This window comes from Electrona antarctica (genome assembly GCF_951216825.1).
Source record: "Electrona antarctica genome assembly, chromosome: 7".
NCBI lineage: Eukaryota > Metazoa > Chordata > Actinopteri > Myctophiformes > Myctophidae > Electrona > Electrona antarctica.
Genome location: NC_136812.1, coordinates 28,128,086 through 28,416,443, shown reverse-complemented (window position 1 = coordinate 28,416,443; position 288,358 = coordinate 28,128,086). Strand labels below are relative to the sequence as shown.

The 288,358-nt window shown below is 42.3% G+C and overlaps 6 protein-coding genes and 1 long non-coding RNA gene across 35 annotated transcripts in view; 5 read left to right on the top strand and 2 right to left on the bottom strand.

Moving 5' to 3' along the window:
* Positions 1 to 10,409, top strand: part of lrp8 (low density lipoprotein receptor-related protein 8, apolipoprotein e receptor) — a gene marked incomplete at both ends in the record, with an annotated part of 197,538 nt that extends 187,129 nt beyond the window's left edge. The window contains 4 exons of the mRNA XM_079505451.1: positions 713 to 1,153; positions 5,316 to 5,384; positions 7,381 to 7,571; positions 10,371 to 10,409. Of these exons, the coding sequence (XP_079361577.1) occupies positions 713 to 1,153; positions 5,316 to 5,384; positions 7,381 to 7,571; positions 10,371 to 10,409 (740 nt within the window). The remainder of the gene's footprint in view (positions 1 to 712; positions 1,154 to 5,315; positions 5,385 to 7,380; positions 7,572 to 10,370) is intronic.
* An 81,692-nt stretch (positions 10,410 to 92,101) lies between these two features.
* Positions 92,102 to 93,815, top strand: LOC306926464. The gene is made up of 3 exons (XR_013790386.1): positions 92,102 to 92,234; positions 92,268 to 93,107; positions 93,140 to 93,815. It is a non-coding gene; the product is annotated as an uncharacterized lncRNA (long non-coding RNA).
* A 1,044-nt stretch (positions 93,816 to 94,859) lies between these two features.
* Positions 94,860 to 187,132, bottom strand: kank4 (KN motif and ankyrin repeat domains 4). Of its 3 annotated transcripts, none has more exons than XM_079506357.1 (11): positions 187,079 to 187,132; positions 156,607 to 156,741; positions 114,063 to 114,136; positions 109,516 to 113,517; positions 105,441 to 105,531; positions 103,085 to 103,375; positions 101,338 to 101,422; positions 100,238 to 100,457; positions 98,854 to 98,996; positions 97,117 to 97,317; positions 94,860 to 95,488 (listed from the first exon to the last, which is right to left on the bottom strand). In XM_079506357.1, exons 3-11 carry the CDS (start codon positions 114,079 to 114,081, stop codon positions 95,375 to 95,377), a joined length of 5,166 nt encoding a protein of 1,721 aa, XP_079362483.1. In that variant the 5' UTR covers positions 114,082 to 114,136; positions 156,607 to 156,741; positions 187,079 to 187,132; the 3' UTR covers positions 94,860 to 95,374. The 3 variants fall into 3 exon arrangements, with proteins under 3 accessions (XP_079362483.1, XP_079362484.1, XP_079362485.1); XM_079506358.1 differs by lacking the exon at positions 187,079 to 187,132 and adding an exon at positions 184,287 to 184,531; XM_079506359.1 differs by lacking the exons at positions 156,607 to 156,741; positions 187,079 to 187,132 and adding an exon at positions 184,287 to 184,531.
* Positions 187,133 to 187,472: 340 nt separating this feature from the next.
* Positions 187,473 to 195,732, top strand: usp1 (ubiquitin specific peptidase 1). Of its 2 annotated transcripts, none has more exons than XM_079505727.1 (9): positions 187,473 to 187,826; positions 189,047 to 189,238; positions 189,410 to 189,554; positions 190,630 to 190,746; positions 190,980 to 191,149; positions 191,398 to 192,047; positions 192,416 to 192,574; positions 192,813 to 193,014; positions 193,183 to 195,732. In XM_079505727.1, the coding sequence occupies exons 2-9, from the start codon at positions 189,063 to 189,065 to the stop codon at positions 193,997 to 193,999; spliced, it is 2,436 nt and encodes an 811-aa protein (XP_079361853.1). In that variant the 5' UTR covers positions 187,473 to 187,826; positions 189,047 to 189,062; the 3' UTR covers positions 194,000 to 195,732. The 2 variants fall into 2 exon arrangements, with proteins under 2 accessions (XP_079361853.1, XP_079361854.1); XM_079505728.1 differs by lacking the exon at positions 187,473 to 187,826 and adding an exon at positions 187,853 to 188,128.
* Positions 195,733 to 198,024: 2,292 nt separating this feature from the next.
* On the bottom strand, positions 198,025 to 264,497 carry dock7 (dedicator of cytokinesis 7). 24 transcript variants are annotated; one of them, XM_079505722.1, is made up of 54 exons: positions 264,045 to 264,316; positions 258,271 to 258,370; positions 256,688 to 256,863; positions 254,853 to 254,921; positions 253,666 to 253,795; positions 253,155 to 253,367; positions 252,473 to 252,558; positions 252,310 to 252,376; positions 251,663 to 251,812; positions 251,269 to 251,349; positions 250,523 to 250,685; positions 248,985 to 249,127; positions 248,497 to 248,590; positions 247,636 to 247,798; positions 235,896 to 236,013; positions 235,220 to 235,290; positions 233,564 to 233,702; positions 232,770 to 232,871; positions 232,530 to 232,616; positions 230,941 to 231,172; positions 229,866 to 230,030; positions 229,591 to 229,611; positions 228,648 to 228,817; positions 226,927 to 227,019; positions 222,990 to 223,079; positions 220,800 to 220,895; positions 220,210 to 220,350; positions 220,014 to 220,127; positions 218,483 to 218,650; positions 218,009 to 218,148; positions 217,425 to 217,594; positions 215,060 to 215,238; positions 214,762 to 214,944; positions 213,296 to 213,458; positions 212,199 to 212,295; positions 210,665 to 210,682; positions 209,725 to 209,796; positions 209,266 to 209,362; positions 208,708 to 208,842; positions 208,227 to 208,379; positions 207,941 to 208,099; positions 207,499 to 207,599; positions 207,125 to 207,317; positions 206,680 to 206,823; positions 206,278 to 206,409; positions 205,393 to 205,407; positions 202,074 to 202,199; positions 201,503 to 201,592; positions 200,884 to 201,120; positions 200,478 to 200,621; positions 200,027 to 200,133; positions 199,768 to 199,935; positions 199,189 to 199,208; positions 198,025 to 198,796 (listed from the first exon to the last, which is right to left on the bottom strand). In XM_079505722.1, the coding sequence occupies exons 1-53, from the start codon at positions 264,080 to 264,082 to the stop codon at positions 199,193 to 199,195; spliced, it is 6,519 nt and encodes a 2,172-aa protein (XP_079361848.1). In that variant the 5' UTR covers positions 264,083 to 264,316; the 3' UTR covers positions 198,025 to 198,796; positions 199,189 to 199,192. The 24 variants fall into 24 exon arrangements, 21 of the variants coding, with proteins under 21 accessions (XP_079361848.1, XP_079361830.1, XP_079361847.1 ...); XM_079505704.1 differs by lacking the exon at positions 199,189 to 199,208 and having other exon boundaries at positions 264,045 to 264,304; XM_079505721.1 differs by lacking the exon at positions 199,189 to 199,208 and having other exon boundaries at positions 213,296 to 213,434; positions 264,045 to 264,304.
* On the top strand, positions 240,908 to 245,287 carry angptl3 (angiopoietin-like 3; the record flags this gene model as incomplete). Its single annotated transcript, XM_079506973.1, has 7 exons — positions 240,908 to 241,438; positions 242,179 to 242,289; positions 242,526 to 242,634; positions 242,917 to 243,030; positions 243,352 to 243,447; positions 244,423 to 244,695; positions 244,980 to 245,287. The coding sequence occupies 7 exons, from the start codon at positions 240,908 to 240,910 to the stop codon at positions 245,162 to 245,164; spliced, it is 1,419 nt and encodes a 472-aa protein (XP_079363099.1). The 3' UTR covers positions 245,165 to 245,287.
* A 185-nt stretch (positions 264,498 to 264,682) lies between the features above and the next one.
* atg4c (autophagy related 4C, cysteine peptidase) lies at positions 264,683 to 275,685 on the top strand. Of its 3 annotated transcripts, none has more exons than XM_079505730.1 (11): positions 264,683 to 264,913; positions 265,048 to 265,150; positions 265,569 to 265,652; positions 266,005 to 266,235; positions 268,495 to 268,837; positions 269,226 to 269,263; positions 270,297 to 270,490; positions 271,458 to 271,536; positions 272,319 to 272,395; positions 272,895 to 273,014; positions 273,682 to 275,685. In XM_079505730.1, the coding sequence occupies exons 1-11, from the start codon at positions 264,815 to 264,817 to the stop codon at positions 273,847 to 273,849; spliced, it is 1,536 nt and encodes a 511-aa protein (XP_079361856.1). In that variant the 5' UTR covers positions 264,683 to 264,814; the 3' UTR covers positions 273,850 to 275,685. The 3 variants fall into 3 exon arrangements, with proteins under 3 accessions (XP_079361856.1, XP_079361855.1, XP_079361857.1); XM_079505729.1 differs by having other exon boundaries at positions 269,226 to 269,296; XM_079505731.1 differs by having other exon boundaries at positions 264,777 to 264,913; positions 265,033 to 265,150; positions 269,226 to 269,296.
* Positions 275,686 to 288,358: the final 12,673 nt, after the last annotated feature.

Sequence of the window (288,358 nt, the reverse complement as noted above, 5' to 3'; positions counted from 1 at the left end):
AGCAATAAGCCACAAGGGGCTGTGGAATTTAGAACATAGATATAGGCCGTTATGAGGCACAGCGGGTCTTCAACGACTGTAGCTCTTCCAAGAGCATGGTAAACCACCGCCTCACATGCTTATTGCTTTTATAAATGGTTACACTATATGGCAACATGAAATCATAGACATTATACCAGTTGAAGCCGTTTTTAATAAGAATTTCACAAGAAGTCTCCACGACTGACTGCACAATCAAGGAAGTTACAAATGTAGGGAAGTTACGGAACGATACACATCACGGTATCTGCCTTGTTTTAAAGTGATTCGTAAAACCTTGCATGACGAAATGGAGCGCTCCTCTTACCTTGGCATAGGAAAAACTAAATTCTGAAGCGTAATACATCCACATTTTCTAAACAAAACGTTGGCACAGTGATACTGATACCGTGTGTACTGAATATCGAGTATTTTACAACAGGACTCCACCAATCAGAATCAAGCAGTGGAACTATCTGTTTCATAAGCTTCCTTTAGCCACATTTACACTGCTTTGGACATGTCATCATACGGTAGATCCACAAACTCAGATCACACAAGCTGACAGATCCACAAGCTGTGTTGTGATGTGATGCGTTGCAACTTGCAAGCTATTTTCACTATTCTTCGTATGCCAAAGTATAGGTCTTTAAAAAAAACGCTTTGTAATCATTGTCCCGTGTCTTCTGACCAGTGAGGACCAAAACCACCACTTCAGCTGTTCCCACCACCACCACCACAGAAACCCCCACCCCCGATGAGCCCACCACCACCATGCCACCCAGCACCACGACTACAACGACAACAACTTCTCCAACTACCTCCACAACACCTTCTCCAGCCACCACCCGAAGTATTCCTCCACCCACCACAGCTGCTGCCGTTAGTTCTACTACCACACCCCAGACCACCACCCGGCGTCTGACCACCTCCAGCCCCGCCCCCCGGACCTCCAGACCCCCCTCGACAGCACCCCCTCTCCAGTGGCAGCGGACGCCCGCTTCCGCCAGCGGTGCAGAGACGCCCAGATCGAGCACCGCTGCTCCCAAGTCCACGTCAACACACACGCCTCTGTTGGCTCCATTGGCCCCCAACAGCATCCAGAGAGAGAGCAATGCCAACCTCTCCCATAGAGGTGAGGAACACACACACACACACACACACACACACACACACACACACACACACACACACACACACACACACACCATCTGCATGTGGGTCTGCTTGCTGTCCCTGCTGCTTCTCTTCATGAGCAGGGTGTGACAGAGCTGTCACAACCAACAAACATCAGCCCCTTACAGTCTTACTCCTCCGTCGTCAATCTTCTCTTACTGACCTATCACTCTCTCTGGTGGTAGTGCTGAATTCTTTCTTCCCTTGACAGTTGTTTCCTGGAACACCCCAAACAAAGACCGGAGGAGATAATGCTTCATAAAGATGTCTGTGGGCTATAAAAGCTTTGCAGACTTGATAAGCCTCGATACTGTAGGCCTACGTACTGTACCCACACAACACGCTTTGCAATGCTTTGCAGAAATTGATTTATCTCTCCCGGCCCACGTTGGTTTCAGCAGGAATCTGTTCCTGTCAGTAAATGAAAGATCAAACAAGAGGTCTTCACTGTCAGACTTCTAGTCCACAAGCGTGTGTGTGTGTGTGTGTGTGTGTGTGTGTGTGTGTGTGTGTGTGTGTGTGTGTGTGTGTGTGTGTGTGTGTGTGTGTGTGTGTGTGTGTGTGTGTGTGTGTGTGTGGGTGTGTGGGTGTGTGTGGGTGTGTGTGTGTTGCTCAGACACTGCCAGTGTCATAGTATGACAGCTTTATGCTCAAACATTAATACCTAACACCACATTCACATTATCAAGACGCCCTGAGGGCGAGAACGCATCCACCTGACGGCAGACTGCTGGGTGAGCGCTGACGCTTTGGCATGGGGGGTCAGATCAACATGATACAGTATGGAATGAATTCTGCACTGGCCATATATGGAGCGTGTCTTGAGTGCACAGAGTTTAATGAGGTCATGTCAGAACAGGTCAGCTCCATATATGGAGATCTGTGGGTGGCAGCGGGGGCAATGTCTTGAGTGTACAGGGTTTGATGAGGTCAGATGAGGTCAGATCAACATAATGGAGTTAATTATGTATTGGCCATATATGGAGCGTGTCACGAGGTGTGACGGACGAACGAACTGACTGACTGACTGACTGACTGACTGACTGACTGACTGACTGACAGGTTTTGCAGGTTTCCATAGTAAACTGTGACCTACGGTCGCAATGACAAATAGTCAGAAGTAGCAGATCTACAATCTCTTGTGTGAGGCAATGCCCACATCATATCAGCCATACTAATGTCTGCCTCTTACCAGGTACTTTGGCCTAAAGCAAAAAAGGAAGGTATAGCCGCCCGATATACTGTACTGTAGATACTACGCAACCCTGGTAGGCCCTGGCAGAGATCTGCGCTTGTGGAACACCCTATTCTAGTGTGGCTGTCCTATTCATTGTTGTAGTACTGGAGTAAATGCCATGGCGCCCTCTTCAGGCAAAGCACAGCACACAGCTCTGCCTTGAGAAGACTTACTGTATCGATTGATGTGTGTAGCTCAATACGCAGTTTGAAAGGTAATTTTGTGCTTTATTTAGATGGAACCCTGCTGAGTGTGACAGCCTAGAAAGATAGATTGACATGATGATGAGTGCATCTTTTGAACACCTAAACCCCGCAATGTTGCAATTACATGCCACACAACCCTAGTCTGCCATGGAGGGATGAGGAGGGAATAGACATGAAAGTTACAGAGACACATGGCAACGCCCATGAGAGATGCACATGGCTGCTAGGAAACCAGAAAGTATGGGAAAGACGCAGGGAGAGAGAGAAATAGCTTAGACAGAGAGATGAATCAGAACCTGATCATAAAAAGGGAAAAACAAGTGAGGCAAAGGAGGGCATGAAGGCAGAGTGAGCAAGACAATAAGGAGACGGTAGAGGTGCAGGAGCAAGGCAGCGCAGAGAATAACATGACAGGCTGCTACACAGTCAAATCCTGAGTGTTTATGTAATTTTGAGAGTGTGCAAATGGAACCACAAACTCTCAGAGTTTAAATAAACACCAATGATTTCACAGTGTGGCACTTGAGCAGGGAGGAGGGGAGATGAACAATGACAGCCCGACCCAGGGCAGAACAACAGCAAGAAAGGATAGCAGAGAGAGAGAGATGGAGAGGGAATCAGGAAGTCTCGTCACGATTTGCGCAAGTTAAGAAACAATAGTATGCTCCTTCCACCTTCCAACACTCCCCACCGCACTCCAAGTGCAGGAGATGAGAGGTGGAGACACAGACATACACAAATGCGAGAAAATGGGGCACAGATAATAAATGTTTGACAGTATGTTGTCATTTTGGAGCCGGTGCACAGCGTCAGGTTTTGCCAGCATCAGCTGGTACAGGTGTGCTGCTGCTTAGTGATGGGCACAGACTCAAAGCGAAGCCTAGGAAAAAAGAAGATAGGCAAGGACCAGCTGGCGCATGTTGCTCCTAATGTTCATACTTATTTGAAACGTATGCTCTTGAAGCGCGAGGCAGTGGGAATACATAATTCATCCCCAGTACGACATCCTCAGTGTAACCAATCTAATTCTCATAGTCGGATCATTTTCAAATTGATTTCCGTGCATTTTTAAAAATCAATTATGCATTGTTTTTAATTGAAACATACATTACGATAGCTGTGCCATGCTGCCAGTCAGAAGCAAGAGCTACTGTAATACATAGTTTTACTAGTTACAACGTCTTCAGAACTTAAATCCTTCCAGTAATGATAGTTTTAATGAATAGAAGCTCTGAATAGACTTATTCAGAGCTCATTTCATTTTGATCTCTGTAGTTCGTTCTGTCTGTATGTCCGTCCGTCCGTCCGTCTCTCTGTCCCTTTACTTCTTGTGCTGGCTCTAATAAATCCTCCTTTAGAGGACGTAATTGAAATTGTGTGTGTGTGTGTGTGTGTGTGTGTGTGTGTGTGTGTGTGTGTGTGTGTGTGTGTGTGTGTGTGTGTGTGTGTGTGTGTGTGTGTGTGTGTGTGTGTGTGTGTGTGTGTGTGTGTGGCTGTGGCTGTGGCCGTGTAATGGAGAGAGTAAAGGAATCCCTTTGTGAGTCACTCTCTGAACCTTCCTCTCTATATTGGGGTTGCCATGCATGCTAACTACATGCTGTCTCCTCCTGGGAGGAGCCCATCCGTATGCAGGGCCAGCATTCTGATCGCACTCTCTTAATCTTCCTCACAAGACTTCATTAGAGCTCACTGATTACACTGACTGTGGCTAATGGCCGTCCGGACACTAATAATGGAGGGGTGGGAGATCATTGCCTCAGTTCCACACCAGCCTGTTGGGGTGAGAGCCGAGGTGAAGGGTGTGGAGTGAAACTGAATTATAGGAGAGGGGAAATATGAGTGTTTGCTTTAAAACTGAATTACACACTCACTCATCTAGTTCATGTATTGCTTCCTGTCACTAAGTTTAGCTCTCACCCAATCCAATGTCAGTCTGACAGATCACTAGGTGGAATTGCAATTGTCCACCTTGTTAAAAAATGATCAATTCTCTTGCATTTAAACGCCTTTTGACTACTGTGACAAAATGCTTCAAAATGTATGCCTTAAACTAAAGTAGCCCACTCAGACCATTGATAAGGCACCAAACAGCTTGTGTCTTGCACAAGGACACGTTGATGAAATGCCAGGAGGAACTGGGATCGAACCGGGAATCTCCCAACTCCCAGATGGCCACTGCTGAGCCACGTACTGCCTCATTGCATCCTGATGTGATTTCATACTCATATGACCAATGATCTTCATTCACATTTCACAATAACAATGTGTGCGTCTCTATCAATCCATCAGAGATATCATGTTGCTTCCATTCCCTTTCAAACTACTAATATGTGATGCTAGCTTGACAGTTTGACTTTGTTGTTTTTTTGTCACCGTTAATGTAAACCTACTATTCTCAAATGTCTTTTTTACGGGCCACTGCTGTGGATTACCTGGTGAGAGCACATACCTCATGGATAAGGCTATAGTCCTTTCCGCAGCTGGACCAGCTGGTTCTGAGGCTCATTGCTTCATGTTACCCCCTCTGTCTCTACTACTGACTTTCATGTCTCTCTCACTGTAGCTATCAGAAGCAGAAATGCAGAACAATTACCCTTAACATTGTTTATTTTAGGCAAAAATAGACAGGCAATGTCATGGGACTTTACTGTAATTGTGTCTTTTCATTTTTCTCTCAGCGGGAAGTGAGCACTACCTCCTGGGTAATAACATCACAGTAGCAGTGTTGGGCATTGTCATCCCTATTGGTGAGTATTCTAGCTGTGGAGCACCTTGTGCTGTGCTGTTAAAACTGCCTGCCTGCTTTGTCCTCCTTGCTTCTGTTGTTCTGCTTCAATCCCACCTTCCTGCACATCTCACTGTGTGTGTGTGTGTGTGTGTGTGTGTGTGTGTGTGTGTGTGTGTGTGTGTGTGTGTGTGTGTGTGTGTGTGTGTGTGTGTGTGTGTGTGTGTGTGTGTGTGTGTGTGTGTGCGCGACGTGCGTGATTATCACTGACATTATTATTTCTTTCTTTCTTTCTTATTTAACGTATTATTTATTTTTACTTTATTTAAAAAGGTCTGTCGCATTGAGATTAAAATTCTGTTTTGGAAGAGAGCCCCGCCATTCTGTCAGTAAAATGGAGAGGTCAATGTTAGTAAATGGATTGGTCCAATTAAAATAATCTACTTCTACTAATAATCTACTATATCTGAATAGATAGCTATATAATAGCTGTCAGCTTAATTTGTAAATGACCTTGAGATGGCTCCATATGGGTCTAATTGTGATCCCAATGCTTTTATCATTGATTGGTTAGTGAAGCTTTGGAAGAATTGTGCAGTGGCTTCAATTCTCTCCTTCGTTTAATTCATAATTGAGATATCAGCTTATATTAAACCCCCCTTTGAGACTATTAACCCTATGCGCCGTCTATACCATTCATTCGTTCCAACAATAAATCCTCTCTTCAGCTTTCAACATCAATTACATCCACAGGCCCACATGGGCCGGATTTCTGACTCTCAGTTGCATCTGACTTATACTGTCCCACACCCACCCACCGCTCTGCAAGGGGGATTCTACCATTGTTGTATCCAGCCAAAGTCAAGTGATTATGCAGCTATGCTGTAATTGGACTGAAATTGTCTAAATGAGACAAAAGCTGATTTTCACTAGTAGAGCATTAACAGAGGGACAAAGGGAGGTCTGGGGTTTCCGGCCCAGCCACGTAGGGGCCTCTATTGGCTGTCCAACAAAAGAGCAATTAGATGGGGCTTCCGCAAGGGCCACTGGCATTTCCATCGGTATGGGAACACACAAACACATGCCCCAATCATACTCTCCACTGCTCTCTCACGCCTATTCTCTTCTCCTTCACGCACACACATGCATGCTCTGTTCACTCTCTCTCTCTCTATATATTATGCTTACAACACACACACACACCGCACCACACACACACACACACACACACACACACACACACACACACACACACACACACACACACACACACACACAGGGCACGTGGCAGCCAGACAGTCATGCTGATATGGTAATGAAGCAGCAATGAGGCGGCCAGAGTGAAGGCCCTTCAATCCTGCTCTCTCCTCCCTTCTCCCCATTTCTCACTTCTCTCCTAGTGAAAAATGATGCTCACAAGCCAAACTCCAAACAGGCTTTGTTGGATAACGTATTGTGGGAGGGATATAGTAAGACTGTCCTTAGAGTTAAAGCCAACTCAGGTCCACTGCTCTGTGTGTGTGTGTGTGTGTGTGTGTGTGTGTGTGTGTGTGTGTGTGTGTGTGTGTGTGTGTGTGTGCGTGTGCGTGTGCGTGTGCGTGTGTGCGCGCGCTCATGCGTGTGCACAAAAAGCATTCACTGAGTGTGTCGGGGGAGGTGTCTGTGTTTGTTTGGATGTATGTTTGTCTGCATGGAAACATCAATGTCAACTGTATACGATACGTGCATTCATGTTAGTTGTGGGTAGTGGTTGTGGTTTAAATCATTTTCTGCATGTTGCAGGAAACGTGTGTGTGTGTCTGTGCATGTGTCTATGCGTGTGTGGTGTATGCATGTGCGAGTGTGAGTGTATACGTATATGCATATGTGCATGTGTGTGTGTGTGTGTGTGCGTGTGTGTGTGCGTGGATAAGCTGTATGTGCGTGTGTGTGATGACAGCGCCGCTCCATGTCCCTGCCTGGGCTGTGTTAACGCTCCCGCCGTGTGTTGTTGTTGTGTGTGTGTTAAACACATGCAGTCCCTATCCTTGCCACAGTGGTCATCGGCCTGCTCTGCACCGGAGGCTACCTGGTGTGGCGGAACTGGCGCCGCAAGAACACCAAGAGCATGAACTTCGACAACCCCGTGTACCGCAAGACCACGGAGGACGACGACGACGAGATCCACATCGGACGCCAGGGCGAGAGCGTCGGCCACGTCTACCCCGCCGTGAGTGGCAGCCACACGCAGCCCTTCATCACGCTCCCCCTCGGGGGCGGGATCACAGACACCAACTCCCACTGGTACTCAGGGGCGCCCATGCTCTCCAGCGGCAAATGAGAGGCGGCAGGGGAGGAACGGAGGAGACGAAACGCAGCGATTGGGTTAATATAGCGGATAAAAAGGGTGTCTCGGGGGACGGGTTTGGAAAAGCCCTGGTGCCATACTACATGATGTAGGCCTGTCGACACAACGGAAGCACAGGCTCACACAAGTATACACAAAACGCTTCATTTATACTCTGTCGTGCGGTGGCGCCGCTTGCGGAAAAGATCTGTTATTTTCGGCAAGCGACATCATCGTACGAAGTATGAATTGAGCCGAACGCGCATTTTTCATTATTGCATTAATTATTCCACTCATCGAACACACGCATGTACATGAGCCCTTCACCAATCACCAACACACCAGAGTCGTCTCCACCCCATTCACCTATATTGTATATTGTTTTAGCACAATCCATCACCAACCTGTCATTCCGTTTTATTCTGTTAATGGGAGACACAACTGTACTCTTTGAAAGGGCCTCGCGTAAAAACAAAACTGCTGTGCGGACAAAGATTAATTTCAGTGGCCTAAGCCAAGGAAATTAATTTTTGTCCCTTTGTAAGCCATGGAAGAAATCCCAACTTTTCACCGCGAGGTCATTGCACTACAAGTGCTAGCTGCACTGATTGCCTTGTTAGGAAGTAGAGTTAAGAGTTCACCTTCGAGTTTTGGTTAGTTTTTTCAGGGGAATTTTGTCAGCCAGGCGTCACAATGACTGGTGTGGCAGTAAATCACTGTTTCATACTCTTAGTCTTACTAAGTTCTACTTTAACTACTTACAGTAAGTAAGTCCTATTTTACACTTCATCGTATGACGATGTCACACGAAAGTAGCCCATCTACAAGCTCATAACACATGGCCCTGCAACACATTGTGACCTTGTATATCTGCTAATAATGTTTTTTTATTTTATTGTCTAACATATTAGAACGCCCAATATATGGACGGCAGGTTTAAAACAATTAAAACATTGGAGGGGGGAAAAAAAACACTCACTGGAAAGAATTACTCAGTGTAAAACTACTAGTGCATATAGTGGGGAGTCTGGGGACTGCTGCACTAATACTAGTGCATATGGTGGGGACTGCTGCACTAATACTAGTGAATATGGTGGGGACTGCTGAACTAATACTAGTGCATATGGTGGGGAGTCTGGGGACTGCTGCACTAATACTAGTGCATATGGTGGGGACTGCTGAACTAATACTAGTGCATATGGTGGGGAGTCTGGGGACTGCTGCACTAATACTAGTGCATATGGTGGGGAGTCTGGGGACTGCTGAACTAATACTAGTGCATATGGTGGGGACTGCTGCACTAATACTAGTGCATATGGTGGGGACTGCTGAACTAATACTAGTGCATATGGTGGGGAGTCTGGGGACTGCTGCACTAATACTAGTGCATATGGTGGGGAGTCTGGGGACTGCTGAACTAATACTAGTGCATATGGTGGGGAGTCTGGGGACTGCTGCACTTTAAAAAATCATCAGTATTAACGGAGAGTGAAATACTTTTACACTCTCTGAGTTTAATTAACACAGAGGATTTGACAGTGCTTGGTGAGCACCACACAGCAGCGTAACTAAGGCCATCTTAAAGGTGAGAGCCTGAGTGGCCTTTGAGAAACGTGGACCTGGGTTTTTTTAGCTTTATGGTAAAAGATAGCACAGGGTGGGCCTTACTGGAGCGGAACTGCACATATTCTATTTATTCAACAGCATTTTGTTGTTTAGAGATACAGCAGAACATTAAAGGATGGAGGAGAGGATTATGGGGGATGGGTGTTAGCTGCTGTCAACAGTCGGCATGGTAACAACAACGATTTCTTTGTGTTGCGCTGGAGAAAGAGAGGGTGGACGCGAGGAATTGTGGGTAGCTCTGGCATGATGACAGACGGCAAACACAGGTGCACGCACACAGACATGCTCACCACAGGTGCACCACAGAGGCAAATTAACATTCAAGGGCGAAGTGACATCTTTTCACCCAAGAACCCTTTATTCTTTTTAGAGCTGCAACTATCGATTCTTTTCGAAAACATATTTTGATTAATTGAATATTCGAGAAGCGCAGGTTTCTTTCATATATTTTTTTAATTAATCAATTAACCACTTAAGCGTTTTTTATACTTTGTCGCACAGTGGTGTCATGCAAAAATAGAGAAAATAACAGATCTACAAGCTGTCAACGGTTTGTGATGCAACGCTGTTGTGAGCTTGTATACCTGCTATTGTCACTACTGAAAGGTTTTGAAAATGTTCTTTTTATCACAGATTAGTTCAAGTAACTGTTGCACCCCTACTTCTTTGTCTTCTCTCTACTTATTTCCGTTCTCCTCCCTTCTGTCAATGTGCTGTGGCAGTATGGTGTCTGTACAGAGAGCCACATGGCCACAGGCAGACAGGCATCCTGCCTTCTTCACAGAGACGAGGAGGAGGTACAAACAGGAGATGAGGAATGAGGAGAGAAAGGAGCAGAATAATGAGGAGGAACAGGCTTATGTTGAAAGCCTGTACTTCCTTAGAGCCTCTCTCTTTTGGTTTCTCTTTCCTGTTTCTCTGGCCTCTTTCTTTCTTTCTGTATTTTCATCTCTCTCTCTCTCTCTCTCTCTCTCTCTCTCTCTCTCTCTCTCTCTCTCTCTCTCTCCATCCCTCTCCAGTCACTATGATAACAGTGTTTTTATCTGCTGTTTGCAGCGAGTGGCACTGAGTCTGGTGGATGACGGCTACCCCTGAGGGGGGGTGCTGCACAGTGTCTCGTTTACATCCCATCCTGGGCCCCACTCCTCTGGCCACGGCCTCCACACTTCGCCCCCGAGGCCAGCACAACACAAGAGGAAAAGAGGGTTAGCAAGCACTGAAACAGGAGGGAGTCCTCTGTGTGCCCCCTCCCCAAGGAACAGGGGAGAACTCGTACTTCTACTGTAGTTCTACACCCCTTTCGCTTACTAGCATTCCTCTTACTACCATTACTAGCTGCTACTACTTTGTCGCCTTCTAGTACTAGTCTTACTTCTACTAGTACTCTTCGCTCCGCTCCCCTCTGTCCTCTGCCCCTCTGTGAACAGCAAAATCATCAGTGTGAAAATTGAACTCTGAGATTAATAGCTTTTAGTAGTTGAATTGACACTGAGGATTTCACTGTGTAGTTGTGTCTATAATGCTGCTCATTTGAGTTGTTTTTCATTTTGACTAACCCTGTGTGGCCGTCTCAATGCACACTGTACTGTAAATAGAAGGCCTGCTGACTGTCCAATAGTGAGAGCCGGCCAGCAGGCATTATGGTGCATTCCCTGTTTGTTGACTTTTATTTATTATTATGTGTTTCACTGTTGTAAATATGTATTAAGTATCCTGCTGAGAGTACTGTGCACACAACACGGTTCCTGTTAGTCTTACAAGGGAGATGATAGTGGGCCAAGAATTTATTCTTGTTCACTTTTCCCCTCGGTTTTAAACATAACAATGAAGGACGCGTTAAATATTTTGGTTTTGTTTCAGCTTCCATGTAGAGAGCAGCCAGGTGCTGGCTTTGGAATTTTTGGGGATGTTTTGCGGTGGAGAGAGTGAAGGGGATGTTTTAAAGGGGCACAGGGAGGGGGTTTGCACCAGAGGGTCGTGCCACAAGGCAAGAAAAGGAAGGGATTATGAGTAATCCTTTGACTGCTGGCATCAGAGGTGCAGTATGTGGAGGTTTGATAATAAACTTTGGTTGTTTGTGCGTGCGTGCGTGCGTGCGTGCGTGCGTGCGTGCGTGCGTGCGTGCGTGTGTTTGTGGTTTTACCAATTCTGTGTGTGCTTTTGAGTTTAATTTTGTACATTTATGCACATGTGTACAATAGACTTTCATGACTAAATTACTTTTTACTGAAGGCGTATCACAATTACATTTTGTAAGTAAGTACGGTAGGTGAGGCTTATTGTCTGTATCAGCCAAGCAACGATGGCCCCTTTACAATGCGCTAGACCCCTGAGAGATGGACTGCTGAGGTGGCGTGCCACACATACCATCAGCTCCCAGTACTTATCACATGTCTAAGGCCCCATTTACACTGGCAGCCAAATCCAGCCTGAATCAGATCTGAGCCACATCCAGATTGGAATCTGATTTGTCTAAATGAGTCATGTGACCATTTAAACGAATCGGATTTCAATCTTGATGTGGCACAGATCTGATTCAGGCTAGATTTGTCTGCCAGTGTAAATGAGGCCTTAGTTACCTAGGCTGTGTTGGCAGTGCCTGGGATGGATCCCAGAACTGTATGCTCTACCAACTGAGCCACCCGGACACTACATACACATTGTGTAATATTGTCTGGAGATCAATACAGGTGTTTACCAAGATCTTACTGTACACTGGTCTTCCATAGTTAAAATGACATAATAAATTAAACTTATAGAGTCATGTGTTGTAATAAGATTAATTCCATTTTATACACGGCTGAACACTTGATATGAAAATTAAAGAAAGGCAGATTATTGTTACTTTAACGAGGCAAACAGGAAAACTCGTAACACGGGAGGTCAAATAGGACTACTCATGTAGTCCGGATTCATGATTCATGTACACAGTTCATTTTCACAGCAGATATGTGAGCACAAATCCGCACGCACGCACGCACGCACGCACGCACGCACGCACGCACGCGCACACACGCACGCACACACACACACACGCACACACACACACACACACACACACATGATTAATGATGGGCAATCAATCGTGGCTGTCCTCTCCATGGGAAAAGACCTGTCCAGTGCAGACACTAGTGGCAGCACAAGAAAGGGAGATTGGACCGAATAGAAAGAGAGACACACTCACGCATGCACGCACGCACGCACGCACGCTCGCTCGCTCACTCACTCACTCACTCACTCTCAATCTGTCTCTCTCTTTTGGGAAAAGAGACACTAATGGAATTTTGATTGGGCAGGAGGTGACAGGCTGGGATTAGACCAGACTAGGACAGTGCATGTGTGTGTGCAAGACAGATGGTCGGTCATTTATCCTGTTGGATTTTGTGCTGATGCGGTGTCCCAGTAATCTGACATACTGTACACGTCCCCTGCAGCCTCAGTAGGATGGTACAGTATCTCATCCACAAGGCATGTAGAAATACATTACAGTGGATGATTTGCTCATATTTAGTTTACAGATGGCATGGTAAGACAGGTACATTGGGTTATTTATTTTGTCCAATCAATGTCATTTACAGATGGTATATGAGATTTGACCTTTAGAGAATTTGATCTTCACCTCACAATGCATCACAGTGTGATATACATGAACTTTCAGCAAAGTGATTTAGTGTAGAAAGGAGCGTACCAAGTATAGAGCCCTGGGGGACCCCAGTCAACTAAGTACAGTATGTACAGTATGTAGCGTTTAAGTGGTTAATAATCTTTGTTGAAGAAAAGGATACTCCCAACACATCACCCCCAACCCATACCAGCATGTGTTCCTGAAATGTGAATTTAAGACAGAGCTGAATTTAATATTGAACAGTAAAAGCCACTGCTCCAACCATCATGTCCTTGCCAGAGTGTAATGTATGCATTTCACCCTGTTAGCCTCAAGTAACAGTTTCATTTACGAGAATAAATGGTTCATTCATGGAGGTGACCGAGCATGGCTTTATATAAAAACAAATTCTCAGTGCAACAGTGTTCAAATTACTTTGTTCACCTCGTAGCCACTGACAGCGAAGGGCATGGAGAAGGACAGTCATGCATTGAAACGGCTCGTTGCGTTCATCGTTCCTCCTGCAGTAGGCCTACTGTAGCACTTGTACTTTATTGTAGAGGCCTTGTTTACAGCTCTTAGCGTTCACTTGCAGCAGCATCGCTCCACTGACATCTTGTGTTTTAGGAACCATTGGGACCATTGGGATCTTCTCTATCTTACCTGTTCTCTATCTTGCCTGTCACTGGGATTACTGTCTGCCATGCAGCCTTGCGTACACTCAGTTTGTGTGTGTGTGTGTGTGTGTGTGTGTGTGTGTGTGTGTGTGTGTGTGTGTGTGTGTGTGTGTGTGTGTGTGTGTGTGTATGCGTGTGTGTGTGTGTGTGTGTGTGTGTGTGTGTGTGTGTGTGTGTGTATGCGCGCGTGTGGGTGTGTGTATGCGCGTGTGTGCGTGCGTGCGCGCATGTATACTGTATGTGTTCAGTCATTAATACATACTAGAAATATCACACAAGGACATTTGTTTGTATCTTGCTTGAAATACTAGTGTTGTTAGCCTTAGTTGTTGCTCTACTGTACACTGTAACACAACACTGTTACAGTGCCATAACTAATTCATATTTACAAATATAGCCACAGATATTGCAGTTCAACTAAATCTAACATGTATGTTCCATTATGCTCGGTTGGAAATCTGATTATTATGTTTGGTGCACTTCATGTTATATTTACTGGAACATTCTTGGCAAACCATCACTGGTTCTTGACCCCAGTGTCATCTCTTTAAACTGTACATAAAGGCAATAAAATCCCTCCGTAAAATATATTTCTCTATAGACTTGTGGGAAACACTTTACTTAATACATACATTTATTATGAATATTATAACGTTTGTCATAAACCCATCTAAACACTTTCATCATATATCAATATTCATACTATATTATAGAATTTATAATTTGCTTCACAAAGAGACATATCAAGCTATTAAGCAGTTAAAGACATTCCAATAGATGACATACAGTAGGTCCTATTCCATTTTAGTGTAGTATGCCTTGACTAAAGTGTTACTGACTTGTGCTCCCTGCTTCTTTAACTCACGTCGTCTCTCATCCTCTTCCTCTTCTTCTTTCTATGCATTTCGTGGTTATTCCCTATTGATTCTGACCAGGGTATATGACCCATGCTGCTTTAACCACCATACGCATTCTTTCTGACATATCTCCACGTCAACCCCTCGTGCATGTACAAAAGTAATGCCAGCGCCTAGCTAACGAAACTAACAAAACAAAGGAGCACGGACGCTTCCGTTTGCATGCTAGTGTTTTGTGTAGATCTCATACAAAATATCACGTTGGCTACACAATTCATTGTGTTGACTTTACTTAAAAATGAAGTTGCTGCCTCCATGTTAGTGCGTGATGTCAGCTTTTTGGCCAGCATTGCTTTTCTTAGTGCGTCTTCATTCTATCACCCTCTCATCTTCATCTCAGCATCATCTTCATCTCTTTACATCTTTCATTTGGCAAGGGCTATCTATCTCAAAGGGTAGAGAGAAACACTGGAAGACAAAAAACACTGGAGGAAATGCATGGAAATCCTTGGACAAGAAGGAAACACAGAGCTGAATAACCCCTCACAGCTGGGAATCAGAAAACGCACACACAAACATACCCAGAGAGAACAGGTCAACCAACCACCCCACAATGCCGGATGTTGGGACTCTTTTATGTGACTGGCATTTTGTTTGTCAACCCAGTGACTTATCCCTCACCAACAGGTTCCTCTTATTGTTATCACAGTGACTTATCCCTCACCAACAGGTTCCTCTTATTGTTATCACATGTCTTATCCCTCACCAACAGGTTCCTCTTATTGTTATCACATGTCTTTTGAACAGTGACTTATCCCTCACCAACAGGTTCCTCTTATTGTTATCACATGTCTTATCCCTCACCAACAGGTTCCTCTTATCACATGTCTTTTGAACTGTGAGTTTGCAAGTGATTTGTTACTGTCTCTTTCTGTCCTCACCAAACCATTCCTGGTTTCATATTCTGCCTTTTTGATGTGTGATTACTTGAATATCAGTGTCCAAACTCCTCCATCTTTCATTCATTTTAAACTAAAGGTTGGATAGATGTTGCAGCTGGGGTGGGGAAAGGGGGAGATCTCTGTGTATAAAGATGTTATATGGTGTGTAGGGAGGTCATTTTGGCATGAACAAACCTACTGGACAACATTTTGATGTGATGCCAAAATTGCAATAGAGATGGGCAATATTGCCTTCATTGATATAAATTGAATACAATGATGTGCAGGGAGGGGGGTGGGTGTACACAATACAATTTATCATAAAATGTCACAATTATTGGCAAAGCATTGAATATTCTCTAAATGTGTTCTGGTCTAAGGGGTAAATCTTCTTCACCTCCCAATGTATGAATGAATGGACCATTGTAAAGCGCTTTGAGTAAGCACCAAAAAGCTTAGAAAAGTGTTGTAAAAATGCAATCCATTATACAAAAATCATTCTATTCTATTCATTCCACAGCCATATCACAGGCATTTTTTTACGCTGTTTGTTGCACAAAACTTTTCAAGAAGCCTTCTGCACTGTGTAAAGAGGTACGTATTTAGGAGGGGAGGGAAGAGGGGGGGGGGTGATCCAATGGTACAGTCCAATGGGTTTGAATCATGACTTGTAAATACATTTTCATATAGCAAAAACTTTTTGATAATGTTTTAATTGTATCTGTAAAAAAAATAAAAGGAAAAAAAAAACATGTACATAAATCTCCAGGGGGAAAAGGAGTGTAGACCATATATGAATTTATTTGTACACAAGAGCACTGGATTTCTTTACTACTTGATTGTAACTAAAAAATTAATAATCTGCCAAAGTGTTTTTATTTCCTTTTATTTTCCCTTGACTGTTATAGTTTGTTTGTTTTTTGCTTTTTTTTTTGTTGCTTTTTAACAGTAAAGCATTGCAGATTTTAGTGTTCATATTTAATTCGGTTGAATAGTTTTTGTTGTGTGTATTTTGTTTATTTTATTTTAAAGAGGGGTTATAATTTTAATTTATTGGTGCCTTGTTTTGTGATCCTGTATACTTTTACTCTGTTGCTTACATTTTTCGGTGTTTAGTGTCTGCAAGAGGGGTGGGTGGTGTTGGGAGGGTTAGATGGGTTGGGCTGGGTGGGACTTAAAAACCTAGTGATTTCTGTACTTACATGGAATATCTGTACTGTATGCCAAAATGGTCTCACTCACGTTTCTATGAAATCAAGCTGTTGATAAATATCTCTATATATTGATATTAAATTTATAAAAATCACCCATGTTCTTGTGTCAGTTTCAATTTATCTTTTTGTCAATCCTACTGTTCCTCACTTTGCTACTGCTCAGGTAACCAGTCAGGATGTCTTCCGTTGTCATGAAGGCATCATGGGATTCATGGAAGCTAAAGTTCTTGTCGGGTAATATACAGAGCGAGGGGAGCCACTCCATTTCACCTAAGTGCTCGTGACCTCAGCCCGAATCAAACGCATGTATGTATCAAAGCAAAGGAACTGGAACAGCTGGAGGGGAAGAGAAAAAAGACAGAATAAAGAGGGTCTGAAAGAGCGAAGAAGAGAAAGAACATACACAGATGGACAGAGGGAGATGGTGGAGTGACAGCTCGCTGGGGGTTTGATGGATGAGGAGGCAAGGAAAGCTGGCTGTAAGTAGGGACACTCCATGGCCTTGTCTATTGTTCCTGCATTGTGTTGCTGTTCATTGAACATTCAGGCCCATGCCCTGTGCTGTCACATCACTGAGAATTAGATAAAGCGGGGCAGCTCCGTGGCTTATCCTCATAGCTTTCATTACAGATTTATGATAAGTGGAGGGCATCCGGGTGAATCATAGTTTTGTGGCACATGCTGTGTACTCACAATGTAGGTGTGATTCCCGATCACAACCTCCATCGTTCCCTCACTTTCACATAACCTGGAAATTGTATAAAACTATAAATATAATCCTGAAAAAGATACCCCAAAGATACTAGGTATTCATGTCTGTCTCCTTGTGGGCGGCATGTAAACAGCCAAACAACCGCCACTATGTGCCTTGGAATTACTTTACTTTTACTTTACTTACTTTTACTTTAGTCGGGACACTGTATATTGATGAACATTACATTAAAAATGCAGTGTAAATATACCAGATTTAGCAAAACATGCTAATATCCATCTGCATTCCCCACTCTTCATGTGACCACCGCGCTCTGACTGTAGGTGCGCTACCCGTTCAAAACATATCAAAAGTGCCCCTCGGGGCACAGGTCTCCACCAGGGCAGGTCAGGTTGTGGCCTCCTGGTGGCGCTATAATAGGCCAATGTGAAAAGGGTGCCATTTCTTCATTTGATGGCAATTGGATGATTTGAGGCATTTTGTGTTTTGCAAAAATCAACCTGTTGGTGGCGCTATAACAGGCCAATGTGAAAAGGGTGGGATATATTCCTCAGCCTAGTAAGAAAATGTGTGAAAGATTTCACGTAAATTGCACGCTGCGTTGATGATTTGAGGCTTTTGTTCAAAACGGGGCAATCTTGCAAACTGTGAAAGCCAATTATAGCAGATTAGGATGGAATATGAAATATCGGACAGATCCGACTTGCGCACATGACCATAGAGATACTGTGTAATGATTTGTGAGATTTTTGGACAGAATCTGGAGGAGTAATATCAAAAAATGTGTTTAACAAAAGTCGGCCTCCTGGTGGCGCTATAAAAGGCAGATGCGTAAAATGCAGGTCAAAGGTTTGTCCTTGGCCTCTAGGGAGTGTGCATGCAACGTTTCACGCAGATCGGTGCAGTTTTAGGTAAAACATGTGAAAAGCTGCCTCATGGTGGCGCTATAACAGGCCGTTCTGGCAAATGTGGGGCAGAGGTTCATCGTTGGCATCCAGGGAGTGTGTGTGCAAAGTTTGGCATCGACCGGGTTAACGGTGCCGGAGATTAGCTGGTAACAGACGGACGGAAGGACGGACACACACACACACAAGGACGGACACACACACGGACAGAGTGCAAAACATACTCTCTCCCCATGCCTTCGGCCTGGTGGAGACAATAACGGTAGTGGGTCGCACACACCAAGACTTCAGTTCAAATTCTTTATTTCATTTTTAAACAGGACAAACGTTTCGGCTATCCAGCCTTCATCTGCAGTCCCCAGACATCAAACATCAAACAATACAAACAGGACTGACATACAGGACATAGCATACCTATTTAGGTTCATCTTACGGTGGCTGAAAAGGAATCTTTGAAATGTTTCATAGATTTAGAAATATAGTGCTTTCAAATTTGAGAAATTTACAATGGGGCTCAATGGCAGATAGTGGCATGTCAAAAGGTCACTTTCACCTAGAAACTCCGTTCACACTTTTTATAATTCAGCTTACTGTGGAGACACATGCTGGAACTTTTTACTTTGAAATGTTTTGTAGTTTCTGAGTTATTTAACTTAAACGCCCAATGCATTCTCAATGGCAATAGCACAAACTTTGGCATGCTACTAGTCCTACATACTTACATCTAGAAACCCCATTTCGGACCTATTTAGGTTCATCTTACGGTGGACATGTTTGCCTGAAAAGGAATCTTTGAAATGTTTCATAGATTTAGAAATATAGTGCTTTCAAATTTGAGAAATTTATAATGGGGCTCAATGGCAGACTATGTCACGCTTTTCCGTCACGCTTTTCCGTCACACTTTATCATCACACTTTTTCGTTTTGGAGGATAAAAAAAAAATGAAAATCATGAAAAAATTACATGCTATAGATCATGGATAGTGGCACGTCAAAAAGTCACTTTCACCTAGAAACTCAATTCACACTTTTTATAATTCAGCTTACTGTGGACACACATGCTGGAACTTTTTACTTTGAAATGTTTTGTAGTTTCTGAGTTATTTAACTTAAACGCCCAATGCATTCTCAATGGCAATAGCACAAACTTTGGCCTGCTACTAGTCCTACATACTTACACCTAGAAACCCCATTCCAACCTTTTTAGGTTCATCTTACGGTGGACATGTTTGCCCGAAAAGGAATCTTTGAAATGTATCATAGTTTTAGAAATATAGTGCTTTCAAATTTGAGAAATTTAGAATGGGGGTCGGTCAATGGCAGATTTTGGCAAGTAAAGATTTGAGTGGGGTATGAACCAACAACCTCCAGATCATGTAACCAATGTGCTAAGTCACTGACCTACTTGCTACCTGCCACAACACAGTCTGCTGTTCCATGTTGTGAGTAACAACATTGATACAAAAATAAAATAAAAAATAAAATAACAGGAGATTTGTCTATTGTTTCTTGTGCTGTTGTTTATCTCTAGACGTTTGAATGCTTATGAACCACAATGGAAACAAGTCTCTGGCTCATCTATCATTATCTATTTTGCTTTTCGTACAAAGCAAGCACAGTGGCTCACTGGGTACAGAGCCTGCCTGGGAATCAAGAGGCCACAGGTTCAAGTCCTGGCTCTGACATAGTGTCCCAAAATCATGAAAAAATGACTATAGTATGCTGTCTGAAACAATGAACTATAGTAGGCCTGTTTCGTGATTTTCAAATCCTCCAAAATCACAAAAAATTACATGCTATAGTATGCCGTCCGAAACCAAATATGAGAAATGTATAATGGGAAATCACTTTCACCTAGAAACTCAATTCACACTTTTTATAATTCAGCTTACTGTGGAGACACATGCTGGAACTTTTTACTTTGAAATGTTTTGTAGTTCCTGAGTTATTTAACTTAAACGCCCAATGCATTCTCAATGGCAATAGCACAAACTTTTGCATGCTACTAGTCCTACATACTTACATCTAGAAACCTCATTCGGACGTATTTAGGTTCATCTTACGGTGGACATGTTTGCCTGAAAAGGAATCTTTGAAATGTTTCATAGATTTAGAAATATAGTGCTTTCAAATTTGAGAAATTTACAATGGGGCTCAATGGCAGATAGTGGCACGTCAAAAAGTCACTTTCACCTAGAAACTCCGTTCACACTTTTTATAATTCAGCTTTCTGTGGAGACACATGCTGGAACTTTTTACTTTGAAATGTTTCATAGTTTTAGAAATATAGTGCTTTCAAATTTGAGACATTTACAATGGGGCTCAATGGCAGATATTGGCACGTCAAAAAAGCACTTTCACCTAGAAACTCCATTCACACTTTTTATAATTCAGCTTTCTGTGGAGACACATGCTGGAACTTTTTACTTTTAAATGTTTTGTAGTTTCTGAGTTATTTAAGTTAAACGCCCAATGCATTCCCAATGGCAATAGCACAAACTTTGGCATGCTACTAGTCCTACATACTTACACCTAGAAACCCCATTCAAACCTATTTAGGTTCATCTTACGGTGGACATGTTTGCCTGAAAAGGAATCTTTGAAATGTTTCATCGTTTTAGAAATATAGTGCTTTCAAATTTGAGACATTTACAATGGGGCTCAATGGCAGATATTGGCACATCAAAAAAGCACTTTCACCTAGAAACTCCATTCACACTTTTTATTATTCAGCTTTCTGTGGAGACACATGCTGGAACTTTTTACTTTGAAATGTGTTGTAGTTTCTGAGTTATTTAAGTTAAACGCCCAATGCATTCCCAATGGCAATAGCACAAACTTTGGCATGCTACTAGTCCTACATACGTACACCTAGAAACCCCATTCAAACCTATTTAGGTTCATCTTAAGGTGGACATGTTTGCCTGAAAAGGAATCTTTGAAATGTTTCATCGTTTTAGAAATACAGTGCTTTCAAATTTGAGACATTTACAATGGGGCTCAATGGCAGATATTGGCACGTCAAAAAAGCACTTTCACCTAGAAACTCCATTCACACTTTTTATAATTCAGCTTTCTGTGGAGACACATGCTGGAACTTTTTACTTTGAAATGTTTTGTAGTTTCTGAGTTATTTAAGTTAAACGCCCAATGCATTCCCAATGGCAATAGCACAAACTTTGGCATGCTACTAGTCCTACATACTTACACCTAGAAACCCCATTCAAACCTATTTAGGTTCATCTTACGGTGGACATGTTTGCCTGAAAAGGAATCTTTGAAATGTTTCATCGTTTTAGAAATATAGTGCTTTCAAATTTGAGACATTTACAATGGGGCTCAATGGCAGATATTGGCACGTCAAAAAAGCGCTTTCACCTAGAAACTCCATTCACACTTTTTATAATTCAGCTTTCTGTGGAGACACATGCTGGAACTTTTCAATTTGAAATGTTTTGTAGTTTCTGAGTTATTTAAGTTAAACGCCCAATGCATTCCCAATGGCAATAGCAAAAACTTTGGCATGCTACTAGTCCTACATACTTACACCTAGAAACCCCATTCAAACCTACTTAGGTTCATCTTACGGTGGACATGTTTGCCTGACAAGGAATCTTTGAAATGTTTCATCGTTTTAGAAATATAGTGCTTTCAAATTTGAGACATTTACAATGGGGCTCAATGGCAGATATTGGCACGTCAAAAAAGCGCTTTCACCTAGAAACTCCATTCACACTTTTTATAATTCAGCTTTCTGTGGAGACACATGCTGGAACTTTTCAATTTGAAATGTTTTGTAGTTTCTGAGTTATTTAAGTTAAACGCCCAATGCATTCCCAATGGCAATAGCAAAAACTTTGGCATGCTACTAGTCCTACATACTTACACCTAGAAACCCCATTCAAACCTACTTAGGTTCATCTTACGGTGGACATGTTTGCCTGACAAGGAATCTTTGAAATGTTTCATCGTTTTAGAAATATAGTGCTTTCAAATTTGAGACATTTACAATGGGGCTCAATGGCAGATATTGGCACGTCAAAAAAGCACTTTCACCTAGAAACTCCATTCACACTTTTTATAATTCAGCTTTCTGTGGAGACACATGCTGGAACTTTTTACTTTGAAATGTTTTGTAGTTTCTGAGTTATTTAAGTTAAACGCCCAATGCATTCCCAATGGCAATAGCACAAACTTTGGCATGCTACTAGTCCTACATACTTACACCTAGAAACCCGATTCAAACCTATTTAGGTTCATCTTACGGTGGACATGTTTGCCTGAAAAGGAATCTTTGAAATGTTTCATCGTTTTAGAAATATAGTGCTTTCAAATTTGAGACATTTACAATGGGGCTCAATGGCAGATATTGGCACGTCAAAAAAGCGCTTTCACCTAGAAACTCCATTCACACTTTTTATAATTCAGCTTTCTGTGGAGACACATGCTGGAACTTTTTAATTTGAAATGTTTTGTAGTTTCTGAGTTATTTAAGTTAAACGCCCAATGCATTCCCAATGGCAATAGCAAAAACTTTGGCATGCTACTAGTCCTACATACTTACACCTAGAAACCCCATTCAAACCTACTTAGGTTCATCTTACGGTGGACATGTTTGCCTGAAAAGGAATCTTTGAAATGTTTCATCGTTTTAGAAATATAGTGCTTTCAAATTTGAGACATTTACAATGGGGCTCAATGGCAGATATTGGCACGTCAAAAAAGCACTTTCACCTAGAAACTCCATTCACACTTTTTATAATTCAGCTTTCTGTGGAGACACATGCTGGAACTTTTTAATTTGAAATGTTTTGTAGTTTCTGAGTTATTTAAGTTAAACGCCCAATGCATTCCCAATGGCAATAGCAAAGACTTTGGCATGCTACTAGTCCTACATACTTACACCTAGAAACCCCATTCAAACCTACTTAGGTTCATCTTACGGTGGACATGTTTGCCTGAAAAGGAATCTTTGAAATGTTTCATCGTTTTAGAAATATAGTGCTTTCAAATTTGAGACATTTACAATGGGGCTCAATGGCAGATATTGGCACGTCAAAAAAGCACTTTCACCTAGAAACTCCATTCACACTTTTTATAATTCAGCTTTCTGTGGAGACACATGCTGGAACTTTTTACTTTGAAATGTTTTGTAGTTTCTGAGTTATTTAAGTTAAACGCCCAATGCATTCCCAATGGCAATAGCACAAACTTTGGCATGCTACTAGTCCTACATACTTACACCTAGGAACCCCATTCAAACCTATTTAGGTTCATCTTACGGTGGACATGTTTGCCTGAAAAGGAATCTTTGAAATGTTTCATCGTTTTAGAAATATAGTGCTTTCAAATTTGAGACATTTACAATGGGGCTCAATGGCAGATATTGGCACGTCAAAAAAGCGCTTTCACCTAGAAACTCCATTCACACTTTTTATAATTCAGCTTTCTGTGGAGACACATGCTGGAACTTTTCAATTTGAAATGTTTTGTAGTTTCTGAGTTATTTAAGTTAAACGCCCAATGCATTCCCAATGGCAATAGCAAAAACTTTGGCATGCTACTAGTCCTACATACTTACACCTAGAAACCCCATTCAAACCTACTTAGGTTCATCTTACGGTGGACATGTTTGCCTGACAAGGAATCTTTGAAATGTTTCATCGTTTTAGAAATATAGTGCTTTCAAATTTGAGACATTTACAATGGGGCTCAATGGCAGATATTGGCACGTCAAAAAAGCGCTTTCACCTAGAAACTCCATTCACACTTTTTATAATTCAGCTTTCTGTGGAGACACATGCTGGAACTTTTCAATTTGAAATGTTTTGTAGTTTCTGAGTTATTTAAGTTAAACGCCCAATGCATTCCCAATGGCAATAGCAAAAACTTTGGCATGCTACTAGTCCTACATACTTACACCTAGAAACCCCATTCAAACCTACTTAGGTTCATCTTACGGTGGACATGTTTGCCTGACAAGGAATCTTTGAAATGTTTCATCGTTTTAGAAATATAGTGCTTTCAAATTTGAGACATTTACAATGGGGCTCAATGGCAGATATTGGCACGTCAAAAAAGCACTTTCACCTAGAAACTCCATTCACACTTTTTATAATTCAGCTTTCTGTGGAGACACATGCTGGAACTTTTTACTTTGAAATGTTTTGTAGTTTCTGAGTTATTTAAGTTAAACGCCCAATGCATTCCCAATGGCAATAGCACAAACTTTGGCATGCTACTAGTCCTACATACTTACACCTAGAAACCCCATTCAAACCTACTTAGGTTCATCTTACGGTGGACATGTTTGCCTGAAAAGGAATCTTTGAAATGTTTCATCGTTTTAGAAATATAGTGCTTTCAAATTTGAGACATTTACAATGGGGCTCAATGGCAGATATTGGCACGTCAAAAAAGCACTTTCACCTAGAAACTCCATTCACACTTTTTATAATTCAGCTTTCTGTGGAGACACATGCTGGAACTTTTTACTTTGAAATGTTTTGTAGTTTCTGAGTTATTTAAGTTAAACGCCCAATGCATTCCCAATGGCAATAGCACAAACTTTGGCATGCTACTAGTCCTACATACTTACACCTAGAAACCCCATTCAAACCTATTTAGGTTCATCTTACGGTGGACATGTTTGCCTGAAAAGGAATCTTTGAAATGTTTCATCGTTTTAGAAATATAGTGCTTTCAAATTTGAGACATTTACAATGGGGCTCAATGGCAGATATTGGCACGTCAAAAAAGCGCTTTCACCTAGAAACTCCATTCACACTTTTTATAATTCAGCTTTCTGTGGAGACACATGCTGGAACTTTTTAATTTGAAATGTTTTGTAGTTTCTGAGTTATTTAAGTTAAACGCCCAATGCATTCCCAATGGCAATAGCAAAAATTTTGGCATGCTACTAGTCCTACATACTTACACCTAGAAACCCCATTCAAACCTACTTAGGTTCATCTTACGGTGGACATGTTTGCCTGAAAAGGAATCTTTGAAATGTTTCATCGTTTTAGAAATATAGTGCTTTCAAATTTGAGACATTTACAATGGGGCTCAATGGCAGATATTGGCACGTCAAAAAAGCACTTTCACCTAGAAACTCCATTCACACTTTTTATAATTCAGCTTTCTGTGGAGACACATGCTGGAACTTTTTACTTTGAAATGTTTTGTAGTTTCTGAGTTATTTAAGTTAAACGCCCAATGCATTCCCAATGGCAATAGCACAAACTTTGGCATGCTACTAGTCCTACATACTTACACCTAGAAACCCCATTCAAACCTATTTAGGTTAATCTTACGGTGGACATGTTCGCCTGAAAAGGAATCTTTGAAATGTTTCATCGTTTTAGAAATATAGTGCTTTTAAATTTGAGAAATTCAGAATGGGGGTCAATGGCAGATTTTGGCATGTAAAGATTTGAGTGGGGTTTGAACCCATAACTTCCAGATCATGCAGCCAGTGTGCTAAGTCACTGATCTACTTGTACCTTCCACAACACAGTCTGATGTTCCCTTTGAGTACAACATTGATACAAAAATAAAATACAAAAAATAAAATAACAGGAGATTTGTCTATTGTTTCTTTTGCTGTTGTTTATCTCTAGACGTTTGAATGTTTATGAACCACAATGGAAACAAGTCTCTGGCTCTTCTGTCATTATCTATTCGTCCTTTTAAGAACAGCATGCGCAGTGGCTCACTGGGTACAGAGCCTGCCTGGGAATCAGGAGGCTGCAGGTTCAAGTCCTGGCTCTGACATACTGTCCCAAAATCATGAAAATATGACAAAATATATTATGCCGTCACAAACCATGGACTATAGTATGTCTTTTTTTCATGATTTTCATCTTTTTTTTCAAATAGTCCAAAATCACGAAAAAACGACATGCTATAGTATGCCGTCCGAAAAAATGTATAACTTTGGCATGCTACTAGTCCTACATACTTACACCTAGAAACCCCATTCAAACCTATTTAGGTTCATCTTACGGTGGACATGTTTGCCTGAAAAGGAATCTTTGAAATGTTTCATCGTTTTAGAAATACAGTGCTTTCAAATTTGAGACATTTACAATGGGGCTCAATGGCAGATATTGGCACGTCAAAAAAGCACTTTCACCTAGAAACTCCATTCACACTTTTTATAATTCAGCTTTCTGTGGAGACACATGCTGGAACTTTTTACTTTGAAATGTTTTGTAGTTTCTGAGTTATTTAAGTTAAACGCCCAATGCATTCCCAATGGCAATAGCACAAACTTTGGCATGCTACTAGTCCTACATACTTACACCTAGAAACCCCATTCAAACCTATTTAGGTTCATCTTACGGTGGACATGTTTGCCTGAAAAGGAATCTTTGAAATGTTTAATCGTTTTAGAAATATAGTGCTTTCAAATTTGAGACATTTACAATGGGTCTCAATGGCAGATATTGGCACGTCAAAAAAGCACTTTCACCTAGAAACTCCATTCACACTTTTTATAATTCAGCTTTCTGTGGAGACACATGCTGGAACTTTTTACTTTGAAATGTTTTGTAGTTTCTGAGTTATTTAAGTTAAACGCCCAATGCATTCCCAATGGCAATAGCACAAACTTTGGCATGCTACTAGTCCTACATACTTACACCTAGAAACCCCATTCAAACCTATTTAGGTTAATCTTACGGTGGACATGTTTGCCTGAAAAGGAATCTTTGAAATGTTTCATCGTTTTAGAAATATAGTGCTTTCAAATTTGAGACATTTACAATGGGGCTCAATGGCAGATATTGGCACGTCAAAAAAGCGCTTTCACCTAGAAACTCCATTCACACTTTTTATAATTCAGCTTTCTGTGGAGACACATGCTGGAACTTTTTACTTTGAAATGTTTTGTAGTTTCTGAGTTATTTAAGTTAAACGCCCAATGCATTCCCAATGGCAATAGCAAAAACTTTGGCATGCTACTAGTCCTACATACTTACACCTAGAAACCCCATTCAAACCTATTTAGGTTAATCTTACGGTGGACATGTTCGCCTGAAAAGGAATCTTTGAAATGTTTCATCGTTTTAGAAATATAGTGCTTTTAAATTTGAGAAATTCAGAATGGGGGTCAATGGCAGATTTTGGCATGTAAAGATTTGAGTGGGGTTTGAACCCATAACTTCCAGATCATGCAGCCAGTGTGCTAAGTCACTGATCTACTTGTACCTTCCACAACACAGTCTGCTGTTCCCTTTGAGTACAACATTGATACAAAAATAAAATACAAAAAATAAAATAACAGGAGATTTGTCTATTGTTTCTTTTGCTGTTGTTTATCTCTAGACGTTTGAATGTTTATGAACCACAATGGAAACAAGTCTCTGGCTCTTCTGTCATTATCTATTCGTCCTTTTAAGAACAGCATGCACAGTGGCTCACTGGGTACAGAGCCTGCCTGGGAATCAGGAGGCTGCAGGTTCAAGTCCTGGCTCTGACATACTGTCCCAAAATCATGAAAATATGACAAAATATATTATGCCGTCACAAACCATGGACTATAGTATGTCTTTTTTTCATGATTTTCATCTTTTTTTTCAAATAGTCCAAAATCACGAAAAAACGACATGCTATAGTATGCCGTCCGAAAAAATTTATAACTTTGGCATGCTACTAGTCCTACATACTTACACCTATAAACCCCATTCAAACCTATTTAGGTTAATCTTACGGTGGACATGTTTGCCTGAAAAGGAATCTTTGAAATGTTTCATCGTTTTAGAAATACAGTGATTTCAAATTTGAGACATTTACAATGGGGCTCAATGGCAGATATTGGCACGTCAAAAAAGCACTTTCACCTAGAAACTCCATTCACACTTTTTATAATTCAGCTTTCTGTGGAGACACATGCTGGAACTTTTTACTTTGAAATGTTTTGTAGTTTCTGAGTTATTTAAGTTAAACGCCCAATGCATTCCCAATGGCAATAGCACAAACTTTGGCATGCTACTAGTCCTACATACTTACACCTAGGAACCCCATTCAAACCTATTTAGGTTCATCTTACGGTGGACATGTTTGCCTGAAAAGGAATCTTTGAAATGTTTCATCGTTTTAGAAATATAGTGCTTTCAAATTTGAGACATTTACAATGGGGCTCAATGGCAGATATTGGCACGTCAAAAAAGCGCTTTCACCTAGAAACTCCATTCACACTTTTTATAATTCAGCTTTCTGTGGAGACACATGCTGGAACTTTTCAATTTGAAATGTTTTGTAGTTTCTGAGTTATTTAAGTTAAACGCCCAATGCATTCCCAATGGCAATAGCAAAAACTTTGGCATGCTACTAGTCCTACATACTTACACCTAGAAACCCCATTCAAACCTACTTAGGTTCATCTTACGGTGGACATGTTTGCCTGACAAGGAATCTTTGAAATGTTTCATCGTTTTAGAAATATAGTGCTTTCAAATTTGAGACATTTACAATGGGGCTCAATGGCAGATATTGGCACGTCAAAAAAGCGCTTTCACCTAGAAACTCCATTCACACTTTTTATAATTCAGCTTTCTGTGGAGACACATGCTGGAACTTTTCAATTTGAAATGTTTTGTAGTTTCTGAGTTATTTAAGTTAAACGCCCAATGCATTCCCAATGGCAATAGCAAAAACTTTGGCATGCTACTAGTCCTACATACTTACACCTAGAAACCCCATTCAAACCTACTTAGGTTCATCTTACGGTGGACATGTTTGCCTGACAAGGAATCTTTGAAATGTTTCATCGTTTTAGAAATATAGTGCTTTCAAATTTGAGACATTTACAATGGGGCTCAATGGCAGATATTGGCACGTCAAAAAAGCACTTTCACCTAGAAACTCCATTCACACTTTTTATAATTCAGCTTTCTGTGGAGACACATGCTGGAACTTTTTACTTTGAAATGTTTTGTAGTTTCTGAGTTATTTAAGTTAAACGCCCAATGCATTCCCAATGGCAATAGCACAAACTTTGGCATGCTACTAGTCCTACATACTTACACCTAGAAACCCCATTCAAACCTACTTAGGTTCATCTTACGGTGGACATGTTTGCCTGAAAAGGAATCTTTGAAATGTTTCATCGTTTTAGAAATATAGTGCTTTCAAATTTGAGACATTTACAATGGGGCTCAATGGCAGATATTGGCACGTCAAAAAAGCACTTTCACCTAGAAACTCCATTCACACTTTTTATAATTCAGCTTTCTGTGGAGACACATGCTGGAACTTTTTACTTTGAAATGTTTTGTAGTTTCTGAGTTATTTAAGTTAAACGCCCAATGCATTCCCAATGGCAATAGCACAAACTTTGGCATGCTACTAGTCCTACATACTTACACCTAGAAACCCCATTCAAACCTATTTAGGTTCATCTTACGGTGGACATGTTTGCCTGAAAAGGAATCTTTGAAATGTTTCATCGTTTTAGAAATATAGTGCTTTCAAATTTGAGACATTTACAATGGGGCTCAATGGCAGATATTGGCACGTCAAAAAAGCGCTTTCACCTAGAAACTCCATTCACACTTTTTATAATTCAGCTTTCTGTGGAGACACATGCTGGAACTTTTTAATTTGAAATGTTTTGTAGTTTCTGAGTTATTTAAGTTAAACGCCCAATGCATTCCCAATGGCAATAGCAAAAACTTTGGCATGCTACTAGTCCTACATACTTACACCTAGAAACCCCATTCAAACCTACTTAGGTTCATCTTACGGTGGACATGTTTGCCTGAAAAGGAATCTTTGAAATGTTTCATCGTTTTAGAAATATAGTGCTTTCAAATTTGAGACATTTACAATGGGGCTCAATGGCAGATATTGGCACGTCAAAAAAGCACTTTCACCTAGAAACTCCATTCACACTTTTTATAATTCAGCTTTCTGTGGAGACACATGCTGGAACTTTTTACTTTGAAATGTTTTGTAGTTTCTGAGTTATTTAAGTTAAACGCCCAATGCATTCCCAATGGCAATAGCACAAACTTTGGCATGCTACTAGTCCTACATACTTACACCTAGAAACCCCATTCAAACCTATTTAGGTTCATCTTACGGTGGACATGTTTGCCTGAAAAGGAATCTTTGAAATGTTTAATCGTTTTAGAAATATAGTGCTTTCAAATTTGAGACATTTACAATGGGTCTCAATGGCAGATATTGGCACGTCAAAAAAGCACTTTCACCTAGAAACTCCATTCACACTTTTTATAATTCAGCTTTCTGTGGAGACACATGCTGGAACTTTTTACTTTGAAATGTTTTGTAGTTTCTGAGTTATTTAAGTTAAACGCCCAATGCATTCCCAATGGCAATAGCACAAACTTTGGCATGCTACTAGTCCTACATACTTACACCTAGAAACCCCATTCAAACCTATTTAGGTTAATCTTACGGTGGACATGTTTGCCTGAAAAGGAATCTTTGAAATGTTTCATCGTTTTAGAAATATAGTGCTTTCAAATTTGAGACATTTACAATGGGGCTCAATGGCAGATATTGGCACGTCAAAAAAGTGCTTTCACCTAGAAACTCCATTCACACTTTTTATAATTCAGCTTTCTGTGGAGACACATGCTGGAACTTTTTACTTTGAAATGTTTTGTAGTTTCTGAGTTATTTAAGTTAAACGCCCAATGCATTCCCAATGGCAATAGCAAAAACTTTGGCATGCTACTAGTCCTACATACTTACACCTAGAAACCCCATTCAAACCTATTTAGGTTAATCTTACGGTGGACATGTTCGCCTGAAAAGGAATCTTTGAAATGTTTCATCGTTTTAGAAATATAGTGCTTTTAAATTTGAGAAATTCAGAATGGGGGTCAATGGCAGATTTTGGCATGTAAAGATTTGAGTGGGGTTTGAACCCATAACTTCCAGATCATGCAGCCAGTGTGCTAAGTCACTGATCTACTTGTACCTTCCACAACACAGTCTGCTGTTCCCTTTGAGTACAACATTGATACAAAAATAAAATACAAAAAATAAAATAACAGGAGATTTGTCTATTGTTTCTTTTGCTGTTGTTTATCTCTAGACGTTTGAATGTTTATGAACCACAATGGAAACAAGTCTCTGGCTCTTCTGTCATTATCTATTCGTCCTTTTAAGAACAGCATGCACAGTGGCTCACTGGGTACAGAGCCTGCCTGGGAATCAGGAGGCTGCAGGTTCAAGTCCTGGCTCTGACATACTGTCCCAAAATCATGAAAATATGACAAAATATATTATGCCGTCACAAACCATGGACTATAGTATGTCTTTTTTTCATGATTTTCATCTTTTTTTTCAAATAGTCCAAAATCACGAAAAAACGACATGCTATAGTATGCCGTCCGAAAAAAAGTATAACTTTGGCATGCTACTAGTCCTACATACTTACACCTAGAAACCCCATTCAAACCTATTTAGGTTAATCTTACGGTGGACATGTTTGCCTGAAAAGGAATCTTTGAAATGTTTCATCGTTTTAGAAATACAGTGCTTTCAAATTTGAGACATTTACAATGGGGCTCAATGGCAGATATTGGCACGTCAAAAAAGCACTTTCACCTAGAAACTCCATTCACACTTTTTATAATTCAGCTTTCTGTGGAGACACATGCTGGAACTTTTTACTTTGAAATGTTTTGTAGTTTCTGAGTTATTTAAGTTAAACGCCCAATGCATTCCCAATGGCAATAGCACAAACTTTGGCATGCTACTAGTCCTACATACTTACACCTAGAAACCCCATTCAAACCTATTTAGGTTAATCTTACGGTGGACATGTTTGCCTGAAAAGGAATCTTTGAAATGTTTCATCGTTTTAGAAATATAGTGCTTTCAAATTTGAGACATTTACAATGGGGCTCAATGGCAGATATTGGCACGTCAAAAAAGCACTTTCACCTAGAAACTCCATTCACACTTTTTATAATTCAGCTTTCTGTGGAGACACATGCTGGAACTTTTTACTTTGAAATGTTTTGTAGTTTCTGAGTTATTTAAGTTAAACGCCCAATGCATTCCCAATGGCAATAGCACAAACTTTGGCATGCTACTAGTCCTACATACTTACACCTAGAAACCCCATTCAAACCTATTTAGGTTAATCTTACGGTGGACATGTTCGCCTGAAAAGGAATCTTTGAAATGTTTCATCGTTTTAGAAATATAGTGCTTTTAAATTTGAGAAATTCAGAATGGGGGTCAATGGCAGATTTTGGCATGTAAAGATTTGAGTGGGGTTTGAACCCATAACTTCCAGATCATGCAGCCAGTGTGCTAAGTCACTGATCTACTTGTACCTTCCACAACACAGTCTGCTGTTCCCTTTGAGTACAACATTGATACAAAAATAAAATACAAAAAATAAAATAACAGGAGATTTGTCTATTGTTTCTTTTGCTGTTGTTTATCTCTAGACGTTTGAATGTTTATGAACCACAATGGAAACAAGTCTCTGGCTCTTCTGTCATTATCTATTCGTCATTTTAAGAACAGCATGCACAGTGGCTCACTGGGTACAGAGCCTGCCTGGGAATCAGGAGGCTGCAGGTTCAAGTCCTGGCTCTGACATAGTGTCCCAAAATCATGAAAATATGACAAAATATATTATGCCGTCCCAAACCATGGACTATAGTATGTCGTTTTTTCATGATTTTCATCTTTTTTTTCAAATAGTCCAAAATCACGAAAAAACGACATGCTATAGTATGCCGTCCGAAAAATTTTATAACTTTGGCATGCTACTAGTCCTACATACTTACACCTAGAATCCCCATTCAAACCTATTTAGGTCCATCTTACGGTGGACATGTTTGCCTGAAAAGGAATCTTTGAAATGTTTCATAGTTTTAGAAATATAGTGCTTTAAATTTGAGAAATTTATAATGGCAGATAGTGGCACGTCAAAAATTCATTCACCTAGAAACTCCATTCACACTTTTTATAATTCAGCTTTCTGTGGAGACACATGCTGGAACTTTATACTTTGAAATGTTTTGTAGTTTCTGAGTTATTTAAGTTAAACGCCCAATGCATTCCCAATGGCAATAGCACAAACTTTGGCATGCTACTAGTCCTACATACTTACACCTAGAAACCCCATTCAAACCTATTTAGGTTCATCTTACGGTGGACATGTTTGCCTGAAAAGGAATCTTTGAAATGTTTCATCGTTTTAGAAATACAGTGCTTTCAAATTTGAGACATTTACAATGGGGCTCAATGGCAGATATTGGCACGTCAAAAAAGCACTTTCACCTAGAAACTCCATTCACACTTTTTATAATTCAGCTTTCTGTGGAGACACATGCTGGAACTTTTTACTTTAAAATGTTTTGTAGTTTCTGAGTTATTTAAGTTAAACGCCCAATGCATTCCCAATGGCAATAGCACAAACTTTGGCATGCTACTAGTCCTACATACTTACACCTAGAAACCCCATTCAAACCTATTTAGGTTCATCTTACGGTGGACATGTTTGCCTGAAAAGGAATCTTTGAAATGTTTCATCGTTTTAGAAATATAGTGCTTTCAAATTTGAGACATTTACAATGGGTCTCAATGGCAGATATTGGCACGTCAAAAAAGCACTTTCACCTAGAAACTCCATTCACACTTTTTATAATTCAGCTTTCTGTGGAGACACATGCTGGAACTTTTTACTTTGAAATGTTTTGTAGTTTCTGAGTTATTTAAGTTAAACGCCCAATGCATTCCCAATGGCAATAGCACAAACTTTGGCATGCTACTAGTCCTACATACTTACACCTAGAAACCCCATTCAAACCTATTTATGTTAATCTTACGGTGGACATGTTTGCCTGAAAAGGAATCTTTGAAATGTTTCATCGTTTTAGAAAAATAGTGCTTTCAAATTTGAGACATTTACAATGGGGCTCAATGGCAGATATTGGCACGTCAAAAAAGCGCTTTCACCTAGAAACTCCATTCACACTTTTTATAATTCAGCTTTCTGTGGAGACACATGCTGGAACTTTTTACTTTGAAATGTTTTGTAGTTTCTGAGTTATTTAAGTTAAACGCCCAATGCATTCCCAATGGCAATAGCAAAAACTTTGGCATGCTACTAGTCCTACATACTTACACCTAGAAACCCCATTCAAACCTACTTAGGTTCATCTTACGGTGGACATGTTTGCCTGAAAAGGAATCTTTGAAATGTTTCATCGTTTTAGAAATATAGTGCTTTCAAATTTGAGACATTTACAATGGGGCTCAATGGCAGATATTGGCACGTCAAAAAAGCGCTTTCACCTAGAAACACCATTCACACTTTTTATAATTCAGCTTTCTGTGGAGACACATGCTTGAACTTTTTACTTTGAAATGTTTTGTAGTTTCTGAGTTATTTAAGTTAAACGCCCAATGCATTCCCAATGGCAATAGCAAAAACTTTGGCATGCTACTAGTCCTACATACTTACACCTAGAAACCCCATTCAAACCTACTTAGGTTCATCTTACGGTGGACATGTTTGCCTGAAAAGGAATCTTTGAAATGTTTCATCGTTTTAGAAATATAGTGCTTTCAAATTTGAGACATTTACAATGGGGCTCAATGGCAGATATTGGCACGTCAAAAAAGCACTTTCACCTAGAAACTCCATTCACACTTTTTATAATTCAGCTTTCTGTGGAGACACATGCTGGAACTTTTTACTTTGAAATGTTTTGTAGTTTCTGAGTTATTTAAGTTAAACGCCCAATGCATTCCCAATGGCAATAGCACAAACTTTGGCATGCTACTAGTCCTACATACTTACACCTAGAAACCCCATTCAAACCTATTTAGGTTCATCTTACGGTGGACATGTTTGCCTGAAAAGGAATCTTTGAAATGTTTCATCGTTTTAGAAATACAGTGCTTTCAAATTTGAGACATTTACAATGGGGCTCAATGGCAGATATTGGCACGTCAAAAAAGCACTTTCACCTAGAAACTCCATTCACACTTTTTATAATTCAGCTTTCTGTGGAGACACATGCTGGAACTTTTTACTTTAAAATGTTTTGTAGTTTCTGAGTTATTTAAGTTAAACGCCCAATGCATTCCCAATGGCAATAGCACAAACTTTGGCATGCTACTAGTCCTACATACTTACACCTAGAAACCCCATTCAAACCTATTTAGGTTCATCTTACGGTGGACATGTTTGCCTGAAAAGGAATCTTTGAAATGTTTCATCGTTTTAGAAATATAGTGCTTTCAAATTTGAGACATTTACAATGGGTCTCAATGGCAGATATTGGCACGTCAAAAAAGCACTTTCACCTAGAAACTCCATTCACACTTTTTATAATTCAGCTTTCTGTGGAGACACATGCTGGAACTTTTTACTTTGAAATGTTTTGTAGTTTCTGAGTTATTTAAGTTAAACGCCCAATGCATTCCCAATGGCAATAGCACAAACTTTGGCATGCTACTAGTCCTACATACTTACACCTAGAAACCCCATTCAAACCTATTTATGTTAATCTTACGGTGGACATGTTTGCCTGAAAAGGAATCTTTGAAATGTTTCATCGTTTTAGAAAAATAGTGCTTTCAAATTTGAGACATTTACAATGGGGCTCAATGGCAGATATTGGCACGTCAAAAAAGCGCTTTCACCTAGAAACTCCATTCACACTTTTTATAATTCAGCTTTCTGTGGAGACACATGCTGGAACTTTTTACTTTGAAATGTTTTGTAGTTTCTGAGTTATTTAAGTTAAACGCCCAATGCATTCCCAATGGCAATAGCAAAAACTTTGGCATGCTACTAGTCCTACATACTTACACCTAGAAACCCCATTCAAACCTACTTAGGTTCATCTTACGGTGGACATGTTTGCCTGAAAAGGAATCTTTGAAATGTTTCATCGTTTTAGAAATATAGTGCTTTCAAATTTGAGACATTTACAATGGGGCTCAATGGCAGATATTGGCACGTCAAAAAAGCGCTTTCACCTAGAAACACCATTCACACTTTTTATAATTCAGCTTTCTGTGGAGACACATGCTGGAACTTTTTACTTTAAAATGTTTTGTAGTTTCTGAGTTATTTAAGTTAAACGCCCAATGCATTCCCAATGGCAATAGCACAAACTTTGGCATGCTACTAGTCCTACATACTTACACCTAGAAACCCCATTCAAACCTATTTAGGTTCATCTTACGGTGGACATGTTTGCCTGAAAAGGAATCTTTGAAATGTTTCATCGTTTTAGAAATATAGTGCTTTCAAATTTGAGACATTTACAATGGGTCTCAATGGCAGATATTGGCACGTCAAAAAAGCACTTTCACCTAGAAACTCCATTCACACTTTTTATAATTCAGCTTTCTGTGGAGACACATGCTGGAACTTTTTACTTTGAAATGTTTTGTAGTTTCTGAGTTATTTAAGTTAAACGCCCAATGCATTCCCAATGGCAATAGCACAAACTTTGGCATGCTACTAGTCCTACATACTTACACCTAGAAACCCCATTCAAACCTATTTATGTTAATCTTACGGTGGACATGTTTGCCTGAAAAGGAATCTTTGAAATGTTTCATCGTTTTAGAAAAATAGTGCTTTCAAATTTGAGACATTTACAATGGGGCTCAATGGCAGATATTGGCACGTCAAAAAAGCGCTTTCACCTAGAAACTCCATTCACACTTTTTATAATTCAGCTTTCTGTGGAGACACATGCTGGAACTTTTTACTTTGAAATGTTTTGTAGTTTCTGAGTTATTTAAGTTAAACGCCCAATGCATTCCCAATGGCAATAGCAAAAACTTTGGCATGCTACTAGTCCTACATACTTACACCTAGAAACCCCATTCAAACCTACTTAGGTTCATCTTACGGTGGACATGTTTGCCTGAAAAGGAATCTTTGAAATGTTTCATCGTTTTAGAAATATAGTGCTTTCAAATTTGAGACATTTACAATGGGGCTCAATGGCAGATATTGGCACGTCAAAAAAGCGCTTTCACCTAGAAACACCATTCACACTTTTTATAATTCAGCTTTCTGTGGAGACACATGCTTGAACTTTTTACTTTGAAATGTTTTGTAGTTTCTGAGTTATTTAAGTTAAACGCCCAATGCATTCCCAATGGCAATAGCAAAAACTTTGGCATGCTACTAGTCCTACATACTTACACCTAGAAACCCCATTCAAACCTACTTAGGTTCATCTTACGGTGGACATGTTTGCCTGAAAAGGAATCTTTGAAATGTTTCATCGTTTTAGAAATATAGTGCTTTCAAATTTGAGACATTTACAATGGGGCTCAATGGCAGATATTGGCACGTCAAAAAAGCACTTTCACCTAGAAACTCCATTCACACTTTTTATAATTCAGCTTTCTGTGGAGACACATGCTGGAACTTTTTACTTTGAAATGTTTTGTAGTTTCTGAGTTATTTAAGTTAAACGCCCAATGCATTCCCAATGGCAATAGCACAAACTTTGGCATGCTACTAGTCCTACATACTTACACCTAGAAACCCCATTCAAACCTATTTAGGTTAATCTTACGGTGGACATGTTCGCCTGAAAAGGAATCTTTGAAATGTTTCATCGTTTTAGAAATATAGTGCTTTTAAATTTGAGTAATTCAGAATGGGGGTCAATGGCAGATTTTGGCATGTAAAGATTTGAGTGGGGTTTGAACCCATAACTTCCAGATCATGCAGCCAGTGTGCTAAGTCACTGATCTACTTGTACCTTCCACAACACAGTCTGCTGTTCCCTTTGAGTACAACATTGATACAAAAATAAAATACAAAAAATAAAATAACAGGAGATTTGTCTATTGTTTCTTTTGCTGTTGTTTATCTCTAGACGTTTGAATGTTTATGAACCACAATGGAAACAAGTCTCTGGCTCTTCTGTCATTATCTATTCGTCCTTTTAAGAACAGCATGCACAGTGGCTCACTGGGTACAGAGCCTGCCTGGGAATCAGGAGGCTGCAGGTTCAAGTCCTGGCTCTGACATACTGTCCCAAAATCATGAAAATATGACAAAATATATTATGCCGTCACAAACCATGGACTATAGTATGTCTTTTTTTCATGATTTGCATCTTTTTTTTCAAATAGTCCAAAATCACGAAAAAACGACATGCTATAGTATGCCGTCCGAAAAAATGTATAACTTTGGCATGCTACTAGTCCTACATACTTACACCTAGAAACCCCATTCAAACCTATTTAGGTTAATCTTACGGTGGACATGTTTGCCTGAAAAGGAATCTTTGAAATGTTTCATCGTTTTAGAAATACAGTGCTTTCAAATTTGAGACATTTACAATGGGGCTCAATGGCAGATATTGGCACGTCAAAAAAGCACTTTCACCTAGAAACTCCATTCACACTTTTTATAATTCAGCTTTCTGTGGAGACACATGCTGGAACTTTTTACTTTGAAATGTTTTGTAGTTTCTGAGTTATTTAAGTTAAACGCCCAATGCATTCCCAATGGCAATAGCACAAACTTTGGCATGCTACTAGTCCTACATACTTACACCTAGAAACCCCATTCAAACCTATTTAGGTTAATCTTACGGTGGACATGTTTGCCTGAAAAGGAATCTTTGAAATGTTTCATCGTTTTAGAAATATAGTGCTTTCAAATTTGAGACATTTACAATGGGGCTCAATGGCAGATATTGGCACGTCAAAAAAGCACTTTCACCTAGAAACTCCATTCACACTTTTTATAATTCAGCTTTCTGTGGAGACACATGCTGGAACTTTTTACTTTGAAATGTTTTGTAGTTTCTGAGTTATTTAAGTTAAACGCCCAATGCATTCCCAATGGCAATAGCACAAACTTTGGCATGCTACTAGTCCTACATACTTACACCTAGAAACCCCATTCAAACCTATTTAGGTTAATCTTACGGTGGACATGTTCGCCTGAAAAGGAATCTTTGAAATGTTTCATCGTTTTAGAAATATAGTGCTTTTAAATTTGAGAAATTCAGAATGGGGGTCAATGGCAGATTTTGGCATGTAAAGATTTGAGTGGGGTTTGAACCCATAACTTCCAGATCATGCAGCCAGTGTGCTAAGTCACTGATCTACTTGTACCTTCCACAACACAGTCTGCTGTTCCCTTTGAGTACAACATTGATACAAAAATAAAATACAAAAAATAAAATAACAGGAGATTTGTCTATTGTTTCTTTTGCTGTTGTTTATCTCTAGACGTTTGAATGTTTATGAACCACAATGGAAACAAGTCTCTGGCTCTTCTGTCATTATCTATTCGTCCTTTTAAGAACAGCATGCACAGTGGCTCACTGGGTACAGAGCCTGCCTGGGAATCAGGAGGCTGCAGGTTCAAGTCCTGGCTCTGACATAGTGTCCCAAAATCATGAAAATATGACAAAGTATATTATGCCGTCCCAAACCATGGACTATAGTATGTCGTTTTTTCATGATTTTCATCTTTTTTTTCAAATAGTCCAAAATCACGAAAAAACGACATGCTATAGTATGCCGTCCGAAAAATTTTATAACTTTGGCATGCTACTAGTCCTACATACTTACACCTAGAATCCCCATTCAAACCTATTTAGGTCCATCTTACGGTGGACATGTTTGCCTGAAAAGGAATCTTTGAAATGTTTCATAGTTTTAGAAATATAGTGCTTTAAATTTGAGAAATTTATAATGGCAGATAGTGGCACGTCAAAAATTCATTCACCTAGAAACTCCATTCACACTTTTTATAATTCAGCTTTCTGTGGAGACACATGCTGGAACTTTATACTTTGAAATGTTTTGTAGTTTCTGAGTTATTTAAGTTAAACGCCCAATGCATTCCCAATGGCAATAGCACAAACTTTGGCATGCTACTAGTCCTACATACTTACACCTAGAAACCCCTATCAAACCTATTTAGGTTCATCTTACGGTGGACATGTTTGCCTGAAAAGGAATCTTTGAAATGTTTCATCGTTTTAGAAATACAGTGCTTTCAAATTTGAGACATTTACAATGGGGCTCAATGGCAGATATTGGCACGTCAAAAAAGCACTTTCACCTAGAAACTCCATTCACACTTTTTATAATTCAGCTTTCTGTGGAGACACATGCTGGAACTTTTTACTTTAAAATGTTTTGTAGTTTCTGAGTTATTTAAGTTAAACGCCCAATGCATTCCCAATGGCAATAGCACAAACTTTGGCATGCTACTAGTCCTACATACTTACACCTAGAAACCCCATTCAAACCTATTTAGGTTCATCTTACGGTGGACATGTTTGCCTGAAAAGGAATCTTTGAAATGTTTCATCGTTTTAGAAATATAGTGCTTTCAAATTTGAGACATTTACAATGGGTCTCAATGGCAGATATTGGCACGTCAAAAAAGCACTTTCACCTAGAAACTCCATTCACACTTTTTATAATTCAGCTTTCTGTGGAGACACATGCTGGAACTTTTTACTTTGAAATGTTTTGTAGTTTCTGAGTTATTTAAGTTAAACGCCCAATGCATTCCCAATGGCAATAGCACAAACTTTGGCATGCTACTAGTCCTACATACTTACACCTAGAAACCCCATTCAAACCTATTTATGTTAATCTTACGGTGGACATGTTTGCCTGAAAAGGAATCTTTGAAATGTTTCATCGTTTTAGAAAAATAGTGCTTTCAAATTTGAGACATTTACAATGGGGCTCAATGGCAGATATTGGCACGTCAAAAAAGCGCTTTCACCTAGAAACTCCATTCACACTTTTTATAATTCAGCTTTCTGTGGAGACACATGCTGGAACTTTTTACTTTGAAATGTTTTGTAGTTTCTGAGTTATTTAAGTTAAACGCCCAATGCATTCCCAATGGCAATAGCAAAAACTTTGGCATGCTACTAGTCCTACATACTTACACCTAGAAACCCCATTCAAACCTACTTAGGTTCATCTTACGGTGGACATGTTTGCCTGAAAAGGAATCTTTGAAATGTTTCATCGTTTTAGAAATATAGTGCTTTCAAATTTGAGACATTTACAATGGGGCTCAATGGCAGATATTGGCACGTCAAAAAAGCACTTTCACCTAGAAACTCCATTCACACTTTTTATAATTCAGCTTTCTGTGGAGACACATGCTGGAACTTTTTACTTTGAAATGTTTTGTAGTTTCTGAGTTATTTAAGTTAAACGCCCAATGCATTCCCAATGGCAATAGCACAAACTTTGGCATGCTACTAGTCCTACATACTTACACCTAGAAACCCCATTCAAACCTATTTAGGTTAATCTTACGGTGGACATGTTCGCCTGAAAAGGAATCTTTGAAATGTTTCATCGTTTTAGAAATATAGTGCTTTTAAATTTGAGTAATTCAGAATGGGGGTCAATGGCAGATTTTGGCATGTAAAGATTTGAGTGGGGTTTGAACCCATAACTTCCAGATCATGCAGCCAGTGTGCTAAGTCACTGATCTACTTGTACCTTCCACAACACAGTCTGCTGTTCCCTTTGAGTACAACATTGATACAAAAATAAAATACAAAAAATAAAATAACAGGAGATTTGTCTATTGTTTCTTTTGCTGTTGTTTATCTCTAGACGTTTGAATGTTTATGAACCACAATGGAAACAAGTCTCTGGCTCTTCTGTCATTATCTATTCGTCCTTTTAAGAACAGCATGCACAGTGGCTCACTGGGTACAGAGCCTGCCTGGGAATCAGGAGGCTGCAGGTTCAAGTCCTGGCTCTGACATAGTGTCCCAAAATCATGAAAATATGACAAAATATATTATGCCGTCCCAAACCATGGACTATAGTATGTCGTTTTTTCATGATTTTCATCTTTTTTTTCCTAATAGTCCAAAATCACGAAAAAACGACATGCTATAGTATGCTGTCCGAAAAAAATTATAACTTTGGCATGCTACTAGTCCTACATACTTACACCTAGAATCCCCATTCAAACCTATTTAGGTCCATCTTACGGTGGACATGTTTGCCTGAAAAGGAATCTTTGAAATGTTTCATAGTTTTAGAAATATAGTGCTTTAAATTTGAGAAATTTATAATGGCAGATAGTGGCACGTCAAAAATTCATTCACCTAGAAACTCCATTCACACTTTTTATAATTCAGCTTTCTGTGGAGACACATGCTGGAACTTTTTACTTTGAAATGTTTTGTAGTTTCTGAGTTATTTAAGTTAAACGCCCAATGCATTCCCAATGGCAATAGCACAAACTTTGGCATGCTACTAGTCCTACATACTTACACCTAGAAACCCCATTCAAACCTATTTAGGTTCATCTTACGGTGGACATGTTTGCCTGAAAAGGAATCTTTGAAATGTTTCATCGTTTTAGAAATATAGTGCTTTCAAATTTGAGACATTTACAATGGGTCTCAATGGCAGATATTGGCACGTCAAAAAAGCACTTTCACCTAGAAACTTTATTCACACTTTTTATAATTCAGCTTTCTGTGGAGACACATGCTGGAACTTTTTACTTTGAAATGTGTTGTAGTTTCTGAGTTATTTAAGTTAAACGCCCAATGCATTCCCAATGGCAATAGCAAAAACTTTGGCATGCTACTAGTCCTACATACTTACACCTAGAAACCCCATTCAAACCTACTTAGGTTCATCTTACGGTGGACATGTTTGCCTGAAAAGGAATCTTTGAAATGTTTCATCGTTTTAGAAATATAGTGCTTTCAAATTTGAGACATTTACAATGGGGCTCAATGGCAGATATTGGCACGTCAAAAAAGCACTTTCACCTAGAAACTCCATTCACACTTTTTATAATTCAGCTTTCTGTGGAGACACATGCTGGAACTTTTTACTTTGAAATGTTTTGTAGTTTCTGAGTTATTTAAGTTAAACGCCCAATGCATTCCCAATGGCAATAGCACAAACTTTGGCATGCTACTAGTCCTACATACTTACACCTAGAAACCCCATTCAAACCTATTTAGGTTCATCTTACGGTGGACATGTTTGCCTGAAAAGGAATCTTTGAAATGTTTCATCGTTTTAGAAATACAGTGCTTTCAAATTTGAGACTTTTACAATGGGGCTCAATGGCAGATATTGGCACGTCAAAAAAGCACTTTCACCTAGAAACTCCATTCACACTTTTTATAATTCAGCTTTCTGTGGAGACACATGCTGGAACTTTTTACTTTGAAATGTTTTGTAATTTCTGAGTTATTTAAGTTAAACGCCTAATGCATTCCCAATGGCAATAGCACAAACGTTGGCATGCTACTAGTCCTACATACTTACACCTAGAAACCCCATTCAAACCTATTTAGGTTAATCTTACGGTGGACATGTTTGCCTGAAAAGGAATCTTTGAAATGTTTCATCGTTTTAGAAATATAGTGCTTTCAAATTTGAGACATTTACAATGGGGCTCAATGGCAGATATTGGCACGTCAAAAAAGCGCTTTCACCTAGAAACTCCATTCACACTTTTTATAATTCAGCTTTCTGTGGAGACACATGCTGGAACTTTTTACTTTGAAATGTTTTGTAGTTTCTGAGTTATTTAAGTTAAACGCCCAATGCATTCCCAATGGCAATAGCAAAAACCTTGGCATGCTACTAGTCCTACATACTTACACCTAGAAACCCCATTCAAACCTACTTAGGTTCATCTTACGGTGGACATGTTTGCCTGAAAAGGAATCTTTGAAATGTTTCATCGTTTTAGAAATATAGTGCTTTCAAATTTGAGACATTTACAATGGGGCTCAATGGCAGATATTGGCACGTCAAAAAAGCACTTTCACCTAGAAACTCCATTCACACTTTTTATAATTCAGCTTTCTGTGGAGACACATGCTGGAACTTTTTACTTTGAAATGTTTTGTAGTTTCTGAGTTATTTAAGTTAAACGCCCAATGCATTCCCAATGGCAATAGCACAAACTTTGGCATGCTACTAGTCCTACATACTTACACCTAGAAACCCCATTCAAACCTATTTAGGTTAATCTTACGGTGGACATGTTCGCCTGAAAAGGAATCTTTGAAATGTTTCATCGTTTTAGAAATATAGTGCTTTTAAATTTGAGAAATTCAGAATGGGGGTCAATGGCAGATTTTGGCATGTAAAGATTTGAGTGGGGTTTGAACCCATAACTTCCAGATCATGCAGCCAGTGTGCTAAGTCACTGATCTACTTGTACCTTCCACAACACAGTCTGCTGTTCCCTTTGAGTACAACATTGATACAAAAATAAAATACAAAAAATAAAATAACAGGAGATTTGTCTATTGTTTCTTTTGCTGTTGTTTATCTCTAGACGTTTGAATGTTTATGAACCACAATGGAAACAAGTCTCTGGCTCTTCTGTCATTATCTATTCGTCCTTTTAAGAACAGCATGCACAGTGGCTCACTGGGTACAGAGCCTGCCTGGGAATCAGGAGGCTGCAGGTTCAAGTCCTGGCTCTGACATAGTGTCCCAAAATCATGAAAATATGACAAAATATATTATGCCGTCCCAAACCATGGACTATAGTATGTCGTTTTTTCATGATTTTCATCTTTTTTTTCAAATAGTCCAAAATCACGAAAAAACGACATGCTATAGTATGCCGTCCGAAATTTTTTATAACTTTGGCATGCTACTAGTCCTACATACTTACACCTAGAATCCCCATTCAAACCTATTTAGGTCCATCTTACGGTGGACATGTTTGCCTGAAAAGGAATCTTTGAAATGTTTCATAGTTTTAGAAATATAGTGCTTTAAATTTGAGAAATTTATAATGGCAGATAGTGGCACGTCAAAAATTCATTCACCTAGAAACTCCATTCACACTTTTTATAATTCAGCTTTCTGTGGAGACACATGCTGGAACTTTATACTTTGAAATGTTTTGTAGTTTCTGAGTTATTTAAGTTAAACGCCCAATGCATTCCCAATGGCAATAGCACAAACTTTGGCATGCTACTAGTCCTACATACTTAGACCTAGAAACCCCATTCAAACCTATTTAGGTTCATCTTACGGTGGATATGTTTGCCTGAAAAGGAATCTTTGAAATGTTTCATCGTTTTAGAAATACAGTGCTTTCAAATTTGAGACATTTACAATGGGGCTCAATGGCAGATATTGGCACGTCAAAAAAGCACTTTCACCTAGAAACTCCATTCACACTTTTTATAATTCAGCTTTCTGTGGAGACACATGCTGGAACTTTTTACTTTGAAATGTTTTGTAGTTTCTGAGTTATTTAAGGTAAACGCCCAATGCATTCCCAATGGCAATAGCACAAACTTTGGCATGCTACTAGTCCTACATACTTACACCTAGAAACCCCATTCAAACCTATTTATGTTAATCTTACGGTGGACATGTTTGCCTGAAAAGGAATCTTTGAAATGTTTCATCGTTTTAGAAATATAGTGCTTTCAAATTTGAGACATTTACAATGGGGCTCAATGGCAGATATTGGCACGTCAAAAAAGCACTTTCACCTAGAAACTCCATTCACACTTTTTATAATTCAGCTTTCTGTGGAGACACATGCTGGAACTTTTTACTTTGAAATGTTTTGTAGTTTCTGAGTTATTTAAGTTAAACGCCCAATGCATTCCCAATGGCAATAGCACAAACTTTGGCATGCTACTAGTCCTACATACTTACACCTAGAAACCCCATTCAAACCTATTTAGGTTAATCTTACGGTGGACATGTTCGCCTGAAAAGGAATCTTTGAAATGTTTCATCGTTTTAGAAATATAGTGCTTTCAAATTTGAGACATTTACAATGGGTCTCAATGGCAGATATTGGCACGTCAAAAACGCACTTTCACCTAGAAACTTTATTCACACTTTTTATAATTCAGCTTTCTGTGGAGACACATGCTGGAACTTTTTACTTTGAAATGTGTTGTAGTTTCTGAGTTATTTAAGTTAAACGCCCAATGCATTCCCAATGGCAATAGCAAAAACTTTGGCATGCTACTAGTCCTACATACTTACACCTAGAAACCCCATTCAAACCTACTTAGGTTCATCTTACGGTGGACATGTTTGCCTGAAAAGGAATCTTTGAAATGTTTCATCGTTTTAGAAATATAGTGCTTTCAAATTTGAGACATTTACAATGGGGCTCAATGGCAGATATTGGCACGTCAAAAAAGCACTTTCACCTAGAAACTCCATTCACACTTTTTATAATTCAGCTTTCTGTGGAGACACATGCTGGAACTTTATACTTTGAAATGTTTTGTAGTTTCTGAGTTATTTAAGTTAAACGCCCAATGCATTCCCAATGGCAATAGCACAAACTTTGGCATGCTACTAGTCCTACATACTTACACCTAGAAACCCCATTCAAACCTATTTAGGTTCATCTTACGGTGGACATGTTTGCCTGAAAAGGAATCTTTGAAATGTTTCATCGTTTTAGAAATACAGTGCTTTCAAATTTGAGACATTTACAATGGGGCTCAATGGCAGATATTGGCACGTCAAAAAAGCACTTTCACCTAGAAACTCCATTCACACTTTTTATAATTCAGCTTTCTGTGGAGACACATGCTGGAACTTTTTACTTTAAAATGTTTTGTAGTTTCTGAGTTATTTAAGTTAAACGCCCAATGCATTCCCAATGGCAATAGCACAAACTTTGGCATGCTACTAGTCCTACATACTTACACCTAGAAACCCCATTCAAACCTATTTAGGTTCATCTTACGGTGGACATGTTTGCCTGAAAAGGAATCTTTGAAATGTTTCATCGTTTTAGAAATATAGTGCTTTCAAATTTGAGACATTTACAATGGGTCTCAATGGCAGATATTGGCACGTCAAAAAAGCACTTTCACCTAGAAACTCCATTCACACTTTTTATAATTCAGCTTTCTGTGGAGACACATGCTGGAACTTTTTACTTTGAAATGTTTTGTAGTTTCTGAGTTATTTAAGGTAAACGCCCAATGCATTCCCAATGGCAATAGCACAAACTTTGGCATGCTACTAGTCCTACATACTTACACCTAGAAACCCCATTCAAACCTATTTATGTTAATCTTACGGTGGACATGTTTGCCTGAAAAGGAATCTTTGAAATGTTTCATCGTTTTAGAAATATAGTGCTTTCAAATTTGAGACATTTACAATGGGGCTCAATGGCAGATATTGGCACGTCAAAAAAGCACTTTCACCTAGAAACTCCATTCACACTTTTTATAATTCAGCTTTCTGTGGAGACACATGCTGGAACTTTTTACTTTGAAATGTTTTGTAGTTTCTGAGTTATTTAAGTTAAACGCCCAATGCATTCCCAATGGCAATAGCACAAACTTTGGCATGCTACTAGTCCTACATACTTACACCTAGAAACCCCATTCAAACCTATTTAGGTTAATCTTACGGTGGACATGTTCGCCTGAAAAGGAATCTTTGAAATGTTTCATCGTTTTAGAAATATAGTGCTTTTAAATTTGAGAAATTCAGAATGGGGGTCAATGGCAGATTTTGGCATGTAAAGATTTGAGTGGGGTTTGAACCCATAACTTCCAGATCATGCAGCCAGTGTGCTAAGTCACTGATCTACTTGTACCTTCCACAACACAGTCTGCTGTTCCCTTTGAGTACAACATTGATACAAAAATAAAATACAAAAAATAAAATAACAGGAGATTTGTCTATTGTTTCTTTTGCTGTTGTTTATCTCTAGACGTTTGAATGTTTATGAACCACAATGGAAACAAGTCTCTGGCTCTTCTGTCATTATCTATTCGTCCTTTTCAGAACAGCATGCACAGTGGCTCACTGGGTACAGAGCCTGCCTGGGAATCAGGAGGCTGCAGGTTCAAGTCCTGGCTCTGACATAGTGTCCCAAAATCATGAAAATATGACAAAATATATTATGCCGTCCCAAACCATGGACTATAGTATGTCGTTTTTTCATGATTTTCATCTTTTTTTTCAAATAGTCCAAAATCACGAAAAAACGACATGCTTTAGTATGCCGTCCGAAATTTTTTATAACTTTGGCATGCTACTAGTCCTACATACTTACACCTAGAATCCCCATTCAAACCTATTTAGGTCCATCTTACGGTGGACATGTTTGCCTGAAAAGGAATCTTTGAAATGTTTCATAGTTTTAGAAATATAGTGCTTTAAATTTGAGAAATTTATAATGGCAGATAGTGGCACGTCAAAAGTTCATTCACCTAGAAACTCCATTCACACTTTTTATAATTCAGCTTTCTGTGGAGACACATGCTGGAACTTTATACTTTGAAATGTTTTGTAGTTTCTGAGTTATTTAAGTTAAACGCCCAATGCATTCCCAATGGCAATAGCACAAACTTTGGCATGCTACTAGTCCTACATACTTAGACCTAGAAACCCCATTCAAACCTATTTAGGTTCATCTTACGGTGGACATGTTTGCCTGAAAAGGAATCTTTGAAATGTTTCATCGTTTTAGAAATACAGTGCTTTCAAATTTGAGACATTTACAATGGGGCTCAATGGCAGATATTGGCACGTCAAAAAAGCACTTTCACCTAGAAACTCCATTCACACTTTTTATAATTCAGCTTTCTGTGGAGACACATGCTGGAACTTTTTACTTTAAAATGTTTTGTAGTTTCTGAGTTATTTAAGTTAAACGCCCAATGCATTCCCAATGGCAATAGCACAAACTTTGGCATGCTACTAGTCCTACATACTTACACCTAGAAACCCCATTCAAACCTATTTAGGTTCATCTTACGGTGGACATGTTTGCCTGAAAAGGAATCTTTGAAATGTTTCATCGTTTTAGAAATATAGTGCTTTCAAATTTGAGACATTTACAATGGGGCTCAATGGCAGATATTGGCACGTCAAAAAAGCACTTTCACCTAGAAACTCCATTCACACTTTTTATAATTCAGCTTTCTGTGGAGACACATGCTGGAACTTTTTACTTTAAAATGTTTTGTAGTTTCTGAGTTATTTAAGTTAAACGCCCAATGCATTCCCAATGGCAATAGCACAAACTTTGGCATGCTACTAGTCCTACATACTTACACCTAGAAACCCCATTCAAACCTATTTAGGTTCATCTTACGGTGGACATGTTTGCCTGAAAAGGAATCTTTGAAATGTTTCATCGTTTTAGAAATATAGTGCTTTCAAATTTGAGACATTTACAATGGGGCTCAATGGCAGATATTGGCACGTCAAAAAAGCACTTTCACCTAGAAACTCCATTCACACTTTTTATAATTCAGCTTTCTGTGGAGACACATGCTGGAACTTTTTACTTTGAAATGTTTTGTAGTTTCTGAGTTATTTAAGTTAAACGCCCAATGCATTCCCAATGGCAATAGCACAAACTTTGGCATGCTACTAGTCCTACATACTTACACCTAGAAACCCCATTCAAACCTATTTAGGTTAATCTTACGGTGGACATGTTCGCCTGAAAAGGAATCTTTGAAATGTTTCATCGTTTTAGAAATATAGTGCTTTTAAATTTGAGAAATTCAGAATGGGGGTCAATGGCAGATTTTGGCATGTAAAGATTTGAGTGGGGTTTGAACCCATAACTTCCAGATCATGCAGCCAGTGTGCTAAGTCACTGATCTACTTGTACCTTCCACAACACAGTCTGCTGTTCCCTTTGAGTACAACATTGATACAAAAATAAAATACAAAAAATAAAATAACAGGAGATTTGTCTATTGTTTCTTTTGCTGTTGTTTATCTCTAGACGTTTGAATGTTTATGAACCACAATGGAAACAAGTCTCTGGCTCTTCTGTCATTATCTATTCGTCCTTTTAAGAACAGCATGCACAGTGGCTCACTGGGTACAGAGCCTGCCTGGGAATCAGGAGGCTGCAGGTTCAAGTCCTGGCTCTGACATAGTGTCCCAAAATCATGAAAATATGACAAAATATATTATGCCGTCCCAAACCATGGACTATAGTATGTCGTTTTTTCATGATTTTCATCTTTTTTTTCAAATAGTCCAAAATCACGAAAAAACGACATGCTTTAGTATGCCGTCCGAAATTTTTTATAACTTTGGCATGCTACTAGTCCTACATACTTACACCTAGAATCCCCATTCAAACCTATTTAGGTCCATCTTACGGTGGACATGTTTGCCTGAAAAGGAATCTTTGAAATGTTTCATAGTTTTAGAAATATAGTGCTTTAAATTTGAGAAATTTATAATGGCAGATAGTGGCACGTCAAAAATTCATTCACCTAGAAACTCCATTCACACTTTTTATAATTCAGCTTTCTGTGGAGACACATGCTGGAACTTTATACTTTGAAATGTTTTGTAGTTTCTGAGTTATTTAAGTTAAACGCCCAATGCATTCCCAATGGCAATAGCACAAACTTTGGCATGCTACTAGTCCTACATACTTAGACCTAGAAACCCCATTCAAACCTATTTAGGTTCATCTTACGGTGGACATGTTTGCCTGAAAAGGAATCTTTGAAATGTTTCATCGTTTTAGAAATACAGTGCTTTCAAATTTGAGACATTTACAATGGGGCTCAATGGCAGATATTGGCACGTCAAAAAAGCACTTTCACCTAGAAACTCCATTCACACTTTTTATAATTCAGCTTTCTGTGGAGACACATGCTGGAACTTTTTACTTTAAAATGTTTTGTAGTTTCTGAGTTATTTAAGTTAAACGCCCAATGCATTCCCAATGGCAATAGCACAAACTTTGGCATGCTACTAGTCCTACATACTTACACCTAGAAACCCCATTCAAACCTATTTAGGTTCATCTTACGGTGGACATGTTTGCCTGAAAAGGAATCTTTGAAATGTTCCATCGTTTTAGAAATATAGTGCTTTCAAATTTGAGACATTTACAATGGGTCTCAATGGCAGATATTGGCACGTCAAAAAAGCACTTTCACCTAGAAACTCCATTCACACTTTTTATAATTCAGCTTTCTGTGGAGACACATGCTGGAACTTTTTACTTTGAAATGTTTTGTAGTTTCTGAGTTATTTAAGTTAAACGCCCAATGCATTCCCAATGGCAATAGCACAAACTTTGGCATGCTACTAGTCCTACATACTTACACCTAGAAACCCCATTCAAACCTATTTATGTTAATCTTACGGTGGACATGTTTGCCTGAAAAGGAATCTTTGAAATGTTTCATCGTTTTAGAAAAATAGTGCTTTCAAATTTGAGACATTTACAATGGGGCTCAATGGCAGATATTGGCACGTCAAAAAAGCGCTTTCACCTAGAAACTCCATTCACACTTTTTATAATTCAGCTTTCTGTGGAGACACATGCTGGAACTTTTTACTTTTAAATGTTTTGTAGTTTCTGAGTTATTTAAGTTAAACGCCCAATGCATTCCCAATGGCAATAGCAAAAACTTTTGCATGCTACTAGTCCTACATACTTACACCTAGAAACCCCATTCAAACCTACTTAGGTTCATCTTACGGTGGACATGTTTGCCTGAAAAGGAATCTTTGAAATGTTTCATCGTTTTAGAAATATAGTGCTTTCAAATTTGAGACATTTACAATGGGGCTCAATGGCAGATATTGGCACGTCAAAAAAGCGCTTTCACCTAGAAACACCATTCACACTTTTTATAATTCAGCTTTCTGTGGAGACACATGCTTGAACTTTTTACTTTGAAATGTTTTGTAGTTTCTGAGTTATTTAAGTTAAACGCCCAATGCATTCCCAATGGCAATAGCAAAAACTTTGGCATGCTACTAGTCCTACATACTTACACCTAGAAACCCCATTCAAACCTACTTAGGTTCATCTTACGGTGGACATGTTTGCCTGAAAAGGAATCTTTGAAATGTTTCATCGTTTTAGAAATATAGTGCTTTCAAATTTGAGACATTTACAATGGGGCTCAATGGCAGATATTGGCACGTCAAAAAAGCACTTTCACCTAGAAACTCCATTCACACTTTTTATAATTCAGCTTTCTGTGGAGACACATGCTGGAACTTTTTACTTTGAAATGTTTTGTAGTTTCTGAGTTATTTAAGTTAAACGCCCAATGCATTCCCAATGGCAATAGCACAAACTTTGGCATGCTACTAGTCCTACATACTTACACCTAGAAACCCCATTCAAACCTATTTAGGTTAATCTTACGGTGGACATGTTCGCCTGAAAAGGAATCTTTGAAATGTTTCATCGTTTTAGAAATATAGTGCTTTTAAATTTGAGTAATTCAGAATGGGGGTCAATGGCAGATTTTGGCATGTAAAGATTTGAGTGGGGTTTGAACCCATAACTTCCAGATCATGCAGCCAGTGTGCTAAGTCACTGATCTACTTGTACCTTCCACAACACAGTCTGCTGTTCCCTTTGAGTACAACATTGATACAAAAATAAAATACAAAAAATAAAATAACAGGAGATTTGTCTATTGTTTCTTTTGCTGTTGTTTATCTCTAGACGTTTGAATGTTTATGAACCACAATGGAAACAAGTCTCTGGCTCTTCTGTCATTATCTATTCGTCCTTTTAAGAACAGCATGCACAGTGGCTCACTGGGTACAGAGCCTGCCTGGGAATCAGGAGGCTGCAGGTTCAAGTCCTGGCTCTGACATAGTGTCCCAAAATCATGAAAATATGACAAAATATATTATGCCGTCCCAAACCATGGACTATAGTATGTCGTTTTTTCATGATTTTCATCTTTTTTTTTCAAATAGTCCAAAATCACGAAAAAACGACATGCTATAGTATGCTGTCCGAAAAAAATTATAACTTTGGCATGCTACTAGTCCTACATACTTACACCTAGAATCCCCATTCAAACCTATTTAGGTCCATCTTACGGTGGACATGTTTGCCTGAAAAGGAATCTTTGAAATGTTTCATAGTTTTAGAAATATAGTGCTTTAAATTTGAGAAATTTATAATGGCAGATAGTGGCACGTCAAAAATTCATTCACCTAGAAACTCCATTCACACTTTTTATAATTCAGCTTTCTGTGGAGACACATGCTGGAACTTTTTACTTTGAAATGTTTTGTAGTTTCTGAGTTATTTAAGTTAAACGCCCAATGCATTCCCAATGGCAATAGCACAAACTTTGGCATGCTACTAGTCCTACATACTTACACCTAGAAACCCCATTCAAACCTATTTAGGTTCATCTTACGGTGGACATGTTTGCCTGAAAAGGAATCTTTGAAATGTTTCATCGTTTTAGAAATATAGTGCTTTCAAATTTGAGACATTTACAATGGGTCTCAATGGCAGATATTGGCACGTCAAAAAAGCACTTTCACCTAGAAACTTTATTCACACTTTTTATAATTCAGCTTTCTGTGGAGACACATGCTGGAACTTTTTACTTTGAAATGTGTTGTAGTTTCTGAGTTATTTAAGTTAAACGCCCAATGCATTCCCAATGGCAATAGCAAAAACTTTGGCATGCTACTAGTCCTACATACTTACACCTAGAAACCCCATTCAAACCTACTTAGGTTCATCTTACGGTGGACATGTTTGCCTGAAAAGGAATCTTTGAAATGTTTCATCGTTTTAGAAATATAGTGCTTTCAAATTTGAGACATTTACAATGGGGCTCAATGGCAGATATTGGCACGTCAAAAAAGCACTTTCACCTAGAAACTCCATTCACACTTTTTATAATTCAGCTTTCTGTGGAGACACATGCTGGAACTTTTTACTTTGAAATGTTTTGTAGTTTCTGAGTTATTTAAGTTAAACGCCCAATGCATTCCCAATGGCAATAGCACAAACTTTGGCATGCTACTAGTCCTACATACTTACACCTAGAAACCCCATTCAAACCTATTTAGGTTCATCTTACGGTGGACATGTTTGCCTGAAAAGGAATCTTTGAAATGTTTCATCGTTTTAGAAATACAGTGCTTTCAAATTTGAGACTTTTACAATGGGGCTCAATGGCAGATATTGGCACGTCAAAAAAGCACTTTCACCTAGAAACTCCATTCACACTTTTTATAATTCAGCTTTCTGTGGAGACACATGCTGGAACTTTTTACTTTGAAATGTTTTGTAGTTTCTGAGTTATTTAAGTTAAACGCCTAATGCATTCCCAATGGCAATAGCACAAACGTTGGCATGCTACTAGTCCTACATACTTACACCTAGAAACCCCATTCAAACCTATTTAGGTTAATCTTACGGTGGACATGTTTGCCTGAAAAGGAATCTTTGAAATGTTTCATCGTTTTAGAAATATAGTGCTTTCAAATTTGAGACATTTACAATGGGGCTCAATGGCAGATATTGGCACGTCAAAAAAGCGCTTTCACCTAGAAACTCCATTCACACTTTTTATAATTCAGTTTTTTTGGAGACACATGCTGGAACTTTTTACTTTGAAATGTTTTGTAGTTTCTGAGTTATTTAAGTTAAACGCCCAATGCATTCCCAATGGCAATAGCAAAAACCTTGGCATGCTACTAGTCCTACATACTTACACCTAGAAACCCCATTCAAACCTACTTAGGTTCATCTTACGGTGGACATGTTTGCCTGAAAAGGAATCTTTGAAATGTTTCATCGTTTTAGAAATATAGTGCTTTCAAATTTGAGACATTTACAATGGGGCTCAATGGCAGATATTGGCACGTCAAAAAAGCACTTTCACCTAGAAACTCCATTCACACTTTTTATAATTCAGCTTTCTGTGGAGACACATGCTGGAACTTTTTACTTTGAAATGTTTTGTAGTTTCTGAGTTATTTAAGTTAAACGCCCAATGCATTCCCAATGGCAATAGCACAAACTTTGGCATGCTACTAGTCCTACATACTTACACCTAGAAACCCCATTCAAACCTATTTAGGTTAATCTTACGGTGGACATGTTCGCCTGAAAAGGAATCTTTGAAATGTTTCATCGTTTTAGAAATATAGTGCTTTTAAATTTGAGAAATTCAGAATGGGGGTCAATGGCAGATTTTGGCATGTAAAGATTTGAGTGGGGTTTGAACCCATAACTTCCAGATCATGCAGCCAGTGTGCTAAGTCACTGATCTACTTGTACCTTCCACAACACAGTCTGCTGTTCCCTTTGAGTACAACATTGATACAAAAATAAAATACAAAAAAAAAAATAACAGGAGATTTGTCTATTGTTTCTTTTGCTGTTGTTTATCTCTAGACGTTTGAATGTTTATGAACCACAATGGAAACAAGTCTCTGGCTCTTCTGTCATTATCTATTCGTCCTTTTAAGAACAGCATGCACAGTGGCTCACTGGGTACAGAGCCTGCCTGGGAATCAGGAGGCTGCAGGTTCAAGTCCTGGCTCTGACATACTGTCCCAAAATCATGAAAATATGACAAAATATATTATGCCGTCACAAACCATGGACTATAGTATGTCTTTTTTTCATGATTTTCATCTTTTTTTTCAAATAGTCCAAAATCACGAAAAAACGACATGCTATAGTATGCCGTCCGAAAAAATGTATAACTTTGGCATGCTACTAGTCCTACATACTTACACCTAGAAACCCCATTCAAACCTATTTAGGTTAATCTTACGGTGGACATGTTTGCCTGAAAAGGAATCTTTGAAATGTTTCATCGTTTTAGAAATACAGTGCTTTCAAATTTGAGACATTTACAATGGGGCTCAATGGCAGATATTGGCACGTCAAAAAAGCACTTTCACCTAGAAACTCCATTCACACTTTTTATAATTCAGCTTTCTGTGGAGACACATGCTGGAACTTTTTACTTTGAAATGTTTTGTAGTTTCTGAGTTATTTAAGTTAAACGCCCAATGCATTCCCAATGGCAATAGCAAAAACTTTGGCATGCTACTAGTCCTACATACTTACACCTAGAAACCCCATTCAAACCTACTTAGGTTCATCTTACGGTGGACATGTTTGCCTGAAAAGGAATCTTTGAAATGTTTCATCGTTTTAGAAATATAGTGCTTTCAAATTTGAGACATTTACAATGGGGCTCAATGGCAGATATTGGCACGTCAAAAAAGCACTTTCACCTAGAAACTCCATTCACACTTTTTATAATTCAGCTTTCTGTGGAGACACATGCTGGAACTTTTTACTTTGAAATGTTTTGTAGTTTCTGAGTTATTTAAGTTAAACGCCCAATGCATTCCCAATGGCAATAGCACAAACGTTGGCATGCTACTAGTCCTACATACTTACACCTAGAAACCCCATTCAAACCTATTTAGGTTAATCTTACGGTGGACATGTTCGCCTGAAAAGGAATCTTTGAAATGTTTCATCGTTTTAGAAATATAGTGCTTTTAAATTTGAGTAATTCAGAATGGGGGTCAATGGCAGATTTTGGCATGTAAAGATTTGAGTGGGGTTTGAACCCATAACTTCCAGATCATGCAGCCAGTGTGCTAAGTCACTGATCTACTTGTACCTTCCACAACACAGTCTGCTGTTCCCTTTGAGTACAACATTGATACAAAAATAAAATACAAAAAATAAAATAACAGGAGATTTGTCTATTGTTTCTTTTGCTGTTGTTTATCTCTAGACGTTTGAATGTTTATGAACCACAATGGAAACAAGTCTCTGGCTCTTCTGTCATTATCTATTCGTCCTTTTAAGAACAGCATGCACAGTGGCTCACTGGGTACAGAGCCTGCCTGGGAATCAGGAGGCTGCAGGTTCAAGTCCTGGCTCTGACATAGTGTCCCAAAATCATGAAAATATGACAAAATATATTATGCCGTCCCAAACCATGGACTATAGTATGTGGTTTTTTCATGATTTTCATCTTTTTTTTCAAATAGTCCAAAATCACGAAAAAACGACATGCTATAGTATGCTGTCCGAAAAAAATTATAACTTTGGCATGCTACTAGTCCTACATACTTACACCTAGAATCCCCATTCAAACCTATTTAGGTCCATCTTACGGTGGACATGTTTGCCTGAAAAAGAATCTTTGAAATGTTTCATAGTTTTAGAAATATAGTGCTTTAAATTTGAGAAATTTATAATGGCAGATAGTGGCACGTCAAAAATTCATTCACCTAGAAACTCCATTCACACTTTTTATAATTCAGCTTTCTGTGGAGACACATGCTGGAACTCTTTACTTTGAAATGTTTTGTATTTTCTGAGTTATTTAAGTTAAACGCCCAATGCATTCCCAATGGCAATAGCACAAACTTTGGCATGCTACTAGTCCTACATACTTACACCTAGAAACCCCATTCAAACCTATTTAGGTTCATCTTACGGTGGACATGTTTGCCTGAAAAGGAATCTTTGAAATGTTTCATCGTTTTAGAAATGTAGTGCTTTCAAATTTGAGACATTTACAATGGGTCTCAATGGCAGATATTGGCACGTCAAAAAAGCACTTTCACCTAGAAACTTTATTCACACTTTTTATAATTCAGCTTTCTGTGGAGACACATGCTGGAACTTTTTACTTTGAAATGTTTTGTAGTTTCTGAGTTATTTAAGTTAAACGCCCAATGCATTCCCAATGGCAATAGCACAAACTTTGGCATGCTACTAGTCCTACATACTTACACCTAGAAACCCCATTCAAACCTATTTAGGTTAATCTTACGGTGGACATGTTCGCCTGAAAAGGAATCTTTGAAATGTTTCATCGTTTTAGAAATATAGTGCTTTTAAATTTGAGTAATTCAGAATGGGGGTCAATGGCAGATTTTGGCATGTAAAGATTTGAGTGGGGTTTGAACCCATAACTTCCAGATCATGCAGCCAGTGTGCTAAGTCACTGATCTACTTGTACCTTCCACAACACAGTCTGCTGTTCCCTTTGAGTACAACATTGATACAAAAATAAAATACAAAAAATAAAATAACAGGAGATTTGTCTATTGTTTCTTTTGCTGTTGTTTATCTCTAGACGTTTGAATGTTTATGAACCACAATGGAAACAAGTCTCTGGCTCTTCTGTCATTATCTATTCGTCCTTTTAAGAACAGCATGCACAGTGGCTCACTGGGTACAGAGCCTGCCTGGGAATCAGGAGGCTGCAGGTTCAAGTCCTGGCTCTGACATAGTGTCCCAAAATCATGAAAATATGACAAAATATATTATGCCGTCCCAAACCATGGACTATAGTATGTCGTTTTTTCATGATTTTCATCTTTTTTTTCAAATAGTCCAAAATCACGAAAAAACGACATGCTATAGTATGCTGTCCGAAAAAAATTATAACTTTGGCATGCTACTAGTCCTACATACTTACACCTAGAATCCCCATTCAAACCTATTTAGGTCCATCTTACGGTGGACATGTTTGCCTGAAAAGGAATCTTTGAAATGTTTCATAGTTTTAGAAATATAGTGCTTTAAATTTGAGAAATTTATAATGGCAGATAGTGGCACGTCAAAAATTCATTCACCTAGAAACTCCATTCACACTTTTTATAATTCAGCTTTCTGTGGAGACACATGCTGGAACTCTTTACTTTGAAATGTTTTGTAGTTTCTGAGTTATTTAAGTTAAATGCCCAATGCATTCCCAATGGCAATAGCACAAACTTTGGCATGCTACTAGTCCTACATACTTACACCTAGAAACCCCATTCAAACCTATTTAGGTTCATCTTACGGTGGACATGTTTGCCTGAAAAGGAATCTTTGAAATGTTTCATCGTTTTAGAAATGTAGTGCTTTCAAATTTGAGACATTTACAATGGGTCTCAATGGCAGATATTGGCACGTCAAAAAAGCACTTTCACCTAGAAACTTTATTCACACTTTTTATAATTCAGCTTTCTGTGGAGACACATGCTGGAACTTTTTACTTTGAAATGTGTTGTAGTTTCTGAGTTATTTAAGTTAAACGCCCAATGCATTCCCAATGGCAATAGCACAAACTTTGGCATGCTACTAGTCCTACATACTTACACCTAGAAACCCCATTCAAACCTATTTAGGTTCATCTTACGGTGGACATGTTTGCCTGAAAAGGAATCTTTGAAATGTTTCATCGTTTTAGAAATACAGTGCTTTAAAATTTGAGACTTTTACAATGGGGCTCAATGGCAGATATTGGCACGTCAAAAAAGCACTTTCACCTAGAAACTCCATTCACACTTTTTATAATTCAGCTTTCTGTGGAGACACATGCTGGAACTTTTTACTTTGAAATGTTTTGTAGTTTCTGAGTTATTTAAGTTAAACGCCTAATGCATTCCCAATGGCAATAGCACAAACTTTGGCATGCTACTAGTCCTACATACTTACACCTAGAAACCCCATTCAAACCTATTTAGGTTAATCTTACGGTGGACATGTTTGCCTGAAAAGGAATCTTTGAAATGTTTCATCGTTTTAGAAATATAGTGCTTTCAAATTTGAGACATTTACAATGGGGCTCAATGGCAGATATTGGCACGTCAAAAAAGCGCTTTCACCTAGAAACTCCATTCACACTTTTTATAATTCAGCTTTCTGTGGAGACACATGCTGGAACTTTTTACTTTGAAATGTTTTGTAGTTTCTGAGTTATTTAAGTTAAACGCCCAATGCATTCCCAATGGCAATAGCAAAAACCTTGGCATGCTACTAGTCCTACATACTTACACCTAGAAACCCAATTCAAACCTACTTAGGTTCATCTTACGGTGGACATGTTTGCCTGAAAAGGAATCTTTGAAATGTTTCATCGTTTTAGAAATATAGTGCTTTCAAATTTGAGACATTTACAATGGGGCTCAATGGCAGATATTGGCACGTCAAAAAAGCACTTTCACCTAGAAACTCCATTCACACTTTTTATAATTCAGCTTTCTGTGGAGACACATGCTGGAACTTTTTACTTTGAAATGTTTTGTAGTTTCTGAGTTATTTAAGTTAAACGCCCAATGCATTCCCAATGGCAATAGCACAAACTTTGGCATGCTACTAGTCCTACATACTTACACCTAGAAACCCCATTCAAACCTATTTAGGTTAATCTTACGGTGGACATGTTCGCCTGAAAAGGAATCTTTGAAATGTTTCATCGTTTTAGAAATATAGTGCTTTTAAATTTGAGAAATTCAGAATGGGGGTCAATGGCAGATTTTGGCATGTAAAGATTTGAGTGGGGTTTGAACCCATAACTTCCAGATCATGCAGCCAGTGTGCTAAGTCACTGATCTACTTGTACCTTCCACAACACAGTCTGCTGTTCCCTTTGAGTACAACATTGATACAAAAATAAAATACAAAAAATAAAATAACAGGAGATTTGTCTATTGTTTCTTTTGCTGTTGTTTATCTCTAGACGTTTGAATGTTTATGAACCACAATGGAAACAAGTCTCTGGCTCTTCTGTCATTATCTATTCGTCCTTTTAAGAACAGCATGCACAGTGGCTCACTGGGTACAGAGCCTGCCTGGGAATCAGGAGGCTGCAGGTTCAAGTCCTGGCTCTGACATACTGTCCCAAAATCATGAAAATATGACAATATATATTATGCCGTCACAAACCATGGACTATAGTATGTCTTTTTTTCATGATTTTCATCTTTTTTTTCAAATAGTTTAAAATCACGAAAAAACGACATGCTATAGTATGCCGTCCGAAAAATTGTATAACTTTGGCATGCTACTAGTCCTATATACTTACACCTAGAAACCCCATTCAAACCTATTTAGGTTCATCTTACGGTGGACATGTTTGCCTGAAAAGGAATCTTTTAAATGTTTCATCGTTTTAGAAATACAGTGCTTTCAAATTTGAGACATTTACAATGGGTCTCAATGGCAGATATTGGCACGTCAAAAAAGCACTTTCACCTAGAAACTCCATTCACACTTTTTATAATTCAGCTTTCTGTGGAGACACATGCTGGAACTTTTTACTTTGAAATGTTTTGTAGTTTCTGAGTTATTTAAGTTAAACGCCCAATGCCTTCCCAATGGCAATAGCACAAACTTTGGCATGCTACTAGTCCTACATACTTACACATAGAAACCCCATTCAAACCTACTTAGGTTCATCTTACGGTGGACATGTTCGCCTGAAAAGGAATCTTTGAAATGTTTCATCGTTTTAGAAATATAGTGCTTTTAAATTTGAGAAATTCAGAATGGGGGTCAATGGCAGATTTTGGCATGTAAAGATTTGAGTGGGGTTTGAACCCATAACTTCCAGATCATGCAGCCAGTGTGCTAAGTCACTGATCTACTTGTACCTTCCACAACACAGTCTGCTGTTCCCTTTGAGTACAACATTGATACAAAAATAAAATACAAAAAATAAAATAACAGGAGATTTGTCTATTGTTTCTTTTGCTGTTGTTTATCTCTAGACGTTTGAATGTTTATGAACCACAATGGAAACAAGTCTCTGGCTCTTCTGTCATTATCTATTCGTCCTTTTAAGAACAGCATGCACAGTGGCTCACTGGGTACAGAGCCTGCCTGGGAATCAGGAGGCTGCAGGTTCAAGTCCTGGCTCTGACATAGTGTCCCAAAATCATGAAAATATGACAAAATATATTATGCCGTCCCAAACCATGGACTATAGTATGTGGTTTTTTCATGATTTTCATCTTTTTTTTCAAATAGTCCAAAATCACGAAAAAACGACATGCTATAGTATGCTGTCCGAAAAAAATTATAACTTTGGCATGCTACTAGTCCTACATACTTACACCTAGAATCCCCATTCAAACCTATTTAGGTCCATCTTACGGTGGACATGTTTGCCTGAAAAAGAATCTTTGAAATGTTTCATAGTTTTAGAAATATAGTGCTTTAAATTTGAGAAATTTATAATGGCAGATAGTGGCACGTCAAAAATTCATTCACCTAGAAACTCCATTCACACTTTTTATAATTCAGCTTTCTGTGGAGACACATGCTGGAACTCTTTACTTTGAAATGTTTTGTATTTTCTGAGTTATTTAAGTTAAACGCCCAATGCATTCCCAATGGCAATAGCACAAACTTTGGCATGCTACTAGTCCTACATACTTACACCTAGAAACCCCATTCAAACCTATTTAGGTTCATCTTACGGTGGACATGTTTGCCTGAAAAGGAATCTTTGAAATGTTTCATCGTTTTAGAAATGTAGTGCTTTCAAATTTGAGACATTTACAATGGGTCTCAATGGCAGATATTGGCACGTCAAAAAAGCACTTTCACCTAGAAACTTTATTCACACTTTTTATAATTCAGCTTTCTGTGGAGACACATGCTGGAACTTTTTACTTTGAAATGTTTTGTAGTTTCTGAGTTATTTAAGTTAAACGCCCAATGCATTCCCAATGGCAATAGCACAAACTTTGGCATGCTACTAGTCCTACATACTTACACCTAGAAACCCCATTCAAACCTATTTAGGTTAATCTTACGGTGGACATGTTCGCCTGAAAAGGAATCTTTGAAATGTTTCATCGTTTTAGAAATATAGTGCTTTTAAATTTGAGTAATTCAGAATGGGGGTCAATGGCAGATTTTGGCATGTAAAGATTTGAGTGGGGTTTGAACCCATAACTTCCAGATCATGCAGCCAGTGTGCTAAGTCACTGATCTACTTGTACCTTCCACAACACAGTCTGCTGTTCCCTTTGAGTACAACATTGATACAAAAATAAAATACAAAAAATAAAATAACAGGAGATTTGTCTATTGTTTCTTTTGCTGTTGTTTATCTCTAGACGTTTGAATGTTTATGAACCACAATGGAAACAAGTCTCTGGCTCTTCTGTCATTATCTATTCGTCCTTTTAAGAACAGCATGCACAGTGGCTCACTGGGTACAGAGCCTGCCTGGGAATCAGGAGGCTGCAGGTTCAAGTCCTGGCTCTGACATAGTGTCCCAAAATCATGAAAATATGACAAAATATATTATGCCGTCCCAAACCATGGACTATAGTATGTCGTTTTTTCATGATTTTCATCTTTTTTTTCAAATAGTCCAAAATCACGAAAAAACGACATGCTATAGTATGCTGTCCGAAAAAAATTATAACTTTGGCATGCTACTAGTCCTACATACTTACACCTAGAATCCCCATTCAAACCTATTTAGGTCCATCTTACGGTGGACATGTTTGCCTGAAAAGGAATCTTTGAAATGTTTCATAGTTTTAGAAATATAGTGCTTTAAATTTGAGAAATTTATAATGGCAGATAGTGGCACGTCAAAAATTCATTCACCTAGAAACTCCATTCACACTTTTTATAATTCAGCTTTCTGTGGAGACACATGCTGGAACTCTTTACTTTGAAATGTTTTGTAGTTTCTGAGTTATTTAAGTTAAACGCCCAATGCATTCCCAATGGCAATAGCACAAACTTTGGCATGCTACTAGTCCTACATACTTACACCTAGAAACCCCATTCAAACCTATTTAGGTTCATCTTACGGTGGACATGTTTGCCTGAAAAGGAATCTTTGAAATGTTTCATCGTTTTAGAAATGTAGTGCTTTCAAATTTGAGACATTTACAATGGGTCTCAATGGCAGATATTGGCACGTCAAAAAAGCACTTTCACCTAGAAACTTTATTCACACTTTTTATAATTCAGCTTTCTGTGGAGACACATGCTGGAACTTTTTACTTTGAAATGTGTTGTAGTTTCTGAGTTATTTAAGTTAAACGCCCAATGCATTCCCAATGGCAATAGCACAAACTTTGGCATGCTACTAGTCCTACATACTTACACCTAGAAACCCCATTCAAACCTATTTAGGTTCATCTTACGGTGGACATGTTTGCCTGAAAAGGAATCTTTGAAATGTTTCATCGTTTTAGAAATACAGTGCTTTAAAATTTGAGACTTTTACAATGGGGCTCAATGGCAGATATTGGCACGTCAAAAAAGCACTTTCACCTAGAAACTCCATTCACACTTTTTATAATTCAGCTTTCTGTGGAGACACATGCTGGAACTTTTTACTTTGAAATGTTTTGTAGTTTCTGAGTTATTTAAGTTAAACGCCTAATGCATTCCCAATGGCAATAGCACAAACTTTGGCATGCTACTAGTCCTACATACTTACACCTAGAAACCCCATTCAAACCTATTTAGGTTAATCTTACGGTGGACATGTTTGCCTGAAAAGGAATCTTTGAAATGTTTCATCGTTTTAGAAATATAGTGCTTTCAAATTTGAGACATTTACAATGGGGCTCAATGGCAGATATTGGCACGTCAAAAAAGCGCTTTCACCTAGAAACTCCATTCACACTTTTTATAATTCAGCTTTCTGTGGAGACACATGCTGGAACTTTTTACTTTGAAATGTTTTGTAGTTTCTGAGTTATTTAAGTTAAACGCCCAATGCATTCCCAATGGCAATAGCAAAAACCTTGGCATGCTACTAGTCCTACATACTTACACCTAGAAACCCAATTCAAACCTACTTAGGTTCATCTTACGGTGGACATGTTTGCCTGAAAAGGAATCTTTGAAATGTTTCATCGTTTTAGAAATATAGTGCTTTCAAATTTGAGACATTTACAATGGGGCTCAATGGCAGATATTGGCACGTCAAAAAAGCACTTTCACCTAGAAACTCCATTCACACTTTTTATAATTCAGCTTTCTGTGGAGACACATGCTGGAACTTTTTACTTTGAAATGTTTTGTAGTTTCTGAGTTATTTAAGTTAAACGCCCAATGCATTCCCAATGGCAATAGCACAAACTTTGGCATGCTACTAGTCCTACATACTTACACCTAGAAACCCCATTCAAACCTATTTAGGTTAATCTTACGGTGGACATGTTCGCCTGAAAAGGAATCTTTGAAATGTTTCATCGTTTTAGAAATATAGTGCTTTTAAATTTGAGAAATTCAGAATGGGGGTCAATGGCAGATTTTGGCATGTAAAGATTTGAGTGGGGTTTGAACCCATAACTTCCAGATCATGCAGCCAGTGTGCTAAGTCACTGATCTACTTGTACCTTCCACAACACAGTCTGCTGTTCCCTTTGAGTACAACATTGATACAAAAATAAAATACAAAAAATAAAATAACAGGAGATTTGTCTATTGTTTCTTTTGCTGTTGTTTATCTCTAGACGTTTGAATGTTTATGAACCACAATGGAAACAAGTCTCTGGCTCTTCTGTCATTATCTATTCGTCCTTTTAAGAACAGCATGCACAGTGGCTCACTGGGTACAGAGCCTGCCTGGGAATCAGGAGGCTGCAGGTTCAAGTCCTGGCTCTGACATACTGTCCCAAAATCATGAAAATATGACAATATATATTATGCCGTCACAAACCATGGACTATAGTATGTCTTTTTTTCATGATTTTCATCTTTTTTTTCAAATAGTTTAAAATCACGAAAAAACGACATGCTATAGTATGCCGTCCGAAAAATTGTATAACTTTGGCATGCTACTAGTCCTATATACTTACACCTAGAAACCCCATTCAAACCTATTTAGGTTCATCTTACGGTGGACATGTTTGCCTGAAAAGGAATCTTTTAAATGTTTCATCGTTTTAGAAATACAGTGCTTTCAAATTTGAGACATTTACAATGGGTCTCAATGGCAGATATTGGCACGTCAAAAAAGCACTTTCACCTAGAAACTCCATTCACACTTTTTATAATTCAGCTTTCTGTGGAGACACATGCTGGAACTTTTTACTTTGAAATGTTTTGTAGTTTCTGAGTTATTTAAGTTAAACGCCCAATGCCTTCCCAATGGCAATAGCACAAACTTTGGCATGCTACTAGTCCTACATACTTACACATAGAAACCCCATTCAAACCTACTTAGGTTCATCTTACGGTGGACATGTTCGCCTGAAAAGGAATCTTTGAAATGTTTCATCGTTTTAGAAATATAGTGCTTTTAAATTTGAGAAATTCAGAATGGGGGTCAATGGCAGATTTTGGCATGTAAAGATTTGAGTGGGGTTTGAACCCATAACTTCCAGATCATGCAGCCAGTGTGCTAAGTCACTGATCTACTTGTACCTTCCACAACACAGTCTGCTGTTCCCTTTGAGTACAACATTGATACAAAAATAAAATACAAAAAATAAAATAACAGGAGATTTGTCTATTGTTTCTTTTGCTGTTGTTTATCTCTAGACGTTTGAATGTTTATGAACCACAATGGAAACAAGTCTCTGGCTCTTCTGTCATTATCTATTCGTCATTTTAAGAACAGCATGCACAGTGGCTCACTGGGTACAGAGCCTGCCTGGGAATCAGGAGGCTGCAGGTTCAAGTCCTGGCTCTGACATAGTGTCCCGAAAATATGACAAAATATATTATGCCGTCCCAAACCATGGACTATAGTATGTCGTTTTTTCATGATTTTCATCCTTTTTTTCAAATAGTCCAAAATCACGAAAAAACGACATGCTATAGTATGCTGTCCGAAAAAAATTATAACTTTGGCATGCTACTAGTCCTACATACTTACACCTAGAATCCCCATTCAAACCTATTTAGGTCCATCTTACGGTGGACATGTTTGCCTGAAAAGGAATCTTTGAAATGTTTCATAGTTTTAGAAATATAGTGCTTTAAATTTGAGAAATTTATAATGGCAGATAGTGGCACGTCAAAAATTCATTCACCTAGAAACTCCATTCACACTTTTTATAATTCAGCTTTCTGTGGAGACACATGCTGGAACTCTTTACTTTGAAATGTTTTGTAGTTTCTGAGTTATTTAAGTTAAACGCCCAATGCATTCCCAATGGCAATAGCACAAACTTTGGCATGCTACTAGTCCTACATACTTACACCTAGAAACCCCATTCAAACCTATTTAGGTTCATCTTACGGTGGACATGTTTGCCTGAAAAGGAATCTTTGAAATGTTTCATCGTTTTAGAAATGTAGTGCTTTCAAATTTGAGACATTTACAATGGGTCTCAATGGCAGATATTGGCACGTCAAAAAAGCACTTTCACCTAGAAACTTTATTCACACTTTTTATAATTCAGCTTTCTGTGGAGACACATGCTGGAACTTTTTACTTTGAAATGTTTTGTAGTTTCTGAGTTATTTAAGTTAAACGCCCAATGCATTCCCAATGGCAATAGCACAAACTTTGGCATGCTACTAGTCCTACATACTTACACCTAGAAACCCCATTCAAACCTATTTAGGTTAATCTTACGGTGGACATGTTCGCCTGAAAAGGAATCTTTGAAATGTTTCATCGTTTTAGAAATATAGTGCTTTTAAATTTGAGAAATTCAGAATGGGGTCAATGGCAGATTTTGGCATGTAAAGATTTGAGTGGGGTTTGAACCCATAACATCCAGATCATGCAGCCAGTGTGCTAAGTCACTGATCTACTTGTACCTTCCACAACACAGTCTGCTGTTCCCTTTGAATACAACATTAATACAAAAATAAAATACAAAAAATAAAATACAGGAGATTTGTCTATTGTTTCTTTTGCTGTTGTTTATCTCTAGACGTTCAAATGTTTATGAACCACAATGGAAACAAGTCTCTGGCTCTTCTGTCATTATCTATTCTGCCTTTTGTGAACAGCATGCACAGTGGCTCACTGGGTACAGAGCCTGCCTGGGAATCAGGAGGCTGCAGGTTCAAGTCCTGGCTCTGACATAGTGTCCCAAAATCATGAAAATATGACAAAATATATTATGCCGTCCCAAACCATGGACTATAGTATGTCGTTTTTTCATGATTTTCATCTTTTTTTCAAATCCTCCAAAATCATGAAAAACGACATGCTATAGTATGCCGTCAGAATTAAAGCCATGAACTATAGTATGTCGTTTTTTCATGATTTTCATCTTTTTTTCAAATAGTCCAAAACCACGAAAAACGACCAGCTATAGTATGCCGTCTGAAAAAAATTATAACTTTGGCATGCTACTAGTCCTACATACTTACACCTAGAATCCCCATTCAAACCTATTTAGGTTCATCTTACGGTGGACATGTTTGCCTGAAAAGGAATCTTTGAAATGTTTCATAGTTTTAGAAATATAGTGCTTTTAAATTTGAGAAATGTATAATGGCAGATAGTGGCACGTCAAAAATTCATTCACCTAGAAACTCCATTCACACTTTTTATAATTCAGCTTTCTGTGGAGACACATGCTGGAACTTTTTACTTTGAAATGTTTTGTAGTTTCTGAGTTATTTAAGTTAAACGCCCAATGCATTCCCAATGGCAATAGCACAAACTTTGGCATGCTACTAGTCCTACATACTTACACCTAGAAACACCATTCAAACCTATTTAGGTTAATCTTATGGTGGACATGTTCGCCTGAAAAGGAATCTTTGAAATGTTTCATCGTTTTAGAAATATAGTGCTTTTAAATTTGAGAAATTCAGAATGGGGGTCAATGGCAGATTTTGGCAAGTAAAGATTTGAGTGGGGTTTGAACCCATAACTTCCAGATCATGCAGCCAGTGTGCTAAGTCACTGATCTACTTGTACCTTCCACAACACAGTCTGCTGTTCCCTTTGAGTACAACATTGATACAAAAATAAAATACAAAAAATAAAATAACAGGAGATTTGTCTATTGTTTCTTTTGCTGTTGTTTATCTCTAGACGTTCGAATGTTTATGAACCACAATGGAAACAAGTCTCTGGCTCTTCTGTCATCTATTCTGCCTTTTGTGAACAGCATGCACAGTGGCTCACTGGGTACAGAGCCTGCCTGGGAATCAGGAGGCTGCAGGTTCAAGTCCTGGCTCTGACATAGTGTCCCAAAATCATGAAAATATGACAAAATATATTATGCCGTCCCAAACCATGGACTATAGTATGTCGTTTTTTCATGATTTTCATCTTTTTTTCAAATCCTCCAAAATCATGAAAAACGACATGCTATAGTATGCCGTCAGAAGCCATGAACTATAGTATGTCGTTTTTTCATGATTTTCATCTTTTTTTCAAATAGTCCAAAATCACGAAAAACGACCAGCTATAGTATGCCGTCTGAAAAAAATTATAACTTTGGCATGCTACTAGTCCTACATACTTACACCTAGAATCCCCATTCAAACCTATTTAGGTTCATCTTACGGTGGACATGTTTGCCTGAAAAGGAATCTTTGAAATGTTTCATAGTTTTAGAAATATAGTGCTTTAAATTTGAGAAATGTATAATGGCAGATAGTGGCACGTCAAAAATTCATTCACCTAGAAACTCCATTCACACTTTTTATAATTCAGCTTTCTGTGGAGACACATGCTGGAACTTTTTACTTTGAAATGTTTTGTAGTTTCTGAGTTATTTAAGTTAAACGCCCAATGCATTCCCAATGGCAATAGCACAAACTTTGGCATGCTACTAGTCCTACATACTTACACCTAGAAACCCCATTCAAACCTATTTAGGTTCATCTTACGGTGGACATGTTTGCCTGAAAAGGAATCTTTGAAATGTTTCATCGTTTTAGAAATATAGTGCTTTTAAATTTGAGAAATTCAGAATGGGGGTCAATGGCAGATTTTGGCAAGTAAAGATTTGAGTGGGGTTTGAACCCATAATCTCCAGATCATGCAGCCAGAGTGTTCTAAGTCACTGATCTACTTGCTACCTGCCACAACACAGTCTGCTGTTCCCTTTGAGTACAACATTGATACAAAAATAAAATACAAAAAATAAAATAACAGGAGATTTGTCTATTGTTTCTTTTGCTGTTGTTTATCTCTAGACGTTCGAATGTTTATGAACCACAATGGAAACAAGTCTCTGGCTCTTCTGTCATTATCTATTCTGCCTTTTGTGAACAGCATGCACAGTGGCTCACTGGGTACAGAGCCTAGTGTCTTGACATAGTGTCCCAAAATCATGAAAATATGACAAAATATATTATGCCGTCCCAAACCATGGACTATAGTATGTCGTTTTTTCAAGATTTTCATCTTTTTTTCAAATAGTCCAAAATCATGAAAAACGACATGCTATAGTATGCCGTCCGACGCCATGAACGTGGCGTCTATGTCGCCACGTGGTTCTATGTCGTTTTTTCATGATTTTCATCTTTTTTTCAAATAGTCCAAAATCACGAAAAACGACATGCTATATAGTATGCCGTCCGAAAAAAAATATAACTTTGGCATGCTACTAGTCCTACATACTTACACCTAGAATCCCCATTCAAACCTATTTAGGTTCATCTTACGGTGGACATGTTTGCCTGAAAAGGAATCTTTGAAATGTTTCATAGTTTTAGAAATATAGTGCTTTAAATTTGAGAAATTTATAATGGCAGATAGTGGCACGTCAAAAATTAATTCACCTAGAAACTCCATTCACACTTTATATAATTCAGCTTTCTGTGGAGACACATGCTGGAACTTTTTACTTTGAAATGTTTTGTAGTTTCTGAGTTATTTAAGTTAAACGCCCAATGCATTCCCAATGGCAATAGCACAAACTTTGGCATGCTACTAGTCCTACATACTTACACCTAGAAACCCCATTCAAACCTATTTAGGTTCATCTTACGGTGGACATGTTTGCCTGAAAAGGAATCTTTGAAATGTTTCATCGTTTTAGAAATATAGTGCTTTTAAATTTGAGAAATTCAGAATGGGGGTCAATGGCAGATTTTGGCAAGTAAAGATTTGAGTGGGGTTTGAACCCATAATCTCCAGATCATGCAGCCAGAGTGTTCTAAGTCACTGATCTACTTGCTACCTGCCACAACACAGTCTGCTGTTCCCTTTGAGTACAACATTGATACAAAAATAAAATACAAAAAATAAAATAACAGGAGATTTGTCTATTGTTTCTTTTGCTGTTGTTTATCTCTAGACGTTCGAATGTTTATGAACCACAATGGAAACAAGTCTCTGGCTCTTCTGTCATTATCTATTCTGCCTTTTGTGAACAGCATGCACAGTGGCTCACTGGGTACAGAGCCTAGTGTCTTGACATAGTGTCCCAAAATCATGAAAATATGACAAAATATATTATGCCGTCCCAAACCATGGACTATAGTATGTCGTTTTTTCAAGATTTTCATCTTTTTTTCAAATAGTCCAAAATCATGAAAAACGACATGCTATAGTATGCCGTCCGACGCCATGAACTATAGTATGTCGTTTTTTCATGATTTTCATCTTTTTTTCAAATAGTCCAAAATCACGAAAAACGACATGCTATAGTATGCCGTCCGAAAAAATATATAACTTTGGCATGCTACTAGTCCTACATACTTACACCTAGAATCCCCATTCAAACCTATTTAGGTTCATCTTACGGTGGACATGTTTGCCTGAAAAGGAATCTTTGAAATGTTTCATAGTTTTAGAAATATAGTGCTTTAAATTTGAGAAATTTATAATGGCAGATAGTGGCACGTCAAAAATTCATTCACCTAGAAACTCCATTCACACTTTTTATAATTCAGCTTTCTGTGGAGACACATGCTGGAACTTTTTACTTTGAAATGTTTTGTAGTTTCTGAGTTATTTAAGTTAAACGCCCAATGCATTCCCAATGGCAATAGCACAAACTTTGGCATGCTACTAGTCCTACATACTTACACCTAGAAACCCCATTCAAACCTATTTAGGTTCATCTTACGGTGGACATGTTTGCCTGAAAAGGAATCTTTGAAATGTTTCATCGTTTTAGAAATATAGTGCTTTTAAATTTGAGAAATTCAGAATGGGGGTCAATGGCAGATTTTGGCAAGTAAAGATTTGAGTGGGGTTTGAACCCATAATCTCCAGATCATGCAGCCAGAGTGTTCTAAGTCACTGATCTACTTGCTACCTGCCACAACACAGTCTGCTGTTCCCTTTGAGTACAACATTGATACAAAAATAAAATACAAAAAATAAAATAACAGGAGATTTGTCTATTGTTTCTTTTGCTGTTGTTTATCTCTAGACGTTCGAATGTTTATGAACCACAATGGAAACAAGTCTCTGGCTCTTCTGTCATTATCTATTCTGCCTTTTGTGAACAGCATGCACAGTGGCTCACTGGGTACAGAGCCTAGTGTCTTGACATAGTGTCCCAAAATCATGAAAATATGACAAAATATATTATGCCGTCCCAAACCATGGACTATAGTATGTCGTTTTTTCAAGATTTTCATCTTTTTTTCAAATAGTCCAAAATCATGAAAAACGACATGCTATAGTATGCCGTCCGACGCCATGAACTATAGTATGTCGTTTTTTCATGATTTTCATCTTTTTTTCAAATAGTCCAAAATCACGAAAAACGACATGCTATAGTGTGCCGTCCGAAAAAAATTATAACTTTGGCATGCTACTAGTCCTACATACTTACACCTAGAATCCCCATTCAAACCTATTTAGGTTCATCTTACGGTGGACATGTTTGCCTGAAAAGGAATCTTTGAAATGTTTCATAGTTTTAGAAATATAGTGCTTTAAATTTGAGAAATTTATAATGGCAGATAGTGGCACGTCAAAAATTCATTCACCTAGAAACTCCATTCACACTTTTTATAATTCAGCTTTCTGTGGAGACACATGCTGGAACTTTTTTCTTTGAAATGTTTTGTAGTTTCTGAGTTATTTAAGTTAAACGCCCAATGCATTCCCAATGGCAATAGCACAAACTTTGGCATGCTACTAGTCCTACATACTTACACCTAGAAACCCCATTCAAACCTATTTAGGTTCATCTTACGGTGGACATGTTTGCCTGAAAAGGAATCTTTGAAATGTTTCATCGTTTTAGAAATATAGTGCTTTTAAATTTGAGAAATTCAGAATGGGGGTCAATGGCAGATTTTGGCAAGTAAAGATTTGAGTGGGGTTTGAACCCATAATCTCCAGATCATGCAGCCAGAGTGTTCTAAGTCACTGATCTACTTGCTACCTGCCACAACACAGTCTGCTGTTCCCTTTGAGTACAACATTGATACAAAAATAAAATACAAAAAATAAAATAACAGGAGATTTGTCTATTGTTTCTTTTGCTGTTGTTTATCTCTAGACGTTCGAATGTTTATGAACCACAATGGAAACAAGTCTCTGGCTCTTCTGTCATTATCTATTCTGCCTTTTGTGAACAGCATGCACAGTGGCTCACTGGGTACAGAGCCTAGTGTCTTGACATAGTGTCCCAAAATCATGAAAATATGACAAAATATATTATGCCGTCCCAAACCATGGACTATAGTATGTCGTTTTTTCAAGATTTTCATCTATTTTTCAAATAGTCCAAAATCATGAAAAACGACATGCTATAGTATGCCGTCCGACGCCATGAACTATAGTATGTCGTTTTTTCATGATTTTCATCTTTTTTTCAAATAGTCCAAAATCACGAAAAACGACATGCTATAGTATGCCGTCCGAAAAAAATTATAACTTTGGCATGCTACTAGTCCTACATACTTACACCTAGAATCCCCATTCAAACCTATTTAGGTTCATCTTACGGTGGACATGTTTGCCTGAAAAGGAATCTTTGAAATGTTTCATAGTTTTAGAAATATAGTGCTTTAAATTTGAGAAATTTATAATGGCAGATAGTGGCACGTCAAAAATTCATTCACCTAGAAACTCCATTCACACTTTTTATAATTCAGCTTTCTGTGGAGACACATGCTGGAACTTTTTACTTTGAAATGTTTTGTAGTTTCTGAGTTATTTAAGTTAAACGCCCAATGCATTCCCAATGGCAATAGCACAAACTTTGGCATGCTACTAGTCCTACATACTTACACCTAGAAACCCCATTCAAACCTATTTAGGTTCATCTTACGGTGGACATGTTTGCCTGAAAAGGAATCTTTGAAATGTTTCATCGTTTTAGAAATATAGTGCTTTTAAATTTGAGAAATTCAGAATGGGGGTCAATGGCAGATTTTGGCAAGTAAAGATTTGAGTGGGGTTTGAACCCATAATCTCCAGATCATGCAGCCAGAGTGTTCTAAGTCACTGATCTACTTGCTACCTGCCACAACACAGTCTGCTGTTCCCTTTGAGTACAACATTGATACAAAAATAAAATACAAAAAATAAAATAACAGGAGATTTGTCTATTGTTTCTTTTGCTGTTGTTTATCTCTAGACGTTCGAATGTTTATGAACCACAATGGAAACAAGTCTCTGGCTCTTCTGTCATTATCTATTCTGCCTTTTGTGAACAGCATGCACAGTGGCTCACTGGGTACAGAGCCTAGTGTCTTGACATAGTGTCCCAAAATCATGAAAATATGACAAAATATATTATGCCGTCCCAAACCATGGACTATAGTATGTCGTTTTTTCAAGATTTTCATCTTTTTTTCAAATAGTCCAAAATCATGAAAAACGACATGCTATAGTATGCCGTCCGAAAAAAATTATAACTTTGGCATGCTACTAGTCCTACATACTTACACCTAGAATCCCCATTCAAACCTATTTAGGTTCATCTTACGGTGGACATGTTTGCCTGAAAAGGAATCTTTGAAATGTTTCATAGTTTTAGAAATATAGTGCTTTAAATTTGAGAAATTTATAATGGCAGATAGTGGCACGTCAAAAATTCATTCACCTAGAAACTCCATTCACACTTTTTATAATTCAGCTTTCTGTGGAGACACATGCTGGAACTTTTCACTTTGAAATGTTTTGTAGTTTGAGTTATTTAAGTTAAACGCCCAATGCATAGTATGCCCTCCGAAAAAAAAATATAACTTTGGCATGCTACTAGTCCTACATACTTACACCTAGAATCCCCATTCAAACCTATTTAGGTTCATCTTACGGTGGACATGTAGTATGCTGTCCGAAACCAAATATGAGAAATGTATAATGGGGCTCAATGGCAGATATTGGCACGTCAAAAAATCACTTTCACTTTCACGGCAAATCACTTTCACCTAGAAACTTTTTACTTTGAAATGTTTTGTAGTTTCTGAGTTATTTAACTTAACGCCCAATGCATTCTCAATGGCAATAGCACAAACTTTGGCATGCTACTAGTCCTACATATACATACTTAGGTATTTATGTATGTATACATATACACCTAGAAACCCCATTCAAACCTATTTAGGTTCATCTTACGGTGGACATGTTTGCCTGAAAAGGAATCTTTGAAATGTTTCATAGTTTTAGAAATATAGTGCTTTCAAATTTGAGAAATTTACAATGGGGCTCAATGGCAGATATTGGCACGTCAAAAAAGCACTTTCACCTAGAAACTCCATTCACACTTTTTATAATTCAGCTTTCTGTGGAGACACATTGTTCAGATATCACTTGATCTAGACGTTTGACCAAGTGATTTCCCTCTGAAAAGGCTCGCTGTAATTCGACAATACTGCTCAATTACTCCACTCCAACTTATATGCAATAACACACAAACCACAACAAAAATGTATTTTGTAGTTTTATATAAAATAGGAAAAACACACTCATACACTTACACACATACACTACTCTAAACTGTGATAACAAGATAATGTAGGCCAGCCCGCACGATGCGTGAACTAACTAGAATATGGTTTGATTGTTAGCATCTTCGTTGAAGCACACTGTAGCAAAGCAGCAGGTAATTTTACTGTAACAAACAAAGAAACAGACAAAACACACCATCAACAGCAGAACATACAAGCGACTAAAATAATCTATACATAATGAGTATAATAAAGAAGTTTTACATCATAATAACAACATTTACAGGCACATTCGTATACGTACCGACAGACCGTCGAGGTTCACAGCGACTCAAATAAAATAGAACCACGAACGGGTCTTCACGCATGCGCACATCTACCCTGTACCGTGTTGAAAACAGATTCCTCCTTCATAGATGTGATGCACCTTCTCGCCGCTAGAGAGCATCACTGTTCCACCCACAGTCAACATCTATCATTTCCAAGGAAAACCGCACACCTCCCACTTGATCTACGAGTGACACGAACGAAGTAGGTCACACACCCCTACTTCCGATATTTACTCTTACACGTAAAAAATAAACAAGCCTTAAACAGTTCACCAATAGAAAAAAAAGAGAAAATAGATAAAGAAACAAAGTTTTACCTGACATGCAAAATCGGTAAATATAAAACTAACTAAAGGAGGTCAGTACGACGACCTAACTCCTTAACTGAGAGCAGATTTACCCACTCTCAGCCACCTCACAGAGAAACACCCACTTACTAAATGGAAACACACACACACACACAAAGTCAAATAGTCTTTTGTTTGGGTATTTCTCAGTGAGGACTTTGTTGTTGGTCCTCCACAGGAATTAGGACCACCAGCCGCCGCACATCTCTCCGGAGCAAGGTCGACGGCCCCGACGCTCCGTCTTTCCGCACCTGCGACCAGCTGATTGGTTGACACGGACACGTCCGCACCATGACATCCCGCACGACGCCCTGGCCATCCGGAAACACCTCTCCGACTCGACCCAACCGGAACCGACCACGAAGAGCGTTCTGGTCCGCCATCCACACCAGGTCGCCGACAGCAACGTTCCGGACTGGAACGTGCCACTTCTGCCGCACGAACAGTTGAGGCCCCGCCAGCTGACTCCACCGCCTCCAAAACTTGTCCACCTCGATCTGGACCGCCCGAAGTCGACTGAAGGGATACGAGGGGAAATCAAACCCCAAGACATCTCCCTCAGGTCTCACTCGCCCCAACAGCAGAGAGTTAGGAGTTATGACATCCACCGACTCCTCCTGGACCTGAGCTCTGGCGCCGATGGGCCTCTCATTAGTCAGATTAGCAGCGAGGTAAAGAAGTGTCTGGAACTCCAGGGTAGTCAAATCTTCGTCCTCCCCAACGCTGCTCATGGCTTTCTTCAGAACTCGGACAGCTGCTTCTGCCGCTCCGTTCCGATGTGGTGAATCTGCTGGGCTAAACACCCACACCCAGTCAGTTCCAGCCACTGCCGCTTTCCTCTGGACATCATCCTTGTCGACCTCCGCCAGGAAACTATAGAGGGCTCCCAGGGCTGGTCTAGCCCCCACAAAATTAGTCCCCATGTCAGACCAGAGCTTCCTCGGGTGACCCCTCAGAGCTGTGAAGCGCAGGTACGTTTTCAGAAATCCCTCAGTAGACAGATCTTCTACCAGGTCTGCGTGAATAGCGCGTGAGGCCATGCAGCTGAAAACGACACCCCAGACCTTCTTCTTTGTCCGTCTCTTCACCAGATCTCTGATCATGTAGGGGCCGAACAAATCCAGCGTTGTGAACTCGAAAGGAGCCGCTGGCGTTGTTCGTTCCGTAGGGAGATCGCCCATCACTTGAGAGCCCAACTTAGCCCTCCTCTTCCGGCAGAGCAGGCACGAGTCACATACTTTGCGAGCGACTCTCGACCCCTGCACCACCCAGGCTTTCTTCCTCATTCGAAGGAGTGTCCCAGCGATCCCCTCGTGGTTCGCACGATGAGCCTCCTCGCCCAGAAGGTAACCGACGCGTTCTCCATAGGGAATCAATGGGACCCCATCTCTTCCTCCATTCACAGCCTGAACGCGACCATGACACAGCAACAGGCCTGTCTCCTTATCCTTGCTCACTACCAGACGATTGAGAGTCGTCGTGGCAAAAGACGCTCCTGCCTGGGCTGCAAGACATAAGTCAAGGAACGCTGCTTCACGCTCTTTGACTGAGAGTACAACCTCCTGCTCTCCTTGTCTGGCCACACGATCCATCATGTTCCGTAGTAGACGGCGCCAGTAGCCTACCGCACCGCAGAGCTTGGTTAGCGTGCTACTACGTGTCAAGTCCACATGGTCAATGAGAGCCGACCCCCACAGCTTCTTCGTCCAGTCAACAGACGTCCCCGCAGGTTCCTCATCCGAGTCTGACACAGACCCCACATCAGCAGCAGCTGGTGCACCACCGTCGTTGATCGGCGAAGACCTCCCATCACCGCCTGGAGACGAGTCAGAGCCACCATCACTACCTGACGTAGGACCCTGGCGCTTAGCCTGAGCCCTAGTAGTGACAGCAGAAAACGCCTTCCTTTGCAGTGCTCCAACAGCCTCCCTGGACCCAGCAGCCACCTCCGCAGCGGACTTCATTGGCCACTCCTCCACTGGTGCTGTAAGGAACCTGGGACCTTGCTGCCACAGAGAACCACTGCTCAGCTGTTCAAGAGTGCTCCCTCTCGTGACAAGGTCAGCTATGTTCTCCTCGCCGGGAATCCACCACCAGTCCGTTACAGGCCCGGCCTTTTGAATCTCACCAACCCGATTGGCAAAAAAGGTCTGGAACCCGTAACTGTCCCTCTGTATAGCGCCCAACGCAGTCTGGCTATCCACGAAGTGGAACCATTTCTCCACCTCCAACCGGCCATGTTTCAACATGTGCCCCTTCAACCTGGAGGCAAAGACAGCCCCGCAGATCTCCGCCTTCACTGGGTCACCTTTTTGATCCAGGGGAGCCAGCTTAGCCTTGGACTCCACTAGCCGGATCTCGACTCCACTCGCTGTCTCCCAGCGCAAGTAAAGCACTGCTCCATACGACTCTGAACTTCCGTCAGAGAAGGTGATTCCCCAGGGCTTACCCACCCAGCCAGGTGGAGTAATGGACCTGGGAAACGTGACAGAGCTCAACTGAGCGTACTCTTTAAAAAGTTCAATCGCTCTCCCTCGAAGCTCGTCGGAAAGAGGCTTGTCCCAGGTGTCCTTCGTCAATGTTCCAGCTTCTTGAAACGCTCTCCTCACCAGAATGACACCCTTCTGCTTGAGAGGCGTTGCAAGACCAAGAGGGTCATACAACCCAGCTACCTGACTCAGTAGCTCACGACGAGTAAGAGGGTCTGGTGTCTCTCTTTCCACTTCGTCCACGGTGAGGTCAAGCCCTGTGCGCAGTTTCCTCTTCCGCGCAGAGAAATTGATTGCCACCATGAGAAAGAGGCTGTCCTCCCCCACGTGGTAACCAACCCCAAGTGCCTTGTTGTCCTCTTCACGCATCTGGTTTGGCAACAAGACAGTCTCTCGCTTGCCCTCGCCGACTTCCTGCCTCCCACTTTGGCCAGACCGCACCCAAGGCTTCAGGTGAAACCCCCCAGTGGCCAGAATGGTCTTGACCCCCGCCAAAATGTCATTCAGTCTCTCGGGGACATTATGGGAAAGCAAAAGATCATCGACGTATGAGCCGTCCATTATGACGCTCTTCTCCTCAACCATGCTACTGAACTGTGGCAAACAAGCAGTTTCACGCATGCAAACCTGTGCGATGCACCCAGCAGGTTTATCTCCCATATTCACGCGCACCACGGCGTAATCCTCAACCTCTTCTTCTGGGGAGTCCCTCCACAAGAACCGATGCACGTGCACCTCCTGTTCCTCCAACCAGACAGAATTGTACATCTTGGAAATATCGCCAATGGCAGCATACTCCCCCTCACGAAACCGCAGCAACACCGCACGGATGGAGTTCAGAACGTCCGGGCCCTTCAGCAGAATGCTATTCATGCTCACCCCCTGGAACTCCTGACTGCTGTCCCACACAATCCTCACCGGCGTGGAAGTTGAATGCGGATTAGGCGCCATGAGGTGGTTGATGTACCACACAGCTCCGCTCCACTCCTCCATCACAACCTTTGACAGCTTGACAGCAGCTCCTCTCTCGACCATGTCATGCACCTGCCTCGCATACGTCTCCTTCCACTCCGGATTGCGACCGAGACGCCTCTCGGAATTCAGGAATGTAGCTTTGACTGCATTGCGATTGTTTGGCAGGGTAGATGGGTCTTCCTTCCATGGGTAGCTGGCATCCCAATGTGGCTTGTCACTGTGCGCGTCGCTCACTCTGAAGGTCAGGCCTCTCTTGATTATCTCGAGCTCTCTCTCGTCAGCAAGAGTCATTTCCTTTCCCCCTGGAGCGCACTTTCCACACCGACAACCTCCGCATACAGGATTGCAGGCAGCTCCAATACTGTCCCACCGCAGCCACTCCATGACATCAGCGTTGCAGGCAGCAGTCGAGCCTTCTCCACAGCTCGAACCTTCTCCACAGCTCTGCTCCGGACAGCTAACAGGTATTTCCACCCTCACAGCCTCCGCTCTCATAGTCAGAGCACAATGTGTAGCCACCTGTGCTGTCACCTCCACGTCCTCAGCCAAGTCAGGATGAACACCTGTGACCGTTTTCCCCAACGGCGATTCCCAAAGGACCAAATCACCACGCCTCCTCAAACGCTGAGGAGCGAGGCGACCCTCCCTGGCACTGATGAGCAGCTCCACTTTATGTGGACGCTTGAGATCTCCAGCTCGTGGAAAGAGCTTCTCCAAACGCCTCACATCCACTGCATAACCGATCCTGGCAATCTCATCTAGTCCATAGCAGTCCATCTTGTGAACTGGCCGAGACCCTTTCTTCGTTGCCACATTCAACTCCACAGTGTACTTCCTTGTCTTCACTGTAGTCTTCATCCCAGCCACACCATGTACAGATAGTGTGACAGGTTCACCATACAACCCCAGCCTCTCTGCCGCCTGGTGGGTTATATAGTTGGTATCGGACGCTAAATCAATCAACGTTCCGATCCAGTCCCCTCGCATGGTTTCGACGTTGATTAACATCATGAGGACCGGGTGTACTTTTGGCCCCCTTGTCCCCCTTGTCACCTGTGTGTGGGCCTGCCTGAGTTCAGCCAACTGTTTCTCCAGTGAGCTGATCTTCTCGGAAACACTCCCCTGCTGTGCAGCTGGGCTCCGAGGCTCTCTGTCATGATCCACTCTGGGCCCCCCTCTTGCACCTTCCCTCACATTGTCACTGGAAATAGTGTCTTTGGCGGGCCGTGGTCTAAAGCACAAAAGGAAGTGGTGATCCGAAGGATTATCCCCCTTTTTGCACTCGTCGTTTCTGCATAAAAAGTTCCTCCGACACGTCCCCTCATGGGGATGCAAACACTTCAGACATGCCTTCACCTTCTTTGCATAGGCTCTTCTGTCAGGAGCACTGGCCCTACGAAATGTTTTGCACCGATACAACTGCGTCGAATGTCCTTCCTCTCCACATGCTACACAGGAGCCCCGCGACGAGCTACTCTTCTCCCCGCTCACTGTTGCCTTGGTGAATGCCCGCCGTTCTTGCGCTTTGTCTCCCGTCTGCTTACTGCGAGGCTGTGGCTCACTTGCCCTGGCATTGTCCGGCCGCTTAGCCTGCAGTTGCTCCTGCCGTGTAAGGACCGTCTTTTGACACCGAAGAAAGTGCAACAGTCCACTAAACCGGTTCAATGCAGTGATCCGGTTCAATGGATCGGACTGAAACACAAGCCACCGTGTCTGCAGGTCATGAGGTAGTTTGCTTTCAAGCGCACGGACCACCAACGGGTTATTAATAACCCCAGCACACTTCAAGTCAGTCAGGTCATCCAGAGCGCGTTCCACCTTCTGGATTAACTGTAAAGTCTCTCTTGGCTGGTTTTCACGCACTGCCGGCATCTCCTGCAACTCCATGACGATGTCATCAGCGATCAAGGAGACGTCCCCATACCGATCGTCCAACGCATTGAAAACGTCAGTCACATCGCGATAATACTCCAGCCTGAGTTCACTTTTTACCGCTTTGTCCAGGCTGTCCAGCAGGTGGAAAAGCTGCAATTCCGGTAAGCCCGATGGCTCAGCTAGACGTTGCAGTTTGATCCAGTTCTCTCTCCAACGCATGTAGTTCCTCCTATCCCCGTGAAACTTTGGAAGACTCAGAGGAGCCAGCGTCAGCTTTGGCGCCACCACACCTACTGTTGGGACTGACACGCCTGGCACGACACCAGACCCAGCGCTCGCCCACCTCACCCCACTGCTGCTCGACGTATCCCGTGCTTCCCTCTTAACGTTCACGTCCTGCAGTGATGGCAACTGAGACTGGCCTGGGGGATTAACCAGTGCGGCACCTCCCCCCGGCGCACCGTCAAGATAGTCGTCCTGCTCACCTGAAGCCCCGCCTGTGACTGGCGCCTCGCTTTGCATGACTTTACCCTGCACTCCATTAGCAGGCGAAGAGAGGTCGAAGGTATCCTCAAAAATGTCACTTCCTTCACTCCCTGTTTTACGCACTTGGCGTTTCAATGCTCTGATATGCACCTTTAAATTACGGTCGTAGTCCTTGATGCTCTCCCATATATTAGCACCCTCCTCCTTGGGGACGAAAGGGGCCCACTTGTCCACTATTACCTCAAGGTCTGTGGCAGTGGTGTTTAACAGTTCGCACATATCCTCACACTGAGTTGAGGTGATCTCACTTTGCTTAAGACCTTTGGCTTTTTCAAATTCACCATCAAGTCTTATTTTTGCCTTCTCGAACTGGATCGAAACATTGTCTCTCCATACTGTGCTTTTTAGTTGCAGCATGGTGTCCCTGTATTTTTGCCGACAGCTCTCACCTTTACCTCTAACATCAGCGACTTCCTTTTGATGGTCTGTGTCTGCATCCTCCTCCATTGCATCTAGGTAATCATCATTAATGCCCCAGAACACATCATAAGCCATCTGAAGTCCCCTCTGCTCATTGAGTAGCTCTTCTCCACTCAACAGGTCCAAACTGTCAGTTATTTTATTGACTCTCCTTGAAAAGTCTCTCTGTGCATTGGTGCGTTTCTTTTTCATGTCATCAAGTGATGCCATGGCGACCCACTGTGGTCAAACCCCGTCAGTACACTCAATGTGCCCTTGGAAAAATACAAATGTCAATCACAAAGTCAACACCGCCGCCAAGTGGTCATTCTCCGCCAACACACTCCTTCCTGACTCACCGTTCCTTTCCTTTGTGACGTCAGGCCTTCTTGTTTACGTTAGGAAAATGACACTTTACGTCGGCAAAATAAATGCACTTTAGCTTGTAGCACAAAGTTAGCACTTAGCAACTGGTTCCCCAATGATGATAGCCAGTTAGCCAAAACGAACAATGTTATGCCAGCAATGTAAAGCACACAGTCAATAAACACAACACACAGTTACTCCAGGGATCGGCTCATTAGAACGTCCGACCCTTTAAACAATATTGCGTGGTGTGGTTGCACGCGACGCTCCACCGTGCGACGAGGTCCTTCACTCGGGGCTGCGGTGTAGCATCGACGTCCGTCCTCCGTCGTTGTCGTCGCCGACCTGTCACTCTCGGAAGCGACGAAACGGATTGGATTTGGTAGCCTCTGGCTCCTGAGATCCGAAGAGTTGGGATTCCCTCTCCGGTGTTAGAACGGCACTTCAAGGCGACGTCGCCAGTCCCGCTCCTCTTCCTCAGCTATAGCCAAAGGCTAGCCCACTGGTATATAACAAAGGCTTCACGAGCACGGACTGGCCAAATGCTAAATACCCTCACTTCACTGTGATCACTTGATCACAGGGTTACAAAAATACGTAAGATCACTGGTAGCGTAAAATTACTGGTTCTCCGTAAAATTACTGTTCAGATATCACTTGATCTAGACGTTTGACCAAGTGATTTCCCTCTGAAAAGGCTCGCTGTAATTCGACAATACTGCTCAATTACTCCACTCCAACTTATATGCAATAACACACAAACCACAACAAAAATGTATTTTGTAGTTTTATATAAAATAGGAAAAACACACTCATACACTTACACACATACACTACTCTAAACTGTGATAACAAGATAATGTAGGCCAGCCCGCACGATGCGTGAACTAACTAGAATATGGTTTGATTGTTAGCATCTTCGTTGAAGCACACTGTAGCAAAGCAGCAGGTAATTTTACTGTAACAAACAAAGAAACAGACAAAACACACCATCAACAGCAGAACATACAAGCGACTAAAATAATCTATACATAATGAGTATAATAAAGAAGTTTTACATCATAATAACAACATTTACAGGCACATTCGTATACGTACCGACAGACCGTCGAGGTTCACAGCGACTCAAATAAAATAGAACCACGAACGGGTCTTCACGCATGCGCACATCTACCCTGTACCGTGTTGAAAACAGATTCCTCCTTCATAGATGTGATGCACCTTCTCGCCGCTAGAGAGCATCACTGTTCCACCCACAGTCAACATCTATCATTTCCAAGGAAAACCGCACACACATGCTGGAACTTTTTACTTTGAAATGTTTTGTAGCTGAAGGATGGGCTGTGGCTCGTCGATCTGACGGTGTACAGATCGAAGATTATAGAATGTTGCATTCATTCATGTTGCAATGCATTTTGTTTTCATTTTTGAATTGTCATTGCAGGTTGGTGTGAATAGTTTCCTTGACCCTAAAACATAAGTTTGCATGTACATGGTACATGGGACCTTTTTACAGCTCAGCTCAGAAGTATATTTCCGGGAGTTGCATTATACTCCCTTCTTCTTACTAGACTAATATCAACTGATTTTGCTCGGGACCCCCTGGAAGTGAGTCACACACATTGCAGTTTGACAGAGCAATGTCATTTCCACTTCCAGCACCATGAGTATTGCTTGCCACTGGTGTCATTTAGTCCAGTGGCAAAATGTCTAGGCCTACTGCCTATTTTTGAGTGGAACCACTCCAACAACCAGCTTTGTCTGTATGTTTGTGTACCTGTGTACGTGTCCGTGTACCTGTGTACGTGTCCGTGCACAGGTGAGCATGGTTGCTATAGTTAGTGTGTGACGTCACTGACATTACGTCAGACCACAGCTGAGCAGGGTATATAAGACCCTGCACCACTCAGTTCACACGGGTGTGATTTTTTCCTTACAGAAGTGACAAAAAACATCCGTTTTTAAAAATGTGCATTTAAATTGCATGGTTGAGTCGACCTTTTTAAAGCTGTTTACTTGGGGATTAATAACATTCCGTCCTTGACTACATTTACTGCAACTGAATTGTGTACTAAACAGAACCAATGCTAATTGGATTCAATTTAGAATAAGAGTGGAAAAGTACTGTTGTTATAGGTTACAGCTTTTATGTGAGGTGAGTTTCTCAGAAATTAGGTCTTTAATTTCTTCATTAATTTCCAAAATACATTTGTCCAACTGCCATACACTTTAATGATGCAAACTCTACTATTTATTCAGACCTCTCTCCCTGGGTACTTCACCACACAATTAATCTCTGCTGTCCCTGTGCATATAACTATAATTCATGCACTCGAATGCTACTGTAAATTATCATGGCAAGGTTTGTGAGGCCTTCCTGTGCTATTTTCCAAACACATCTACAGCTAAATCCCTGCAATAGCCCAGTAGCATCCGCTTTTGGAATCGTATTCAGCCATCACAAGGGCTTTCATGTTGACTGTTCTCTCGCTCCCTTGTAGCATATTCTTTCTACTTGTCAAGTCTCCCTTTTCTCCCCTCATCATCCCTACATGTCAACTATTTCTTTCTCCCCTCCTTGTGGAATATTGGATTTTCATTGCATCTTCACCTGGCAAAGGGGAATGAATACACAGGCAGGCTGTACAGCCAGATCTCCCTGAAACATTAGGAATAGCTGAGCTCAAAGAAAGAAAGATGATGTTTTATAGGTTCATAGGTTCGGGACTTGTATTGCACGGTGCACCCCCTGCACTGGCCCTGGACGCAGTCCGAAGAAAGAGAAAAGGGAAAAACATAGAAAGCCAAAGAAGACTAGACTAATATAGGGCAACAAGAACTCAGTCACACTGTCAGTCAATCACAACAGGAGGGAGCAGAAACTAAAACACACACACACACACACACACACACACACACACACACACACACACACACACACACACACACACACACACACACACACACACACACACACACACACACACACACACACACACACACACACACAAAACACAAAACAACAAGTGAATCTAGGAGTCCAGTGAAAAGGTGGGCCTTGTACTTTTACCCTACTACATTTATTTGAAGACTTTACTTACTATAGCCTAGTTACTTTGTATTATGATTATAATTTCAAAACATACATTAAGCACTTCAATTTCAACTTACATTTCGGCCATTTGAAAATAGCCGATCTACACATTGTGAGCTTGTACTGTAGATCTGCTATTTTCAAAAGATTTGTATACATTGAAAACTTGAAATGGGACATTCTGCACAATGAGTAGCCTACTTTAACTTTTGGTACTTTAAGTACATTTTGATACCAATCATTTTGTACTTTTACTTGAATTCCGGACTTTTACTTGTAACAGAGTATTTAATTTTCTACAATGCAGTCTTGATACTTTTACTTGAGTAAAACAATCACACCGTGTGAAGTGAGGGGCGCTCTTATCATACCATACATCATCTCATTGGCCAATCACAATTTGTGTCCTCACTTTTATCTTCAATGTTTGTGTTTACACACATTTGTCTTGTGTTTACACAGACCCTCACAGCTGGACATAGGCCCCTCAAAAATGTGAGTAGGCCTACTTTTTCCACCACTGGGCACAGCCACCCGTCCTTTATGTGTGGAGACTTATACAACTGATTTGAGTGACCTTGAGCTGGATTGGTTTAAAAGTTCCACAACATAGGGATCGAGGTGCAAGACCGTTTTATGTCACCTCAACCTTATTGACCCTATTACGCACGCACGCACGCACGCACGCACGCACGCACGCACGCACGCACGCACACACACACACACACACACACACACACACACACACACACACACACACACACAGAGATAGCTAGCTCCTATAATCCTCCCTTGGAGGAGCAAGTTACGGCCGGGTCTTTACGTTACAGTATTAAATGCAAGCGCAGCAGCAGAGGACTGGGCATAAAGTCTGCTAATCTGCTTGGCACCCTCATCCATGAAACATTAATCTGCTATTTTGTTTTCAGGCTGTGACATTTGATGGCAGCATAATGTCACAAGGACACATGTGAGGATTGAGGAGGAAAGTGCAGTATCTGCTGACATCTAGTGGTGGGAGCTGTCTATAATCTTTCTTTCTTCCATGCTCATACTGTATGTACCTTCAAGTTCAAACTCAGACCCATTGACCACTGCAGCTGATTACACACACACACACACACACACACACACACACACACACACACACACACACACACACACACACACACACACACACACACACACACACACACGCACGCACACGCACACGCACACCGTGTTGGTCAGGAACTTCGAAAGCGTAGCTCACCATGGCAGTAGCTTGATCAAGCTACATTTCTACCCCTGGAGAAATGTAGCTTGAAAAGCTACAGCTACATAGAAAAAGTACAGTAGCTGAGCTACATATGCTACATATACAGCTACTTTTTTATTTTTGTATTTCTCAGCGTTAAATCGAGAACGTATAGGCCTACATGTGGCCCTCTCAAATGATACGTAGCTTGTGGAGTTAGTTCAGTCAGATATACTCGAGGGGCTTCATCCTGTGCTCAAGGACGCATACATATACTCAAGGGGTTAATATGCTGCATTACTATGTGGGTGTATTCAGTGTGTGCAAGACCCACATGTCATTCGCTGATGTGGCAGTCAGCTGACTTTGTCCACTTGAAGGATCGTTTCACCGACCTGGATTCCCTGATTCTTGCGGTCTCCGATTATGACAATCGAAGCCGTGCGGCACAGGCTGCATCCCGCAAGCTGGCCCTCTCGCTCCTTCCCCTCCTCGCGGGTGCAAACTACCGCCTTCTCTCCCTCCAGCCGTTATCCACCCACTCAACCCCTTTGGATTCCATTCAACCCCTTTGGATTCCCTTTGGATTCTCCGTTCTTCGATTCCTCCTCCTTTGATCAGGGAATTCGACAAGGCCCAGTCCACTACCCCCATGGAGACGTGCGGACGCGCCCGTCGGGGGTACTGTTAAAACACATTGTGTGCCCACACAACACTTTCAAAATAGTAACCCAGGGTGCCCACTTTTTACATAATTTTTTTTGACATTTTTGTTTTTTTTATAAAAAACAAAAAATCATTTATCATTTATCATCATTTATCATTTATCATCATTTATCATTCATCATTCATCATTCATCATTTATCATCATTTATAATTTATCATCATTTAGCATTTATCATCATTTAGCATTTATCATTTATCATCATTTATCATTTATCATCATTTATCATCATTTATCAGTTATCATTTATCATTTATCATTTATCATTTATCATTTATCATTTATCATTTATTATCATTTATCATCATTTATCATCATTTATCATCATTTATCATTTATCATTTATCATCATTTATCATCATTTATCATTTATCATTTATCATTTATCATCATTTATCATCATTTATCATTTATCATCATTTATCATCATTTATCATTTATCATTTATCATCATTTATCATTTATCATTTATCATCATTTATCATTCATCATTTATCATCTATCATTTATCATCTATCATTTATCATCATGTATCATTTATCATCATGTATCATTTATCATTTATCATCATTTATCATTTATCATTTATCATCATTTATCATTTATCATTTATCATTCATCATTCATCATTTATCATCATTTATCATTTATCATCATTTATCATTTATCATTGATCATTTATCAATAAATAAATAAATCAAGCTAAGAAGTCCACAGACGTCTTGGGCACTACATTCCCAGGATGTCTGTGGACGTCTTGGGCTGTTAAGGGTGACGTAACGTCGAGCTAACCGCTACGTCCTCCTCACCTCTTCATAAGGCGTCTCTCGCTAGAAATAACCTTGTCGGACAATAAAGGTATCTAAATCGCATTTGTACCGTCTTAAGTTTACGACTCTTTCCTAAGCTTTTGTCCTAGCCAAGACGATCTAACCCTTGCTATTCAACCCTTGACCAGGGTTAGATTCAGTCAGACTCCCCCCTTTCGGTAATTTTGATACTAACGCTTGACGCCATTGCCGTTGATTAATGGCAATTGCGCTTTTATAGTGCATTCGATCGATCGAGCCATAATGCTACTTACGTTAGCCGGTTAGCTAGCTATGTTGTTAGCACAGCACTGGATCGTCCATCATAGATCGTCGTCGCCATAATAATCCATTCTATCCGTTTCTTTCAATCGCCTGTATCTCCTATTCCTTGTCCCAGATGGCATTTTGGTCAAAACAGCGTTTCTTTGACGGCACAGAGCCGGCGATGTGGAGCGTTCCAGTACCCCGGTTTGGATTCACATTGTAAACAAGGCCTATCTCGGCTCCTTTGAGCGTCATAGGATAAGCTACTTCCGGTAGACTGAAACTGTGGCTTTTCAAAATAAGAGCTTGACTGGAAAAAATGCTGGCGTGAATTAGATCCTAATTTTTCAATAAATGCTAGCGCTTAAAGGGTTAATATTTGGGCCTGTTGAGATTGAGAACTCTACTAATAACTTTGGGCCGGGCCCTTCTAGAGTTTGAATGGACAGGTATCAGTCAAAGGGGAGACATCAAAGAGAAATGACAGGTGGGGGTATGGGGGTATGTATCGGATGGGTATGTATGTTGGTGTCCTCCACCGGCCAATAGGGGGCCACCATACATGGCCTTATTGGCCTACTTGTGTGCAAAGCACAAGTTAGCAGCTCGACAGTGCATTTCTAGTTATAGTATGTCGTCGAAAACGTGCATTACAGTGGGGTACAGTCGGTTTTTCATCCTGGTCTGATTGGGGCGTCTAGGTTTTATTTCCCTCGGTACCTCTGGGTAACTCTTCTCAGCCACACCCCTAGTCCAACCCCCAGATTCTTAGCCCCTAGATTTATCACAAGGAATCACACTCCAATTGCAAGCCAAATCGCCCCTAAAAAAAATGGTTTGACTGGTTTTAAAAACTACAGCTAAGCTGGTGGGGGGGGGGGGGGGGGGGTTAGTGTAACCAAAGAGTTAATTTGACCTTGTATTCTTCTGTGTGTGTGCGTGTGTGTGTGTGTGTGTGTGTGTGTGTGTGTGTGTGTGTGTGTGTGTGTGTGTGTGTGTGTGTGTGTGTGTGTGTGTGTGTGTGCGTGCGTGTGTGTGTCTGTGAGTGAGAGACAGAGCACTCGCCAGTGGAACGTTCTAGGCAGCAGTGAAAGTTAGCCCTTGTAGATTAATAGCCCTCTGCTGTTCTGTTGTGTTGTGTAGTAGCCATGCAGGACACAGACCGAATTAAACAGTGCAGCAGGCTGCACTGTTACCAACAATACTGGTATGCCTGCTACATTGGAGGTGTCTGTGTGTGTGTGTGTATTCGCGTATAATATGCGAACAAGCGTATACTACGCATATAATATGCATATAATACGCGTATAATAGGCGAATACGCGAATAATACGTAATAATAATACGCAAAGAATACGCTAAGAATACGTGCATTTTTCCTAAAAACCTTAAAAAAATCACGTAGGCCATTATTTTAAGAAGGCGACAACACTGTATTACACAGTGGGTGAAAAAACACACCCCTTAAGGCTAAACCCCACCCATCAGAGGTGTGGCTCCCAAACCTTTCAGGTACCTTTCAGCAAGGGTACCTATCAAAACCTTAGTGGAAGAGACGAAGTGGTAGGGACTGTATGTTTGTCTAACTACATTCCAAGCTGCTGAACTGAAATCCAGATGTAATTAATTGAAACCGATAAATTTAGTCATTGTGAAGACTGGATGAGGTAAGAAATCATTTCAACAATCTTTATATTTATTTATTCAGAAGTACAACTCTGGTTTATGACATACAGGCCCATTGTACAAGGAATATTACATACAAGTACAGGTTTTTACATTTGACGTGTCATTTAAGTATTCTGATATTCAGTCATGTCTTGAAACAAGGATGAAGTTGTCCCCTATAGTTTAACCACATGAACCCTGTAGTGTCCCTGTAGTGTCTAGGGCCAACATTGGGCGAAAATAGAAGATCTACAAGCTCTCAACGGCAATGTGTTGTCAGATTGCAGATCACTAGTTTCACTAGATATTTTGTGTAGATGGAAAATATAGGGGGCCTAGTATGGGCAATGAAGTCTATAGGGTTTAAGTAGTTAATCCAGTTTAGAGTCTGCTTCAAAATATCCCCACTGATATAGGTTGAGGTAAAAGGGCAGCCAAATTGACCACTGTAGTCATTATTCAAGGGCACAGAAAATATAATTATAAATGAACAATTATCTCTCACCCCAAATTATTTCGCAACACAGTCAGTGGAATATTTGTCCATGCATACATATATTGTATACAGTAAAAATATAACATTTGGAATAAATACTAAATATTATTTTAGAGGAAACTGTCAGACAATACATGATAGATATCTTTCCACAATATTTTATGTACATGTATTGGACTGGATTTACAGCAACAGAAAATAAAATGTCTTTATGCGACTCAGATTAAATGGATATTTATCATGGCTAAACTTCTAGGCTGGGTCACAAGAAATTAAGATCTAGACCCATTTCTCCCTTGAATTTAAATACAGATTTATCCGATTTTGTGTAAACACAATCTTATTGCTAAGAAACTAATTAAGGTGATCTTCTATCACAAATCATGGTATATAGTGCTACATATAGATTTAATATACTTTATCTAACAGTGGTGAATCTTTTGGTCAGTCTATACTATTCCATGTAAAGACCCATATTTATAAAACCTATTGGAATGAACTGAACAACTACTGATTCGCCACAACTAGTCAGAGAACAAGATCTTTTTTAAATGCAAGTTGAGGTTGTAAATTCGAGATGGCTCACAAGGCAGTGGGACATGCTGTATGCATGCCAATATGAACTCCAAGCACCCTAAATCAGAATGATTCATGATGATCACATGAACACCTCTCACAAAGCAAGAAGTAGCTAGTTCTCAGCAGTAGAGCAGTAGTTCTCAACCTGCGGGTTGGGTGTCCCCAGGTTTGTTTTTTATTTTTTGTTTTGTTTTGTTTTATTTTGTTTGGGGGGGGGGGGGGGGGGGGGGTGACAGATGACAGTGAAGTAACAATTTAACACTTTTAAGACAAACTATACTAGCCTATAAAAACTGGCCAAATTATAAAATAATATAAGAACTAGGCAAAACTTAGCCAATCTACTATTAGATCTGCTATTTTCACAATATTTATCTGTGGAACCGACACATGTAATTCCTCAACTGCTACATTGCAAGTGTTTATCAGGGTTGGGGGTCCCCAGACTGGTTCAAATATCATTATTTTGGGGGGGTCGCAGCCTGAAAAGGTTGAGAACCACTGGGGGGTCGCAGCCTGAAAAGGTTGAGAACCACTGCAGTAGAGCCCAGATTCTGTTTGTCATGTCATACTGTAGGCAACATACCAGATACCACTTCCTAGTGAATTCATTCTATAAGCAAAGAATTGATCCAGAAGATATGAAGTACTGTGTTCCATCATACTGTATACTGAAATACAACATTATTTGGACTTTGGTTGTCTGGTTTCTAGCTAGCTAATTGGAAGAGCTAGAGGTGTTCATGTTTGTAGATTCTGAATGGACTGTCATAGACATTAACAGAGTGGTATTGCCCTATATTGCCTACACTACAGGATAAAGCCCACCTCCAGTGAACCCCATCGCCCCACTCAGAATTCTCCATGGCTCATCGAGTCTTAAGTATTGTACAGTACAGTTTGCTAATCGCATGGTCACAATAACCATGGAAGTTAGTCAAGTAAAATATACTATGAATACAGAAAATTTCTCCATTTCATACTACAGGGCAAACCAATGATTTGCAGGCAAAGTCTTAAAAGCATTTAATTGTTACTGAGGTCACTGGAAAGAAACTTTAAGTAGTAAACATGGTTCCAGATACTCCTGTCTTGTTCTTTATGAATATGGGTCTAGATGTCTGGTAAACGGGAGAGAAAGACTGCCCTCCATGGAATTCAGCATCATTACAGCACCTAACATGCATGTGGGCCTGCCTTCTTAAGGCTAGTTCAGCATCATTACAGCACCTAACATGTGGGCCTGCCTTCTTAAGGCTAGTCAAACAACCACCTCGTTTTATGATTGGCAAGGTAGTATTCCAATGATATTGCTCTGCATTCCAAAAAAATAAAAAAATAAAATGTAATGTAATGTTTTACAAGACGAGAGGGACACAATGTCATCAAAATGCCATCTGGGACAAGGAATAGGAGATACAGCTCAACTTTGGTCAGATTATACATATCCATGTTCTTTTGCGGTGTCAAAACAAAAAACACATTTGTTGTATTTGACTATAAATTGTGTGCTTCAACAGGCTTGCAGGGTCCTGTGGTCCATGCCAAGTTTAGCTACATTTTCTCTGGAATGTATCATCACAGCCAGCCTAACATTCTTTGTGCACTTTGTAGCATTTGCATACAATAGCTTTGAAATGAGCAAGCGAACCAGCCTCACATTATAATTATTTGAATTGGAGAAAAGAAAGAGAGTAAAGATTATTTACACAGGGTCACAACATTTCACTGTGGCAAACATCTGATGTTTTCATGGCTGTGCTAGGCACTGCAGTGACAAAGTATGATCTTCTGATAAGCTGTTGGATCCAGTCCCGAAAAATCTAGTTTAGCGAGGTTCTTCACAGTTTATATGCGACAGGCAGGACTGACAGAAACATTATTGTCTAGACAAAAGCATAGTGATAGTTCTTAATCAACTTCTTTAACATGTTTGCACAGCCACGAGTAAATCAAACTTTTGCCAAAGGTCCTGTGTAAAGTCCAGAAAAGGAGAGAGAGAGTGACAGGCAGTATTACAACATACTGTGATGTAGTACAATAGGACAGCCAGCAGAGGGAGCAACGGTTTATTGGCATGCAGCACCGTTTTCTTGAAATGAAATGAAATGAAATCTATATTTACCCAGGGTATCTGGGCTAAGCTCAAGAACTTGTTTCCAGCCAGGCCCTGCTCATAGAACACATTTCATCGTAGTGGTTGATGCCTTGTTCAAGGGCATTTCAGCGGTGGTAATTTTAACGTGTCGGACGGCTGATTCGAACTAGGAACCTTCCGGTATCTAGACCGCGCCGCTATCCGTTCGGCCACCGCTGCCACATTCTTCAGTACAACCTTCCTATTGGAAGACCTGGGAGTCTCTTTATGGTCTGCTCATACACAAAACCACATCTGTAGCATCCTGCAGAAACCTCTGTTGTTCTTTTATACTGTAAGCAAAACAGTGATTATGGCATTGCAAATTTTTAAATCATTGAAAAACAGGAAACACAACGTGGTTTGCACCTGAACCAGCTTATTTTTGTTTTGTTTTTATACAAGGTTTCTGCATGACACCAATTATATGACAGGAATAATTATAATACAAACAGTAAAACAAAGTGCAATAGAAAATATACATTTGCGCATGTGTTAATCTTATAACATATAATACTTTGATAGAATAGCATTCTCTATACTCTGTATATATTTTATTTTTATGTGATTCCAATAATGGCTTATGTCCAAATATAAAAAGAATGAGGTCAATGTTATTTAAAAAAAGAAATGATAAACATATTTTCTTTCTGTAATATGATCCTATTTGGAAGGTAGATCATGTGCTTTTAAGATTGTTTTGTGAGGAGCCTGTTGATGATGTCATTATCAAAGCAGCTATCCATTCATCACTCCACCCACCCACCCATCACTCAACACATCAGCCCTTCCTCATGTCAATCACTCTAGTTGCTATGGCAAATCCCTTTTTGGCAGTCATATCAGCCGCAGCTTCTGACACCAGAAACACCCACACGGAACATTGGCAGAGATATGGTGGGGAAATGTTGTTTGAAGCTCAAGAATCAAAGCAAAGAGTTACTGATTGAGGCTTGGATGTAAGCTCCTGCAGCAGCTGTGAAGTCAGGATTATACACATATATATATTATGCATTTATTTATTTAATATATATATATATATATATATATATATACTGTATATATATATATATTTATATATATATACATGTGTGTGTGTGTGTGTGTGTGTGTGTGTGTGTGTGTGTGTGTGTGTGTGTGTGTCAAATTATCTTTGACACTAGTGTACTATGCCTGAGTTACACTTTTTGCATGTGTCGTCCACCTAAAATAGCAAGATTGGCTATGTTCAGTGTGTGACACAGCGTGCAACCAAGTATAAATCACCCTTTAAGTTAACGGTAAACACCATACCCAGCTGCTCAACTAGCAGCACTCGCTCTCATCCTAGCAGTGATGTACTGCTAGGATGAGAGAGAGAGAGAGAGAGAGAGAGAGAGAGAGAGAGAGAGAGAGAGAGGCAGCCTGGCAGTGCGATGGATTCTGCCTGTGTTCACTTGATTTGGTAGAGGGGGGGAGGGGCTTGGCGAGTAAGAGGTGACAAGAGGCTGGTGAAGACGAGCCAGGGTGCCTCAGACCAGGGCTGTGGCAGAGGCAGAAGCTCTGGCCTCTCCGTAGGCCTTCAGAAGGTCAACAATGTCTTGCTGGGAGGCTGCGGTGGCCACCACCAGGGCCGTCTGGCCATCCTGCATGGGGACAAAGCACAAGCCACATGTCATTGCCTCCAATGAAAATACATTGCAGTTATGCTGCGTATCCAGCAAGTGGCAGTATTGTCATGAGTTGAAGAGCCTTCAATAGCAACTGGGTCCAGTGGTTTACCCTCTTAAGGAGCTACCTATCCAGGGTCGGATTAACACTTTGTGGTGCCCGGCAACGTTTTGTTAAATAATACACTTTATTTATGTACTATAGCACTTATCGAAACAACGTGCTTTACAAAAAAATAAAAAACATCAAAGAATAGAACAAAAACAAGACGTGCAAAAAGTGCAGTAATAATATAATTAAGAGAATCAACAAAAACATTTAAATGATGAAAAGTCCCTTCAACAAAAGCACGCAATAACACAAGATCAACGACAGAAAACAAAACAACACCCACTGTCCTTAAATATCCATCTATAATATCCACAGTACTAGTATATCAACATCATCACATCTTATAAAAACCTGCTTTCCACATCTTAGTGTAGTCTGGAACAATCCGCATCCTGCGTTACTTTTCAAGTCAACATGAAACCCTACACAGTATTCACATAGTCTAATGAGGCTGCTGCCATAGTGACCGGCAGTGTCCCAACTCCCAACTAGTGGCTAGTTGTCTCCACCAGCCGAAGGCATGGGGAGAGCATGTTTTGCACTCCGTCCGTCTGTCCGTCTGTCTGTTTGTTTGTGTCCGTCTGTGGACAGCTAATCTCTGGCACCGTTGGCTTGATCACAGCCACACTCTGCACACACACAATTGTCTCCACCAGCCGAAGGCATGGGGAGAGTATGTTTTGCACTCCGTCCGTCCGTCCGTCCGTCCGTCCGTCCGTCCGTCCGTCTGTGTGCGTGTCCGTCCGTCCGTCCGTGTGTGTGTCCGTCTGTGGACAGCTAATCTCTGGCACCGTTGGCTTGATCGCAGCCACACTCTGCACACACACTCCCTGGATGCCAGAGCTGAACCTCTGCCCCACATTTTTCACATTGGCCTGTTATAGCGCCACCAGGAGGCCGCTTTTTGCATCTAGATGTATCACATTTTTGGCCAGTACACACTAAAGATTTTGTCCAAACAAATTGGTATACAGTCTCCCTAAAGCCATTACACAAAACGGGTCTTTCAGATTGTGTTCATGACACAATGTGTCATGAACACAATGTGTGATTTTCGTGAAATTTTGCACGCACATTCCCACTAGGCAGAGGAAGAAATGCCACTTGAAAATTTTCAAATCTGCCTCATGGTGGCGCTATAACTGGCCCATTCGTGTTTTTACCTATAACTGGACCGATCTGTGTAAAACCTTGTATGCACACTCCCTAGAGGAATCTTTCACATCTGCTCTTTATAGAGCCACCAGGAGGCCCACATAATATGCGGGTTTTGACGACAAAAAAATATTTTGACATGCCTTGATGGCGTCACTCATAATACCTGATTTTACACTCGGTTCCATGTTGAAAATATCTATTTTCAGAGCGCAACACCCGAGCGTAACCAAACATAAAATGACTTGTCTTTTAGTTCTACTCTCTTCTCCACTAGTCCCTCCCTAACATTTTAGTCAAATTTCTATTTGACTCTACGCGGAGGAAAGCGGTGTACCTTATCAGTGAGACTGGTGTCACAGCGTCCGGTCTCCAGCAGTAGACTGGTGATGTTTGCGTGTCCGTGCTCGCAGGCGCACATCAGGGCCGTGGAGCCGTCCCTGTCCTGGGCGTTGACATCCGCACCGCAGCCCAGCAGCAACTTCACCATGGCAACGCGACCGTGGCTAGCTGCAAGCATGAGCCCGGTCTGGTTGGCCTGGATAAAGAGAGGGAAACATTCAGGTATGTGCTTTGGATAGGTAAGCAAAAAAAGCCAAGGAAGAATGTGTTTTGGGAGGAGATTGAAAGGAGGGACAAGAGAGTAGTAAGATGGGTAAAATATGAGTAAATAAAACAGAAGATAACTGGAGAAAGAAAAGGTGAAACAAAATGAACAGAGCAATGTAGGTGGAGCCGAGGTGATGATGACTGGCTGCTAGGTTGAGTGCAGGTCACTGTCAATTGAGTTTTACAGATGTGGATTAATGCTAAGCCCCAGGCTTATGACTAATACATTCCTTTCTGCAGACATGCCCACAGAAGCATGTCATGGTGAGGAGAATTAATGTATTCAAGAACGCACGGCCATTTTTTGTTTTTGTGAAAGGGAGTGTGCCCATTTTAGCACATACATTTGATGGGTGTCTGGACGTTACAGACGTTCGTATCCTGCCACGACGTTATGCTGCTTTCACACGGGCAGATGCAACAGATCCACCTAGTCACAGTGCCAGTGTCGTCATTAAGCAGCAGGAGCCTAGGATCCCACTAGCAGCAGCTGTCCGTTTATCATTAGCACAACCACGAACGTCCAACACATATACAATGAATTACTCACCTAATGCTGCCTGCAGGTTCCATGTTTAATTCCAGCATGTGTAACCTACATTGTCTAAGTGACAGTTTTCATATTGTATATGGTCGCTAACGTGGTTTAGCGACTAGTACTTTGACAGCTCATCCATCGTACGTAGCTTGTTTACAAGTGAAACAGACTTCCTGTGCAGAAACTGCCTCATCAAAATAAGAGCCACTTGTATTGATTAGTCAACATTAGTTTTATTTCCACATCTACTTACAGGACGTTCTCAGGCATCTCATTTGAGTGCCTGTCAGCATTCTCTAAATCCCTAGGTGGTGGAAAGCCTGGTGAGGCGAGGTTACTAAATCCCTGTCTCTCAGCTGGTGCGCAAATGGCTATAGGCTGTGGCAATAATATATAATAAAAAATAAATAAATAAAAAGAACGAAAAATAACTAAAATTGTTAATTTTTGAACTTTAGTTCAAAATGTTGAATTATGAACTATGAACTGAACTAGTTCCTTTTTAAATTTCTGAGCTGTGAACTGAACTAGTTCATAAAATAAATGAACTAGTTCCCAACACTGGTTATGGATGTACATGCACCTGTATACAATCCATAGTAGGTGCAACTAATTAAATTCCCCTGCCTCTTCTGCTTCAACGTTCAACGAGTTGTGAGTTCGGCTGAGACGCTGCCTTTCCGTCCACTGTTGTGGCGCACATGTGGCCTTCCTCTCGACTTAAATGTGTCTGGTGATTCTCCACGGACCTCACTCATTAACAAGGTGTTTTTGCGAACAAAGCTTCTGCTGACTGATTTTTTTTATGTTTATCGCACCATTCTCACCAAGCAGTTTGCTGCTCTACCTGCTGAGCCACCATTTATCCATTCATACCTCCATCCGCCCAAACACATGTATGTGTGTTTGTGTGCATGCTGTCTGTACCTGGCTGGATCGGGCGTTGACCTCTCCCCGCTTCAACAGTTGTAGCACCACCTCCAGGTCTTCAGGGCTCTCTGCAGCCGTCAGTGCGGCCAACATCACCGCCGTGTAGCCTGCCTTGTTCACGTTGTCTGTCTCACATAAGCCTGAACACACACAAGAAACGTGCCGGGAGGATTTTCAGCTGTTTTGAGTGATATAATATACAATACTGTCTGTGACTGTGCATCTCTGTGAAGCAATGTTTGTCACCGCACATGTACTGTACGCAGAAGTAGGAGTAAGCAGGAGTGCAAAATCATGTAGTTGAATCATGTTTCTTTGTGTTCATTTTCATCTATTATACATTTGTGTTTAACAGTTTCTCTGCGGTGATTAAACAATCGTGTTCCAGAGCTCCCTGCCTAGTTTTCACTAACCTTTGAAGAGCCACTGCACCGACTTGATCGTTTCTTGTCATGAAAATCCACTTTAAAACGGTGTAATCGATTGTCGTAGTGTTAAAAAATATTCCAAAGTGGGGAGAAGGAACCCGCGCTGCACGGCACCACCACCATTGTAATGCATTGGGCCGCAATTTCCCAGAACTCTTTGCAAGCCGGTGCGATGGATGTTTTTGCGATGACGTCATCAAAATGCATCACCTATCCCACTCTGTCCGATGGACTTATTTTACTTAAAGCGTATTAAAAACGCGGATTAAACAATGAGAACAGGGAAGCTGTTCTACAGTCAATTAACTTGTGTAAGTCGTGTTAGGGAGGGAAAGTGTTTAATATTGTCACAGATTATCAACTGTGTGTCTTTTAATCTGTGAGCATGGATCTATTTTCATCCACTAAAATACCTAACATAACCAAACCATAACCACACAAAACATTTTAAGCACTCAGGCTTAATATTTTTTGTTAGGGTTATGGGTTATGGGTCGACCCGCACATCACTATAGTGCGACGCTAATCTCCCAAACTGTTGGACATGTTGGTGTGATGGTGTCAAACCTTTTGTGCACACTACCAGTACACGGAGGAAGATAATCCCCAAATATATTTCCAATTCATGATCAGTGTCAGTGCTTCCATCAGCTGTAGTTGTGTGTATGCAAGTGGTGATGTTATTGACTCTAGCGTGTTGCCATCTAAAAGGACATCAATGTTTCTCATCAATATTGTTTCTTACATTGCATACTGCCGGCGACCAAATTAAAATGCTAAACGTGCACAGCTCAGCGCCTTGTCATGCTACTGCCGTTTGTAGCATACTGTAAATATGCGCCGTTCCCTTTGAAAAACATTCAAAGCAAACACTGGGATCAGGACAAAAACCTAACCCCAACTAGACTGTACAGTGTACAGTATGTCTTTGTCTATGCATCTCACGCTCTCACCTGTATCCAAAAGCAGTTTGACCACGGGGAAGTTGGAATGGGACACGCTGTAGTGGAGTGCTGTGTTCCCATTGCCATCTGTCAGGTTAACAACGTATGGAAGCAGAGTTGGCGTGGTCAAGCCCACCTGTCGCAAGTATAAGGTGACGGAGTCGGCCAGGGAGTCTTTCTGACTGGACACTTTGAACCACTCCTGATAGAGCACCAACAGAACCTGACGCTGAGAGAGACAATACACACCTAATGGTTGTCTGTGGTTCCATTTCCACCATGCCCCACACCACATTTAAAGTCTTAAAACCATATATTCTTTGTTGTACGGGGTCCCCCAGGGCTCTGTACTTGGTCCCCTCCTTCTCCCCCTCTACACTAAGGGCACTATTTTCGCCCTGCTATACCCCTTATCCTAAACCTCCTTGCCTTTTTTTACAATTACTATTTTGAAAACATTTAAAGAATATGCCGTTCTACATCGACACGTTGTGAACTTGTAGATCGGCTATTTGAACTATTCAAAAATGTTTTTCAAAATAGTTTAGGGATAAGGGGTGAAAATATGGCCCTAAATCTCCTCGCCAAAAAGCTGATCTACAAGGACATAATAACGTGTCTTGTGACGTGTTGTAAGCTTGTAGATATAGGAGCTATTTTCACCAAATGTTTGTTGTTTTTACCTAATGTTCGCATATTAGGCCATTCCAAGAATAGGGACGCTAGGGTTCATGTGGTTAACAGTTGTAGTGCTGTTTGCACATTATAACCTTTATCTAAGTTTTTAAGGTTTAAAACAAGAAATGGACCATATTCACACAGTGGCTATTTTGCTCTTATCCTTATATAATACGACAGAGTCATGCCCACCCTGTCGAATATGACATGAGAGCTAAATGGCACAATACTATTACCATGTGAAGGTTGTCAATGGTACTGTGAGCCCTCTTCTCTGTCGATTAAACACAATAAGCATTTACCCTGACGGTAAAATCAAATTTATTTTACTATGACTTTACTAAAGAGGCACAGAAGCACATGGCATGTACACAAACACACCACACGTCTTCAGAATTCACAACAATCAGAAGGATGGAGGGAATCCTTACCATTTCCTTATCTGGAGAAGAAACTTCTTCCATGCGGTCCTTGACATAAACGCAGGCATCTATGAAGTTCTGGTTAACCTGCTCTCTGAACAAAAAGACAAAACAAAGTGAGCGACTGAAGTGTATATCATGCTTATATTTCCTGTCGTGTATATCCTGATGAAGGTCTGACGACCGAAACGTTGCTCAATAAAATCTAAACTCAAGTGAAGACAGTGTGCGGGATTCTTTTTCTCTACTTCTCAGTTCCAGTTATCCGACGCACCTGTCCATTGTAGGTGTGCAGAAGGACTTTTTCTTATATATGTCGTGTATATGCAAAATCGTTCACGAACTTGTAGAGCTGCTATTTTCAGAACTTTTGGATGATGACGTGGCAGCCAGGCATTCATTTAAGAAAAAACATAAAAGAATATGGAGATACAAATGTCTGCCTGACAGCAATACTGTACAAGCTGACAAGGCATTGGAATGCAAAGCATTGTCAGCTTGTAGATCTGTTTCTTTTCACAAGCAACTGCTCTTCCTGTTAACATTACCATTCAGTGCATGACTGTTATGTGTTAAATGGGGAACTGATCTATGCAAATTATTCACAAATGAACGAGATTTTGATTTACGAACAGGTGTTCATGTGATACATCTATGGATTCACTGTGCACACGTTTCGTTTTATCCCACAGTAAAATATAGTAGAAATGTAAGAAGAGCTTTGTGAGTGTGACTAAGGACCTATGTTCTATTATAATTCTACTATAGTAGAATACTATTCTACTATACTATTACACACACACACACACACACACACACACACACACACACACACACACACACACACACACACACACACACACACACACACACACACACACACACACACACACACACACACACACACACACACACACAAATAGAGAGAGAGAGAGACAGGTGGTGAGTGATTGTTTAATAAAAAGCCCATCGCTCCATCTAATGTGTGGTTCCTATATGCCCCCAACCTCCACATACCTGAGACAGTTGATTGACTCAGGGACCAGTCACCAGTGAAAAGGACAATGCTGCTGGCCTTTTGGCTTATGGGGGCAGGATTGCGAGTGAGTGTGAGTGTGAGTGTGAGTGTGTGTGTGTGTGTGTGTGTGTGTGTGTGTGTGTGTGTGTGTGTGTGTGTGTGTGTGTGCGTGCGTGCGTGCGTGCGTGCGTGCGTGCGTGCGTGCGTGCGTGCGTGCGTGCGTGCGTGCGTGCGTGCGTGCGTGCGTGCGTGCGTGCGTGTGTGAGCGTGCGTGCGTGCGAGTGTGCATGTGGACAATATTGCAGCATCATTCAGCACCTGTTTCATGCAGCCTATAGGCTGCAGCTGGACATAAACAAAGCACTGCATTGTCTCTAGCTGACAACCCTACCTCAAGACAACGTCATCTAGATCAGTGATTCTCAAACATGTTCATGTTAAGGACCCCCAAATGCATAGGCCGAGAACCCCCATCTGAAAGGATTTTGTGCCAGGGACCCCCAGAAGAGAATATTCCAAAACCAAGTTTTTCAGAAATAGCAGATCTACGAGATCCCAACACATTGCGCTGTGAGATTTAATGCATCGTATTAAAGCGGTTAAACTGATTGTGATGATGCTATATTAGCTACTTTGCTGGGGACACCCTAGAACCCCTTCAAGGACCCCCTCAGGGGTCCCTGGATCCCACTTTGAGAACCACTGATCTATATATTCTTCCCTGTCTGGCTGTCTCACCCTGTGGCTCCTTCCTCCTGGAACTCCAGGTTGCCCTCTGGAGCCTGCAGGCCTCCTTCAGCTGCCTCCTCCCCAGACACAGCACCTCCTCCCTGGGTCAGAGCCTCGGCTGTCTCCTCCTGCGACATGGCTGCTTCCCTGGGCTCCTCGGCCGCCTGAGGCTCCTTCACCTGCTCCACCTCTGGTTCAGAGCTGTCCTCCTCCTCGTCCTCCTCCTCCTCCTGCTGCTGCTGCTGCTGCTGCTGGGTCTTCTCGTCTCCGCTAGACTCCTCACTGGATGTTGTCTCATATCTGGGGAGTATAGAGACACAGTACCACTTTAACCCTGGCATCCCCATTTTGGCCATGTCATTGTGTTAAATATGTCCTCTGCAATTAGTCACCCTAACTACCAGGAGCAGTGGACTCTATTAATACAGCACCAGGTGAGCAGTTAACCACTTAAACCGTATAGAAGTATGTTATCCTTTTAGCCTAAATGTCTGACTGTCCCTTGTGCTGTTTACATTTGTGACTCATAAAGTATTCAATCAATGAATAAACCCAATATACTTTAGTTGGATCTATACTTGGCCCGCTCCTTTTTCCCCCCACTTCTACACCAAATCTCTTCACCAAAAATAGCCTTGCTCAGCGACACTTCGACACATAGGGCTGGGGCGCGAACGTGAACCAGGGACCTTCTGGTGAAACTCGTTCAAAAATTGCTTATCTACCTACAAAGTAAGTTTTTTGGTTAAGTGCCTCAGTGGGCCAATGCAAACTCATTGAATTACTACACATAAAGGATAGTCTGTTCACATCCTCATTTACTGTTCCGTAGCGCTTTAACCCTTTCCAATAGATGCCTAGTACACAGAAATACTGAATCTTTTTACACTTCCAGATAAGGGTCAACAAAATGTTGTGCCTTTGAATGATTTTCCATTTTTGTTCAATATTAGGCATGTAGAGCGCACGCAGGCACTGTGAGGCGCACATGCACACGCGCACACACACACACACACACACACACACACACACACACACACACACACACACACACACACACACACACACACGAACAAACCCAACCTTGTTCAGTAACGGCAAATTCTGTCTATGAAGGCAGGTGATATACTTCATGTGTGGATGTTGTGAGTGTTTGCCTGTGTGAGTATGTGTAAACTGTGCACGTGTGTTTGTGACATACATGTATGAAAGAGCCTATATGTGAGCCGTCAACGATCAGATAAGTCTCTTATTGAATGCTGCTCATTCATGCTATGTTGGGAGGTGCGCGCACACACACACGCGTGCGCACGCACACGCGCACACGCACACGCACACGCACACGCACACGCACACACACACACACACACACACACACACACACACACACACACACACACACACTACTCAGGGGCCACAACATGCCCTGGATTCCAGCAGAATTCAGGGGACTGTGTGCATATATGTGCATGTACTGTATAAGGCTGATTCAAACCCAAACAGTTGTGAGTAATTGCATGTAGTTGCATGAAACAATTATTTTTTTCTCACCCCCTCCCACACCCCATGTCATCCTTGTCAACCTTTACTTCAGAAAGATCACTTCAAGGGAGAGAGAAAAAGAAAGGGAGAAAAAAATAAAATGAAAAAAATAAAGTATTTACAATATTGCTGAGGATTGTCCTATTTATCAACGTCGTTGTAATTTTGCTGCATTATGCAGTGCAAGTGTATACTTTCAGATGAATCCCCCCCCACCCCCCACCCCCCTCTCCCCCAAAAAAGGAAAGAAAAACAACAAACACGGATAGCAATCTGAAGGTTTTTACATTCCAGCGTCACTCCTCTGCTATAAACTCATTGCATTAAAAACCGTCTCGTCCCGACCCGACCCGACCCTTCGGTGTGATTTGGGCTTTAAGACTGCAGGCAAAGATTCTCTTCCCATTTCTTGTTATGCTTTTTCACAGAAGAAGCACCTAATATTAATGCACCTTCAGGGATTACTTGCTGGTTACTTACTACTTACTAACACTTTTCTAGCTAACTGACTAATCCTTCTCAGCCTCCCTTAGGGCTGGGGACTGCTACATAATGTAACTTGACAACTGCAAAAATGTGTAATCCCTGGTGTTTGGAGGGCCGTTAGCTTCAATGGAAAAACACACAAGCACAGACACACTCAAGCCAGATGTACAGTACAGTATACTTGGAGCATGGGGCGTTGTGAGCTTGTAGATCAGCTATTTTTGCGACACTGATTTATAGTTACTCACAACTAACTATGAATCCAGACGTCCTCCTCACAAAGCACACACTAGACTAAATGCAGATGGGATGCTAATTAAAAAAATATATACTTTACCCTCCGTTCACCCCAACAAATTTCAGGTTTTTCTTGGCTCCCCTGTTCCCCTGCTTGTCAACGCCATTTTTCTTCATTATAGATTTTAGACCTGGAGGAGAGGGGAGAGAAATGAAGAGGAGGAGAGAGAGTGGTATCGGGTTCCGGGGAGAATATTACTGTGAGTGTGAGTTTGTCTGTGATTATGGATGTTGTATTGTAGAGCCTGACCGATATACAGTATCATCATACATAGAGTACCATCATTTGACTATTTGTATTAGATCGGTATCTGCAATTACGGTATGCAGCTGATTTGTCCCAATTTTAACCACATTCAAACTGGTATCCCTATTTTGGGCATGTTTTACAAATTGATTAGAATTTCATTTGACTAGATATATTTTTGGTACATTTTGGAAAGCAGTATACCACAATATGCATTCCTATACATTCACCAGCATAAAAAACAACAACAACAAACAATGATATTTTAAAACAGCTCCTCCAAAACAGTTTTGGGGCAAACCAGCCATTTGAGCGATTTTTGGACTGTCCATCACCTTCCACGGGAGCTGTCCACTTCAATTTACAATGTGCACAGAGACTGCCAATGATCCTCTCAGGTTTCATTGTGAGTGTGTTATATCATATCATGAATGCTTGTGAGGGTCTGAGTTCCCTGTGCATATGAATAGAACGTGCAGTTCTATTCACATGTATGTGCGTGCGTTATTAGAATCAAACAAAGGCAGAGCTTCTAAACTAATGCCATCTCAACCCACATACACATTACATGTATGCGCATCTGATTGAATCCCTTCCATATGAACAGGGTCATCACAAGCTACTCCTTCATATTGTACTCCAGACAGAGGAACGGTAGGTCTGAAATACTTCACTGAAATATTAAATACCATAGTTGGCATTGACAAATTGGACAAGAATATTCAGGGAGTGTCTTCCTTGGCCTACTGACAGTGCGCGCAGAAAGTTTGGCACTGAATAGTCCAACGGTTTCGGTTTGCGAGATTAGCTCCGGACACACACACACACACACACACACACACACACACACACACACACACACACACACACACACACACACACACACACACACACACACACACACACACACACACACACACACACACACACACACACACACACACACACACACACACACACACACACACACACACACACACACACACACACACACACACACACACGATCTCTCGCCACACCTTCAGCTGGAGGAGATTATTACAAGCCAGCAGAGCTCATCAAGTGGTGTGGAAGCCCTGTGTGGCACAAAACTGGGATCCTGGGGGCCCTATCTGTACATTCCATACACAGACCCTAATGAGATCAGTGTGAGTAAACAACATCACACACAATACAACTATTAAAGTACCATTCAAATGGGATAACTGTACATGAAGTCCATTAGAATTGGTTTCTCTGTAAAGTAAGGTGAGGGTATGGCAACAACATCGTCCAATGCCAACATGAATGTGGTTGCCATTATTGTAATGCCGATACAGTAGGTTGAATGTACAGTATGTACTTATTAAATCCAGGAAACGAGATATGAGTGGATACAGAAGGGAGAGTTTTGGCTCCTGCTGGGATAGTTAGTAGTGAATCCTTTTCCAGTAGGAGTGGAAACACTGCTGTAACACAGCAGGGTAATATACACCAGACTGGGACTCTCAAATGTCAAAGATGCGTAAACATGCACCAAAGCATATGTCTGTGCACGCACGCACGCACGCACGCACGCACGCACGCACGCACGCACGCACGCACACACGCACACACGCACACACGCACACACGCACACACACCCATTGAACTTAAAACGAACTACTATAAAATGTGATGGAAGAGATATTTCATACTTTAGCTTGTAGGCCACAAACACAACAAGGAGATGTCAGGGGAAGTGTGTGTGTGTGTGTGTGTGTGTGTGTGTGTGTGTGTGTGTGTGTGTGTGTGTGTGTGTGTGTGTGTGTGTGTGTGTGTGTGTGTGTGTGTGTGTGTGTGTGTGTGTGTGTGTGTGTGTGTGTGTGTGTGTGTGTGTGTGTGTGTGCGCGCATCGTGCATATGAGCTGAGAAGGTGTGCCAAGTAGGGAATACATATTTGATTTGATTTGGAAGCCATCCAACCGTGTCATTTTAGCCCGTGCTGAGAAACATGTGTTGCCTCACCTTTGCTTATGCTATGGGAGGGAGGGACAATACAGTACATCCCCTGTGTGATCGGAAACTCTGCAGACACAGAGTGCTCTACTGCCAGACTCGGGGCCAAAGGGTACATTAGCAGTGCCAGTGAGTTTTCCATAGGGCCATTATGCCGTTAAGCATTTTTCAAATTTGGTTGCTAAAGAGTAATGGGAATAATAAAACCGGTCATCAATTTATTTGGGAAACATTACGACTTCCGAAAAAAGCGGAAGATTTCTGAGTGGGGCATTCTAGGTACTGGATGTCACTTTGGCATACATGTAACTTATCCAGGTCACACAAGTCCAAACACTTAAGCTAGTATGAAAGGAAAGGAAAGGAAAGGAAAGGAAAGGAAAGGAAAGGAAAGGAAAGGAAAGGAAAGGAAAGGAAAGGAAAGGAAAGGAAAGGAAAGGAAAGGAAAGCAGATTTAGTCTAGCCTTCAAACTGTCAATGGAGGAATTCCTTTGGAAGAGTTTTGGAATTTCAAAACCAAGACAAATCAAATAAATAAACCCTGGCCAAATAAACCCTGGCCTATCTTATCTCAGGGGCGGCGGTGGCTCAGGGGTAGAGTGCCTGGATGGTAACCGTAAGGTTGCCAGTTCGAACCCGGGCTCCCGCAGAGTTACTGTCGAAGTGTCCTTGAGCAAGACACTGAACCCCTAATTGCTCCCGATGTGCTAGTTGGTGCCTTGCATGGTTTCCGCTGCCATCGGTGTATGTATGTGTGTGTGAATGGGTGAATGTAATGCACAATCTCTGTAAAGTGCCTTGGATAAAGGCGCTATATAAATGCACCATTTACCATTTACCATTTTATTACAATATGGTGATATCGAGTAAAATATGACTCCTGACATGGAGACTGATCTCTTTCTATCCCTCTTTCTGTCCTGTGTTTGTGTCTATATCTACTGCAGTGCACTATATACTTTTATAATGTTAATGGCCAAGACAGGAACCCTGAAGGATAAAATATAGAAATCTATGGAGTCAGGCCACGAAGAAAATAAATCTCTAGTCCCGCTGGCACAGTTTCAACAGAGCGGTTTATGGGGGAAATCATCATTGGCGAGGTGATAAATGACAAGGTTGATGGCATTTCACTTTCTGTCAGGCTGAAAATAATAACAGCATATTGAAGGGAATATCCAAGTGTTTTGAAAAGCCTCAAGAGGTTGAGTATCATAGTTCAGCGTTAATTTCATTATAGCAGAAAGCCACCAAGCCAGAAACAAAATCTGCTCTGCTATGAAAAATCTGCATTTTATTTTATTATATTTTCATTTTTTGTAATTATGTATGCATGTATTTTGTGTATGTGTATATATATATATATTTATTTTATTTCCTCCAGACTGTTTTTCCGACTATCCTTGGGATTGTGGGTGGGGGGAGGGTGGGATAGGGGATTGAGTTTTATTTTTATATTTTATATGTCTGTTTAATACTTTCCCCTGGGCTACTGTTACAAAAACCTGAATAAAAAGATTTTGAAAAGAAAGATTGTCCTAGATTGTAAAGTGAAAGAGGGACATTTACACACAGAGTAGAGGAAATATCAGTACTGAGTCTGGATGAAATGGCATAGAGGGAAACTTTGAACTATAAACAAGGACAATATTGTAGCTAAAACACTTTTTTGTTTTTTAGATAAATAGCTATAGAGTGTTTGTTCAGTAACAGGGGACTCCCCGTCTCTGGTGCTAGTTAGCAAACAGAAAATACATTTTACATTTCCATAACCCAACATGAAGAACACTGTACTTCATCATCACAACATGTTCCCATGTAGTTGAGTGTATGAGGTCATTTGGGGATATTTTATTGAATCTGATCATCTATACATGATTAACAGGCCTACCTTGCTCTTGCTGTTTGCTGGATGCTGCACCTTTCTGTCCTGGGGAGTAGAAGGCAGAGAGGACACTGAGGGAGCTGACTAGTTGACTCTGAATAGAGCTCATCTTGGACGGGCCTGGCTTTCCTGCTGGCTTCCCTGCTGGCTTCCCTGCTGCTCCTCCTCCTCCTGTTGCTGCTGCTGCTGATTTCCCAGCAGGCTTGGCTGAAGTTACCTTCCCCGTCAATGCTCCTTTTCCAACCGTCTGCTTCTGTGTGCCGAGACTCTCCTGCTGGCTGGACCCCTGCTGAGCTCCAGAACCACTACCCAGCTGTGCCCACTGCTCCCCCAGCAAGCCTGTTAGCCTGGTTACAACCTGACCCAGAGCTGCAGGAGAAGTTGGAGACTCACTGGAGCCACTTGATTCCCGACGGGAGGCTTGGGCCTCGACGTTTGAACCACGTCGCTGGGCACCTTCACTGGAGCCTCTGCGCACAGACTGTGACTCGCCAGAACCTCTACGAGCGGGATGTGACTCACCAGAACCTTTGCGAAGGGACTTAGTTTCACCAGAGCCCCTGGGATGGCCCTGAGATGGAGGCTGTGCCTCACTTGATGCCCGGCGGACAGTTTGGGCCTTAATCACACCAGATCCACGACGAGACGACTTGGATTCACCAGATCCCCTGCGTGGGGTTTGGACATCTTTGGTGTCCGGCTGGGGGGCAGAGGGCTGGGGGGCAGAGGGCTGGGGTTGGGATTGGGCTGGTTGTGGTTGGGTTTGAGATTCACTTGGCCCTGAACACGGGTCCTGAGGCACACCCTGTGCCTGCATCTGGGATTCTGACAGTTCCTGAATGATGTTACGTTCCCCAGGAGGCCTTTGAGGTGGAGCATGCGGTGATGTCTGAGGTTCAGACTGTTCAATTTGGGTCTCACTGGATCCCCTGTGTGGACAAGGAGGGGCTTCAGCTTGTAACTGAGATGGGGCCTGCTCCTGAGCCTGAGTATGCGTTGGCTTCTGTGGCTCAGGTAGCTGACATTGAGTTTCACTGGATCCCCTACGTGGACGTTGGGGTGGAGCCGGAAGCTGTGGCGGTGAAGGCTGAGGCTGTGAAGGCTGGGGCTGTGATTGAGGCTGGGGCTGTGATTGAGGCTGCTCAGGTGTGGGCCTCCGGCCTCTCTGAGGTCTCACTGGAGCAACAGTCTTCATAACTGAAGTCTCAGATACTACTACCACAGCCTCAGTGACAAGAGTCTCTTTGGTCACAATGCTCATTGCCTCATTGTCTACAACTGTTGGCTGCTTCTCTGCATTCTCTGATGCAACTTGCACAGTTTCAACTATGTCAACTGTTGGCTGCTTCTCTGCATCCTCTGGTGCAACTTGCACAGTTTCAACTATTGCTACTGTTGGCTGCTTCTCTGCATTCTCTGGTGCAACTTGCACAGTTTCAGCTATTTCAACTGTTGGCTGCTTCTCTGCATTCTCTGGTGCAACTTGCACAGTTTCAGCTATTTCAACTGTTGGCTGCTTCTCTGCATTCTCTGATGCAACTTGCACAGTTTCAGCTATTTCAACTGTTGGCTGCTTCTCTGCATTCTCTGATGCAACTTGCACAGTTTCAGCTATTTCAACTGTTGGCTGCTTCTCTGCATTCTCTGATGGAACTTGCACAGTTTCAGCTATTTCAACTGTTGGCTGCTTCTCCTCATTCTCAGAAGCAACTTTCACGGTTTCAACAATTTCAACAATTTCTGTCACAATACACAATACATTAGATTTCTTGTCTCTACTTTCCCCTGTTTGCCTGTAATCTCCTTCCTCATCTGGACCTAAACTTTGATTGGCTACACTTTCTGTAACAATAACTGAAGGCTCCTTGTCAACATCTGCCATGGCCACAGTGTCCTTGACTATTTTATTTTCATTCGAATTCTCATCTCTGACTGAACGCTCAGTGTCAACCTCTGCCACTGCCACAGTGTTGCTGGATACTTTATCTTTATCATCTCTTTCATTCAGATTCTCAACTCTAACAGAATGCTCCTCATCAGCCTCTGCCACGGTTACAGTTTCACTGGCTACATTATCTTTTTCATCTCTTTCAATTGCATTCTCATCTCTCACAGCTTCACTCAACACAATATCACTGTTCACTATGCTTTGACCGGCCTCACTTTCTGCAACTTGACTCTCCGCGTCCACATTTCGGACTGGATTGTTGCCCGGCCGCCTGTCTCTGTCTGTCTCTGTCTGCTGATCTGTCCTCATTGCTGCCTCAGTCTCTGTCACCCTGTCCACAGTGTTCACCCTGTCTGTCTCTGTCCCCCGGTCTACACTTCTGGCCCTCGGCCTCATCGGATGATCCGTCACCACCTCCGTCTCTGTCACCTGGTCAACACTCTCTGCTACCGGCGTCTCAGTCACCTGATCCTGAGTGTCAACTCTCTCTGTCTCTGTGCCCCGATCAACGCTGTTGGCTCTCGATCTTACTGGACACACAGCAGCCTCTATCTCTGGTTCCTCACCATGACTAACACTTCCAGGTTCTGCTCCTTGATCTACACTAACAACACTTTCACTGGACACACATACTTTGATGCAAATCCTCTCTGTATCTGTTCCTTTATCAATGGTATTACTAGACTCTGTCTCTGTCTCCTGGTTGATGATAGCCACTCTCTCCGTTTCTGTCCCTCTGTCCACACTCGCCCTCCTCGCTCTGCCGTCTCTCTCTGTCGTACACACCTCCACTCTCACTCCCTCACTCAGCTGCAGTATCTTCACTTCTTTAAGCTTATTCTCTTCTATTTGATTACTCAAAAGTGAGTTGGTTCTCTCCAAGTCTTGGCTTGCCTTGGTTAGGTTAGCCTCTAGTAGCGTTAGCTTCTCCTGCAGGTGGTGGACATTAGCTAGATCCTTGTTGCAAGCTTCGGCTACTTTATATGTTTCTGATTCCTGCACAGTTATGTCCTGTGATAGTTGCTCTATCCGACTACCTAACTTCTCTCTGTGGCGGTCTGATTCCTCTAATGGCTGTGCTTGGCTCTCACGTTCCTGTACTGATTCATGTGTCTCCCTCTCTCTGTGCGATACACTGCTTTGTGCTACACTCTGTGTCTCCTTGTATATTGACTGCTCCACTGACAGGGAGCCTGAAGCTCCAGCCCCTTGGGGCTGAGTGTATGTTCCCAGTTCAGTACTTGGAACTGGGTTAGAGGATAGGACAGAAGCCTTGACCTGTGCTTGGAGTTGAAGCAGAAGCTTTTCCCTTTCCTCTCTCAGTGAGCAAATCTGAGCCTTGAGTTCTGGGATAGTTCTGACCTGTTCTTCCAGCTCTCTAACCCGTTTCAGAGCCACTGTGATCTGCTGGTGTAGTCCCACGCGTTCCTGAGGCACAGAGCGTCTCTCTGTGATGTCCGGCGAGGCACGGAACACATTCTCAGACGAGCCATTCTCTGGTGTGCCCAGCACACGATCTGGGCTACCAGTGTCAGAGGCTTTCCGATGCTGGGCAGTGACAGGCATACTTGAGGCTCGGAGCAAGTTTGGCCGACTCTGAAGCCCCAGGAGATGCTGTTCCTGACTCCGAACCCCCATGACACCTTCTTCTCTTAGCTTGGCCGAGGCATAAGTAGACACCTGGCTTGATGTCCCTCTGCTGCTCAGGCCGGTTGTGCCACCATCGCTGGGCCTGAAGTCATATATTTGTTGGACCTCTGCCACCCTGGACTTGGGCCTCGGTCCTAGGGTGGAGGTCCCAGACCAGACAGTGTCCTTTTCCTTGGGGGCAGGCCTGGGTCCATGCCCAGGGAGGCTGAAGTTCCTGGGCAGAGTGCTGAACTTGGGGCCCCTGACTTTGCGGTGGATGTGTACCCTTTTGATGGTGTTGCCTTTCTCAATGTCATCAACATATTTGAGGAAGTCCAGATCCAAGTGGAAGCCATAAGGGGTCTCAACTGAATAGGGTAGCTGCTTCCTCTGACCTCCTCCCTCACCGGTCTGGGACAGAAAGCCATTCGCTGTAAAACAAAAAAATTATTACATATAATTATAATCATTATCAACAGACTGTAACAACAAATGTACTTTTCAGGATACAATAAAACAAAAATCTATAAAATAATCAATTCAATCAAAGTAATTAAAATCATGTATGTGACTGTGACCAAGAGACAAATCTAAGGTTATAACTATTATAATTATTATTCATTTTATGCACAGACAGGCTCTGTGGTTCACTGTGTGAACTTCACACAGTGCTTCATTATGTAAAATCATATTACATACTGAGATGTAATTATCATGCAGTGATTGCACCAAAATATACTCATCTGTATGCATAACCTTGTGCCGTGTCAACTTCTGCTCATGAGACAGGACAGCTAGCACAAGATGGCAGTAATTTAGATAGAAGCAATTTGGCCAGATTTAGGGAAGAAATGAAAGTTTAACATTTGATGTTTAACCTCATTGTGGTGTGCATAAAGTATACAACCTTATCAAAGATGTATGAACAGTGGAGAGTAATCTTCTGTAAGTAAAAAATAAATAAAAGAATCCTCACCATTTTTCTTGTCCATCATTGGTGGTGAAGTTCACAGTCATGGACTTGTGTTTGGTACAGTTTGAGCTGGCAGCCTGGAAAGAACAGAATTAGAGGCACAGAATTAGTGGACATTGAAGGACATACTGTAGGGATTTATAGTCTCAAAGGTTGTCTGTGCAGCATGTTAAGAAGGATGAGTTCATAAACAAACCGGTAAATCATACCAGTCATACACAATGCAATAGCACCAGTCATACTGTAGCACTTGGTTCACCTGACATTTTGCATAACCACAACAAGACGGGCTGCGAGGGACAGGGACAGGGACAGGGACAAACAATTAGGCTAATACATATTCATCACAGAGAGAGCGCAAACCCCTCAACCCCATACAAGATTGGTTTAGATATTGAGATGGTAAAAGAAAAAAATGATAACAAATGAGATAAATGCCAAAAGCGGAACAACACCCTAATATGAATTTTCTGCATTCATTTCACAGTTCACACTACTGCACCAGATCTCTAAGGAACATGATGAAGGCTAAGATAACAATGTAGGCATTTAGCAGATCCCACTGGATAAAATGTGTTGGATTTTCAAAAGTACTGCAGTATCAGCAACACAAATCTAAACCTAACAAAAAAAGGGTTTAGGGCTATATCTTGTGCCACCCCTTACCCCTTAAACTTATTTGCCATTTTTTACTATTTTGAAAAACCTTTTAAAATAGTTCAAATAGCCGATCTACAAGCTCACGTGTCGATGATGTATATTGGATAGTTCAAAATAGTAAAATATGGCAAATATGTTTAGGGATAAGGGGAATGTACAGTGACTGTCTGCCACAGCACGAGCAAACATCAATAGCAGTGAAATGCATCAACATCCTGCCCATTAACTTTTACCATTTACATTATATTCTACAGAGTCGGAAACAGATCCTCAGAGACCCTTTAAAGTCACCACAGCACTGAACAGACCCACAGTTGCATCCAACTGATGGCAAAAAAAACGTTCCATTTGGGTGTCATTTGTTCCAGTTGTGGAGGCCAAGAACCCAGAGCCCCATGCCTTGGAATGAAAAACAATTCCACAAAGATATGTCATGCCAACACCAATAATATGCCCGCAGCCAGGCTATTCCTAGAGGCATTGCCTTCAATAAGCTTCACATTTCAAATTTGTGTTAAACCAATACTTTAGCACTTGGGGCCAAATATCGACTCTAATACTATTTAGCAAATAAGCACATTATTCATACAATTTACATGCTAATTTGTTTCATCAGAGGAAATACAGTCACATAGAAGGCAGAGCAACCGAGTGCCTGAAGCATCAATTTAATGAAAACTGCAGAGCAAAACTTAACAGCGGTGATTTGAAAGGTATTTATTGATGTGAGTAGTGAGTAATACAACAAATACTAACTTGCAACTTTTTAGAGCAGCATAGGAATGTTTAAAACGGTTGTATTCTGAGAGGAGACATTAAAATCTAACTGTACCTGATATATATTTGTTTCTCAAAATGGGCCACATATACTATTATACTATGCAAATGGTGAACAGGGCCAAACAACGTTCTGTACAGCCTCAGGCGGCTGTATAAATTCTGATGAGCCCCCACATCCTGAGGACATTCTACAGCAGCACCATCCAGAGCACCTGGTATGGGAACTACACAGCCCTGGACCGCTCAGCGCTACAGTGGGTGGTGTCTGGTGTGGGAACTACACAGCCCTGGACCGCTCAGCGCTACAGTGGGTGGTGTCTGGTGTGGGAACTACACAGCCCTGGACCGCTCAGCGCTACAGTGGGTGGTGTCTGGTATGGGAACTACACAGCCCTGGACCGCTCAGCGCTACAGTGGGTGGTGTCTGGTGTGGGAACTACACAGCCCTGGACCGCTCAGCGCTACAGTGGGTGGTGTCTGGTATGGGAACTACACAGCCCTGGACCGCTCAGCGCTACAGTGGGTGGTGTCTGGTATGGGAACTACACAGCCCTGGACCGCTCAGCGCTACAGTGGGTGGTGTCTGGTATGGGAACTACACAGCCCTGGACCGCTCAGCGCTACAGTGGGTGGTGTCTGGTGTGGGAACTACACAGCCCTGGACCGCTCAGCGCTACAGTGGGTGGTGTCTGGTGTGGGAACTACACAGCCCTGGACCGCTCAGCGCTACAGTGGGTGGTGTCTGGTATGGGAACTACACAGCCCTGGACCGCTCAGCGCTACAGTGGGTGGTGTCTGGTGTGGGAACTACACAGCCCTGGACCGCTCAGCGCTACAGTGGGTGGTGTCTGGTATGGGAACTACACAGCCCTGGACCGCTCAGCGCTACAGTGGGTGGTGTCTGGTATGGGAACTACACAGCCCTGGACCGCTCAGCGCTACAGTGGGTGGTGTGACTGAGGACGGCCAAGCACATTATTGGAGGTGAGCTTCCCTCCAGGGCATATAGGCGTACATCCAGCCAGTGCTGCGTAGTCAAGGCTAAACAGATCATCCAAGACACCGCAGCCACAATCTGTTCACGCTGCTACCGTCAGGCAAGCGACACCACAGTATTAAATGCTGAACAAACAGACTAAGGAACAGCTTCCACAGTCATGCCATCAGCCTGCTGAACAGGTGTCGGCCCCAACCGCACATGATCGTAAACCTGTTCAATACGGCAACTTGTGGTCTTATGCACTCATTTACATTTTTATTGGTACACTCACACTCACTCAATAAACAAATAAACACTTCTGTATGCATATTTGCACAAGGGACTATGAACACTCATACACACTTCATGTACGAACATTTGCATTTCTTTATTCAATGTAAACAGACATGCGCAAAGCGAAACTCAGTGCAGTCGCTGGCGGCTGTCCATTGGGCCGCCTCAACTCCACGTCCACATTCACTCATCCAATCACACACTCATTCCATTCTCAGACCGCTCTATTTAATCTGGAAGTTTGCTCTGCTCATTCCTGCTTGCTTTGCTACTATCATGCTGCTGCTCTCACCACTGCTCAGACACTGCTGCTCACCTGCCACCACAGTGGATCTGCTGTTTATGTACGGGGGATTCGGAGTCCCTATGGTTGGGAGTCGGGACTGATGTGCTTTATCAGAGTACATAAAAAGCAGATCCAATTCATCGCCAAACCATCATAAATATATTGCTCGTTTTATATTCAATAAAAATATATTACATCCATTCATGAGTTGTCCTGACTGAACTACAATTTGTGAGAAGCATGCACACAATAATTTCACCTTCTTCTTTATATCTAGTGTTAGGACTAAGGGATAAAATATCACAATATTTCCTACTAAATAGCTCAATATTGTATTGTGATGACAACATATAAAACATTTTAATTAAATTGTTCCATATCACAATATCCAAAATATCAGACGATGTCCCATATCCCAATATCGATAATATTTCCCTGGCCTACCAAGTGTGAACTTGTGATAACTCAACGTAAACCTGAAGTTTACGTTGAGTTATCATACTGCATGACACAGTTTCCCTGCAGGGCATTAGTCTCACTATTACACTATTTATTATGATTCCATCACAGAAACATCTCTGCAACAGCAGAACCAAAATGCTAGCGGCCTTTAGGGAGTATGAAAGCACTGATGCCATAAGAGGCTGAAAATGCTGCTCTGATCAGAATAGAGGTGCTACGTTATGCCATGTGACACAACACCGGTAAAATCCTCGATATAACTCTGAAAGTGTACAACTGGAGCCAACATTTGCATACTTTCAGAGTTACAAACTGATACATTTACACTGAGGATTTTACGGTGTAGAAGAGACCAGTACAGTACTGTAGAAAGCTCAGAATGTTACTCAGTCTAACAGCACGTTTAGTCAATGGTGTGGTATGCCACATTTGGCTACAGACTGGACAGACGTTGACTGATTACAGATGGTGAAACTGACTGCTTTATGTAGTTATCTTAATGTGCTCTAATGTTTTGATGCACTACTAATGCACAATATTTAGCTTTCGGTCCCTGCCAAAGTTTAAAACAGTGTGCTGTGCAGCATCAAACCAGCGACATTATTGCAAGGCAAGCACTAGGTCGGCTGGGTACATCATCAATCATAATGACAAGTCCACACAGGGATCTATCTAATCAGGAGCTGTGACTACCTCTATTTGGCCCTTGTTCTGTCTTCAACAGAGTGAGCTTTAACAGTCAAAATAATAGGCAACCTAGAAGAGAAATGTTGCATCAATGCAGGCTCTATATCTGTCTATGTTGTAAATGATCACACATGCTGAGTGACAGAGAGACAGCCAAAGTACGGGATCCAATATCATGTGATTGCTACCATGGCAACCACTCTAGAATGTACTACTTCTGCTTCCTGTCCCAAGTGTGTACAGAGGAGGGGCATCCCTGACTCATCCTAATGTTTAATGCGACTTCAATCAGCTCGCTGTCCTTAAGGCTTAATTAGCCGATTTGCAAGCAGAAGAATGCCACTCCTAATTGCTAAGTAAAGAACGGACGGACCCTTTTGGTAATTATATATACAGTAGGCAGGCAACCAGAGTTTCTTTAATTAGATCCTTAGCAGAGAAAGAGAGGGAGAAGATAAATGAGGGAAAAAGCCAGAGGAAAAGAGAAAGATGAAGGTGAAAACCGAATTATCGAGCAATAGAAAGGGATGTAAAAAAAGGATGACGAGAGTGAAAAGTAAGCAAACAAGGGGAATTAAGGGATGACCTGAAGAATGCAGAGACAGAGGCTGATGTTGAAGAAATATTCAGTGACCCCGTACAACTTAAAGAAGCATCTCTAATGAGGAAGACCAACTGGGACCATGCGATCTGTTTCCAGGAATTTTCAAGTCTTTCCTTTTCTAATTACAGTGGCTGCTAAACTTGTCATGACTAATATAAAGGGGGGGGGGGGGGTGCATCACCGGCCTATTGGAGGGAGAAATGGCGTCACATCATGGCAGGCGGTAATGGGCAACATGGGCCAAAATCTCCCGGGCAGGCGGGCACGGATGGTGAGGTAGAATTCATGATTCAGGAGACACAGATGCAAAGGACCCAAAATACAAAGCGTAATACAGCAGCCTTCAACTGCTTACAGAACAGCTGTATATCAACAAGGCAGAGGCCTGCCGACACCTGCCATATGTCATCCCGGTGGGGCCTACCATTTCCTTCGCCTGGGCAGTTCCATGTTGACAGTAGCCTAATGTTAATCTATTTATTCAATCAAATGTGCCTTTCTCAGCGTGATTAATAAATAAGACTGCCATGGGTATGTGATAAACAAATGATCACCAGCAGACATTCGTCGTTACCCAAGGTTATACAACCTAGGACACGCATATCTGATAATCTCTATATATTTTGTGTCAAGTAAATGTTCATTGCACAATGCACTGTGCCAAGTTAGTGGTGATCAAATAATAGAGTAGTAATGGTACTCATGCTGTCCAATCTGTGTTGATTTACAGCACAGTGATAATGACTATGATCTGAAAGCTTCTGAACATTATGCTGATGCAAATTGTTGGTGGCTTGAGTATATTATAATGGTCTAAAATGGAATATCTACTGTAGGTGTGTGTGTGTGTGTGTGTGTGTGTGTGTGTGTGTGTGTGTGTGTGTGTGTGTGTGTGTGTGTGTGTGTGTGTGTGTGTGTGTGTGTGTGTACATCTCTACTGTATGCACAGCACACAACACCCTTCTCACACATGCTCATAACCCCTCAAGGACGTGCGTCGATCTCCTAACACCAATCCAATAAGTGTGACAGCTGCTGGAGAGGTGATGACATTATATTATGTGAAGCCCCGGAAGACTCTGTTATAATGGGAATGCACTACATATGCTGGTACAGTACATGTAGTGACTGCCAGACCATTTCATATGCCATCACTGTCCTGCACAAACCTCTACTACACCACCCCAGTTTTAGTTAGAGTTAGACAATTGTCTTTTAAATTTGATCAATTGAGAGCTCAAAAAGTCTTTCATGTGGAAATTGTTTCATGGCCCTGGGACCAAGCCAAAAACGATTATAATGCACTGTAAAATGCAATATAAAGAAAATATCAAAAGGGAACATTCATGCATTTCAGGTTTTATTGATTTCAGTTGAATATAGTGAATTCATGTGAAAGCCAATCATTTTAAATCAGTGATTGGATGATCTGAGGCTGAGCTCTGAAAACCGTACAGACTATTCTATCTGTAAGGAAACTTTGTATGAAACACAAATCAAAGGAAAATGCAGCTCAGGGTCTCTCATAAACCGAGCTCAAAGCCAGCTGTCATTGGTCCAGACTAGGTATCCCTATAATACACGCTCCAGCTTCCTGTATGACAATGGACGTCAATCGAGGTAAACGATCAAATAAAAAAGTCTGATCAAAATGCAATAATCAAACATGGAAATCAGTTGATTTCTCCATGGTTGAATGTGTACGCATAGATGGTGAAATAGTTAATCAAAACTGAGTGAGGGTATGATTCTGTGCAGAGATTGCTTTGGCGAGCCACATATAAGGACACTCACACACGTGCTTCAGGCACACCAGACACGCGTCACACACGCCTGAGTGCTTGAAGCTTCCATGTTCACTTCCATTATATGGGAGAAAACAGCGTTGTGACGCATTGCCGGCTTTGAAGCGCATGAAGTCTGACGTCTTTGAAGCGTCTGGTTCAACAATCAACATTGGTGATGAATGATGATGCAACATGTTGTGCTGTACAGTAGATTCCCTAAGGCACACATATAAATCACACTTAATCACACATATAAATCAACATTGGTGATGATGATGATGCAACATGTTGTGCTGTACAGTAGATTCCCTAAGGCAAACATATAAATCACGCCCCTCACTTCACGTGTGAAGTGAGGGGTGCTCTTGTGTATTGTTTTGTTACTGGCAGAGCTGTGTCACTTGTTTTGCCTCCTGTCTTGGCCAGTTCACACTTGTAAAAGAGACTTCAGTCTCAATGTGGTTTTTACTGGTTAAATAAAGGTTAAATAAAATAAAAATTATCATCATACATCATTATACGTCACATTCCGTGCTCAGCCAATCAAATCATCACAAAAGTAATTCCGGCCAATCACTTTTGCCGTCTTCACTGTACTGTACTTTGCTCAGCCAATCCAATCATCGCTATGGGGTGATCAGCCAATGTTTGTGTTCAGACAAACCCAGAAAGCTGGGCATAAGAGGTAGGCTATATAATGCGTGGTTAAATTAAAGTATAGGTAGTAGGTACTGTAGTCAAGATACAGATAAAATAATGACTGCCCAGTGGGCAGTGCTTCCCTACTGACTATCAAATAGAAATAGTAGTATGTGAAAAGCACTCATCAAACACATTTCAGATGGATATCTGGCTTTGAAATGAAACTCTTCAGAAGCCCACGACCCAGGCGACCAAGAGGGCGGGAAGCATTAATTGAAAGTCATGGGTCATTACACTGCAGTGGAGATTGAATTAGACCAATACATTGACATAGAGCAGACTGCGACAGCGGACAGGGCAACAGGAAATAAGATTGGAATGAGGGATCGAGAGTCAGCAGATGGCCGAGGTAGAGAGAAAAAGAAGCAGAGATGGGAGTGGCAGCTGCACATGTTCCTATAACACAAGCTCAGAGAGATGGATGTTATATTTCACTTTGTCTTTCACTTCAGTTCTCCCTCTGTCATCTGAATTCCTACATTTTGCGCTCTTTTTTAGAACTTTTTTATCACACAATTTTGTAACCCTTTTTTTCACTCAATTGTCTAGTGTAATCCTGGGCGCTACACTCCCTCTGCCAACCTGGGGAGAGCAATGGACTAACCTCATGCTTCCTTCCATGCATGAGGAGTCCAAGCCACTTCTTTTCACCTGACAGGGGGGAGTTTCCCTGGTTGGACATATCGCGTGGAAGCAACACGTTATTCCAACCAGTTCCTTTCCCCTCCATCAGGCGCTCCAGCTGGCCAGGAGGAGGCAGTTTAGAGACCAGGATTACTGCATATTTTTTGTGAGGGTACCTACCCTAGGGGACACGGGGGTAGTAACCTCAGAACATGCAAACTCCACACAGAAAGGCCCTTTCGCCAACCCCACCTAGGGTATGGGCGCTGATGACGCAGAGGAGAGAACACGGCCCCAGCGGGAATCGAACACAGGACCTTCTAGCTGTGAGGTGACAGCGCTACCGACTGTGCCACCATGCCCCCCAGTGTCCTTATTCTGGGGTGAACATTCGTCAACGATAGCTTCTGGTATTTCCGGCAACGAAATTTGGTGGATATGGATATGCTTTTATCCAAAGCACTTCACATACATTCACCTATTATCACACACATTCATATGGTGGAAGATACCATGCAAGGCACCAACCTGCACATCGGGAGCAATTAGGGGTTCAGCGTCTTGCTCAAGGACACTTCAACACTAACTCTGGGGAAGCCCGGAATCGAACTGGGAACCTCACGGTTCCCATCCGGCCGTTCTACCGGCCACTTTACCCCTGAGCCACACGCACGCACGCATGCATGCACGCACGCACGCACATTTATGTACCTGACTGACAAACACAGTGTGCAGGTGCACCTCTAAACCTTCATCAGCCATGTGAAAACAGTGGTGGGGAACTGCTAACAGCAGCAGAAAGACAAACAAACACCAACAACTGTTGGTTGCGAGAAATTAGTTCTGTTTTCCTCCAGGGTTCCAGGTGCTGCTCTTCAGAGCAGCAGGTCCTTATCATGAGCCCCGACATGAGTAACAGCAGCTATCTCTGTTTACCTCTGCGCTAGTCTGAGAATGTGAACAGTGTTGTCCAGCTTTAACATACAAACACTCAAACAGAGTCAGACCCATGTACTGAGATAGCACACTTATGTAGGTTTAATGCTGCCATCCGTGGCCCAATCTCACAATAACATGGTTTCAATGGAATGTAGGGGTGCATCAAAGTACTGCACTATGGGTGTAGTCTAGTGCAAACATTGTGGAAGAAAGCATCTCTACAAGCTCACAACATGTTGCTAATTTTGGGGCGCCCGCTGGCTAAGTTGTCCAGGCGCATGCCACATATAGGTTTTGGCCTGACAGCGCGTCACGTGTTCAGGTCCCGTTCATGACGACCTTTGCTGCATGTCTCTCCCCTTCTCTCTCTCCCTCTTTCCTGTCAGTCTTCACTTGATAAATAAAAGGCAGAAAACCCTATTTGTTTTGAAACATTTCACCCATAATGACATGCCCAATTTGATTTTAGTTTTAAATTTAGGATTAGATCGATAAGTTCTATTTGTTACACACCTACAAAAAAACAACAGGACCGTTGAGAAATGGTTCTCTTATGCAGTATGTTGTTCATTATCTCATTGCCTGTGTGCTCTGCAGGGGTGAGATTGTGATGGCTGAATCGCATTGTCATGTCAGTGTCAGACGCACTCTTCTGGGGCCAATTTGTTCTTGACCTGCATCCAATACATCTCATTTCAGTCTCATTCCAGCGTGTTGTCCGCTCTAATCCAATACAGTCCTGTCCTGTGTGCTGGTGTAGTCTGCAGTCTGTGCAATGTGTTGTGTAGGCCATGTCAGAATTAATGTTCCCAATGCAACACACACAACATCTGCCTCTGAACCCCAGAGAGATCATGAACAAGGGAACTTCTGTCTGTGACAGTGTTGCTGTACGGTAGCACTACAGTACATTGAGTAACTCTTAGCACCCCGGGCGGCAAGAACGGAGTTCTCCGTCCTATATCAATTATTAACGCTCGTCGCCCCGGAACGGAGATTAATAAAAGGACGGAGATTTATTGATGTCAAAACCGATCGCATCACTACACAGGCTGGGAGCGTCTGTTGCGCAACATTCGATGTTATTTCCGGTTGAGACGTCATCGAAAATGTTCCCCCCCATTTTAGCGGATGACATTGAAAATCTTAAAACATGTATAACTCTTGATCTAAATCATTCCGTCCAATTCTAAGCAAAGATTATGTTTTAGACGGCCCATTGCGGTCCCGTCGCTAGTCGTGTTAGAATTAATCATACCGTATTAATTCTATTAGCTAGTTTCATGCAACACTGTTAGGGCTGGGTCAATTAGTCAATTACAAAAAACTATTATGAAATGTTTACGTTGATTCACTGATATTGTATATAAAACATTGAATGAAAAAAACACACTTCATAATTGATACGATAATCGCGAAGAAAATAATCGATAAATGCAGCCCTACTTATTTGATATGACTTACTTACAGAGGCTGAGAACCCAAGAAAAGTGGAGGATGTTGGGGGAAGGTTCCGTCTGTGTGAGTAAATCTACAGTGACTGCTTTAACCTACATTTTGTGTTCCATGTGGCTGCATAATTGAAATCACCCTCATTGCAGAGCATACAACAGAGACCCACACTTCTACAAAGAAAAGCAATAATAAAACAGTGAAAAAAGCCTAAAAGCCACGGACAGATGCCTCTTACACAGTGCCAATTTTGAACTTAAATCACACTGTTCTGTTGTGAGAGAAAATATATACTGTGGGAAGAAATACTCTATGACTTCCGTGTATTTATGCCGCAAAATGTGGATGAGTATACGCCTTTGACGTCAAATGTGTTGTTTCGTGTTATCAGGTGTACACAACACATTGATGCGTTTGGTGCAGACTTGCACATTTTGTGAGGAAATTACACAGAAAACATATTTCCCCTCCCCACACTATATATGATCTCCTCACACCAGAACAATGGTATTTAGGTTCAAAATCAGCAGTGTCCCTTTAAGTAATTTATGACAAGTCATTTATTGTCAGATTCTACTTTCTTTAGGCCTATGTTTCAAGAGTCAAGACAGAGTTTTTGTGCAGCCATAGTGCTGGGAAACAATGTTTTAAAATGTTAATACTGTAACTTCACAATTCACACTGAGCTACTATAAATATACTGGCCTGGCTAAATATGAACCACTCCAGTCCTTCCTGAACCTGTTCCCTAATTCTGATTCTGTACTGTTCATACTGTCTAAACTGGAAAGACTAAAATGCTATCTTTGGAGGATTCAATTCACCGAACATAAGTAACTGCATGTACTACTGACATCAATTCAACAGTGGCCCATTTACATTGTCTTGTAATGTTGACAAAGAGGCAAAGTGATGGTTTGGATGGATGCCAGAAGCAGGGATAAATCATATCCCTGCCGGCACTAAAAATGAATGACCAGCGAGGAGATATCAAACGTTTTCGGAATTTCCCCCATCCTGCTGAGCAAATCAAACGCTGCTCGGAACTACAGTGCCAAGACAGGCGTGTCATCTCATAGCGTAACATCCCTTGCACTCTGCCTACCCCGTCATCCTCCCAGGGACAGATAACCTTTATGCCCCAAACATTGTGCCCACATCTCTTTTCTTATCTCTCCATTCTTGCATCGTACCAAGAATAAAAATACCTGCTTTGTGGCCTAGTGGCATTTATAGCATTAGGAGCAGCCGTCTTCTTTCATTAGCGATAAGGGAACAACACACGCCATCCATTATTCATTCAGGTCCACAGTCTGCCAGCTGTAGCTGATGTGGATGATGTAGCATGGCTAAGGGCTAGCGTGGCAAGCCGGCTGTCCTTCCCTGTGCAAGAGACAATGTGCATGGTGCTCGAAAAATAGCCATTAAAGGTAAGGTAAGTGATATATAGTCAATAAAACGTTGTCGTGTTTTGTTAAAAGGTAAGCACTATGTTATGATAGTAATCATAGACTATAGAGTGTTTGTTCAGTAACAGGGGTCTCCCATATATCCAGCTCGTTAATAAACAGAAAATACATGTTCAGGTGTTGGCCAAATTTCAGCAAATCAGGAGAGAGCACTCCTTATTTATCAGCTTCAAGTTCCAGTTCCAGTTTCAAATGCGTCTGCTCATTTCTTTGTGTCATCACTTCCAATTTCACATGTTTATCCTTTATCCTGTGTGAGTTCTCTCTCCCGATTAGATCAAATTGGTATCCTGGCATGAACATGCCTTTTCTGTTTTCTAAAAGGCTGGAGAGACACTCTATAAGACGGAAGTTACAGTAGATACCCTCAACAACAAAAACCTATAACCATTGGGCCTTTTTGCTCTTAAATCATACTCAGTAGGGTGACCTGGGGGTATATCTGAATGAGGGAAAAAGGAGCAGAGGGACAGAAGTAAGTGAAAGTGTGGATGGAGTAGAAGAGGTACTGAGGGATGAGCGACAGGGAGAAAGCTAGGGGGTGAGGGAGGGAGGGGGACGACAGCAATGAGGGATGAGCGACAAGGAGAAAGCTAGGGGGTGAGGGAGGGAGGGGGACGACAGCAATGAGGGATGCGAAGGGGAGTGAGGCTGACAGCAGAGGTGGGATGACGGAAGGTGGTAGGCGAGAGGAGGAAACAAGTGTGTGTGCTGTAAGATAGTGATATAATAGTGGATTTCTGACAGTGCTGCCATGTCGCGTTGGATCCACTTCTGCAAGTTACTTTGTCTATGACAGGTAAAAACAACACGCAATGCATGCAAATGCTCACCTTACTCTCGCAATTCAAATGCATGATTCACATGTGAAACCCATTCATATACTGTAGTATGGCAAGACAATGTTGTAAAATATGCCTGGAGCCCGTTGCTCATTAATTTCTACATTCCAATGACACAGAAAATAAGGAGACCCTCCCTCCCTTCGCACACATGCACACGCGCACACACACACGCCCTTCCTCATGGTGGTAAACAGAAAATGTGACTGCTCCGAGAAGAAATCAACACCAAAGAAATTCTAACTCTATTCATCTTTAGATGATTAAAGCCACACAAACACACATGCACAGTTGCACACAGACACACACATTCAGGCTGGGAAATTAGTTGGCGGGTTGCCACAACAAGCATGGCATCTGACAAAAATAAAAAGCTTTCCTGTGTGTGTGTGTGTGTGTGTGTGTGTGTGTGTGTGTGTGTGTGTGTGTGTGTGTGTGTGTGTGTGTGTGTGTGTGTGTGTGTGTGTGTGTGTGTGTGTGTGTCCGTCCATGTGTTCATGCACAACGTGCATGTAGCCTAATTGCGAGCCTGACTGCCTACTTCTCCTGCAATGCAGCAGCTGCTAAGACTAGCTGTGAGCATTCTGCTAAAAGAGAAGCCTTTCACACACACACACACACACACACACACACACACACACACACACACACACACACACACACACACACACACACACACACACACACACACACACACACACACACACACACACACACACACACACACACAGTAGTTCGCACTTTTAACAGTAAATGTTTGCATAGGCCTATACAGTTAATGAATGTACATCTGACTTGCATTGTCCTCCATAAAGAGACACTGATTGAGACATAACCAAACAGAGTGACAGACAGTGAGGGGGGAGCGCGCTCAGTGAGAGAAGCAATGTAACGTGGTACGGACAGATCGATCAAAAACAAGCAGAAGAAAGGGAAGAGAAAAGCGATCGCAAGAAATAACAAGCAGTAGGTGACAGCAGGAAAACATATCAGGGAAAAGAAACAGGTTGAGAGAGCAAAGCTGAAGGGAAAGATAATGAGATGATGCAAGCTAGACAAACACAGAGATCACTCTGGAGAGGAGGTTCCTCTCTCACCTGCCGAGCTGCTCCACTCTCTCTCCTGTCTGTCTCTGCACTGACAGCCTCCCTCCCTCCCTCTCTACTACAGCCCACTGGAGGGAACAGAACACCAGGGGAGGGGGAGATGGAGAGAGAGAGAGAGAGAGAGAGAGAGAGAGAGAGAGAGAGAGAGAGAGAGAGAGAGAGAGAGAGAGAGAGAGAGAGAGAGAGCGAGAGAGAGAGAATAGGGGTGGTGGTCGATGGGGCTGAGGGGAGGAGAGAGGAGAGGAGATGAGGCAAGGAAAGAGAAGAGCAAGCAACAGCTGACAGAGGAGAGGAGAGGAGAGGAGAGTTAGTGGTCTAGCTGTTGTGAGCATTGGATCTCGCTGGATGATGAATCACCCAACCTGTCAAGCCAGCAGCAACCAGCCGGCCCAGAAAAATACCACTAAAGAAAAATGGCCTCTACGGAGACAACACACGCACAGACAAACACGCACACGGCCACACGCACACACACACGCGCACACACACACACACACACACACACACACACACACACACACACACACACACACACACACACACCCATTATGCACAACACAACCATATAGACAGAAAAAGAACAGCTTTGTTTGATCTATCTCTCGCTCTGTGTGTGTGTGTGTGTGTGTGTGTGTGTGTGTGTGTGTGTGTGTGTGTGTGTGTGTGTGTGTGTGTGTGTGTGTGTGTGTGTGTGTGTGTGTGTGTGTGTGTACATGCCGGGTGGTTATACAGCTGCCCCTGCAGTGAACTCCCTCCACACCACTGTAATTACTGCCTCCGGCCCAACACTCAACCACACACAGGGCCTTAATGAGGCTCTTCACAGCTAGGGCAAATTCATCACCATATCAAAAAAGTGTATTTTCATTTGAGACGCCCGCTTTGCTAAGAGATCATCGCTGTTGACAATATGCATTAAGTTAATACTGTAATGTGTTTTTGGGGGGGACACGCATACAATCCTCTCTAGTTCTAGAAGTTAAGCTCCATCTGGCCTTATATTGGAAACCAGGCTAATGAGTAAACTTCTTGCTGGCCCTGTTTTGGCGCCGTAGTGTAAATGAGGCTGATCATTAACTGCTCCTCAGGAGGTTAACTGCCCAGGGTAATGGTGCATATCTCTCCTTATCTGCCCCTTGCACTGGACGACACTGTGGCTATCTCCAGTCTTACTGTGCCACTTTGTTCAAACAACAACATCCACCCCCAAAAGGAGCATGCAGTGACGTACTATAGAGGACTTTGGCATGTGTGAAATAAAATACAGCCTTTGCACTTTGACTAGACACACTCACAGATATATATGGAGCACATGAATTATGGATAAGGATATATGGATTCTCACTTCTGTGATTAAAGACGACACCACTGTCACACCAGCCCTCTAAATCAAACTAGTCACACTTTAATGACTCTTGGAGATATACTCTCTTCTCTTGGGTCAAAATGTTCTGCTCGTTAGAGAAGGGAATGCAGGAACAGCTATTTGAGCATGTGACTCCGCGGTGAAACCGAGAAGCGCATCTTGATACTGACACTGTGTTGATAGCTTTAGTGCTCATTTGTGCTTTAATTGTGTGATAAATCACACTGTGACTGGATGATGCTCTTCCAATGGCTCTAAATAAGCATGTTTATGGGGGGAGTGAACCAGACAGAGAGAGGCCAAGGGATTCAGAAAGAGAAAACCTGTTCAATTAATCAAGATAGGGCTGGGCGATATATGGACAAAATCAAATATCATTCACAATACAGTATTTTGTAAACAAATACATAAAAAAAATGTGTGAAAAGGGCAGATCTACAACCTCATAGCTATAGTAGATTATTTATAGTAGTTAATTTCACTATAAAAAAAATTGGCCTGGACGGTTAGCTCAACTGTCTGGGCACCTAGGCTGCCAAACCAGCTGGATGGTGTGCCGCGAGTTCGACTCCCAAGCCTGACAGCCTTTGCCGCGTGTCACAAATCCACTATTATATCACTATATTACAGCACACACACTTGTTTCCTCCTCTCGCCTACCACCTCTGCTGTCAGCCTCACTCCCCAATATCTGCCCCTTTCCTGTCTGAGTACTGCTCCCTATCAATAAAGGCATAAAAAGCCCCAACAAAGAAATCTTTAAAGAATACTTGTGCAATATTACAATATCCAAAATCCCAGGTGATATTTAGTCTCATAGCACGATAATATTACATTGCCCAGTCCTACATCAAGAGTAGATAATCCCACAGATCATGAAGTGTTTTGTGAACACACATAATGATGCCCGTGAAGAGGAGAATGGTGCACCCTGACACGAGCCAGGACTGAACAGCTCTTCACAACAGAATGGTGCACCCTGACACACGCCAGGACTGAACAGCTCTCCACAACAGAATGGTGCACCCTGACACAAGCCAGGACTGAACAGCTCTTCACAACAGCAAGCAGCTGTTCATACTGTGTATGTTTTTGTGTTATTAATGTTCTATTTAAATGTGAGCTAAATCACAAATTTACCACATTTCTTGTGGTAATACAGTAGCAACCTGAGAACTCTCCCTTTCCCCTCTCTCCTATCAACCTAAAAATCTGTGTGTGTGTGTGTGTGTGTGTGTGTGTGTGTGTGTGTGTGTGTGTGTGTGTGTGTGTGTGTGTGTGTGTGTGTGTGTGTGTGTGTGTCTGATACCATTTGTGGGGAACAAATAATAAATACAATTATATTTCACTAAATCTGTATGTACCCATCGGAACATTCTTACACATGATGTGGGAATGCCCAGGAGTTTTAGCCTTTTGGGCAAAGGTAGCACTATTCCTGTATACTCAAGACAAACATACCGTGTTTTACCACACATTCTGTTACTAAATGACGATTCATCTCTAAGCCTATCACTTCACAAGAAGAGAGTGCTATTTGCCGGTTTAACAGCTGCAAAAAAGATGCTGGTAATGAGATGGAAACCGCCCCATAACCTCAGTATCCACCGTTGGAAGTTATCCTTCTATGACGTCTTGAGTTTAGAGGCTTCCAGTGCTCGAGCACAGGGAGCAAGGACAGATTCCATCCAAGCCCTACTTACAGCGGCACAGAAGGTCAAATCAGGACTCCGTTAGGTTGAATACTTGTACTCCTGTAAACAAAGTCTGATCCAACCATGTTTGTCTGTTTCCACATCATTGCCACGTTTTGTTTTGGTTTCCATCTTATTTGTTTTGTTAGAAAAAGAAACATGTATTATGTTATACGTATGCATCATTGTGGTTTCCCTCTCCTGTAATGTCTGTGCTAACCCGGGGTTCTTTTAAAAAAACAAAAATAAAAAGTTGGTCACAAAAAAAACTAAATCTGTATGTTGGGAAATAGATCTCTCTCCACAAGTAAAGAGAAACGTGTGGCTACAAAAGGGGAGGCAAAAGATCCACGCAATCATTACAGTACAGTATGTCTAACATATATGGGCATAGGCTGTAAACACACACACACACACACACACACACACACACACACACACACACACACACACACACACACACACACACACACACACACACACACACACACACACACACACACAAGGGCAGTGCATCAAGGTATTGCTTGTAAAGATGTTGACAGTGACATAAATATAAGCTAGCCGAGCGATGAAATGCCTGGGGAGTTTATGTTGTGCATGATCTGCTGTCCAGATATGTTAACATATAGCCGTATAATATCTGCATAGTGCAGTGTGCTGCAAGATATCATGTCTGTGTTCAAACCATGTCAGGGCTTACATATACTGTACTTCACCTTGTATGGACACAAGTTGAAGCTGTAGGCCTGGTTTCATTCTATATGAGGACATTCTATTCTATGGTTTCTGTAGGGAGAAAAACAAAACAAATGTACAGCTGTATAGACAAATGGATAAAGCCAAAATTATATAATCAGCATTTTACATTTACACAGCTGGGCTAGAAAAAAAGAAAAAGAAAAAAAGAAAAGATTGTAATGTTGCCTGCATTCCTTCTCTGTACAGTACTATACTGTACTGTATATTATGTATGTACTGTATGCATGTGTACTATATATATATATATAGAGAGAGAGAGAGAGAGAGACTGTATTTACATACGCATCTGTTCTTCACTCCAAGTGGGCATGTGTGTCTTGAGAACCATTCATCTGATCAACTTCACACTTCAACGGCTCTCTAAAACCCGGCAGCTATCAAGATTTCTACTCATATGATGGTTGTTTTCGGATCCTGTGCAAATCCTCCAATCTACCCATATGAGCGACACACCGCATGAAATCAGCACACGTCCTTTCCTTTCATCCAAAGCGGTGAAGTGAAAGGGTGTGTGATGACGTGGACTAGGGGGTTAAGCTGATCACATGAGCCGTCTCTTGTCAGGAAAGATCACATTGCATCGCAGATTCATGAGACTCTACTGGTCTGAGTCTCCTCTCATCTGATCTCCCTTTGTGTTGGGATGAGACACTGTCTGGCTACCTCTCTCTGATTCTACTCAAAATTACATGTGGGAGATTATAGCTCTGGGCTCGCTCTCTCTCTCTCTCTCTCTCTCTCTCTCTCTCTCTCTCCGAACAGAAAATAATTGGAGAGATACTTGGATCATCTCTGAAGAGAACTGATTATTTTCTATTACATTCTGAAAAATGGATAAAGGTCGAAAAGTTCTCACTCATTCCCGATGAGTTAGAACTTCAGAGACTGTTATTAAAATGTTGCTGCTGGCGTTCCCACAATTAAGTATGCTTTCCCTTTGAGGTGGACTTGACCAATAACAAGGCGATACATTACAACATGGACGACGTGACAGGTGCATTACTGTATGTTGGTTTTTATGCCAGCACTCTCACAGCACAACTAGGGAGTTGTTTGTTTTGACAGGGAAAAAGGGCCTTGCGACATATGTTAAAAATAATATCAGCAGTGTGATATACAGTATGTACTATATGTCAATTCTAGCAATATGGTTGTGAAAGTGTTATAATTTAAAATAAATTGCCTTTATTCCACTCTGTAAAAATGTGGGACCATAATACAGAATGATTTGAATTACATTTAACAAGAAAAAACAAAGCAATACACATATGTTGTGATACAGAACTTGTGACTAATTAGCAGGAACTACGGGGCTCTTTGTAGTCACCATGCCCATGGGAATACAACAGCATTATACACCACATTTTGTTTGTCTCCAGGGAAATTTAACAAGTCAACAGTCAAGATATGCCACAGCCAATTACATTAACCAAGTCTATCTCAAATATTGGGCCTTCACAACACTATTAGCAAAAAGAAACCTCCAAAACGACCCTGTGCTCCAATGAACATTCTGCTTTACAAAAAAAAACTAAAAACTAAAAATAATAACGGTAGCCTGTATGTTTCTGAACCAATCAGAAGGTCCCATTCCCTTGGGCTATGGTAAGCCAGAGAAGGCTATGCAATGTCCTTCATCTCACGCAGACCGAGGGAGAAAGAGGGGCAGTGTGAAGCATGTTTATGTTACTATGTTGCTTATTTCTCTCACCTCCAATGTTTTCAGATACATATTTGAATGTACAATTTCTTTAAAAGACCACTTTTCAACCTGTCTTCCTATAATTCAGTCAGATAACTCACGAATAGATTTATTATAGAAGGAGAATACAAGTGTGCATATAATATTGTATCTTGGCGTTCGGCTCTGCTACATTTTTCTCCCTGCTCGGCAGAATCAACACGATGGACGCCAAAACGCCTCGCAACCCGTCAGATGACGGGTTAAGATTTAACCCCGGAGGTCGCCATACCCGTCAGATGGCGGGTTGTAAGGGTTACATCAATACCAAGCAGCCGAAGCTCAACACTATAACCTTTCGTGCTGCCCAGGCTGCTAGACAGCGCCTACGTTCTTCCCATCGTGAGGATCAATGCGCGTGCCTCCCCTAAGGATCCACTCATTGTCGTTTCTTTGTTACTTGTTTTCTCTGAAAAATACTCCAAAGTTGTTGTTTTAGCCCAAACCGCCCGACGTTTAGATGTAAATACTGATTTCTGATCGCATCACGCCGGCCATGTTACCGTTTGTTGTGAAACCTAACACATGTCGGCTGCTGCTCGAAAAAGTTTTTGCCCCTCCTCTCGTTGTATTGGGCTGTGTGGGCGGAAATAGAATGGCGCCCTGCAGTCATTTCAAATGAACAGCATGGGGCGCTGAAAGTGTTAACACAATGAGTGCCACCTGGTGGTCTAAAGTGATGGCGCTTGGGTGCCATGTGATGAGAAGCAATTCCACTATGACGCGTGTCCGGTTTGTGGCTATATTGGATGCTAAAAGTAATAGCGCCAATGCTAGCGAGCTAAGGCGAGAACCATCCTTGCTCCAGAAAACGCCAATGTTCCAATCGCGATCACCGGATAATCAGAAATGACCTCCGAACATCGGCGATCTGTTCAAAACCACGGACAGCGCCATAGTTTCCGAGAAAAGAGCATGCAAAGGCTGTGGCTAATACAGAAGCTATGTGCTATTATAATCGTAGCCCTAGGCTAAGGTACTAAAGGTGCTAACTATACGTACATGTTCGTAGACAACCGTATACTCCATATATGAAAGCGGCGACCGTCAATTTACCTTTTAGCATTGCTCCGGTTGCTATGGAGAACCTCCGTCCTCACCAGCTATGGGATTTTTAAATCCGGCTCCATTGAGCCTCCATTATAACAGGATTTTCAAAGCCTTGTATCTCTAAAGCTTCGAGCGATGTCCATGGTCGCGTATCCCGACGATCGTAAATCATTTGTGAGTATGTATCACATCGCTGCGCACATGTAACTGTTTGTAACGAGAGATAGGGGTATGAGCTTATGGATAACGATCAATGTCCTCACAACCACAGCCCCCACCTCACTGATAACCCGGAAATGAAACAAGGATCGTAGAGTGAGAGCGGACACCTGGCACAGGTTAGGTGTGCTTATGCTGCCACCTAGTGGCAATAATGGAGTTAATGCTGGCACTAACAATCACTTGTCTTCATGCATTCTGCAAAACCACTCCAAATGAGACCAACCTTTCTACAAGTTTTAAAATAGGCCTCATTAATCAAGAAACATAAACAATTTCTGTACCAAAAGACATACAGGAATCTTTTGTAAATTGCTTCTGCTTTGGACCGGTTTTATGAACAGATTTTGGTTCATACCCAAAGCCTTGTTTAATATTACAAACATATGGAGTTATTCAAGTGATTCTTCATTGTTTGGGCACATACAATATCAACTATCTGTTCTTGGAAGCGTAGAAACAGCTCCAGACCATATATAGACTAACCCAGTACAGCCTGATGTTATCACAGCCACAGGCTGCAAAAGAATGTCTGTTATGTTTGTCTTCTTTCTTTTTTCTTATTCTCTCAACCTCAGTAGTATGTGATAGTATGGCCATGCAATCCTAGTAGACTCTCTCTCTCTCTCATGTACAACATAGATCACAGATAGCCCACTCCTTTAGTGAATGTTTAGCCTATAGTTGCACTCTGTAAAACATTCCCTACATGGCTCACAGATCAAACATTGTATGTGCAATGCATGTGTGTGTTTGAGTGTGTGTGTGTGTGTGTGTGTGTGTGTGTGTGTGTGCGAGCGCGCGCACACGCATGTGTTTAGGGTAGTGACATTTTCCACTTAATGGCTTTGAACAATGATTTAGAGTTGGAACATAGTAGTGAGAGTCAATTTAGAACAAGTGCTGTTGCCATTTTTGGTGGACCAATGGTGAGTTATTGTTATGTGCAAGTGCGTGTGCGTGCGTGCGTGCGTGCGTGCGTGCGTGCGTGCGTGCGTGCGTGCGTGCGTGCGTGCGTGCGTGCGTGCGTGCGTATATTAGGAGGGTGGTGGACCAGGGATGAGTTACAATGTAACTCCTCCGCGTTTTTCTGTGTCTGGATGTGTGTATGCGTGCGTGCGTGAGTGAGTGCGTGTGCGTGCATATGTGGGTGAACATGGGCCTGGCCCTGGTCGGCCAGACATCCTGAGGAAGGCCAGAAGGTGAGGTGCTGATAAGGCCTACAGCAGGGCAGACACTGTTTATATGCTGAACCAACTGACCACAGTATACACCCATTCATCTCATGGAAAAGAGCTGAACTCTGCTTAGGGTGTGTACTGGTATTACTATATAGGTCCTGAGATCTTTCTACTCAGAGCATCCTGTCAGGGGCCATCTCCACATGGTATGGAAAAGAGCCCTTTCCAGGACCTACGTACGAGTGCTGCGGAAGGTGGTGAGAGACCAGTCCACATCATGTCATGCCGAGAAAATTCTGCAACAACACAAGCTTAAGCAACTATAACTTCATGCACTACTTGTTTCTATTCTGGGGTGCGAAAACTTGTGCCATGATAAAAACGAGAGAGAGAGAGAGAGAGAGAGAGAGAGAGACGACAGACAGATGGTAGAGGGAGACTTTACAGACATGATGACAATGGTTCTGTTTACAACAGATAAACGTTTAAAGGAGTGTTTCCAGTGTAATGTGCTTCATGTCACCGCAGTGAAATAAGAGGACAACATGCATACTAAAGTGACAAAAGGCCAAATGTCTGCTGTGTGTCCTGGTCGTCCATGAATGCACAATGACAATCTGGGCATTTTCTCTCTTTTTCACATTCACAGGGATTTTTGCATTCCTCCTTTGTTGGAACTCTCTCTCCCTCTCCACCTCCCCCTCTCTCTCTCTCTCGTTTTTCTCTGCCACTCTCCAGGTGGAGAGTATTCAGGGCGATGGATGAAGGGTCAGACAGAGATGAGACCGCTGAATGCAGAGAGCGAGTCTCACAGTGGAATGCAACAACAGCAGCTGCAGCCACGTAAAAGGCTGTGCAAAACGAGATGGAAACCTCTTTCAACACCTCTCTCCTCCTATCTGGGTTTCTCTATTATCTTGTATGAATTAAATATCACCCTGCTCTATTTTTGAGTGGTGCAACCACTCCCTTACGGAGCTATGTGTGTGTGTGGCTGGGTGGGTGCATGCCTGGGTGGCTGGGTGGGTCTGAGCACGAAAACAGCATGGTTGTTTTTCACCACCTGTGCGCAACCTAACACACACACAAACACACACGCACATGGGGGTCTGAATGTTCCGGGGACCCTCCCTGGGACCCCCACACGGTAACTCTGTCATTTCTCTACCGTTTCGGATGCGGGGCGGCTCACCGGAACCGGGCCGGCACCCTGGGTGCGTTCCTGTGGGACCCCCCCCCCCCCCCCCGGGGACCCCCACTCACTTCACTGATTTTTCCTCCTGATTTGAGAACATCACCCATTGCTCGCTTCTCTTTCACATCCTCCACAGAACCTCTGTCTCTCTCTCTCTCTCTCTCTCTCCCTCTCTCTCTCCATTTTTCCACAGCTATTGAAATCTCCCCGCTTTCTTCTACCCACCCATCCTTTCTATCCACATCATCACAGTGGTCGCAGAAAGAGATGGGTAAGTGAGAAGAAAGGGAGAAAGTAAAAATAAATATAAAATGAGAGTAATAGAAGTCTGGGTAGGAGAAGGGATAGTGCAGCAGCTATCATCTCTCATGCTGAGACAGAGCTCCACCAACCTGCGGGGACGACCTACTAGTGTTATCACTAATTATTACTGAGGCTAGAAAACACATGAGCAAACCAGAAGCCAAGTGGAGCACACGAGCAGTGTGTGAGTGTGGGTGTGTGTGTGCGTGCGTGCGTGTGTGTGCGCACCCGCGCATGTGTGCCTGCATGTGTGCGTACTTGCGTGCGAGTGTGTGTGTGCTTTGCTGTGTAGCTATTAAACCGCCTAAGCCTGATCTATACACGAGAGCGGCAAATCTTGTATAATGGTGCAAGTGTGATCTGTGCAAATAAAGAGCCTATTTTCAGCTACTGAACGCCTGGAAGGCATTGACATAAAGGCTACATATTAACACTGTCAATGGAGTTGAGCAACACAGACTGCAACAGAGGGGAGGCCTTTCAGAAGAAATCAGGGTGGATAATACAGTTGCTTCCTTGGAATTATAAGGAACAAAGCGACAAGGGATAATGTCCAATGTGCGTTGGGTAATGAAATTGTGATCGCTCGCTACACCTGAGCTGATTCCACAACATGGCCAAGTGTGCCACACACAAACAGCTGTCTTAGCAAACAGGCTGACTTGTCTCTCCCAGCCCACCACGCCATTTGTTGATTCTGACAGGAAGCTACACAAGGTCACGACCCTGTCTGAACGTTTTTCAGGGACCCCTCCTTACGTAAGTGTCATGGCAAGGGGAAGGGGGTGGGGGGGCAGGTGTGAATGATGCTGAATACGTTAGCTCAGTTGAGAGAGTAACCCTCTGGCAAAGGTCAGTACGTAATGGGAAACGACAATAATGAAATGAGTAAAACCTATTTTTCTGTGTTTTATTATATGATGAAGCATACAGTATATATGCAGTCTATATATACACAGCATTCTTACTGTAATTTGAACACACAAAGCTATAGGGCTATCTTTATTGGCCTAGGGGGAGTCCTTTTATGTGTGAGAATGTTTACTTTCCATTGAAAAGAAACAAAACTACAAAAAGCCTCATCTCATGTACACAAATCATGCAATGCAAACAAAACACTTGAATTTATTTTTAAAACATACTGGGACCACATGTTGACATATCAAGGGGATTTGCTAATTACAATGGGAATGGCTATTTAAAGGGTAAGACCACTTTTGTTGAGGTTTGGGTTGTGTAGTTACTTTGCCATGATGTAACTCCAAATGTGGACAAGAAATACAAAATAACTGCTCCAGTGATTAGAAATTGATAATTCAAAATATGCTCCTCATTGATTTACATTGTACGCTAAAACACTCTCAAAGTCACTCTTTTAGTACGTAAACAAACACAAACAAAGTTGATTCAGACAATATGGAGCTTCACCAAAATTCATGTGGTTTTATTTTTTCATAAAAATGTTAACTTCCTGTTGATTTGTCCATTTTATTGGGAAGAAAACCCGGACTGGATCCGTGGATCGGGATCCAGATCTTCAAATAGTAAAATCAACAGGACGTTAACATTTTTATGAAAAAATAAAACCACATGAATTTTGGTGAAGCTCCATATTGTCTGAATCAACTTTGTTTGTGTTTGTTTACGTACTAAAAGAGTGACTTTGAGAGTGTTTTAGCATACAATGTAAATCAATGAGGAGCATATTTTGAATTATCAATTCTGATCACTGGAACATATTTTTTAATTTCTTGTCCACATGTGGAGTTACATCATGGCAAGGTAACTTGCACAACTGAAACCTAAAAAAAAGTGGTCTTACCCTTTAAGTTGGTAAACTGTGTTTTTAAATAGAACATTGGGGGGAATATTTCCATGGTTTGGTTCCAGTTATACATTAAGGGAAGCGATTCACATACAGGCTTTTACTCATCTTCATGCTTGATGAATTGAATACGCAGGACACCAGTGGAAACAAGACATAGTGCAATTGTGTAAATCATTTTGTTTTAGGATCCTTTGTAAGAAAAACTTTACCTGTACTTTTTTTTTCTGAGAAATGTTAATAAAGTATTCAATCAATCAAATAACATGATTGTAAACTCTTTTGGAGTGCAGGGTGACACTGGTTTATGAAGGTGTTTAAGGCCTCTATGGTGTTCAACAAATGAACGGGTCAAGATCTGCTTCAGCATTTGCTGCGTGTCAGTTATATCCTCTATCATTTTCTACAGTTCATTATCTAATAAAGCTGGACTCTAATCAAACTCAGAAAGAAGATGAAATGTAGAGCTTCCAGCCTCGCAATAATAAATTACATCTGTGATGGCACGGCACCCTGTGGCACTTTGGGCAATTGGCACCCTTGGCAATTGCCCTGTTTGCCTATAGCGCATGCTAGAGAGAGAAAAAGGAGGTAACCAAGCAATTAAAACTAGAAAATGTGGTTGCACCGACAATTAGTTTTTAGGACAAAATAGCCGATTTGCTCGTCCACATATGACTTAAATTCTCCTTTCATTGTCAATGGCAAATGTGACACGTGTTGGGACAAAATAGGAGAGGCGCCCCTCAAGAAAGCCGGGCAATTACTATAGTCTGAATCTGGCAACCACGCTAAACCACTGCCAAAACTGCGGAAAATGGCGGAAGAAGAAAAACTGGTACAAAAACAATAAGGGGTCTTCTTCCCTTCGGACTTGATCCCTAATAAAATAGAATAATAGAGTAACAAGAAAGATGCAATTCTGGGAAAATTGCAAGTGTGGTTGTTGATGAATGATGATGTATTGACCCACATGACGTCACAGTGGGGGGAATAAAGTTTATACGGAATAAACAAATTCGAGTCGAGCAATTACTATATATTGGAAGAGGAGTGGAGAAGGGAGAGAGAGCGAGAGATGGAGAGATTGAGAGAGAGAGAGAGAGAGAGGTGCAGGTGAGATGGAGATGTTGAGTTCGGACGGAACAGCCCACAGAGCTGAACTGAAACCTCTTCATTTATTTTTTATGTCACTGCAGTTTTTCAGATTGTGAAAGTTTCAGATTGTTTCTTTGCTGCAACTGCCAACAGAAAACGATACGTCAGCCGTGGAACAGCGTATGGGACGTGATTTGTTTCTGTTTGCTTTCCATCAGCACACAGCTCCCATTCATTCCTGCTGGGATATTGCTTTTGCTCCTTACTTTGAGTTTCTGCACTATTCGAGCCTGCCACAATTTCCACTAACCACATATTACTTCTGGAATTGTCTTGTGGACATTTTGACATGGTCAAGACCCACACAGGGTCATCACTATCTGACCCCCCTCCAAAGAGGGCACAAATGCAACCAAATGGACCCATTACGGGTCCATTTGGTTCCATTTGTACTTTCTTCAGACAAAGTAGTATATTAATACTAATGGTTTTACTGTGTATTTATCTGATTGTCAAAGAAATTCATCTTAACATTTGGGTCCCCTTTTACACCGTCAAAGTTAAATTAACTGGGGATTGTACTGTCTAGATATGCCAAATGTGCGAGTGGGTGGAGTGGAAACCCACACACACTCATGCAAGTGCAAGTACACACACACACACACACACACACACACACACAGGTATGTGTATTTGCATGCATTCAGATTAAGGCTTATGCTTACCCAGGCACAGTCTAAAATAAATATGCAGGCACACACGTACACACACACACGCAAACACACACACACACACACACACACACACACACACACACACACACACACACACACACACACACACACACACACACACACACACACACACACACACACACACACACACACACACACACACACACAGAAAGAAAGATCTGGGACAGACTGCTGAATATCTGAATAATGGGAACATTCATTTCCATTTTGCTCATTTTCCTACCATTATTTCCAACTGTAAGCATGAAATCACACCCTCCCAAAAACGATTGTACAAACACTGAACCCTCAGGGGCAGACGGGGGTTATAAAACAGTTACTTGATTTGTAGCTAAACGACAATCCATCTCACCTCATTCTGTCTCTCAAATCCACCTACGACTGCCTCAGCAGTCATCCTGGGGTTGGAGCAGAAGTAAAGAGTTGGGTTTCCAATAAACAAAAGGAAATGGATGTTCAAGTCTTCCTCGGAGCATCCGGGTTGGCCGGGGCATTCCAAGGTGCAACGAAAACAACGGACCGTGTTTGCATGTGGGAAGTCGTTTGGGAAGGATGGTCTCTGTTACTGACCCTGAGTCCTACCGGTTGGTGAGTGGGGGTCTGTTACTGACCCTGAGTCCTACAGGTTGGTGAGCGGGGGTCTGTTACTGACCCTGAGTCCTACTGGTTGGTGAGTGGGGGTCTGTTACTGACCCTGAGTCCTACTGGTTGGTGAGTGGGGGTCTGTTACTGAGCCTGAGTCCTACAGGTTGGTGAGCGGGGGTCTGTTACTGACCCTGAGTCCTACTGGTTGGTGAGTGGGGGTCTGTTACTGACCCTGAGTCCTACTGGTTGGTGAGTGGGGGTCTGTTACTGACCCTGAGTCCTACAGGTTGGTGAGTGGGGGTCTGTTACTGACCCTGAGTCCTACCGGTTGGTGAGCGGGGGTCTGTTACTGACCCTGAGTCCTACCGGTTGGTGAGTGGGGGTCTGTTACTGACCCCGAGTCCTACGGGTTGGTGAGCGGGGGCCTGTTACTGAGCCTGAGTCCTACAGGTTGGTGAGTGTGGGTCTGTTACTGACCCTGAGTCCTACAGGTTGGTGAGTGTGGGTCTGTTACTGACCCTGAGTCCTACCGGTTGGTGAGCGGGGGTCTGAATCCTACCGGTTGGTGAGCAAGGGTGCCACAAATGTCACTGTTTGTTGCCACATTGACACATGATTCTTTTCGCCTGGAATTGGCTTCAAAAACTAGTGGGATGAGACCTATTTATTTATTTATTTTATACCACCATATATCATGACCACAAAATCCAATCATCCCTAAATAAAATTGGAATAGCATGTTAAAGGACTTCTAATAGCATGCACCTCCAAAAGCACTCCAAAAGTGGCTAGGCAACCCAGCCTGGCTCAGATATGCGCTCTGTGGTGCGACACCGCTCTGGTTCCAAAGCAAATACTTAACGGCCAGAACAAGCAGACCTGGAACAATGGCAGGTCACTTCTGTAATCACAAAACATGCAAGATTATGTTTTCCAGGCATGTCTGATGTATGAGATCATGCAGAGAAATCCTGACCTGTAATGTACATCCTGATATCCAGTATGTGCAATTGTGCATATATTATGGGCGGGGATTCAAACTCAAGTTCGTAATATGCACCTTATCTCATTGGGTCATTGAGTGTGCTGTAGTTATCCAATGTTAAACTTATACAGTGAAAACAAGGAGACATTCACTGGAATTTGACCAACAGTTCTGTTTGTACATTCTTGAGACACCGCTGAGACAGAGAAGGAGGGTACTGGTTAGAGACAAATCAAAGCCAGCAAACTGTGCACATGTTGTTTCGGAGGTCTAGTCCAATACACTCCCTCAGGGGGCACACATACATACATGCACGCACGAATGTTTCTCCATCCACACAAAAACATATTGACATGCCTTCTCTGTACGCAGTTAGTTGCCTGAATTGTACTGTATATGATTATTGCGACAGCAGGTCGCATTTACTATGAAAACCTGCATTTCCTGTCAGTCCGTCCGCCCATTAGTCACCCCCACACCTCCATATATGGTCATGCCTCGTGACATCATCAGGGATCTCCATATATGGGCATATATGTAGTCACACTCGCAACATAGACGACATCGCCAGGGGCTCTTCCCCAAATATGGGAATGTCAATAAATGGCCATAAATGGTAAATGGTGCATTTATATAGCGCCTTTATCCAAGGCGCTTTACGTGCATTACATTCACCCATTCACACACACATTCATACACTGATTGTGGCGGAAACCATGCAAGGCACCAACCAGCACATCAGGAGCAATTGGGGGTTCAGTGTCTTGCTCAAGGACACTTCGACACTAACTCTGGGGGAGCCCAGGTTCGAACTGGCAACCTTGTGGTTACCATCCGGCCACTCTACCCCTGATCCACCGCCGCCCCAAATCATATCACGCCTCCATATATGGTCACGCTTCGTGACATCACGTGACATCATCGAGACCCTTAGATCTTGTGCATTTATTGGTCAAACACACTGACCTCATCTAACCCTGGATAACCATACATGGAGAAGACTGGATCTGCAGATAGAGCTGATCTGTTCTGACATTCCATATGTTGATCCCTCCCCACCCGTCCTTCCTGTTCTGACATTCCATATGTTGATCTGACCTCATCAAACCCTCAACACTACACTCACTCAAGACACATTCCATTCATTGACCCCCCCATGCCAAAGCGTCAGCACTCGCCCAGCAGTCTGCCGTCACCCGGGCGGATGCGTGCACACGACCTAGTCCTCTAGGTCGAGGTCGCTTCTCGCCCTCAAGGCGTCTTTCGCAACCGTAGGTCTCAACCAACCGGCTTGATGTCCATGTTGGCGTGCCAGCACAGGAAGGCATCTGTCTTAATCGGGTAGTTATCCATCAGTGGAGCATTTCGCACTGGGACGTAGACAACATCGCCATGCAGGGGCCCTTCTCCATATACCATGCAGTCACATACATCCACTGAAATGTATCTCTGTAATGCCACGAGACAGCACTGAATCCAGTATAAACCTCCCAACTGAAATACAGATTTCTAATTTTACTTTTAAAATGTTTCTGTAGCCAACCTCATTTCTGCTATGGGTTTTTATTTGTCATGAGCTTACACAGAGTTAACACAGCATTTGTCTGTAAACACTCGTGAAAAATGAGCAGGGAGGAATTCTATCAATTTTCACGCACCCAAAGTGTTTCACCCAACATGCTAATAATAGCCTGGAGATGGATTATAACAGTTTCGCAATTATTAACGTGAGATGGGAGGAGGGCTCGCTTTCTGTGTTTGGGCTCAGTTGTAGGACTAGATAGACAAATGATGCATCCATTGTGCTCAGCATAATCCCATGTTTTCCAGAGACATTTTTAATTAACTGAATATGCATACTTGTGTAAGAGAGATAAAAAGAGACAAAGAGGGACATAAGTGGACCGTGAGAGAGGAACAGAAGAAACAAGGTATAGTGCCAAATAAAACCACAGTCCAGGGACATCTTAAGGCTTTTTTAATCAATATAAAACAGTCTCGTTAAAATCATTTTTTTGGAAACGGCCGGTTGCTAGGCAACGCCTTGCTCAGCCCCGCCCGACCTGTTTTGTGCGCACACCCGCACACCCATTCACTTCCTTGTTTAAGCCCTGACTTAAAATCCTTTTTTCTCTGAATCTACACTGCATCTCCGCAGCAGATCAAAGTGTGGATTTCTGACATTATGTTGCATCACGGTTACAATATTAACGCTTCTAAAGAGAAATCAGACTTAAGCTAGCGATGTAGAAATGGGGAATTGTGTTTTTCCTGCTTTTTGAGGGAAAGGGAAAGCGGGCGTTTTCATAATTCATAATAAAAGCTGGCTGGCACTCTAGCACCATTATTCTGAAGGATTCAGTGGTAGTGGTACCATAAGTGTTAACAGAGGTTATTTAAGAAGTCTACAACTTTTGTTTTCTCAAGGTAAGGTTTGTTCTATCTGTTCGAGCTGATTTACCATCTTGTTTGCTTCATAATAATATTGGTCTGTCACATTTTTACATTAGGAAATGTACTTAGATTCTCCAGAGAAAAAAACGTGTAAATGCTAATGTTAAATGACACCACTATCTACCGGAAGGGGCGTGGAAAGGGGGCTGTGAGATAGGCCTATCGAATCGAGTAATCGAATAATCGAATCGAACTTCCGTTGTGATTGGCCGAGCTTTGCATAACATTTGTAGTAGCTAATTGGCTATTCCGGAGTAATCTAACTTCCGCTGTGATTGGCCGGGCTTTGCATAACGTTTGTAGTAGCTAATTGGCTGTTGTTGGTTACGTAACCAATCTATGTTTTACAATCGTTTATAAAGACATGAGTTCCATTGAAGGGGCAGAAGACCAAACTATTCAAGCGTATAGAAGTTTTCAAATTAGGGAGTGGCCAATGTAAGCGACTGCGGCAACCAAACTTTGCAATTCACAATCAGTGTAACAAAAAAGTGTTGTCTCCAACCAGTTATTTAAATGCTCATATTAAATATAGCTCTTTCGAGAGGAGACGCTGTGAAAAGAGAGGCTCCGTCTTATTGCTGCTTGCAGCTATATTTATAATTATTACTTCTCTTTGCTCAGGAGAGACATAAAAGCTACGCATTGTAGCTTTAACTCATGACAGACACAGTCGCACGCACGCACACGTGCACACGCACACACGCACACACGCACACACACAAAAACAGTATTAATGTTCAATGGGAAAACTAATGATGAATGCATGAAAAACCACCAGTACCACAGATTATGTAAGTACACTACTTACAACACCAGCCACCACACTACAGGAGTTTCAACAGGAGCTTCTGAACAGTAATTAGTATGTAGCCCCACAGAAACACTACATCTCTCATTCCGTTTAAGGACAGGCCGACAAAAGTGGAGGAATATCTGCTACTGGAAACAGGCCAAACAGGGCCATGAGATACGTTAGTCACTTTAACATGTAAGACTCACAGCCTAAGATAAGATAAACATGCATTGAAGGAAATTGAGGTGTCATACTGCAACAGCAACAAGGTTGAAACACAGCTGAGGTACAGCTAAGACTAAAGTCAAAGACAAACGAAGACAGGACTGCAGCTATTGATTATTGTATTACTGATGATTTTATCCATAAGATGAGACTGATCATGTGGGGGAAATTCAGGCACAAAAGACAGTACAACAGTAAATTATTTTTCTCGCCAACTACGAACATGTTCGTACCCCCCCCCCCCCGTATACTCCATATATGAAAGAGGCGACCGTCAATTTACCTTTTAGCATTGCTCCGGTTGCTATGCAACGCCTCCGTCACCACCAGCTATGGGATCTTTACATCCAGGCTCCATTTATCTCCTTTAAAAGCAGGATTTTCAAAGACCTGTATCTCTAAAGCTTCGAGCATGTCAATGGTGAGCCGTCGCTCATCCGATTTTCGGATGTCATTTGTGACTTTGTCTCGCTCCCGACATATAACCGTTTCTGGCGAGAGGTAAAGGGTGTGCGCTAATGCTCATGATGAATCCTCACAACAACAACCCCCTCCTCCCTGATAGAGGGGAGCCTATGGCTGGCACAGCTTAGCTATGCTTGTGCTACCACCTACCAAGAAGAACAGGTGATCCTCGTTATACATCTTCATAGCTAACGGCACAAAGGACAGTCTCAGTCTACTGGTTGCCCCTGGGGGGAGAATGAATCTATCATTCCCACTGGTGCCAAGCCTTCCCACAATGTCCAAGTGAAGGGGATTAGGGTGGTTGTCCATATTTAATAGCATCCATCCAGCTTCCTCGCTACGCGCACCTTCATCACCTCCTCCACCTTTTCCAGGCAGTCCCCACGATGGAGCTAGCTTTCCTGAACAGCCAGTTCTTGCTTGTGTCCCTGGAATTACTGTAAAGCATGCAACCACAAAGAAGCGTTGAGCCGGAGGCATGTTCACCTCACCCCACCTCACGTAGTCCCTCACCACGTTGTTGTTCTCACTTGTGTTGTCACCTGTGATGCAGCTGACAACAACTGTGTCACCCGAGAACTTCTGGAGGTGACAGGTCTTTATAGAGTTGGTCAGAGGTGTAGACGCTGAACAGGAGTGGTGACAGCCCCGTGCCTTGGGGATCACCTGTGTTGCTCACTAGTCACTAGCACATCAGACCGGCACCCCCCATTCTCACGTACTCACGTACTCGCGTCCGTCAGGTAATTTAAAAAAGAATCAACAAAAATGCTAATAGATTTTTATTATCGACTCAATATATTTGTCTGATTAATCACTTATTTTATACTTTTATCCTAAAATAGCTTTTTTTTTTTTTAAATCAATTACTTTTTAGAAATGATAAAATCGATTAGTTTGATTAACTACCGGAAACACTAACTAACAGCCAACCCGGATGCACCGAGAAGATTTACATTTTCAACATTATCTCTTCATTTGTTGTGGGGCTAATGTTCCACTAACAGCCATAATAATAGTCTTCTGTTTCTCTGAAACACCACCAAAGCCATACTGAACGGTTTACCCCAGTGATGTCACTGGAATGAAAACGAGGAATGCGAAAACAACCCTTCCTTCCTGGCTTTTAGCCACTACCCTTGGTGGCCATGACATTGTCCATGTTCGCAAAATACTGGTCTAGGATTACTAACTGCCCACAGACTTCATCATGGGCATGTCAGGTCGATGCTTTCACATGGAATGTATCAGTGACTGAAAAGGGACTTGTCTCGGTCAATAGCAAGGATTGTAGTGTACATTGTTTTTTGTTTTTTTTTCTATAGACTGAATTCTCTTCAATGTTAAAAAAGGTGACTATGCCTGAGCTCTGAATAGAGCATTTAAAAAGGTCCTCAGGCATATTGTCTTATACGCCTGGTTTATAGTAGTTCCACACTGGTGTCTTGCACTGAAAACAGATCTAGCTTGTAGATCTGCTATTTTTGGTGCAAAACACAAAGCACAACACATTATAACTCAGTCTTCACTTCAGTCAAAGGCTCACGATTAACAACAAAGCAAAGATGGGAGATCACATTCCTCAGATTTCCCTTTGGGGTTTGCAGTTTGCACCATAACTCTCTCAAACCCCAGCATGTAAATAGTACTCAGCTGATCTCGGTCAGCCAGGGGAGACGTTCAGGCTGTCAGGCGGCAGCCCACGAACACACGCACACGCACGCGCGCGCACACGCACACGCACACACACACACACACACACACACACACACACACACACACAGTAATTGAACTCTGAGAGAGTGGACAAATGTACTGATCCATTTCATCAGGCATTCAATTAACACTCAGGATTCTTTTTTACACTGTTCAGTTTGCAGATGATGTAAGCAGAGGAGAGTGGAGCCTGAAGACATGCCACAACACAGACACACAGAGACACACAGAGACACACAGAGACAGACAGACAGACAGACAGACAGACAGACAGACAGACAGACAGACAGACAGACAGACAGACAGACAGACAGACAGACAGACAGACAGACAGACAGACAGACAGACAGACAGACAGACAGACAGACAGACAGACAGTAGAGGGTGATAATGCCTACATTTTCACCTCTTCTCTCTCTCTCTGGCTGGCGGCTTTGAAGATATTTTTTTACTTCCCCTTGTTAAGAAACTCCCACTTTTTCTTAACCGTTTGCCGGTTTCGGATTCGCCGCCAGCCAAATTGAAAATCTGAAAATAACACATCTCAGTCTGTGTTACACAAGCCACCGTGAAATAAGATAATACAGTATATGTAAGAGAAAAGTTTTCGCAGGGGAAAACTGATTTTCCACTTGGCATACTCCATCACCTCTGCATCATGCAGCGCTGAGTTGACACGCACGTGAGCGCCCATGGGCTTGAAGTTTCTGTTGCAAGTTCTTCTAAATCCAATTTGGTAAAGTAATATATGTACATTCAATGCTTTGATACGCCATTATATTTGGGGTGCGTGTTCCGTTATGTGCATTAACTTTCATGAACGTACTTCCAACGAGCGATTTCAGAACAACGTGGTTTTCCATGTCATATAAAGGAGGCTGCAAAGAGAGAAGGTGATCAGTTATCAACCCCACCTCTTTTTGCTAATCGTAACATTAATAAGGGGCATTCAATGAATCATAGTAGCAACATGCTACATGCATCACCCAGCGAGTACAAGGCTCTGGCACAGCGGTTGGTGGTGTCTGAAGATGGATGGTTGGCAGATGTGTACACACTGCTGTTGTATGAGACAACATTAGAAAGACTTTCTAATGGACTATTAGAAAGACTTTCTAATGGACTATTAGAAAGTGAGCTCATGGGTGGCACAGTCGGTAGTGCTGTCGCCTCACAGCTAGAAGGTCCTGGGTTCGGTTCCCGCTGGGGACGCTGTGGGTGCTGGCGGCGTGTTCCCTCCTCCACGTCATCAGTGCCCATACCCGAGGCGGGGTAGGTACCCTCACAAAAAACATGCAGTAATCCTGGTCTCTAAACTGCCTCCCCCTGGCCAGCCGGGGCGCCTGATGGAGGGGAAAGGAACTGGTTGGAATAACGTGTTCCTTCCACGTGCTACGTCCAACCAGGGAAACTCCCCCCTGTCAGGTGTAAAGGAGCAACTTGGACACTCATGCATGAAGGAAGCAAGTTCAAGTCCGTTGTTCTCCCCAGGTTGACGGGGGGTGTGTAGAGCCCAGGATTACATTAGATAATTGACACAGGGGTGAAAAATGGGTTACAAAATCCATCCATCCATCCATCTTCAACCGCTTACAAAATCGTGGGATAAAAAAAAAAGGAAAAAAAAGAGAAAGTGAGCTGATGACAAAGATTTAAATTTTGCAAGAGCAGGGGCTGTGTTGTAAACACAGGGTTATTGATGAGGTCATCAAGAAGTTCTGCTATATGAAAGCAACCAAAGGTTCATGAAACATAACATGATTGAATACCAATGCGAAGCTGTGTGTGTGTGTGTGTGTGTGTGTGTGTGTGTGTGTGTGTGTGTGTGTGTGTGTGTGTGTGTGTGTGTGTGTGTGTGTGTGTGTGTGTGTGTGTGTGTGTGTGTGTGTGTGCCATGTATCTGTGGGTGTGTCATGTATCTGTGGGTGTGTGAGGTGATGTGTCCTCATACTAAGGTATAAAATGTATCTACTTGAGTAATGCATCTGTAGGAGAGCATCATTTAACATAACACAGAATGTGACTGACTGGCCCAATTTCAGAAGTGACAACACCGAGATAGACTTTTCTCCTTTCCTCTCCAACTACAGTTCTCCATCTTTGCCAGACTGAAAGAGAAGTCTCCAGTGAAGCTGTACTGTATAATTCACACACACACACACACATATATATATACCTGCCAGCCAGGAGATAATAGACAACAAACTGCATATCATCCATTTTCACCGAGAGATGATGGGAATGCCTGACAGAGGGGGAAAGGAAGAAAGGGGAAAGGGAAGATGGTCTGCTGCTCACTCCTGAATCTGCCATGATTCAGCTTTTATCACAAGTCTCATATGAAATTCTACAATGTTTAAATGTTTTACAGCGTGGCCATAGGCCATAGCCATTAAGAACAGGACATCATGTATGGTACGTGTGCATCTACTGCATGTCCTGTACAGTATGTGACAGTATGTTGACCCCTCAAAGGTAAACCAATCACAGCTCATGGTGCTACAGTATGTCATGAGACAGAAGTATCTTCAGTTAACCCATTTAGGCCTGAAATCCTCCAGTTTTCTGAAATAAATATTTTCACGATTTTTCAAAAATAGCAGACCTACAAGCTCGTAGCGCGCCACTCGGTGGCGCGCTATGAGCTTGTAGATCTGCTATTTTTAAATAGCTAAATTATAACATAATGTTTAAAACACCAAAAGGGGTTCCCGCCCAAAATGGGTTAAAGCACAAATGAAACTCATGTAAAAGACATCCGATGAATCTCTTAGTTAGACCAACATTGTTCTTCTTCTTATTAGTGAAGTATTTATGAAGATCACCATTTCCATTTGGTTAAAAGTAACCGTCACCACAAAAGAACATGCACACATGCAGCCGTATGGCTTCACCACTGAACACCGCATTGTGATTTGTGAAGCTTCCTTCACGATCAACTAAAGATTGCATGGGGAGGCCTTGCTCTTATACTCTTGTTTTTTTTAGCGCACCATCATTTTAAACCATTCACTAATTACACACTGACATACAGTCGAACAATGTGCATTTAGATCAATTTATACCTATTGAACTGACAGACATCGTAACCATTAAATGTCCCTAATCCAATAGCAACCTCATAGCGATTGTGTGTTTTAATACGGTATATAAACCGTGACTGTAGTGCAGTGCGCTATAGTGCCGTCTAGAATTGTCAGTATTCTGTACTGTGCCGACAGACGTCCTGATTCGGAAGGAGTAATTAAGCTTTATAATGTCAAGCATAGATTTCATGAGCGTTATATAATTCTTCTTGTGTGGTAAGAGTTTTTTTGTAATACTTTATTTATAGGTTTTTCAGAATAAGTACACAATACATCCCCCGAACACAGTGCTCATGTTAACAACATGCACCATACCTAACTACTACCCTAACTGCACGGTGGTGAACAGACCAACAGCTTGCCTTATATTACAACATCAGCTCCACAATGAGAAAGATTATACTACTCCACATAAAGTAAACATAGCATTGTAGCATTGTACTCTAATTACATATTTTGCCTATAAAAAGCATGATAAAAGGACAAGCGGACAAGGAGACCCAAATAGCTCCTCTATGAAGGGCATAAACTCCTGGGCGTTAGTTTAACATTGAGAATTAAAAATGGACTTTCGGAGTTGCACAGAAGCACACATGTACACATAACACGCACATGCACACATACACACACACACACACACACACACACACACACACACACACACACACACACACACACACACACACACACACACACATACACATACACATACACATACACATACACACACACACACACACACACACACACACACACACACACACACACACACACACACACACACACACACCTTGAATTGTATTATGCCTCCTGACATTACTGGAACAAATGCTGTGTGCCCACTATCAACTGTCTTTTCTGCTGGTAAATGGTGCAGCACTGCATGTAATCAGATTCTTAAGACTTTGGCGAGTAGAGAGGCACTGATTTTGTAATCCCAGGACAAAATACGTTTAAAAAAAACAATTTGACCGATATACCCGATACAGATTTTTGTTGTTGTTATTCATTTAAAATCCTTCAGGCATTCATCACGCTCTATTAATGAGCACAAATTCAATCACATGCTAGTCATAGATTTATGAAACAACAGATAAGCATTGGCTGCAGCAATCGATTCATGTCATCATATTTCCGATCCACTGACGGCAGTCAACAAGGCCTGTATCAGCCATTACCGATGTACAGCCGATAAATCAGAGCATCCCTACTGGCAAGAAGCGACAGAATTATTGATCAAGCCTACTTAAATACTACTGTGAGACAGCTGTGGGGGCTCTGGTGTGAGTTCAGTCATGATGATAAGAAACACTAGAACAAGTTTTATTTTTCCCAAGCAACCCTACTTGAATTCCATGCGGTGTATTTGTTTTGTCTACTCCTCAAGGCACTTGAAGGGCCCCAAAAGGGAAAAACTGCCGTGTTATCCAAAGTGTTATCCAGCATTTCTCATAGCAAACCAACCAAGCACCAATCCGACCGACACTGTAAAAACGTCAGCATTAATGTATTCATTTGTAACACCAAGACTGTACAAATGTAACCATGTGGACCCTTACAGGTCTGTTTGGTTACATTTGAAGTAACACTCTCAAGAGTAAAATGAACACAGTGAAATGTCAGTAGTCAAAACCGGATTTAGATTTGGGGTGTCGGGGAGGTCGTGTGCGGAACAGCATTGAATCCAAAATGAAACGAGGAGTGTGAGTGCCGGAGAGCCAAGACATTAATTCCAAGGACAGTCTCTATTCAGCACACAAGGCGACGGACGGACAGGCAGACGCACAACGGAAAGGAGAGAGTATTCCCTGCACAGGGGAGGGAGATCAAATGAAATCCTTCTCCTCGTCTCCCTCATCCTCCACCCTCTCCTCCCTCACGTTCCTTCAAGGAGAAATAAGACAGAGACAGAGAAAGGGTTGCCAAGGTCACGCTCTCGCACGCACACACACACGCGCACACGCACACGCACACGCACGTGCACACGCACGTGCACCACGCACACACACACACACACACACACACACACACACACACACACACACACACACACACACACACACACACACACACACACACACACACACACACACACACACACACACACACACACACACACACACACACACACACACACACACACGTGAGGTTAGACATTGTTTTCTCTGTTGATGTAGTCTCAGTTAATCACCCGCTGCAGTGGTAATGTGACCACCAGTCTCTGTCACACATGCACACGCCCTCACCACACAAATATGCACATGCACTCCCCCCCCCCACACACACACACACATGCATTCTGTTGCATTAATTGCGTGACCCCAGCCTTCACCCTCACTACTATACACTGAATACTTAACCCTTCTCGACTTGAAGCTAATCCCCCAACCTCATCGCTATTCCTAAAGCAGCCCCCATTGAAAGCAAGGACAACATGGTCTTACGTCGTTCCTCATACATCCATGCATGGGAGGAGCACAACAGAAAGAGCTTGAGAAAACACACATGGAGAGACAGACAGAGTCCTGCGTGGGACTGAAAGAGATACCAAGAGACCCAGAGGGAGAAACAGAAAGGTCTGCGTCTGTATTATCTCACTATCTATCTTGCTGTCGCGACAAATATAGCCCAATGCTAATGGAACATGTTCAACCCCCAAGATATACACACATGTCTCACGCACACACGTGCGCACACACACACACGCACACACACACACACACACACACACGGAAACACACACACGGAAACACACACACACCCTCTTCACAGAGAGGACATGAGAAGTTCAAGCTCAAAGCACCAGTCTGTAAACAGTGAAATCCGGAGTTTGCAAATGGACCTGTGAGGGGGAAAAGCCTCTTGTGGTACATCTCCATGTGGAAGTCATCATTTAGACTAGAGTGAACTCTGTGGGTTCTGGGGACCACACCTGACAACAATAGAGCTAAAAACGGTATATTTCATATCAGGTTACAAGGAAGACATCCAAAAATACGCTGTACAAATGATTTGAAACGTCATTAACAACGTGCTAGATCACACACATGCATGGTGAGAATTTTCACCAATTAACACATACATTCCCTATAGCAGTAACGGGAGGCCAGTAATGAAATGCACGACATAAGCAGAGAAGAAGCAGCATTATCCAGCTGACCCGGAAGTGATTGTCCTCCATTGCCGCGCCAGGGTCGCTCGCGGATGTGTTTTGCCGCTCAGACTATTATTATGGTTAGCGGACTTCGAATTAATGTTTTATTAAGCTCTCAACATCGTACTTTATCACATTCTGAGCACTTTAAACACATAGACCGTGTGCACTGAGGATTGGGATGTAGGCTGTTTCTACCATGGGAGGCCTATGGAGGCTAGCGACGGGAGCTGTTTCTACCATGGGAGGCCTATGGAGGCTAGTGACGGGAGCTGTTTCTACCATGGGAGGCCTATGGAGGCTAGCGACGGGAGCTGTTTCTACCATGGGAGGCCTATGGAGGCTAGTGACGGGAGCTGTTTCTAGTTCTACCATGGGAGGCCTATGGAGGCTAGCGACGGGAGCTGTTTCTACCATGGGAGGCCTATGGAGGCTAGCGACGGGAGCTGTTTCTACCATGGGAGGCCTATGGAGGCTAGAGACGGGAGCTGTTTCTACCATGGGAGGCCTATGGAGGCTAGCGACGGGAGCTGTTTCTACCATGGGAGGCCTATGGAGGCTAGCGACGGGAGCTGTTTCTACCATGGGAGGCCTATGGAGGCTAGAGACGGGAGCTGTTTCTACCATGGGAGGCCTATGGAGGCTAGCGACGGGAGCTGTTTCTACCATGGGAGGCCTATGGAGGCTAGAGACGGGAGCTGTTTCTACCATGGGAGGCCTATGGAGGCTAGTGACGGGAGCTGTTTCTACCATGGGAGGCCTATGGAGGCTAGAGACGGGAGCTGTTTCTACCATGGGAGGCCTATGGAGGCTAGAGACGGGAGCTGTTTCTACCATGGGAGGCCTATGGAGGCTAGAGACGGGAGCTGTTTCTACCATGGGAGGCCTATGGAGGCTAGCGACGGGAGTTGTTTCTACCATGGGAGGCCTATGGAGGCTAGCGACGGGAGCTAAAATAAGGTACAAATTAGGGATGTCCCGATCACGTTTTTTTGCTCCCGATCCGATTCCGATCATTGAGACATACCGATACCGATCTTTCCCGATCCGATCTTTATATTTTTATATAACACTTATGTCATATCACAATAGTATAATATCCTAATGTATGTCACTCTAGTGTAGTCTGTTGTGTTGCCTTTCAATTATTGAAAGGTAAAATGTGACTATACTTTTATTAGAATGACATCATGTCATGACATCATGTCATTGATCCTCAAGTAGTGCCTTAAATGACTCTATAGAGCCCAGTTTGTCCAGTTTCAGAGAGTCCTTACTGTACGTAGTTAATCAACACAAACACACCATTCTGGAGAGAGTGGTTGGCACTTTCCTAATTTGTGAGAGGTTAGTGATGGAGACCGATGTCCTCAAATCCCCTTTCAGGTCAGAGGTAGACAGAAACTACCCACCCAGTCAAACCACCACAGAAAGAAATCCAGTAGGAGACACAAGCACAGCTTGTCATTTTTATTTTCAAGCGTCCCTTAATTACCGGCTTCTTTAAATAAACTTGAACTGCTCCCAAGATAAATTAAATGAGGTTCACTGCAAAGGGCTGCTGCACTCTAGGGGAGGATGCAAAAGTGACGGTACGTGTTCTCTCGCGCACGCGCACACGCACACACACACACACACACACACACACACACACACACACACACACACACACACACACACACACACACACACACACACACAATGTAAGACTCGTGCGATGGAGTATAAACTAAGCTATAGCCTTTCAAATCACTTTCACAAGTTGTAAAATTTGTTGCAAAGATGGTGGCCATTGTCACATCAAGCCACAGGCATGAAGGCAGTCTGAACCCAGCACATTCCTCGCAGCAATGGCTTGAAAAATCCCCAAATGGAGCGAGAACAATTTGGTTTGGCCAGAAGGGAGCATATTGAAACCAAAGGCAGCAGAGCGTATGCTGGAACAAAAAGTGCGGGTGGCAAGCTCAAACGCTACTCTGAGGCACTTCTGATGTTTACAAAAACAGCAGCAGGGAGAAAGACAGAATGGGAAACGAGAAAGCTAAATGTCCTCCCTCTCTGGAAAACAAGAGTCTATGACCATGAGATCAATGACTTTTTTATATTTGTAGCATTCATAGCCCTTTGCAGCACTACCGACTTCACATTCATTCAGAGCAGAGCTGCTGATTATCACTAGCCACTTGAACTGCTGATGAAGTTATAGATTTAAGTACCTTGCTCAAGGGCAGCTGGACAGAAGCAGTTGAACAGGGGAGGGAGTTCTCGTTCACTTTACCCAGACAGTCAGGCCTTTCAAACAGGTTGTCCCTCCAGTCAAAAACTGCCGGTTTCTCCGACCTTAAGTCCACCTAATAAAAGACAGGAAACAGGAAACCGTTAAGGCTGCTGCACAGTCAAGTCCAGAGTGTCAATTTAACTCCTCCTGGGTTAGGTATGAGTCCCTTATTTAATCTTTAGATTTTACTGCATGTGGAGGGAGAGAGAGAGAGGGCAGACAGACAGACAGACAGACAGACAGACAGACAGACAGACAGACAGACAGACAGACAGACAGACAGACAGATTATTCAGAAGACAGAAACCCTACATGAGCCTACAGAAACCCTTTTGACATATAAGGAACCTTTCAGACTACAATTTCCTCTCTGTCTCTTTTGTCTCTTTGTCTGTCTGTCTCTCTCCCAGCGTTCTCCCTCTGGAACCACTAGTAAGTAGAAAAAGTGCACAGGTCTCCACCAGGAGGATAGGAGTGTGTGTGATGTATGGTAAAATGTTTAGGAGACGTAATATAAACATGTTTGTTTTTTGCAACATTTTCTTCATTTTGTTGAGCAAATGCAGAGCCAGATCACTCATGATCTCATGATCACATGACTACAGAGATCATGTGTACCAATTTGCGTGAGATTTGGCTGAAATCTGTGCGACAAATATAAACAATGTGTTTTGCAGAAATCAGCCTCATGGTGGCGCTATAACCGGCAGATGTGGAGGGATGCAGGGAAAATGTTTTTCCATGGCCTCTAGGGACGGACGGACACACACACACGGACGGAGTGCAAAACATACTCTCTCCCCATTCCCTCGGCTTGGTGGAGACAATAAGCTGTTACAGTTTGAAGCAGCTGTTGCCTGCAATAGGTCCCTCATCTCTTAAGTTCTCATGTCTCATTTTGTATTGCCGCTATTGCATAATGACATACGGTAACGGTATTGTACTGTACTGTACAGCACCTCATCTCCTCTGCATAGTCGTGTTTTAGTCTACTAGCCACTAGCAGGAGGATGAGAGAGCAGATGGCCATAGTGTGCACGCCCCATGCACGTGTGTGTGTGTGTGTGTGTGTGTGTGTGTGTGTGTGTGTGTGTGTGTGTGTGTGTGTGTGTGTGTGTGTGTGTGTGACAGTGTGAGAGAGAGAGAGAGAGAGAGAGAGAGAGAGAGAGAGAGAGAGAGACAGACAGAGATATTCAGGACATGGTCTGTCTGTACCAGTGTTTTATTTCTTTGAAAAGGCAGGGATTATGAGGCACTGTGCGAGAACATGGTGTTACTGCTCAATATGTTGTACAGTACAGTACAGTACAGTACAGTACAGTACAGTACAGTACAGTACAGTACAGTACAGTACAGTACAGTACAGTACAGTACAGTACAGTACAGTACAGTACAGTAGGGTCCCCCAGCAGAGAAACACAAGAATAGCTCTGGGATCGGTGTCAGCCACACTACGTCACATGACTGAAATGAAAACAATCTGCTCTTTCCCTTCTGTCTCTATAAGACCCACACTGTCTCTTTTTCTCATATAGGGCTGCAACTATCTTCTTACCGATTATTCTATTTATTTTTATTTCAAATAATCAATTGAATATCAAATAACAAATAACGAGACTTTTTTATAATAAAAAAGTATATATCGATGAATCAACGGAGAAAAAAATATATATAATCAACCAAATCGATTAGCCTGAGTAATCATTTATACTTGCCGTGCATATGTCATGCAGAAATTGGGAAAATAGCCGATCTGCAAGTTTATATTAAAAATACATGTACTATGATTAACTGTTGCGCACTTAAGTAAGTGAGTAAATGCATTTGAATTGTGAATTAACATGACATTATATGAATATGATTATGAACTCAATGAACCCTGGACCTTAATAAGATCATATACAATTAATGTTATTTTTGTTCTACCACATTCACACCCATGCATTTCATAATACTGTGTTGTATACATCACGTGTCTTTGAGTGTAAAAACATGGCATCATAGAGTAGTGTGACTTACTGCCCCATGGTTTAATGGAAAATTGAAGGAAAACCTTTGTATAACCCTAAAGTAAGACCAAATAACAATGGAGAATACTGTATTCACCCAGTATGACTGCATGATAAATACAGTAGCTGGAGTAAATAACCAAGCTCTTGTATTAAGGCTGACAGCTGGTTCGCATTATTTGCCTGTCACTTTTTCTTCTCCTAACACCCCTAAATGATATCAAGCTCTTTCTCTACTTTTTCTCTAATTTTCTCTTTCCTTCTTAAAGAGGTCACACAGGTGACAGCTCGCATGACTAATTTGCAGAATGAATGTTGAAAAGGAAGCGTAAATAAACAGCCAACGTTCGTTGACTCACGAAGCTCATCCGACCGTAACCACATTATAATCCCATTTGGAGTTGGACCTGATGCACAACAGCTGCTTACATAACAAATTAATCCAGAACATGATTTTAACCACTTGAAGCATGTACTCTAGCATCCTAGGTAGCGGTAGACTGGAAACCAGACAAATCTGCCCTCAGTGATATTAGGCTGGTCATGCTAGGCTATATAGTGGACCAAATACAGAGCTGACCTTTTTTATGTTTTTGTAATTATTATCCCACCATTTTTTTCACCCAGTCTCAAATCGAATGTAATCCTGGGCTCTACACTCCACTTTTGAGCGGTGCCTCCGCTCCATTACGCAGCTATGTGTGTCCCTAAAGTATGTATGTATGTACTGTATGTATGTCCGTCCCAGCACGGATGAACACGGTGAGCATGGAAAGTTGCAACACGATAACTCTGTCATTTTTCGTCCGTTTCGGACGCGGGAAGGCTCACCGGAACTGGGCCGGCCACCTGGCCATGTTCCTGGGGGTCTGGATGTTGCCCCCGGGGACCCCCACACACTATAGTTGCACCGCTCACTTCACACAGGTGTGATTCTTTATATATACTTTATTGAAAATTATTCAGGGTTTACAATTCATGCATTCACATGGAAATTACATACAATACAAAAATATAATGAGGCATTTCAATAAGTCCAGAGAAGAGATCTCTGTCTTTTCAGTTCAGTATTTATCTGTTTGAAGACCATCTCTCCCGAGATGGCCTCCTGGTAGCCTGGAACTCACCTATGCTTTTTATGGCATAGGCAGCTCCCGGCAGGATCCGCCGGGAGAAACTATGCGCAGCTGCTAGACATGAGACTAATTGATTAGAGCGACAGAGAGAGAGAGGAGTGTGTGTGTGTATATGTGTGCGTGTGTGTCAATTTAACAAAGGTGCAGACGATCAGAAATCAGCAGAGAGTGAGTGATGTTTGCGCTACTCTATGCCGAATTGAAGTGGACTCGGACCCAGACTTTTTTTTCTCCCTGGAAATAAAAATGTCTGGGTTTCCGAGGCTAGCCTCCTGGTGAATCACTCCCTCTGCCAACCTAGGGAGAGCAATGGACCGACTTCATGCTTCCTTCAATGCATGAGGAGTCCACCTGACAGGGGGAGTTTCCCCGGTTGGACGTAGCATGTGGAAGGAACACGTTATTCCAACCAGTTCCTTTCCTCTCCATCACTCGCCACGGCTGGGCAGAGGGAGGCATGTTAGAGACCAGGATTACTTTTTTATCAGGCTACCAAAGAGTTCCCATAACATGGGTTAAAACACAGAGCCACCACAGAGACTACAACTTTCCTTTCCTAGCCTGATAAAAAGTTGACCCTGGGAACTATAACCACAGATAAGCTAGCCAAGAGCTGGACCAACGTTCCATGTTCTCAGCCATCCTGAAGGAAAAACAGGTTCCCATGAATCTTACATCCCAGCGAGCCAGTTTGAGAAAATAAACTAACAAAAAAATGTGTTGCATTGAAACAATTAGCACATTCCTGTAATCCTGCTAATAAGACATACATGATGAGATGATACATTTGACATGCATTTAACCACTTCAACCTATATATACTGCAAAACTATAGTATACAAGCTCGTAGCAGAGAGACAGTGAGTGAGTGCGTGCGTGCGTGCGTGCGTGTTCGCGCGACATCACAATGCTGGCCAGTGGCCACACATCTGTAATCTGGAAGAGGCATGATTATCTCAGCAGGATTACACAATAATCAATCTAAGGCACTGGTTCCTGCCTGTCACTGTGCTAATCCTATAGAAGGGAGGCTCATTCTGCATGTCAGCGCATTTCCCTCGCCTCGCACCATTCATGGCCTGTTAATCGCCTGATGGCGCTGTACGTTAAAAGTCAAAGGATCTGCCTTTGCACTGCAGCAAAGCAGTTAATTCAACGTCAGTCATTCTCTCTCTCTCTCTGTGTGTGTGTGTGTGTGTGTGTGTGTGTGTGTGTGTGTGTGTGTGTGTGTGTGTGTGTGTGTGTGTGTGTGTGTGTGTGTGACGTACCAGTAGTCCGACATACGTGGTCGGTTAAGACTCACCCGTGGCTTCCGCATGCGGTTAGCTTAGGTTTTGGGGTAGTGTGTCTGACTATTGCGTGTCGGACTGTTAGGACGTCGAACCAAAGATATGCATCACTGTGATGTCAGAACAGGCCAGCTCCATATATGGAGATCTAGGGGTGGTCTGGACTTGGGCCCTGTTTGGAGCCTGGGCAGAGGCTTTTGTGCTGGCTCTGGACAACCGGCGATCCGACAGACTTGACACCGGGTACTGCACTCCCTGTGGTGGTGTGGAACGTGTGTGTTGAATTTGAAGTCGGTGTGGCGAACGGTTTCCAAGTTACGTGGATTACGGACGTACGTATATACAGAGACTTGGTGCATTTATAGATAGTAGATGTGTGCGCGCGCACACACACACACACACACACACACACACACACACACACACACACACACACACACACACACACACACACACACACACACACACACACACACACACACACACACACACACACACACACACACACACACACACACACACACACACACACACACACACACACACACACACACACACAATCTTGGCTAAATCAGCCAAAATGAATAAGTAGGTTGATGGCGGTTGGGAACGATGCCCGTTGGGAACACAGCCACTCCGGTTATGCAATATCCGTCGTACCCGTTGTCAGAGTACTTGGGTGCCAGTCTATGACATCAGTACTATGACTCTCTCTCTCTCTCTCTCTCCGTCTCTTCCCTCTCTTCTCTGTACACATGCATATGCATGTGTATGCATTGGAAGTGCACACACGCACACACCGACACACACAAACTACGTAGCCTAACGCACACTATGGACACGCATGCATGTGCATTCAAGTCTTCAAGGAGTCTTCTACTTCAGAGTTGTGGTCCTGGTTATTGGATAGAGAGAGAGAGCGAGAGCGAGAGCGAGAGCGAGAGCGAGAGCGAGAGAGAGAGAGAGAGAGAGAGAGAGAGAGAAAGCAAGAGAGAGAGAAACGAAAGAGAGAAGAAAAGAAACAGAGAAACACAGAAGAGAGAGAGAGAGAGAGAGAGAGAGAGAGAGAGAGAGAGAGAGAGAGAGAGAGTAAGTGAGAGGTCACTTAAGGCTAGAGGTAAGAAGGGAGACAAGCAGCTAACCAGCATTTAAGACAAAAATAAGCCGAAGAGCCAGCCAGGGAACACCAGAAATAACCCTCTCTCAAACCATGGCTGTGTGTCTGTATGAGTAATGTGTTTTCAATGTTACTGAATGCATTATGAAGAAGAAAGATAAGGTCTGCACACTGGATGACACCTAGGTGCCTGTGTGTACTTCAGTGTCTGAACATCACATCCATGGTACTGTATTAAATAAACTTGTTTAGTTTTGGAGCATCATTAGTGTGCTTTCTTCCCCATTATTCTAACTTCGGCCCGGCACCTGGTTTTCAGTGAGTGGATGTGCATGCATGCTTTAATGTGCATTATGCACACACTCACACCTTTCTTGGTTTAATGAACCAAGCCAACATTAGATCACCTGACACATACTGAAACAGAGAGGATGCTGCTGTAAAGATGGGGATGAATGTGTATCAGAGTGGCTCACAGCCTCAGCCTGTAAAGTCTAATATCTCACCCGAGTCATAGGGTTAAGATGTTGGCTTTCTACGCGGGAGACCCGGGTTCGATTCCCGAGTGTTACGATGGTGCCATGACCCGGATCGAGTTTCCCCATGGGAGGAGGTCAAAAGGGGGGTGAGTGTAGCAGAGTGGCTCACACATCACAGCCTCAGCCTGATGGCCTCAAAAGTCTAATATTCTTCACTTGCACAATGTAGAGGCGGGACTAAGGGGGACCTCCTGTATCACCCAAGTGTTTTCTTCCTGTCCATCGGGAGTGCATGTAAGTCAGTCATTTTCTACGGACAATTATAGTATTTTCTCGTCACTTGTAATTTTTTAAATTGCGTTTAAAAAAAACTTGTATTCATATGGTTCATTAAGTTGTATGCTCCAGTGCCTGTCTGTGCTGCTGCACTGGAGCATACAACTTCCCCCTTGAGAAAAAAACCCTAAATAAAACATTACGATAAAAACAAATGGTAAATTTATGAACCATATGAATACAAGTTTTTTTTAAACGTAATTAAAAAAAATACAAGTGACGAGAAAATACTATAATTGTCCGTAGAAAATGACTGACTTACATGCACTCCCGATGGACCGGAAGAAAACACTTGGGTGATATCCCAACAGGAAGTCCCCCTTAGTCCCGCCTCCTACATTGTGCAAGTGAAGAATATCCCCCGAGCCACAGGCAATTGCCTTTGGCTTAAGGCTCATACATAGTCTGGATTTTCGGTGGTGGGGTGACCACCGAACTACAACATGACGTCACGAGCCGCGGTGAAGAGCAAACCACCGCCACCGCTCCAGCCCTTCTCTCTGTTTTTACTCACCACCGCTCAACGTTATTTCAGCTCCAGTGGTCAGCTCACCACCGGAGCGGTGGTCACCTCACCACCAAAAATCCAGACTATGAATAGGCCTTTAGTGGTTAAGATGTTGGCTTTCCACTTGGGAGACCCGGGTTCGATTCCCAGGTATTACATGTAATTGATATTGTATGATGGCGTGGTGTGTGATAGATGATAGATCGGTTCACAATAAACAAACAGCAGCGTACCTACATCATATACAGCAGTGATTCCCAACCTGTGTGCCACGGCACTTTAGTGTGCCGTTTGAAATGGCCAGGTGTGCCGTTTGATTTGTACAAAAGTAGCCTTGGAAACCCAGACGTTTTTATTTCCAGGAAGAAAAGTAACCCCGACCCTCGCCCGATAGAAATAGATACTGGGCTGCCTGCGGTTGTTGTTGCCCATCCCCACCAGTCTAACGACCCTCGGCCATAGAAATGCTAATGCATGGCTTTGTTTACATGGGGACATCACCTACTCTCCTGGCACGTACTGTATAAAAAGGTTGGGAAACACTGATATACAGAATGCAGACCAGCTGGAGGCTCTGATGCACAACAATCTACCTCTGCTCTTCTCACCCTGTGCTGTTGAAAATCAGATTCGGCAAAGTTGCATAAGGCTTTTCTTGTGCCCCTAATATTGAAAACAATGAAATAGGTGTCCTGGACAATAACCATTTGTCCATCCATGCCTAGTGGCTAACTGGGTTTGTAAATTGTATTTTTGTCCGGATCCCTAGTAAAACCGTCAGTGTTCATTTCACTCAGAGAGTATAGTCTACAAATGGAACCAAATAGGTCCAATACTGTACAAAATACTTTGTACAGTACACTCTCAGAAATTAACACTGAATGTTTTACTGTGGCCACAGATGGCATAGTCTTCCGCAAAATGGTTTGGGACAAATCCGGCATCCTGGTATATGGCCAGAAATGTGGGCTGCATGGAGCGTCTGGGACAGCTTAGCATGCGGCAGACAATGCAAAGCAGCATCATCACTATATGGTTAAACAAAGCATTAGTGATTCAGTATTTTGTGTTGTATGACACTTCAGCAATCCACAAGGGTAACAAACTTAACTGACCACACAAGAGGACTGAAGCTCTGTAGGTTGCACACAAAGACCTGATGGTGTTGTAGACACAGATCCAAGCTTTTAGACAGGTGCAATTATGGTTTGACCCTAAAAAAATTGCAACAGAAGGTTTCTCAACTGTTTTGTGTAGTATTAGGTGTCCTTAATAACATACTAAAAGTTTACCAAAGTTTGACCATGCGAAAGGTGTTATTTTAGCATAATATGCATAATATGCCCATAACATCCTATATAAGGCAAAAAAGTCCAAATTTCATCATTCTTTAAGTAACATGTGACATATGAAACTAGGGTGTTTGCATGATTCTGAATCCATTCCAAGCATTAGTTTTGCACAAAAAACACTCCTTGGGAGGAAAACGGCCACACAAACGTGATGAGGTCAGCACATTTGATCAAGTGGATATGGCCTAATTTAGCCCAAGGAGTGTTTTTTGTGCAAAACTAATGCTTGGAATGGATTCAGAATCATGCAAACACCCTAGTTTCATATGTCACATGTTACTTAAAGAATGATGAAATTTGGACTTTTTTGCCTTATATAGGATGTTATGGGCATATTATGCATATTATGCTAAAATAACACCTTTCGCATGGTCAAACTTTGGTAAACTTTTAGTATGTTATTAAGGACACCTAATACTACACAAAACAGTTGAGAAACCTTCTGTTGCAATTTTTTTAGGGTAAGGTGCCTTTTTTTCATATATGCCCTCACCTATTTGCATAGTTTGACATTATGCAATAAAACTGCACAACCCTGTGCACTTCACCTGCCAACGGTGTTGGGCAAGTTACTTTAAATTAGTAACAACTTGATAATAGTTACTTTACTTAGTTACCAGTTACCTCATTATAAGAGTTACTAGTTACTTTTGCATTACTTTGTATGTATCTATATTTTTGTGTGCACAAAATGACAACTCTCAACTATCATCTATTGTGGCTCACTATGAAGTGCCTTGGAATCCTTGGAAGTCTTTCTGGAGCAGACAGTGAAAAATGATCGTAAAACCATGTGATCGGATATCCATGTAAACGTGCATCCATGTAAATGTGCATGCCCGTAGAACAATAAGTTGGATAGTGTGTTCCTCCGCATGCCCTCCTGGTGAAACTCCTCAGTGTCACATGAAAGTAGCTGGCCAACTGGCCAACTGTAGGGGTTAGCAGTGACAGGGAATACATGTGTGTGAGGAAAATTGGGAATTGGCATACTGGTAACGTTGGGTAACAACTACAATTGGGAGAAAATTAGGGGTAAAAGAAAATATATTGAGAGAGAGAGAGAGCGAGAGAATAAAAAATATGGTCAATAAAGGGATTCTAAAGAGGATCATTCAAGCATGCTGTGTTTTCATGGGAAATGCCCTTTCTAACTACTGTACATGGTGGTACGCCAGGTACGGTATGAACACAGATCCTTGTGGTCAAAGTGCAAGGGAAACACATGTATTCTGGTACTTGATCCTGTGCTTTGAGGCAAGGGCCTCATCAAAATATTAGACGGGCGAGTTAGACAATCTGGAGGTGGTTGCAAATCAAATCATGATGAGCTGAGCTCCAAATATTAACACATCAAATACCTTGCCTAAAGGCATCCTGAGATGTGGATGTATTCGCCCTCCTTTCTCTGCCCCCACGATTAATGATTTTCTCTTCTTTTCTTCTCTATCCATGATTCACTACCTCAGGACATACTATCTGCTTCCACCCTTCACTCTTCTCTTTCTCCATCTCCTGTCGTCTGCCTCTCGAATCTGATAAACTAGGTGCAGAAGGAGACACTTTGAGGTTTCAGGATTCCACCGACTGCTGACTGACACAAATATCTGGCTGGGAGGCAGACAGACAGACAGGCAGATATGCATTGCATATAGACAAACATGTAGATGGGCAAACAGGCAGGTTGACAGAGAGGCTAGCTGGGAAAACAGGAATGCCATTGACAGGAGTAGCTGCTGATATTAATTCTTTCTCTGTTCCTCTTCATTTGTCTAGTACTCTCCCTCCACTAGGTCTTTCTGCAACTGACGAATGGGCAAAATAAATTGAAAGAAGGTTGTGAAAAGCATGATTTCTCCATTTCTTTCCCTGTCATTTCTGTTACCCTTCGCTCTGTCAGAGTTGGCACCAGATGTGTGGTCTCTGTTGCTCTCCAACCACCCCTACCTCCGTTTCTTTGTTTCTCCTTCAAATCTAGCTTGCCCTCAGCCTCTTCCTTTTCCTGAAACTAAGATTCTATCTCTCACTCTCTTCCTGCTTCATTTCATCCTTCCTCCTTTCCATCTTTCCAGCCTTTGACAGTATATTGAGATCTTGATCCCCACATATATTTATCTCTAACTTAATGAGATCTAGCACAGTAATCCGCTAACAATTTCCTGTCAAATTGTTACGTAATAGACAGTGGGACCCCTATTTGAAAAGAGTTTGTACCCGGGACTCCAATCATTTTTGTTGTTAGATTAAATATAGTACATCATTCTACAATCTACATATCGCCTAATATCGCGATATATATCGTATCGTGAGGAACCCATATCGTCCCACCCCTAGTAGATAACCGTGGAGAGAATGAAACGTATAATTTGAATATGCGTACTCATTGTTATACATTCTCTCATTGGATTAATACTGGAATTAACCATATGAACCCTAGCGTCCCTATCCAGGCCTTTGTCATAATAAGCAGACATTTGGCAAAAATAGGCAAACATCAGAGATAATAGCACATCTACAACTCTACAAATCTTTAATAAGCCCTGTGGGACCCCACTTTGAAAACCAGTGATCTATCATTCATACAGCACACTATGGCCTCTAGTCTGAGGTCTGACTCTGTGTCTCCACCTCTTCCATCCAGTCTTTTCTCAATTGCTTCTTTCAAGCTCTTCCACAATCTTCAAATGCGACAGCCTGTAACTGCCCTGCAACGGTTGTGACAGTAAGTAGCTCCCGTTCACAAAGAATATTTTAAAATATCTTTAAGACATATCTTTGGATTACTATTTCTGCTAAAAAGCAATGCAGCATGCTGGATAGACTTTGACTAATTTGGTTTAAAGTCTGACTTACGGTATTTACACGATTCCAAAGGTGAAGTGGTGGTTGCAGGACATACCGTACGCTTTATTTTCTACTCATTTCCAGCGCTTCCGATGTGCAGGTTGTTTGGCCCAAAGCATTTGAAAATTGTGTGAGCCGACACTGACAGTCTGTCTCGAGAGAGCGAGAAACTATGCCTGTCAGCGCCGAGATCCCTAACTAACCGGCGCTGTGGATGTGGCGTTTCTGATCAGCGTATCAGCAATTTTATGCTGACTGACAAAAATGTGCAAGTGTGCTATGTGACAGCCATATCTAACTAGCAAATAGAGAACCACACAGATTGGATAGAGCGCACAGACGATTAATAACATGCTGAAATATAATGCAATCAAAGCCTGCACTGTCCCTTTTCATTAGGTCTACCTATTTAGTGTGTGTCAAACTGTCACTCAATTGTGCTGCTGGGCAAGTGACTCAAAGTTACCTCATTCTAGAGCCAATTATGTAAAATGTCCCTAACTCTGTCTCGCACGCTTTCTGTTCATCCATCCTTCAATCCTTAACCACACTAGCTTCCCTATTCTGGGCATGCTATAATAGGATAGTAAGCTCACATCATAGGGATGCCATAGCTGAGTGGGTAGATTGACTGCCTGGCAAACAAAAGGTCCCCAGTCTACGTGTCCATGAGCAGGGCATGGATAGCATGGGCATTGGCAGCAGTTGGGGGCTAATGGTCTTATTAGCCCCCAACTGCTGCCCCGTAGCGCCCACTGCTCCTGATACTTGGGATGGGAATGCATCATTTTTCAACACAATGAGACACATTTCACAGTACCGTAAAGAAGTGTTGACTATAGTATTATTATTAACACGATTGTGACTTTGTGAGCTTGGCTATTTTTGACTAATCGATTTGGTGTAGGGGAAGGCTCCAAAGTATACTATATATGTACTATATCCCTTGGGGGAATCCCAGTCAATGAAGTATATGTCGAGGGTTAAGTGGTGTGTTCTAGGTTTTTTCGGGGGGCATACGATAATTATTCCCTGCACGACATGCACACGAATATAGGCTATACGCTCACGCATGGTCAATAGATGAAATGGTTAGCAGACGGTATAAGCTTTTCCCTCTAAATCTCTGCACGGCATACTACATAATAATATATCATAACACGTTAGAAGAAACCACTGGAAAAGATACAGGACCGAGAGCATAGTGTGCAGGATCCCATCAGTCAAGCAGAATCCTCCAGTAACTGTATGGCAGGATGAAACGACTGCGCTGAATGCGAATCAGAGGGGGGCTATCTGTTATCTGATTGGCTGGCATGGAGAGCTGTGTGTGGAGTTAGTTACTGGGGAGAACTGCGGGGGGGGGGGGGGGGGGGGGATAATGGCGTGGCGTCAGCAAATAGACCCTCAGGTGGATGAGTAGCGTACGCATGTGTCTAAAAGGTTTCATAATTATCTGTCCCTGAGACGCATTTCAAATTGGAGTCTATTATTTTGTCCATGTCAACTCAAGTCCTCATCATGATGCAGGCCTCGTTTAAAAGCCAAGCCAGCAACTGCAGGCTGACTAGTTATCTTAGGTGTAGTACAGATGTAGCCTACATTGTCAGCAACCGCTGGGTCCAGAGATACATCAGGTGAGTCATCAATAGTTTTCCATGAAGCGTTCACTTGAAATTGGCTCATAAAAAGAAACGTAAAACATAAAGTCTTAGGGTTAGGGATCAGACAGGAAGCATGAATGTGCTCAGCAAGTTTAACGGTAGAGAAACGTTTTAACAATGTTCATAGTTAACCAAAACTCATTAGCAATTAATACATTGAATAGAAAATTAACCGATCTATTAAAATAGAATAGAATAATATAAAATAATCATTTAACTGATCGTATTAATTAATTATTACAACAGTACTGATTAATGGTTCAATAGTTCATGACATCGCTGAGAACATCATTCTGAGAAACCGTGTTGCATATGTGGCCTAAAAGTGGTGAGTGGCAGAATGGACCGCCATCCTTAGAACCATGTGGCTAAAATGGATTGATCAAATTAATGCAATACAATACAACTAGACTTTGAGATAAATTCTAACTCTCAAATCCAAAGTACAGTTTGCATTCGTCAAGCTAATTCTTGTTAGGAGGAAATTGGGTGCGTCTTGGATTTTCTCAGTCTTACTATTATCCATTCATTAATGCATTATTTCTTATCAATGCCATTGTCTTTTCCAAGCCTCTCTGATTAAACATAATTATTAACATACCCAGGCTCATCTATGTCATAATTATTGTTCATACCCAGAAAACTAAATCTGTGCATACAAAAGAGCAATTCTATGGACAGACATTGCGGCATGCCCATAACAATATATGTAAGATTAAAGCACTTAATGAGGTTGTGCAGTGAATAGACATGCAGAGCCTGGGATTGTAGATGTGATTGTAGGGGAAGTTATTATCAAGACTGACCACCATTTGTGGGAGATATGGACAGCAGTGTAAAAAGAGTAGTACAGTATGTTTCCCATTGGATAGTGAAATAAAGGGACAAAACAGTACAGATTTTTGGCTTTGTACCCGTGTTTGTTCGTACCAAAAAAACGAGCATGGTTGCTATGGTTAGCAACCAAAAAAACGAGCATGGTTGCTATGGTTAGTATGTGACGTCACTGACATCACAGTTGCACCACTCAGTTCACACGGGTGTGATTTTTCTATAATGATTGATAATTCAAATACTGCATTTCAATAACATTATTTTTTTCTTCTTCTGGGTGGCAAGTAAAGAGGGGTGTGTGTGTGTGTGTGTGTGTGTGTGTGTGTGTGTGTGTGTGTGTGTGTGTGTGTGTGTGTGTGTGTGTGTGTGTGTGTGTGTGTGTGTGTATAAAACATTTGTTTTGTCAAAGTCAGTAAATGAAATACCAACAAAAGCAGATCCAGGTTGTTAGAGCTTGTAGATCTGATACAGTATAAGTATAAATCAGGCTTAAAACTCCAGCAATACCAGCAGTTGCAGACAGACCATTGCATGTACGCACACACATGTACTGTACATGCACGCACACACACACACAGCTAGTGGAGATACAGCAGACAGCTGAGAGCACAGATCAGGGCTCATTAAATCCTGTCAGGCAGCAGCTCCTCTGAGGTCAAACCCACTCTAACTTACACACATTAACAATGGATCTGAAAGACACGTGCACGGCTTGCGTGCGTGCGTGCGTGCGTGCGTGCGTGTGTGTGTGTGTGTATTTGTCATGCCAACCCTGCATACCTGCACTCAATCTGGTATGGACACACGCACGGACGGACGCGCACACACACAGATAACACTGATATACTGTACAGCGGCACAGCATTCATCATCATGTTCATCTACCTTCAGCCAAGGTCTATCTGCATTCCTGGTCTGCTCTGCGCACACAAACCGTTTGTCTGTCTGTCTGTCTGTCTGTCTGTCTGTCTGTCTGTCTGCACGGGTGCTTGAAGAGATGGGAACAACATCAGACAGCTTAGCTCAGGTCTACAGCCAAACATGCTCTATCACATCCACGCTGTCGGGTGGAAACCTCACATGTCCAAAACAGTTACTTTTCAGGATTCAATTAAAAAAGTCAGCCAGCCCAAAACATGTGAAACAATGTGTTTTGAGATTGTAGATCTCCTATTTTTGCTACGTTTGTGTGACACAAATGACGAAGTAGGGCTTCAATTTATGAAAACAAAGTTGAAATATGGAGATAAGAGGTTTCTGCCTGGCAGTAACGATATTCGCTCTCATGCCTCTTTCTCTCATTATCTAAAGTCATCTAAATCAATGCAACTAACTCATTTAATCCACTATTAAAAAAATCACACCCGTGTGAAGTGAGTGGTGCAACTCTGTGTGGGGGTCCCCGGGGGATCCCCGGAAGTTCCAGACCCACAAAAACGCGGCCAGGGTGCCGGCCCAGTTCCGGCGAGCCGCCCCGCGTCCGAAACGAGAAATGACAGAGTTACCGTGTGGGGGTCCCCGGGGGTGTGTGTGTGTGTGTGTGTGTGTGTGTGTGTGTGTGTGTGTGTGTGTGTGTGTGTATGTGCGCACTGCGCAACAGTGACACTTGGTTGTGCAAACAAACCAAACGCAATTTTCGTGCTCAGACAGACCCAGCCAGCCAGCCAGCCAGCCAGAGACACACATAGCTGTCTATATAGGAGTGGTTACACCACTCAAAAATATCGATAATCGTTTAAAGGAGAATTCCGGACTAGCCGTTTTCTTACCTTAATCTGATGTTATTGCGACCATAGGTCGCAGTTTACTATGAAAACCTGCATTTCCCGTCAGTCGGTCGGTCGGTCGGTAACGCCTCCATATATGGTCACGCCCTAGACTGGGCCCTCATCAAACCCTGTACAGTCAAGACACGCTCCACATATGGCCAGACCTCATCTAACCCTGTACACTCAAGACACTGCCCCCGCTGCCACCCTTATATCTCCATATATGGAGCTGACCTGTATGCACGCGACCTCTGACGCTTCTCGCCCTCAGGGCATACTGGTTATCTATCTATAAAGGTACCACATCTTTGTCTGTCTGTCTGAATGTATGTCTGTACGTGTGTACAGCTGTAATGCACGTAACTCGAGAACCGTTCACCCCACCGACTTCAAATTCGACACGCGCGTTCCACACCCCCACAGTGAGTGCAGTGCCCGGTGTAGAACCGGTCGGACCCACGGTTGTCCAGAACCGCCACAAAAGTTCTCTGGACAGGGCCCCTGCCTATTGTCCATATATGGAGCTGGCCTGTTCTGACATCACAAAACTCCATTTAGGCATGCCTGACACATAACCCCATATAAGGAACACAGAGAGACAGATACAGAAATCTCCATATATGGGCATAAAAGGGACACAGACAGATGGGTGGAACGGGTACTCTGACGGGTATTGCATAGCCGGGTGGGGCATGGATCTCCAACTTCCATCGGTACCGACTTGGTGCTCTACAGCCGGGCACCGGTGACCGGTCTAGTATCCTGGAATGAGGTACAGGTGAAACATGTCAACTCCATCCAGAGTCCACCATAGCTCTGAGTATGCGTGGTGGGGTTTTGCAGTAAATTGCTTATTTTGACCGCTTAAAAAAAAAGAAGAAATTTTTTTTAAAATAAATAATATATATATATATATATATATATATATATATATATATATATATATAATTTTTTGGGGGCCACTGAAGTGGTGGACATTTTTTCACCTGTATTGTAGATTTATGTAAGAAAACAGCTAGTCCAGAATTCTCCTTTAATAAAGCAATCAATTCATAATCGATCAATACTTTGGGCATGCCATTATATGCAAAAAAAAGTCAACTATTTTAAAATGTACTGAAAATAGCCAATCTGCAAGCTCACAGCTTGTAGATCTACTACTTGCAATTATTCAAAACAGATAATCAATAGAATAACCGCTAATAAAATAATGGATGGTTGCAGCCCCAGTCACCGCTGTCTACTTCCACATGATCTCTCTGTCCTCACCTACCTCTCTTCTCTAATCAAGCCCTCAGGGGAGATTTACACTGATTTACACTTGGTTGCTCACTAAAAATAGCCGACCTACAAACTCTCAATGCGTTGCGCCACAAGGCGCTGCGTTGTGAGCTTGTAGATATGCAGTTTTTAGTATGTGATGCCGGTGCGCAACTACTGTCTTAAATATACATCAGCCGTTAGAATCCCCAGAATGCCATTATTATCACCCTAGGCCAGAGAGGGAATGGGGGGGGGGGTGTGTGTGTGTGTGTGTGTGTGTGTGTGTGTGTGTGTGTGTGTGTGTGCGTGCGTGCGTGCGTGCGTGCGTGCGTGCGTGCGTGCGTGCGTGCGTGCGTGCGTGCGTGCGTGCGTGCGTGCGTGCGTGCGTGCGTGCGTGCGTGCGTGCGTGGAAAGAGAGAGAGAGGGGAGAGAGATGGGGAGAGAAGAATCGCTTATGGATGGGATCCATAAAAGTTTCATTAGGGTTGAGTCGTCCACTAGAGAGAGCATGCATGTTGGGGATGTCCTGAGCACAGAGCTGGGGGAGCCAAGCACGTATGAATTAGAGCCAGATGTAGGAGCATGCACAAATACAACTGGGCAAAAACAACTTTATTGCACTTTAAAAATGTACGGTATAAGTGGTGAACAGGCAAGAGAGACAACTGATCCTAGAGCCAGATTCACAACACATTGGCCCCTTTTCCACAGGGGTTGAACCAGTCCATTGAAAATGAATTGGTTCAGAACCCTAAAAAGTTGGTTCGGAACTGGAACCAAAAAATGGCTGGCGGTTCCAAAACCACAGTTCTAGAACCAAAGTCATTTTGGTGGGAAAATGGGCCATTATCTCGATTCAGAATGAAAAGGACTAAAGGATGATTTATACTTAGTTGGTGTTAGTAGATCTACAAGTTACAAACTGATTTAAAACGTAGTTGGTGTTAGTAGATCTACAAGTTACAAGCTTGTAGATCTGCTATATTTGGTGTGAGACACAGAGCGCAACCAAGTTGTACTGTATCTCTACGACACTGCAAATGAGTCTCTCGAGAATAAATAAAGGTTTGAATGAATGAAAAGTTTAACGCTCATTATGTGTAAACTGGCTTTGGGTGCCAGCCCAGAATTTGAAAACCACCTCTGACGTTTGACTACAGATGATGTATTCAAACTCTGTGTCCGGTTGCACGGAGGCGAACACAACACAGTCATCCACACTGACACAGGACTGCCAAACCACAGTCCCTCTTTGTCACCCACTATGTCAGGCGACAGTAATGGGATGCAATATAAACAGCAAACCACAGTCACTACTCACTACAGTGAGTAGCTAGTGACTGTGTGTGTGTGTGTGTGTGTGTGTCAGTCTGCTCTGCACACAAACACATATTTTTGGTCCCAGGAGAATGATATATGTACACACGAGCATGTGCACACACACACACACACACACACAATATTTCAGCACGTGCCCCAATACCTTTTAAATCCATCCATACACACGTTTGAAAGATTTAAGACCTGCAAAAACATTCTGCCAGCAAGAAGTTATTTTAAGCTTGATAAACAACACTCTCTCTCAAGCATATGTGCCCAACACACACACACACACACACACACACACACACACACACACACACACACACACACACACACACACACACACACACACACACACACACACACACACACACACACACACACACACACACACACACACACACACACACACACACACACTTTACATTGGGAGGGGTCTTTTCCAAGGAGTCACGAACAGGAAGCTCATGCCTCCTAAGCCAACCAATCACAACATAGTACGTCTTGGTAAGGGGTTCCATTAAGGAAGTCCCATGTTCCCTCTGGCCTGCTAGCTCCTCTCAGGGCACACTGTGTTTTTTCCTGCCGGTTCACGCCAGGAGCACATTAAAGTACAATATCACACGGATACAATGAGGGAAACAATGTTAGGATGAGCTAAGCCATTGTTCCTGCCAAAAGTCCACTCCCAGAGAAAGGTTTGCTTTAATGGCTGTGGCCAACTGGCCAAGCAGCAAAGTGGGACTTTTGATGTTAATATGACCCGAAGACCTTATAAACGTTGGCTATTCCTCATCTTAACCTCCTCAGAGACCTTGTGCTTAGCTCCTTGAATGCACGTACAGTATAATAGAACTGTCAGCCGCAGTTGAAAACCAAAACTATTGTATCGCCCCCTGGCTGGGCTGTCAACAAAGAACAAGGCATAGCCTTACAGTCTCTATGGGTGCTCTGTCCCCCATGACAGGCACCCCCCCCCCCCCCCCCCCCCTCCCTCCTCCCAGCTGTAGGCCACATCACTGAACCCTGTCCAGCTAATCTCACCCACACATACGCCCACCATGCATGGGAACTCTGCAGAAAAACTAAATGCTACAGTAGCAATGCAGCTGTAGGGCATAAGTTGATTTGTTTCATCAGAGCCTGTACTGGTTGGTTACAAGAAGATAAGACGGTTGTCGGGGCCCACACATGCTTCTTAACAAAATGCTTGTCTTGTCTGACATTTATAGATATTATATGCTATGTGATGTTATATCGTCAAAAACAAAAACTGCCTTTAGTTCCTACATAGTCAAATCCTGAGTGTCCTTTTAACTCTCAAGGGCCTTACACACCTTTGTGTGAGTCATTTACATTCATTTAACTCCTTTTATGATGAATTCCTGTACTGTTATGATGAATTCCTGTACTGTTCTTTGTCTATATAGAAGTGTCTATTTGTACGTCTCTAAATGTTTTGATGATTTGAACCTGGTGGACCCTGTTGTAAACAAGTGTAATGCTTAATTGGGTCGTCCACTCACAGTTAACAGCCTTTGTATCGAGTTTGTGCTTGAAATGTACTGTAATTCTGCAAACTGTTAATACAATTTTCAATCAATCAATCAATCAAGCGCCATCTAGTGTTAGCATGCGCACACCTAAGAAATGCCACCCGTCTGCTCTCACTCTATGGAGCTTTTTTCCCTTCCGGGTTATTCAGGAAGGTGGGGGCCTTAGTGAGGAGCACATCACCACTCGCTTTAGCTCATAGCCCTTAGTTAGCATTACAACCAGTTACATTTGCTCAGCGATGTGGTACAAAATCACAAATGATTTACGATCGTCAGGTGCGCGGTGGCCCACCATGGACAGCTCTCGAACCTTTAGAGATACAGCGCTTTGAAAATCCTGTTATAATGGAGGCTCAACGGAGTGGATTTAAAAATCCCATAGCCGGTGGGGACAGAGGCTCTCCATAGCAACCGGAGCAATGCTAAAAGGTAAATAAACGATTGGCGCTTTCATATATGGAGTATACAGTTGTCTACGAACATACGCGTAGATAGCACCAGTAGGTACCGTTAGCCTAGCTACGTTTATGAACGTAGATGGCAGAGAAACAGGGTTGTTTGTGTCATCATTACATCCACACAAAATATTAGGCAACCATAAGGTGACAATGTACACCTACAGTATTTACAAAGGACGTGACAACTAAGATACCATGTGCATTTATGGTGAGCATGCATGTGTGCAAGATTAAAGTGCATATACCGGTAGTTTCAAAGGTTATTATTAACCACGGTCCTATAATGGCAAGTTTAAATACATTAGTACTATAATTGACCACTCGATGATCACGAGGTTTCCTAACTTTCTCATCCAAAGTGGCATTCGGAAAAATCACTATGTTCGACAAGCAAGAGAGAGAAAGAGAGAAGGAATCAGTTTGATGTCATTATGTGAGACAGTGTGTAAGTATTGCAGCATGCCTCCTGGGCTGGCAGAGATTTGCACTCTACGGAATGCACCTTTCTAGTTAACAATATCACTCTGCTGAGAAAGAGTGTGAAGCAACTGACCTGCATACCAAACTGCACAGGTACCTCTTGGTACCAATGCAACACAGGCATGAATCCTGGCACGGCTCATTATAAGTTATGTGAAAGATTATATTATACCAACAGAGACTGGAGACAATGACAAAGATGAAAAGAAAAGTGTCCTCCAGTTCTACCACAACAAAGCTTGTTACTGTCTTACTGTCTTACTAACGAGAAAATATGGGAATTGCCATTTAGAATTGACAGCGACCACAACAGAATGCCAGACACATCACTATCACTGGTGATTAAAGGCGTTCCCAAACTGTGTGTAGCAAGGGACAGGTGATGTATTGGTTTTTGTAGTCAAAAGCACACTGCATTCACAGCAAGGGTACAGAACATACTGTACAATAGACTGCATTTATGTCGCTGTAACAATGACATTCTCGTATAGGCTATACAGAATATAACTTGATTCAAACTCTGGCCTTCATTAACAATGATGTTGTAACACGCTGACCATAAAATATATAATGTTGTTTTTGTGGTACATGTTTTGCAAAGCAGGTTGAATGCAGCACTGTAGGCTACTAGATTTATACTTGGAGTAGTTGCTTATCGTGTCACGCACCTAGTAGACTACAAGCTCACAAGGTGGCACAGGCAGCGCACCATTATGAGAGTTTGCTGTATAGCCATTTTAGGTGTGCAACACCGGTAAAGGTATAAGTAAATGCCAAGTATTAGATCACAAAAATATCCCCGTATGGGAAAACAAGTTTGAAAACCACTGAGGCACTGCAAATCACAGTGACAAATGTTAGGGCTGCATCTCCTCCAGCAGGTATGGCTATTGGCACAGCGGGGAGAAGAATGACTGAGCGATTACACTGGGAGACATGCAATAACACCTGTGGTAAGGCCACCCGGAGCTCAGCCCCCTGCTGACGTTAATAGAAAAGGATACGTACGCATTGCTTCAGGGTGACGAAAAGCAACATGGTGAAAGCGAGGTGCAGAATCAAATCATAGTGCAGTAGAGGAATAGTGTGCCAACAAGAAATGAGATTAGCAGTGCAATCCCTAGACGTTCGCTCAGCTGTAGTGTGCACACGCATTTTGTTGTATTCCTTCACTCAACAACCTGGTATTAAAGAGCATAAAGAAAGATCTTGTGTATGACCTCCTTATTAAGATTATAAAGATTTGTTAAGTGGCAAATTGTGTGACAATGCATCTCAGGCGATTTTATGGAGTAACGCAAAAGTAATGCAACGAGTAGTGTAACTAGTTACTTTCTACAGGGAGTAATCAAGTAATGTAAGGCATTAACATTAACTTTTTTGAGTAACGGACCCCAACTCTGGTGCCCAGTCCACGCCCGTTTATGCATATATATTTATGTATACATTTTTTTAAACAATATATTGATTGACATTTTTCAATTTTATAAAACATTACAGAGTTATGCAAGTATGAGCAGACATGTGCAGTTGTGCACATGAGTCTGTGTGTGTGTGTGTATGTGTATGCGTATGTGTGCGTGTGCGTGTGCGTGTGTGTGTCTTCTCAGAGAGGACTTGGTCTTTGAATAGCAGACAGAGACTTTATATGTTTTCTTCCCTCAGATAAAGCAGACCTAAGAAGCCCCAAAGCTTCTTACAGCCGTGAAACATGAGAAGAACAGCTTCTTACTGGGGATCTGGTGGAGATAAAACAATACAAAATCCACCCAAGTGTTGCTGTAGCAAATGCCCTGCAGGATGTTTGTTTCACACACACACACACACACACACACACACACACACACACACACACACACACACACACACACACACACACACACACACACACACACACACACACACACACACACACACACACACACACACACACACACACACACACACACACACACACACCAATTTTCGTTTCATTTTAGGCCTTATCATGGATTATTTTGGCTTGATGGAAATTTAACTCTCCTACCCCTTCAAGCAATCACACACCCAATTAGCCACACACGAGTGCATGCACGCACACACGAAATATATTCCCACTGTGTGGGCACACAAAGACATTCGCGGACAAAGGCACAAGTTTCAAGAAGACACAGTGGGCGAGTCAGTGAATGTTAAATTCTGGACAATTTGGATGTGGGAGAACTAGGCACATGGCCAAGTTCTGTGCCAGGAAGCACTCTGCACGCACGCACGCACGCACGCACGCACGCACGCACGCACGCACGCGCACGCACACACACACCTATCTATCTGCACTCTAGACTGGTGAGAAAGTGACCTGCAATTTTCCAGCAGTTCACAGATGTCATGCACAAGACACACAAACACAACATGACACTGTGTGACAATTCCCTGGCACGCCATCTGCTTTGATCCGGCGGTGATGTTTATTAGCTGATGGGTGTATGATGCAAACACAGTTTTCCAATACTGTAATTGTGTTCATCATGTAGTAGACAAATATGTTAAGAAAGTCAAAGGGGAGTGTTTTAATTGAGATAGTAGAAATATTTGTAGTGCAAATGCACAGCAGGAGAATGACATGGTTAGTTATTCATTTGACAAAGTCCTCAGAGCTGTGTGTGTGTGGGGGGGGGGGGGGGGGGGGGGGGGGACTCTATGAAAGAGCATCCATGCTCTCATGCTCACTAGAGTGTTCACAGCTTCTGGGTGGGCCCAGTGTGTGTAATGTGTATGTGTGTGTGTGTGTGTGTGTGTGTGTGTGTGTATGCTGTACATGTACCTATAAAGCTTCAATATAATCCATCAGATTAAGCTTCTATAAGCCTTCCCTATATAGTAGTACCTCCGGAATGGAGTGATTGGCTGATGTAGAGAGGTCACAGTCACAAATAGTCTGGTTTCTACAACCAGACCACACAGGGGAACCATGATCTATGCCAGGACATAATACACTTTACTTTATGATCCCGTTCCCTTCAGCACCAGACGGTTAACTGAACTCTGTATCCATCTATACATTTGAAGAATCTATGTATGTATTGTACGTACAAAAGTACATCTATGTAAGAGAAAGTGAAAAATTGAATTTCACTATCATAAATGTGTGAACCTGGTGATCTTAAACCAAATGAAATGCACAAATTAAATCAGTGTGTGACCTCATGCTGTGTTATTTTGAACACATTGACATAACTGGACTTTTATTGTCAATCGGGTAAAGGGGGTACTTGGATTTAGAAAACAGGGAAAGGGGGTACTGCAGTCAACAACGTTTGAGAACCACTGATCTATAGCTAGTGCAGCGGCATAACTCAGTATACTGTATAAGACCAATCGTTCATTTTATGAAAGAAGCGCCAAATTTGGCAGAAGTGTTGATACTAGATATATTGGGAACAAAACTGGATATTGGGCCATCCCCAATTCTCATCCTGGTGGGCGTGGCAGCCATTTTTCAAAATGGCCACCAGCGGTTGGTCAAATCTTCCTAAATGACCCTCTAGCAGCTACGATATTTACTGTAGGAGGCTGAAATGTTGCATGAAGGTCAAGTGCTTTCATACCAATTGACTAAAAGGGGTGGGGCAAATGTAATGGGAGTGGCCTATCATAAAAAGGTGCATAACTTCCAAGTAGACATACAAATGTGTATACACATTCTTTTGGAAAGGTTGGTCATGACCCAAAGAACAGACTGAGTCATCTGGTCATCTTCCAAGAAGGGGGTGTGGCTTATTGGGCATATCTCTACATCAAAATGGCTGAGTGCTCGGAAGACGCCAGACCTTGACTATCTAGAGGAAGTATAAGTCATAATAAGGTTTCCGTAGGTGAACTTGCATTAGGATCATTACTGTCGGTCCGAGCACCCTCGCGCAGGGGTCCGGAGGACACGAACCGCTCGCCACGGCCCCACGTGGGGCCCAAAGTCCACGTGTGGACCGTTGCATCTCAAGCAGCCCATTGGGCATCCCGGCGGACTCCGGCCGACAAGCGGGGAGAGTCGCCTCTCCCTGAGAGAATGAGCCTCCCCCTCCCGGAGGAGCCGTGACCCCTACCAACGACTTCAAATCAGACGAGACGACCCGCTGAATTTAGGGATTTCTAAGCAGAGGAAAAGAAACTAACAAGGATTCCCCAATTATCGGGGGAATGGGCGAAAGGAAATGTGGCGTACAGGAGACGGCCGTCGCCTGGGTGTCAATCGGGGGCCTGACTCCTTCTGATAGAGGCTCAGCCTGTGGATGGTGTGAGGCCGGTAGCGGCACCCGTCGCCCCGGGGCACCGTCTCCTCAGAAAGTTGAAAAGAACTTTGAAGAGTGTTCAACAGGGCGTGAAACCGTTAAGAGGTAAACTAGTTGGGTCCATGCAGTCTGCCCGGAGGACTCAACATGGCGGCGGGTCGGCCGGGTATACCCCTCAGGGGGACCCCGCCCTGTGTCCGCTGCCCTGTGCCCCCACCGGGCGCATTTTCTCTGCGGCTGTGTGTCACGACTGGCTCTGGGTCAGCCTGAAAGGGCTCGGGGAAAAGTCGACTCGCCCAGACCAAGCTTTATACTTGGATGTGCGCTGCAGGTGCAAGAAGGCGGCTCTTCGGTGCACAGGCCTCTGCTTTTGTGAGTGAGAATGTGCCAGCAGACTCTGTTATACACACTGGGTCACCAGTGATTCCGTTTATGGCTGTGTTGTTCCATTGTTTGAGAGTGTTGTATTAAATTATTATCCTTTATTACACTATTATGCCAATTATTATAAATTACATATTAGATATATCTGTGTGTTTGTGTGTGAAACAGTAAGTATAAAATCACACCTGTGTGATCTGAGCAGTGCAGGCTGTGTGTGATCCAAACGCGACCCTAATTAGCTGACTGCTCGGTCAGCCTGATCGCACAGAAATAAGTACACGACTAGAAAAGCCAAAAATCTGTACATATACTACTGACGGAGGCGTGGCTTTCACAAACACTGAAGTGCTATTTCACCGTGAGTGGTTTGGGCTATGCGAGTTCGGGTTTTATATTATTTAGTATTACTATTCTGTCCCTATCGGTTTACACCTCGAACAGGGCTGAGTCAGCTCTACCAAACTTTAAAACTCAGTGGTCTCACGTGGCTCAAGTTCAGTAGCGCCCCTCCGTCATTGTCTATGGGGAGGTATTTTAGTGTCATATGTACAGATTTTTGGCTTTTCGTATGCACGGAATTGAAATCCGTGCATAGTCGTGCTACGGGTCGTGCTACAGACAGAGTCTCGGGCAGACAGTCGTACTCTACATATTTATCACAGAAGATTGTTTTGTGATGATTAGGCCCCTTCCACTGCCACACCCCCTATTTTGGAAGATGTCATCATCTTGTTACTCAGCTGTTCTTTGGGTCATTTGCAAATGTCTATGTCTACTTGGAAGTTATGCACCTTTTTATGATAGGCCACTCCCATTACATTTGCCCCACTCCTTTTAGCCAATTGGTATGAAAGCACTTGACATTCATGCAACATTTCAGCCTCCTACAGTAAATATCGTAGCTGCTAGAGGGTCATTTAGGAAGATTTGACCAACCGCTGGCAGCCATTTTGAAAAATGGCTGCCACGCCCACCAGGATGAGAATTTGGGATGGCCCAATATCCAGTTTTGTTCCCAATGTATCTTTCAACACTTCTGCCAAATTTGGCGCTTCTTTAACGATAGGTTAGCTATGCCGCCCCGCTACTATCCCCGCGAGGACAATTGACTGTCATAAACATAGGAGCATGAGTCACACACACACACACACACACACACACACACACACACACACACACACACACACACACACACACACACACACACACACACACACACACACACACACACACACACACACACACACACACACACACACACACACACACACACACACACACACACACACACACACACACACCCGCAGCCAACCATGGCCAATTCTCCCTGGCAGAGCAAAATAACCAAGATGAACTGTGAATACACTTAGACCATAAAGAGCACAGAGGGGGGGGGGGGGGGGGGGGGGGTTGTGGGGAGAGAAAGAGCAAGAGAGGTGGAGAGAGAGGGAGATGTGGGAAGAGGGATAGATGGAGAGAGAGAGAGAGAGAGAGAGAGAGAGAGACAGACAGAGACACAGGGATGCACTCTTGCAGCATGACAGGGCAGTGAGAGAAATGTATGCAGGCCACAAAGGAGCAGCCAAGTGCATGGTGCACGAGCTTTCCAAACAAGACCCATCTATAAATCCTACAATCTTCTAGCACTGCTTGAGTGTCTAGCATCCGAGTGTGTGCATGCGTGTGAGCATGCACACGTGCATGAGCACGAGCACGGGTGTGTGTGTAAGAAGACCTCCAGCTGAAAGTCATTAGTCAGGCCAGTAGGGAAGTAATCTCAAACATAGCTCAGCCATGCAAGTGCTAGATGGAGGGAGACTGTATTGAGAGAAATGGAAGAAACCCCCAAACCGACAAAAAACACACCATTGTGATGCATGTGAAAGTATGAAAATGTATTAACGTAGGCACATTTGTGTAAAAGAGGGGAAGAGGGCACCAAATGGGTGAGAGATGTCCTTCGTATGTGTGTGTGTGTGTCACTGTGTGTGTGTGTGTGTGTGTGTGTGTGTGTGTGTGTGTGTGTGTGTGTGTGTGTGTGTTGTGTGTGTGTGTGTGTGTGTACGTGCGTGCGTGTACGGGGGTGGTGTGGTGTGGTGTGGTGTGTGTGTCGGTCTGTGTGTCTGTCTGTGTGTGCGTGCGTGCGTGTGTGATACTATGTGTGTGTGTGCTTGGGTGCATGCGTGGCTTGTGCGGCATCTTGTTACCGCTCAACAGCTCAGAAAAATAAAGCAGAGCGAAAACATGATATCAGCAAACGCAAAGAAAGAGAGAGAGGGGCTGAAAGAGATGGGGGGTGTGCTGGATAGTTGCAGAAAAGGAGAGAAGCAGTAAAAAAAAGAGAAAAAAAGAAAGGTGAATGGATAAGACAAAATCAATGACACGCAGAGGTACCTAAAAGAGAACAGAGCAGAAGTGGGAAAGAGAGAAGATGAGAGGAAAAGAAGCAAAAGAAAGATTTGAATGAGGAAGAAAACAAAAAATAACGGCGAAAAGATCAAAATCAACAGACGAAGGCAGACCCTACCTCCCTATCTGTCTCCCCTTACCTCTGCAGATGCAAGTGAGAGTCTGATGGGACAAGGCTTCAAAGCAGGGCACTGCACCACCTCAACGCACCCCCTCACTCTGTATTAGTCTTCAGGTCAATCACCCGATATGAAGCCCAGTGACAAACTGTCATTTGCTGACAGAGGCCTGTCCGTCAAGAATCTGCCAGCAGACGTGTGTCTCCTAGAGTCTGATGAATAGTAGTGAGTCGTGAGTGAAGATTACAGACTGGTGTACAGACGGAGTGGCTGGAATAGGAGAAGCGAGTGTGTAGAGAGAGCAGCCTGAGTGGGACAGGGGGAGTTAGTGCTTCATAACATCAGCCCTGAACCGAGGGGGCCGGCCTAGCTCTGTCTGTTTGTCTGAATGGATGGATGGTTGTTTGGTTGGACGGCTCCCTGCCATGGACACACCCACCTCCTCAGCATGAATCAGTTAGGAGTTGATCAGATGTACATACTGTACATATGCACAGAAAACAAGAGAGAGACCGGGAGAGAAAGAGAGATTGTAGAGAATGTATAGGCCCTACATAAGATTCAATCTTACTCTGCATGATCCAAACGAGACATGTGAAATCCGATCTCATAAAAGTGCATGCGTATGCACACTCATGTACACGCGTATACTATTAAAAGATCACTCTGTTACACAACCCCCCCCCCAAAAAAACACACACACACACACACACACACACACACACACACACACACACACACACACACACACACACACACACACACACACACACACACACACACACACACACACACACACACACACACACACACACAGTGTCAATACACTGAACTGAGCCACAGTGATGTGTCTGGCTGCCAATGTTTATGTTGAAAATAAACTAGCTGATGAAATACAAAAACAGAGATGAGGATTAGTCAAAGATAGGCAAACAAAGCTCTCTCCCTGAGTGTGATTGTTTGTTCACATATGTCACATGTTTAAGTACCGTATGTGTAGGTAGGGGATAGTGGATATAATTGAGAGAAAGTGAATGCAAGGCTATGCCAAGCCGCCCCTGTAATTAAGGAAAAAGGGCAGTGTGTGTGTGTGTGTGTGTGTGTGTGTGTGTGTGTGTGTGTGTGTGTGTGTGTGTGTGTGTGTGTGTGTGTGTGTGTGTGTGTGTGTGTGTGTGTGTGTGCGCGAGGGCTCGGGTGGGTGGCAGGAGGTAAGTTTCAGGACATGCTTGTCATTCTTGGAGTGCACCATAGCCTATCGCTCCTTCTTTTTTCCCTCCAATGTTCCTCTCCTGGTGTGGGGAGGGGGATGAAGGGGTGGGGGTTCGAGTCAGAGCCCTGAGATGCCATACCACCCACTTTACTTACTGTTACTCTGGACATGAGACCTGCATGCCTTCTATAGGGAAAGGTATGCCTTGGTAATATCATTCTAAAGATCAAAGCAAAGAGAATGATCCCTTACTTACTACAATGTAGGCAGGCTATAGCCTATACTGAAGGGGCATTTTTGACAAGAAATGTAACTCCCCTCCTCCAACGACCTATTCCATAATAGTGGTAGTCAACAAGGATGCATTAAAGGGGAATGCCACACACCCCTAAGCTAAACATGCAACATCAACCCCTTATTATTGATAGATCTTCAGGGAAAGGTGCAGAGCATGCAGCAATTTAGAGAATGGGGAACTGCAATCCGCACGCACCCTTACATTACATCAATCCCCCTAATTGTCCTTGCTCAGTATTTGTCAACCAGAGCTTGCTCAATGTAATATCCAAATGAAATACAGGTAGTGTAGATAGCTTATTCAATACCAAGCAGGGATACTGCAATCAAATAGAATAAAATCATACATACATTCCATAAACCCCTATTATTTAGGAATGTCAATTTGGTTGGAGCCTAGGGTAAGAACAGACTGTGCCATTGCCCAGCCTTGTTAATTCTGACATGGGGAATCTATCGGCTATAATTGCAAAGTTCCATTTGCTTTGGTATACAATACAGTCTCGGAGTCGTCAACCCGTCAGTTTTGCTTCGTTATATTAACCTCCAGTCCACAGTAGTGTAGTCTAGTGGTAGACTAAGGGCATACAGTATTGGGTGAGACTATTCTAATGTGCCACCATCCAGTATGTCAGAGAGGTAATTGGGTTGATGGGTAAGTAGGTTATAGCAACTATGCCGTGGAGAGCTGTCTACTACTATCATCCACACAGAAAAAATCTTCTAGTGTTAATGTGTCCATTTGCAACTGACACTGGACACATGCAACCAAAATGCACCCTTACTGGTGGTCAATTTGATTACATTTTTGTACACTCTCACTCTCACAGTTAAATTGCATAAGCTGCCTTTACAATGTCACTTGACTTAACCAAGCCAGATTATGAGCAGATTCTCGATACTTAAGACAAGACACAGCTCAGGTCCATCGATATACATGCATATAGGGGCTGCTGACCAAGCAGGCACGCTGCAGCAGCAGCAGCTGTCCTGTAGCCTGCACACCGCCGTTTAGGGAAATAATACTGCGGGTAAAGGCTGTATGCGAGCCGTTTGACAAATTGCAACACACCTGACATGTATTTTTCTTATACCTGGCTCCAGGTATTGAGACTCTCGTCTCCCATGCCGATTTAACCAACACCAGCACAGCTGCAGTCAGAGCACACCACATCCAATCAATTCATAATCACTCGAAATTATAGGCAATGCCGTGATTAACAGTCTCGTGGTAAATATTCCAAACATATTAGCGTTTATTTGATTCTCGCAGGAGGGGAAATGAAAATATGGCAACATGTCTTACCGTTAAATTCGTAGAAGGCTGTACCCTGCTGGCTGTCAAGCGATGAGATGAGAGGATGGTCCAAAACGCACGAATGATGCTGCGCTGACATCTGTTTCTATGTCAGACAACGCCCCCTGGCGGTTCAAGTATACTGTGTAGCTACCATAGAGGTAGCTACCAAGGATCTATGCTGGTGCCATTCATTATGATTCATAGAAGTTATAGATGCGGAATACGGATATATTGTTATTTCCTTAAAAAAGGAAACTGAAAAGCACTTAAAATACAGCAATGCACACATCACCTACACCTGCATACCGACGAAACAAAAATGAATAATTCACAGTAGCGTTTTTTGGAGGGGGGATAAAAAGGTGGAGATATGACCTTACAAAGATGGCGTCCATAATAGTACCAGTCGCGTTCCACTGGTCCTACGTCAAATTGGCGTCTGGCGAGAAGCCTGACATCTGCGACATGCACTGTTTCGGTTTATATTTATTTAGACATCTTTGTGTGCATTCTCGGGCAATATATGGTCGTGGCAGTTCTTTTAGATAATAATGATTCGTTCTTTTTTGGCACATTTGACTGTTGTTTGAGGCTTTGAGCCTCCTTCCGTCCGTGTAGCGGTGGGTCTTGCGGTTGGAAAAAGCGCCAACTTCTGCTTGCCTCGTCTGAATCTGTGCTCTGCAAATAGGCTCGAAAATTCGTGAATTGTTTAAAGAAACCGCTTTCATTTTATGCCTGAAATGAACCAGTAGAGGTGAGTGATACATCTACGGCCAGCGCACGGCTTTTGGCGTGTCGTTCATCTCGGTACGGAACTGTTAGAAACGCGTGTTGTCTTTTTTTCCCTCCTCCCACTTCATTCTCGCACCACCACAGACCACACCGATGTGGCCCGGGTGTGTGCGACAAGAACTCTTCCCTTTCGTTTGTTAATCGCAGCAGTAATCGATTTAGATTAGATTTGTTTTAATCCGTCGTCATATTTCAACGTTTAATGACTTGATGTTCCCAGTGAAAAGGGGCACAAATAAGTCAGGTGCAAAGGACAAACTGCCGGTTAGTACGTCGTAACTATCGTGTTATGTAATGTCATATTGTGTGGCCGACAGTCTTGTGTGCATCTTAAGAACGACGGATATTGCCTATCTTGTGTGTTATATATACTATACATGTATGATGCTTATTGTTAGTACTTGCATAGCTTGGTTTAAGTGAAGTCTAAACTAGACTTTGTGACTGTTTGCTTGGTTCATACTGTGGCCAGTGGGGAGCGCTGTTGCCTCTTCTCTGGTCAGAATCAGATTGATGCTAAACGGCTGATTGAAATTTTTATTTCACAGTATGTAGAATGGGTAAGTCAATACAAACTGTTACTTTGTGGATGACGCCATGAAAAGTACACGACTTATTGGTCCACCATTTTCAATTCATCTGAACATTTAAAAACGTACAAATATTCAATTCTATTTAAAAAAAATCAGGAAATCATCAAAGTAAAAAAAAAAGTAATAAGTAAAAAAGGGAAAAACATGTACAGTATGGTGAAAAGGGTTGGGGGGAACTCTGACTTTATTTACGGGGACCAGTTTCGAATTGCAACCTTCCGTAGTAGCCGCAATTTGCAACTCTAGATTTTTTTATAATGGGATGAATCTAGAGTTGCAATACCCTCCATCCATTGATTCCCCACTCATCCAATTTGGATTTTTATGACACAAAAGCTCGGCAGATTGAAAGAGGATAATTCAAGCTTGGCCTAGAGCTGCAATGTTGGTGAGTTTAACGTTGTTTAATACAAGCAGATTGCAAACATAAATTGGATGAGTGGGGAGTCAATGGAGAGTATTGCAACTCTAGATTCATCCCATTATAAAAAAATCTAGAGTTGCAAATTGCGGCTACCTTCCGTAGGTGCTCTTTGAGAGCAGTTTTGAAAGAGTCAAGAGATTCACATGTCTTAATGGCTGTTGGTAGGGCGTTCCAGTGGAAGATGCCTGGACTACAAGGTGAAACCGTGATGGTGGCCCTTGGGAGCCCTATCAAGAAAAGTAAGCTGTCCCTCAAGTTCTTTCAGAAGAAGGAAGCTAAACGAGCATTGGATTTTAATGAATCTCCGATAGATGAACCTAAAACGGCAGACCTCGAGGAGGACGAGCCTGCAGTAAGGTAGGTGCCCCATCAATCCCTTCAGAAGCTGCCATTGGGAAGGGGGGAGAACATTTTGTGATGCCACTATCCAGTATATGTCAGATAATTGGGTTGGTGGGATGAATTCATGTGTTATTTGGTTGCCAACTTGGTTTTAATGTTAACATGCGCCTTTTCCCCATTGTGCAGCAATATTGATCAGGTGGTACCTCTCCCTGATCCATGTCCAGCCTCCCCAATACCTTTTATGTCGTGTGAGAAGAGCGAGATTGTGGTGCCATTTTCGGGGTTGAACAACCTGGGGAACACTTGTTATCTGAATAGCATTCTACAGGTAGGGAATAACAACCCTGCGATGCTTTCCTCTTAAAAATCACCAATTTTAATCACTTATGTTTGGGTGAACATTCTGCAAAAATAATAGCAATGCGACACATTGTGAACTTTTCCTCTACACCAATAATTTTGTATAGAATAGATGTAAATAATATTGCATATACCGGTGTATATGGAATGTATTGCAGGTATTACATTTAATGGCCATAGAACACTTACTGCAATTTCTTGGGGTGTTTTATGGCTTTATATGCAATGTGTGGAATATATGCAATGTGTGGAATATGAGCCATTGCAGAGCTAAGTTGGCTATTACACTTGCTATATAGCTGGAAAAGAAGTAAACTATACACACACATGTACAAGTGGCCACAACCAACCTGTGCAGTACACAGTTGGCCATATCGAATTTTGTAAACCGATGTAACGTGGCCATAATGTATGGAGGGTATGCGGTATGCGCGTCATCCACATCATCATACCTGGAAGTTATGCGGAAATGCCTACTGAGTGGCAAAAAACTACTTTCTGACAGCCCATACATCCAAACAGAAAAGTCCAATCTGATTGCATTAAATGACGTTAAACTCACTTTGCCACTCACTTTATGCATGCACAAACCCACCATGCAATGTTGTTATGGAACATGACTTGTTGGTAGAAATGGACAAAAAAACAATGGTTATGGGTGCACTAGGCATCAAATATGGTGTTTTTCTTAAGCAACTAAGTGCATCAGTTGGAAGATTGTGGTGGTGACTAACCATGGCAGGTGTGTACATGGAAGCTGTTTGTCATGCCTTGTTCTGTGGCAGTAATATGAAACACATTTCATGCACTAAGAAGTAATACAGTTACATGAAAGAGTTCCAACAAGTCATTATTTTTATACTGTGTATGTATACATTTAGATGTTATACTGGCTCAAGTGTCCTTTAAAAAATAAATGTTTCATTGAAACAAATGGAAAAACTAAAACAAAGGAAAAAAAGAGCCTAGTGCCTACCCTCTATTCCAACTAGTTGGCTATTCTAGTCAGTGTCACATCAAATGTTTGATCATTTCTATTCCAGGTGCTCTACTACTGCCCAGGGCTCAGAGATGGCATCAAAAATCTGCACAGCCTCTCCGCCTGTCAAGACAAAACAAATGCAGAACCAAAGGAAGAGAGTGCTAAAAGTGACTTGGAGGTCAGTGCAAAATCCATGGTTTTAGGACAATTTCAGCACACATTACAAAATTGTGTTTTTTCTTTCATTGAAAAAACAAATAAAAAGTATTTGTACTAGATTTGATCTCCCATGTCTATTCTTTCAATTGGCAGGGATTGTGATGTAAAAATTACAAATCATTTGATTGGTTATACAGTGTATATTTTTATTTTCTCACTGGAAGCATTTTGTGATCACTGTGTGATTAACAGGAAGAAGATTCTTCTGAGGAGGTCATACCAGCTCACATGGAGCTACTCGGCAACTTCAACAGTCTGATTATGTCAATGGAGCAGCTGCAGTCCAGCTTCCTGCTCAACCCTGTCGACCACAGTGAAGGAGAACTGGCCACACCACCTCGCAAAATACTCCACACACTCCGGTACTGTCTGCTTTGAAACACCTCTGTAATCTGGCAGTTTGATAGATGTTTACTTTACCACAGACAAATGTAATAATAAATGTGATGGTTGTTTGTTTTTAGTTTTTGAAAGTAATGGCAAAGAGCTTTGACAGTAATAAGACCACTGTTCTGCAAATGTGGTCCGAATCTATTGTATTGTACTGATGTTTCTGTTACAGTATTGTCATTTTTTAAAGTGTACTTTTTGTACATATTTGTTTTTTCAGAAAACTCAACACCATGTATGAAGGATACCAACAACATGATGCCCAGGAAGTGTTGCAGTGCATCCTGGGATATATCCAGGAGGCATGCGTCACCATCAGGAAGGAGCAGCCTGAAGAAAAGGAGGATGAAAATGTACCAGATGTCAAACCAGAGAGCATCACCTGTGTGAGCTCCAGCTCCGCTACCACAGAGGAGGAAGGCCAAAGCAATGGCAAGAGGAAGAGCGACACAGATGCAGGAAACGCCAAGAAGAAACCCAAATCTGTCAAGTCTAAGACATCTGATGCAGAGCCGTCAAGCAGACCCATGACCCGCTCCAAGAGGAAGTCCTCCAGTGACATCACCATGCACAGCAATATAGACGGGGCGGAGAAAAAGGATGGAGAGGAGCAGGATGGGAGTGACAGCGAGGAGAAAGGTGAAAAGACCCCAAAGAAGGATGAGGGAAAGAAAAAAAAGAGAAGCAGGCTGGCCTGGCTGAGACCTTCTGGGAAGCAGCCCAGTATCTTCTCTAAGTTCCGCAGCATGGGGAAGCTCAGTTCCACTACTGTAGCTAAGAACCAGGACAAACCAGGACAGGATAGTGAGAAAGCTGGTCCAGCGCCTTCCAGTCCAAATACAGCTGAAAACAAGAAGACAAGTAGTCAAGGTAAGAGAATGGGGCTGTTAAAGTGCTTCATGGACAACATGTTTAAGTTGTAAATTCTGGGCAACATTGATTGCAGCTGGGAGAGGGAATATGTGAAGGTAGTCTGCATATGGTTAAATTCACATAGGAAAGTAGTGAAAACCTGGTATTACAGATGCACAGAGCTGTTTTTTTTTGGTGGTCTGCATTTTCATGATACACTTAAGGAGAAATGCCTGCTTTCAAGTTTGTTGCGTCTGTCTAACAGCACTGCCAGTCACTTAATTGACACACAGTAAATGTAATGTTGCTTTCTGTGGTGCATCAGCTTATGAGGGCCTTGACCTAGGAGTGGTGATGAAAATCGTGGCTTCACTGTTTGTGTTCAGATGGCCTGGACCTGATGGAGCGGTTGTTCCAGGGGTGCCTGGTACTGAGGACTCGCTGTCTGGAGTGTGAGAACTACACAGAGAGGAGGGAGGACTTCCAAGATATCAGTGTCCCTGTACAGGAGGACCAACCCAGCAGCCCAGCTGATCTCTCTGAGGGTGAGTATCTTACTTTTTTATACTGAATATTACTACTGCACACAGGCTACTGCACAGTATATCAGCATAGTCACATGCACACAAACACCAGTGTTAAATGCACACAAACACCAGTGTTAATTGAAAACACGTGCATGTATCCTTGCAGACTGATGTAGTAGTGCTTATTGACTAATATGAAATTAATAATGTCAGATTGTAATGTCTCATTGTAAGTATGAATTCCTCTCCACTCTAGTCTCTCCAGACCCTAAACCAGAGGTGAAGACTCTGAAGTGGGCCATCTCCCAGTTTGCCTCTGTGGAGCGCATCGTCGGAGAGGACAAGTACTTCTGTGAGACCTGCCACCATTATGCCGAGGCAGAGAGGAGCCTTTTGTTTGATAAAACTCCAGAGGTTGTCACCATTCACCTCAAGTGCTTCTCTGCCAACAGTTTAGAGTGAGTATACTATGAGGTTTCACACTTTTCTTGTCTCTGTAGAACATCACAAACCTCAGTCGGAAGAAGGTCAAATGTTCATATGGCTTATAAAAACGTCTCCCTAACAGTATGTCTGATTCATTCATATGAGACCCGACTAACTCTCCCCTACTCTTTCTTCCACAGACTAGACCCATATGCGGGCCTCTCTAAGGTGAACACCCCACTTCAGACCCCTCTGACGCTGTCCCTAGAGGAGTGGTGCACGCAGCCCTCGGCTAATGAGGGGCGACGCTATGAGCTGTTCGCTGTGGTCATGCACAGCGGCGTCACTATCAGCAGTGGCCACTACACCACCTACATCCGTATGTCTGACCTGAAAGACACAAGGCTCTGGCCGCAGGGTGAAAACAAAGTCAAGACCGAGGAGGGAGCGGAGGGGGTAGCAGCCGGTGAACAGAAGCAGAAAGAAGAGGCTACTCTGGACTACGATGATGGCGAGGTGTCATTTAGCTTGAGAGGGAGAGAGCACAGCAATGGAGATGCTAACACAAACTCAGCCAGCAGTGTCTCTGGCAAAACGGCTTGCAAGAAGTCGTCAGAGGGTGCAGTGGGACTCCTAGGGGGCCAGAGGAGTTTGTCTAGTTATGAACTGACCAACGGAAGCAGCAAACAGCCAGACAAAACAACAGAGCCATCTAGGCGCAGGCGAAACACAAGTAGCCTTGGGCAGAACTCAGAGAACGAACTGAAGAAGGAGCCCGAGGCTGACGAAGGAGCACAGGGTTCATCTACAGCTGTGTGTGGAGGTGGAATGGAGGCCACTGAGCAGCAGGTTCTCAACAGGCTCCTGGAATACGAAGGCAAATGGCTGCTGTTTGACGACTCGGAGGTGCGTTTGTTTGAGGAGGAGGATTTCCTGAGAGCCTGCTCTCCCAAAACCTGTACCACATCCACACCCTATCTACTTTTCTACAGGAGAACAGCTGACCCTGGACACTAAACTGAGCACGACCAAGAGTTTGTCAATGCACCTGTCAAGCCTCGCTTTAGCAGAACACGTGAGACACTGTCAGCTGAACAAACCCAATCCTGGCTTGTCTACTTAAAACTAAAAAGCAGTCATCTACTTTAGATTTGGATTCATGCTTAAGGAATGCAAGACAGATTGCATACAGAAGTTTGATTCAGACTACAGCCTTTTTTAAATAACGTCTTCAGATGTGGCTTCTGCAATAGACTGCTTTGACCTTTAAGCACAGGGGAGTGCTTCTGCCAATTGTTCTATGGTTTGGTTGTCTGGTTTAATATTCTTGTTTGTTTGTCTATTACGTCTTTCTAGGTCCTCTTTAAAATGTTTTGGTGTCTTTTTAGTGTTGAACCTTCCTTTTTACAACATGGAAAAGCACTTTGATACTTCAGATTATATTTGAATACCCTTTAAGTCAGCAGCTACTGTACCAACAGCCATTCCTTTTGTGTGCAAAGTAGACTGGCCAGGTATAAATCGAATAGGATATTTTTTTATTTTATAAATCTTTAACACACCTCGTCCTTTAGAACTCTTTAAAACGAACAGACAGGTGATGATATGACAAACGGTTCCAGGTTGTTAATGAAATGAAATGTATAGCCAATTTATATATGGAAACAAATTTGATTTTTTTTTTCTATTTTCACCTGAACTGATCAGTGTTTTGAGTTTCCCATTATCCAATTAATCAGACGGACAAGAGATATCAAGAATTCCAAACACCATATAACTCAATAATAAAAGGGCATGTACATCTGTCAAACAACATCATTTTGAATCTGCTATCACAGTGAATATCACAACCACCACTGCTGGACCAATTGCTCTAGATAGAATGGCCCGTACTTTTATTTTCTTTCTTAGTCAAGACAATGTTTCCACATTTTGGTGACATTAGCTGTCTTGGATTGTATAGCTCCAATCTAATATGCTCCATTATTATACTGTGCCACCCTTGCATGATATCCACTGAAGTCATGTTTTTCCTTGCACATTAATATTGTGAACACTAGAGGGCCATGGAGGTGATAATGGATCCAGTTCAAGGGCTGTCAGTACAGGTATTTGTTTTACATGGAAGTTGGCAGTTTAAATGTTCCTAAAATAATGGCTGACGTTCTTTTTATTTTGAGGAAAATTATATTTGCCTAAATCCGCTCTTCATGACACTGGCCACCTCTGGTATCACCTATATTATTTTGTTCCCACCACAGTAATGGCCTATGTCAAGAGAGTGACATAGGCCATTTTATGTTGTTTAAGTCAAAAGGTGCTGCCACACGGTCAAAAGAGCTGCGCACGTTCTCGGCTGCGCGCTGCTTAAAGCTTGAGTTTTTGTTTTTTAGACAGCTGGTGGATGGAAATTAAGCTCCACCTCCGCCGAATACTTGCGCGACGGCCAGATTCCCGGAAACGCTCTCCTCCGCTCAAGTCTTCCGCGGAGGTGGAGCTTCTTTTCCATCCACCAGCTGTCTAAAAACTCAGAATTTAAGCTGCGCGCAGTTTAAGAAGTGCGCAGCTTAAGACCGTTTTGCGCTATGGTGTGGAGACGGTGACAGACAATGTGACTTACCGGTAGGCCAATATTTTTTATCTAAGTCACATTGTCTTGTAACTGAATGACAGTGTTATTTGTATGTCAATGGTCATATAATTGTCATAAGCTTTTTGGGTGAAATAATTAAGAAATCAGTTTGTTTTGGTTCAGTTTTCATGTCATTATTTTAGCAAGGTGATTTGCAGTGGCGTGCAGACATTTAGAGGGGCAGGTGCTCAAGTGAAAAAAGGGCACCTTGTGCAGCGCGTGGAACCGGCCGGTTGCCTTCATAGTGTGAGATTTATAGATTGTGGGGCCTAAATAATATATTAGAAGCTTCTTTTTTTTTTATCAAGAATTGATCAATGTCACCATGGTCCACATACTGTACAGTGTAACTCTACAAAAGAAGAAAAAGTGCACATTGCCAAAAGGCCTGTGCACGCCACTGGTGATTTGAATAGGCTAACCGGTAGACGAAATGAAAGCCTGGGTATCGAGGCTAGCTAACCGGTGCACTGTAATATTTAATTTTGGAATGGGGTATTCCCATCATAAATCAATGGAAAAAATCTTGCTTGATCTGGCTGGTGAGGCTAGATAGTCTGCTGTCTAGGAAAGTCTTCCGTTTGGTCTACTTACTGTAATGTTCTCCCTTGCAGTGTTCCATCATTTTCAGGGCTTTTAAAATATGATTTATTCTTGTACATCTATCAACACTGAAATTAATGCAATGCATGCAGGAGATAAATATATATTATGGTGCACTTATGTATATAAATAAAACTATAGCTCCACTCAAAGCTGGTCACAAAATATGAATAGTTAATACATTAAAAGTACCTCTTGAAATGCATATGGCACACCTGTGTGTGTGTATATAGCACTGCCAGCAGCCGGGGAAATGGGATATTGTAGCTATTGTGCCATATTGCACAAGATACATTTTAGATATGAAATGTTTTTAAAAGGATGTAGTCGGGGAGGTCATACTATGGTGGACCAAGGTGTGGAAATTAATGTTGCCAATAACGTTAATTATCCATGGTGGAAATAAGGTCGGATAAGAGCCAATTCTAGAGAGCTAGATGTCAGGAGGACCCATGGTGTAAGTATCCCATGTCCCACCTATCCCATTTATCCATAACTTTGAAGCATAGATATTCCAGTGCAGCTAGGGAGAATTGTGGAGAGTAACCAAGGATAAAGGATTTCACGTCCTATAATATGCAATTAATCCCCCCCATAAGTAACAGTATGTTAGGACAGTCACAGCACCATCCGGCATTACCAGCACTCGTAGCTTAGTCTTGACTTGTATGTAATGATCAATGGGTTCTGTTTTGTAGATTATCTTAAAACTAGAAGTAGCTTCTACTCCTGTGAAGATGGCTCTCAAGGCAGGGGTAAGAGTGGCCGAGAAGAAATGTCAGTATGTGCTGTATGTCAGCACTGAGGGCAGGACCAGAGGGGGAGGCGGGGAGCCAAAAGTCTACCAATGTCTGTTGCATTTGCATATCGGCCATTTGATTTGTACAGCAAACATTACTGCAACAGTCTTTGGTTCTGAAAGTGAAGTTTGCAGACTGTCCACACATGCCATTTTAGGTGATTAATGAGTTTGTGAGCAGTTACTGTAAAATTAAGTTGACAAACGACAATGGCGTTTCCAATGCTTTCCATACCCTCGTTTTGCTGTGACTAAGATGCATCAAAGTCAGGGTTTGTTTTAGCCTTTTGAATTCTATCCAATCTACCAATTAGTTTGACGGTTAGCAAATATGGGAGAGCGAGAAATTGTTTTGAAACACTCGTCCTGGTGGTATTTTGTACATCTGTCATTGTTCTTTTGATAGTAAAAAAATATATTCATATTGTTTGTGGCATTTTAATTCTGAACTCAAGTGAAAGCAAGTAGGGAATCAGGGATGCTCCGATCAGGTTTTTTGGGACCGATACCGAGCACCGATTGTTTTTCTCATGATCGGCCGATACCGATACTGATCTTGTGAAATGTTGCAAATTTTAATATTTCCAAGATGATTATATGTCAAAACTGTTCCTGTGTGTGGGGAGGAAGGGGAGAATGTTTAGGCATGTCACAAAAATGCAAAATGATGTTAACTTATACTATATATCTGATTGACATATACCACTTAAATGGTGTAAAAGATCAGTTTCTCCAGATAGGGTCAATTCTGATTACTGAGTGAATATCGGCCAATCACCGATCGCTGGCCGATTATCGGAGCATCTCTAAAAGCAAGTGAAATATCATCTGGTAATCTACCAGCGCACCTCAAGCCTGAACGGCTACTCCGGTGCATTATCAGTCATCTAATCTGATTAGACGCAGGTTTCCAATACCTACATCCCTTGTGAAGTGAGAACTTCTCCAAATCATTAGAAATCCTGATATTTGCTGATCAATCTCCATCAAATAAAAAACACAAGTATATCATTTGGACATTAAAATATTTATTTAGTAAAATATTTAAAATAAACAAACTACATAAAACAGTTTGAGGAAGTTTGAAAGAAGTCCCCAGCTTTAAAACAATGTAGCTTAAACTAAAAATGATAAAGCATCATGATAAATAATATTTTTTGCACATTTTCCTCTCCCCCATTTTGGATTAAATAGTAAACTTTCAAGTTGTAAAATGCATTGCTACACTGTAATAAAAAGTGCACACATGAAATTGAATACAGATTTGACACATCGTAAGCAGTTATAAAGACTCCTTGACTCCCATTTTGTGGACATTTGTCAATGTTTCAGGAAAACATTTCTATATTGGCACTTGACATAACCATCTTAACATAGATTTCTCGTTAAAACCAAAGTGTACCATTTGACTAAAACTGGCTTTTTGGCTTGCAGAGGGAAGCCTCCATAGTTCAAATAAAGAAAGCTTTTTCTATGGTGGCTGAAGGACCGCTTGCATGTCTGACAAAAATTATAAACATGAAACTTGTCAAGGTATGACTTTTAGAACCACTTGTGTCCTACTGATCGAGTAAAAGGTTATCTGTAAACAAATTAAGACACTGGAATGACGTACCAAGCTGTAACACTTTCCTTTTTGTTCATCATCAGGAACACTGATCGACTTTCTGGAGACACTCATATTTACACTCGGTAATAAATTAATGTTGCAATCTTCACTTCATTGTTTCTTCATCTTCAAATGTCAAGCTTCCGAAGACTCATTCTGCTGAAGGAATCCCTGGAAAAACAAGCAAACAGTTTTGTTTACACAGGAACTAAATATCCTATATTATATAATATAACAGTATAATTATTATTGATTTTACAATGTAAGGCACCATAGATTTTTGGCACTACTTGGATAAAACAATTTAGCTGATTTAAGTTCACACTGTTGCTTGCTAGTGTGACTGTGTGAACGGGGCCTTATATGAAAGCCAGTCCAGCAGACTTATAGAAATGTTTGCATTTATCTGCACCTAATCAGATTATGTCACATATTGAGTCTACTAAATGTAGGAGTAAAATAATATTCATAAAATGGATAGGAATGCAAACATCATATAATACAAGAATACCTATGCTTAATAACAGCATTGCGTAATAATGCAGTCAGAAAGTTCAAACTACCTTGTCAAGCTGTCCGTTTGCTGCATGTTTTTACAGAAACAAAAGCAATAAGACATTGAATCGGGAATACAATTAATATATAGCGATCTCAGTTCGTTTTACAGGTTGCAGGTCTAGAGCAGAAATGGTATGTGTTCTGGATACAGTAGGCAAGGCAGGCCCTAGACCGTATCAGAGAATTGAAAGGATCCCTTATGTATGCCTTAATTAGAATTGCCCTCCATAACTAACAATTTGGACAACTCCGGCCGCAAGTTGATTATGTAATTTGTCCATGTGTGGTCCCAGCCCTATGGAATGTAAAATGCATGTGCTAATAAAATGTATTTAAATATTGCTTTGATGCTTTGAACTTGTGACATGAGCGGTCCCTATTGAGTGACAGAAACCATTTCTAAAATAAATATAAAGTATTTTTAACTTCTAATTTAAGTTATTTATATAGGGAAATTATAATGTATTAATACATACATCTTATTAACCAGGGATCCTTTTAACAATACATAGAAACCAGGTGATCAAGGTTCAAATGAATATCTCTTGCTTTCTCTTAAACAGCGAGTCCCTGGTTGGTCCTACCTGTGTGCGTTGACCTGCAGGACAGGTTTGTAAAGCTGGGGAATCTTTCTGTTGATAAGGGGCTGCAGGGACTCTTTGAGACGATGGTAGTTCCTCTCCAACTCCCGCTGGTACTCCTTCTGGTCTGGACCAATCAGACTCTTGTTCTTCCGCAGAGCATCCTCACACCTAGTCAATGAAAGTCAATGACACACCGGAATGAATCAAGTGCCCTAAAAGTGATTAAATATTTAAAACTAACGATCAATTACAGGTGTACCTCTTGGTGAAGTCTTTGAAGCAGAGACGAAGCTTGTTATGGTGTCTGTAGAGCTTTGGATCACTGGGGATCTCTGACAGGAACACTTGAGCCACCTCCAGAGGGCCCTGATCAATACAACACACATTTATTTAAAGATGGTCCCACATTCCTGAAGAGTTGGACTTGTTAAATCAGTAGCATTCATTACCAATCATAAATCAATCCATTTAGCTTCACTGTTCGCACCTTTTACATACAGCTCATTCGTTGTGAGCATGTACTGTAGATTGGCTATTTACGGCAAAGAGATATGGTATACAGGGAAACAAATAGGGGACCTAGTAGACACCTGGGGCACACCGGTCAACTATATAGGGTTTAAGTGGTTAATATGCAAGCTTTACATCAGAGATTTTGGATTGATTGCCTCAATATCTTTCAAAACACCCCTGTGGCATTTCAAGGTTACCTGGTTGACAGTGGTGCCCACTGAGCCCTGCAGCACCATCTGCAGCATCTTGGCATCACTAGGGTCCTGGTGGGTGGCGAAGGCCAGTTCCTGAGTCTTCTTCTGCATGTCCTCTATGGCTACCTCAATAGGCATGGAGAGGTACTGGACAAAAGACACAGGGCAGGAGCCAAAAGGTTTTTAGTGACAAGGGTAGATGATGCATAAGTGATCTGCACAATATGTGGCTTAATTTGGCAGAAATTGGCACGCATGCAAAATAAAAGACTACGGGGCAAATCAACTAAATGTATTATTTCAATGACACCTATATTTATGACATATAATTATTTATCCCCAACGAGATAGTTAGCCAATGGGCACATGACGTTGCTGAATTCATAAGGTCTGGCGGCACTGACTTTACCTCCTCTTTGTGGATTATGTTGATGCGCGTCTTTATGTACGGGAAGGCGTGGGAGGTGGTGAGGGTGGTCCTGCGTTTGAACTGCTCGTGCAGGTCCCCGTGCGCCCGTCCATCCAGGGTGAACGGGGTGCAGTACACAAAGCGCCTCAAGTTGTAGTTCTTGTCGAAGTACGTAATGCGGTCCTTCATCTCGTATGTGTCGAAGTACGGCTCGACATACGTGATCTGGATGAACGCCTGGAGAACGATGGAATGAGGCAGAAATATCATTTAGAACAGTGACATTTTTTATTTAGTCATGAAGACAAAACAACAATACAGTAGAATAGGAGCACTAACCGAGTGAACTTACAAATTTAAATTACATCCAGAATCATAGTATTTCTAAAAGTGGCCTTACACTAGCCGATAATCGGGCATTTTTGACGCTCGGGGGGTGCCCGACCGCTCAAAGCGCGATCGGCCAGATCAACATCAAGAATGTTTGATATTTGCTCTGCCCCGCTCCTGTAGTGTGTGGTGTCAGCTAGTGTAAGGCCACCTTTAGCTGAAGAAAATATTCACATCCAAACCATTTCCCCCAACTAATAAGTAAGTCATTCTCCTGTGTGCCATTGACCTTGTTGGGATCCAGTTTGCACTTGTCCACTGGGTTAGAGTCCTTTATAACTTCCACTTGTTCTTCTCCAAATCGGTCACCATAGAAACCCTGAGGATGAACATAGCAAACATGGCCAGCTTATAGAAACCCTGAGGATGAACATAGCAAACATGGCCAGCTTATAACCTCCCCACAAAAATAGGAACAACATACAGTATATCTCTAGGGGTAAAAAAAAAAAGAAGAAATTGTGTCGTTTTTATTTATGCTGAATTGTATAGTGATAAGAGTCTACACACTCTTGGCCGAAAACACGCTTCCGTCTGCAAGGACCTTTACTCCATGTAGCTCTACTCACAGAACAAGGACCTTTACTCCATGTAGCTCTCACAGAACAAGAATAGCTTTATAATTGAATAAGATTTGGTCCCAGGATGAGAGAATCAGAATTCTCACTCGAGCTCTATGCTAAAAAATGTTTGAGAGTTCAGGCATACAGCAGGGACATGTAGCTGGATTCTATTATCTTCTCAATAGCACTAAGACCATCTGGCAGAATGCCTGGGTTAGGAACGCTTATAGTATTTACCTCAAGTCTATGTGAGATTTCTGCCAGCTTTGTGATGGCAGGCTCTTTGTAAACAAACTCCTGCTCATCCAAGTCGCCGAATTTGGACCCATAAAATCCAACTCGGAAGTAAGTACCAAACATTCTCTTCCCAGCCTGCAGGGGAAAGACAAAGATGTTACCCATGAGCAAGACAGAAAATGACTCCATGAGAATCCATTGAGTCCTTAAATAATTATGGTAAAGTAGTCTATGTGAGAGAACAGTCATTGTCTCATTGATATACAGAAAACTATTAGTATAGAGCTAAAGTTGGCATTGTATTGCTGCGGACTGTCTATAGGTCAATAAAAAACACAAAAATGAAAGATAACAAAAGATAACACCACATTTCAGGTGATTCACCAATAAAGACTATTTATCTTTCGGTCTCAATAACACTTTATACTGTATGTAAACTGAAAAGAAACCAACTGGACAAAGCACAGTTGATATACTTATACCATCAGGAAAACAACAGAGGGACAACATTGATAAAGCGTTCTGGATAATCAGTGTAAACAGAGTTAGTGTAAAAAGTTTGCAAAAGGATTTCATGTTTTGGTGATAGAATACACAGGAATCATTCCTAAACCATGGTAGTGCAAACAGCCAGGTCAACAAACCTGTACTGTGGATAACTTTCACAACAAGGTTTCATTATGTATGAATACATGGATAACATCAATCATACCATCCTCTGTGTAGGCATGCTATGAGCTTGTGTTCTAGTGTTTGCAGAGATTTCTGTGGAGATTAGTGACAGGTGGTAGCGTCCATTAGGGCGGGGCAATTAACCGAAAATATATTGAAACAATATTATTTATTACTGACTAATCGAGAAGCAAGTAAGTTAGCCGGTCACAGCAGCGTATTGTCGGTATCAGCCAACGTGGGAGTTTATCGTCATTTCAATGCGCTGGATGCCTACTAGGAGATGGATTAAACACCATCAGATCCCAGAACTCATTACACATTGACGTTGATTTTTTATATACGACTAAATCAATTAGTCCGCTTAACACTGTACTATACTTTGTTGTAGTACAATGGGAGCATACAAAAAAAATGAAAATAGCCTAACTACAAGCTCACAAGAGTTTGCAGCTCTTGCTATTTTCACAATTAATATATTTTGTAATAATAGTTTACTAATCGATGCCAAAGTTTGAAATAACAGTGCAATTGATTTGAAGTCATATCACCCAGCCCTAGTGTGCATCTGATGCCAGAGTCAAAAGCCTCCTGGTCAAACTCAGTAATAATAACCCCCAAAACTATGAACATATTTTGTTCCTTTTCAACAAGCTTCTATGAAGACATTTTAAATGCATGTCAAACCTCTCCTTCTTTCTGTCATAAGCAGAATGAACCAAGCTCAAAAAGCAAACTTGATCACAACGAACAATGGCAACCATAAATTCCATAACTCAACCAATTTGTAGGTCATGTACAGGAAACATGGCCTAGAAAGAAGCTCCACCATAGTTCTAGTCAGGATGTTCAGTGGTACATTCGTCAGTTTGGGGATTACAGGTGTGAATATGTGTGCGAGTGTGTGTGTGTGTGTGTGTGTGTGTGTGTGTGTGTGTGCACGCGCATGTGTATGTTGTAGGTTTGAAGGGGCAAAAAAAACAAAACACTGGGTAAGAAACATTATTGCATGCCTTTTGTTAAGTATAACTGGATACATTTCATCCCTCATGTGTTCAGATTGACAATGGGGACAAGAGCATTTGGTTTCATATACCAATCAAGAACTGGGCCAAACAGGGTTACCACAGCTTAAGGCTGCTCGGTGTCATCAGCATTTACTTTGTATTCTTTAGTCTTTCACAATTTGGTTACGGTAAATTAAAAAGGTAAATTAAATACCCCTCAAAACTAGGAACTTACCACAACAAACAATTAAGAAAAGTGGGAAGGTAGGGTCAGCAACCAGGGGAATCAAAAAAGAGAAAAAACAGAACAATTTTTAATCGGGTACTTCTAAAGACTAACAAAAATAACTAATATTCAAAAAAGACAGCATCACCAACAGCAAATAATATGTAATTTTATTTGAAAAAGAATGCAAGCTCTTTATGAAGGGTCTGGACCATGCACAGGCAGAGAAAGTAAAGGAAGATGAGTGAAAGAAAAATACAGAGAAGAGACTTAGTAGCCCTAGAAACGTGCCATTCAGAACACACTCAGCGCTGCTCCAAAATAAACAAAGAGTGCTCTGTCCATTCCATGCAACAAACCATGAGGACACAACTCAAACGTTAATGTAACCCGTTAACAAAAGAATAGCATGAATGTAAATAAAAGTCAGGGGTCGATTTAGTTTGAACAAAACAGGGAAAATCAATGACCAATCAAAATCTAAAGGGATAAATCAAGTAATTTTAATTACGGTGACAATTGAACCCTCTTGAATGTAAAAGTAAGCTGGCTCAGACCCAAATTGAGTTTGTAATATTAACATGTTTTCAAAAGGTAAATGTAATTGTGTGCGTGTTGAACAAAGGCCCAAGGCAGAACGGGAAGTGGAGGTAGAGCCCTGTCGATATTAAAACTGTACTGAAATCGAACCCTGTGTCTGGGGATGAGATGAGATCAGTGGTGGAAAGTAACTAAGTACTTACTCAAACAGATTTGTATTATTATTACTAAAAACACTTAACCCCTATTTTATACTTTTATACTGTCTAGTCGACAATAGCCGAACTACAAGTCCACAACGCATTTCATTGTGTACTTGTAGATGTGCTATTTTCGAAGAAAAATTAATGCAGGGCTTGCAAGAGAGTACCATATTTCTACATTGTGGTACTGGCACTTTAACTCAAGTAAAGAAAATCAGAGTACTTTTTTTCCACCAATGGATGTGATGAAGAGATGTGTCAGTGTGCCCAGTGTGAATGACAGTGGTCTGACCGACGTGCAGAATGATGGAGAATATGACGAGGGGGGCGGGGTGCAGGTGACGCATTCAACCAGAACATTTTGTCATTAGTGTCACACACTGGCTTCCCATGCAACTGCCTGCCAACACAGTCATGTTAAAAACAAGCTCCTCCTCCACAGTACGAGTAGGAAGAACAGAAGGAAGTGGAAGAGGAGGGGGCTGCCAGTACGTGGCAGTAAGGGACCCAGGGGGGGGGCAGACAGTCAGCATTGTCTGCAGATGTTAATGATGTACAGTATGTATGTAACACAGCAAAGAGAGCAACAAGACGCCCACGCGGGTAGCGATTAAAAGATGAGAGTAAACAATAATGATAATAGTAGAGGGGGCCAAGCAGGAACAACCTACCTCCCAGCCAGTACTCTGTGTGACAAAGAGAACACAGGACATGTAAACAACCACACACACACACACACACACACACACACACACTGTAACGTTACATCCAGAAGAACACAGTCTCCATGGAGTGCAACCAGATTACTAATGACCAAGCTAGCTGAAAGCAAAACGGTTATTCCTTATACGAAGAGTCATGAATCTTGTTCTCCTGATTCTTGATCAATTTGAGTTCTTAACGCTAAACTGAGAACACTGTAACCTGGGGCCAAAAAGTCTAACTTTACTTCACACTCACCAGCAACCCAACATACCTCAATAGTCAATACCATTACCCACAATCACATGCACTCAACATTTCATACTAACTTTCATACTAATATCATGCAAGTCCCTTACACAGTATTAAAAATGCACAGGAAACACAATGGCAACGCATATTCACAATGCAAAGCTGCATCTGTGTTAAGACCACTGTATGGATTAAATCCATACATTCCAGGGAGATTCCCGTTTAATTTGGTTCACCAGTGGCATCACACAATTATGGTACTGTATGTGAGCTATTTTGAAGCAATAAGTTACAACTATGATTGAGTATTTAGAACCAATGTTAAACTTAAACTGGTAAAACTCAGTAATGTATGATCTGATCTCAGATTGTTTTGTTCCATTTCAATAATACCAATTCCTTGTTGCCCATGACCAGAACCTCAACACGCGCTTCTGTCAATTCTGGTTGACAATTAAGACACTAATTTAACACGGCAAGTGCATACAGGGAGAAAACTCTTGTTTTGGTTCTTGTACAAATCCAGAGATCAGCTGGAGTTTATGAGGAGAGAGAGAGAAAAGAAAGACAACATACTGTATACATAAGGTGTGTGAATTTACCTGGTGGACGATTTTACCAAAGGCTTCTTGTAGTTTACCATGTATGATCGCTAGCTTCTTAGCATCTCTGTTGGCTTCATGGATAGGGATCAGTACCTTGTACACCTCATTCACTGCCTCGTACATACCAGCCTGGGAACAAATAGGACAAAGTGGGATTTGGTAGTTTCCAGGGACATTGAAGGTCACAGTACAATCCTGTATAGAGAGTATACAAATGGAACAGTATGGGTCCCTAAAGGATAATTAACCCTGAGAATGTTACTGGTACTGTGCAGGGTTCATTCTTGTTTTAAACTGAAGATTGTATGGGGGGATATCGCCCCTTGTTTTCAATACTCCTCAATTAAAACAAAACGATTTATTTAAAAAAAATGCCTTTATTTAAACAAAATATCTCACCATAGAGAAAGAGGCAGCAGCCTGCTCCAGGAGTCCCACTAGGCCAGCCTCTGTGAAGTACTTCCCAGAACAGATGCCCTCCTCGTCTGGGGAAACCACGTCGTCGGAGACCGCCGACTCTTCCAGCACATTGGACGAAATGTTCTGGAACACACATGTGCAAAGATAGACGATTGTTTACCAGGTCTGATGTTGGCACCAAGTCACCAACTACTACTATTACAGCTTCCATTGAGTTCATCATCATCATCATCACCTTTATTTATACTCGGAAATACAGTTGAGGGCAAGCCCCCCAAAATACAGTCAAAAAACAATACATCCAACACAACATTATAAATCAGGATAAATTACAAAGGAACTTTATGCAGAACAACCAGTCAGTAAAATAAATCAATTGAAGCAGGAGCAATCACGGTGAAAGTTGACTATTATATGCCTTTACCTGGAAGGTGACACAGCCAACGGGGAGGTACTTCCGGTCCTCCAGCATGCTGAGGTATTCCGCCACCAGGGCGGCACTGTGCGACAGACACTGGGCAGCCTCGGCATGGTTGGTCCTCTCCGAGTGTTTCCCAGCCATGTTCTGGAGCCATGTCAACCGCAGGTCTGGAGAAGTCTGGTAACCCTTGGCAATCCTGGGACACAAACACACATCAAATACAGGACCCAAGCACATCTTTTACATACATTCAACGTACATACACATGTGCAGTTGCAGTACACACAATATGGTTAAGAGAAATGGGTTTCCATTGTGTGTGTGTGTGTGTGTGTGTGTGTGTGTGTGTGTGTGTGCATGAGCACATGCATTCCTACCGGTACATGAGGTCTATGAGCATCTCAGGGTCTTCTTGATGCTCCTTCATCTTCACTGTGTCCGACAGAATCATGTGGAGGTTGAACACAAGATCCTGCACCTGAGAACAATAGAGAGCATTGCATTTAAAAACTACACTAGTGAACACACTGGACATCGCATAACATTCAAATTAAGAATCGCATCCATCAATCAAAATAAAACGTAACTGGACCTTTAACCACGTATGCCCTATATAGTTCGTTGTACAATGAACTGCAAAAATTGCAAATCTACAGGACCACAATGCACTGCAATATATACTATGAACTAAAATATGTGTGACATCTTTACATTCTTTACATTTTTTGAATGTGCCCACAATAGCCGCCTGCCAGGTTTAAAGTGGTTAAATGACATAATCACATCAAATCAATCAATCCCTACGGTCTCCATCTGTACCTGATCAGGGAAGGTGGTCTCCCGCAACTCCAGGTCTTCCTCGCCATAGGTGAGGATGGTCTTGAGGGAGCGACGCAAGAACTCCTCGTTGAAGTTCTGCGACGTCCCCACCAGCGAAGACAGGGACATGGTCACCTGCATCTTCACCCTGGCAAAGTTCTGGAGAAGCGACCACGTGCACACGCACACACGCACACGCACACAGAAAAACAAAAAGGAGAGCGTGTGAAGAGAGTGACAAGTAGGTGTGTGCCTTTTTAATGTTCTGAACAAGGGTTGCACTCACATTGCCGATCTCAAAGTTTTGCCTCATGAGGAGGTAGAGGGATGCGCTGGCGTGTGCTCTGATGGTCCCAATGCTGCTGCTGCAGTTCCTCAGGAGACGCAGACTCAGGTCAGCACACTGCTCTGTCTCCTCCTCAAACAGCAGCTCAGGGAACTGGACACACATACCAAACACACAGCAAATACACAAAAACGCACGTATTATATATATCGTCACCGTTGGGCAGAAACCACCATATTTTATTTTACAGCGTCACACAAAAAGTAGCAGATTGAAAAGCGGCGCAAAGCCTAGCTTGTAGATTTGCTACTTTTGCTATTTTGAGGATTGAAAGACACACATCAACAAGAGGGGGTTGGAGGTGTCTAAAGTGACTATTTGCTCTCAAAATGCATAGATTTATGCTGGCTGGAACTCATCGTGCACAGTGTGTGAATGAGAATGAATGCGTTGGGTAACAGTGAGTGCAGTGTGGTCTGACCTTAGACACCAGTGCCCTCTGTGTAGCGAAGCAGTGCTGCAGGTAGAGGGCGCTCTGGTTGCAGGCCATGCTGTGGAGGAGCACCTTTAGAACACCTCCCAGGATGCTCTCCTTGGACTCCGTCACCGATACCGTCTGCACGCACGCACACACACACACACACGCACATGCACACACACACAGTTAGAAGGCATGGACAAACATGTATAACAGAGTTCCCACCTGCCATGTACGTATGTACACAATGTATCCTTAAAGGACAACTTTAGTTTTTTTTGTGTGTTAGGGCATTCACTTCTAGTCATTTTTACTAGTTGCCTGCCTAGTTTACTAGTCAACTAGTTGTTTAACTACCTATTATTACAAAAAACGATAAATACATATTTGTACATTTTAAAACTGTGTACATTGGTCACTATAACTATAATCTACCTGATCTTGAGGCCTACAAAATCAGGATTTATTTCTTTTGTTATCAACTAGTACCAACAAGGTCGACTAGTGGATTTATGCCCTAGTGTGTGTGTGTGTGTGTGTGTGTGTGTGTGTGTGCTATACCTGTACAATTATTTCTAAAGTGTCGAGAATGATGAGGTTGGCCTCCGTTGCCAGGTTCCCATCAATAAGTGCTTCATGCTCCAACTCTGCTCTGGTCCTGAGAAACATGAGGTGAGCGTCAGATTTTCTACAGAACGGTCAACCATCTCCCTATCAGTGACTGTTGAATGGCACAATGGCCTTAGAACCAGCACATTCAAGCCATTGCTCACGGGAAGGAGCATCTCTATGAGCAATGTGCTGAAAATAGGTTAATATGAGTGAGTTCTAGTACCACTGCTGTCACGTAAAAACCTCAGTTTATTTCTATTTATGAACAGGAGTTTATGTACTCTTTTATGTACAGTACCAAGTCATATTTCAGATGTTTTCTTCACCATTCCTGGAAGACTTATTGATGATGTGAGATTTTCATTGGACAGCAGTCGTTTTTTACTGTTCATGTGGAGTTTTACACACCTAACCTCCTGGGCACGCGCCTTGTTGTGTATCAAGATGCTCTCTCTTAACCCGCACGGCTCAGTCCTCAACCTTTTCAAAATGGTCCAAAGCAAACCACAGCAACAATGCACGTTGATGCACATTCCTTAGCTACAGTTAGCTAATCCCAAACTCATCACTTCCCTTACCAGGCGGTTAAGAAGCAGAGTGTGCAAGAGGTTAACGACACTCACTGTTTCAGGGTTAAAAGGCAGGAATGGAGGATGTCACTTTTGCAACGGTGCATTTGGACAAAGCGAACATTTCCTTGCTATGGGTTACACACCGGGGCCAACCATTTTAGACCTAAAATATATATATTTTAAAAGGGTCTTAAAATGGTAAAGTTCTACGGTTTGGCATTCCAGGGAGTGGATGGTAAATAATATGTTTCCATTAGTGTTAATCTATGATAAACAGCTTCCACCTACTATACTATTCCCTTCCTCAGCTACAGAAGCACAACAAACCCCCCACGGTGAGAAGCACACTGGTTAAAAAGCACAACAGACCCACTGCAACCAGAGAAGCCCTGAGACAAGCACTGTTACCACCAGGGAGGGAAGGGAGGGTCAGAACAAGGCCCGGGGATTCTCTAATGGTGCACTCAGGTGCATGTGTGAAATCGGGAGGTCAAACAGGGAATAAATGACACCGTCTCCATGAAGTCTTCCAAGTAACTAAAGCACTCACACTGGCTCCCGTGTCGGGAGCTTGATGCTGTGGTTTACCGACATGTTCGGAGCCAACATGAGCGGTTTTGTGTGTGGGAAGTATGTATGTCGACAACTTTGATTCATTTCATGCTTGTGGTGACGATTTCCCAACTTCCCGCATGCAAGTGAACGCACCATAAACTGGGGACATAAAGCAGGAGGGAACTGAATGCAGCACACTGCAGGTGTGGATCATACAATACCTGACTGATCTGTGGCTCCTATGTGCACACACAGCAACATGAGAGAACACATGGGAGGAGTGAGTCAACACAACAAACAGGCCAGATTTACAAAGGAACAGACATAGACTCCCTTTTAAATCTGTAACCTTTAGTGAAACATTGAAAAAAGGGGGCAATATTGTATCTCCGATGATGTTTTGTGGAAGAACATTTGTGACCAGATTTGACTGAGAGACTGCCATCGCGCAAATTACAGCTTTTCACCAGAGGAGAAAAACTTTTATTTTATTTATTTTTTTCAAAATGAGTTAATAACACAGGCAGACTCTTCACATACTAGAGCATGTCTGAAATAAGTGTCAGAGCTGAAATCGACATGTAAATATGAAATAAATGCTTAAACGTGTAGCTAGGTGTAATGTTAGAGACTACAGAAGTGAACCTTTCAAGCTTGTTTTCTCAACTCGCTGTTTTCTGCAAGACATTACTCTATAAGCCATATCTCCAAAACTGGTGGGTCAAACTGAACAACCAATATGTCAATTTGAAGCTATGATCCCCTGCTTTCATATGACATGAAAAAACGAAAATTCAAAAAAATCCAATGGCAGTCTCTCAGTCAAATTTAGTCACATTTTTGTGTTGAATGTTTCATTGTAAAACCAGCTTAAGAGGAAATATTATGATTAACTGATGAATGGGCACAATGCCTTGTACATGTCATGAATGACACTGTTGGATGAGTGTTATTGTATTTTAGTGCATTGTTGCATATTAGGATGCGAGCATAGAATGCGAGCATGGGTCTCCTCCGATCCAGATATGTCATTAGCCACTTCTTTTCACCTGACAGTGAGGAGTTTCTATGTGAGGAGGCAATACATATGGCGGAACACCACTATCATTCATGGTTCCTTGTAGAAGTAGCAGTGACAGAGATCACCCTCCCCTGCCAGCTTCTCACCTGTGTTAGTTGGAGTGCCCGTCCAGGTCAGGATACACAGAGGATTTGTAATGTAATGGCATGCCCAAAATAGGGCGGTTTTAACCCATTCTTGGCGGGAACCCCTTTTGGTGTTTTACCGCCTCAGGCCTGGAACCCATTTTTGGGTTCTGTACAGTATGTACAGTATTCAAAAATTTAAAAATGTTGATGCTGCTATATAAATATTTGAAGTTTTTCAGAAAACTTAGGTCAGGATTTAGAGGCGTTTTTAGAATCGGCCTCAGGCCTAAATGGATTAAAGCAATTCATGAATATATGGTTGCATGAAATAACAAGTGTCGATCTAAAATCAGATTAAGTGGAGATAATATGATGACCAGAATTGTTTTAATTAAATGGAAAGCTAGGGGGATGCAATTGCCACCTAAAATCTTCCTGGAACCCCAGGAACTCGACCCCTGTGCCACCCGGATGCCCTGACCTTTTTAATTATTGTTACAAAGTATGCTCCTTAAATGTCGTGCTTCAGACTGTTCAGTCACGTTCAAATGAAAATGCATAAAGTGTGGTTAAACTATCCTCAGTGGCTGGTTTGTTTTAACATACTTGTCCATCTTTTCACTGTTCTGTCTCCAGTGGGTCATGTCCTTCCTCCAGCGCAGGTTCTCCTGACTGCCGAATGCACTGCCAGAGGGACTCCTCTCTGCAGCATGGAGAGATGGAGACATGTCATTTCAACAATGCACTGCCAGAGGGACTCCTCTCTGCAGCATGGAGACATCAACACTTTCAACACGTGTGTTTCCATGTCCTACATAATCTCACTTCATGCATATTGTGTGCACGATGTGTAAGAATGCACATACTGAGAGTGCACATCTTAGTGTAAACCCTTGTGTGTTTATATTTGTCCGTCTGTGTGTTTGCATTCGTCTGCGTTTGCAATGTACACCCCGGTATGTGTGCATGTACACATCTGACTGGTAGTGCAGGCATGTATAGGCATTAGGCACCATACATGTTTGTGTGTGCTTGGTCTTCGTGTGTGTGTGTGTGTGTGTGTGTGTGTGTGTGTGTGTGTGTGTGTGTGTGTGTGTGTGTGTGTGTGTGTGTGTGTGTGTGTGTGTGTGTGTGTGTGTGTGTGTGTGCGCGCATGCGTGCGTGCACGCACATGGGTCCTGCATGGACTAATTGTCTGTAAACTCAAGAAATGTGAGTGCACATTTTCGGATAGAAAGGGAATATTTTTTGGTCCAAGGGGAAGAGGATATATAGACTATTTTCTCTATTTATGCACAACACCTCACACAACAAAGTATAAATTAAGACTTAAAGGACCACTATCTTGGTCCTCACCAAGATGGCACCATTTCCACAGATCACTTAAAACTTCTGTAAAATCGGCCTGTGTTCCGAAACCTGCCTAGAAGTGACATCATCGGTAGGCAGGTTTGGTAATTTATGTATTAATTCATTAATGCAAGAAGAGCAATGTCTTCAACTTCATGCAAACTTCCCAGGAAGAGAGGCTGTAGTTTCAATGAGATGCAAACTGAATAGATACTTGTGCCATCTTTTAATAAGCATTAGTGAGGATATGAAATGATAATTGATAGTTTCAGCCCTAGGTGTGTGTGTGTGTGTGTGTGTGTGTGTGTGTGTGTGTGTGTGTGTGTGTGTGTGTGTGTGTGTGTGCCTCTCACCCAGCTGTCCTCCTCGGCTGCGTCGGACCATCTCCTGCCTGGCCCCGATGCTTCCAAGGATGGCCTCCTCAAGCTTGGCCTTCATGTCCTTGGACTTCTTGAAGGTCAGACTGTTCATGCGTTCAAACGCCTTCTTGCCCTGCATGGTGAACACAACATGGGCCTTTGTTTCCGCGAGGCAACAGAGGATGAACGGACGAACAGAGAACACAGCAGCGAGTCGGGTTAATGTCACAGCACAGCACACGGCGAGGCAAGTCAGGCAACGCAGGTTAGTTACACTGTAAAATCCTCTGTGTTCATTTAACTCTGAGACGGTACAAATGGATCTATTCTGTACAGTCTCAGTTACAAATGGGTTAAGGGTTCCGTTGGTTCCATTTGTACACTCTTAGTTCCTATTAAGTTCTGAGGATTTTACTGTGTAGCACAGAAACGTGCAAAACAGAGCAGAGAGAACCTACAGCATAGCAGCAAAAAGAGAACCCAATTCATACTGTAGCAGCAAAAAGAGAACCCAATTCATACTGTAGCAGCAAAAAGAGAACCCAATTCATACTGTAGCAGCAAAAAGAGAACCCAATTCATACTGTAGCAGCAAAAAGAGAACCCAATTCATACTGTAGCAGCAAAAAGAGAACCAAATTCATACTGTAGCAGCAAAAAGAGAACCCAATTCATACTGTAGCAGCAAAAAGAGAACCCAATTCATACTGTAGCAGCAAAAAGAGAACCCAATTCATACTGTAGCAGCAAAAAGAGAACCCAATTCATACTGTAGCAGCAAAAAGAGAACCCAATTCATACTGTAGCAGCAAAAAGAGAACCCAATTCATACTGTAGCAGCAAAAAGAGAACCCAATTCATACTATAGCAGCAAAAAGAGAACCCAATTCATACTGTAGCAGCAAAAAGAGAACCCAATTCATACTGTAGCAGCAAAAAGAGACCCCAATTCATACTGTAGCAGCAAAAAGAGAACCCAATTCATACTGTAGCAGCAAAAAGAGAACCCAATTCATACTGTAGCAGCAAAAAGAGAACCCAATTCATAGCAGAAAAAGGAAAACTTGTAGCGTGGCATAGAAGAGATTGTGATACATATAAAAGGGGGAGATTAAGGCAGGCTCTAATGGAGATATAACGTATATGGTGTAAATGGGGGAGAGAGATGGGGGATGACATGCAGTAAAGGCCGCCGGGATCGGGAGTCGAACCCGCGGCACACTGCCAGACTTGGGCCTGGACCGCTGAGCCACGGCCCAGGCTAGCAGGTTTTTAACAAATAAGATCTCTCCCCAAATCCAAAACTCTTAAATTGAAAAAGCAACTTTGACATCGTTGAATAATATGAAGAGAACATGAATGTATCATGTATAAAGTTAATGCAACCGTTTCCAGGGTAATTAGACAAACTAGATTAACTGTGAAGTCTACTGTTGAACCCCCAAGGCTGTCGAGATTACCTTGTACTCAAAGCACGAAACACACAGGTAGAGGAGGTCAAGCAGGCGGTTCAGCTGGGACACGGACAGGTCTGTGAACCACTTCTGCAGGACCAGTTCATCAGCGTTCTTCAGCACCCATAGCAGGCATATCAACAGGCTGCGACTAGACTCTGCTGAGAAGGTACCATGTTGGCGACTTGTCTGGAGAGGAGGGGCAGATGGGACAGAAAGACAGAAGAGGTCTGATAAGGTTTGATAAGTTGATACAGCATACAATTCTCTCCATCTTCCCTCTACAGCCCAAACAGGAAGTTACCTGCGGGTTGAGTACGAAGCTGCTCGGTCTGGACATCGGGGGGACAGTGGAGGTGCCGGCTATCGCCATGGCCACGGTTTGGCTGATCATGCTGTTGGTGTCCCCTTCTGCCTCCTCTCCATTGCCCCCGGCAGCTGCTCCTTGCGGACCACCAGGCCGACCCCACTGGTTATGATGATCTGTTGGAAGGATTTGGGGTTGTGTCATGCACCAAAAGCTCGCAATGTGACACATTGTGAGCTTGTAGATCAGCCTTTTCCGGTGCGCAACACCCATTGGCAACCAAGTATGAATCAAACTTAAAGGAGGCTTGGGTAAGGCAAATGTACTAGTCTCGTAGGTTAAAGGAAACAAAAAGAAAAGTTATGAATTAGCCCGAAGCCATTTTAGGTCAGTAGAACATTATGTCACAGAGTAACGGCCTTGGCAGGTCATATGATAACCTTTTGGCTCCCAGAAGGTACAGTACAGTTGCAATGTACTGTATTTACATTGCTTAAGGTATTTTGCATTGTTGCATCATGTTTCAATCCACCTCAATAAGAACCAATGAAAACCACTGGTTTATTTATTTATAACTTCCAAGGACAAAATATATGTACAGTAACAGTATATCATATCTCTTGCATGTGTGGAAACCTGAATGTCCAAATGTCCAGTTTTTTTAAGATGTGTTTGCTCTTTGCCTATATTGAAAGATCACAGTAGTTTGACAGGAAACAGGGAGAGAGAGAAAGAGAAGGGGAGCAGCAAAGGTTGTCGGCATCAGGAGTCGAACCCTAATCCAAACCATAACCCTACATCAGCAGCCCAAGTGCCTGGACTGCTACCCTAGAGCAGGGGTTCTCAACGTTTTTGGCCGGGGACCCCCGGAAATGCTTTGGCAATGTCTCGGGACCCCCACCCCGCCCCCTCCCGACCCCCCAATATAAATTGACTGCTACAATAACCTTAAACCATTTTGGGCGGGAACCCCTTTTGGTGTTTTAAGCATTGTTATAGTTTAGCTATTGAAAAATAGCAGATCTACAAGCTCATAGCGCGCCACCGAGTGGCGCGCTATGAGCTTGTAGGTCTGCTATTTTTGAAAAATCGTGAAAATAAAATTTAAAAAGTTTTTTTATTTATTCTTTTTTGGAAAAAATGTGGGGACCCCCTAAAATAATTTGGCGACCCCCCGAGGGGTCGCGACCCACGGGTTGAGAACCCCTGCCCTAGAGGTCCGGGCCACTTTTGATGCTTGTGTGTGATGCTGCTATAGTATGATCACGTACGGCATTAATTTAAAAAAAAAAGAAAAAAAGAAAAGGAGATAAGAGGTTTCTGCCTGACAGCAACGATATCCTTGCCCACCTGTGAAGTCATGGAGCTGTGGCAGAGATTCCATATCTGCGCCCACCTGTGAAGTCATGGAGCTGTGGCAGAGATTCCATATCTGCGCCCACCTGTGAAGTCATGGAGCTGTGGCAGAGATTCCATATCTACACCCACCTGTGAAGTCATGGAGCTGTGGCAGAGATTCCATATCTACACCCACCTGTGAAGTCATGGAGCTGTGGCAGAGATTCCATATCTACACCCACCTGTGAAGTCATGGAGCTGTGGCAGAGATTCCATATCTACACCCACCTGTGAAGTCATGGAGCTGTGGCAGAGATTCCATATCTACACCCACCTGTGAAGTCATGGAGCTGTGGCAGAGATTCCATATCTACACCCACCTGTGAAGTCATGGAGCTGTGGCAGAGATTCCATATCTACACCCACCTGTGAAGTCATGGAGCTGTGGCAGAGATTCCATATCTACACCCACCTGTGAAGTCATGGAGCTGTGGCAGAGATTCCATATCTACACCCACCTGTGAAGTCATGGAGCTGTGGCAGAGATTCCATATCTACACCCACCTGTGAAGTCATGGAGCTGTGGCAGAGATTCCATATCTACACCCACCTGTGAAGTCATGGAGCTGTGGCAGAGATTCCATATCTACACCCACCTGTGAAGTCATGGAGCTGTGGCAGAGATTCCATATCTACACCCACCTGTGAAGTCATGGAGCTGTGGCAGAGATTCCATATCTACACCCACCTGTGAAGTCATGGAGCTGTGGCAGAGATTCCATATCTACACCCACCTGTGAAGTCATGGAGCTGTGGCAGAGATTCCATATCTACACCCACCTGTGAAGTCATGGAGCTGTGGCAGAGATTCCATATCTACACCCACCTGTGAAGTCATGGAGCTGTGGCAGAGATTCCATATCTACACCCACCTGTGAAGTCATGGAGCTGTGGCAGAGATTCCATATCTACACCCACCTGTGAAGTCATGGAGCTGTGGCAGAGATTCCATATCTACACCCACCTGTGAAGTCATGGAGCTGTGGCAGAGATTCCATGACGATGCCAATGAGTGGCAGGTAGAGTGTGGCAACCCGGGCCTTGACCTCGGGGTCTGCGTAGCGCGGGTCTGAGTCATGGCTGGACAGAAGGTTATGGACCACACTCACTACCTTCTTATGCAACCCAAACATCCTATAACAGAGAGCAAGGATGACAAGGAGATATGCAGAGAGAGAATTAGCCTTTATCAATGAAATGTAAATATCAAGATGTAAAAATATATATATATGAAAATAGCTATAACTCACTAAGTCACCCAATGCATAGACACTCACACACACACATCTGATAAATATACTGCTCCCTCATTGGCCACACCGTTGTGTGCATGACAACCAGTTTTAATGGAACAAGGTTCTGGACAGACACACACACGCCTCCATTGACAAAAACAGTCACAGACAGACTTGTTGACTTCCGCCCTTACCAGCTAAAAATCGCAGGCTATGCATAATTGTCCTACAATCTACATTACCTCTATTTTCATTCCAACAACACAAAGCTGGCCTGTACATACATACGTAAACACAGTCAAAGTATACCAACCCGTCATTGTCTGGGTCCAGTATTACAGCCAACTCAGCCAGTACCAGGCCAGCCAGGTAGTGTTGTTCTCTGAAGGGGACAGACAGGTCAAACATGTTGGCTATCTTCTGGTCCTGGACGTGGGTGGAGAATCCAGAACTCTGTATGAGGAGCATGGAGAGAAATTAAGGTTTGTTTGTTTTATTTGTTTTAGTGATCAATACAACGATGTTTCACAGCTCATAATGCTTCAGCACTCAGGTGAGTTGATTGGCTGTCAGTGTATCACTCTGAAATTGCTCCCAATGATATCGTCCACCAACATTGTTGTTGTTATTGTTGTGGAGTGGACTCTGCCATCTACTTGAGTTAGCATGATGATTTTTAAAACTATATAGTTATAATTAGTTAATATTCTTGGTGTGGGGAAAAAAACTTTTAGTTGACACTTTGTGGCCTTTCCACAGTATGTGTCTTTCTTTGTGTCCGACTGACCTGTGAAGTAGCTGAAGAGACAGAGGGAGACGGCGAGGCAGGTGGTGTGAGCAGACCACAGGGCAGGTTAAGAGTGACATAGTGCTCGTGGCTGCAGACAATCCTCAGGAAGTCCAGCCTCAAAGACTCCAGCGTTGGGTTCTGCAGGGCGTAAAGCTTTGTGGACACCTGGAGATGAGCAGAAACAGAGAGGATTACATCAGGCATGGCTACAGATGCAGCAGCACAAATACAGGAATGGCCAAGGATAAATGTGATTATGTCTACAGCTATTCAATTCCCCAATATCTTTCAAATTGGTCAACAATGATAACAATGATATTTATTTAAAGTCAACAATGGTTATGGAAATCCATGTATCTCCATATTCAGTCGATCAGTTGTACGGTATTGGCTATCGCACTGGGTACTCTGACAACAGGGACACCAGGTATTCCGTAAACAGGAGTACAGGGCACCGGTCTACCTGGAACGATGCAAGTTGGAAATGCATGCCCCCACCAAGTTATTATGGCCGACTGTGTCCCTTTTATGCCCATATATGGAGTTCTTTGTCAGGCATGCCCAAATATGTCTATTGCAGATGTCAGAACACATTGTGATGTCAGAACAGGCCAGCTCCGTACAGTATATGGAGATATAGGGGTGATCAGGTACAGAAACCCGGGCAGAGGCCTTTGTGCTGGTTCTGGACAACCGGCTATCCAACAGACTCTAATTAGAAGTCGGCGGGCAAATGGTTCTTGAGTTATGTGGATTACAGATGTACATACACACAGAGACGTGGTGTGGATTACAGATGTACATACACACAGAGATGTACATACACACAGAGATGTACATACACACAGAGACGTGGTGCAGATGTACATACACACAGAGACGTGGTGTGGATTACAGATGTACATACACACAGAGATGTACATACACACAGAGACGTGGTGCATTATGTGTTACAGATGTACATACACACAGAGACGTGGTGCATTATGTGTTACAGATGTACATACACACAGAGACGTGGTGCATTTACATTAGCATTATTAAGATCGGGGTGTGCCTCATGGTGGAGATTTCTGCTCCACTGCGTGCACCTTTCTAGTCCGTTAAGATTTTTAAGGCAAAGCCTGCACTTTTAAGTTTAAAGGAGCATTCAGTGATTTGGGTGATTTGGAAAACCACCCAGTCCGCCCCGGTAACAAAATGTGCACATGCACACGCTCTACAGTGGGGGGAAGTGCAACAGGCCAACAGCATGTGCACCATGGCCCGCCCCCACTCGATCATGATTGGAGGAAGGCCCCTCTCATCCTGATTGGATGAAGGCTTTGCCACCCGCCACCAAAACTGAAACTAGGGTTTTTTGACCCCAAGGGCTCACTGGGGACAGGGAGGAACTCCTTATATGGTCAGCACACTCTACAGTAGGGAGGATTATCCCAAAAAAAAGAAAACATAAGTGATATTTGAATGAAGTGAAATCACTGAATATACCTTTAATGGAAAGTTTAAAATGTGTGTAATGTCCTACTTGTTTCCAGTATGTCCTGATAAGGGTGAAGACAAAGCCTCTGTCCATGACCGACAGCAAGTCATTGAGAAAGAAAGCCAGACTAGTGTTGAGCCTCTCCACCAATTCCAGATCCTGTTCGGACCAACAACACAAGATTAGGATCAAGACATTTCATTTTATATGGTACAGATAACTGGATTCTGCCATTAGTTACCTTCTGGAAGCGAGAGACAATGTCGCCAGATATGGTGCTGACCAGGGCAGTGATGTCGTCCATGAAGCGTTCTGGGAAACGGTTCTTCCTTGGCGACTCTAGACGCTCTGAAAAGTACAGGTGCTGGATGACGCTTTTCACCTAAAGGTCAGGGAGTCCAACACATATTTGAAACGGTTACATTTTGTTCAGACGTACAGTTGGGTGCCACCGATATTGTCCCTTATCATTTGACCCATTTAGGCCTGACCTCAAAATTTAAAAAAATCCTTCTAAATCCTCCAGTTTTCTGAAATAAATATTTTCACGATTTTTCAAAAATAGCAGACCTACAAAGCTCGTAGCGCGCCACTCGGTGGCTGTAGATCTGCTATTTGTCAATAGCTAAATTATAACATAATGTTTAAAACACCAAAAGGGGTTCCCGCCCAAAATGCGTTAACTGTCCTTTTGCGCAGATCACGCAAACCTCAGCAAAAAGAAAAGGACAATATCGATGGCCTCCAACTGTAGCAAGAAATGCCAAAAATGTAAATAATCATACTTTTGTTCAAATTTGACGTGTACGCTGCAGTAGTCTCGTTTCCTACCATGAGTTCAAAGAAGAACCAGGCCTGCTGGAGAGCACCCTCCCTGACACTGCCACTGCTCACCACCCACTGGAGAGCCAACTCCTCATGGAAGAGCTGGTGGAGATGGAAGGAGGCAGGGAGACAGTGGAAAAGACAAAATGTGTTTAAAAGTATAACTGTCTACCTCATCTACTGGATCTTCATTATATATTTACATAAAGCTACTGCTTATTCATTTTAAGAGTTTAAAAATGGGTTACCTTTACATGACATACAATACTATTATGCTGCGTTTCCACATACCAGTCCGTGCACCGCATCGTGTGCTTGTGCCATCGTTTGATTAGTTTCCATATACAAGGACCGTGGACAAAAAGGGTGACAATTTTGGCCCCACAGCCTGAGAGGTCTGAGGCAGGCTAAACATGAAGAAAACGGTGAAGTAGAACACTGCTTGCTACTGGCCCTGGTCATGATTTCGGTAGACTAAAGTGAAGACTGTGCTCTTCCCCCAGGACTTCAGAACATTTATATAGTTTGCTGCGATTTTTGTTTAATTGGTAATATATTTTGCAGTGGATTATCTGTGATTTGCACTTCATTTTCAGTGATACGTGTTAAATAAACAGTTTAACATCCATTTGTTTCCATTTTACACTCTGGGTTTAAAGACCTGTAAGGATCCATTTGGTTCGTACGGATAGCTGTACTGCTGCACAGGTGATTTGCAGTGGTGTGTACAGGACAATTGGCCACTTTACATTAGGTAATGTTAAGAAGCAACGATCTCCAGTTGTACTTACATTACAAAGGAATGTCAAAGACCGTAGTCTGCCATGCATAGCTGTGGATTTGAGAAGGGGTAGGCCTATATTGTGTTATGGAAATGAGAGATGTTTGGGGTGCTGGGCCATGTGAGGCCATGCGAGGCCAAAAGGTTGTGGTGGTGCTGGGCTGCCATGTGGAAAGGCAGCATAATGATTAGACAGAGTAATACTGTTATAAGCAGGCCTCTATGGTTCCATGAAAAATAATAATAAGTCTGCACACCGATTTGAAAGCTCCCCAAAAACTCTATTTACCAAGGCGGGGGGAAAAAAAAATCACACCCCCGGAAGTGTGTGGTGCAACTCCGTGTGGGGGTCCCCGGGGGGGAGTTCCAGACCCACAGGAACGCACCCAGGGTGCCGGCCCAATTCCGGCGAGCCGCCCCGCGTCCGAAACGGTTGTGTGGGGGTCCCTCTACTGTACCCTCTACTGTACTGTACTGGCACACCCGAAATCACCATATATACAGTTAATATGTGCGTGTGTGTTTGTGTGTGTGTGTTAGGTTGCGCACAGGTGGTGAAAAACAACCATGTTGTTTTCGTGCTCAGACGCACCCACCCACCCAGCCAGCCACCCACACACACACATAGCTCCGTAGTGGTTGCACCACTCAAAAACACAAACGCACAACGTTTCGTCCTCTGTGGCCTTCGTCAAAACGGTGTGCAGTCTTTGCCAGTCTGTTCTTTTTGTTCGAGCACCCGTTGAATTAGCCTGGGATGTGCGCGCACCTCCTGACCACTTAAACTAACTTGCTTACCTCTTGCGTGAACTGTGTAAAATGACTCTAATTAACTCCATCAAAGCCCAATTACCAATAATGCAAATCAATTAATCATAACTAAAATGTATATATCTGTCTTGATCTATTCGATCTATGAACAAAAACCAAAGAAAAGGCAAAAAAGGTCCAGTAGCGCTCCTGTGTCTTGCAAAACTGAAGAAAAAGTGAGGTTTAAAAAAGAAAACAAGATCCATAAGGAGTTAAAGTTAGTGATACAAACTTAAACAAGATTCACATTTATGTGCAACACTCATATCACTTTAAAGACATGATGAAAATGCACTCGTCTCTCAGCAAATACAGATTATATAGAATATATTAACCCCTACAGTGAAACACAGTCATACTGTACATCATTAATGTGGTGAAGCAAGAGTGCAGTTTTCTTCATTCCTTTGAAGTTTTATGGTCTGATAAATTGCACCTGATTTCAGGTATGCATTCTCATCACAGCCCGCTCGTATACATTCAGAACAAGAGGCAGAACAGAGACATTCGGCATCCGACAAGACTCGACAACCACCAAGTACGACATTGACCGATTCAGAGGCACACATCCACAGCTCCTCCCCCCCTGTGCAAATTGGCTCTACCTTTTTGGTGGGCAACCGTCCCGTTAAAGTTTGCAAGAAACTGGCGCTCTCGGTGTGCGAAGACATGCGATTGCCACCGCGTTCCATGGCCTATGGATGGGATGAATGGAACGATGACAAACAAGGTTAGTGGAGGAGCAACAGGAGAGTGGGGTTGCACCTCCTTCTCCTCTGCACACAACGAAATGTGTCTGCTGGGACACACACACACAGATATCACACACACACACACACACACACACGCGCGCACGCACACACACGCACAAAACAAACTTGCAATCCGTACATGTTGATCACACATGAACACAGAACAATTAGATAGGACAGGGGCACAGCTTAACCTTGATTTATACTTCATCATACAACAAGCTCACAACACGTCATGGCACGTTGTGGGCTGGTAGACTATTTTTAGCAATTGACACCATTGTACGATGTTGAATATGTATTAAGCATTCTTAATGCTTAATACATATGTATTACGCATTAGTATGAATTAAGCATTCTTGTATGAATTAAGCATTCTTGCTAGAGTTAAACCCATAATGTGTACAGCTTCACTAATGGGAGTCCAGTGAAATTAAAACATGACAAGCCATGCAAAGTGTGGCATAAATGGCTGCACAGGGCCTGCAGAGATAACACCTGGGATGTTTGCTTTTACCTGATGGCATCCATTCACTGTCATTGTGCATCCCGCTTATTGACGGATTACTTCATTATTAAAATAGGAATACAAAATGACAAAAGTATGGGCCATGTTACTGGGTAGTTTAAAGGCAAACTATGTACATCTGCATGTCAATGCTGGAGCATTTATTTTGACATAAGTCCACTGCAGAAGAAAGCTGCATTAATATAATATTTACAAATGCATTGCAAATGTATTAATATTATTAAACTGTGGACAATATTGAATGTTCTTCTAAGTCATGGCTTGACATGACTTAGACATGACAGACTAAAATCAACCTAAAATGACAAAAGACGTCATGAATATAGACAATTAAAGACAAAACCAAATGGATACTCACACCTGTGCGACACACACACACACGCACGCGCAGTCGCGCACGCACGCACGCACGCACGCACGCACGCACGCACGCACGCACACACACACACACACGCTCCAGCCACTATGGTTAGTGAGTTTTATGGTTAGATCCACACATCATGCTCGAGCCACTGTGAGTTATATGGTTAGTCGGCAGTCATGCAGGGATGAAAGTGGAGAGTATGGGGTTAAAAACAACAGAGGCCGATATGCTTTATGTAATATATACAGTATATGTTGTTAGTAGAAGAAGGAAAGAGAAGAACTGAAATAAAAGTTAATGCTCCAGCCTCTCCACTGCTAATGGAAGACTAGATATGACACTATGCTGTTCTTCCCACTACTCCAAAATGCTGCTGATAAAGACTGTCAAATGGTTTACAGGGAATAGTTTAAATGTGGAGAGCCTGAGGTAACGATAGGTAACGTAGGGTATTTCAGAATTCGTGACCATGACTTCACTGTGGATTGAAAAGGGACTCTAGAATTATGATTGTATACTAAATCCAGCACCCCTAGAGAAAGATACAGTAGGTGTTGGAATTAGGGGAGCAACAGTTGAGCTAATTGCTTTAATAGGTTAAAAGGGGAAAAAATCATTTAAATGGAAAATCCAGGTCCAATCCAAGGTCGCAATGCATCACATCATGAGCTTGCAGGATATAGTCAATTATTAAAATAAATTGGAATTTGTTTGTGTTGTATCCTTGAAAAACACTTCTCGGTTACTTGACTAATCAAAAGTAGTAAAATAATGAAGGTACACTAAACAAGAAGGAAGGGATGATAGGCGAACACTAAACATGGTAGTTGAAGGTTGTGATAGAGACGGCAGGCTGTGACTCCCACGTGAGGGGTGTGGAATCATGAGTAGGGTGGAGGTGTTGTGGGTAAGGGTTTCACAGTGGTGTGGAATCATGGGAGTAGGGTGGAGGTGTTGTGGGTAAGGGTTTCACAGTGGTGTGGAATCATGGGAGTAGGGTGGAGGTGTTGTGGGTAAGGGTTTCACAGTGGTGTGGAATCATGGGAGTAGGGTGGAGGTGTTGTGGGTAAGGGTTTCACAGTGGTGTGGAATCATGGGAGTAGGGTGGAGCTGTTGTGGGTAAGGGTTTCACAGTGGTGTGGAATCATGGGAGGGTGGAGGTGTTGTGGGTAAGGGTTTCACAGTGGTGTGGAATCATAGGAGTAGGGTGGAGGTGTTGTGGGTAAGGGTTTCACAGAAACTGTGATATTTTCAAGTTATGGTCTTGTTCATTTTTGCTTTTGCAGTGCACCAGCAACCAGGAGCTCATTCCTTAGTTTTGAGGCAAGGTGTTTTATAAGACATTTCCAAGTTATTATTCCTTTCTTTCACATGCTTCAGTGTTTGTCATTGTATTATCTCCAATGCTTTACTGCTGTGATATTTGTTGTACAAATAAAGTGAACATTTACCATATTTCAAATAGCGTATTTACTAGGTATATTTAGTAGCTATACAGGGAATATGTAAATTAGTAGCAGCTTTTGACTAGTACGAATAGATGATGTCATTAGTGAGCCTTCATGTGGAACTACATACCGAAATGCCCAAAAGTATCTGAAATATTCAATTCCATCCGTCTCCATTTTGCATCTGTTTTTCACCCTGAGTCGCTGTGTAAAACCCCAAGTAATGATGCAATATGCTTTTACACATGCACTGAGCGTCATGTTTTTCTTTTGTACACTCCAGATTAATTTTCTAAGGAGCAATCAAAAGGATTGATTGCATTGATTGGAAGCAGCAGAGCAGAAGGCGTGAAGAGGCATCAATAAATTAGAGTCTTGCTCAACTGCTATGAGAAGCATCTTTAGCAGGGTGACAAACAAGTAGCAACCGTTTCCACATCGAGACTGAGACACATTGAGACACATTGGACTGCTGAATACAGTCACAACTATTAATAATGACGTTTTAACCTAGGAGTTGTAGGTGTGAAATTAATCGAGACTGAGCAACTACATGGTCTATATCTTGACTAGAATGTACATAACATTTACAAATGAGCTGTCAAAAATGGACAGCAAGTATCTGTATCTCCTGCCTACCTATGAACAGTCCTGTCCAGGACAACTGCTGCAATGACAGCAAGACCTCTGCTAGGACGGTCCCAGCCTGGACACAACTCCCCTATGGCGATATTTATTAATAGGTTTGCATTCACGAGAATACAAACATGATGCACCTACAGCATGAAGAAACTAAACCAAAGTTTTGTGCTGATAAACTAGTCTATTGTGTGCTAATTATTGACTTTTCCTGTCATATTTTGACCAATATGTGGATTTGACACACACAGCCGACTGTAACCTCTATTTAATTACTAATATAATTACATGGTGTTTGCTATGTTAATCATAGAGTTGTATGTTTGCATACGATCCAGCGATCCAGACAGGTCGAGGAAGCAGCCCTCCCCAGCAGCAGTGCTGAGAGGTAGGCAGGAGTAACACAGAGGCTTGATGTCTGATAGTCTGTCCAATACAGCTTACACCATCTTGATTTATTTCACACCTAAAACTGCTAGCTTAAAACTTTGCAAGCAAAATGCAATACTTTCCATGCAGGAGTGTATTTGTCTCAGATTTCTGTCAATCTCAAGTGCGACATGTCTGCTCCATGCCCACAGGCGTGTGTGTTTGAGCGTGACGCTCAGTGCATGCGTAAACAACACACAGTAAGAGTTAAATGGTCGCCATTATGAATATGGTCTATTAAGCTGGCATAGTGCAATAACCAAAACCGTGCAGACCAAAAGTGAAAAGCATCACAGCATGTCTCTATGGTGAACAGTGAAGCAGGGTGAGGTATTTCTGTAGTGAGACTGAAAGGGGAGGACGGGCGGTTTATTAAACCACCTGCATGGTTTCTGGAGCCGACCCAGGGCTGGATCCCCAAGGGGCGCTCTTACAGCCCATGGTGTGCACCCACGAGTTGGAGCGGTCTAGGCCCTAGGGGTGCCGGGGTCAAAGGGCACACGACAGGCAGGAGGCAAGGGAACACGCGAGCAGCACAGGGGGAAGGAGGCAAGGAACAGTAACAGGTTAAGTAGGACTGCTGGAAGAAGACACCAAGGGGCCCAAACAAAGGTTAGCCATCACTTATTAAAAAGGCCCAGTAATTATCACACAGGGGGAGAGTTGCTTGTGACGTCAGGCAGAGCAAGCCAAAAAGTAACACTTTACAGACAAGATAAGACGGCTTTAGTTGAGAAGTAGCAGAAAAGGCAACAAGGTGCAGCATCCATCATAGTTACACTACATGTCATATGACTCCCTCATCACTGCTCAAATACTTTTGGGGTCACAAAGAAAAAATGCATTTGAACACATTCTAATGACAAAACTATATAATAAATGAAACTGAATAATAGCATATCCTGTATTTTTACAAATTAAGTGTTGCCTTAATCATGTGTTATGCGTGTGTGCATGGGTGTCCAGGTATACGTGTGTCATGTGTCAGGTTGCTGTTACAGGGGTTAGAGAGATAAGATGTCCTAGCTGATGTTTGCATGTTGGCTATATGGTTTCACATGCCAGGTAGTTGACAGGTCTCTGTAAGTCATCCTTTTTGCCCAAAATCAGTTAGTATCAGGTATCTGTTAAATACATAGATCTCTTACACCATGGTGTAAGAGGTATGGTGTTGCACATGCTCAGTTGCCCTCTAGGCCGCACATGAAGCCTGTGTGCGGCCTAATTGGCTGCATGGCAGCCAATCAAACACTATGTCCTTTTTTGGGAAACACTGTCAAACACAACAACATAGAAATACACAACCTAGACTAGAGCACAGCCATACCTGTCCTCATTGCGCACGTAAGGCCTCCTGCATAAATACACAAACCTGTTTCCCTAAAGCCTCTTTAGCCTACACACACCTGTCGACTTGTGGCAGTATTAAAACCATTCGCAGAGAAATGTGTGGTGCGAGTGGTGACTTTCTTCATCTCATTTAAATATAAAAACTTTGAAATTAAGGCCTACTTCAGCATCAAAAAAATAAATTGAATTACATTTTTTTTGTCCAGCAGTCCAAATATTATTAAATTAAATTTCAGAATGGTAGACCTGAGGCCTACCATTGCGTGGCACATCTATGCACGGAATGTCTATGTTCACAGGCTTCATGTGCGGCCTAGAGGGCAACTGAGCATGTGCAACACCATACCTCTTACACCATGGTGTAAGAGGTGTCCTTTGGGAAACCGGGCCATTGTCTTCTGGCACTAACATTAACATGGCAGCATATCTCTCCAATTCAAGACTGTGCTTGTGTTTGAGAGCCTCTCTGAAGTCCTGACACAAGTATAATAAGTGTCTGTACCCCAAAAGTATTTAGCGGCAAACAACTTAAAATGCTATTATGCGGTATTAAACCACATGAACACGTAGCATAATATTCTAAGGTGAACATTCTGCAAAAATAACATATCTACAAGCTTGTAGATCGGCTATTTTCGGTAAAGAGATTTAGTATAGAGGAGGGGGCCTAGTATAGACCCCTGGGGGACCCCATTCAAGCAAGTATATTGTGTACAGGGATATAGTGGTAAATAGACATTGGAGCGACTTACCTTGCTGCCAATGATGGAGCGGACCTCGTCGTCAGGGGAGGTGGGCGTGCCAGAGATGTCCGGGTTACTGTTGCTAAGGCTACGGGAGCGGTTGAGGTTGAGGCTGGCGGGTCTGACAGCAGAACGAGCCATGGTGGCATAGTGGACTGAACCCCCCAGACCTCCAGGGCCTGGAAAACAAACAGAGGAATTGAGAAGACAACTTCAATGGCTGACCCATTTAGAGATATATATATACATATACATACATATACATATACATATACATATACATATACATATACATATACATATACATATACATATACATATACACATACACATACACACACACACACAGTTGGACTTTGGACTTGATTGTTATCGTTTTACTTCATAGCGTGCTCTCTCTGTGTAAAAATGACTATTAGCAGGCAAAATAAACTTCTGGAAAAAGACGGTACTGTACGTGAAAAAGAAAGGAGAATAATGTGAATCAGGTTCTGTATCCTGGCTACTTGTATTGGAAGGTTTCAAAATAGGTAAGCGACATCAGAGGCAATTATAGGGTCAGATGGAACACTGTAAGCCTCTTTCCCACATAGAATCCATAACATTGCTTGATAAAAAGAATACCTAGCAAAGGTAGTGTATTGTCATTTACATAATGGTCCAGTTCATGAAGAAGTTCTGCATAAGGTCTGTTCCCACATTAGATGACTGTTATGGATACAGTACGTAATGATCCTGTTTTGAGGGTGTAGAGCTATTTTTGGTGAGCAACAGTGGCCAGTGGCCTCTTTTGTTCTTTTATTGATTTAAGTTTGATCGCGCTCTTCACCATGCTATGAATAGCTCTGGTTTGCTAGGGCAGCTAGGCGACCAAGTAAAAGAAATTAACTCTGAACTGAAAAAAAGTCCACCTGCATGTAAACAGATTTTTTTGAATGGAGGAGCAATGTACCTGTTGAGGTCAAGGTGGAGTCTGTGGGCAGGCAGGCAAGCGGTGGACATGGTGGATGTGGAGCGACAAAATGCAAAACAGAAACGGCAAAAGAAAGGAAAGAAACAATAAAAGATGGTAGATAAATGTTCTGACGTTAAAAACGCCTGGTGAAGGGGAGCTGTGGGTCGACATTGGAAGGGGGTTAAAATGCCATGCACACATGCGCGGGATAAGGACATGCAGAATGAAAATCAATCTAAATGTGAGGTGGTAAAAGGTTTGAGAATGTCTACCTGGCGAGGGCGAGTTGGGGTCGGTGTTGGGAAGGCGGAAGACATAGTGGATATAGGACGAGAGAAGGCTGTTGCGGCCGTGCATGTCTTGGCTGGTGTCCAGGTATTTGTGGAGACGGTTCACTATGGACGCCATAACTTCAAAGGATGCCTGTCCTAGATTTACTGCGCACACACACGCACCCACACAGAGAAAACACGGTAAAATGAGATAACATAGGAAGCAGCTTTGAACTGTCACAGTAAAACCCTTTTTGTGTAGTGTGTGCATTTCGATGACAACATTCTCAAACTTGCTTATAACCTGAAAGCTACCAACAAATGTAAATGGTACTACTACTCTGTAATGTGTGTTTAAAAGGCCTGCAATGTTCAGGTACAGTTAAGGTCATATAAGGAAATTGTGTCAGCACTGTATACTGTGTATGTTGCGAAAACAAATACATGCTTTGAACTATGGAATTTGAATTGTTTCACCGCAACCTCACTAAGTCAGCACATGTGTACAGCGTGTGTACAGTGTACACTGTGATGAGAACATCCTGTGAACTATGGATTTTTTGTATAGTTCAAACTTTAAGCAGGTTATTAGCGTTCAATCAGTGGTCTCGTGCCACTCTGCTCCACTACAAGCTCAGCATGAGAGGCTTCCCAGTTAGATCCGTGGCTCCTCCTGGCTGAGTGTCAAGAACTTTAATCCACAAAGACAGTAAACCCCTAATAGCAAATAGCCAATTTACAAGCCCACAGCATGTAACATGTAGCATGGGTTGTGACCTTATAGATCTGCTATTTATCATTTATTATTTCTTCTTCTGATGAGCAGGCCGGTGCCTTGCATGGTTACTTTGTGTGAATGTAGCACATAATGTGTCATGGATTCTGATGTATCTGTGCCATTGCAGTGTGTGTGAATGGTGGAATGTGAAGTACACTATAAAGCGTTTTGATTGGTCGGAAAGACTAGAAATATCACTGGTCAACGATGAAAACTTTGTCTCTCTGAACCTATTAACTATGGATGCTTTTGATTTCGGGGGGCCGACAACAACACAAATCTGATACACTAACACACCTATCTGCCCGGCAATGACTGGCGGCCGCACCACCAGCACCACCAGCTTGTCCAACAGAAGATGGAGAAATCGAACCACCGGCTCTAGTTGGGAGGAGTTGAGTGCTGCGATGCTGGACTTCAGTTCGGCCTCCAGGTTGTTCTCCATGATGCGCATGTCTCCTATCCTGACTGGGAACATGTGCTCGTCCAATGCATGCACCAGTGCAAAGAACTTATCCAGGTACTGGTCCTTGATGCAGGGGAGGGGGAAAGAGTGGAGGAGAAAGAGAGAGTATAAAACAGAGAAAAGACACGGTTGAGAAAGGGGTAGGGAACGTGAAAGAGTGGAGCAGCAAAACCACAAAGAGGAGGTAATTGGAAGGGGGGAGGGGGGGGGCAGAGGCGAGAAAACATGAACAATGACAAATAACGTAGAGAGAGGAGAGAGAAGAAACTCAGTCAAAGTGAAAAGGGACTTGATGAACAAAAGTAAGCTAGGATTTCGTGGTCTAGCTGTGAACCAACACTGGGATGTGCTCCAGTATAGCTCCCCAGTAGAGAGACAAGGGTTGGTGCAAGAACATGGGAGAACCCAGCGAGTCTAATCTAGCCTTGAGCAGTGATTTATGAGCACATTAGCCCCAGTTAGGATCCCAGGGACCACAGTCGACCTCTCCACACCACGGCCGACAAAGAGATGGAGTAGACCTCAGTAAATTATTAGTGAGGCGAGGTTCAGACGCTAATGAACTGGCACCATGGAGGAACGACTGACCACAAACCAGTGAAAATGTCTGAACTCCAGAGACTCCTGGGGATTTTGTTTATTCACTTGAATTTAAAGTTCACGGATATTCCTTGTGTGTGAAGCTTCTGGAAATCATTCAATGACCATCCATCTTGTGTCGGTGGCTTTTTTTCCCTGGTTCTTGTTAACCAAGAAGGTGACCTTTTGGAGGCAAGTGTTGCCACAGCAGCTCTATACTCAAAATCGATTTAAAGACTAAAGAGTAAAAGTAATTCAGTTATTTGTTTCAAAAAACATTATGATAGTCATGGCTGAAAACTTTTTGAATTGGGGAGTTTAAACACATCAATCATATGATTTTCTGGGTGGGTGGTGCAGAAATCAGACCTGATGACAACAATCTACACAAGCTCAAAACATGACTTTGACCTCTTTATTGATAATAAATATGTAACACACGTAGTGAAGCACCACTGGACGGATAGGCGGGAAACACTCCCAGTAGGCCAAGGAAGAATCTCCACCCAATTTATTTTCAAAACAGAGTTTAGAGCGCCACCATGAGACAGATTTCTGCAAAACCCATTTTTGTTACTACTCCTCATGCAAATCGGTATACATTATCTCTATCTCACAGTCACTAGAGGTAGTAGAAAATGTAGTCCAGGTGCTTTTCAAGCACCTGGCAAAACAATCCTATCAAAAAAAGATTTGGCACCCCCTCTGTGGTAACTCGGAAGACAACCTAGGGGTCCCGGATCCCTTGTTGAAGACCCATGGAGCCCTACGGGAGCGCAGTCAACCAAGTATATATTAGGGTTTAATTGGCTATGGTAAAGGCAAGGTTAACTTAAATTACCTGTGTGTGGATAGATGAGACAGTCACCACTTCCACATTGAACACTCCTCGGTGGTTGTCCACCCACTTCATTCCTGGAAGAGGAACCTGGAGTATGAAATTACGTGTCAGTGAACAAGTGTTGCTTACTCATATAGCATTATATCACTATATGTTTTCCTGTGTCATCTACTGCACTATGCCAATTATCATATGTTGAGGGTAACTGACAAAGGCCCATACAGGAGGAGTCACTCTTACCTCAGGAGAGAGAACAGAGTAGGACTGTGGAGGCTTCTCCAGAGACACAGGCAGACAGAAGTGACCTGTACGCAGACGTCCACTCTGTAGCATAGGGATCCACTGAAGGGGAAAACAAATCACGTTGTCATATATTTTCATACTTTGCCACATGCAAATTCTTTAAGAAAATGAGGGGTAAATCGTGCAGAGAGACAGAAACTGGATGTCTTGCACCAGCATGTCAAGAGTTAACACTCAGACTGTTTTACCAAACTCCATCCTCTAGTCTATTGCACAGCATGTAAGACTGATTGATTGATTTATTTTATTTAGCCTATGGACTATCAGAAACAGAACAATAGCAACACTTCAAAGGATAACATTTGAAAGTGAAAACAACATATTTCCAACATGGTTCCAATGTGTTACATGTTTAAATATTAGCCCATCAAGACAGTCCTCTCATGTTTAACTGAAAACATGAATCATTAATTAATTGATATTAATAATACATCTGTGAGGACCTTCGTCAAGGTATGTATAAGATACCTAAATAAGTCACGGTATAAGTTGTAGATCAATGTGCATATTGAAAATAAGTGAGCCCACTTAGCTACGAGAACAAAATCTAGAAAGTGTGTGTGTGTGTGTGTGTGTGTGTGTGTGTGTGTGTGTGTGCGTGCGTGCGTGCGTGCGTGCGTGCGTGCGTGCGTGCGTGCAGTGTGTGAGGTGAACAAGCTTAAGTTTACATGAGGGCCTGTAATGCAAAAGTGTGTTTTGTAAATAAAACACAGCATGAGCGCATAGCCTACCGTGTATCCCACAGGGGTCTCCAGTGGCGTGTTCTGTTTCTGCTGGCAGCTGACGTGGTAAAAGGTGAACAGAATGTGGTGGTGGTCCGACAGAGAGGCGGGCAGCTTGATCTTGATCTCATCGTGGAAGTCAGGGGATCTTAAGAGAACAATATGAATAGTTATCGTCGCCATTGAACGTGGGTCAATCTCCCATCTCATCCCACTCTATCAGACCTCATAGTACCTCCGCTGATTGAGAACTAACCTTTAAACTGTTGTTTCCATGATATAGCATGAGACTCAACACAGACAGCACATGTAACAACATGTTTACAGTGGAGAGTCGTTTTAGTACTAGCCCAGGATGAGAAGCACCTGCCACAAGCTAACAACCTAGGGAAGTTTCCATCCCACAAACTACTGCATATTAGAACCATTATTCTATCATTCAAATCAAATGTCTACTTATGTTTATGGCCAATTTGTTGTTTATAACTTGGGACATATGGTCTGCAAGGCAGAGGGAAGGCTCACTGTGGAAGTCAGGGAATCTAAAAAGGAACATATAAATTAAAACATGTTCAAACTTCTTTAGTCCCATAGGAGGAAACTTGCAATCCAGGCACAGTAAACAGCTGGACAGTTCAAAAGGACAATCCACAAAGCCTGTGACCCATCATCAACAAAACCACTATGATTGTTTAGATGCTTAATACAGATGGAAATTGGCAGACAAGGGGACTTTTTTTTCTTATGGAAACAAACATTTCGTTTGTGGATAAGAACAGGAAAAGTCCTCGGTGCAAAAGAGCAGCATGAGGAGCAACCTTTTCCCTAACGGAAAAGATAACACATTATTGGCTGAGCAGAGAACCTCAAAACCAAAAACATACAAAAGTACAAAGGTGGAATGCTTCTACATAGATCAACGCTAAATGTTTTAGACAAGCTAACATTTTAACCAGCCACAACTTTGAATCAGGAGTGTGGACCTAAGAGTAAAAACAGCTCAAGTCAAAACTTACACAGAACCCAAAACTTTTAGCAATATATTTGTCTTTTGACAGTGTTGACGACAAGAGAAATATGGTGTGATGGCTGAGTGAAATGCAGTCTGTAATTGACCATTAACCGTAAGCAGGAGATTGGGCTGCAGAGCTCATGATGGACGACCATCTGGTCTGGCCAGGAACATCGGTCACAGGTTGATTAACTTTAACCTTGGAGTTGTGACCCCTGGGTGACAGACGACAAACCACTCAGTGTCGTAAAGAACACGTAATAGTGGTGATAAAATATTAGAGAGCGCCCTGAGCTCTAATATGGAGTTGAGGAACCTTTGCCAAGGACATTGCTGGATAATATCCAACAGGTTAACTTAAAGACATGGATTAGTAATAGTAGTTATGATATACATAAACATTAGTTTGGGATAGTAGATTTGTATTTACTTTTTAATCCATCAGGTTAAAAAAAAAACGCAACTAAGGTTTTCTCTGGGACTTTGACTGATTGACTGATTGTTAAATGCATCCTCCCTATTAGAATTCCAGGTGAGATGAGATGTATTCTATTCGAGACATCAGTCATAGAAAAACTAAGAATATCATTCATTTCATTTGGTTGATCTCCAAATACCCCAAAAGAAATTCAATACAAAAGAAGTTACTGTACCTGTTATGGTACACTACAGCCGTGTATGCCTCTTTTGCGAAATCGGCACAGCTGGATTTGCCAAATATCACCTAGGAAAAAATGATAATAGTATTATTAATAATTCCGACAATCAGATAACATCACATCATGCTCATTTAGGTTATGTTCACACGGTTCTCCTTTTATTTAAACTGGTTATGTGAACACATCCATAGGCCAGTTTTTGTAACATGTAATTATTCAGTGGGCGGTCTATTGAGCTACAGTTGCAAATGTACCATCTTACCAGTTACAACAGCAGTACAAATTATTTTTTTAAACTATGTAATATTAACCATTATTTAATCCCGTGAAGAAACAAGCTTGTCTGTAAGCATCATGTGTGGCAGAGCAGGCGAGCACACACTTGACCACACATGAAGGAATAGTTTCAGGCCATTCCCCGTTTTGGGGCGGGAACCCCTTTTGGTGTTAGCATTATGTTATGCTTTAGCTATTGAAAAATAGCAGATCTACAAGCTCATAGCGCGCCACCAAGTGGCGCGCTACGAGCTTGTAGGTCTGCTATTTTTGAAAAATCGAAGAACGACTGACATAGAAACATAGCTTTTTCAGAAAACTGTCAGGATGTAGAAGACATTTTTAGAATCTGATCCCAGGTCAAAATGGGTTAAAAAATGTTATCATGGCATACCGGCATAGCATTGTTGGGATCCTCGCCGTTCATAAATTGCACTTTGACTGTGATGTTCCGGGCAGAACCTTGGCGATTGGCAAAGTTAAGACTCTGTGGGTTGATATATAAGAGGTTCCTGAAAAAGTAATAAACACAGACATTCAGATACAGACAGATTATTGCGAACGCAGTGATTGCGAACGCAGTGAGCATTTACTATGAGACCCAGCAGATCACGTCTGTGTGTGTGTCTGTGTGTGTGTCTGTCTGTGTGTCACGCTGTAACACCACCCGCCCACCACCAGAGGGCGCAGCTGTATCACACACAAAAACACACACACACACACATGCACGCACGCACACACACACACGCACGCACGCACGCACGCACACACACACACAAAAAACTTAACTTAAAAAAAAACTTAACTTAAAAAAAAACTTAACTTAAAAAAAAACTTAAAAAGGAAAAACGCACACACAAAAAACTTAACTTAAAAAAAAAACTTAACTTCAAAAAAAAACTTAAAAAGGAAAAACGCACACAAAACACTTAACTTAAAAAAAAACTTAACTTAAAAAAAAAACTTAACTTAAAAAAAAAACTTAAAAAGGAAAAACGCACACACAAAAAACTTAACGAACTTAAAAAAAAACTTAACTTAAAAAAAAACTTAAACAAAAAACTTTTAAAAAAAAACCTAAAAAAGAAACACGCACGCACGCACACATACACACACTAAAAAAAAACTTGAAAAAACATTTCATTTAAAAAAAACTTAACTTAAAAAAAAACCTTAAAAAGTACGTAATTTATTCTAATTGTTGTTATTGCAATTTACGAGCTGCGTTCGCTTCCCGCGTTTGCGCGTCTTACTTGTAGTATAAGAGACTAGAAACAAGGCGATACTGCATAAGCAAATAAGCACAAAATAAACATTAAGACAATGTATATTTGTTACCTCTGGATGAAAAACAAGATTACCTAAGGGTAGGGTTACTTAATTACAGTATTGTATGTCTTGGTTAATCATTAAATCAATGACATAACTCATAACTCATAACTAACAGGCCAAGTTTACTTAAACTTGCATCATCATCATTTGTCTACTGGTAAGTGGGGGCCTGGCAGGGAGGCCACCATGGTGACTATACTGTGCTCTTATAGGCAGAGAACGGAGGCTTGGCCTGTCAATCATCCAGAACGGTACAATGTAACAAAGCTGGCCTAAAAGAGCGGGGGAAGAGGAGTGGCAGTGGCTAATCATGGAGCCACCCTCTTTGTAAAAATGAAACAATTTTGCTGACCCAGCGAAGTTGGGGCAGCACAACATTATGAGTTCAAAGAGTGGTCTATGAACAGGTGTACCTCTGCGTTGCAGTTAATGTGATCATATGAAGGGTTAAGAAAATGTGTCCTGCGGATGTTTAGTTTGTATTGTTGTCTACCAAATTAAAGTATAACAGAAAATGATTGTCTTTTGTTTTATATGTTAATAGTTATAATGTCCAGGACTGTGGAATTTGGTAAATTGGATATTGTTTTCTTCCGCGTGTGTGTGTGTGTGTGTGTGTGTGTGTGTGTGTGTGTGTGTCTAGCACAGGAAGTGAGGAGTCACCACGGATCAGCTGAGTGACCACAGCAATGCAGTGGACTTGGCGTGGGAGTGGGAGTGTCCGCCGGGATCCCAGCTGCAACCACATCTTACTGGTAAGTGTGGGAATCTCTCCTCCCTGATAATTAAGTATTCTGTGATCTTCCCCCGTCTATCTTCCACCCACCAGTTCCCAAGATGCCCATTCTTCTTCTAACACTTTTTAATGGCGGCTTTTATGTGGAAATGTAGAATTTGACCTCTTAACGGTTCCCAAAACCCGGCATTCACTGTGACAGATCAGCATGACCGGTAAAAGCACAAAGATTAGCGGTTGGGTCATCTCATCAGATCAGCTTGGATTAATCAGTACAGTCAGTCACCATCTGTGGAGGCAGCTGAACTATCTATACATGATGCATTTGCAAAACTACAGCCCTCTTAATAAACCTGCCCCTTTGAGCCCAGTAAGTAGTAAGTACAGTAAAAGGAGAAGTCATTACAGGCAGAGAGTTCTCAACATTAGACCAGGTGGTGTACAGTCTGATATGGTATTACAGTATAAGCATATATACACAGTATAATTTACCAAAGTAAGAAGACAACTGCCTTCTTGCTTTGAATAGTGATAAACATTTGTTGCATAGTAACGGCAGAGATGTGTCATTTTGTCTGTGCATTATTTAGTCCAGGGGTTCTCAACGTTTTTGGCCGGGGACCCCCGGAAATGCTTTGGCAATGTCTCGGGACCCCCCGCCCCGCCCCCTCCCGACCCCCAATATAAATTGACTGCTACAATAACCTTAAACCATTTTGGGTGGGAACCCCTTTGTGTTTTAAGCATCGTTATAATTTAGCTATTGAAAAATAGCAGATCTACAAGCTCATAGCGCGCCACCGAGTGGCGCGCTACGAGCTTGTAGGTCTGCTATTTTTGAAAAATCGTGAAAATAAAAATTAAAAATAAATCTTTTTTTATTTTTAGAAAATAATTTGGGGACCCCCTAAAATAATTTGGCGACCCCCCGAGGGGTCGCGACCCACGGGTTGAGAACCCCTGATTTAGTCCACTGCAATATTTGGGTGTTGAATGAATCAGTCATGCACGATTGTTCAAATCAACTAGAGCAGTGGTTTTCAACCCTTTTCATATCAAGGCCCATTATTTATTGGGCATTTGCGCCACGGATCACCATTTGATGACATTTAGCCTATCAGACCCAAAACTAAATAATATTTTGTTATCATTTGTTATCTCTCCTGTGGTACCAACAGCATGGAATCGTGGACAAAATCTTATCAGTCAAACATAGACCGAAATAACAATTCTGCTACATTCTCAAATTGTGTAGACTTCTTGTAAATTAAGTAATGCAGATTTTAACAATAACTTCACTGTTGAGAGGGTTTATGGAGAGAAGGCTTCCGCACACCCGGTAGACAATTTGGAGCAGGTGTGATGGTGACGAGGCATACAACGTATAGGAGAAAGGAGGGACACCCGCACACTGCACTGTATTTATTTTAAAGCAGAGCAGGAAGGTCGCAAGACAGAAACGTTGCTCTGCTTTAAAATAAATGCTCTTGAACGTGGCAAGTGGCAGTGTGCAGGTGTCCCTCCTTTCTCCACTGTATAAAATGTACACTCTCAAGAGTTAAAATCTATAAAAAAAATCTATAAGGGTCCACTTGGATACCAACTCTCCATCATTTAGCTGGGCAACACCTGGAACCCCCTCAAGGACCACTGGTCAGGTCCCCGGACCACTGGTTGAAAACCACTGAACTAGTGGTAATTCTGATTTGCTAAGGTTCGATCTTAAGGGTCCACATGCCATTGCCTGTAATTGTTAAAATTGTCAAATAAGAAAATGGTGCAGTCGTGGCAACAACATGAAGGAATACATACTTATTTAACACTCCAGGAGTCATAGATACATGTGTCTGGTCAACAACTAAATATCTCTTAGCATCCAAAGTTCTTGTACAAAACTTCCTTTCTCTGCTCCTTTCACACGCAGGTTCACAGCAGGCATGTCTGCATTGTTGTTAAGTGAAGTAAGTTGTAACCACAAATTACTAGCCTGTGCTAATTAACTTGACTGAGGGTTATTGTGGTGCACCATAAAAACGATTCTCAAAGATTGTAATAAAAGGCAAAACATGTTTTGCTGAACTGCAGCCATGCTCTCTCCATCTATGGGGCTCTCTCCATCTACGGGTCTTCGAAATCATCCAATGCTCAACAGACATAAGATTATTGCAGGCATCCTAATAAGCTTAGCTGTCAGGGCAACAGAAGATGCTCACAAAGCAAAAGGCTGATTGTGCTACAGATTATAGAGCTGAAATTGCAACCATTGCACGACAAGACAGTGGCGAGAATCACAATTTGTCTTGAACTGTACAGAGTCTGGTTGAAACCTTTTGCTAGACGGCCAAGTGAAACAACTGACTAAGAGTTCCCCATAAAATGTTTTTTTATGACCGGACTCAGTGTACGCCAACGACCCGTGTAAAATCTGCAAGCAAATCAGTATATATATCCACCATTTCATGTGTCTGAAGGATTATGAGTTATGGAAAATTGCATGACAAATCTGAAAAAAGGGGTTGGCTGTACAATAAAGCTAAGATGATGAGTCCACACTGTCCAAACTTTCTAACATCATTCACTCCCACAATCATAACCCTGGTGCAGATGACACCCTCCACACACACACCTTACCAGTGCCACTTTGTCAGATCTAGTGAGCTGCACGAGAGAGGGAGAGATGCTGGGCTGATTCAGCAAGACGCTAAATCAAACCTGCAAGCATCAATTACACAGACCGTTATCAATCAGTGCGTGTGTGTGTGTGGTTTGAGATTGATCAGACTGACTAATACTATCCATCAAAAACACCATGATGGTCATTGTTGTCTTTCTGCTGATCAGCTAAAGCTCAGCACCACAGATGGAGACCAGGGTAGGGTGTGGTATGTTGGGGTGGGGGGCTTGGGGTGTGTTCAAAGTGGTTGTGGGGGAGGGGGGTGGAGGGTTGTATGTGCTATTTGCTCACTGCTGTGATTTGTTTGTTCAGGAGAGGGGAGCTCTGGGGGGATTTGGAGGGGGGGGTACACAGTTAAAGCATAGCCGGGTTTAATGATCAGCTAATCCCCCCTCCTCCACAGAGAGGGCAGTATATAACACAGGGCAGGCTGCTGCACTCACATCATTCTGACACAGAAGTAGTCAGCAGGAGAAAGAGGGGGGTGAGAAAGAAAAGAGGGAAAGGAGTAAGAGAGAGAGAGAGAGAGAGAGAGAGAGAGAGAGAGAGAGAGAGAGACTGAATGCATCGTTAAGTGGTGTAGGAAGAAATACGAACAGTGACAGACTAAAGGAAGGTGAATAAAAGTGCAACAGGAAACACTTTGCATTCCAATTGCTCCGGAATGAAAGCGTTGTGCATGTTGCTGCTGCTGGCCAGCTTCACAGCTGCTCTGCCTACTCTGGACGTATCAGGTGGAGAGGAGTACCCTACCATGCCATCCGAGGCCCTGACCGCAGTGCCAAGACCGACCGAGGCCAAGTCCCGCTTCGCCATGCTCGATGACGTTCGTCTGCTGGCGAACGGCCTCCTCCAGCTGGGCCAGAGCCTGCGGGAGTTTGTCCACAAAACCAAGTCCCAGATCAACGACATCTTCCAGAAGCTCAACTTCTTCGACCACTCCTTCTACCAACTGACCGTGGTCACCTCAGAGATCAAGGACGAAGAGGAGGAGTTGAAGAAGACCACCAATTACCTGAAGGCCAACAATGAGGAGATCCGGAACCTGTCGCTGGAGATCAACTCCAAGATCAACGGTATCATGCAGGAACGAAGCCAGCTGCAGAATCAGGTGGGGAGCCTGGAGGAGAGGCTCAAAGGGTTGTCGGAGAACATGGTCCCCGCCGAACAACTCAGCGAAATGACATCGCTCAAGGTGAGAAGCCACTGGCAGCGTGGGCCATTCTTCAATAGAATGAATGTCTAATGAGAAGCCACTGGCAGCGTGGGCCATTCTGCAATAGAATGAATGTCTAATGAGAAGCCACTGGCAGCGTGGGCCATTCTTCAATAGAATGAATGTCTAATGAGAAGCCACTGGCAGCGTGGGCCATTCTTCAATAGAATGAATGTCTAATGTATGACACAATTAATTATTGGAGGGTGACGATGGTTTGAGGATAAACTGTGAGTTTCCTATCAGTTTTCCTTCAGATCCAGTTACTAAAAGGTAAAGTCAGGACAGGCACAAACATAAACATATGTGTACTGTATAAGACCATTAGCACATTTGTTTCCCATTCGAACATATAGTCGGCTATTAATTTGTTCCATAAAAATGCACTTACAGATTTCAGACAATCAATCAAAGAGTATATTAATACAATATAACCTATACAACTGGGGTGGTTGCATTTTGTCTCCCTGCTCTTCTAATGGACATTTAGATCACGTCAAAGGTCACTTATGTCGCACCTGACAGATTTTGACCTGCTGGTCACGATTCAATTCATCCCTTGAGCAAGCAGGCAGCGTTTATTTAGCACTTGAGCAGGAAACCGGGTTCAAATCCGGGGTAGAAGAGGAAAGTTACATAGATTTAACTGAATGAAATGGCTCAGTACATCTAATGTAGCTTACAGGTATTGATGTTTAACGCTCACTTGTCAATTTCAGGATGTGATTGAATCTCAGGAGAGAACCATCACTGAACTGCTGAAAGCTGTGAGGGAGCAGCACGATCAGCTTGACCACCAAAAAAGCAAGATTAAAAACCTGGAGGACAAGGTTGGTGACACTTTTTTTGTTTTGTTTTGCAAGAAGCAAATGCCGTGGGTTTTGCACAACATGTGCAAAATGTGTGCTTCAATCCGTTAGTAATTCTTATGCTATAGTACTGTTTGTGCATAATACAGCAAGTCTGACTGGAATACCAGTTGCAATTCACAAAAGCATTGCTTGATTAAAGTAATTGAAAGGGTTAGTTAGCATCAGCATGAGCTTATTTCTACCTTGTATTGCAGCTTACCTACGACAACTTTCAAGATACGATGGACAAGCTAGATTCAGACCCAGAGGCACCCGACATGTTTGCCTATCTGACAGCAAACTCCACTGACCTGGAATCAAGTGGTAAGAGAAGCCTGTGCACCAACTCATTCCAAAAATGGAAAATAAAACTTGTGTAGCATTTCATTTCCAATGTATTTGACATAGTGTATAACCCTTGAGCCTGATATCTACGCTGTATTTAAGCATTCATGACCGTTACAGTAAGAGAACTGTACAGGCCCACATGGTTTGTTTTGCTAAGGCATGCTGTTTTTATCTGTCTCAGGAGCAGCCTACTGTCAGTTTTATACAGCTAGTGGCTGACACATTTCTTACAATATCCTCAATGTTTTCCGTTTACAGATCTTCCCGTGGACTGCGGCAAACTGTTTGACAGAGGCGAGAGGAACAGCAGTGTTTATGCTATCAAGCCAAACCAATCGCAGCCATTCAGTGTCTACTGTGATATGAGATCAGGTGAGCCTAGACTAGAGGCAATCCATCTTATGGGCCTTCCTGTAACAGCAGCAAAACATTGTTTACGTTCTTTTTCTCTTTCTCTTGGCAACAGCTATGTCTGTCAAGACAATTGGTTAGTATTTCAGAACCGTTTGCAGGGTAAGGGTTATCAAGCTAGATAGTCACGTACAACAGGTTATCCAAAGGTGCACACAACGCTGACACAGTCTCTTTATCGGTGAAAAACAAAAAGGACAATTGCTGATATTGGTTGAGGTGTCTGTGTGATATTTACTACAATCATCTATCTTGAACTGCATTTGCCATAATACCCTACAGATGGAGGATGGACAGTAATTCAGCAAAGAGTCGATGGTTCAGTGGATTTTGATCAGACATGGGAAAGGTACGAGAAGGGCTTTGGAGATCTGGAAGGTGAGTGCAGTTATTGTTATTTTATTCTATCATTATATTTGAAATTGAACATTTACCCCAATTATTGTTAGTCAGTCATTCAGTAAAGATAATCAATACAGCTTTAAGTAACGTTCTGAAGGTTTGAGATAAGAGCACACGTCTGATTATCACAGTCTGTCTATTATAATCATTTAAACACACAGCATTAGGAAGCCAGGAAAACAAAAAGGAAGCAGACACTGTTCTTAAATACTTCCTGTAGGAAAACCCCCGGGAAGCAGTAGTGGTAGCATATCAGCTCTCAGATGACAGATTGACTTCCTCTATTGGAAGACTATGCTGAGAGCTTTGACCAATAGTAAACCCTACATACTCCTTTTTTCCCCTCTAGTCTAGGGATGCTAGGGTTTGTGTTTAACAGCCTTCCTGAAATGCTAGCCAGTCTTGAATTGCAGCCCCAAGGTAGAGAGTCAGACAGCATTCCAATACAGCGACAGATCCTGCAGCTATGAATTCTTTGGTACTCGTTTCTTTCCACATGAATGACCTGACTATTAAGTCAAAAGGTTGACTGCAGCATGCTACCGCAGGCCAAGGAAAGCAAGTTATGCAATGCATGCTATGATTCATTCAACACAGGAATCTCATATCACACTCATTAGTACTGTACCAAAACAAAACATGTGTTTTGAATGGTCGCAACTCTGGAAATAACCTAATGGCAAGTTGTGTGTGTGTGTGTGTGTGTGTGTGTGTGTGTGTGTCCGTGCATGCGTGACAAAGACTAAAAGTGAAAAAAAAAATATATATATATATTATATATAAATATATATATATATATATATATATATATATATATATATATATATATATATATATATATATATATATTTTTTTTTTTTTCTTTTCTTTTCCTGCAAACACATTTTCCCTCATTTCCATGATTTTATTTTATTTTAATTTAAGTGGTTAAGTCATGCATTTGTTTTGCAGGAGAGTTCTGGCTGGGTTTAAAGAAGATCCACAGCCTGGCTGGACAGGGAGCCTCAATTCTTCGTGTTGAGCTGGAAGACTGGAAGGATGCGAGGCGCTGGGCTGAATACCAGTTCTCACTGGGGGGTCCCTCCACCCACTACACCCTTCACCTCAGCTACATCTCTGGGGACCTGCCTGATGCCATGGCCAACCACAGTGGCATGAGCTTCTCCACCAAGGACCAAGACAATGACAAGCATCAAGACTCCAACTGCGCCCGCAGCTACTCAGGTAAAGACTGAGGTCATTACGCTGTAATGTTTGTAAGCCATCTATTCCATACTTACAAACACCTTATTTATACACAAAATCACTGTAATGAACACCTGTACAGGTATTATTGCCACATTCAACCTCCAATAGCGGTTTGCCGTCTGGTTAAGTATACAGTAGAATAGATGATCTGAAGCAAAACACCAAGACAGCATCACACACTTGTAGACGGACAATGTGATGACAATGCATAAAAGGAAAACATTTCCACATCTGTTGGTTTCATGTGACACACTTGGCAGGTGGCTGGTGGTTCAATGCCTGCGGAGACACCAACCTGAATGGGAGGTACGTGTGGCTGGGAGCCAAAGGCCGCTCTTTGAAGAGGAAGGGGATCCACTGGAAGCCTGGCACGGTGAACTCATACTCCCTCAAGACCACCAGGATCTCTATACGACCGGCCCCCATCGCAGGAAACTTCAACTGAAGCCATACCCACCCCCCCATCTCCTGACACACCTCCAGCTTGCTTCACAAGTTCACAGACAATGACTATAGCATTGATCAAAAGAACTACACCCTGCACGGAAATGTCACACTTTGAGACTCAACTCTACGACTTAGGGCCAATTTATACTTCACTGGAGTATATAATTTGCCTATAATTTAGGCACAGCCTTATAGGTGACATCAAATACTCTACAACATCAGGCTGACTACTCCATCACACCACTCTGTCAGAGGTAACCAGAAGGTAACCAGGCAGCAACGTCCTTATCTATGTCAGACAAGAGAATGCTGAACTGTCACAATGATGAAACTATGCCAGACAGTGGATCAAGCGCAATAGGTTAATGACCTGAGTCCCAATTGTATACAGTAGCATTGTGAAATGTCTGCAAATGAAAAAGAAAATGTCTTGGACCATATGAGCAATCAGCATACTGATTCAATAATGTCTGCAAAATATATAGCACTGTACTAAATTGGAGAATTAGAAGGGAGAAAGATTATGAAGAAATCACGTAAATGAAAACGCTCGACTAGCCACTTGAATTAGCTTAAAAGCTTGACCATCCATTTCAATGTCCTTAAATGCATGAAATGATTTCATCAATTGTTCAGGGTCCTTAATGCTGCATTGTTTCTGTACAACATGAAAACTGTATTGCATGTTTCTTACAATGGACAAACCTCACCATTACATAAACCATTTATATTATGCAAATAATTTACTGTATATAGTGCAGAAAGCTTACATCTCCAAGGAGTCTGTTTCTCAGAAAGTTGATGCCCTATGTATTTTCAAATCACAGTTTGTCTGAGCACCAGGGTCCTGAAACATTTTCTATGTGAGGGACATTATCAGCTTTCAAATATTATAACAAGAGATTGGAAATACAACTTTGTTAGTAAGCTTAGCACGCTTAGTTTATTCTCTGTTCCTTTTTTTTTTACTATGTAATGTATTTAATACTTTTTCATACTGTTTTATGTTATGCTAGTATAGTAACAGGTCAGGTCATGTCCTTGTATGTTCGTTAGTGAGTCATATTGACTCTTGTCTACACTTCATACCCAGGTGTACTGTACACGTGTTTCTGAGTTCTGACTCATGACTTTAACTTGTCAGATTGTTAGGTGCTCTTATAACCCATATTTATGAATAAAACCTCAATGATCAAATGTCTGGGACTCTTGCTACATTTGTTTCCCTTGGTAAATGGTGCATTTATATAGCGCCTTTATCCAAGGCGCTTTACATAGATGTATTACATTCACCCATTCAGACACACATTCATACACTGATGGTAGCGGAAACCATGCAAGGCACCAACCAGCACATCAGGAGCAATTAGGGGTTCAGTGCCTTGCTCAAGAACACTTCGACACTAACTCTGGGGGAGCCCGGGTCAGAACTTGCAACCTTGTGGTTACCATCGAGTCACTCTACCGCTGAGCAACCGCCGACACACTGCCCACACACTGCCCACACACCCGCCCACACACAAGGCCAACAGAACTATGCATTACTGATTTTCAATGGGTTCATTGTCCTTGTATGTGAAATGCGTCAGTAAAATAGGAAACTATTCAGGAGTGTGGTCCAAAGTAAGCAAATGTTAACAGACTGACCAAATATAATCTTGGCTTACACGTGCGCAGGTATATAGAGAGTGCACATCATTACATCACATCAGCTAAATGGTTATGTCAACAGAGTTGGACACCGATCCTGCAAAGACTGGTTCACTGGTTTAAATTGTATCAAGACATATATAACTTCTCAAAGGAAGATAAGTGGGATACACAAGTGCCCTAGGACTACAGTATTTTTCCAGTGCAATCTGGAAGCGTACAGATTGGCCTATATAAATCCACACACACCAAAGCTATGCTTTGTGTTCATAACCTGGAACCCTGTGCAGGATCTACTAGGGGCTAGCATGAGTAAATCTACAGAAGGAAAGCTCCTGGTTATCTGCAGACAAACATGGCCTGAGGCCATGTCAACGTTGCCTGATAAAGGGCCTCTCTCTCAGTGACCTTGATGGAAATAGCAACTGGACAGATTGAATATGTACTCAGTCCCCCAGGCAGAGGCAAGGCTACCATCAGCCAGCTGTGAATGCACTGTACAGTACAGTATATGGATAGATACAAAGGAATAAGTATGACAACGTTTTAATTAGTCGTCTGTTTTTTGATGGGCGCTAGCAATGCATGGCTTTCAGAAATTACATCATAGGCCAGTTAAGTCTATGGACCTTTGTTTGTTTAGAGCCTAATTATAATTTAAATAACATTGGAATCGAAGTTAAAATAACTGAGGATTTTACGGTGTACTGAATAATCACTGAGAATTATTGTTCAGAATGAATGCTTTTATGTTGATAATATGACTGAACTCAAAGTAAATGGATCCATACAGTATGTTTCTTCATATTGTGTTCCTACCTGTATGTGGTGTTGGGAACATAGACGTCTCTGGCAGGGAACTCCAGGATGTCCCTGGTGGGCCGTACTCTGCTGTCTGGGTAGGGTTTGACCTGATGAAGATCTGGGGTCAGACAGTAGTGGGGACTCTCTGGAGCTGGAGAGATGTCCAACTTCAACTGAGCTGTGGTAGAGAGAAGGTTTCATGCAATAAAGTGCGTGTGCAGACCTGTTTTTGGTGGGTTTGGTACGATACCGTTATTGATCTCCTCACATCAGAACAATGGCATTTAGGTTGAAAATTGGCTCAGTCTTCCGTTAATTTCACAGAGTCACTGTCTGAGTTACAAATTGATATATTCACAATAAGGATATTGCTGTGCAGTGGCTAATAATACTGAATATTTAATGTACAGTTGGGTGCCACCGATATTGTCCCTTATCATTTGACCCATTTAGGCCTGACCTCAACATTTAAAAAAATCCTTCTAAATCCTCCAGTTTTCTGAAATAAATATTTTCACGATTTTTCAAAAATAGCAGACCTACAAGCTCGTAGCACGCCACTCGGTGGCGCACTATGAGCTTGTAGATCTGCTATTTTTCAATAGCTAAATTATAACATAATGTTTAAAACACCAAAAGGGGTTCCCGCCCAAAATGGGTTAACTGTCCTTTTGCGCAGATCACGCAAACCTCAGCAAAAAGAAAAGGACAATATCGATGGCCTCCAACTGTAGGTTGAAAATTGGCTCAGTCTTCCGTTAATTTCACAGAGTCACTGTCTGAGTTACAAATTGATATATTCACAATAAGGATATTGCTGTGCAGTGGCTAATAATACTGAATATTTAATGTAACCATGTGACAATTTGACACTACCTGTGATTGGTCGGAGTCTCCTTAGCACAGAGGATGGCCTTCTCATGTCAGCCAGGAACTTAAACAGGTCCTCATCACTCAACCTGTCCCCCTCCTAAAAACACACATACTGGATCAGAAAGGATTTCACCACAAAATGGAAACGTGCATCGTACTACATGAGGTGTTTATGTACCAGTATGTGTGCATACTGTGCACTTTTAGTCCTTTTATATACTTGTGCATTATTTAATATTACATTTTTTTCTTCTCTTGATGTAGCACTCAGACAGATGCAGAGCGAGAGAGAGAGAGGAGAGGCATGCGAGACAAGTTGGGGGTCGGATTCTAACCCACCACTAACTGGCTGAGCCACCAGGCTCCTGTGACTTATAAATATTGTACTTTCTGCCCAATGACCGGTGCTATGGAGTGTGTGTGTGTGTGTGTGTGTGTGTGTGTGTGTGTGTGTGTGTGTGTGTGTGTGTGTGTGTGTTCTTTGTGTAGACCTGTTTGAAGAAGTTGGTGACAGTGAGTGTGGCTGGTCTGAAGCCGGTCAGGCTGCATGACTCGTCTCCACTGGTGGTCCTCTCCAGGGAACGCCTTCCCATGATGCTCGAGTTCCTCCGCTCAGACCACGAGCCTTTTCTCTCTGCACACCCACCCCACACACACACCCACACACACACACATTAACCAATTATTCCCTATTTTAGACTTTGCCATATATGATGGTGTTGTGCATGGGAAACATTGCGTACAATGACATGCTGAAAATAGGGATGCCAGGCATTCATGTGGTTAACCCATTTAGGACTGCGGCCGATTCTAAGAATATGGCTTCTAAATCCTAAAAGTTTTCACAAAAACCTGTCATTATGTCAGTGGTCCACCAGAATTATCTGTATTTGGCCACGGACCCCCATCTGACCCCCCCCCCCCCCCCGCCCGACACCCCCCCCCCCCAGAAGCAAAGATATGAGTTAAAAACGTTCACTGACAGAATATATACCGGTATTCAAAGATTTGCACACATTTTCAAGATTTTTCTAAAATAGCAGATCTGCTATTTTTCAATAGCTAAAGTATAACATAATGCTTAAAACACCAAAAGGGGTTTCCATCCTGAATGGGTTGAGAGTTATTTTCTGCACGTTGTTTTTATCTTTGCATTAATATCGTCAAGAATGACGATATAATTTCTTGTCCCACATATGTAAATGTAAATGCGATAGTAAGGTTTGCTGAATCCGCTCTGACTGCAAAATGTTTGCTACTCAAAGTCTGACCTCGCCAGGTCAGGGGTTCATCAAACACAAAGGGTCACGCTCAAAATAGCTTTCAAATGATTTGGAGGGGTTCTTCCCCCCTAAAATTTGACCTTCTTTAAACTTGCTTTACCTATTTGCTGTTATTTGTTGTAGATAACGACATTAAAGGCCGTTAGGTCAGTGTGTCCACTGTCCACAAGCTTAACACATGACCGCCAGGCCTGCGTTTCAATATCCAGGGATGTGACATGTGTATGTGCGTGTGCGTGTTTGTGTGTCTTGCATATAACTTGAGCACCATCAGTCCCAGCGATAAACTTCAAACTTGCCGTGTATCGCCGAGGACCTGAGGATGTGTTGTGCCAAGTGGGAATTCAGGCGGACCAGCAGTTGTCCAGAACCGAAAATCAAGGTATATCTGTCTGCGTCACATTTAATGCCCATAGAGATTTTTTTATCTGTCTTTAATGCCCATATATGGAGATATCATTAATATGTTGTATTGTGTAATATCGACATCATAAACTGGCCTGCAAGTGCTATGATAATGGGCACACAATCTGATAGAACTATAACGGGTATTGATAGCGGAAGGGGAATGAATAAAGTATCGTTGAATTTATCAGAAGAAAAGTGCGACCACAAGTGGTCAACATCGGTATTACCGGTCTGGTCGAACCTGAACATCAGAGACCGGTTTGGAAATGTTTTAATTGGCACAACAATATGTGCAACACAGTGTGTAGGGTTTAAGTGGTTCAGAGTTTCAGACTGACCTGAAAGACTCATATCCAGCTCTGTGTCTCTCTCCAGACTGCCGGCACTGTTGACGATGTTCATCAGGTGGATGGCGGTCCAGGCGAAGGGCATGCGGTAACGGCCCAGGCGCTGGCAGAACTGCTCCGACTGGCCTCGGAGCTTCTCCAGCTTCTCCTTGTTCTACAGCGGAGGACAAGCAATTAACCATTTACCCACTTATTAACTATTTTATTGCCGTTAGGTGGCAGGAGAAGTGTAGTTAAGCTATGCCAGCCTTATTTCCTTGTTTGGCTCATTTTCAGCTCCGCTCTACCAGCATATCATTGTAAGGATCGGCTATCATTAGCATTAGCTCACGCTGTTTACCTTTCGCCAGAAACGTTTATATGTCGGGAGCAATGCGAGACAAAGTCACAAATGACATCCGAACATCAGCTAAATCAGGATTACCATGGAGAGCGAACGTAGAAGCAGAGTTATGGGGCTTTGAAAATCCTGCTTCTAACCGAGGTAAATGGAGGGACTTGCAAAGATCCCATGGCTGGTGGTGACGGAGGCGTTGCATAGCAACCGGACCAATGTTAAAAATTGGTTTTGGGCTCAACCGCTTCATATATGGAGTAAACAGGGGGGTACAAATATGTTCGTACCTAGCAGATAACGTCCCATAGCTGGGGGGTATGAACATATTCATACTTCGCAGAGAAATAATTAATTACTGTCATTGTTTCTTAAGGACTACGTAAAAGAGTCAGAAACATACCTTGGCAGCATCAGTCTCTTTGAAGACCATGTAGGGTTCAGCACACTCTCCAATGTCCCCCTGCTGCAGCACCTTCTCCAACTGCATACAAGACACATCTCCATCAATATACAGTAAAATCCTCACTCTGACAAATGGATAAATTAACACTGTATAATATTCACTGCATACCTGTAAAAAGCTATGCCTTTCAATAAGTTACACTGTGGTGCAGATTATCCCTATCCCTCCTTTAACCATTATATATGTATTCTATTACTTATTTTTCTTTTATCGCTTTCCGGGGCTCAGATAAATTCCTTTGCATTCTCTGTGCTTTAGAGAGACCTGGCCTGACCTTAAAGGAATAATCTGTGTGAGAAAGAGAGAGGAAATTATGTCATGAAGTTTTGACCTGGATGACGAGGAAGACATCCTGCGAGGGGTGGGTGATAGAGAAGATGGCGGAGCGCGCCAGCGTGGTTATGGCCGCAGTCTGAACGTGAGGACGCAGCATCCCCTTGGTCTGCTCCGAGTTCAGGTCGAAGAAAAAGTTCTCAGATATCTAAGGGATAAATATGCAAATAGTCAACAACAACTATTACAAGAAGAAGAATTGCAACCACCCAGCTCAAAACCCACACGTGCACCTAGCACTACATTTTGAACATGGCTTTGTTAGTGTGGTTCATTCCCCCCTATCATGATGGCTGACACACATGGTTGGTTACATTCAAGTGAAAAATAGTCCACTTCACTGTACGGTGTACTAGAGAGTAGTATATATGGGAGATGTACTGGCATGTAATGGCAACTGCTACCCTCTAGTGTTTGTCAGATATGAAGAGGGGGGATGGGGAAAATGTGGATGGGCTTCTCAGATAGACACATAGTAGTAGTGCATGATTTAACCACATTCGCACAAGGATAAGAGGCTCACAACATAAACTTTTATAGCCCACTCATCTAATTCTGGTTGGCCTCCCAACAACTTTAATGGTTTGCAGGAGTGACCTAACAACTCAGGGCTGGAAAGGCACTGAAGAAAGCACAACAGCTTACCTTTTTCTTCTCCTTGACATCGTATAAGGCCAGACTGGCGAATATGGGCTCGATTTCGATCTCAAACCTTCAAGGGGGGGGAGCAGGTCAGCAGAAAGAGGCAGTTAAAAAGAGTGCAGAGCCAACAGGGTTATTTTTCAGAAAAAGGCTAGCTCCCACTTACTTCAAGGACAAGCACTTGACGAGTAGCCTCTGACCGAAGTGTTCTTTAGGTACCTCAGGCACACAATGACGTTCAATGGGCTCCTCCTACACATTCACATGGACAGTTAGGTTCTCAGGATGCATGAAGACACCTAATACCTGAACAATCAGTGGCTTCCATCTCATCAAATGCTTTGCATAAAGACATACCCATTGTATTTACACGACGAGAACAGACCCATTTAAAAAGAAAATCCTTACTGGCTACAAACCATTTATCACGTTTTCCTACCCTTAACTAGGACAGGGGTATTTGCTAAGTCAACCAATAATCAGCATCATTCATTTGTTCAAATAAAACAATGTCCATATATTTTTGCCAATTAAAATAACTTCCTAAAACATTGAGAAGAATGTAAGAGATCATGCTGGCTGGCCATCATGCATGTAGTGTGTATAGTTATATAATGAACATTATAGCAAGCCACAAATGAAGCAGAAACTAGGTCAGGATGGTCAAGCGGTTAGTTCTTGACATGGCTGTATTACTGAGCTTATTGGAGATGAATGTTGTAGCAATTCATATACTTTTAAGTTATTTCCAGATTATTCCTTTTTTGACAGGTTCCGCCTGACATTGTTGATGTCGGAGGGATAAGTACAGATGCCGGGGAGACAGAGGTGTGTACTGTACTGTGTACCTCATCGAGGGCAGGGTGCAAGGCAAAGAGCTCGCGGTGGCGGTGGGCCTTGCGCTGCTCTTCATTGTGCCGGTCGATCTCCTCGTTGGGGGAGCGGTCGAGGAGATGGGGAAGCACGGCATCGGGAAGGGAGTTCTTCAGGTCAAAGATGCTGCAGGCCCAGCTGCCCCGGGGAGTGTCATCTATGGACATGGAGCGCCGCTTCAGCTCATCCTGACAGGAAACACACACAAACAAGATCCATACACACTGATTAGGCATTCGGGGGTTCATGTATCTGAAATACATAAAAGCAAAACGTACATCACAACCCGGTATTCTGAACAGAGTTCTAATATCAAACCAAAGAGAGTTTAAATTAAACATGGCTCCAAGATGCGTTACTTACAGACTTGAAATGTGTTGCTTTCAATTCACTGCTAATAGTGACAATCACTGCAAAGAGGTTAGCTTTAGAGTAAACATTTGTATTCACTTCAGATATAGACACGTCCACAGGGTGATGTCATACCTGGTCATCCTGGTAGCTGCTGATGTCTGGCATTTCATCAGCTTCAAACACCTGTTTAGGCAGGCCCTTCTGCCGTTCCTTCTGTTTGTCTAGAGTATTGGGGTTGAAACCCGTACCCAGCTTGTGGTATCTGATAAAAAAAACAATATCTTCTGTCATATTTCCTGAATTTGAATGAACCGCTAAAACGTACATAGCAAATGCTTATCATTACTACATTAATTATTGTCAAATTTAAAGGACAATCAAAACTAGAAAAAGTGCCCCTTGGGGCACAGGTCTCCACCAGGATAAGAGTGTTTTTGAAAAAATAAAATAAAAGTGGCATTTCTTCCTCAGCCTAGTGGGAATATGCATGCAGTTACACCACAATTGGACACTGTGTTAATGATTTGTGGCATTTTGTACAAAACGGGCCACTCCTGATGTTGGAAGCCAATCAGGATGGAATATATGAGAAATTATCACATGACTATAGAGATCATGTGTACCGATTTGTGTGAGATTTGGATAGAATCTGAAGGAGACTTTTGACATAAGTCGGTGCTATAAAGAGCAGATGTGAAAAATGCAGGTCAAAGATTTTTTTCCTTGGCCTCTAGGGAATGGGCATACAGAGTTTTAGCACAATTATAGCCCCACCATGAGGCTGATGTGAAAATGTTCAAGTGGCATTTCTTCCTCTGCCTAATGGGAATGAGCATGCAAAATTTCCCTCATATGCCTGCGTTCATGATTTGACCAATCCTGCAAACGGACCAATCCTGCAAACTTTGTAAGTCCATGTTAGTCAATGGGGATGGAATATGGGGAAGCGGACAGGTCTGTGACTATAGAGATAGTGTATACCGATTTGCGTGATGTATGGATAAAATGTGTGTGTGAGTAATGTGAGAGAAATACGTTTTGTAAAAATCAGCCTCACGGTGGTGCTATAACAGGCCGTTGTGGAAAGATTGGGGCAGAGGTTCGTCGTTGGCATCCAGGGAGTGTGTGTGCACAGTTTGGTATCGACCAGGCCAACGGTGCCGGAGATTAGCTGTGCACAGACGGACGGTTGGACGGACACACAGATGGAGTGAAAAACATACTCTCCCCATGCCTTCAGCCTGGTGGAGACAATTATAACGGAATGGTGAAGTGGTTGATCAGTGGTGAATCTCTCCAGATAATGAATGGAGCCTTACTTTCTGTTAACGATGGCCCAGTCCTCAGTATAAGACCTGACGCAGTCTCTGACATGGGCATCAGTGTCCCTGCAACACACACACGGGAACAATCCCATTTGAACCACATTCAATCATGCTATTTTACATTGCATTATAGGCAAAAACATTCTCAAAAAGCCTAAATTTGTATGATGGTGTATGATCACGCGCACACGCACACGCACACGCACACACGAGTCCAATAGTGAAAGATGCAAAATACAAATAAATAAGTCGTATAAATAAGGCTGAAAATCCAGACTAAACTAACTTCAGTCCACCAGGTATTCAATAATGCCTTTAGCCATAATGGGGCAAAACATAATAGCAAAAGTGCTGATTTCACCAGATGAAAAAAAAGCCCATTTGAATATGCATGAGCACAACTAGTGCTCTCTGATCTGTGTCAATTGAAAATCAATTGCTATTAGAGGGCATTTCCTGAGAGCGGTGATCATAACGTAATATGGAAAGGCTTTGATATGATCATTTATATAGATTGAATGAGTCCTCATAGCCATGCTGGGCCCTTCTGCTAGACGGCAGGGAGAATGTGCAGGGCCGGATCCTACCAAAGACCATAAAAATGGGACCCAATCACCCAATGCCTCCCTTAGCCCTCAGCAGGGCTAAGGGACATACTAGCGTCATGTCCAGGGGGTGTACTTGTACATCATGGTTGTGTAGGTCAAGCCGCCTCACGCTACAGAAACATGAGATAGGCTCCTGCCCTATGCGCCACTTGCTCAGGAACCGTTGGTTCCCAAGGCTACTTACTCAACACCCTCTGCAACCATTTTTTTACATTGTGAGATTGTGAGCATAAATTGACCATCATAAACTTCATGGACAACTAAATAAACAACAAATAAGGTCCAAGCAACATGATGATAAATGCTCCTATATTCATTGAGGTTCAACAATAATCACATGTTCTTGTTCCCTCCTACTTTCATTTTGCATTTCTTGTCATTATGCACATTGTCTGCGAGGAATATTATTCATATCCTTCAACACAAATATTGTGTATTAGAACTGAGGGGGTTCCAGGTGGTCCCCAGCTAAATGTTGGTAACCAAATGGACCCTTATTATAGAGTGTAAATTTGGTTTCTTTTGACGCTCTCAAGAGTTAAATTATTGTTAAACACTTGCATTAGGCTACTTAACACTTTGAGGGCTTTAAATTATTTAATCCATGTTGTAGCCACACACTAAACCTGCTATTTGTTTAATGTGTTTAATTCGCCGTCGTTTGATGATTATGATAAAAATCCGGATTTGTCGCGGACATTGTGACGAGGTGGTCACGTTATGATGACGTAACCGGAAATCAAACATCCGCCAGCTTGCAAGGGCTTCTGGGAAACTGAGTGCAATACAAAGTGAACGAGGGGGTAGAGACAATCTTGGCTCGCTTTGCACTTTGTCTGTGACCCGGATCAAGGAAGTGTTTTTTTTGTAGGCTCAATAACAAATGCTGGGAGTGTTTACTAGCATTTTTTCACTGATCAAAGGCGCAAATACTTTGGCGTATGCTCCAAAGGTAATTAAACAATCCCAGCAGCCGTCAACAGGTCTACAAAATAATTCTTATTTTGATCAACATTTCCCTGTTATCTCTCTTATGGTACCACATCAATACAGCATGGAATTGTGGACAACATTTTAGTCTGCAAGGCAATATCTCATAAAATGGTGGTCCATGCTTTACATTCCGAATAAATAATGGGCCTTGATATGAAAACCACTGGTTTAGTTTATTAAAGCATAATAATGCAGATATGACTCCATTTAGTTGCTCAGTGACCTTACCCTTCCTCTGGCACAGGCTGTCCCACAGTGCGACACTCCCTGGGAGTGTAGATCACCTCGATGTCGTCTGGTGGAAACTCAATCAGGTCTCTGAGGGGACCTGGCTCAATGAGGGGAGGGTGAGTGATGAGGTACTCTTCAAAGTCCACTGGCTCCACAGCCTCTGTGAGGGGAACCTGGAAGGGGGTTAGGGGAGAGAAATAGAGTAGGAAAGAGAGCGACAGATTGACCATTATGAGGTGATGGTTACATTGACATGAATGTGTGGAGAGTGGAGAAATAACCTTATGGACAGATTATATGCACACCATCATTAGTAAGACCCCAGTACTGCACGGGTACAAGCAATAAGGTATGCAGGCACATGCAGAGGGAGGGCTTTTGGTTCTTGTGCACCTGCCCTTTTGCCTCAAAGTGCAAAAAAGATATATTATATATTTTAATGTTTACATTGTAATGGGAATGTATTTCTTATTTTACTTATCTTGCTCTTATTAGCAGAAGACATCCGATATAGGCCTACTACATTTCTGGTGTGAAATGGCACGAGGGACGGGCCTCAATAATGGTTGCAAGTAATTGCAAGGAGTTGCGTCGTGAATCATTGGTGTGGACTGGCTTTAATAAGGAAATATTGTCCAAGGAAGCGGTATTTTTCATCCTGGCAGGCTTTTGAAATTCACCAAATCTGACACAAAGACTGGAAAGCCCTGGCATGTATGCCTATTCAAACACTCATTTTTTCATGTGTCCTGGACCATTTCTAAACTGAAGCACCCAAGCGTAACCGACAGCTAGTTTAGTTAAGCGTATGAGTGCACAAGCACACATGCATATATGTGTCTCCGGCGTCTCCACCAAGGAATTCAGAATACAAACAGTCTCTCCACAATTTAATTAAACGGCAGATTTAGCCTAATTAAGGAGGAGGGGGTTTGTTTCTCTGGGCTCAGCATCAGCCTGGTGTTTTGGCACTGGGCTGCTGGAGGTCAATTGGCACTGCCCTTTAAAAACAATTACTGGTCAGAGAAACCAAGCACTGTTGACCCTGAGAACACCCCAGTAGAGTGAGACAGGCTGTATTATTGTAACATAATGGTGCAGTTATACTGTACTTCCAATGGTCAGTAGCTTTAATAATTCTCTCACATCAGTGAGACATCAGCATTTGGCTGTCAATCTTGGCCACTAGGAAGCAGAGCGTGGAGGAAATTATGAAAGACCACTGGTATAAAAGGTTTGGCAGAAGGTTCTTCACCATGTCATTCAAAATAAGTTCCACAAACTAATCAATATATATATATATATATTTTTTTTTTTAAATAATCAATTTTAATAAAATGATCGTCAGGCGGCAGGACTGTGTGCAATTAGACAAGTGAGATGGTGAATCAAGTCTCCACAAGGTCTCTTTTTTTGCGGCTTTCGCCTTTATTTTATATTTTTTTATAGAGGGACAGACAGTAGGCTGACAGGAAATGGGGGAGAGAGATGGGGGAGTGACATGCAGTAAAGGCCGTCGGGATCGGGAGTCGAACCAGCGGCACACTGCCAGACTCGGACTTAGGATTAACGTTACTCACTGCATTGCTGGCTGCAGCCCCCACATTGAGGTTCTTGAGAAGCTGTGGTGAGCCACCATACTGTCCTGCTATCTGCTTCCTCACCTCTGCTGCCACAGTCCTGCCAATGAAAGGAGAGGAGGGGAAGAAACACAGATAGGTCAGTCATCAGAAGATCACATTGTTATCATAGCTAGTTCCGTTAATTTAGGCCTGCTTGCATGTAAAAGTAAAGTTATAGCAACTGTTTTTGTTAAGGTCCTCTTGAAGGTCTCAAATTAATTGTAGAATGTGCTTAAGGGCAGTGACACTGGAATAGATGGGTTCTGCAACAAGGCCAATGCGTAAATACATTAAACAACACACAGAACAGGCAGCTGAGGTAGACAGCATCGTGCTTTTCTGTTGTAGACAAGGCTAACATTTAGTATTGTGGCTCATGTCCACAGAGGGCTTTCCCCATGACCCTGCTCCTGGCCTTACTGTGTCACCTCTGACACCAACATATATTACACCCAGAGAAAGGAGAGAAACAAATAAAAACCTATGGACCCCAGTGATCAGCACAAAGTGCTTTGTCTGCAGCTTCCGCTGCAACCACACATGCACACACACCGTTTAAATCACAACCATCAGACCCACTCAGAAGCTGTTGCCTTGAACAAAATAACAACACAGCAAGTAGCCCAAGGCGACACAAACAAATAACTAATTAAAGCCAAAGAGGGCCACTTGTCAGGGTCATGTACAGTAGCACAAGGATCCAGCAAATTTGCCATCAACGGAGGTCATCAATAGTGTTGTTTTCCATGATGTTTATTCGTCACAGGCTATATTTGTATCCATCCCAATCCCTTCTGGGGGGAAACACTGCCAGTCCCTGTTATATTTCATTCTTCCAGAGAATAATGAAATAGAACTGCCGTTACATACGTAACTCTTGCTTTCCCAACAGCATTTCAGTGCTGAGGTCATGTCTGATAAATCTAAACCAATTGGCACAAAAGTTCCTGCTACTAAAAATACTTTGCGGAGGCCATCAAAATGTTATGCAGAAGTGAAAAACTGGCCAGCCAGCCAAAGCTCAGGGAAAATATGATGATGTAAGAGAGTTCTGGTGGCCTCTGCAGTGCAGTGTCGCCGTTGCCAGCGGCAAAAGACAGGAGCACTGAACCGACAAACACATTCCACTGTCCTCCTAATGCCTCCAACCAGACCTTTATTTAGCACTGGTCAACTGCTCAAGAGGAGGAATAACTTCATTAGGCAAACAGCCTTCTTGGGTTTCATCCCAAAAGAATATCAATAACTGTCAACAAACAACAAAACAGCAATGTTTGCCAACAAGCTATTGGCTTTTTAAGGTCATGAAAGCCCCCAAATGTCTGATTGTACGAATGAGTCAATGACTAGCATAATGAAAAAGTGAAGCATGTGACCAAGTGACATCTTGATTCAGTTGATACAATTCACAGCTGGACAATCAGTGAGTTCTGAAAGACTTTTTCCCCCCCTGTGGCATACCACAATATATTTGAAGCCAAGTAAACAACCACAAGTGCATTTCCTAAAATGATTAAGTAGCATACTATTATGTAGTCTTGCAAAGGCCAGACAATTAAATAGATGTCCAATGTCTGGTGCACAACTTTGAGAAGTTGTTAGACTGCACCCTAAGACAAAACCAATGGGTGACTGACTGACTAGTATGAATTGAGCACCCACGGACCTCCTTAGACCAACCATAGACTTTCATATAGCCCAGCCAATCAGAGGCTTACCTGACTATTTTCTGAACTAGCATTGCTTGCCCCTCCCACAAAACACTAGATGCCACAAAACCTAGATGTAGCCAAGAATTTGCTAAACATACTGGGCACTATATTGCACACGCACACGCAACGCACGCACACACGGATCAGTCTAACAATGGAACAGCTTTAGCTATTTACTGATGTGTACTTTGTCAATTAATCGCTGACTTCAGTGCTGCTGTTCATTGTCTCCACCAGGCCGAAGGCATGGGGAGAGAGTATGTTTTGAACTCTGTCCGTGTGCGAGTGTGCGTCCGTCCGTTACCAGCTAATCTCTATCACCGTTAATCCGGTCGGTGCCAAATTTTGCACGCACACTCCCTGGATGCCAACGATGAACCTCTGCCCCAAATTTTCCAGAACAGCCTGTTATAGCGCCACCAGGAGGCCACTATCTCTATAGTCATGTGTTCAGACGGATCTGTCCGATATTTCATATTCCATTCCTAATTGGCTAACATTGGCTTTCAAAGTTTGCAGGATTGGCCCGTTTTCAACAATCCAATCTTATACACAGCGTGCAATTTACGTTAAATCTTTCACAGACTTTCCTACTAGGTGAGGAATATATCCCACCCTTTTCACATTGGCCTGTTATAGCGCCACCAGGTGGATTTTTGCAAAACGCATTTTTGGAACAAAATGCCTCAAATCATCTAATTGCCATCCAAGGCGTGAGAAGAAATGGCACCATTTTCACATTGGCCTATTATAGCCCCACCAGGAGGCCACAACCTGAGTGGGAGTCATTTGCTCCTATATATATATATATAAATAAATTGAAATAAAATAAGTCTGTTTTATTTTTGGGTGAACTACTCCTCAAAGTGAAACTTTAAAGGGAAGGGGAAAATAACTTTCCTCCAAACTCCATCAGTCACATGTGCTGCAAGACCACATCTTACATTATTTCAGTGTGAACGAAATTGAAGGCAGATGTTCCTCCTGTTCAATTGAGCAGGAAAGAGTGTGCTTATGAGAGAGGGACAGAGAGAGAGAGTGTGAGTGAGTGAGAGTTGTATTGTGATGATATTGTGGAAGGTGAGACTGACTATTGCTACTTTCACCAAATTTTTTACACAGACATTTTTGATCAAAAATGTCACCAGGCAATTAGAGTAAAGGCAAGTTCAAGTATTAAGTAATAGAACAGCCATAACAGATATGTTCTGAGCCTTTAAAATTAGGAAAAGACAACTCTTTACCATTATCCAAAATCCCAGACTATATCTATTCTCATATAACGATATCAATATATCATTGATTATTGAATGTCTTGGCATCTAATTGAGTATGTAGCAGCAATAGCTTTGCCTGAAATCATTTATTGTCTCCACCAGGCCGAAGGCATGGGGAGAGAGTATGTTTTGCACTCCGTCCGTGTGTCCATCCGTCTGTGTACAGCTAATCTCGGGCACCGTTATCACGGTCGATGCCAAATTTTGCACACACACTCCCTGGATGCCAACGATGAACCTCTGCCCCAAAATTTCGAGAACGGCCTGTTATTGCGCCACCAGGAGGCCGACATTTGAAAAACACATTTCTTTATATTACTCCTCCAGATTCTATCCAAAAATCCCGCAAATCGTTACACACCAGTGATGTGAATAGGTTTTCAATGTAATGAGTCCTGGGATGCAGGGATGGTCTTTTAGATGAGCCCAGGGATGAGCCCAGGAGCCCACTTCAACAACGTTAGGAGTCATATTTTGCCATTTTTACAAATTGCAGCATTTAACTCCCATTTAATTTTATATGGTTATATTCATGTAGAAAACAGAAGAAGAAATGATTACTAAAGCTTGCAAAATAAACTAGAATAAAAAAACAGTTAACAGTAGTACAGTTAGTAGTGCATCCCGTGGATTCAGAGGTCGTTGTTTTATTGCATCCCTTAACTATAAACTGCGTTTTGGGATGCAAAATACACCCTATTTTAATCTCTGACACACCATCTATATAGTCATGTGTTCAAGCCGGATCTGTCCTATATTTCATATTCCATCCTAATTGGCTAACATTGGCTTTCAAAGTTTGCAGGATTGGCCCGTTTTGAACAAAAAGCCTCAAATCATGAACGCAGCGTTTAATTTATCTGAAATCTTTCACAGACTATATATATCCCGGAATATATCCCACCCTTTTCACATTGGCCTGTTATAGCGCCACCAAACTACCTAGGTTCCATCCTGGAGGCAAATCTGCCCGTGATAAAATGGCCACCAATGTAATCAAGAAAGTCAACCAAAGAACAAGATTCCTGTACAGGATCTCCTCATTGGTCAACAAAAACACTGAAGACCCCAACAGGAGCCCTCGTACAAAGTTTCTTCGACTATACATGTAGTACAACTACATACACCTCTTGGTACCACAGACAGCACCTCAAAGGCCCTTAAAACAACGCTCCAGACACCCCAAAACAAACTGGTCAGGCTACTACTTGGCCTCACTCCCACAACCCACCTCAACCCTGCCCATTTTGATAGGCTGCAATGGCTTAGGGTTGAGGACAGAGTACAGCATTTTGCAATGAGTCTGGTCTACAAGATTCGCTACACCACCAAGATACCCATGTTGTACCTGTCTAAATACTTTCTTAATGTCAATGAAGTCCACACTCACAACACCAGAGGGAGTTCCATAAACCACATTACCACTAAAATGTGGAATGCCCTACCAACAGCCATTAAGACATGTGAATCCCTTGACTCCTTCAAAACCGCTCTCAAAGAGCACCTACGGACAGCTGCAATTCAAAAGTCCCCCCCCCCCCCCCATACTGTACATGTTTTCCCCTTTTTTGAGTGGTGCTGGCCACTCCTATAGACAGCAATGTGTGTCCCTGGCTGGGTCTGTCCCTGTGTTTGTCCGTCCGTCCGTCTGAGTACGGAAATAGCGCTTGTTGACCACCAAGTATCACTGTTGCGCTGCCGCAGCTTAACACACACACGGCAGGAAGGAGGGCTTGTACAGTACAGTACTACAGCACGAGTACACTAGTAGCACCACTCAGTTCAGATGGGTCTGATTTTACTTTCTATATAATGATTTCCTGTTTTTTCATAGAAGTGTATATTTGTACATCTTTAATTACGATTAATTGAAAATTGTGTCATGGTTTCATCCACAAAGTAGCAGTTTTTGTATTGACTTGTGCTTTCCTTTGAAATGTACCCAGTCTACATATTGTGAAATAAAAATTTCAATCAATTTCAATCAATGCATTGTGTATGTTTAGTTTAAACTACCTGGAAGCAGTACTTCTACAAACCTGTACACTACTACAGGAAGGAACCGTGTATCTTGTCAAACTGTGATCTTCACCCTTGAATGAGATAAATCATCTGTAAAATCACACAAAGCCCTTTGTTAAAGAGATTACTTTGATCCATCTAGGGGGCGGGGTACCGATGAGATCATTTGATGGCTGGAGTGGAGTGGGACTTTTACTCTCAGCTGGCTGCATCTGACAGTCAGACTGATCTCTATCAATGTCAACCAGTGGAACATAAACACCAAGCATATATCTACCAGTGCCACATCAAGCTGGGCTGGCTAAAGGCTAGTAGCAATGCAGGATAGCTAGCTGTCCCAAACAAACAAACCAACGGGTCTTCATAGGGTACCTATATATCGGGACCATCAATCATCATTGAATAAACACTCCCTGTGTGGACAGTCAGTGGTCAGTTCAGTGGATCCACAAGCGACCTCATCGTAAAGAGATCACTGTCCGCCCGTTAGACACAGAGGAGAAATCAAGACAGAAAGCAGCCAACTAGCCCGAATGTCTGCCTGGGTGGGTCTGAGCATCCTTGGCAGTAGCACAGGCTGCTAACTCGGCTAGGCTGTGCCTGCGACAGGGCCTTTTAGGATAGGAATTCCATCAATGGGTCTCTGAATGCGGCTCATTACAAAACACAAACGCGACCCAGTCAGATCTGTGTGTTCCATGTTGGGACCCGGAGTCCTTACCTGCTGATTTTCTGGGCGAAGGCGCGGCGTTCAGCCATGGCAGTGGCCGCTGATGTGCTTTATTTGCTACTATAGATTCCCAACAGCAGGCAGGCAGGCAGCCTGTGCTTTCCATTCACTCACACTGGAACGTTACTCTCTGAACTGAAGCCCCGAAGGGAAGAGAACGGACGGCTCTGGTTACCGTAACCATCGGAAATGAGCGCACTAGAACACACCCAGTGAGCAGCATTCATTCCCACGTACTGTACCATAGAGCAATACCTCGCCGTACGACGTTGTCGCGCTCCGAAAATAGCAATTTGCAAAACAAATTTCTCTCGTCAGTAAAGCCCATTTGAATTATAATTAATAATAAGGTCTAGAGAAGTAGACCATATTTCATTGGCTAGGCTAGTAGGCTTTACACTTTACACTACAGAGTACACACACAGACGAGTTTGAGATGCGCCTGGCTTTTTTTAAACAGCCTTTTGCTTTGTACTGGAAAATGCGCCTGTTTTGTTATAGCGGATAGCGCGGGCAAGAGGAGTCTTTGCATTACAACCACGGGCTGAGGCTGACTTCTCGAGGTTGGATCATGGTTGGATACGCTAACAATCAAAACAATCATTCCCAATCCCAGAATGAATGTTGCCATGGTGGAAACACCGCGAGAGTCCTTGACGACGTGACTCTTGTTTCTTTCTTTTTTTTTTTAACTTCCTCAAAATGTAAACATTGGTACTTGGCAGTCTGCTGTCAACTTGCCTCGCTAATTTGTTAGACAAATGAGAATTGGGGCACATTCTCAGTATAATGAATATATTTTCCTAACGAATGCAGCTGTAAATGTAAAGCAGGACCGAAGAAGTTCTACTTGTCTTAAGGTACGTTATGTAAGTTAGTACTTAGTAGCTAAGCAGCTGATCGACCTCGTTACTAAGTTTGATTTTTCAGTGGGGGATCATCATGGGATGATGCAGCTGCCTGTGTGTGTGTGTTGAAGGTTTCTTCTATGTAGGATGGGTTCTATTCCTTGGTGGTCCAAATGGAGAATAAAGGGAGCGACGACGTGGACAAATTGAAGACAAAGGTCTTGTCAGCGTGGCACAATGTCAAGTACAGTAAGTGCACAGACTACAGTATATTATTCATAACATTTATTATGAATAACGATATAATTCTCCCCAGGCTTAAAACATCTCACTAGACTGTTGGGGATATGCAAAGGCATCACATACTGTTCCGGTGAATTAATTGATTGATTCATTGATTGATTGATTGAAAATGTTTATTACACATGTATGTAGAATGGGTACATTTCAAAAAAAAAAAAAAATACGGGTCAATACACAAACTGCCACTTATATATACACACACACACAAACACACACACACACACACACACACACACACACACACACACACACATACTAATTAAGATCGAGTCGAGATCGAGTAAAGGGTGCATCTCACTCAGAGAAATTCTTCAACCACCATCCAATGACTAACTGCAGTGACTGTCATTATTGTGTATTTTAGGTTGGGCTCTGAAATCAAAGACCTATTTCAGTCGAAATTCCCCAGTGCTTCTTCTGGGAAAATGCTACCATTTTAAAGCTGAAGGTAGGCATGCACTTACACACATGAACACACACGCGTGCAATAAGACTGTATGACATATTGGGCTTTAGTAGAGTTAATGCCAAAACACACTAAAGCCCCCTGTAGTAACTCTGAGGACCCGCTGGGGGTTCTGGTCCCCCTGTGTCTAGCCCATGTATTGCATTTTGATGTCCCAAGCCGTATCAGGAGGAAGATATCTGATCGTCTGTCTACACGATAATACTACATCATGCATGTCTGATCTGTAGTTCTGGGCCATAGCTTTGTGAGACACAAAGCTATGTGATTTTTGTAGAGTGAAATGACTGTATTTCTTATACAATGTCTGCTCTGCTGCATTTGTTTATGTCAGATGACGACAGCCCTACAGAGTGCTATGAAGCCTCTGATGAGGACCTGGTCACAATGGGGAACGCGGAGACATTTCGTAGGGACTTTGCCTCCCGTGTGTGGCTCACTTACAGAGAGGAGTTCCCTCCCCTCCCCGACTCCACCCTTACCTCTGACTGTGGCTGGGGTTGCATGCTGAGGGCTGGCCAGATGATGCTGGCCCAGGCACTGGTACTGCATTTCTTAGGCAGAGGTAAGTGTCATAAATCCTCAGTGTTCATTTAACTCAGAGAGTCTAAATGTAACCAAATGGACCCCTACGGTCTATTCTTTGTTTGCTGTGCTTGCTGTGTTTTTGTTGTTTTGAATGTTACGCTATCTATGCTGCTGCATTGTCTGAAGGAAGCCAAACAAAAGTAAGTTTTACTCTTATGTACCTGTACTACACAAGATGTAACAATAAAGTACAACCTTGAACCCTTGAACCTTGACAGGGTTTGTCAGACCTTCATCACAATTGATTTGCCTGTAAATAACATTGCTTTCAGCAAGTCATAAGTTGGTGGTTCCAAGAGTAAACACATTTTCTTGTGTTGCAACAGAGGCTATATAAAGTTAGAACTCTCATATGCTCTCGAGTCTAGAGCCTTCATCAGAGCATAATACAAATATTGTGGGGCACATATTTATGTTGGCGGAGGTGAGTATAACAGGTTAATCCCTCTGTAGCTAATGGGAGTAAACTGTTCCTCCTGGCTTGGGTGTATCATCTGATATACTGGTTTCTTTAGGTTAGTTATTTTACACTTTTTATTACCCATGTATTTGAACTCGCATACAATAAACACCTGTGTGTGCGTGCATTGGATATGTGTAATATGGTTCCATAATGTCATAAGAATAGGTGCCTATTTAGGTGTGCGGCTGCACCCTCCTGATTTGAGCTAGTGATTTGTAGTTCACAAACAAACGTTTTAGGCGAGGGACTCATGCATAGGTGTTACAGATTAATTTAAAAAAGAAAGGTTATTCTAGTATGTCATATTTTAACACTTCACATTTACTAAGGCTGATATGATTTTAATTTTCATTCTAGCATGGAAACCCAAACAAACCAGTTTGTTTGTTGTGCATTAAAATAATGTCAACAACACCATACAGGACTTTTTGCAATGCACTTATTGCACAATATTTATCTGGTTATCAACCACCATTCTAGAGGAATAGTAAGTCTTTATAAGACTCTTGAATGGTTACATGCTTGCTCCAGTTCATAAGACTAAGACATAAGACTTTCAAGATGAGCAAGTTGTCTGTGGAGTTTATAAGCCCGACCCCACACACAGTCAAATACTCAATGTTAATTTAACTCTGTGTATATCTACATTATGTACACTACACACTGACTCAGAGTTACAAATGGATAAATGAACACAGAGGAGCATTACTGTGCAGTAGCTCGAAGTAGACTGTGCGTTTTAATGCAGTCATTTAGAAAACAATATTTAAAACGTGTTCTTCTGTCAAATCAGAAGTTTATACTGAATGAAAGATTTCTCGATAAAATGACTAATGGCCACTTAAGTATATTTATTGATCAATTTCATTTTCATTCACATTGAATCAAGGTCATTATCTTAATATCTCAGACTCTTCACTGGCCTCTTTTATAGCTAGGACCACTCCTACCCTCATCACCTTAGGTGCCCACCCTGTTTGTAGGGCTAAGGCACTGTAAAAGTGAAATAGTGGGGCACTCTGCTGCCTATAATTGGACTATTTCACAATAGAATGTCCCCATTTCCTTATTGAAGCACACACTAACTTGTATCTATTAAGGCTAAAGATTAAAGATTAAAAGTTTGATTTCACATGTTCTGAAAGAGCCTTACTGCTTAAGAGAGAAATTCCTGATTGGATTTTTGTAAAGGTATTTTGCAATAGTTAATGTCTTCAATGATCAAGTTCAAAAACCCGCCAATGGAACCAGTCAAGTAATTCCTTCATTACTTACTCCTTGTGAGAGCACATTAAAGACCAGAGCCATTTGGGACTGTGAAGTACAAACTTTCAGTTATGATTTACTTCTAAGGCTGTGCTCATTTAAAACACTCACGATGAACACTCACGATGTGTTCATCAATATAACTGTAATTTTGAGAGCAATCGATTCAATTATCGTGTTTTTGAATGTTATTATGGCTTATCAATATTTTTGGCTCATATCTGATATACGTAGGTTTGCTAATAACAATCTACACCAACGTGCTATGCATATACCGGTATTGTGGCCTTTGATACATGTTTTAAAATACTAGGTTGAAAGAAGATGGTAACGTTTAGGTGTTAACACAAAGTGCAGTACTTCAAAATGGTATTTTGGAAAATATCCCTCTTCTCAACCATCTTGGCAGTAATGACAATGAATGTTATCTGCCAGTTTAATTGTAATAGTGATAATTGTTTTGGTGTTTTGTATTTTTTTGCATGTGATTTACCTCTTTCACTCCAGACTGGACCTGGTCGGAGGCGCTGAACCTCCAGCCTTTAGATACAGAGACATGGACCACCAGCGCAGCCAAACGCCTGGTGGCCTCCCTGGAGGCCTCTATGCAGGGCTCTCCCAGTCGCTCCAACCCTGGGCCCCTGCCTGTGGGACTGCAAGTCCATGCCCAGGGGGCTGCAGAGGAGGCCGATGCCCACCTGAGAAAGGTCTACCACCGCACACTGGTGTCCTGGTTTGGCGACACCCCCTCAGCTCAGCTGGGCCTCCACAGGCTGGTGCGGTTAGGCCTGGTAGCGGGGAGACAGGCAGGGGACTGGTACGGACCTGCTGTTGTAGCACATATCTTCAAGTGAGTTTAATTAAAAAGGAAAGCAAATTGTTGAATTTAAAAAGTAACTGAAATATTAAGACCTGCATATACACATGGCTCTGGTTTGAATCGAACCAGACATGTTGCAATCATATTATGGTCAAACTAATTCATTCACCCACTGGTGTGCTCTAGTCCAAGCAGTAGGACCACATTATTTCAACAACACTTTGCTTCTAATTCAGTTACAGTGAAGTCTCCATGGGATCCGACCAGTGATTTAACATCATCAATACTACTATGTTTATGCATAGCCTACAGCCCTAATATTGAATTAGCTGTAATAATCGTACGGACAGTGATTATGTTCGGAGTGTTGATTATGAACTGCTATCTCTCTTCCTCCCACTCTCACTCAATCTTTTAGGAAAGCTGTAGAAGAGGCAACAGACCCTGGCCTGGCAGGTATAACTGCCTATGTCTCCCAGGATTGCACAGGTATGAAAGATGATCCTGCTACTGGCAGGAGAGGTTCTGGGCACAACGCCCAAACTGACCGTTCATTATTAGCAGTTCTCCTACTGCTGGGACACTAGAGCAAGGCAAGGCTCATCCTGTCCATTCTCCAACAAACACACCCGTCTTAAATCCACTGCCATCCGCTCCAACCTCTTCTTAACCCCAATAACACGCCTTGTGATGAAAGCCCTTCTTCTCAATGGCCTGTGTGAAGTCCAGAGTGCCTGTACTGCACTTCTATTGGAGAGCAGAGTAGATCATTACATTATAAATCAGGGTGTACACACAACAGGGGATTGTAGGTTGAACGTTTGATATTATAAAGCAACAGGACCATTGTGTACATTAAGCATACAATTGAAGAATGTATACTTACACATTATATGTGACCAGATTTGACTGAGAGCCTGCCATCGCACAAATTCCAGGTTTTTTTCTTTTTTCAAAAATGAGTTAATAGCACAGGCAGACTCTTCACATATTTCATGTCTGAAATAAGTGTCAGAGCTGAAATCGACATAATATGTAAATATGAAATAAAGGCTTAAACATGTAGCTAGGTGTAATGTTAGAGACCACAGAAGTGAACCTTTCAAGCCTGTTTTCTCAACTCGCTGTTTTCTGCAAGACATTACTCTATAAGCCATATCTCCAAAACTGGTGGGTCAAACTGAACAAACAATATGTCAATTTGAAGCTATGATTCCCTGCTTTCATATGACATGAAAAAGAAAATTCAAAAAAATCCAATGGCAGTCCCTCAGTCAAATGTGTTCACATATGCTCATGAAGTCATCATTGTAAAAAAAATTAACAAATATACAAATATACAAATATATTGTTGTTGTTGATGACACGCATAAAGACTGACATGGAAACTGACATACTATCAACATACTGACAGACAGGGCAAACATACCCCCCCCCCCCCCCCCCCCCCCCCCCCACTCATCTGACTTTTGCGCTATTGATCCCACAGTGTACAGTGGCGATGTCATTGATAGCCACAGGGCAACAGGGTTGGGACAGGAGTCTGCTGGGAGGTCAGATGAGCCTCCATCAAATAGCCAAGACCCCGCCCCTTCCCCAGTGGGGAACCGAGCCGTCATCATTCTCATTCCAGTACGTCTGGGTGGGGAGAAGACCAATCCTGATTACTTTAACTTTGTTAAGGTAAGTGAACACAATTTTGATTTAATATAACTAAAGGAAATGTTAAGCACATAAGCCCTATGTTACAGCAGAAATGGGCGCTGGCGTAGTGGTCACTAATGTAGCCTGCCATTGTGTGATGGGTTCGAGTCCCGATCCCGACAGCCTTTGCTGAATGTCACTCCCCATCTCCCGCCATTTTATGTCAGCCTAATGTCCTATCAATAAAAAAGGCATAAAAGCCCAAAACATAAATATATAAAAAGGAAATAGCAACTCTAAAAGCTCACAATGTAAGGCGCCAGTTCATCTCGAGTCATTCATACCGCACACTGTGTTTATTACGTGGGAGCACTGGCAACAACATTCTGGTGAAAAACCCACGATTAGGACATAGATAATCATCCCAATCATATTTCTGTATATTGTACGATTAATCACAATTATTGATCATAATGATTTTGGGGAGGAAAAATATGATTTTATAAAGCTGTAATCTGTAACTTTAATGCCTTACTCTGGACTCAAACCTGGGTCCCCAGAGCGAGTGCTGACATTTCTGCTGTTGAGCTAATACATACAGTATATTGTATACAATAAAAAATATTTTATACCATACAGATTGGTCATATTAATGTTTTACTCACACAAAAGAAGTTGCGGATTTCAGTGTCTTGTGCTCATCATCAGTGTCATGTATGTCTTTGGTCAAATGGTATGTGATGTTATTGTGCCTCTGTAAGACAAGTGCAACACCTGACCAAATAAAAAATAAATGTGAAAGCTAAAATCATGGTTTTCAATTAATTTTAGTCATTTAGCGTAGTGAAAACGTTTCTTATTCAATTTAACATACGTAGCAAGTATACCGCAAGCGAAGCCGGATACTTTGTTGCCTGTGTCACACACCAAAGTCGTACACCGTAAATAGCTGATCTACAAGCTCACAATGTGCCACACCTTTTGTTGTTTATGTTTGTGTCCGTAGAGCATACTGGGTCTAGAGTACTGCATAGGCATCATTGGAGGGAAGCCCAAACAGGCCTGCTACTTTGTAGGATTTCAAGGTGAGTTTTGCCTTGGGGAGAGAGAGAGAGAGTGTGAGGAGAGAGAGTGGAGTTGGTGTGAATTGGAGATTATCTTGCATAATATACCCACCTTGTATAAAGAGACAAAGTAAGTTAATGCATTCCTGTTTGCATGAGAAAAGCGGAGAGGAGGGGAGTGGGACGCGATGTGAAGCAGCGCTTATTTTATTCTCTCTGACCCATCACAGCCTCACCCATTTATCACAAGTAAACCTCCCAAGTTGTGAGCGGTAATTGATTTCCATAGGAGGCATGCATAAATTTAATCCGGGCCCCAAAGTGAGCCACTCTCCATCACCTTCAGCAGCCGGGAGGAACCTTCAGTTGTACATCTTGGCAGTCAATATTTACGCATTTACATTTTACCAATTTGAAATACATCGGTGGATGATGTCTAAATGACAAGCAATACATTCTCCCTGCCAAGGCACGGCCCAGCTCTGCATTTATCATATGCAAATGGCCGAATATAATTGCGTGTTTGTAAAAGTAATTCCCCCACACAAAAATTAAATGACAGCCCCTTTTTTGCCAGCGTAAAGAATGTGCTTGTACAAACGCATCTGATTATGCAGAATTTAATCCACCCTGGTGGATATTAAAAAGCAGCAACCTTCTGGGAGGCATATTTGACGCAAAGAAGCCCAACAGTAGGCCAAGCGGATGACTTTGAGCTGCTCTGCATAGAAATTGGAGAGAGGCGCGTTTTTGTAATAATCCGATGTTTTTTGAATAACTTGTCTTTTGTTTTGTCCTTGCAGATGACAGCTTGATTTACATGGACCCTCATTACTGTCAGTCTTTTGTGGATGTCAGCACCAGCGATTTCCCTCTCCGGGTAATGTGAAATTACACAGACGAGCTGACTGAGGCCCCAGTAATGTGAATTTAATAGTTTCTGTTAGTACTTAAGGGTATGAATCTTAAAGCAGCCCTCTGCTCAATTACCAAGTCCCTCACTGCTGATTTATTTGCTGCTCAGATGTGCGAAGCTGCTGCTTAAGAGAAATATGGTAAATACAGGATCAGGTATAGTGAAGCTGAATATTTCAGGACCAATACATAAAAAGCAGCATTAATCAACACAGTGTAGGCTTTTCTTTCCATGCTTTTAGATGCTGTGCTATACAGTGTGACAACACTCCACAGTTGTAAATATGTGTATACCACGACAGCAGAAAAATAGGATTTCATTTTTCAAATAACTACAAGAGGAAATCCTACACAACTTATTTAATATTGATGTCGCCAGCAAATGCTGTGCCCTGCACTTGACGTGTTTAATATACCCAGTTACCATAAATACTATTTGCACATTACTTTCTCCCTTTGTCTAGTCATATCATTGCCCGTCACCAAAGAAGCTGCCTTTCAGTAAAATGGACCCAAGCTGCACCATAGGTTTCTATTCTAGAAGTGTCCAAGACTATGATAGAATTCGCCAAGAGCTGTCTAAGGTAAGTGTAGACCATCATTTATAGTCATAGTAATCATTCATCCACTACCACCATTTCAGATGGTCATTTCACATCCAAGAGCATAGTAGGGGGAAAGGATTTGAATATAATTCAGTGTGTCTAAATGTTGTACTGTAGGCCGTTAGTTAGAAATCAACCAGCAGGTGGCACCATTTAGCCACGTATCTAACAGAGCTCAACACATTTGGCAAATTGATCAAGAATCAAGACACCAAGGGCTTCCGGACTAACACGTCTGTCATTCATACTCTGTACTTTAGTGTGTTACAATATCCAGTCATTGGTGGTGAAAGTAGATGGTACCTCGCTTTATTAAATGGCAAAGATGGCCAATCTACAAGCTCAAAACGCATTGCAACATATTATGAGCCTGTGGATTGCCTAATTTCTGCAAAGATATTTAGTGTAGACTAGAGGGAAAGCAGGATGTGGCTTAAGACCACCGAAAACTACAACATAACGTCACACTGCGGTGATAAGCAACTCAGCGCTCTCACCCGAACACATCTCTCTGTTTTTACTAACCAGCGTTTCGGTGGTCACCCTATCACCTAAAACTGGAGTATGAATAGGTCTTTAGTATAGACCACTGAGACACTGCAGTCAAGTTTAAGTGCTTAAGACTTTAACCATTTGCCCATGTCAGGTGCTGCAACCATCAGCAAAGGAGAAATACCCAGCATTCACTTTCATGCAAGGTCACAGCGGAGACTATGACCTGTGTGGAGGCCTGACCCCAGAGAAGAAGGAATGGCCTTTCATCCATACCCCAAAGAGAGTGACTGCCACTACTGGTGACTTTGTCCTGCTCTGACCACTGACGAAGGCCATGGACAACGATTGTCCATTGTCAGTGAACTCTGAGACGACGCTGCCAAAGACCTGTCAAATGTTGTGGCATTGACGTGTCTGGTATTTTTCAAACGCCAATGATTCACTGTTTACTGCCTGGAACTTTGTTGCCAAGCACTTGTTGCCAAAATATTCATGTTCTGTAATTGAGAACTTTTGCATTGAGAATTTTCAGAGTCCTGCTGATTTCTGTCTTTCAACTGGCATCAAGGGATATAAAAAGGAACAGTAGGTTCTGCTATTATGCACGCGCGCGCGCGCACACACACACACACACACACACACACACACAGACACACACACACACACACACATTTTACTATTCCGTTAAATGTCTGACGAAGAGAGAGACTGGTATTTATCAAGTACCTTAGCCTTCGGAGCACTGATCGACAACCAGTTCTGCTCTTTAGATAATACTAAATCATTCTCAAAAGGCCTGGGTCATGATCCTAGATCAGCGTTGTCATTGTCACTCTGAAGGGCTTTGTAAAGGGACAACTTTGCTGCAGCACAGAGTTCCGGAGATTATGTTGCACCCTTTACAATGTATTCGTGTAGAACCTTTTATAACACCTTGTTGATTACAGGTCAGAGGAGATAAGTCACTTTGCTAAGACACTCTCCCAAGAACAAAACTGGAATTATTTCTAAGACCCTCAGATACTTCCACAGCTGAGGTTTATTTTCTTCCTCTTAGCAATACTGTATGATTTATGATGGTGTGTTGAGATGACTGATTGTGTGTTTGTCATTGTGTTGATTTTCTTGTCTGTTTAGCAAACACTTTGAGAACAACCCATTACAACGGGATAGTGTTTGAAGAAGGGTAAACAAACGTGATGTGATACACTATTGTAAATGCTAAAAAAAAAGGTAAATGATGCATTTATATTATATAGCACATTTATCCAAAACGCTTTACAATGTGCATTACATACACGCATTCACACATACATTCACACACTGATGGCCATGAAAGGCACCAACTGCTCATCTGGTGCAGTTAAGGGTTCATTGTCTTGCTCAAATACACTTCGACACAAAGCCAGGAGAAGCCGCCCCTACTGTACTAAGTTGCTGTTTACAAAACTAATATACTGTATCTACTGTACAATATCTTCTATACTCACATCTGTAACAGTATTGTAAAAACACTTGCTGGGACTGTGGGGTTCATAGGGATTAGCAACTAATCCTTTCTGCCTAATTTATGCATTGTCGTATGACAACGTCGTAGACTGATCTAGTTCAGAGTCTGCAGACCTAGTGTGTTGTTGTGAGCTTATAAACCTTCACATTTCTGTCCGCAACGCTGTCATATGATGATGTACAAATCAAGCTTTAGAAGAATTCAGAGGAGAAATGTTAATGGTGCTTGGAAGTTATATGTTCTTTCATCATTATTCTTTATTATTGTGTATGTTATAATGTATTTGTAATTGCTGTCCTAACATTTCTTATTTTGCTCCATTGCTGTCAGATTTATTTGACCATTTGTACAATTTTGACAATAATTCAAAGGGTGACGGGTAAAATCTATTGCTGCACTCACAATAACACTTTCGTAATAGCAATAGCTTGGACATAGAACTTTAAGTACATTATGCTCTCATAGGCTACTAATTAAATTATAACCCAATAATTTGAGGTTTAAACATGTCGGTGTGATATGGGCAGTGATTGCGAAGCATTCATAGCTGTTTTTGAACATTGATTTTCTACACCAAATTAATCTCAGAAATGCCAAACATTTTTTTACACTGCTGTACAGCAAAAGTTGAATAAAATCAATACATTTGAACTTTCTGTTCGGTCTGCTGCACTTGAAGAATTTAAGGAGACCAAAGACAAAAATGTGTTTCGCTAAATGCAAACTTCAGTGATGTGTTGAAATGTATTCAATCCCCTTTTTCTCCCAGTCAAATGTAGTAGATTAAAACTAATCGTACGTGCTAACCATCTCTACAGCCCATTAACCAGGGACCGGAAAAAATGTGACCCAGTGACACTGGCTGCGATTGTGTCCGCCTGCGAAGGAAAAGAAAATATCCTTGTGTGCAATGCTCTGTTGCCATGGCTAATCTGTCTGTTGCCCCTTAGTTTGAGCAATGCTGGACTGTTTTCCCGTACAATACAAATTCTTGTATTATGATGAGCCTGGCTCTGGGCGAGGGTCCCGCGTTTTAAGGGAGGGAAGTGTCCCCAACTGTGGGGGGGGTTGCAAGGGGTGCAAAGGGTGAGGATGGATGGACAGAGAGAGTAGAAGAATTACTTATCTGTTCTCATAAACATCACGGACAGCCATTGACCGAGCACATAAAGGCATCATTTAGATCCCTGTCTGATCGTTCCATGGCTGTTTTTAGTAGACAACCCGCCCGGCTGCAGGATAGAGCGGGATCATCAAGTATGCAGCCAAAAAGGACCGGCGACATTCTGATGCCATAGAGGAAGGAAAGGGTTGCTCGGAAGAGGAAGGGTTGATGTATACTTAGTCATGTGCCGTGTCGCACACAGAAAATAGCTGATCTACAAGCTCACAACTTGTTGCATCACGGCGCATTGTAAGTTTGTAGATCACCTATTTTCAGTGTGGGTGACACTGCCTTGCAAACAAGTATAAACAAGGCTTTAGGGTTGAAGGCAGAGGAGGGAGGCAGACTGCGGGAGCAGCGAGAAGTGTTTTGGGGATTTCTTTATCAGGGGACATGAAAGAGCGTTTGTGCTGGGGGGCACAGGCCACTTTGAGGGTCGCCTGTGTTCACCATGTATTTACAGGCACATATGAATATTTGATTAATGAGTCACAGGCTCCGGGGAAATGCAATAAGTGGGTAGCGGCTTTACAAAGTGGGCCTCCCCCTCCTTTCTGTACCACAGTCGCAGACACACATGCACACACACACACACACCATGCCCTCCTGTTTAACACAGCTGCCAATAGTGTCATTGACATTGCGGATTCCTGAAAATCTAATCTGCAGCCGAGCAAATTCCTCACAAGAGAGGGAATCCATGAAAAGCATCCTTCTGTTCCAGAGCGGAGTGGATGGGTGGGGGGGTTGGGGGGGATGTCATACACATGAAGAAATGGACTGTGGCATGCAACCCTCCTAGGGCAATATGGAACCAACAGAGACAGGGATCAAAAAAGGTTCTCTAGAGATTTGTATGAACTGTAATTCAACAATAGCAAAAGTAGCAGATCTACAAGCTCAAAACGTGCCACTTCGCGCCGTGTTTCGGGCTTGCAGATCTGCTACTTTGTAAGTAGCTGTAGTATGATGAAGTAAGCCATTCATTTACGGGGGAAAAACACGATAAAATACGGAGAAAAGTGGTTGATGTATGTTTCTAGTGGCGGCTGTAGCTTTGTGGATAGAGATGCCAACTGGTAATCAGATAGTCACCAGTTTGCACCCCGGTCTATGTGTCATCCATCTGAGTATAGCCATTAATAAGATACTATATACTAAATAAAATCCAAAACATATAAGTAAAGGGGAATGAAACCCTACACTAGGCTGATTTTCTAGTTTGTGTCCCAGTTCAGGTTAAAAACTACAGCAATTTAAAATCATGACTGAGTAGTAAGCAATGCAGCTGCATCTAATAACATTCATAATGTGTGTGTTACTGTAGATTTAGGTGTGTCCAGAGCCACATGTACTGTATGTCAATGCACATTGACACATCTAAATCTAACCTTAGCTGCAGTTGTGTTGCTTACATCACAGTGTATTCTCTGTCTTATGCAGAATTTGTTTTACCTGAATTGGAAAACAGTTCAAAATCAGCCTACCATCCACCCCTTAAGTTGTATTGATGATTAGAGAAAATAATCAAACAATAAAAAGAGGGTTTCTCAGTGGAGTGCTAGACCCAAAATTCAGTATAAATATAGGAATTGAAAAAAATCCCATGTCCCAAAATTCCACTTTTGTATTGGCTCACACCAATAACCGAATGCTTACGCTGTTCATTCTAACTGTGTGGTCCTGTGTGGACGGCCTGGATCTAAACATGATATATGACAGTTGACAAAACATCTACTGGAATTAGATCTAACAGAAAGAGAAAGACATGCGTGCTGCCTGCGTGCATGCTGCCTGCGTGTTCATGGGCATTTTGTGTACTTGATATGTGTGTACCTAATTTATATGGATGGATATATATTGGTTATGTGTGAGCCTTTCCAACTCTCAGGTGTCTGCGGCCATGCCACCCCTTTACCCACCCAGCCTGTCTTCACACCAGGTGCAGGGGCACTAGATTTATGCACCCCGGGCCCTCGCCCACCCCTAGGGAATGCCGTGCATCTTCAAACAGGTACCTCACTTTGAAATCTCATCTTGGCGTGATAAGTCTACACTGGCTAAATATATCCGACTCCTGAATGGCAGCCGCCCTGCCGTCCCCTCAGAGCATAAATACCCCTGTGCTTCTGGCTGAACTGCATTCGCAGTCCGCCTATGCATCTGTCCACTTGTCTCCACCCGTCTCCGTTCCTCCCTGTCCCATACTTGAAGGCTCCAGAGAAGTGCTGAGACACTGAATGCCTCGCACATCTCTGGGCTGGGGCCAGACAAATGTCACGATGAAGCACGACCAGCAACACCTACTGTAGAGGAATCACGCGGGACCAAGATTTACGAGATTTTATACACTCTGAGTTAAATTAACACAGGATTGTGTGTATGTGTAGTTCTTCCACTGTTTTTGTCCAACGGTGACCCACTTAGAGATGATGCTAGTAGTAGTTAACACCCCAGGTAATAACGAGGAGGCCTGTTTTGATGGCAGGAAAAGTTTTGTTCTGCTTCTGTGCTTTTGACATATGGACTGCCACAGTTTGCAGTCAAATTATTTACCAACAAATTAGTCATAAATAAGTGGAATACGGTTGAATGAAATCATCTGTGAAATCCGATCTCCTTAGATGTCTGACTGTAATTCCACTGATTTGCTCAACTTCTGCGTAGCTCTGCGACTCGTCCATTCATTTCAGAGTTGTCTCCCTCTTCGCAGAGAGGGGTGTTCCATGGCAGGGACCCAAAGCAAAGCTCCTCGCCCGGTGTTGGCTGACCTCACCTGGCTGTGACAACAAGAAGGGCACTGGAGTTAACATTTAGATAACGGATGTGTGTGCCGCTTTCGATTTCCATTTTCCGGTGACAGCGAATCTTGGGAGCACATCTCTCGGGGGGGAGCACTCCGCCGTTCCCCGTGTCTCAGGGGTGATGCGGAGGAACGCCGAAATTCCTCATTCCGCTCTCCTCTGAGGCATGGCCGGCCCTCTGTCAGCTTTTGCTAACCAGATGCATCCGAAACAGGCACCGTGGCTGAAGGCAGGGGATATTGCCTGCTGTGTAGCTGTCGGCTTGGCTCTCAGTGCAAGCCTGTGTTGAATGGGGAAGCTTTGTGTGTGTGTGTGTGTGTGTGTGTGTGTGTGTGTGTGTGTGTGTGTGTGTGTGTGTGTGTGTGTGTGTGTGTGTGTGTGTGTGTGTGTGTGTGTGTGTGTGTGGGGGTATATCTGTCTGTATGTGTTTTGTGAACGTGTGGGTGGCAGCATACGATGTCTGATACCTAGCCACGGTAGGTGTGTGAATGTGTTGGAGGACAGCTTTTGTAATGTGTGCGTGTATCACAGATTTAGAAGTCCACGCACACACACACAAATGTGTACACCACAGGTCAGCTGAGGCTGTCTAGCAGCCTCAGTCCCTGCATGCCGGGCCATGGCATGAGAGCGATGTCCTGCCTTCTAATGCCTACAACTTCTCACCCAAACCATCTTCTGCTATGGTATTCACAAGCCCCTCTCTATCACAGATATGTGTGTGTGTGTGTGTGTGTGTGTGTGTGTGTGTGTGTGTGTGTGTGTGTGTGTGTGTGTGCGTGCGTGCGTGCGTGCGTGCGTGCGTGCGTGCGTGCGTGCGTGCGTGCGTGCGTGCGTGCGTGCGTGCGTGCGTGCGTGCGTTTAGTGCGTGCGTGCGTGCGCGTGTGTGTGTGTGTGTGTTTCCCTGCAACCCTCATCTCCATCTAAAACTCCTGCAGGCTCTGTGCACCATTATCATGCAGTCGCAATAAAACCCACAGTAATTAAAGGGGATCCAGCCATAATTGCCACAGTGAATCAACTTAATCAGCACCTGTGCTCAGAGTCAACCTGATGGTGCAATCTAACCTTTTAATACCACAGAAATTAGAATTGTAAAAAATTATATCCGTGATAATCATTTAGTTTTTCAAAACTTTGAGTGGACAATGAGTAGACCATTGTCTAAGGCAAATATTAAAGAAGAGGAATTCTATATGAGAGGAGAGAGGAGAGAGAGAGAGAGAGAGAGAGAGAGAGAGAGAGAGAGAGAGAGAGAGACTTCAGGCTAGTGGAAATGTAATGATGGCGAAACATCACAACTGATTACTGGTGTACATCAGCTGTTGGAGTTAGGGCCAGAAGGGTTGTATAGGTAGGGGTCAGGGAGGTAGACGGCTATTTTACATTAACTTAATGCAGATGAACCTCACAAGACGTTACATGCATGGGCCAATATATAAATTATAAAATATAAATATAAATTATTGTAAATTTGGATGCTCACTTTAAAGGTACCTTAAAGGTTCCTTAATATACGTTAAAAAATAAAAGATAATCAAAACGCAAACATAATACACATTAAAAATAACATGGTAACTTAAGAAAAACATAATGTAAAGGAGAGAAGTGTGTTAAATGTGTTAATATGTGGTCTTCAAAGCAAAAACAACCACAGCTAAGCACATGGCTAAAATCATGAATAAATTAACACACCCATTACTCTTGCACTGCTGTGCCCATGATCCTGTTGAAATATAGGTCTTTTCAACACATATACCTAATATAGTAAAAAAGAACATTTAAAATGATTCAGTGGCTTGTGTGAACACATTAATTTTCAGTACTAAAAATATATTTTTAAGCAGGTCTTAGACCCTACTTCTTCTTGTGTGGAATGCATAATGGATTCTTATCTAATCCATTATGGCCGCGGAAGAGAATGAAAGAGCGAAGGGAGAGTCTTCAGTGGCAGCCACCCGGGGTTGTTCTTCTTTAAATGAAGTTTTAATAAAGAGCGACGGAGAGGGTGTTCAAGGTCAATTATCAAACTCTGCCCATGCTCTAACACTGCTCTCACATCCCTGTGCTTAGCTAACCATAATACGTTGTCAGTCATAGCCTGCTGATCTACACGTAAAAACGTCAGCCGCTCGGATGAAGGCTGAACCTATCTATCGCAACGGCACCGTCTGTGTTACGTTTACTGTTGACTATTTTTCCATCTGATTGGCACATAAGGTCGCCACTGTCACAGACGAGGCAGATCGGCAGAGCCGACTGCAGCCAACGTTCATTTGTCAGCGGCCCCCGTTGAAGAGGATATCTCTTTATGCATCAAGAATACGTTAAAAGTCACTGGGGGGAGAGGTGGAGATATTAATTTCATCTGTCCGTGACGCTCGCTCAGCGTTAAAAGTTGAAAGCCCCCTCCGCCCCCTCCGCCCCCACCCCTTAACCCCACCCTCACACGTCCCTTCCCTATTCCAAAGAGTGAGGTGGATTTAATGTACGGGTGCTTATGAATACACTTATGTATTCATTTGAGCAATAAACGCCGGGTCGGCTCCCACACAGAAAAACAAACTGCCTCGCTTCCGGCGGCCATTTTAATTAAATGCCATGGATTGTCAAATTTATCGATCCCCCTCCCCTGACATGGGCCTGAAGGATGTCTTGTACCATTTCCATATCTTTACCGGCCTCCCCTGCTAATGGGAGGCGAGGGACGGAGGGAGATGAAGGTCTGCTTGGCTAAATAGGGCCTGGCTGTCACAGCATGCAGCTGGTTGAGGGAGGATGGAGGTGGGGATAAATGTGAAACTAGGGGTGCGGGGATGTTGGGGTGTGGGGCTTGCATATGTCCTGAAGCAATAGCCTCAGTGTTTCAGCCAGGCCACTCTCTCTCTCTTCTCCCCCTCTCTCTTAGAGCAGCTCTGTGTACAGATGGGTGTCTGACAGGCCTACAGCTGTTCTCCTAATTGTTCATTAAGTGTTCTATTGATTCCCTTATTCCGAGTACATGTGTCTTTCAGCCGCGGCTCTCCATGTGAAGTGGCAGATTACACACTACACACACACTACACACGCACATGCACACACACACACACACACACACACACACACACACACACACACACACACACACACACACACACACACACACACACACACACACACACACACACACACACACACACACACACACACACACACTCTGGCTGTGCCATGATGACAGGGCTGGCTGATGCTGAAAATGTGAGCTGCCACTTCCAATCCAAGGCCCCTCTCTGTGAGGGGCCCACCAGGGCCTGGAAAACAGAGCCGTGCTTGACGCACCAGGCTTTTATTTTCCAAACTTTTAGCATCAATCAATTAAAGTGCCGGCGGCAGCATGGAAAAATGTTTAATTCCTTGTTAAGCACCAACAGTCCCAGATTGCACCTGGCTGATAAGAGAGCTTCTTCTGTGAGTCTATTAGATCCTGATACCCTTGTCTGATCACTGGGTGTTAGGGCCAGCATGGAGGGCAGAGTCTTTAGGCAGAAAACGATAAGGAAAGATAGGCAGGAGCCGAATGGAGAACACAGGGAGATAGGGAGAGAGAGAGGCAGTTAGAAAGAGAGAGAGAGAGGACTTGAAAAAGGGGTGTATTCATTCGGCAGTAGCATCTTTGAGAGGCAATTCTTTAGCAGAAAAGATCATCTTCAATTGTGGATTACGGCATTCACTGGGAGCAGATCTCAGCCTGATCCACATTTAATCTGCAGACAGAACTGATAAGCTAGGACACGTACGCCGACATAAATCTTCCCTCTAACAAATAGACTACGTTAAAACTGTAAAATGTATTTAAATTCCCATACGGGACAGCTTTATCCATCTGCTGGTTTAAGTGCATGGCAGTGCCTCACTCTCTGGAGCCTACCTTTGACAAAGTCATCCCCGGCTCACCTATACCCCACTGTCGCAATGAAGGGAACCAGATATATAAGGTGCGGTGAGACAAAAACTGATGTTACAGTGACAGAGCATGCCTCTCTGTGTGCTCGCGGATAGGAAATGCAAAGCACGTCTGGAGCCAAGCAATTTGTTTCGGCACTATTAGGAATTTGCAGAAAAGGCAGCGAATAGAAAAGGTTGTATTGCACGAACTGGTCAACACTAAAGAGAGAAAAATCACCAGACAAACTGTAACCGTCTCTTTCTTTTCCCCCCTTTGTTCTAAGCCCTACAATTTGGCTTTCAAATTGGACTTAGCGCTTCACTGAGTCAAGTCATATACTCCCAGGCCGGGTGGTCGTCTCCATTTCTTGGGCGAGGATATTCTGTCGGCCCTCCCGCGTTGAGTGGAGTGATAATGTTCTCTGTAAAACACAATCAGTCACCTCCTTCCTTGCCTTTGTATAAGCCTCCAGGACCCCCAATCAATACTGGCTGGCTGGGTGACTTATCATCCAGGGCTGGCCGTAGAGCTGAGCTGAGCCGACCTGGGCAGCATGCAGACAGCAACCTGAATCCTGATGCAGACATGAGATGAGGCTTTTGGCTGGATGGGTGACCTGACAGCCAGTATGTCATTTGTTATGCACTGAGACAGAGAAAAGAAATGCTTTGAGAGGGGATGCATGGTGGATAATGCTATTATACTCTTATCAAATGTTAAATTATAGTCTACTAGAAGAAAAGAAAAAGCACAATTATCTAAAATAGGCATAAAATAAAAGTGTTGGGATTTTTAAGTTGGATGAAAATACATCTCATTATACTTATTATTAAACTGCCCATTGCAACCTAATGTAAACTGCCGATTCTAGACAGCACATACCTGTATTTTATAAATTTCACTATTACAGTAGCTATGAATTTCATTCATGTTAGAAGAGTTTTCCATGGACAGATTTTCTAAACTAGTTCTAAGAACTCAATCCTCACACAGCTCAGTAGTAGACAGAATCAAAGTGATATGTTTAATGTTTTTCTGCTTCGATCATCATTGGGGTGGTGTAACATGATAGAAAATACAAGATCTTCTGCACAACCAAACTCCTAGCCTTCAGGACCTGTGGACTGTAGGGTCCCCTGTGACCTTTCAATGGGCAGGAACGCCTGGTTAATCTGGCCAGTACACAGCTAACCTTTCTCTAAGGCCATAGAGGATGATATGTGGTCATGAACCCTTGTCTCTTTTCCTTGCTTGCCTCTGCAGTTTTGTGGAAATACTTTCAAGGCCTTTACCTAACACTAGTACTATTGTCTCAGTTGATATGCCGTATGGTCGCACAGGGCTGTGTTAACCCTGCAGTATGAGTATGTGCACATCACTCAGACCCCTTTTCCACCGGTTGGTTCCCAATGGGAACCGGTTCAGTTCTTTTTGGTTTTTAGTCCATGAGCCAGAGCTCCAAAATTGGTGGGCAAACTATACCCTATATTAAATTGTTTATAGGATCAATACAAGTAAATTAATACATGATAACCCTTCCTCAGTAGTAGCTTTTTCATATTTTCGATTATTTTGCATATTTTCCTACATAATGCCTAATTTGCATATTTAAAAATGTAAAATTTGTAATACAATAAATCATTGTCTTCGTGTAAGTACTCAATTGGGGAAGTTTAATGGTGATAACAATCTAATATAGGTATGGTTTTGCCCACTCAATTCATAATTAATGTTTTAATTTTGGAGCTCTGGCTCATGGACTAGAAACCAAAAAGAACTGAACCGGTTCCCATTGGGAACCAACCGGTGGAAAAGGGGCCTCAGAGTTCAAAGACTGCTGTCCGTTCTGTAGCTATAGAGGCCTTAATTATTTTACATTTGTTATTTGAAAAGGTCAGGCAAATTCCTCTACTCCTAAAACAAAATCCCTAATGTTCCACTGGGTACCTATATAGCATGCCTTTTAATGTTTATCTTAAAGCCATGGTTTAGATATCATCATCATTACTTTGCAAGAACATGCAGATTACCAGAGGTCTCATTAAAAAAGTGCTGCTGAGCAAATCATTTTAAGAGTTAATTACAAAAAGGTTAATAGACCAACTCTAAATATGCATTTAAATTCATTAACTTTTTCCATGCATAACCTCAATTACTAGCTCCCACACTGAACATGTGCTCAGTGTTGTAATCAGTGGTGTGGAAGTGTTGCCTACTTTGTCATTTTTGTCTCTGCTCCTTTAAGCCCAGTTCAGACCAAAGAGACGAAACCGCTTTAAGCCTGATTTGTACTTACATTTCTATGCATTGCATCCACGATACGCTGTGAGCTTGTGGGTCTGCTATTTTTGGCACACGACACTGTCGACCCTGTCGTACAACAAAGTATGCATTTAACACAAAGTTGTGGTCTGACCCTTTAGCTTTACTTCCCCAACCGGTGATGACGGCCACTAAGTGGGTAGCGAGAAAAAGGGGATAAATAGCTACAACTATTATTTTTTTTGATTAAATATTTTACCTATTCTAAAATAATTAATATATCAATATGCCAATACTTCGAGTAATCAAGTAATACAGCCTGGGGATAGGACATTATACAAATATCATTTAATGTCTGTCACATTGCACCTCTCGGCTCAATACTTGCATTTCCACATCCTATTGTTTTACAATTCCACGATGCAAAAAGCTTAAGAACCACAGAGATATGTTATTGGAGAAGCTCACAGGACAGTCAGCATCCAATAGAGGCAGCCATTTTCCTTCGGACTGGCTGGAGATGAACCAGGAGGCCTTTGTAGGCCTTCTGTTTACTAACATTTCAATTTCTATGGCCCATCTATTTCGCCGGTGAAAAAGGGGGTTGGAGGGATGTTGTTAGAGATTGTCTTTAACCTTGATGGTGTTTGCAGCCAAGCAAGCCTGTTAATGGCCTCTAATTGCCTCGGTGAAAAGAACATGTTGACATTTCCTCTGTGCTTGCAGTCAGGGGCCTGGCTTTAGCCATTATGCTAATTCAAGCATTATATATGTGAAGGTATTTATAGGACTGACACAAGTGATGTTACAGGTAAAGTGCTGTGAAATGGTCTGTAAACAGAGGGAATTGATTCCAAGGCTGAAGTCATAGTCACCAGGCAGCAGCACCGCAGCTGAACCACTATCCTATCCCCTCCTCTCTCCATCCCCTACAACCCACAACCCTGCACGCACGCACGCACGCACGCACGCACGCACGCACGCACGCACGCACGCACGCACGCACGCACACACACACACACACACACACACACACACACAGTTGTCCCTCCCATCAAATAGTCTCTGACAGGCATCAGCAGAGGCTGTCGGGGGCCATCAAAAAGGTGCCCAAACACAGTGTGAAACACTGCCCGCTTACAAAAATGAGACTGGATCAGGATCAATACAGCCCCCACCCCCCCGCATCCCCCCAACACCAAAGCACATCCATCCACTTTCACCATCATCACATTCACCAGGCCTCCACATCAACTACTACACTGTAGACAGCTATGTCTTTCACCATCATCACATTCACCAGGCCTCCACATCAACTACTACACTGTAGACAGCTATGTCTTTCACCATCATCACATTCACCAGGCCTCCACATCAACTACTACACTGTAGACAGCTTCACCATCATCACATTCACCAGGCCTCCACATCAACTACTACACTGTAGACAGCTTCACCATCATCACATTCACCAGGCCTCCACATCAACTACTACACTGTAGACAGCTTCACCATCATCACATTCACCAGGCCTCCACATCAACTACTACACTGTAGACAGCTATGTCCCCGTATGTCACACAAGCCCCTAGAATTATTCATTAAAAGATAATAGATTTATTAAAAAGATCAAAACATTCAAAATAAAGGACTCATGCTCAGGACACTAGGAAGACCGGAGGGCCGCACACCCACTTGCTTCTAAAGGAGATCCTTTCAGAAACATAATAATAATAATAATAATTATTATTATTATAATAATAATAATAATAATAATAATAATAATATACACACAGTATGTGCTTCTATAATCTACAGCAGGGCATGTGGTCTAATACACGTTTTGCAAACACATTGACCAGTCAGTTTCCAACAGTAGTCCTACCTGTTCCAATATGCCTAATCAATAGTCAGACTTTTTGCAATATAATAATCTACCGTATAACTAAACACACAATCTTTCTTGATGCAAAGTTTGTTACAGAACACAGAAAATGCCATGGTTGAATAGCTTGGTGTTGTATAAGTCGTCAATATGTCTTGGAAGGGCAGCCAATATTAATGTCTGTTCATTCACTCAGTAAGGTAATCACATAAAAAAATAAAAAATGTTTTTGACTAAATATAAATATTGTTTTATGGTCTCTAGACACTCTAGGACGCTCAGGTCTGTTTCAGATCATTACCGATGCGGCCTCAGCAACGAGGCTATCTTGTAACAATAGGGGGGAGAAGAGCATTGTCTGTCATGTTCATTTAGCTGTGGATGTGCTCACTGTGCAGAGAGCACACTATAAAACTCAGCCTGCACTGCCAGCCAGTAATTGATTTACTCCAGCATCTACCCTTGTATTAATTTACTGGTCTCAAATCTCCTAATAATATGAAATGAGATTTTTGTTTTAATACATCCTTTCATCAAGTAGTAAAATACTATAGACCAGCACATTGCACATACAGTATACTTTGTATACTGTATGTGCAATGTGCATACATGAACATTATCTTGAATCATTATCTGATCTGAATAGGTAAACTTAATCATCTGCCAAGCACTATGGCCGTGTGAGTTTATATCCTGTCAATCTGAGGCTCACTATTAACGTGGATATCAAATAGAAGTCTGCTAACCAAATCTGTCAAAAACACGATGCTAATAATTACCTGCTTCTATGTGTAGGTGGCGTGGGGGGGGGGGGGTCTGCATAATAAATCTGTTTTATTCGTACAGAGAAAATTCTGCTTCTTGGACACCCCCTCCCCCCTCCCCACCCCACCCCTGATAGGATTTGAATAGGAAACCCAGGCTAATAAAAGATTGGCCTGTCATAATGAATCAGGAGAGCCAGTGTCAGGTAGGGAGTGTGAGTCTATACTCTCTCATATCCATCTCTAGTATGAGCCATGGTGTGTCTGCATGGCTGTAGCGGGCAGACCAGCCAGCACCCTATTTGGCTCTCTCCAGCGAAATTAACTTTAGACCCAGGAGAGAAAGAGAGACAGTGTTTGGAACCGCATGGCTTCATTTTCTCCCCCTGCGAGCTCCCGGGCCCCAGAGGGACACCAAGACAGATTTGCATGCCACTCGCTATTCTCTGCTACCTGCTGCAAATTTATTATTGTGGCAAGCTAGCTTCCCCAACAGCAACTTGGAGGACTTTT

Bases quoted from the DNA above. Each gene is read 5' to 3' on its own strand.
- atg4c (XM_079505729.1), top strand. From the start codon at position 264,815: ATGAGAATTGGGGCACATTCTCAGTATAATGAATATATTTTCCTAACG. The intron at 268,838-269,225 runs GTGAGTTTAATT...TCAATCTTTTAG, and splicing joins GTTGTAGCACATATCTTCAA to GAAAGCTGTAGAAGAGGCAA. The intron at 271,537-272,318 runs GTGAGTTTTGCC...TTGTCCTTGCAG, and splicing joins CTACTTTGTAGGATTTCAAG to ATGACAGCTTGATTTACATG.
- usp1 (XM_079505727.1), top strand. From the start codon at position 189,063: ATGCCTGGACTACAAGGTGAAACCGTGATGGTGGCCCTTGGGAGCCCT. The intron at 189,239-189,409 runs GTAGGTGCCCCA...CCCATTGTGCAG, and splicing joins GAGGACGAGCCTGCAGTAAG to CAATATTGATCAGGTGGTAC. The intron at 192,048-192,415 runs GTAAGAGAATGG...GTTTGTGTTCAG, and splicing joins CAAGAAGACAAGTAGTCAAG to ATGGCCTGGACCTGATGGAG.
- kank4 (XM_079506357.1), bottom strand. The intron at 100,458-101,337 runs GTAAGGATTCCC...TGTCTCTCTCAG, and splicing joins CTTCTCCAGATAAGGAAATG to CGTCAGGTTCTGTTGGTGCT. The intron at 95,489-97,116 runs GTACACCGCTTT...GTCCCCATGCAG, and splicing joins ACACCAGTCTCACTGATAAG to GATGGCCAGACGGCCCTGGT.
- dock7 (XM_079505704.1), bottom strand. From the start codon at position 264,082: ATGGCTGAACGCCGCGCCTTCGCCCAGAAAATCAGCAG. The intron at 220,351-220,799 runs GTAGGAAACGAG...CCTGACCTTTAG, and splicing joins GGTTCTTCTTTGAACTCATG to GTGAAAAGCGTCATCCAGCA. The intron at 199,936-200,026 runs GTACACCTGTAA...TTCATTGACTAG, and splicing joins TTCAAAGACTTCACCAAGAG to GTGTGAGGATGCTCTGCGGA.